General features: G+C 43.0%; 9 protein-coding genes across 13 annotated transcripts; 1 reads left to right on the top strand and 8 right to left on the bottom strand.

Annotated features, from left to right (window-relative positions):
* Nucleotides 1–51,603: 51,603 nt before the first annotated feature.
* Nucleotides 51,604–64,184, bottom strand: kcns3b (potassium voltage-gated channel, delayed-rectifier, subfamily S, member 3b). The gene is made up of 3 exons (XM_079571673.1): nucleotides 64,050–64,184; nucleotides 58,562–58,921; nucleotides 51,604–52,843 (listed from the first exon to the last, which is right to left on the bottom strand). The coding sequence occupies exons 2-3, from the start codon at nucleotides 58,915–58,917 to the stop codon at nucleotides 51,700–51,702; spliced, it is 1,500 nt and encodes a 499-aa protein (XP_079427799.1). The 5' UTR covers nucleotides 58,918–58,921; nucleotides 64,050–64,184; the 3' UTR covers nucleotides 51,604–51,699.
* A 24,665-nt stretch (nucleotides 64,185–88,849) lies between these two features.
* On the bottom strand, nucleotides 88,850–102,813 carry LOC306975059 (uncharacterized protein; the record flags this gene model as incomplete). The annotated part of the gene is made up of 20 exons (XM_079572478.1): nucleotides 102,655–102,813; nucleotides 102,498–102,593; nucleotides 100,700–100,824; nucleotides 100,095–100,238; nucleotides 98,572–98,670; nucleotides 97,619–97,780; nucleotides 97,099–97,195; nucleotides 96,094–96,311; nucleotides 95,471–95,624; nucleotides 94,840–95,048; nucleotides 94,418–94,535; nucleotides 93,328–93,536; nucleotides 92,724–92,838; nucleotides 92,332–92,501; nucleotides 91,371–91,489; nucleotides 91,172–91,299; nucleotides 90,547–90,733; nucleotides 89,915–90,056; nucleotides 89,357–89,480; nucleotides 88,850–88,926 (listed from the first exon to the last, which is right to left on the bottom strand). Exons 1-20 carry the CDS (start codon nucleotides 102,764–102,766, stop codon nucleotides 88,850–88,852), a joined length of 2,805 nt encoding a protein of 934 aa, XP_079428604.1. The 5' UTR covers nucleotides 102,767–102,813.
* Nucleotides 102,814–104,852: 2,039 nt separating this feature from the next.
* ttc32 (tetratricopeptide repeat domain 32) lies at nucleotides 104,853–106,203 on the bottom strand. Its single transcript, XM_079572230.1, has 3 exons — nucleotides 105,994–106,203; nucleotides 105,477–105,640; nucleotides 104,853–105,248 (listed from the first exon to the last, which is right to left on the bottom strand). Exons 1-3 carry the CDS (start codon nucleotides 106,113–106,115, stop codon nucleotides 105,121–105,123), a joined length of 414 nt encoding a protein of 137 aa, XP_079428356.1. The 5' UTR covers nucleotides 106,116–106,203; the 3' UTR covers nucleotides 104,853–105,120.
* Nucleotides 106,204–114,746: 8,543 nt separating this feature from the next.
* LOC306975177 (uncharacterized protein) lies at nucleotides 114,747–126,794 on the bottom strand (the record flags this gene model as incomplete). Its single annotated transcript, XM_079572608.1, has 6 exons — nucleotides 114,747–114,892; nucleotides 117,761–117,886; nucleotides 120,765–121,340; nucleotides 123,559–124,119; nucleotides 126,457–126,712; nucleotides 126,786–126,794. The coding sequence occupies 6 exons, from the start codon at nucleotides 126,792–126,794 to the stop codon at nucleotides 114,747–114,749; spliced, it is 1,674 nt and encodes a 557-aa protein (XP_079428734.1).
* Nucleotides 126,795–127,670: 876 nt separating this feature from the next.
* Nucleotides 127,671–142,935, bottom strand: laptm4a (lysosomal protein transmembrane 4 alpha). The gene is made up of 7 exons (XM_079572050.1): nucleotides 142,702–142,935; nucleotides 135,045–135,165; nucleotides 134,279–134,355; nucleotides 131,340–131,462; nucleotides 131,066–131,161; nucleotides 130,419–130,517; nucleotides 127,671–129,162 (listed from the first exon to the last, which is right to left on the bottom strand). The coding sequence occupies exons 1-7, from the start codon at nucleotides 142,867–142,869 to the stop codon at nucleotides 129,088–129,090; spliced, it is 759 nt and encodes a 252-aa protein (XP_079428176.1). The 5' UTR covers nucleotides 142,870–142,935; the 3' UTR covers nucleotides 127,671–129,087.
* A 1,164-nt stretch (nucleotides 142,936–144,099) lies between these two features.
* Nucleotides 144,100–148,525, bottom strand: LOC306975170 (syndecan-2-B-like; the record flags this gene model as incomplete). Its single annotated transcript, XM_079572589.1, has 5 exons — nucleotides 148,420–148,525; nucleotides 146,983–147,073; nucleotides 146,267–146,355; nucleotides 144,910–144,994; nucleotides 144,100–144,257 (listed from the first exon to the last, which is right to left on the bottom strand). The coding sequence occupies exons 1-5, from the start codon at nucleotides 148,492–148,494 to the stop codon at nucleotides 144,100–144,102; spliced, it is 498 nt and encodes a 165-aa protein (XP_079428715.1). The 5' UTR covers nucleotides 148,495–148,525.
* An 809-nt stretch (nucleotides 148,526–149,334) lies between these two features.
* Nucleotides 149,335–179,038, bottom strand: pum2 (pumilio RNA-binding family member 2). 5 transcript variants are annotated; one of them, XM_079571765.1, is made up of 23 exons: nucleotides 178,892–179,038; nucleotides 175,050–175,404; nucleotides 170,973–171,041; nucleotides 169,784–169,889; nucleotides 168,993–169,180; nucleotides 167,497–167,666; nucleotides 166,479–166,770; nucleotides 166,121–166,208; nucleotides 165,939–166,046; nucleotides 165,687–165,832; nucleotides 164,875–164,995; nucleotides 163,247–163,390; nucleotides 162,578–162,868; nucleotides 160,724–160,951; nucleotides 160,131–160,398; nucleotides 159,816–159,945; nucleotides 158,471–158,605; nucleotides 158,249–158,386; nucleotides 157,564–157,689; nucleotides 156,566–156,637; nucleotides 153,463–153,584; nucleotides 152,418–152,610; nucleotides 149,335–151,247 (listed from the first exon to the last, which is right to left on the bottom strand). In XM_079571765.1, exons 2-23 carry the CDS (start codon nucleotides 175,389–175,391, stop codon nucleotides 151,116–151,118), a joined length of 3,609 nt encoding a protein of 1,202 aa, XP_079427891.1. In that variant the 5' UTR covers nucleotides 175,392–175,404; nucleotides 178,892–179,038; the 3' UTR covers nucleotides 149,335–151,115. The 5 variants fall into 5 exon arrangements, with proteins under 5 accessions (XP_079427891.1, XP_079427887.1, XP_079427890.1 ...); XM_079571761.1 differs by having other exon boundaries at nucleotides 158,477–158,605; nucleotides 178,892–179,013; XM_079571764.1 differs by having other exon boundaries at nucleotides 168,993–169,084; nucleotides 178,892–179,013.
* A 3,901-nt stretch (nucleotides 179,039–182,939) lies between these two features.
* LOC306974866 (rho-related GTP-binding protein RhoB-like) lies at nucleotides 182,940–184,434 on the top strand. Its single transcript, XM_079572257.1, has one exon. It carries the CDS (start codon nucleotides 183,370–183,372, stop codon nucleotides 183,934–183,936), a length of 567 nt encoding a protein of 188 aa, XP_079428383.1. The 5' UTR covers nucleotides 182,940–183,369; the 3' UTR covers nucleotides 183,937–184,434.
* Nucleotides 184,435–189,676: 5,242 nt separating this feature from the next.
* Nucleotides 189,677–213,388, bottom strand: LOC306975169 (apolipoprotein B-100-like; the record flags this gene model as incomplete). The annotated part of the gene is made up of 26 exons (XM_079572588.1): nucleotides 189,677–190,918; nucleotides 191,369–196,038; nucleotides 196,658–197,031; nucleotides 198,480–198,595; nucleotides 198,984–199,159; nucleotides 199,717–199,892; nucleotides 200,440–200,647; nucleotides 201,349–201,482; nucleotides 201,716–201,880; nucleotides 202,059–202,261; nucleotides 202,572–202,736; nucleotides 203,130–203,336; nucleotides 203,431–203,604; nucleotides 204,443–204,635; nucleotides 204,816–205,027; nucleotides 205,202–205,348; nucleotides 205,432–205,546; nucleotides 206,060–206,510; nucleotides 207,932–208,017; nucleotides 209,303–209,427; nucleotides 209,509–209,658; nucleotides 210,821–210,965; nucleotides 211,422–211,567; nucleotides 211,706–211,818; nucleotides 211,916–211,954; nucleotides 213,322–213,388. 26 exons carry the CDS (start codon nucleotides 213,386–213,388, stop codon nucleotides 189,815–189,817), a joined length of 9,861 nt encoding a protein of 3,286 aa, XP_079428714.1. The 3' UTR covers nucleotides 189,677–189,814.
* Between the last annotated feature and the right edge of the window lie 42,036 nt (nucleotides 213,389–255,424).

Below are 255,424 nucleotides of genomic sequence, written 5' to 3'. Positions count from 1 at the left end.
CATGTGACTTTTCTCAAAGCTGACACAGCTCGGCTGAGGTGTTGCGTTCAGTGCATGATACGTGTATCGGTGCCTCGGCCCGTTTAGCCCATCACAAATACACTCCTGTAAAAAGTCTCATGACATGAACTGCTCGTGTCTAAACAGAACCACCTCACAATCAAACCCTCCTCTATGTTTCTGTGGGTCGTGAACATGAGGTCCATCCATCTTAAATACATACACTCCCTTCTCCCCTGCACCTTGAGTCTGTGGCCCTGGGCGTGATTTAAATGTCACAGCACTCCACCAGCACATGAGGAAACCTGTGTAAATGCTTGTGGTTAGACAGCACACAGGATGAGTTAGGACGCACTGTTGCTCCGGCTGACAAGAGGAGTAAAAGGTCTGTATTTACGCACGTGCACACTGAGTATATCTCTCTGAGCTTCATTGTAATGCATTGGCCCAGGCCAGATTTAGATGCAGCGACAGGCGCTTTCTTTGGAGTACCTTGTCTCTTCATGTCGAGACAGAAAAAAGGGATTTAAAGACCAGACCCTGTGCCCACTTTTTCATCTAATGGAATGAAACGTTGTAAAAAAAAGAAAAAAAACCTGTGTGTCAAATTATAAAGCACTTTTATTGATCATGAACAATCGGCGAGTGTTGGCAATACCTTGACAGTAAAGCTGTCGACGTTTTAATTTAAAAAAAACTTTATTCTCTACATTGAGCTGGGATGTAACTTGGGTTGCAAAATTATTTTTTTTCAAATTTTCAATCTGGGACGTAATTAAGGGAATTAACAGGAACACAACTAAAGGCTCCTTCTTTATAGACAGATATAAATTGAAGCATAAACGTTTGATCTGATGGTGATCTGAAATCATCTGTCTGACTCCAGGGTTTGAAGAGGACAGTATTTTGTGGCCGATAGAAGAGCGTTTGGAAACGGAACAGACTCATTCCATGTTTGTGATATTCATCCAGTGTGTGCAGATGTACAATATTATATTGTGTTAAAAATCTATTATCTTTTATCTATTATTTAGATCAGCTCAGTTTAATGCAGCTGTGTCAGACACAGGCCCCGCCCACTCCTCCTTTTGGTCAGAGTCTGTGATGATATGAGTTAAAGAGAGGTTAATTTAACCAATCACAGTGTGATGAAACAAATCATTCTATAAAACTGTTTGTCCTAGCGCTTATTAGAAAGAGGATTAAACCGAAGGTTTAGGAAAGTTGAGTAAAGTTGTGATGATAAAAACATAACATAAAACATAAAACTAATGAGTAGATCATCAACTGGCTAGTACCACCATGGAGTATGGGGGGAATGGCCTAGGATTTGGAGGAGCTTATTTTCATCCGAGTCACTTCACACTTGGCTGCAGCTGAAGGTCCAACAGGGCAACGTCCTCTGTAAACAGCAGAGAGGAGCTGCTGCGGTTCTCAAAGCCGGCCCCAACCAAACTCCTGCTGCCGTCACACGGTGCCCGTCGTTTTGTGAAACACTTACTTATTCCAGTACTTTGACATATGAAAATGTGCTCCTGTATCCATTAAAATATATATTTTTTTTATTGTTCGAAGTAGCCCCTGCCAGATCCACTGCATGACTTTAGTTTCTGATATCTGTCCCTGACAGACGTGTCCACACGTACAGCGGGAACAATGTTTACACTTTATAAAAAGACACTCTCACTGTCTGACATGAAACCAGAACTAACTTTTTTTTTGATAAATATTGCTGATATATTATTGCTAAATGCATTTATTTGCTAAATGCCAGAAGAATGAGAAATTTTACAGAACTTTTTACAAAACCAAAAGTTTACATACGTTTCATTAATATTTGGTAGCATTGCCTTTAAACTGTATAACTCAAGTCAAATATTTTAGATTTCCTTCCACAAGCTTCTTACAATAGTTGGCAGGGGTTTTGGTCCATTCCTCCAAACAGAACTGGTGTAACTGAGACACATTTGTAGATCACCTTGCGTGCCTATGCCTTTTCAGCTTTGCCCATACATTTTCAAATGGATTGAGATCAGGACTTTGTGATGACCACTTCATGACATTGACTTTGTTTTCCTTAAGCCACTTTGTAACCAGTATTGGCCGTTTGCTTTGGGAATTGTTCATTTGGAAGAATCATCTCCGCCCAAGCTTTAGCTTCCTGGCTGAAGTCTTGAGATGTTGCTCCAATATTTCCACATAGAGTTCTTTCTTCATGATGTCGTCTATTTTGTGATGTGCACCAGTCCCTTCCACTGCAAAACAACCCCACAGCATGATGCTGCCACTCCTGTATTTCACAGTTGGGATGGTGTTCTCCTTCAAACGTGATGATGGTCATTATGGCCAAATGTTTTGGATTTTTTTTTCTGTCAGACCCCAGGATATATCTCCAAAAATTAAAGTCTTTATCCTTTTTTACTTGCAAACTCCTAACTGGCTTTTCTGTGTTTCTTTTGGAGTAAGAGCTTCTTCCTGGCAGAGCTCCCTCTCAGCCCATGTTGGTGCAGGACTTGTTTCACTCTGGATAATGACAAACTCTTACCAGTTTCAGCATCTTCACCAGGTTTGCATTTGTTCTTGGGTTGATCTTCACATTTCAGACACAGCACGTTCATCTCTGGGACACAGAAACCGCCTTCTTTCTGATCTGTATGATGACTGGACATTTCCATCATTGTTTTAACCAGTGGAAGTGCCACCTTTCAAAAACACAAATATGTTTCTTTATGAAGTGTAAACATATGGTTCCCACTGTATGTCCGCGCTGAACACTCCGCATTAGTATGCATTGCCTCAGTAACAGTGTGTGGGAGCAGTGCCTTGTTCCTGGAGCGTTGGAACGAATGGTGCGTGCTCACTTCCATTAGACAGGAGGTGCTGACGTGGCACAGTCCTGACGTACGGTCGCAATTTCATTAACGGAGCCAACCTGGAGTCAATGCAAACGGCCAGCTCCGCTCTCTCAGGCCCGGGACGGTGTGGGGCTCTGGGAAACTGTGACAAACGACCCACCGATCAAAAGCAGCATGCTAAAGGGGTCGGAGGTCGCAGGCAGGTGACATCCTTCAAGGCCTGGTCAGCTACAGCGGCTGCAGAAGTGATTTCAATTTGGCGGCAAGGACATCGGCCATGAACAACTCTGCAGTGGCTAACCAGGGGCCCGCGGACCACTGGGGGAGCGCCGGCCCTTACAGTGGGCTTAGAAGGAATATGCTTTCTTGAAGCCTGGGATACACTGCAGGATTTAAAGATCTGTTGTGCTTTTAAAACGGGATAGAAAGTGACAAAATGTCTCCCTCGAATGAAGCCACTGACTAAAGATCAGCACACACTATACGACTTTTAATTCTCAGTCTCGAGTCTTCTTGAGTTGTGTCTAGTCGAAGTCACACAGAGTCGGGTCTCGTAGTGCGGGGGGGTCAAGACTGGACTCACGTTCAAATCGTGTAGTGTAGGGCAGCATAAAGATGCAACTGGCCCGATTTTGGACACACAGGAGAAACGTGGGTGATTTTACTGTCCCAAATGAGGACACACAGAAAGCAGCGGCCAATGACAGAGAGAAATAAAGACAGAAAAACACCGCCGCGCCTCCCTTCTCATTTCTCTGTCAAAACAGCGGCACAAACAACTCGTTTCATGGCCACAGCTCCACACGAAACAGCACAACTTTATATCACCAAAAGTTCACAAGAACCAACTTTTTAAGCTACATTTCAACTGCGAACAGAGTTTAGCGGCACTTACTGAGTTTGGAGACGAACTGCTCAGCTTCACTTCGCCGCTAACGACTAGCCTCTGTCCGCTTTCTCCTCCGTCTCCTCTGTCTCCTCCATCTCGTCTCCTTTTCTTATTAAATCCACTGAAATACATCCCGCTTCTTTGTGTCGCCGACTTTTATCTCCATTTGACAGAACTTTAGCCAAGTTGAAGGCTTCATACCAGTAGCATTGCACTGCCATGTTGTGACACTGTTGACCAATCGGGACACACACGTTTTCCCACGCTCACAAACACAGGCCTATCTTTGCGGATTTGGGGTCAGTTTTTGAAGCCGGAGGACAAATGAAGCGGTAGAGAGGACAGACGCGCTGTGTTATAAAACATTAGCTGTTCAGAATCGTGTGGTGTGTTTGCTCTTACGATTCTCAGTCGTCATGTGTGAACCCCCAGACGTTCTATAATAGCACTGAATCCAGTCGTGTAGTGTGGACCCCCCATTCTATATAAAATCGTTTAAGACTGCAAAAATTGTGTAGTGTGTGCTGACCTTAAACCATTTGGACAACTGCAAGGCATGATGGGAGACAAACACTTTGGTTTTCTGTAAAGATTTATGCCACACGGGAGACTTCCAAAAGAGTTATGTGACGTGAGGTCAGGACCGATAAACATGTCAGATAATGGACGTCAGGGACACCAATAAATGTATGAGGGTGAATTCAAAGGTGCACAAATCCCGACATTTCTGCAACTACATGGATAGTAGACTACGCAGTGATAACAACACAAAGTCTTACCTGTGCTTTTCCTTCTATTGTCAACGTTCACATCACAGGTTGAAACTATAATCTAAAAACGTAAAGAGAAAGCCGGTGTGATGTGACCGATTAATAAAATAGCTCCTAGATGTCTCCTCTCACTTGCTCCTCAGCTTCAACTTTAGTGAGCACCTAAAGAATACGACTTGGCCTCTGTCCAAGTCTCAGTCCTCCACTACCTGCCGATATATGCTTTTATCTGACAGATAAACGCTCTGTGTGGGTTTATCACATCCTTTCCCTCTGTGGCGTTGGGGGCAGAAGCAAAATAAATGAAATAATCGAGTGCCATTTGTTCTTTTCCTCTGAGCCTTGCTTAGTGAGGTGTTTAGTGAGTGGTGTGGATTCAGAGGCCATTTAGCCATGGTCCTTCAGTTTATAGTTGTGTGTAAAGACACTGGAAGGAAGGTTCGCCTCTCAAAATCTGAGCGTATTGTAGACACGATTGATTGAATTTACTGGTTGTGATGTTACTAAAGACCCAGGACCTGTGACCAGAGGATATGAGGAGAGGGCTGACATGACGTAACTAGCACAGGGACATATCCATTATTTACAGTCCTATATCACACTTCTCAGCCTCATGTTTTACATAATTCAGGTTTTCTATAGCAGAGGTCAGGACCCACCATCACGCCAAGAGGATGAGCTGCCGCCCATATTCAAATGGAAGTGCTAATTACACTTTCCACAAATCCATAAAAGGAACAGGCCACCGTTTTTCCATATTGTGATGTGTTCTTACCTGATGTAACCGTGTGGGAGCTATGGGGTGTTGCATTGTGATTTTGAAGTTACTCATTTAGCTTTAGCACATACACCCCACAAGGCTCACAGATCCGTAGACTGAAACAACAGAGACAAATCATATTTCCGTTAATTTATTAATAATAATTTCAAGTTGGTTTTGAGTTAATTTCAGCTTATCCACACCGAATCGCAGATAGCACACAGTTCATCCATTTCCGTTTAGTTTGTCCATGTCCATGCTCCCAGAAGCGGAGCTCCATAGTTTTTACCTTTGAAGCAGAACAGTCTTTTTCTCGGACATTTGCGGTGTAGCTTTACGTCCTGAGCCACACGCCGAAGACACAGGAGAGGAGAGTCACAGCACAGGTACACATGGAGAGTGGAGGTCGAAATAAAAACAAAGAGGAGGCCCACTGCCAGCAGGAGCCAAGGTCATGGCGCGCCCCTTGTGTTCCCCCGCACCAACACAAGCCCTCACGCCGAGCCACCCGGAAGCCGATGCTCGCAACACTATGACATCGCTGAGCTTGACGCTTTTACAAACAGCGACAGTGCGCCTATTCGTAGAGTGGACAGCTGTAGTGCCGCCATGACACCGGCTCCGACAGCGCGGGACGTCAGGGGCCAGAGGTGGGTATTCACACTGTCACACTGAGCTTAGACAAGCGATACGTACCTGTCTGGTCTTTGTGCTCGTGGAAGAGTGTGGTAGCTTGCAACTTCACCCCTGTTTGGAGCTATAGGAATATATTGGGAGAGACCAAATGCTAACAACATCTTTGGTCTTTATGCGTGACCGAGGGCACACAGTTCTTCCATGCTGAGATATGTTCTTACCCGAGCTTAGATGAGTTGATACGTACCTGTCTGGTCTTTGTGCCTGTGAAAGAGCGTGGTAGCTTCCAACTTCACTCCCGTTTTGAGTTATAGGAATACATTAGGAGAGGCCAAATGCTAACAACATCTGTTTGTTTGAGTGGTTCAACTTCGACTTTACTGTGTAGACGTCAAAGTGCTCCAAAGGATTATTGCGCCTTACAATATGGTTCCCCTTTTTATCCGCTTAGAAAATCGACATGTTTAATAATGTGTGTCTATACTTGGATTGTGTAAAAGTTCACGTAACCATATTTAAATAGGGGAAAACAATTCTGCTTAAGCCCAGGGGCTTAGCTTGTGAACTTTTCTTGGCCGCAAATAAGAGTGACTGTTCATGGATTTATAAGTAGTGAAACGACTACAAAAAGTAAACAATGGACATGTGCCGTTTACAAGCATAGTTTACAAGTTAGCTATGCTACCTTTAGGCAAGGCAAGGCAACTTTATTTATACCGCGTGTAGCGGCCGAGGCTTAACTTAAATCAAAAATGTAGCTACTTTAATTACTGTTGAGTTAGAGTTTTTCACTCCTTCTCCTGTGTTGTCCACTTCCTAATTAATTACCCAAACGTCGGACAACACCAAGCGTGTTCAACACTGGAAGAAGAGTTATTGACAAACAACGCTACACTACCAGCTAATAACACATACCAGCACAGATGACCCAGGATTCAGAAGATTAAATCACAAAGGTTTATTTCCCTAACAGGTCATCTAATACAGAGCTCTGCTTCCCTAGTTCCCTAACATCGAGCCTACCAGCTGTCCATTGCATGGGAGAGACTGGATTTTTTACTAGGAAGCAGAGTATTTGTATCACATTAAACATTGGAATATTCATGAGCCTAAAACTAAATCTCATTGGTTCCATTGGCTCCAGTGCTTCTGCTGCATCACATAGCTCCGCCCTGCGACCCCCAATTTTATGTCTTCAATGGAATGTTGCAACTGATAAGATCCTTCTGGAGAAAGGCAGTTGTTTATCTTACTTTTGGGGCACGGGGGTTTTGTGCTCACACACTTTGGTGCTCTGGTACTTTTCCGCTGTAACAGAGAACTGAGAATACTTCGCATACATTTTGTTAAGTCAAGCTAAACAGTATAAAACCTTGTATATATTTTATAATTCTTCATTCCCCCTTCTGATCTCGATAGAGATCAACTAAAACACTAAGTCCCTTAATTAATAAATGTAAAACCTTGATTGAACAGTGATTCACCGTTTCCCTGAGTATAAAAACCACCACCAGGTCTCCATCTTCCTCTGAGCATATTCAATCAGTTCCTGAGGAGCTTCAAAATCATCTTTTTTCTCCCAGACGTAGTCTCCACTCACCAACCTTTCCCAACGAAAGGTCAGCGATGGAGTACCAAGGTCAACAGTACACTTTATTTTTCTGTGCCTCGCGCACCATCACGTATTGCTATAAAAATAAACATTCCTGCAACACAAAGCACAACAAAACAAAACAAAACAAAACAAAACAAAACAAAACAACACTCTTAAATGTTTGGTTAGATAAAATCTCCTCCACTTTGTCCATCATAGCCTTCGTCTGGGTCCAATCGATTTTAAACGCCATTCTGGCTCTTTCAGTATACAGATCTTAGACGCCCCCTTCAGGCGTCTCTGTAAAACCCATCTCCAGATCCTCAGGGCCTCCTGAGAGGGCTAAAGCCCTGGTTATCATGCTGCGAATGAGAGGTACAACACAACAAAACAAAACAAAACATAACAGTAACACAACACCTATTATAATACTCACTTTTTGAAGGATGTGGATCCAGGAACCGGACTCTAGCCAATTCAACCAAGTCCATTGTGGATTTTGGTCCTTGAGTCTACTCACCTTATCTCTAATTGCGGTCCAATTTATTGGATTTACCCAGTTTGAAAGGTTAGCATAGTTAGCATACTCCTTGCAACCTGGATGTGTGTATTTTCCTTTTTTATTCCAAGTTTCAATCGCTTGTTCTGTATAATGGGTAACCCATTATAAGTGTGGCGGTTGGATACTACTCCTCGCCTTTTAACCAGTATCATTCCGATTTGATTACAATAAATGACTACATTTCCACCTTGTTTTTAGCCTACTTTTTTACACATGTTATACAGTGTCTGTTTTAATTCTTTCATTGATTGACCTTCAACCATTTTATCACAATTGTTTTGATCTTCTAATTTTAAAGCCATTAATATTAGTAGTATGCAGAGAGCTAGTATTACACCCCACACCCCGTATGGGCACCTAAGTGGGCCTAGCTTTTGTAGCCATGACTTTAGAGAGGAGCTTTTGTCCTTCTTTATCTCTAGTTCAAGTTTATGGGTTTGTGGGTTTGCTTGCCCACCCCCTTCAGTGGGGCTCCCAGACCCACTTTCACCATCATTAGGCAAAGTGTGGGACCAGTGGTAGCCGGTCTTGTCCGAGCAAGGTTTCAGATGTGTCCAATGAAACCAGCTGTCTTTTCCCTGCACTTTAACTGCTGTAGCAGTCCTCTGAGTCACTTCAAAAGGTCCTAAATAACGGGGAGAGTTCCATAATTCTGTTAAGGCCTGTTCTATGCCCTGTCTCTATTTATCATGGCGAAATGGCCTCTGGGGGACATACACATGTGCACCAGGGAGCACCGTTAGAACCACTGGATCAACTTTATTACAATGTCCGATATCAGCGGGCCCTTCCGCCCACAGCTCTCCTGAGAACCCAGCCAGCATTTGAGCAGCCCCCTCATGATCTGTAAATTCACGGCCGTGTGACCGTGAGACTACAACTGCATCAGTACAAGAACCAATGTCAACTTTGTAAGCTTTGTCAAATGGACTATACATTATGCCAAGAAGTCCGGTCTGTTCCCATTCCAGGGTGTGGTTCAATTTATAAGTCAGAGGCCCTAGTTCGCGCGCTTCATGACCAGAGCCTAAGAATAGAGACATATGTGGGTCAGTAAGCGAGTCTCTTTTATAAAAAGGTTTCACAATTTCAGGCAGGACAACTGGGGCAACAACTCCCGTTTTGTGGACATAGAAATGGGTGGCTGTTATCGTATATGTGTTTCCCTTTAACTCTTGTTCAAAATCTAACTGATATTGAGGGTCTAATGCTCTATCATATAAAAGAGTGCAATGCAGTGGGTCTTTGGGAGGGGCTTACGGGTGCAGCATCGAGAACCATGGTTTCCATTCATCTGTGGGGTATCAGGTTCAAGGAGGAGCCAGTAGATTGAAACACCAGGATATTCAGGGTCCTCTCGAAAAACATAAAGTCCATGAGAGGTTGAAGGTGTGCAAGTGATTTTCTGTCCATTAGACCATGTGGCCTGCATTGCGTCCGGGGAGCATTGGATGGAAGCTCCCGTAGCTTGTAAAATGTCTCTTCAATTTCTTTGTCATCCGTAGAGGGGTCGCTTTTCCTGTGAGCCCTGAAAGGTGGATGTGTTTATCACTTAGCATGTGCGGGGCAGCCTTCCTCATCGTAGAATGCGTAGCACCCGTATCCACGAGCATCATCAACTTTTCCCCACCAACCTCTACAGGAACAAACGGTTCTGGGGTGGGGCCAGGACTCACCGGGCACCCCTAGCAGTGGTCATCCCTGTCGTAGGGAAAACATCCTTGGGTGTCGTACACAGGGTAGTTATTTCCTCCACCCCCATGCCTCCACGGTGCAGGGCCAGGCCCTCCCGCTGGATTTCTCACAATCATGTTTTCTCGACATTTCTCTTACCTTCTAGTCGCTTTTTCTTTTTCTTTTTCTTTTTCTTACCTTTAATTCCTTTTTCTCTCTCCGCGAAAACAACTTCACGTATCTCTTTAATTCACTTCACACATTATTACACTTCTTTTACACTTCTTTAATTAATTCTTTTTTGGGACTTTAACCCACTATTTCAGACGGTCCCCAAATCCGTCAACGACTTATTTCAACGTTTTAATTTTAGTCCACGCGTCCGTGGGCTTGGGAGGTCCTACCTACGCACCTTTCGGCTTTTAAAGGGTAAAACCCAGCGTGCAGTCCTCTACTTCTTCTTCTTCTTCTTCTTCACTATTTCTCACTTCTTTTGTCATTTCACTACTTTTTCTCTACTTTATTCTCAACAGTTTATAATTTTAACGTGTGTCCCTTATTCCTTCCACCATCAATTCACAGATTATACCAGCCAACAGTCGATTTCAGTAAAAATCTTTAAACTAAACTTTGGAAAATAGCCAAATAGACGTACTTTGAGACTCACATTTTAGTAGAAGTCAAAAGTCGTCTTACCTTAATCTAATTGGACGTCCGTGAAATCGCTGATGGCTGGATGTGGAAAAGAATGTCTGGTATGTCTACCGCAAATAGTTTTAAGGAGACCGGACCTCAGCCGCGTCCCGTGTTGTCTGTCTATAACTCCCCCTGCAGCACGTCCGAGGTCACCACATGTTGAGTTAGAGTTTTTCACTCCTTCTCCTGTGTTGTCCACTTCCTAATTAATTACCCAAACGTCGGACAACACCAAGCGTGTTCAACACTGGAAGAAGAGTTATTGACAAACAACGCTACACTACCAGCTAATAACACATACCAGCACAGATGACCCAGGATTCAGAAGATTAAATCACAAAGGTTTATTTCCCTAACAGGTCATCTAATACAGAGCTCTGCTTCCCTAGTTCCCTAACATCGAGCCTACCAGCTGTCCATTGCATGGGAGAGACTGGATTTTTTACTAGGAAGCAGAGTATTTGTATCACATTAAACATTGGAATATTCATGAGCCTAAAACTAAATCTCATTGGTTCCATTGGCTCCAGTGCTTCTGCTGCATCACATAGCTCCGCCCTGCGACCCCCAATTTTATGTCTTCAATGGAATGTTGCAACTGATAAGATCCTTCTGGAGAAAGGCAGTTGTTTATCTTACTTTTGGGGCACGGGGGTTTTGTGCTCACACACTTTGGTGCTCTGGTACTTTTCCGCTGTAACAGAGAACTGAGAATACTTCGCATACATTTTGTTAAGTCAAGCTAAACAGTATAAAACCTTGTATATATTTTATAATTCTTCATTACCAACAACGCCACCTTGGATTCTGGGCCCAAGGAACCACAATTATTCGTTTACAAGGTCACAGGTTCGAGAGGAGCATGAAAATGGACAGACAGCCAAAGTTATTATATAAAATACTTTATTTTAGTTTTATAAGAAAAGCATTGTTTGGTTAAATTTATAAGTCTATTTTAAAAGCATTTAACACACGCAACCGCATTCACACTCATTCGTATCCACATCCACTCAAACAAGGGATAAAATAAAACAAAACCCACTAATCCTATTGCAGTGTGGCGCTCAGGGCCAAGCTCCACAACTTGGAGACCAGGATAGGAACCAAGTCTTACAGCAGCCGTTGCGTATACGGGCCACGCAGATGGCGATAGCCTTGTTACCTTGGCTGTTTCTCAATATGCGTTCTTGTCCGTGCTTGTGTGCTCGTGTACTCGTGAAACGTCATCAGGGTCGGCCCGAGTACTGTTCCAATTCAAAGTTCGCATCAGACCGAGAACGGTCAAATCCCCGGATGTTGTTCTCGCCCCGCCCCCTTTACCGAGTCTGGTTCCGAAACGGGCAGATTGCTAAGAGCTCTTACGCCAAACCGGATGTGCGTCAGCGTCCGCCATGGCAAGTTGCTTCCGAATTGGTAAGTCAGTTAGGAAGTAGTTAGGAAAAGGAGCCTTGATGCTAACTATCATGGCCACTTTAGCATAGGGACCTCTGATGCTAACTAACCAGTGATTAGGAGCTATGTGCCATCCCACAAGCCACTGCGCCGAACCCCCCACCCCCCTCGCCCCCACCCTCGAGTGATTCATGCGCAACCACTGTTGATTGACAGGAGCACATTTAATAATAAAAATAATAATAATTAAAAATTAAGATTCTGCACAAGCCAAACTTTATAAAAGTGATAAATCCATGTTGTCGTCCCCACAGCTCAGTCACATGTCAGTGTTAAAGAGTAAACTCAGGAAACAGATTAAATGCTTTTGTTTTCATTTAGTAGAAACTTAAGCCACATGGATCATTTGCATAATGTAGCTTTATGAAACAGCTGTTGAAATAAAATAAGACTAAAGGGAAATGTTTGGATCATTTGGATTTATTTTTTCCCTTAAAGGGCTACTAACCCCTCCTTCCAGAGCCTCAGTATCAGAGCCTCAGATTTGAAAATCTCAACAGAAAGGGGGCGTTGCCTGGAGGACTAAGGGGCACGCGGGAGGGGTGAGGGGTGGGAGGGGCTTGAGGCTTCTGACTTCGACGCTGCACCTGCAGCGCTCCTCGTAAACAAAGTCCGAGCATGGGAGCATGGAGTTCCAGCGAGCTAACTTATTTAGCAACTTGTTCCACTGGGACAGCTCGACAGCTCTCTCTACACAGGGGGGGCATCGTGGCAGACAGCGGCCTTGTACCTGAGGCGCTGGCTCATTTATTCCTCTGTCATTTACAAAGCTAGCGGCTTAGCATTGAGCTCGATCGACGTTAGCATCGCAGCTAAGGGACGTAACTGTCCTGGCTGCTTCAGAATTTACCGATCTATTTTAGATGTAGACTTTTGCTGTGGTCTACGTTAACATGGGAGATGTATCTCAGTGTCCTCAGCAGAGTGTGTGATATAGAGACGTGGCTATTTGTGTTACAAAGATTTTTATTATTTTTCTTACAGCAAAGTGCACAAAACATATCAAATAAATATATGTAGGCCTGTATTATAGAGCAGGAACACTGTCTTTTTGAAATTGTTTTTGGTTTGCCATTGAAGATGTGAGACAGAATCATTCAGGTTATGTTTCTCTAAAGGCTTGACTGTAACATTGTGAACCCAAAGAGCCAGTTAGCCCTAAGTAAATAGCCTGAAGTAATTTCTATTACTAAATTTAGTGAACTAAAAGGTTTAACCAACGTTAACACATACACTAAACTACCACTGAATGATGACACTGTAGAGTAAAGACTATAATGAAGTATTTATATGTATGCTTTTTTTAGTTGAATATTGAAATATTAATGAAAATTATAGATCTTGTTTTGTACCAGTACTTGATTCTGCACTTCTGGCTCTTACAACAGTGCAATTTCCAAATTATAGCACAATTTCTTTGGTAAAACTTACTACAAACTTACAGCTCACATTTCACTTGAGGTTGAGCTGCATGTGCCACTCACTTGGCCTACATAGATGTGTGCAATAAACAAATTGAACAGACAAAGTTGACTGGTTATGTTATACAATACCAACTGTAATAAATATACATGCAGTAAGTTTTCAGCTTCTAGAAACAGTGGTGCTGCATATACCTTCCTGTGACATATCTGACAGAACATATACAGGCTTCATTTTTTTTTTACTGCCCACAATTAAATCTTGCATGAAACATTGATTTTAATCTATTACGTTGTCCAATGGGCACAGAATGGTTCAGGCACAGGTCCTTTGTGTGCTCCTGATATGGGAGAGGATCCTCGACCACACTTTCAAACAGCAGGGCCATTAGTTGGTCAAAGTAGACTGTAAACAAAGCACAAAACATTTGTCCTTGTAAAAGCATTGGTTGTGTTGTTTTTAATGTGACATACCTGAGGTAGCTCTGGTCTTCATGGCTCTCACTGTGTAGTCTCCACGCTTGAATTTTGGATACACTATGACGATTTGCCTTTTTTAAATCAAAATTCAAGGCACCAACCTGCACCCTAAAATTTCACAAATAAACATTAATATGCAGTATCTATTTTCTAAACATTTCAAAGTGATAAAATAACTAGTGAATATTTGTTGAACCTTTAGGAATCATTACCTGGCCAGCATTCCTTTGAATAAGAGGCCCAGACTATTGTGAGAGAATCAGACTATGGAATGCCTCAATATTTGAAGTGTGGTATTGTGGGCTTATTTTAGCTTAATCTTTCAAAAAACGTGGTGTTAACAAAAGAGTAAGAGTCTCTCGCATGCTGCTGTGCCTACAAAGAATTATAAAGAATTACAAAGAATAATAAATTGATATGTGAAGTGTAAATACATCAATATAAATTAGATATTGGGAGGAGTAGTTGTAATTACACATACTTGATTTTGGCCACACTCTTGCATCATCCCCAACCAAAGGCCTGTGAAGACAGCGAGGGGACAGGGGGTTTTCCGTGGACATTCTGAATGTAGTTGCCCAGATGTCCACTCAGCCACAGCCTTTGATGGTGACCAGTAGAGATGATTCATATAGATGGTTCACAATGCTTTTCTTCCACCTCGTCATTTCCTCCGTTCACCTTTTCTGGCCCAGCGCATCATTTTTTTCCAATCTCTGGGACACAAAACACAAACCCCTCCTTCTCCATGCACACGCTGTTTCCAACCTCATTGCTCTAATAAGACAAAAAAATAAGAATATGAGTTCTATCATAATGCACAGTTATCCAAAGTTACATATTTATGTTTGTATTGTAATGTTTTACCTGGACTAGCTCGATGTCAATGACTTTGTTACTCGTTAGATTCATCATGGTGTAACTGCCATACTTGGCTGAATGTCCTACATGAATGCAAGTTATACATTAGCTGACTTTTAATACTTCAGATAAATGTTTATTAAATGTATTTACCAGGTGAATCTGCCCGCATGTCCCCGCCCAGTGACACAGAGCCGCTTTCAAGAGCCTCCCTGATGAGGTTATCCTGCTCCAGCTTCCACTGCCAGTTGACCGTAGGGATGAGGAGCTTTGCCTGGTGCCTATAGAAGCACTGCTCTGACAGTCCCTGAATATTGAAGGCCCCCAAGAACTATAAAATTAAAACATCTGTTATCATCGGATAATATATGGAAAAACAAAATGTTTTTGTAGTGCCTTTGAAATCTGGCTAAAGGATGAGCCGGTGAACAGCACAGCAGCACAGAGCTGTAGGTTTCCAGCTGGGACGTTGTTCACCATGGGCTGACTGGACCACTGACTGGAGAACTCACAGCGAGGACACTGTTGAGTGACCCAGACAGGACATCGCCTAAACAGCTCCAGCAGTTGGTCCTCAAGAACAATATATTTTTTGTCCTTGTGTGGAGGGACTTCAGTGGGAATGCTATATAAAATAAAGGATATTTCATCCCTCAAAAAACCAGGACGCTGTATATATTTTTTCAATTAAAACTCTAGATTTTCTTTGTACCTTGAACAGTTCACAGTGCTGGCACTGTCATCGATGTGGAAGCTGGGGTCAGACGCTGACACCTCACACCTTCTCCTTTTTAAAGGTGTAGAGGCTGCTCTGGGACTGGGCTTGAGTAGCTGTACAAAACACAAACAAAAAAAACACGTTTAAAATGGCAGTAATTACACAACTTGTGTCTAACTACAGTATATAAAAAAAACAAAAGTGTAGACTGTTTTATACATAAAATGACAGTACTGTATAAAGGATAAATAGATTTCACCTTTGCGTCGCCTGCTCGGCTTCACATTGGCCTGGACACTTGCATGCCTTGTAATGACTGGATCAGTCTGGACATTTCTCTCTGCTCACTTTTGGCTGAAAACATAACAATAAATAATATTTATAAAGTGCACACACAAGTGACATGCAAACACATTGTTTGTATTGATGATTTATAGGAATACAACCTAGGATATACTTCAGAATATGCCACCCTATAGCAGATCAACCAAATATTTGTATCAGGTTAATTCTGGCTACAGTCGGCTACTAAAAACTTCCAAATGGTTTGGCATTTTGAAAAGCTGCGTCCAAATAGGTGTAAACTTTGGTTCAGTTCAGAAAACTTGTCAACATGAACATAATTATCAGAATTGATCCTATTTTGTGAACCTGTTCAACAACAATGGCAATAACAACTATACTGATTCTGAAACCACGTAAGAACAGCTCACATCTGTGAGCGCCCTCTCCTCACTGACCACACGGTCCACCTGGAGTGGTCAGCCCTCTCCTCACTGACCGCAGTCGAGCATCAAACGGGAGCAGAGCGCGCACGGAGCGGGTCAGTTTAGCCTCCGACACACAGTACGTTCTAGCTATACGTTAGCTATACAGGCTAGCTTGTAGCTACTGTCAAAAGCTACAGTCATGTCAAACTTAGATTAGTTTGGTGCTCAGACTCGTGCACATTTGCGCAGTGTTGGCGTAACTTTGCAGACTGATGCATTAGCAGGCTGCCCCGGGCAGCGAGTAGACGCGCTTATAACCGGTGGCTGCTGTTCCTCAGCCACAGTGAGCGAGTGCGGGACACATCGCCTGGAGCTGAGGCTGCAGAGTCTATTTACACGCCATATTTTTTCAACATATCTACACGACTCATGTGATTGGTGTTATCAGAGGCCAAACCGGCGAATTTGTTTGAGACACTACAATAACGATCTATTCTGACGTGCACATAAAAATTCTATATACTGTACATGACTCAATCTGTGAGCAAAGTAGCTACTACTGACAGAAATGACCGGGACAGAGTGAACCAAGTGCCTCTTTTTACAGCAGCTACAATCAATGCAATTACTACCAAACCCAAAATGGGTAAATCATTATTTTTCTCACTCACCTCACATTGTTGGCGGGGCAGGAGTGTCGGTGGGGACGGCCTCGCTCTTCAAACGGAGAAGACTAGCATAGCCCAGTTCAACCTCGGTGAAGTTGGCGAAGGAATCAGCACGTAAAATGGTCTTTGCAAACTCCAGCCCCACTACGCTACACTTCCTCCCCATCCTAACACAGTACAATTAACAACTAACAATTAAATTATACACGATAGACCACTAAAAGCAATACTAACAAACGCCCTAAGCTAAATTGAGCTAACTAATCTAACAATAAAAGCAACTAGTGATTACAACTACAATATTCAACAACTAACACTACTAAAACTATACACTTATTTATAATAAAAAAGCTATCCTAATAAAATCTACCTAAATGCTATGACAACTAATCGCAAACCTGACAATCGATGATAATATTCTCTCGTTATTCCAACTCCAACTCGCTACGGGGGCGTGAGCGAGACTGAGCCTTTTTATACCCCAGAGCGGCAGAGCCCGTGACATCATCTCTCGCCTCCTGACATCATCTCTCTCCCCTCCGCTAATTGGGTGCCGAATTCAAAAAATCAAATGCAGTACCGACAGTTCGCTGCAGATGGCGCCACACAGACGGTTTGGGACACAAAGACAGGATTTCAACAAATTTGCACTAAATTGTTAAAATAGTGACATATACACGTAGACAACACTATAAGATACCCATTTATACAACTTAGCTAGAAAAAAAAGTTGATTTGGGGGTTAGTTGTTCTTTAAATGTCTTTGTTTGGACACTATGTTGTTGTTGGACACTGTACACTAGGGGGCGACATGCACTTTTGTTTGGCCTCACGCCACCAATAACTTTAAAGAAGAAGAAAAACAGCTGTTGATGATGTCACTTCCCCTTCCCCTGTTTAAGGACGGACGGATTGTTCAAATGCTGCTGAAGGTCTAGTTCCCTAACTGCATAGAGGTCTAACAGTCGACCCCATGAAAGGTTAAGGAGTTAGTTGCTAGTGTTAGTGCTTAGAGGCTACAATTTGATGGTTTCGGATTGAGCCTGCATCAGAGCAGACTTGCTGCGTTCTCGGAGACCGGCGTATCCCAGAAGGCTTTGCGGCAGCAGCAGCAGCAGAACAGCAGCGCCGCCATTAAACTCAGCGGCCAAGGTGGATGCGGTAAGTTTAATGTTGCTTTTTTATTGTTGCTCTCGACTAAAATTCACTTTTAAGGCGATTTGAGGCGAGAAATGTCTACTTGTAAAGTAAACCCGCTGGTCAGTTTACCGGTTGAATCCTTGTAAAAATCCGATCTAGCGTCTTTGGGGAATTCAGCGGCCCGCGCTCTGAGCTGTAGCCGGGCGGAGTGAGCTCAAACTCGGCTACAAGTTCCACGAAGCTCCGCTGGTTTTCTCCAGCCTTATTGTAGTTAAACTCGTGAAAACTTGAGACGAAATGTTTGTTTTGTGACTGTTGTTGACTGCGTATTTATGTTAATGGTAATAGTTAAGCTTATATATGAAGTGAATGTACGATCTAGCGTCTTTGGGGAATTCAGCGGCCCGCGCTGTGAGTTATGTCCGAGCGGAGTGAGCTCAAACTCAGCTAAAAGTTCCACAAAGCTCCGCTGGTTTTCTCCGGCCCTATTGTAGTTAAACTCATGAAAACTTGGGACGAATAGTTTGTTTGTGACTGTTGTTGACTACGTATTAATATTGCTGGTAATATGTTGGCTAATATATGAAGTAAGGTACTCAAAATTAGTAAAAACTCGACCAATTTTTTTCATTATATCTTATCTCTCTTCATATGTTTTTGCAAACGTTTAATGAATAGATTATCACTGTAATTAAATAAAAACAAAGAAAAAAATATAAGATAGGTTACTTCAACACCGAAAAGGTAATGTGGTTGTTTTAAATTAATAATTAGATGGGGACAATGCACAGCATCTGCATTGAAACAGAAGTAAACATGTCAGATTATAGCCACAAGGCTGATTTACACTTTTCGTAGGCTTTCAAAACAAAATCTAGCATTTGAGTGTAGATTATTATAATGGTCACGATAAAGATTGTTTTGTTGAAATCAGGGAGAAATGCTACATGCTGATGTACAATAGAAAACTGAAGATGCCTTTTACTAATGACAGCCTGTATTATACTGTTTGCTTATTGTTTCCTTTTCACAGAGCAGTGATGGAGATGTGTTCTAATATAAGGACCATTTTCAAGGAATTAGGACCGGTCTTCAGCTGCAGGACTGTCCTGTCATCTCCTGATTCTGCTGCAGTGCGACTACCGTCCTCTCTCTGTGGTCCTCCATGAATTATAGGAGAGAAAGGTAAGGCCAAAGCCCGAGCACTGTTCACAAATGAGTGTTGCCTTGTGAACTTAAACTGTAGATAAATGTTTTCAGGTTCAAGGAACTTTATATGATCAAAATGTAACGTTAAAACGTTTCTGGGAGGTTCTTATTAACATAACATTAGATGAACATTCTATTAATGTGTTTTTAACCTCTTACCACCTTAACAAGCGCACTTTTTGCAGTTCAGTTTTACCCAAATCTAAAAGCTTCTGGACTTGAGCCCACAGCCAATAGGCCAGAGTAACGCCTCATTGAAACGCTGAGACCTACAAAACTGTGGCTTTTTTTTATTGTGTTTTCGTCCCCTTTTGTGTTGAGGTTTCACCCTTTTTTCCGCGTTGCGTTTTCATGCTTTTTTCAAGAAAGTTTTCGATTTGGGTAAAGCCAAACTGGAGAAAATGTGCTCTGTTCAGGTGTAGGTTAAAAGGTTCTAGTTACCTGAGGCGTCGTGCTGAAAGTACTTGGTTCATTACTACAATGAATGTTTATTCTTTATATATTTAAATAGAAACTGTGCCGTAGGCAGGAAGCTGCTCCATCAACAACGTGCCTCTTGAACTTAGAAGCGTTTATTGGTCTGTGTCACAAAACCCTTTTGGATTTGTGTCTAATGTTAATGTTATTGCAGGGGCCACTTGCTGCTGCCGGGCGGACGGTGTGAGGAAAGTGTCTGGATGGAGAATTGAGGATCTTCTCATTGTGAAGAGTTGGGTGTTCAGCAATGGACAGGTTTGTCATAAACTGATGTGTTTGATGTAGGAAACATAAATGCAGCTCTACATTACACTCTGCTCTTTTACAGGGACATGATATTTGTCGTTTCTCATACTTCTTTTGTTCTCTTCTCTCTGTAGCAGAATGTTGTCTCCTGCTTTGTGGATGCACCAGCAGCGCTCTGACCTGTGGTTGTAACCACCAGATTCCACTGGACGTCTGTCCACTCCACTGCTCCGCACGCTTACGCAGATTACAATCACATTGTAGTGACTGAAAGTAGCATCTCATCATATGATCATCCAGGATTGAAATACACCTGGCACAGGCTGGTTCCTATTTCACATTTCATTTTCATTCACCTCTTTTATAATTGACTATAAAGTGAATTATTACAATTTACTTGAATAAAAAAAGGTGTGAAAGGGATGTGAGCCACAAAGTAATTTGCTTCTTTTATTGTGCCTTGGACCAAGAGTAGTTCATCCTCTCGTGCATGCAGGAGGCTTTTTTTTGTGGCGATGGTCAGCAGTGGTGCACAGGGGTTTGTACAGGCTGCAGTGGAGTCTGGCTCCAGCTCAAGGTGCTCAGCAGGACATGAAGACCAGCTCCTCATACGTATATCTGAGACTTCAGACAGGCCGTCTGAATCTGCAGATGTTTCTGAAGACAAATAAGATGAGGAGAACTGACACATTTACGCCTGTTCCTCTGCAATAACTGTACTATCTTCAATGGATCAATAAAATGTATTTTTGATCAAATGGTGCAGTTTCATTAGACCTTGAAATGTGACTGAGTGTTGTTCAGTTAATTATTTTATGAACAATGTTTGAGTAATATCTTTGTTTACAATCATTACAAAGGGTTTTGTTCCATTAACGTCAGTCAGCCAACGTTTATGCATACAAAGTATACGAGTATACATCATTGTTGTATTATTTGGCTTCTTCACTCGTTTGCGGTTGCAGCCTGCGCGCCTCATGCAGGGACTTACCATTGAGGCAGCAGCGACACGCTTGGCCTGAGGGGGCAATCGTGAGTACAAAATGGACAAACTCCACATAGCCCCTTTAAGTATTTCTGTGAACAAAATAAGGCATCAATCATTTTCTCCATTTTTGATTTGGACTAAAACAGTGAGTAGCCAAAGCCCGCACAGATGATTCAAAAGAGAACTCTTCTCTGTTCATCAGTGTAGCAGTTAAATGGTTTATAGAGACAAAACACTGGACCAAAACCTGCAGTATCTCGCTTTAACCACAATAAAACCACCATAAACAAATCTCCTACAGAGTTGTGCCGGTAACTGCCCTCCTGACATTTGGACCTCCAATTTTCGAACGCCTTGAACGCCTTTAAACTCCAGGCGTTCCTATCCTTGACCTCAGTATTAACCACATTTGGGGGAGGTGTGTGCAGGATGATGGCCGAGCTGTGTTATTTATGAGTGGACGCGGGGTGCAGCCTAGAGGTCAGAGTCACAGATGCGTATAGTTTAAAACAGACCGTTATCCTGCCAATACTCTGAAATGATGTTGTCCTGTAGTGGCTCCATCTAAGGACCTTGCCCCCCTGTACTTTGCCCTCTCCCAGTCCCGTCTCTGAATTCCCTCTCAGGTGATGTAGAGCTGGGGAGGTAGATTTATGTCATCCTGGACGTATTGATTTAACTGCTGTCTTCATATTCTCTGGCAGCCTGTGTGTGCCCTGGCCCTGACACACTGTCATGTATGATGGAGAGCCGAGGAGTGTCTGAAATGTTCATTTGTATACTGATGGAGCCTGACTTACTCCATCTATGACACACATGGAAAGACAGTCTGCGATTGAACTGTTTGGATTGGATTCCTAATTGAGACCAGAGGTGGGACAAGAGTGAACCAATCAAAGATACACGGATTTGACGTGGTCGTTTGTGGGCTGTACTTGTCAGGTAAATCTATCCAATAACGACTGATGTATCAAAATCAGAAAGAATTTTCGCATCGAACTTTTCATTCTTGTGGCAAGGAGATACCATTTGGTATTGAACTAACTCAGAGGGATGTTTAATGGTGTTTAAGTGGAACAATTCTCAGTTTTAGTTGTAGGTAGGTAGGTGGGTAGGTAGAAAAGTTAATCCACTTTGATTCTGGCAAAGGTTCACCAAACATCCATCAGAGACAGCCACAGAAAAACACTATTTTGTCCGATAGTTGCTGAATCCCGGAAAGAAATTCCAACTTCTGGCGAGTGGCCTCTTCTTCAGAAAGGTTGAATAAACTCCCGTCCTCGTAGCCAAACGTGCTTTTCTCTGACATTATCGTTCGGTAAGAAAAAAGAACAGACGTGTCCAGAGTAGGTTAGAAAGAGCTCCTTCTTCACAACTTTCAGTGCAAACATGACATCTGTTCAGACACTCAGGGGCAGCGTTTTCTTTCTTGCAACAGAAATAATAAAAAAGCTGTTTTATAAATTAAATTCAGGCCGTAAGCATAGAATTAAGACATTCAGACAGTCAGTTGTTTTCCAGCAGAGGGTGGAGCAGCTGCTCAGAGAGCAGGATCCAGGAGGATTGCTTAGCACTATGCGAATGAAGCCAAAAAACACTCTGGGGGTGTTTTTGATAGGGAAATAGCATTACAACATGGTTAAAAGCTCCAAAAAGTCGATTTTGCATGATATAGGACCTTTAAAGCGTGGCACATGGTACCACCGCCCTGATGGTAACAGAGTTCAGAACATGGCTGGGGTCTGAGGTGATGTTCTTAGCCACAATGTGCTGTTATGGTGCCTCATACTCTCCATCCAGGGGCTGTCCTACAATCTTTGAGCAGATTTTAATCAAGTGTCAATCCAGATTTGGCAGTGACAGAGAGACAGCTGTACCACACAGAGCTACAGTACTGCAGTACACTCAGGTTCTACAGTACTGCAGGACACTGAGAATCACAGAGGTGAAGAACAGAAGAAGCACCTGACGAGACGCTCCGAAAGACCGCAGGCGATAGAGGAAACATATTCTTTGTTTAGTCTTTTAACAGATGAAGTCAATGTGGTGTTTCCAAGACAGGGAACAGTCTAACACCACACCCAGACTAGAGTGCGGATCGGGCCGTTTTTTTCTGTCCGAGCCCGGCCCTCGTCCGACAGAGCAGTGATCAAATCCGAACCGAGCCCGACAGGCATTAAGATATTTGTGTCCGAGTCCAACCGAGCCCGACACATTTAAAATCACAATATTTCCATAAGCCTAATGACACAGTAGGATAAGATATTGTGTGTGTGGAAAAAGTCAGATTTTATCCATCAAAAGGCATTCGGAACGTCAACACAGATGAGCGGAGCACGCGCGGCCGCACGCACGCACGCGGAACAACAGTTTTACCTGTGCGGTCACTGCACGTGTTTCGTTGTCACAGCAGTTCACAACTTCTTAAAAGCATTACTGCGTGCGCAGTGCATAAGCGTGTTTAAATGCCGCATCTTCTATGTATTTATTTATTTTGTTTTTTGACAAATGAACGCTTGCAATGCATGAAATGAAACAGACCCATTTTATTTTATTTTTTTATTATCGTGCTGATGTGTCCGAGTCCGACCCGCGCCCGAAAATAAGTTATAAATATTTGTCCGAGTCCGACCGAGCCCGTCGGGTTCCGACGGATCCCGTCGGACGTCGGACGGGTTGCAGCACTCTAACCCAGACATCTGAAAGCCTCCACCCGTTTGTTTGATTGGTTCGACTTTGACTTTACTGCGCAGACGTCGAAGTGCTCCACAATATTGCTCACCTTTTTATCCACTTAGAAAATCGACATGTTTAATTTTGTGGGACTATACTTGGATCGTGTAAAAGTTCACGGAACCGTATTTAAATAGGGGAAACGTGGAAGAGCTTGGTCGCTTCTAACTTCACCCCCGTTTGGGTACATAGAGTTAGCATAAATGCTAACAACAACTTTGGTCTTTTTGCGTGACTGAGGGCACACACAAAGACCAGACAGTTACGCATCAACTCGTCTAAGCTCAGGTAAGAACATATCTCAGTATGGAAAAACGGTGGCCTGTTCCTTTAAGGTTTTAACCTTGATGAACTTGGGCATTTTTGAAGCTGTGTTTGAACCAGCGACCTCTTGTGCTTGAGACGAGCGCACTACAACTGAGCAATAACTCCACACAAAAGAGGGCCAGTCTTCGCTAAATTCGCTGGCCAAAACGAGGTCTCAGCATGATCTCGCCTTAAACACGCAAGACAGAGGTCTATTTAAACTGTCCTGTGTGTTCAGCCAGCCTTACATTTAGACTAGAGCGAGCAGAACAACTCAGTGTAGGCGGCAAGTGGACAACCTCCAGAAACCCTTGTTGATCGATCGGGGAATGAAGAGTTAAATACAACAGGGATGGGTTGCTCTCTGCTGGACTGAACTCTCATGACGTAGTTACTGTGGCCTTGTCTATAACATCCATCTAAATCATATGGATTCTCAGATGTCCTCAGTGACAGTGACGAAAGGCCCGCTCCGACTCATATTTCACAGGATGTGGCTCTGGATGTTCCACATGTCACTGTGCAGCTGATGCAGGACTAATCACTGGACATGTCTGCGGCTTTAAATCCTAGAATCAGATTAACTTCAGAGATGTTTCATTTATAAAATTCAAGGAGCAGAGAAATGATGAACGTCATTCAAGAATCAGGAGTCACGATTGACCCTGTCCATTCACTTGTTCTAAAGTGAAAAAGAAACTAGATTAGCTACATTACTACAGTCTAAATAAAGCAGAGTGGTTATTTCATTGCCTGCCTCTGCCATACTATTCCCTGTCAATTCCACGCAGGGAAGTTAGTCTGGTCACGGCGCAATTGGAGCAGTTTGAATGGGCGGGCCAAACGGCACAAATTGTCAGTGAAATAAACCAATCAGCAATTAGCGGACGCGACGACAGCTGTTGTCCAATTCACAAAATATGAATATAAACTGACGAGCGACTCCTTCATCCAGGATTAGTGTCTGCACGTGTCACTGTTGATTGAACTACAACATGGTGCCGTGAGTGACGTAACCTTGTCATTTCTCTGTGGCGGTCGTGATTGGTTCTGTCACTTGTTTACCGTGTATGTCCAGTGTATGTATGTTCTATGACATTTGCTCATCCACATTTTCATTCGATCACATTAGACTGACTCAAAAAAACCTGACTCACTTTGGTGAGTGAATCAAACTCCACTGTATCAAGTTGAGCTGGCTAAGAGGTCCCAAAAACATTTGCACGCACTGTCAATAGAACTCTCTCAAATCACCTCAAGACATTTTACATATTGGTTATTGTGTTTTTAATTTGTTTTATTTGTTTGATCAAATTCTGTCCAAACATGATTTAAACCCTGTGCAAAAGTGAGGACTCCTTTCATTATTTCATTTTTTTTTTCACAATGAAATGCCGGGAATCAATGTCAACATTTGTAGCTCCTTCAGCTCTTTACACAAGCACTTTGTGAGCAGCCCATTCTTTGTCTCCATTACTTCTGCAGACTCAGTCTCTTTCACATGGTGGGACTGCCTGACTGACCTTCTAACACCGCACATTTGTATCCCTGACAGGGATTAATAAGCCCTTACACAGACCAGGAGGCTGATGGGCTTTCAGAGCTATGAGCTACTAGACTGAAATGCTACTGAATGTTATATTATGTGAGACTGATTTTATTTTATTGTAATGTGTCATAATACAGTCCCGATCAAAAGTTTAAGACCAGTCAAAAGATGGCAAAAGTTCACATTTAGCATGATTGGATCTAACAAGGTTCAAGTAGAACTTGAAACTATAAATAGGAGTGAGATAAAACAAAAAAGTAAAGCTTTTATTGAAAACAACAATTAAACCTGAAATAGGCCTTTTGCAGCTAAATAAAAAAACAACAACACCATCTCAAACCCTAACCCTGTGGTGCTTAACACCTGCGTTTCCAGAGGTGGGTGGGGACATTTCTCTAAGTGGTGAAGACGGCCTCACAAAGATAAGATAAGATAAGCCTATTGATCTCACACTCAGGGTGTGCAGGATATACAGGAAATGTTCAGACAATTAAAGAGTAAATAGAGGGACCTTATATAAAATGACTACCAAAAACTTTAAGGGGGTGAAAAGTATAAACAATAAAAATAAACATAAAATAAACAGACTATAATAATAATTTTAAATAAAAAAATCTGTATGTTCCGTACAGGTTTAAAGTCATAGTGCAAGTGTGATAAAGTGACGTAGATACAGAGATTATTGCACATAGTTTTGCAAAGGGGTTATTGCGCATGTTACTTTACAGTCCTGTTGTACAGTCTGACAGCAGTGGGGATGAAGGCCTTGTGGTAGCACGCCTTCTTGCCCTGAGGGTGCCTCTGTCTACCACTGAAAGAGCTGCTCAGCTCCTCTACAGTCCCATGCAGTGGGAAGGAGGTATTGTCCATGATAGAGGTGAGCTTGGCTAACACCCTCCTGTTCCTCACCTCGTCCACAGAGGCCAGAGGTGGCCCTCCTGACCAGCTTGTTCAGTCGGTTCTTGTCCCGCTCTGTGCTGCCCGGAGCCCAGCACACGGCGTGTGGAGAGCAGAGGCTACCACAGAGTCATAAAAAGTCCTGAGCAGAGGCCTGCTCACTCTGAAGGACCTCAGTCTCCTCAGAAGGTGGAGGCAACTTTGGCCCTTCTTGTTGGTATTGTGGGACCAGTCCAGTTTATTGTTGAGGTGAACACCCAGGTACTAGCTGTCCACCTCCTCAATGTCCTCTCCCTGGATGTTCAGCGGTGTGTGCGGTCTTCCTCCTGATGTCGATCACCATCTCCTTCGTCTTTCTGGTGTTCAAGCACAGGTGGTTGCGCTCATACCAGTCCGTGAAAACCGACTGGTACTCCAGGTCGTTCCCCTCAGACACACAGCCGATGGCGGAGTTGTCGGAGAACTTCTGCAGATGACCGCTGTCCGTGTTGTGTGTGAAGTCCAATGTGTAGATGGTGAAGAGAAACGGTGAGAGTACAGAGCCCTGAGGGGGATGCGCAGTCGCACATACTGTGGTCGGTCTGAGAGGTAGTCCATGCAGTGAGATGTTCAGCCACTCCCATGTCCTCCAGCTTCTCCCGCAGCAGCGCCGGTCTGATGATGTTGAAATCACTGGAGAAGTCAAAGAACATGACCCTCACAGTGTTCACAGGGCATCTACTGTTTGGAACTGTGGTCCATTTTGTGTAAACTTCACTTGCTATTCATCCCCAAAGGTTCTCAGTTTGATCAAGATCAGGGGAACACGCAGGATGGTCCAAAAGAGAGATGTTATTATCCTTAACAAGTCCTTTGTCCTGTGGGCATCGTGAGCTGTAGCGTCGTCCTGTTGAAAAACCCAGTGCACAGACAATACAATAAACGGTTAATCATTTCTTCTTGTTGCATATTGAAGTGCTATTTGGAACCTTCAAAAGATCCAACCATACCTTCTGCTGTAAACATGTTAAAAAGTGTTAAAAAGTGTCCATCCCTCCTTTGCTCTGCCTGATCCCGTCAGATCTCGAAGCTAAGCAGGAATGGCCTGGTCTGTACTTGGATGGAACCTGGAGTAAATGTAGTGTGTGAGCGAGTGGTTGGTGGTGGGAGAGGCCGGTGGCACAGACTGGTTGCCTCGCTTCCGTCAGTCTACCCCAGGGCAGCTGTGGCTACAACGGAAGCTTAGCATCACCATGGAGTGAATATAATGACAACAGTGTAGCGCTTTGAGAAACTCGGTAATACAGGCTTGCAAAGAACAATACAAGTGTAAGACATGATTATTAAAAGTGATCAAATGAAGTTATAAAACGTGGAATGGCGGCTCTGACTCTGAATGCCGCATAATGGCTCCAGCTCCAGATACTGGACCAGATTCCAGCTGAATTACCATCACGGGTCAGGGAGCTAATTTCACAGACTGATTGGTGTTTCCATGTAGCTGCACTTCTCGCCACATCTGCACTTCTCGCCACATTCGTCCTGCGTGGGTTAGTGTTGCGTGTAGCTCGCATGTTGTGGACCTCAGCAGCTTATGGGACGGCTAAAGCGCAGGATTGCCATTGATTCTTAATTACTGTCGTTTATTGATGGGTCCGGTGGCTGAGTGGACACTATCACAGAGAACATGCCTCACACGTGGACACTGTGAGGTCCGGGAGCCTTCACTCACCCATGGTTCAATGAAGTCCATAGGTTATTGGTCAAAGTAGTGATCTGTCTGGGCTCATCAGGGCTGGGTTTGCCTAGATTGGCTGAATGTGAAAGCACAAATTAAAGCAAAAACTATAGATTTGCCTGGTTCTCGTGTGGGTAAATATAATTACTGGGCTTGATGGTTTAATGCACGAAAAGAGCAGGGAGAGCAAGGGAATTAGCAAGTAGCTGCCAACAAGAAAGGATCAAATGTGGCTAAACTGGTGACTATTTCAAATCAGAAGCTGTAGCCTCTACTAACAGGCCTAACGTTGGCATATGTGGAATGGGGAGAGGTGGATGTGGCACTTTTGGGATACGCTGGATGCAAATACAATTATAGTATTTCTCCTTTGCTTCGGCATATCTGTCATATCAGAAATGACATTTTCAAAACAAATTTTTCCACGCTCATCATAAGTCATTTTCTTAGGTTCATCACATCAAACGCTTTTGTACAGCTTCATTGTAATGAGACAGCACTTTGGCCAAACCATCCAAGACCAAGACTGGATCGAAACATCCCTCGGGAAGTGGACGTCCTTGGCACGCCAAGGGAGTCAGTGGAGGAAGCTGGTCGACCAACCAAGACTGGTCCCGACACCTGCATTATATTCTATTTAGTATTTGGGCTGCGGAAAGCAGTCTGGACACTGATACTCCTGGAAGTAAACATGACTGTGACAATGACCTAATGGACTAATTTTACTCAAGTAGAAGTAAAAAGTAGAGGCCTAAGGCTACGGTGCTTTATTTGTCATTACACGACAATTGTACTGTAGAAAGACCACAGGGCCACGCCTGGGGACCCATCTCCAGATGCAGAGCCAGGCTGATAGTCAGATGAAGGCGATGAAAACTAAAACTGCCAGTTTGACCTCATGTAAATAGCAGAGCTGGGATGATACACTTTTGTCACGATCTGATACTTGTCGCAAAACAGTAAGTAATTATGACAGGTAATATGTTTACCCTAAAATATGTGTAAAAAGAAAACAGTCATGTGTCCAAAGTTTGTAAACCAAATGCCATTTGACATTTATTGAAGTGTTAATATTGAAAAGTGCATCAACACACAATGTAACATGGTGCTGTGTAACTCTTACTGAGCGCAGGGTGGAAATGCCTCCAAACACAAGTATTGAAAGTTTTGAGTTACTTGATTAAGTATCGATACTTGGTATTGCAGCACAAAGTGTCGCAACCCGATATTTTGTCCCAGCCCTCACAGCTGTTTCTTATTTTTTGTTTTGTGTTGTTTTTTCTTTTATCTTTATTTGTATTATTTCAGTTGTATGTATTTCCTTCGTTCTCTTCTTGTAATATGTACCCCTGGCTGTATGTTGAGTCTTCTTACTATAAAAATAGTTAGAATAGTTAGAATCACCTGCTGGAGGATTCACCTATTGTGCATGTTTTTAGGTGACAAGGAAGCCGGAGGAAACCCATCCAGACACAGGGAGAACATGCAAACTCACAACACACAGAAAGGCCCGAACAGTCGGGAATCGAACCTGGGACTTTCTTGCTGTGAGGCAAGAGTGCTAACCGCAAAAAAAATATTTATACGATTACGCAAGTAAGAGTAAAAAAAGTGCTTGGAGAAAATGTTACTTGAGTAGTGTGAGTAACTGAGTACAAGTCTGATTCATGTTTCAGCCGTGACTCAGTACAATATTTCAAACAGTGATGTGAACAATGGAGTACTACCCAGCTCTGCACATAGGCCTATCTGAAGGGCATGTGTGTGGAGGTCTCGAAGGTGTGGCGTACTTCCAGTCCCAAAGTCTCCATATGTGGTCATGGCCGTACTGTACAGGTTGGCCAGGGCAGTGCCGTCTTGTCTCCTGTGATGACCTCTCGGTTGTTCTGTTGGACTGAGTAATGATAGCCTTTTGTTTAATGGAACCTAAACTACAACTACAAAAACACAGAAAACCTGCATCTGTTTCCTTATGAAGGTTATAAAGAGCACAAATAACCCTCAATTGCACATGTAACACATTGTAACAGACATGTTTAAATCATCTTTCCAAATAACATAAGACAGAAAGAAACGATTATGGCGCTCCACTCAGTGAGTTGAGTGGAGACATTTGAACCTGATTGTCTTAACGTATTGAATGCCTTTCCTCCGGCTCCTCTGAGCCCGTCTGTCCTCTGTCCTGTGGAGGGACAAATGGCTTTGCGTGCTGTGCCTGAGTGATTGTATCAGTGCTGGTATCAGGGCTAAATCCCTCCATCTTTCACCAGCAGCAGGAGCAGGCCAAAGTGTGACCAGAGCAGCTGCATGTAGCACGTACACAGCTAACTTTAGACCCACGACTGTCCGTCCTGCTGTGGCCTTCACAACACAATACACTATAATGTAATCCACTACAACATCATGTGGCTAACCTTAAAGTGGAACCTTTATGAGCCTCATTACTATAATGTTCCCTCATAAAAAACAGAGCTGGAGTTGATATGCACTTATTCAGGTTTGAGTGATCCTGTTTGCTGAGGCCTTTTCTTCTCGGGCAGGAAGTCTAAGTCTGCTGTTTCAAACAGATAGAACCCGAAACCAGGTAAATGACTTAAAGAGCTTTACATTAAAGAACCAGATGCGGCTGCACCCGGCCATGATGACGCAGAAAAGGACCAAACCCAGGATCCACAATGACCGGTGCCTGGTCAGGGGACATGGCAGAACCAGCGTGGCCCACTGGTGTAGCGAGATGCAGCAGCCAGCGAGACCCATCAGTGCAGCGAGATGCAGCAGAGCAAGCAACACCCACCGGTGGAGAGGCACATGGTTGGACCAGCTGAGGCGCACCCCATGAAAGAGCGGAGAATGGTTATGGCCTGGTCCAGGACTTTGATGCAGTTTTAGCCTATTTTAAATGTTAATATATTTGGTTGTAAATATTTTATAAAGTGAGCCCATTTAATACTTTTACTGCTGTTGTTTATTGGTTGCACCATTTTAGCTCTCTCCAGTTTTATTTATCCATAGTTTATTTTCAGTCGGCCAGCCACATACAAAAGACGTACAATATCCCTCTCTCCCTTTGTCTTCTGCCATTTATGTCATGGTTTCCTCTGGCTGAAGGAGTTCTCCCTCCACTCCATCGGTGAACTCCATCAGCACCACTCTCTCCCTCCAGTCCCGGCTTCGCACCTTCACCCAGTGCTCTTCTGGTCCACGTCAGTGGATAAATGATCTGGTCCACCGACGGATCTGCCGCCACACAGGAAGTAGCGGATGAGCAAAACATTTAGCCCATGGGCATTCAAAAGTACAAGTCATAGAACAGAGGTTGCGTATACACCTCGATACGAAAAGACGGGATCCTTTATTTGATCATTATTTGAGTTTCCCCATCTCTCAGTCACTTAGAAACATCATATCCTCAAAACTGCCCTCACCTCAATATAGCCAATAACCGGGATGCTCCAACCGGGATTCTCCTGCATGTAAACACACTCACTCAGACGCCAGTGTCAAACCCTGGATGTAAGGTTATGGTAAATGGTTTCAACTTATATAGCGCTTTTCCACGTGCATCAGACCCTATACAGCAAGGAACAAGTCACCCATTCGCTTCACAGCAGAGTTGTTGGGAGTATTTCATCCGTATAATGTGTGTAATAATATTCTTAGAATCGTTTCAGGGGCCACAGGGTCTGTGCTGGAGGGCTGGATTTTGCTCCAGGGTCCGATGTTGCCCATCACCGCCATAAACCATCACCGCACTCTGAGCCAGACTAAAAAATGATCTAAAAATAGTCTAGCTTAATAAAGGTAGCCCTTCTATCTCATAAATGTAAGAGTCAGAAGATTAAAGATGCATAAGATGAATATATCATTCATTCAAAGCTGCTCTTCCTGAATAAACTGAATCTGTTAGAAATTCAAACCTTCTCTTCAAATCCTCTTTCTTGTGATAACTAATTGAATGAATGATTGGCCCTACAGTACATGGCTGGAGCTCTCACTGGGAAGATTCCACAGCAACATTAAGGATTATCTTAGCTGCCTTTTCCAAGCCCTGGCCCTTATCTGACCATCCAGCGTTCTCCTCCTGCTGAGCCCAAGGGGAGCTGAAGGAGACACATTTTCAACGATCTGGCCATTTTACCACTCTATTGATTTTACCATTTAGCCCGTTAATCTACAGAGAAGGATGATAGCTTATGGTTTCGGCCGCCCACGGAAGACAAACGTGAAAAGATGTCATTTGCAGTAAAAACTCCACATTAACTCCATCCAGTAAAAACTCTATATTAATCACAGGACATCATCTGATCTGTGTTGCATATAATCCTAAAACATGCGCATGCAGCAGCTATTTAACTGAGCGTGGCAAATGGAGGGGGGGAAGCTGGGTGACTGTTGGCCCACCGCTCAATTACTACTTCATATAAAAGTCCTGAGACAACGCCAAACACATTTTGCCCCAAATAAATACAAATAAGTTCACCCACAAGACAAAAGGGAAGTTTAAAGTAACACAGGATTGTGCTCATTAAGTTAAGTTGGATTTAGTGATGACAGGATCTGTCCAATCCACGTACAAGAGTTGTATTGCCTCAGTCTGAGAGAGGCCAGCGAGGTACTGGGTAAATGGTTGCGTTGTGCTCTCCGGACGAGCCATTCTGGAACCCTGAGCATCTGACCCTGCCCAGCTACACAGAGGCTGCCGGACCAGCGCTAGCAAGCTAAAAATAATGACCATCTATTAACGATCAGCCAATCATTTCAGCACAAACACCATCGCACTAGCTCACCAGAGATGCACAATGGAAGTTGACTGGCTTTACGCCTCCAGCCGCCAGCTTGACGTTCCAACACGACTTGAACAACTTGTAAACAACTCGTCCATTGCACGCCTAGCCCGAGTGCTGCATGGCGGATGTGACGTCAGAGAGAGAGGAGAGGTCTGGCACGGCAGAGAGGGATCCATTTAATGCGCATCCTCTGCATCCTGTTGGCTAAATGCAGGATACTAAGTCACTATATAAGCAAATGGAAGAGCCTTGGATGTTTCACTGTCTGTGCAAGAAAGAGCTCAGTGACAACTTGATATGTTGAAGGACCACTCTTTTCCTCAGGATTCATGGAGTTCTATTAGACTAAGGGGGTGGTTTACCAAGCGTTTGCACACATGAAAACACCGTAAAGTGTCCCATCCATCCATCCATCCATCCATCCATCCATCCATCCATCCATCCATCCATCCATCCATCCATTTCTTCCACTTTTCCGTTGCCGGGTCATGGGGGCAACCAGCCCCTTATGGCTCCTCCTGCAAGTGGTGAGGCCACATGGTTCTAACTGGGCCTGTTGGTCTCTCATGAGGGGCTTCTGAACCTCCTGTCACCTAGGACCTGTTTGCCATGGGAGACCCTACCAGCGGCACGAAGCCCCCGACAACAGAGCTCCCAGGATCATTCAGGTGTTCAAGCAAAAGGCAGGTGCATTTGAGGTTTGCGTTTCTATAAAACAGCAAAGGCCACAGCGCAATGTGAGGAGAGGAGCTCGGCAAGGCTGCCCTCTCTCACCTCTCTTGTTCACCATTGCTGTAAAGCTTCAGAGGATAGATTTAGAGGTATCGCAAGGCTGGGTGTAATCCATCTCTTATGCAGATGACTTGCTTTTGTGCATCTCTGATCCTCTTAATTCATTACCGGTGCTTTGTCATATACTGGACCAGTATAGTAGGTCCAGGATCACATGGAGGTGTAAACAAATACCTTTTCCTCTAGAGTTGTGCTTGGCATGGATCTGCCCAACAGCAGCTCCCTCATGGGCAAACAGCAGGGGACACATGATCAGGGCATGAGCCTTTTTATTTCTAATATTCTATAATGTACTCTTTAGAACTTACTTTGCTTTTTAACCAGATGTGGTAGAGTCGCCAAAAAATTCCTCAAGTAAGAGTAACTGAGTGCTGACACTCCATTACATTATAATCAGGTAAAAGTAAAGAGTACTGATTGATATATTAAATACAGATTCTTCAAAAGCTTACTCCAGTACCTGAGTAAATGTTGTTTCCTCTGATCTCTGGCTAAACATTTCTTCAAAGCACCATCGGCCTGCTGCCTTGGGCTTTAGTGGCTCTTGGTTAAACCTACATTTTCTCATGAAGGCTCAAGTGGATTGGAAAACAACAAGCACTTATATCAATACTAATAAACAACATGGCACCACTGGAAACACGGGGCACTGCTATTGACCTGCAAACACCATTAACATGAATTTATTTGGAGTTACTATATAGTTGCTTTAGGGCTTTGTTGTTAAGCTCTGCTGATTGACTTGGCTGTGATTGGCTAAAATGAGATTGATTGGTCCAATCAGCAGCAAACATCCTGCTTCACTTTTCCAGATTGATATTTCTGTTCATGTTAATATCTACATGGCCTTTGCTGGGTTCACGTGTTTGTCACTTTGGAATATTTGTTCTGATTGTATGGTTTACTTTAACCTCTTAACCCTCACTTTACCCAAATCTGAAAGCTTCTGAACTGGAGCTTACAGCCTATAGGCCAGTGTTTGAAAGCTAAGACCAACAAAACTGACAAAACGTTTTACGTTGCGTTGTCGCCGTATTTATGTTACATTTTTGTTGCTCTGTTTTATTTTATTATGGTTGCTTTTCTGGCACGTTTTTGTTACTGTTTGTTGTGTTTTCTTTGCTTTCAGTCAGGGTTTTGTCACTCTTTCCTTGCTTTTTCCTTGCTCTTTTATTGCTTTTTTGTCACATTTCTATTGTGTTTTAGTTCAGAGCCTATAGACCTCATTTGAAAGCCAAGACCTTTGTAGTTTCTGGTAATATGTGTAAGATCTGTGTGAGTAAAACACAGACCAGTCGGCAGTGCTTTAGTACAAATGAATATGGCGTCAGTCTGCTGTGTATCGTTGCCCTGCCCCTAATGGAAACGTGTTATAAAACCTGAAAGCATAACCGCTGACCTTTAACTATAAAGAATGAGTGTAATGAAAGCTCGGCCACAGAATAATACATTACACATCGATTTGCATTTACATACTGGCACAATGAGGCCCACTGCGGCACTGTGAAACTTAGTCACCCCCCCTGTCATTCTGACTGACCCTGCGGTCAGGTTTAAATGACTTTGGACTCTGCGCCAAACTCCACTACGATTCAGGCTGACGAAAAGGGCACAAAGTGACACGCACAAAAAAATGACCCGGAGTTTCAGTGTCGGAGTTGTGAAAAGGCCATGAACGCAGATGCAGGATTGTGGCGTAGTTAGGGAGGGGGCATGTGTGAGTAGTGGTGTGAGGTCACGCCTATAAGAGGACACCGCGTTTTCTATTCCGACCCTCCACCTGAGTTCTCCCACACGTGACGTCTGACGCTGCTGTGCAGGAGCCAGGCTGTCATGGCCCAAGACGCGAGACAATCCATGTTACCTTTAGGCGCACTAGAGCCCCTGTTGTAAAGACGTCAAGCCCAGAGGCTAGCGAGAGTGTGCGGGCATCGTAACGTTGGTGAGTTAGTCTTGTACCGATTACCTGTCTAGTGTCGTGTGTGAATGTGACAGTGTGAATATTGCGTGCGCCCCGCGGACAACAAAAGGGGTTCAGTTTCCTTACTCCGCCCCACCCACCTCTGACCCCTGACGTCACGCGCTGCGAGCCGGTGTGATGGCGGCACAGCTGTCCACTCTACGACTAGGCGCACAGTCGCTGTTTGTAAAAGCGTCAAGCTCAGCGATGTCATAGTGTTGGGAGCATCGGGTGAGTAGGGCTAGTATCCTGTGAACATTCACTGATTTGCGTGTGGCTAATACGGGTTTGTTTATAGCTTCCGGGTGGCTCGGCGTGAGGGCTTGTGTTGGTGCGGGGAACACAAGGGGCGCGCCATGACCTCGGTATGTCGCAAAATCTACCTGGTTACGATTATTATCTTTAAAATGTACAAAATGCAGTTGTTTACAATTAGTCTGTTTATTTAGGCTCCTGCTGGCAGTGGGCCTCCTCTTTGTTTTATGTCGATCTACTGCTCCATGTGTACCTGTGACTCTGCTTCCCTGTGTCTTCGGTGTGTGGCTCAGGACGCAAAGCTACACCGCTCACCTGGCTGGAGTAACCAATGTCCGAGAAAAAGACTGTTCTGCTTTGAAGGTAAAAACTATGGAGCTCTGGGAGCATAGACAAACTAAACGGAAATGGATGAACTGTGTGCGTACACGCGCTCCAATGTGCGCAGCGTTTGTTTCTTTTGTGAAACCTGAAATGAACTCGAAACCAACTTGAACTTATAAATAAATTGACAGTATTATTATTTGTCTCTGTTGTTTCAGTCTGCGTATCTGTGAGCCTTGTGGGGTGTATGTGCTACAGCTAAATCAGAAATTTCAAAATCACGATGCAACACCCCATAGCTCCCACACGGTTACATAAACTCTCGGGGTACTGTTTGTAGCATGCCGGTGGCTCAGCGATGGATCTCTTCCGCATGTTTGGGTGGCTGTCGGAGCTGCGTTTCATCACCCACGCAACTCATGGTATGGTTATCAAAATACTTGTGCTAATTTGTATTTTCTTTGAAAGAGATGTAAAGTAGCCTAAACGTTTATTATTTTCAGACTCTGTCTGCAGCGAGTGTCCCAAGCTTCCCCTTTTTGGACCGGCTTCTGTTCCGTTCAGTTTGGCCTATTCTGAGGTGCAAAGCCTCCAAATGGACTGTATTATCCCTAAACGTTGTATATCTGTGTCCATGAAATTGTGATGTCTGTCATGGAGGTTATCAGAAACAAGATGTATGAAGTTTGAAATGTTATTTATTAATTAAATTATACCGTAAGTAATTCAGCGAACCTGTGCTGCTTAAAACGCATGATATTATGTGTTGCTGGGTAAGACCAGCTGGCGTTGTGGCAATAATCTGATTTAACTGAACTAGCAACTTATAGCCTATGCTAGCACCATTATGTTGCTAACTCAAGTAAAAACAACACGACTGTACACTTTCAGGGCCAGATCTTATGAAAATTGGGGAGGCAGCTCTTTTTACATGGCAGCTGGGCGTTTTGGAGCATGCTGTGTTCGGTTTCCAAACTGTGGTGTCCCATTTGTATAATGCAAGCAGGTTAGCTGGTCAGCCATTTCCATGATATTACCTCAAACATGATTGGATTTATTAATCCACACCGTTGAGTGTGAAAGCTTGGTTTACTTGGCACACTTGGTGGCGCTGCAGGCCTAATAAACAGAAATTAGTTTGCGCAAATTGAAGCCTGTTCGAGGTTTGAGCACAGTTTTTGTGTTACTGCTGGACTATGGAACTTTAGGAATTTATTTGCTTTTCCTTGTGCTTGATATGCACAAAGGCGGTGTAACTAAGAAGATAAGTCTGTGGATTTGTTTGTCATAATAGCTACATTAACTGTACAACAAAATTTGGTCTCTGCATTTAACCCATCCATCCACGCCACTGGACGACCGGTAGGAAGCAGTGGGCAGGGACCCATTTGGATCTTTGGATCAGCTGGGTGCGAATGCCTTTTGTTTCACCTGTGTGGCGCAGCCGCAGGGCCAAACTTTACCAGCAGTGTCAGACTATTATTGGCTTTATAGAATTTTGAAGAGCCAGAAATAGTATTAGCCTACTTTGACCAGTATCAATCACAGCAAAAGCATCAATATTATAGGAAACCCCTTAGTAAATGCCTATAGCGCTATTTATTTGGTCTGTTAGGGCTGATTGTAGCTGCTCATCTGACCACCAATTCATTTTCTCGTAGGAGAGGTGTTGGGCTGAATGTCTCTCATATGCTGCACGTAGCCATAGTCAATCGTATCATCGTATCCAATGATGTATGACGTACCCGCTGTCAACTTTCAAGCTAAACTATTTAGAACACGGCCTAAAGCTTGATCAAAAGATGGCGTCGCGTCTGCTGCTGTCATATTTTTTTTTTCATCTATAAACAAGCAAGTATGTTTAATAGTGCGTCATCGTCTTGCCGTCCGTCCTCGTTCTGTGATTCGTCCCAAATCCATGCAAAGATTCCGGCCATGGTCCCCAGGCTGCTGTGCAGTTCCAAATGATTGGAGCGCACACAGCAGCATGGGTGTTCCCGGGCTAACTGTCAGCAGTTACAGTGCTCAGAAATGACCAATCAGCGTAGACTGCCCCTCCTGAGCCGACTATCGAGCAGAAATCTTTCATTATAATAATAATAATGTAATAATGTAATAATAATCTCTCATTTTGTCCCTCTACATTTAGTTCCCATCCAAACAAACAGAGACAGTGAGGACCAAAGCCGGCCTTTTTGAAAGTGTTGGCATTTGTCATTGGAACACTTTTGGACTGGACCACCATTGCATCATCTTAGATAAGTTGTCCAGGAATTTGTCCATCGTAGAAGTGATGTTCAAATATCGTCAACTGGACTGGGTTGATAGAGGTGAAATGTCCTCAACCCAATCAACCAAGTCCAGTTGATATTTGAAAATCTCTGCTAACATCATCTTAGGTATTTGCCCAGTCTTATTTTGATTGATGGAGGAGCCTTGACCACTATACGATGAAACGCCAATCTCTTCAAAATAACATTTATGAAACATTTATGAAACAAAACTCTGTTTTCTGAAATCATTACTGCTGCCGTCATTTCCCAGCTGTAACTTGTCCATTAGCTGCTCCGGAGACGTCGGGATTGGAGCATTACCAGAGTGACCACAGACTCGTCTCCCGCTCCTGCACTTCCACAGAGCACTCAGTCTCTTGTTAAGAGAAAAATGAAAAGGAAAAAGGGTTGTTGCATTAAAATCAGTATATCAAACATTCATCATGTTTTAGGGGTTTTCGTTTCCTGTGATTCATTCTGATTGTGAATGACCGGCCCATTACTGCTGCTGCACTGGAAGTGGTGCCTCTGGAGAGCAAGCTTTGTCCCACTCAAGGACAAGCAGAGGGAACTCAAAAAAGTGTGTTTCCGACTGGTGTTTCGACTTTGTGAAGACCATAAGAAATAGTAGACCAAGGTCATGAAGAGAGTTATTCAAAATGTCCAATGACTCAATTTGTGATGATTCAGTATGATTTCTGTTCTGCCCATAAGCTCTGGTGGATTAAAGGGAAAGACAAACCTGCTCTTAAAGGCATAGTGCATCCGGAAAGTATTCAATCTACACACATTGGCCCTCATTTATCAAACTTGCGTACGGTGAAATCAGAGCGTATGTGGGGTGTACGAAAAATGTCCGCCTGTTTTGGCATTTATCAATCTGAGCGCACCGTACACTCGGCGTACGGTGCGCTCAAATCCTACACCAAGTCAGGAGGTGGTGTACATGATACACCAGTTTTAACTAAACACTAAACAGCGCTGGGAAACAGTTTTTAGCAGCATGAATTGCATTGCCACACCGCATATAATCCACACTGATGATTTAAACATGAAACAAGGCTACAGCATTAATGTTTATGGGCAGACTTGATTCAGTGTTGCGCTGCATCGACATGCTCCTCCACGCCACGGGACGAGCTCAAAGGCTCAGCCCGGACCAGAGACACTAGAACCTGGACTGCGGGGATATTTTCTTTTTTAACAAAAAAGACCGCTGTGGCTGCGCAATCTTTGTGTGGATGTCTGCCCCGCCTCACATGCCGCTGCCGTCGGGACTAGAGTGCTGCAACCCGTCCGACGTCCGACGGGATCCGTCGGAACCCGACGGGCTCGGTCGGACTCGGACAAATATTTATAACTTATTTTCGGGCGCGGGTCGGACTCGGACACATCAGCACGATAATAAAAAAATAAAATAAAATGGGTCTGTTTCATTTCATGCATTGCAAGCGTTCATTTGTCAAAAAACAAAATAAATAAATACATAGAAGATGCGGCATTTAAACACGCTTATGCACTGCGCACGCAGTAATGCTTTTAAGAAGTTGTGAACTGCTGTGACAACGAAACACGTGCAGTGACCGCACAGGTAAAACTGTTGTTCCGCGTGCGTGCGTGCGGCCGCGCGTGCTCCGCTCATCTGTGTTGACGTTCCGAATGCCTTTTGATGGATAAAATCTGACTTTTTCCACACACACAATATCTTATCCTACTGTGTCATTAGGCTTATGGAAATATTGTGATTTTAAATGTGTCGGGCTCGGTTGGACTCGGACACAAATATCTTAATGCCTGTCGGGCTCGGTTCGGATTTGATCACTGCTCTGTCGGACGAGGGCCGGGCTCGGACAGAAAAAAACGGCCCGATCCGCACTCTAGTCGGGACACTGGGACTCACCTGGGTCTTCGCGAGGCCCTGCTCCGTGTTCTGGCTGGTTTTAGCGTCAAGTCTGTGGACCGTATTCCGTGGCGCGAGCGACCCGGGTGTCAAATTAATCCTTCGACAGCACCACAGCTTTCTTCGGTCCGGACGGGTTCGTAAGGTCCGGGAGCGGCGCGCGCAGGGTCTGCTGACCGCGCGCTCTCCTCAGGGGGAGGATGTTTTCGGTCCGGACGGGTTCGTTAGGTTCCGGTTGGCTGTGAGCTCTCCGCACCTGTTCCCTCCCGGAGAAAAGCTCTGCTCGGCCAAAAGACGCGCAGTTCTGCCCCGGCTCCAGCGCTGAGTCCGCGGAGCTGACAGCTGCTTTTCGCTGGTTCAGATCATGGTCCAGAGTCTGCTCGGACTGCAGCGTTACATCCACGCTTTCTTCTTTTTTAAACACATTATTTTTTGTGGTTTAATTTTATACCTTTTTTATGTTATTTAGGCCTACAGCGTATTTAATAAACGTTTTTTATTATTATTAACCTATTCCTTTTCAGTAAATGTGATCTTGGATTGGCTATAAGGTTATTGTGGGTTTCTAATAGATTCTTTATTTTTCTCATGCGCAAAAATATCATATTTGTTGTGTTAAAAACAATTCTTTATCATTTCCTGGTTGTAGAAATGTTCCTTTTTTGCCGTGTTTCGTGCGTGCGTGCCGTAAAACCCGTGGGTGAGGCCTCCTGATTATGAATATTTTTGGGCGTTTCATTCAAATGACGCTGGGATTTCTCCGTGACATTTACCATCAGATGCTTTTGCGTATGGAGAGATCTGAGCGTAAAGCACGGGTTCATAAATGCCACGCGCACTCTGGCGTATATCGCAAATACACCTACACGTACACCGTTTTTGTACGCAATGTTGATAAATGAGGGCCAATACCACACAATGACAAAGTGAGCAAATGAAAAATAAGTCTCTCATGTGCATAAGTATTCACATGTTTGCTATGACACTCAGACGGAGCTCAGGCGCATCCTGTTTCCACTGATCTTCATTGGAGCAGTGGGCAGGCTAAAAGTGGGACCTGACTGGAGGATTCACCTATTGTACATGTTTTGAGTGCTAGGTAGGCACCGTTTATCACCTGGAAAATGTCATTCCTACAGTGAAGCCCGGTGGTGGCAGCATCATGCTGTGGGGGTGTTTTTCAGCGGCAGGAACTGGGAGACTAGTCAGGATAGAGAGAAAACCTGCTCAGCACAGGACCTCTGACTCGGGACATGGTTCGCCTTCCAACAGGACAACGACCCGAGGCACAGCCAAAATAATGAAAGGGAGGCTTCAGGACAAGTCTGAGAATGTTCCTGAGTGGCCCAGACAAATGTTCACATGAACAGCATTTGTGTCAAAGGAGTCGACTTTTGGAAAGGTCTCAAAGGATTTTAAAAAAGCAGACCTAAACAAATATATGAGTGAAGTTTAAGACAAATTGTTGTTTATAACTGGAAAGAAACATGTGTTGTAATATTGGGAAAAAGCTATTTTTTGTTTCCCTAATTCCCTAATGTTTAAAAAAAATGCATATATTTTGTGAGATCTACTTCTTGTTGTGACGTGCCGAGATCATGGCCATAGGCATAGATTTATGTTTTCCAATGGGTGCCCAGTCAGAAAGAAAAAAAGAAAGACCCCAGACAGTCAATCTCACAAACTCATGTTTACGAGTGGGGTGCTCTCCTTGTAGAGCTAAACAAGCAGAGATGTACAGGTTAAATCTATTGAATCATTTTGTATTTAGGGCAGATTTGCCTGGGTGCCCAAAGATTTGGGTGGGTGCCTGAGCCCCGCAGCACTCGAAGCTTTTGGGTCCGACAGTTTCCTGCTCCAGCACGTCCCCTAGCAGTGGCACCTTCCCCTCAGGCAGAACCACAGCTCTGCTGCATGGGGCTTTCTCATGTTCACCACTTTTCTCAAGACAAGTTTGACCTTCTGCTGGAAATTGGAAATCTTCAACAGACAAATACAGCCACGTGTCGCGCAAAGGTCACGGAATGATTGGAAAATTCTGTTTAAAATAAAACCATGCAGCAGACCTCAACAGTTCTCATGACGCTACAGTTGTTCTGCGAGTCTTTGAAGCTGACTGCATATTGCTGCTGCACGGCACCCACTGCTCCCATGAATCGTATCTTTTATCGCAGCCTTAAAGGATGTGTCAAATGCAGCGCTATATTTGTGATGCGCTGTCCAGGGTTTACATGTACTTCATAAATCCTGTTGAAATCGAAGAGTAAGACAGTGACGAAAACATCTCACTGCCAGAGTTCCACTTTAAATGAAGCTGAGTGAAAAGCCTGTGAAGTCAATAGGAGACAGTGTTTTTGCCCGGAGCGGAGTGATATTGAATTCCACTCTGCGAGAGCCGCCCAGAGCCAGGCAGCTGAGTAATGATGAAGAAAGTTCACATTCACTGAAGATGTGGTGGATGCGGCGGAGTCTGGTACAAGTCACACACAAACACGTCTCTGTGCTGCTATGCTGTGTTAAAAAGAAGCACGTGTGGATCGAAAACAGCGGGATCGCTACAGTGTGGATCAAAGAGAGTCCTCGAGAAGAAAAACAGCCCCCAAACATGTCATCCCACCCCCATGGAGGAATATAGGTCTGAGCTTATCTCTGGGTTTATGTCACACCAACTTTGGGTGTTTGTCCAAATCTTTTGTCTCATCTGACCAGAGCTAAATCTCAAATGAAATGTTTCATTTTTGAGGAAACTCTTAACACTTCTTGTGTTTGGACGAGAACAGGATCTTCCATCGGGACAGAGTCCTTCATTTTGACCGTCATTCACCTCATCAGCATAAGAAACGATGAGACAGTGGTTTAGACCCCATATCACCTGGAAAATCGACAAACTATGGAAGAAAGAATGAACACATGTCGCTGAAGCCCTTCTTTTTCTTGACCTGACTTTTTAGTACGCCCCGAAGGTCAATAAATGGGTATTATACAATATTGGCCGATATTGGCCAATAAAAGGGCAGATTTCTCCAGAAAGTGATGGAGAGTTCTCTTTTGCGCATTGGGAAGAGCTCAGTCAGAGCTTTCAAATAAGCACATCCTCCCTAGGCTTCAGGAAGTGGAAAACATTAGGAAAATCAAGTTTCTACACCTTTGTACTGTTGCTGAGTTTTGTGTATAATTCACTGATTTTTGTCTTTCAAACGAGCTCCCTCTGAAGAACCTACTAAACCTGAATATGCAGCGCCCCCTGCTGTCACAGTTCAACACTGACACGTTTAGAAGCTTCATACACAGGATTATATAGACCAGACATTTTTTTGAATATTGTTTTTTCCGAACGACCTCAGAAAAAATCACATCTGTCGACCTCTATTAGATATATTCCTATAGTTCTATGATTGAAGCCTTTACAATAATACATTTTTAGCTAGAGGCTATTTGAGAGACAAAATCTCAGCCTATATATCGGCTAGCGGCCAGTGCCATCATATCAGTATTGGACCCAAACATCCAGATCAATCGGGTCCTACTTTTTAGCCCCACCTGGACTTTGTCTATCCATTCTTTGTTGTTTTACATGACACTGTGTCTCCCTTTAATTGCAGCACCCAAAATACTGTCTGTGACTGGATCTCAGTCTAAACTCAAATCTATCTTAAAGCTACTATACAGAGTTTAAAAATGTTAAAACTAAGTATGTTCCTTCCCCTACATGTTCCAGCCATGTCCTAATGTGTAGAATGAGCCCAGACCTGTTCACCACAACTGCTTCTAAAATCCTGCACTGTCACTCAAAAAGGTGTTACTTCGGGTCCGAATTGCCGCCATGCGTGAGCTTAATATAGAACAGTTATAAGTATGACCTGGGGTGGCAGTAGTGAGTATAAAAATGACTCACTTGCATCATCTCTCTTTAACGTTAGAACGTTAGAACGTAAGAACGCTGAGTACTGCTTTTGGGTTCAACAGTCTGTTCCGGAAACACTGGCTAAAACTGTCCATTCTGAAATTGCCCAATAGTTGTTTAAAAATATCATGATCTCCACCCTTAAATGAACAGGCCACTGTTTTTCCACACTGTGATATGTTCTTACCTGAGCTTAGATGAGTTTAAACGTACCTGTCTGGTCTTTGTGCCCGTGGAAGAGCGTGGTAGCTTCTAACTTCACCCCCGTTTGGAGCTATAGGAATACATTGGGAGAGGCCAAATGCTAACAACATCTTTGGTCGTTTTACTTGACTGAGGGCACACACAAAGACCAGACAGGTACACTTCAACTCATCTAAGCTCTGGTGAGAACATATCTCAGTATGGAAAATTAGTGGCCTGTTCCTTTAAAGAATAGGAGGAACCAACCAGCAGGTGGTTTGTTGCTAAAGCCAGCAGAAATTTGGAGAAGACATGATTCTAATTTGTCTGGTTCAGGGGACAAAATATGTTGTGATTGCCCCACACTATAACACCAGGCTGTGCAGGTCCGTTGACTGAATGACAGAAAAAAAGGAATATATATTTACACTTAAAGGTGTCTGTATCTGACCTTGTAGTGACCCAGTGGCCGTATGAGTGGTCCCCTTTACTTTCCATCATGGTGGTCTCTACAACGCTCCAGGATCAATTGTTTGGAAGGTTTTCTGGGGAATATTTGAAAACCTTCCAAATTCCAATTGATCCTGGAGTGTCCTAGACATTACTGTCCACTGCATGAATGTCCCAAAATCACTTTTGTATCAGGTTTCTCTGGGATAGGTCTGGATGCAGAGAGGGCGAAAAAACTAAAGTTGGCCGAGGCTTGGATTAGCCGCCCAAACCATGCCAGCAGCTGAGGACAATTGATTACAAGATAAGATACGATAGGACTTTATTGATCTCACAATGGAGAAATTCACTTGTTACTTTACAACAGTCAGGGGGTTGCAATACAAATGGTCATATGGTCACATTTATATAGCACCTTTCTACTGCAGGCACCCCTACCACTAAAAACTACAACTACAACAGGCCAGCACATATGTAGCTTACCAGAGGATGGAGTCAATGTAAAGCTGTCTCATGCAGCGCTTTGTGACCGAGTCTGTGACAGGCGCTATACAAATAAAGTCCTTCATACCTTCTTTTAGAGGATAACATTAAATCACTATTTATCATACTGGGTCAGGCTGTACAGTCGTACTATCTCTGTCATAGCCTTGACTGTGGTGCTCAAACTCTCAGCCACTGAATGTTTTGCTTGTATCAGTATGACGCTCTGAGAGGGTATTTATCCCTTTTCTGTGGAAGCATAGACAGACTTGAATGGTAGGACTAGCGCAATGTCTCGAATTCATGTGTCCGGGTCCCGCACTGATGGTAAATAAACTTCTCCTGTATAAGACATCCAGACTGCTGCCTATTCTTCATCTATCCTCTCGAACACCTACTATCTGCACAACTGTCGCCCCAAAATAGCTGCACACATACAAAAAGGTGAGACCCTCAGCCAGAAAGAGACAGATCACACCAGTATAAATAAAGGACAATGTGCACAGTTTCCTCAAATGACCTCTTCCTGCACAGTAAACCAGACGCTGTACTTCCTGTCGCCGATCGTTTACATTCACCATTAGCAAGACTCACACAAATATAGAAACATCTCAGGACTTGCTAAAGGACAGAGTTACTGATGGACAGTCACTGCAACGTATTACAAACCTCACGTTCGCTGTGAATCCTCCAAAGAGAACGGCAGTGTTCGTCAGATAGGAGCTTTTATCTTGTGAGCTAAAGGCTAGTGTTAAAAAATGATAATATATCATATAAACAACTAAATATAATTTAAACTACTAACAGGATGATTGTTTTTTGCGCAGGCTCGTTCAAAACTTTGCGCTAGTTTTAAGTTAGCCATGTTAGCCTCAAGACAAAAACATCCACCGTTATGAATACGGAGGTTTCCTCCAGTGATGTCGTTACATCTCACGCAATATTTTTTAACCTGCTCCAGCCACATCTGAACTTTCACTTTCACTCTGTCCTTTACCAAATCTTGAGCTATCGCTTCATTTCTGTGGGACCTGAGCACATATTATAAACTAAGGTCCAAATATGCTGACAACATTCAAAGGCATGTGCGTGGTGTGGGTCAGTTTCTGCCAGAGCAATATATGTTTCTTTAGCGATTTCTTTCAAAAACAGTATCTCCTATAGAGCTGTATTGGCAACTGCTCCAACTGAGATGATGACATCATTAAAGGATAGGACATGCCATAGGTTACGTTTACGTTCTAGTCTCAGATGATGTCATGTCATAAAGAAAATTGATAAATGTTAAAATCGATCATTATTTGTTGGTGATTTTGATTCACAAACCTGCTGTATGAACATGCAAATGTTTTTGAATATTGTCACTACTTTTGGATCCCTTCATGAGAAATTAATTGGACCCTTGTTTATACATGCCGCCAGAGGAATCTTTAAACATTGTGACAACTTTTGTTTCATGTGGATTGTCCCAGTGATAACAGAGATATTGGAGATATTTGAAACTCTGAAACGGTGTGACGTCATGTGAACACTGGTAACAGTTCAGCTTTTGAGCAGATTAAAGGAAACACTGACAATAGAATAAATTCCCTCTTAGCGGTAGTATTAGTTGTTGTAGAAGTGCTTTAACTGTTTTGCACTAAAGTTACGCTTCATTCATTCCTAAAGAACATCTGGTTTTCTCCCAGACGCTGGTCTTGCCATGTTCATGGAGCACTGTTCTGACCTCAGTGTTCTGACCTCAGTGTTTGCTGAATGTCTCTTGTGGCTCAGCGGTTAGTGCTCAATCAAAAACATGTACAATAGGTGAATCCTCCTTCCAGGTAAGTAAGTGCTTTATTTGTCATTGTACAAGCGTACAACGAAATTGTGTTCAGGTGTTAGTCCTGAGTCACTGCGACTGAGCCGTGTCGCCACTGTGGACCAACCTTACCTGCATGTTTTTGGAGGTCGGGGACACCATAGCACCCGGAGGAAACCTGGCTGCCTTCAGTCTCCTCTGATCCTCTGAAATGTTGTATCGCCTCCTGGGTTTTTTCCTGTTTCAGAGCGTGGTGTCCTGCACTGGTCTGCTCCTCCACCTCCTCTTCTTCCTGCAGCTCCCTCCACTACACAACAGTCTTTGATCAAATTCTCCTCTTTTGTCCCTTTACCCCCCCTGTAGCTCCTCTTGTGATGCCTCCATTGTGCTGCAGGTGTGGGGGCTCTTGGAGCCCCTTCAGTGTTTCAGAAGAAACTAAAAGGTGACTGACCATGAGCCTGGCTCCACATCAGGAGATGGGTCCCCAGGTGCGGTCCTGCAGTCGCCCTCTGCTTCAGTAATACAGTTCTAGTATAATGAGCACTTTAACCTTAAACAGTCCAATAAAGCCTTTAGGATACAAGAACAGCAGGATGCACTGAAGTACCACCCTCTCGATGATGAAATGATGCCTTGCAGCGCTGGTGCAGAGGCCTGGACTTCACTGAGGCGAGATGATGACTCCAGGCACTTAATCAATACTCAGACCCACCGAGCACTACCAATGTGAGCACAGGACATCTCCCTCTCAGCACATTCTGTCCCTGGAAACGGCACCTATAATGGCCCATATCCCCCTGCAGAGAGCCGGGACCATCATACAGGCTACGAGCGCCTCACACGACAGCGGTTCAAGTAAAGGAAAAGGAAAGACATCTTTTTGACAAATATCTTTTATTTTTTTATGACAAAGGCAAAACATTTCCCGCATGCCATCGCCCCGGGCGCGTTCACGACAAACTGAAATAAATACATCTGTGTTGGAAACCCTCGGGGTCCACTCTGCACACCAAGTGTCAGTGCAGACACAAACATTTAGCAGTCTGAGCCTGTTGTACCACAAACTATTCAAATGTAGTGTTCCCACATTTATAAGCTGTGACCTTTGGCTCAAAATCCACTGAGAGTAAATCCTGCACTTCTGGGCCCCGGTTGTTCCAGCGCCTGTCAGTCACAGACAATGGGCTTTGGCTAAAGGTTTTCTTAAGCACATCGAAATCCAGAGCTGCTTTGATTTATTGCCGTCCGCTGCTGCAAATCGATGGTTGTCATTTAGAAGTGCATAAAGTTGATAATAGTCATGAGCCAAAGTTCACCCATTACAGACCCTTTAAGCACAAATCAATCACCGCTTCACATCAAAGGTTATTGTTGTTCATGCAGAGCGGCTCATCAGTCATAATGGGCCGGGCCCGGACCCATCGCTCACTCACGTCATCACAGACTTTGGCCCACTCTCCACTTCCCCAGCGAACAGTGGGCCGATCGATACGGGACATTTCCCTGACGACATTATGGCTCCTGTGTGTGTGCATCGGGGCAGTGCTCTGAAGCAGAAAATGTCCTTTTACAAATGGAGTAAAGTTCAGAGGAGTATTCCCGCTGGGCTAAGTTTAAGCGCCATCGTATTTTTCAGCGTGCGTGAAGAGAAAAACTGTTCATGACAACAATGGGTCTGTGTGAGCTCAGAGGGAAGACCTCCAGTCCTGGGAAGCACTCACGGTCACAGAGAGGCACGGGTCAGCTAGGGGTAAGATAGGACAATGAAAAGACCTTTCAGCTTTCTGATTGGCTTCAGAACTAAACCAATAATGTACATCTGTGAAATATTTTGTGAGACACCTGAGACTGGATAATGTCCCCAGACTAAGACTGTTGTGAATAAATCATTACAGAGGTTTTGCTTCATGTGGATAGGCCCAATAATTACAGATATTAACCACACACCAAACATCTGCAAATTCAATAGAGTTGAGCTCAATATGAACAGCTTTAAATGTCATGACGTCACATAAACACTTTGTAACCATAAATGAGAGGAAGGCATATTCATTCTGAGAAGCCTTTTGAATAACTCGATGAGGATCCAAATGTGGATTTCTTTGGAGTATGACGATACTTGCTCCTTTATTTCTTTACATGCATTAAAGTATCACATGTGACCTTAAATAGGAACAAACAGAACAAATCGATGCAGTATTTGTAGTTCAAGGAGCTAAACTCATCTCCCATCACTGAAGTCAAAGCCTCCGCTTTTTGGAATCGTGTTTACAGGCTGATAAATAATTCATATGAAATGGACCGTTTGTCACAGTGGAACCAATATCGCAGACGCCCTGGTACACTGGAAATTAATGCCATTGACCCAATCTAGACCCAGACACACTATGTGAATGAGGATGGTGTTTTTGTAGTAACCTATTGATAGGTTTCTTGTGACGTCCAACAGCTCACTAAAGACTTAATCCGCAGGAAGGGACTGCTGTGGAGACTTGATCTGTCACTATAAACTTGGAGCGGGGTTTCGTTCTGTTGGGATTTCTGTTTTGGATTTCTATTTTGGATGACCTTGTCCAATGGTGTTCTACATGACTGGCCTCAGTGGGAGTGGCGGAAGGGGTTGTTTTACTTTGAAAGCCAGGTGAAACAGGCCCAGAAAGGTACGGCATGATCACCTTTACCTCTTTAGTCTGTTCTAAGTCTGTACCTCTCATCGAAGTCAGCTGTCGACTGAAACAACGACACATTTGTATTCTCTCCTGCCGACATGATGTCTGCTTGTCCATTTGTTTTGACTTGGACGGTCACATGGCCTCACAGCGTTGGGAAGTTTCTGTATTTCCTGCTCTCTGGTCCAGTTGCAGGTGCAGTTTTCAGACGGACCAGCTTCTTTGGGCCTGATCAGAACTTGATTTAGCAGTTACAAAAGTGTTGTGGACCACTTGAGAACTTTTGTCTACGCGGGAAACTCCCGTGCGACTGACTCAGTGGCATGTGTTAGTTTTAGCATACACTTCTCAAAGGTTTAGCTCAGTCAGGAAATTGCTGGACTGCCACACACATAACCTGGGCCTGATGCAGCTCCACAGTCAATGGACTTTATCCTAGATTAAGGGGAGACACTGCAGGCAACTATTATAATTGTTTTCATTTTTAACATGTAAGCTTTAAAATGAAAAGAACCCTCGTCTTGACAGTAGCATGTTTTATTATTGATTCAATGTTTCTCCATAGATTTGCTTCGAAATTGTCATTTCTAGGGTCATTTGCTCAGAATGAATTTTTCTCACATGCAGCAATATATGCACATAAGTCCACTCTTGCACTTAATATTCTGAAGGGATTTTTCAGAGATATTTCTTTTCTTTTTGTAATTCCTGATTTACTGAGTTTTGAACTCCAAAAAACAAGACAATATTAGATTGTTTTGCCCCTGATTTTTCCACCAATAAATTCTTTAATGACTTATTCTCAAACTAAATGAGATATCCATAATGCCCTCTGAAAGAATCTTCAATTCAATACTTTATTAGATCTCCAAGGGGCAACCAGCATGTGTGTGTAACTGATATATTAAAAAAAAATTAAAGCCATTAATTTACACCCGGCTTTGGGTATTTTTAGGCATAAAATGAGTTGTTGTTGCAATAAATGTTATCCTCATAATCCACAGCACTATTTCCCAACCCGGGGTACGGGGATCCCTGGAGGTACTTGGAATTATTTCATATTAAAAAAGAAAGTGAAATTGAGTTGAATTTCCAAAGTAATCTTTTTAAATACTGAATAATCTTAGTTTAGTTGGTCACTTTATAATAATATTGGTCGGATCCTGCAGGTGCACTCGGACTGTAAATGAACAACACGAGGGGTACAAGAGACAAAAAAGGTTGGGAACCACTGCTCTAAAGCAAAAGATATGAATTTGAAAATGTATATCTCTGTACATTTAAATAGTGTCTGGATAGACCCAAGTTTTAATGTATTATTTTATTTTGTTTGTACAATGGGGCATTCGGTCAATTGCCCATAGAATTCCTATTGGATTTCGGCCCAATACTTTTTCCTCCACTGTCTATTAGTTACTGAGAGTTGTAACGTGTGTGTGAGAATATTTCTCCGGTCTTTCTAACGGGCGTCTCCTAGAAAGGAAATGACCACATGGATTAAAGTAGCCTTCAGGACACATGAATGTAAAATCTGTCAATATTTGTGACTGAATGCTCGAGACATGAGATGATGTCGGACTTCAGGAAAAAGCGAAACGTCATATAATAAGCATCGTATGGGGTAAGTTTTGGCTTTTTTTTAAACTCAGTTATGGAAACTAAGGATGTCAAGGAAAAAAAAAGGAAAAAATCCACATTGGCCGTCTTAATCGATATTTTTTTTTCTCCCAATGAGTCATCGCACCATTGAATGGCGAGCATACAAAGAGATGTTTTTGCGCTGAATTCGTTTTTGCTATGGCCGCGGTCCTCATGTTGGATCACTTTGGACCCCTGGATACAGAGAGTCACAATGCGTACTTCTATCAACATCCCTGAAAACTATGGACCGACATGTTCAGTCGATGGCTTCATGTTCCTTTGGCCGGCCTCTTCTCACACGCGTCGCTCTCGTACCCCTCCATGTCCTGCAGACTGGACGCATCAGTGTCCTCCCCTCTGCTGCTCACACTGCCCCTATAGGCTATGCCACCCAGGAACGGGTACAAGTTCTCGGTGAAGAGATCCCGGATGTTGTAATACGGGAGTTCTGGGTCCTTTCTCTCCGGCCTCTCGATGCACTGCCCCTCCATGGCTTTGTTCCTCTGATAGTACTTTGAGAACTTGTTGAAGATGATTGTTATCGGTAAGGCCACGACCAGCAGGCCGCAAATGATGCACAAAGTGGCGACTATTTTCCCGGGCAGAGTCACGGGGCAGGTGTCTCCGTATCCTACTGTGGTCATGGTGATGGTCGCCCACCACCAGCCCGACGGGATGGTCCCCAGATCCGTGTCCTGATCGTCTTTCTCCGCAAAGTAAATCATGGCGGAGAAGATGGAGATCCCCACGGAGAGGAAGAGCAGGAGCAAGCCGACCTCGTGGTAGCTGTGGCGCATGGTGGCGCCCAGTGCCCGCAGGCCGATGGAATGCCGCGCCAGCTTGAGGATCCGCAACACGCGCATCAGCCGGAGAACCTGGACCACTTTCCCCACGTTCTGCAGGTCTTCGCTCTCCTCGCCGTCTTGGTCGGCCGTCTCCAGGGCCAACGTGACGTAGAAGGGCAGAATGGAAGCCACGTCGATAATGTTCAGGGGGTGGCTGAGGAATTTACAGCGCGACGGGGCCACGATGAAGCGCACGATGAATTCGGTGGAGAAGCAAATGATGCAGATCACCTCCAGGACGGCCAAGACGGGGTCCTCGATGAGCTTGTCGTTGGCGTCGTGGCGCTGGAATTCGGGCATGCTGTGGACGCACATGGCCACGATGGACGTCAGCACCACGCTCAGGGAGGCCACGGCGATGATTTTGGAGCCGCGGGAGTGGGCGGGGTCTTCCAGCCGGAGCCACACGTAGCTGCGGACCTCGCTGCACCACTTCCCCTTGAACTTGGCCAGGTCCTTGTCCAGCGCCGACAGCTCCTCCATGGACGAGTCGAAGCTGGGCTGGCCCTGGTCATCGCTGCGGACGTCCCAGTCACGGTCCTCGATGTACTCCTTCCTCTCGTGGTACCTGCGCAGAGGACACAAAGTAGTACAAGTGCGACACTCACCAGACACAGTACTTTTCTAACTTCCAAACAGAAAATCTCCCAATGGCAAAGCCCCCAATCCGCCATATGAACTTTTGTCTCAAAGTGCTTTCTACGGACCAACGTTACACCCATGTTTCTGGAAATGACCACCAATGATGAGAAGATAACTGGACCTCAGTTCATGAGCTGAAAGAGAAAGCATTGGACTTTGTGCCAGTGTTAGTTTCATCTGGATAGGCCCAGAAATGACAGAGACATTAGCCATGAACCAAGATGGAAAATCTGCAAACGTTGGGTTACTCTTTCCACTGTGAGTACATTATAGTGCCATTAGAGTGTCAATCGATTCTCACTCATTTGAGATTTGATTTATCACGATTAATTGCAGTTCATTTAAATATTAATCAATAGTTGGCCAGCGGAAATGCTTCTACCCCTGCACCATGTGTGCTCTAGAATTTAGAGAATTCTAGAGCACACAGAATAACTGAGGGCAGCTTTAAAGGAATTGGCCACCGTTTTCCCATACTGAGATATGTTCGTGCCAGAGCTTAGACAAAATGATACGCAACTGTCTGGTCGTTGTGCGTGTGCTCAGTCACGCAAATGTTGTTAGCATATAGCCTCTCCCAGCATAGGTATAGCTCCAAACTCAGGTGAAGTTAGTTGCTACCAAGCTCTTTCCCTATTTATATATGGTTTCTTCTTCATCCATCAGGTCGACTCCAACCCCTGGTGACCAAATCGACTAGGCATCTCCATCTTGTCCTGTCTCTTGCCGTAACAAGACAGTTCTTCAGAGTCATTCCCAGTTTTTCCAGCACATCGTCCAGCCATCTCGTTTTAGGTCTTCCTCTGCCTCTCTTTCCCTCCATGGACCCTTGCATGATGGCTTTCTCCAAACTATCGTCTGCTTTGATCACATGTCTGTTCTTCTGTATCATGTTCATCAGAGATATTTTTACTTGGATTTATTTCAGGACTGTTTGGACTAACCTGACCATGACTGATTTTGAGACATTTTTATCTTAAATATGGTTACATGAGCCTTTACATGATCCAAGTCTAGTTACACAAAATGAAACACAACATTTTCTAAGGGGTACTATATTGTGAGGCGTAATAACACCTGGAGTACTTCGGTGCCGCGCAGTAATATCGTTGAAGTACTCCAGGTGTTATTACGCTTCACAATATAGTGCCCCTTTTTATCCACTTAGAAAATTGACATGTTTAATTTTGTGTAACTAGACTTGGATCATGTAAAAACACACATAACTGTATTTAATGTCACTCCGGTTTGGAACTACACCTATGCTGGGAGAGGCTAAATGCTAACAACATTTGTGTGACTGAGGGTATGCACAAAGACCAGACAGTTACGCATCAACTCGTCTAATCTCAGGTAAGAACATATCTCAGTATTTAAAAACGGTGGCCTGTTCCTTTAAGCATTTGGGCACAATTTATGAACAGACTTTGCTAAAACTGGAATCTCCCACATGCTTCAGGTACATTTACACCCAACAGCACGAGGCCTTCAACTGCTGACTAACTGGTTCTTTTGGTTCGTGAGCCGAAACTGCTGAGAGCGACATACAGCCGAGCGTCTGCTGCTTTATGGAAAGTCGTTTGGTGAAAGGTTTTGCCAAGAGACTCATTCCAGGGCGTACACACGATCATTAGCTAATTAATGTGCCGCCTCACGCCCAGAAACATCATCTGTCCGTCTGCCGCGTCCACCACAGACTGAAGGCTCTCTCAAGTCATGACATCAGCTTCGGCTCCTGGGACCAGCTGAAGGGCCGGTTTCAGGAAGCGGGACATGACACCGGAGCGAGTGACGTCGAAACATCGGGGATTCATTTGAGGCGTGATTCATACGGTAGTGGCTTTGGGTGAATCACATGATCCTGATGATACTACCCTTTTGAACGACACTTCAAGGTGAACGATCTGAACCTGTTTTGCCCAGAGCTCCCCTGAACGAACACAAGAATGAAAGTCAAAGCTAAATGCACTGATAATGATTTGTCAGACAGCTACAGCCTCTTTTTATGAGTGGTGGCACAAGATTTGAGTCAAACATGTTTTTCAAAGCATAAATATCAGTCCCATTGTCATTTTAGATGATTTGAATTAAAAAAAAGTGCCTTTCATCGATCGCGTCTGAGATATTGTGAGTTTTCTGGCAACAGTTACTTTAAAAGAGCAATATTTTGGACAACTCTTTAGAAATGAACGGACTCCAAAGATTCATCTTCCAGGAAAGAGCTGTAAATCCCATCACTAATAAACCTTCACCAAACCAAGAAAAAAGAAAAAAAAAGGACACACACTAATAAACAGCTTATTTTAAACTAAGGCTGTCAATAGATGAATTTTTTTAAATTGTGATTAATCGCACTTGTGAAATGCGATTGATCGCGATTAAACGCAGTATTTTTCTTTCTCATAATTACATTCATTTTTAATACTTGTCCCACATAAAACACTTACATTTAAAGCACGTGATTACTGATTGCACTTTTCATTGACCACATCCACAGTTTCATATTTACGCGAAAAGCCCAACAGCTGATAACCGGGATCTTCAGCCATTTCTGAAGATCCCGGGATTGATAAATCACTTTTTAGAGACATTTTCTTTTGTGCTGAAACTCTTGGACAGAACTTGCAAACTTTTAGGTTAATGAAGTAGAATATAAGGAAGTAGGATAATTAAATTAATTGCGATTAATTTAATTAATTGCGATTAATTTAATCGCGTTTATTTAATTAATCACGATTATTTTTTTTTTGCGATTAATGTTGACAGCCCTATTTTAAAACTAAACAAGATCCAAAATCCCCTTGTAACTTTCCCTCTTTGTAACTAATGTGTAAATAAAACCATACATTTAAACCTGGCTCAATCCATTCAGATTTCGTCACCAAATATTGGGAATTTAGGGCATTTTTAGGCATAAAACACTTGAAATGACAAAAAACTCATTAACTTTTTACAAAAAACATGTGCAACTTAATATGTTTTACACCTTCACACTTTGGTATTTTTGATGAACTTATTCAGTAAAATTTGTCATCATTTTTCAATCACTTTAGGCCTTGATTTTGGCACAATTCATTTCATGACTTGTGAAGCTTTTTAATGCCCCACAGAAAGCCTGACTTGAGTGTTTATTTGGGGAGATGATTCTAAAGTGCTTGGGTAAATATTTAAACTAACTTCTTTCACTGACTAAACAGGGCATGTCAGGTTTATTTCCTTCATCCAGGACCAGCTCGTTGGCCGTGTTCATGACTCGTAGGTTATTTGTGGTAGTTAGTGTTTATACAGTGACTTACTCTGCTGTCGGCCCAGACTCCAGCAGCTCTGGGCTCTGTCCTCGCTCACATTCAACTACTTTCTTTTACTACTGTTGATTCATGGATATTCAGTCGCCGTGAGTATGAACATTGGAGTATGAACCGATAAATGCACATCTCGGGACGCGCGGTGCATTATGGGTATGGCTATTCACAGATAGCAAAAAGCAATGAAGCGAACTGTAATTTGGAAAGTTGATGATTGGTGATTTTTTTCTGCAGTTGCCGTGGATTTCCTGTTACAACCAGGACTGTGTTGTAACAGGAAAAAACATAATAATACAGAACGGTAAAGAAGAAGAAAGAGAGATGCTTCGTTGGGGACAATCACATATTCCTGACCCTTGAAGGCGACTGATGCAAAGATATAATAAAGGCTACAACGAAGTCCAGGGTCTGACACTGTGGCCTCACGTCTCCGACATCGCAGAATTTAAACACTGAAGAGAAATCACTCTCCAGCAGCTTTATAATGAAACATAAATCTAAGGAGTGAGCAAGGAACTATGTATTATTCACTACAAATCATGGCATTTTAATGTGAAAAACAAAGAACTTAAAACTTGTTAAAATAAAAAGTCAATAGGTGGACAGGAAAGAAAATCTTAATTGTGGGTAGACTAAGAGCCTTCTGAAGTAGATCCACCTCGGGCTGATCCCAAGACTTAACCTCTTAACCGAGTGCCTTTTCTCTGGGTTGGCTTTACCCAAATCTAAAAGCTTCTCAACTGGAGCTCACAGCCTGCAGGCCTCGAAAGAAAGCTGTCTGTTACTTTTTTGTTGTCATTTTTTTGTTGATTTTGTTTTTTTTATCACTTTTTTGTTGTGTTATTGTTGCTTTTCTGACACTTTTCTGTTGTTCTTTTGTTGCTGCTTTGTTGTGTTTTTGTCACTCTTTTGTGTTCTTTATTATTATTTTTGTCATGTTTTCGTCACGTTTTTTCGTCACTCTTCTGTTGCACTTTTCTCACTTCCTTGTTTTGTAGCTGTTGCTTTTCCGCCATTTTTTCAATAACTTTTTTTCATCCTCATTTTCATAGTTATCTTTTGGCTTTTTTTAAAGAAACATGTAGATTTGGGTAAAGCCGAACTGTAGAAAATGTCCTTGGTTCAGGTGGAGGTTAAGAGGTTAAAGGGCTTGATCTCGTGTTTCTAAACGCAGACTATGGTGTGACTTTTTGCGTTTAGTAGAAGTGCACTGTGAGATCTTAAAGGAACAGGCCACCGTTTTTACATACTGAGATACCCGTCTAAGCTAAGGTAAGAACATATCTCAGTATTTAAAAACGGTGGCCTGTTCCTTTAAGAGGGGCTGGAAGTGGGCAGGACAGACTCCCATATGGCCAATGGCGATGTTATGTAGAACAAGCTTTTTCCTCCAACCAGACTCTGCGGGGGGGGGGGGTTTGCGAGGGGCGTTGGGGGAGTGGGGATGAACACGTGCGTTTGATGGGTCGCGTTAACGCAATTAGGGCTGAGTGCAGACTGCCACCACAGCGGGACCGGCTCTTTCTCTCAGGACACGGACAGTGTTTAACTCAAGTACTTAGAGTACTTAACTCCAGTTTGACCTGTGAGAGCCCATTATGCTAAAGGAAGAACATGAGGCAGAAAAACGAGGAAAAGAATGTGAGGCTGCCATAGGAGAGCGCTGGGCTGTCCTTGCACCAGTCGCAGATCTGGTCCGAAGTCTTTAAAACAACGCCTGTAAGCCTTATGGCACTAAGAAAACCAGGAGATGAGCACATTTGAGTTTGGTACTGGATAAGTTCAGTCTGAGTTTGGGCGACTCCAATAACCCTGGCTCCCATCGACCGTCATAAGATACTGTCCACACAAACACAAAGTCAATAGTGTTGTACTCACTTCACTACAGCCTCTCCTCTTTGTTTGTGTGCACGGCTAATAACAAAGAATCTGCACTCTGTGACTTACGACTTTAATATGTTGAGTGCGCTGAGATTTGCAGCCCTATGCTGAAATAACGACAGCGTTTTCCTTCCTCGGGGCAGTTCATCGAAATTTAATCAATCTCTGTTTTGGTCGATCTCAGCAATCGTCATGAGTTTATAATTGACAGGTTTACAGAAACAGAACCTACTTCTGGACTTTGGATGAGACGATGGGAGATTTTTTTAGTTATTATCTGAAATCCAGACAAATGAAAGCACACCGCAAGCAGTTTCCTCAGTTAAGAAGGTTCATATAATATGAAGCAAACTGACGATTTGAAAGATTCATCTCATCCTCAGATTACACTCTGCTGTGTGTGCGAGTGGCTCCAGTATGTTTGGGGCTGTAAAGGCTGTAAAAAGATAGAGCAGTACCAGTTGCTGCAGCAGGGGCTGAGGTGCAGCTCGTGGATGCCCCAGTACTCGATCTCTTGGCTGAAGGAGAAGACGCACAGCTCCTCCAGCGTGTGGATCTGGCCTGTGTGGTAGAAGTTGAGCACGGAGAGGAAGACGCGCGGGTTTCGGTCGAAGTAGTACTCCTGCTCCAGCGGGCTGTAGTCATCGCACAGCTCCAGGATGGTGGCCTCGCTCCGGCACAGCAGCAGGCGGCCCAGGCGGGTGTGGGGGAAGCGCAGCAGCGTGTGGGGGTCCACGCAGTGACGCACCCCACCCACGTTCAGACGCACCTGGTCCTTGGCCCCGCGGCGAGGGAGGATCTGCCCATACCCCATGGTCCTGCAGGCGGGGCACAGGGAGGGCTGGGTTTAGTGTCACACACACATGTGATCAACAACAGCACTGAGCGACGCTGCAGGTCAACAAGAAAGTTACTTTAGACACGTCAATGTGAAACTTTCCCTGAGGATCACTGACAGAGCAGTGCAGCCACAGATTACTTGAAAAAGTAATCTAACAGATTTCTGATTACTTCTTTATAACAGTTACTTTACTGATTACTGATCACGTAAGTACGAAAGTAACTAAGTTAGAGTACAAGTTACTTTTGTAGTTACATAAATCAGCTGCTGACATCCCGCCTCACAATACAAATGAACCCTTATTTTCACTCACTTTATTGAAGTGCATTTTAAAGTGATAGTCTGGAAGTCTAAATGTATTACAACTTTTATAAACTGTGCAACATGGACCATCTGGCCTTGCATGTCGATGGAAAGTAGGTATATCCTTCCTGGACCTCAGTCTATCAGTCTTGTATCCTCCCACGTTGACCAATGAGATGAGCTTTTCCTGTGAACCAGCCTGTCAGGACCAATCAGGTGGAAGGGGGAGGAGCTTGATCATTTACTTTTGAAAATTCTGTTCCTCCTCATTTTGCAAAGAAAGGCTTTCTGATTAAAGGGGGAGGAATTTGATTGTTTACGTTTAGATATCACTCTATCTCTCCTCACTTTGCAAACTTACAGACTATCACTTTAACAGCAACTTTAACAAAGCATCACAGTTTCCTCCCCTTCTCTCCTCTGTTGGTGTCTATGTTTATGTGGTGAGGCGTCTGAAAATGTGTCACAGACAAAGAAAAAAGAAGTCTATATTTATTTATTAAAGGAAAATGACAAAATAGCAACTCACTGAAAAGTAACTTTAATCTGATTACTGGTCTGGGAAAAGTAATGTGCTAGATTACTCAGAGTCAGATTAAAGTCAGATTAAAGTCAATGTGCCTTACATATTTATGTCACTGGACATAAGTATGAGATAAAATGTATTGCATGTTTTCCGTCACACAAACTCTGAATAATGGATGGAGCCATATGTAAATGTGCAGGTTTATTTGGTCACATATTGGTTACAAAGGCATTTTCAGAGGGGATTTTGGATCTACCTTTGTTTTAAAATAAGCTGTTTTTAGTGAAATAAGCAGTTAAAAGGAAACTCAATTTGTGGAATTTAAACTCAATAAATCAAGCTAGGAATTAGATATTAAACCTTCAGACTATTGTTCAGTCCAAGACGTCACGTTTGGAGCTGTAGAATCTTCTTATGAGGCGATTCTGTTGAACCAATGTGAGAAAAATGTATTGAGAAAATGGCCTTGACAATGTCCCAAAGGAATCTGTGAGAAACATTGAATCAGTGCAATCAGTAAATGTAATTGCGAAGTCTAGATCTTCTTGTTTCCAGGTGAGAGTTTATCTGTTAAGAGAACAAATTGCCAAGTGTGTCTCCTGTGAAGTCCCTGAGAAAAAAAAGTATTTGGTGGAGTCAGTGCATGGTCAAGAACACACGTGTGATTCATACACTCATTTATCCTGTACATTAATGGTCGGGCTCATTATGACAGAGGAAGCCTGCAGGTGGCGCCACAGATGATGGTTTGAATAGTGACCTCCCGGGCTCAGCACAGTGACATTTGCGCTGACAGAGTGACACATTGTTATGGGGTTTCTGCATAAACTCTAGAACATGACCTTTTGTTGTTTCCTCGGGCGAAATCCACTGGAAACTTGGAAAAGTGAACTCCAAGTGTTCTGCTGTTGGTTTGCAGCAGTGCAAGTGCAATAGTCTCATCATGTTTACAATCTGCTAACCGTAACTTCCTTCATAACAGTCTTTTCTTAAAGGTTAGAGCTGCTGAAGGGGTTTCAAATGTGCACTCACTCTTCACTTTTTCTACCCTTGGAATTAAATGGTTTAATCGGCCTGTGAGCATGGGTGATTTTAGTATTGGGGTAAGTGTAATTATGCATGTACAGTGTAAGACAATAGCTGGCTGTAAATCGAGAGGGAATTTCAGCAAAACAAGAAAGGAGGGGGAGGAGCTTATTTTAATTTGCTCAGAAGACCAGGAAGTGAAACTGCTGGGTATTACTTTCCGTGATAAAGTAGTAGTGATAAAGAGGTGCTGGAGATGATGAATCTGCTCTTTAAATGGTTCAGTAAAAAGGTTGCTGTAATATTGTTATTAAAACATTCAGGACCGTTATCGTACAGACAACACATGAAATCATTGTACAGTGTTGTGAAAAAGTATTTGCCCCCTTCCATATTGCTTACATTTGTTTATATTTACCACACTTCAATGTTTCTGTTCATCACGCCAATTTTTATATCACACATGGACATTATCAGTGAATACAAAATGCAGTTTCCAAATGATTATCACATTTATTAAGGGAAAGAAAAATGTGGTCCTGTGTGAAAAAGCATGTGCCCCCTCTGTGATTAATTATTGATTATCTGTGAATAACCAGATTTTTGGAAAAGCTGAGCTCAGTTTTTTTGGCCACTCCAAAACCTGATTACCTCCAAGTTTGCTGAATCAAGAAAATATCACATTTAGGACGGTCCGACAAAACCAATAACGCCACGAAATGAGTCCAAGAGTGAAACAGCGACTCATCCAGGAGGTCACAAAAGGACCCAGAACATCTGAAGTTTCACTGGGCTCAGTCAAAGTCTATAACTAGAAGAGACACTGAGAAAAACTGGCATCCACGGAGAGTTTCTGAGGTGAAAACCATCCATCCATCCATTTTCTTCCGCTTTATCCGGGGCCGGGTCGCGGGGGCAGCAGTCTCAGCAGAGATGCCCAAACTTCCCGATCCACACACACTTCCTCCAGCTGTTCTGGGGGGACCCCGAGGCCACACCAGGCCAGCTCGGAGACATAGTCCCACCACCGTGTCCTGGGTCTTCCACGAGGCCTTGTCCCACTAGGACATGCCTGGAACACCTCCCGTGGGAGGCGACCAGGAGGCATCCGACGTGGAGGAGCAGCGACTCTACTCCGAGCTCCTCCCGGGTAGCTGAGCTCCTCACCCGATCTCGGAGGGTGCGCCCAGCCACCCTGCGAAGGAAACTCATTTCGGCCGCTTGTATTCGCGATCTTGTCCTTTCGGTCATTACCCAAATCTCATGACCATAGGTGAGGGTGGGAACGTAAATCGATCGGTAAATCGAGAGCTTTGCCCTCCGACTCAGCTCCCTCTTCACCACGACAGACCGATACAGCGACCGCATCACTGCTGACGCCGCACCGATCCGTCTGTCGATCTCACGCTCCATCCGTCCCTCACTCGTGAACAAGACCCCGAGATACTTGAACTCCTCCACTTGAGGTAAGGACTCCCCACCGACCTGGAGAGGGGAAACCACCGCTGACAAATACAAAAGCAGCTCGTCTCATGTGCCAAAAAACATCTGGATGATTCCCAAGACTTGATCTTGAAGAAATGATCTGTGGACTCACAAGACCAAAGACGGACTTCTGTCATGTCTGTGACTCGTTACAAACAACGCAGAGTTTGATCAAAAGAACGCCATGTCAAAAGTCAGACATGTGTCAGTGTCAGTGTGACGGTCTGGGGCTTCCCTGCTTCAGGACCTGGACAACCTGCTGTCATTGATGGAATACAGAATTCTACATGAACTCCTGGAGGACAAACGCTCGGCCATCAGTTCAAGCTCTCAAGTTCAAGCGTTCTTTGGCCATGCAGCAGGACAAGGATCCCAAACACACCAACAAATCCACTTCTGAACGGCAAATTCAAGTTTTGAAGTGGCCAGGTCAAAGTCCAGACTTCAATTCATTTGAGATGCTGCGTTGTGACCTCAAAAGGGCAGTTCATGCACAAAAACCCTCCAATATGACTGAGTTCAACTAATTCTGCAAAGAACCGTGGGCTAAAATCCCTCTTCAGCGATGTGACAAACTCATCACCAGCTATCACAAACACTTTAGTTATTGCTGTAAAGGGCGACACAACCGGTTATTGAGTTCAGGGGGCATTTACTTTCTTCTTACTTCCACCGTTTTTCCACTCTGAGATATGTTCTTACCTGGGCATAGACGAGTTGATGCGTACCTGTCTGGTCTTTGTGCGTGTGCTCAGTCACGCAAAACAACCAAAGATGTCCCAATGTATTCCTATAGCTCCAAACCACGCTCTTCCACAGGCACACACAAAGACCAGACAGGTATGTACCAACTCGTCTACGATCAGGTAAGAATGTTTCTCAGTATGGAACAACTGTGCGCTCTCAGTCACGCAAAAAGACCAAAGATGTTCTTAGCATTTGGCCTCTCCCAATGTATTCCTATAGCTCCAAATGGGGTGAAGTTGGAAGCGACCAAGCTCTTCCACGGGCACGTGCAAAGGCCAGACAGGTACGTATCAACTCGTCTAAGCTCAGGCAAGAACATATCTCAGTATGGAAAAACGGTGGCCTGTTCCTTTAAGTGTGGTAAATTTAAACAAATGTAAGAAATATGGAAGGGGGCAAATACTTTTTCACGGCACTGTACAAATTCGGATTCAGATACATTTTTGGCTACGTCTAAGTGTTTCGAACCAAGTTTACATCCAGTTTAACTGTACTTACTTTTACGGGACAGTTATTTAGTGGGACGGTCCCACAGAAAGCAACAGTGCACTTTCATGTTGGGACATCTGAAAGTGACAAAAGCTTTTCTCCTCATGTCTTATCTTAAGAAATCTGACAGGAATTATTTTTTTATGGCACAATCTGTTTCCACTCCATGATCTGTTTTGTCTCTCCGGTATGAGCCACACCAAAGTTGTGTCTGTGTCCAAGTGTATTAGCCTGACGCTGTTTGCAGAGCGCATTAGCGATCCCTCTGAAGGGAACGGAGAAAATCAATAGGAGTGCTCACAGGAAACGAGGAGACGGAGCCTGAGTGAGTGAGTGAGGAGAGAGAGCAATGTCACTCCAGCACAGCGCCAAACCTGCACTCACATTTCCACAAACACGGCGAGCTGGAACCCAAAACCATCACCAACACGTGCGCGTAAAACTGACACTTAATATCCCACTACTCCACTATCACCCAATTCCGAAGAAGTGAAACCGACGCCAAGTTCGAAGTAAGTTTCAAAAGTACCTGATTTCGTGGTTGTATTTCCATTCAAAATAACTTTAAGGAAGCATGTCCGTGGGGGAGATGGGCGCCGAGTGTCCGCCCAGTCCAGATCTGCGCACTTCCTCACCGGGACGGGACGGAGGAGAGAGTCGGGAGGGGAGCGCGGACTTTGTTCCCTTTTACAGCGAGCACTAGGCGAGAGGGAGGGGCGAGAGGAGGGAGAACGAGAGAGAGAGGGAGGGATGGAGATGGGAGAGAAAGAGAGAGACAGAGAGAGAGAGAAGGAAGGGAGGAAGGAGGGGGAGAGGAGAGAAGAGAGAGAGAGAAAGGGGAAGGGAGGAAGGAGGGGTGAGAGGGAGATGGTATAGAGAGGGAGAAGGAGGGAGGGGCAAAAGGAGACACTGAGAGAGAGACGGAGGGAGGGGGAAGAGGGGCAAGAGGAGAGAGAGAGAGAAAGGGGAAGAGAGGAAGGAAGGAGGGGTGAGAGGAGGGGAAAGAGAGGAAAGAGGGGAAAGAGTGAGGGAGAGTGTGGTAACAAGAGAGGGGGAGACAAGAGTGAGATAGTCCAACTTGGTAAAGGAGAGAGAGAGATGAGGGAGGGTGAGAAGGGAGAGAAAACAGAGAATAATATAGGGGAGAAGAGGGGGTGGGGTTAAGGTAGAAGGAGAGAAGGAGAGGAGAGAAGGAGAGAAGGAGAGAGGGGACAAGGGAGAGAGAGATGAAAAGGAGAGAATGAGGGAAACTGGGGGAGGAAGAGGAGGAGGAGGCGAGGGAGAAAGAGGGGAGGAAAAGGAGTAGGCCATGTAGCAGATGAGATGAAGGATGATAGAATATATCTCAGGCAATAAAAATGTCATTTGTTAATGGCCTCACACAAATATAGATTTTTGCGGTAATAACTACAGTAGGGCCAGAGGTACATTTACTTAAGTACATCTGGGGGTCTGTACTTTACTTCCATAATATTTGTGTTGAGCACTTACTACTTTTACTCCACTGCGTTTGAAAGTTTATAATCTTTTCTACCAATGCTACAAAGTGAAAAGACCACATAGTATTTTGTCCCAGCCTTATAACGCACACCTCTGAACAGTAGGTGGTGCTGTGCAGTTGTACAGCCCATGTCCTCTCAATGTCCACGATCCACTTGGTTACTTCCTTGGGAGCAGCTGAGAGTCCTCGGTTACATCTGAAACCAATTGTGAGAGTGAGCTCTGAGGAAAGCCGGATGTACATCAGCGTCCGCCATGATAAGAAGCCTCCGAATAGAGCTGTCAGTGAGGAAGGAGGTAGAGAAAGGAGCCTGTATGCTAACATACCCCTTTTAGCATAGGGACCTCTGGTGGTTCCTCACCAGTGATTAGGAGCTATGTGCCAATCCCCCACCCTACAGTGCTTCTTCGGGTCTATCCGAAATCCTCAAATACGTAGCTCCGATGTTCTGGTCCTCCTAACCCTTATGACATGATGAGGTCAACTGTTCGATCCCTGTGCACGTAGGAACTAGAGCTTCAGCAGCATTTGCCCAGCTTTAAGTTTAATCTAAATGAAAGTAAGCTTACTGAGGCGGCTCTTGAAAACAGTGACTGTGCTGTGGTGACTCTAACATGTATTTTGTCACTTTTATAAAGTTTGGCTTGTGCAGAATTTTTTGTTTTTTATTATTAATGAAATGTGCGCCGATGGCACATCGCTCCTATCGTTTTTGACATAAGAAGCATACAGGCTCCTTCCCCTAACTCCTCCCTCACTGACAGCCCAATTCGGAGGCTTCTTATCATGGTGGACGCTGATGCACATCCGGTTTGGAGTTAGACCTCTCAACAATTTACTGATTACGGCTCCAGCCTACATGTGCAGCCACTGCTGATTGACAGGCGCACATTTATAAAAAAAAAAAAAAAAAAAAAGATTCTGCGCAAGCTAAACTTCATTAAAGTGACAAAATACAAGTTAGAGTCACCACAGCACAATCAGTGTTTTAAAGAGCCGGGTCAGTAGTGGCCTCAATGAAGGCAGTTTGTACTTTTGCTTCCATTTAGAAGAAACTTAAAGGAACAGGCCACAGGTCTTCCATACTGAGACCCGTTCTTACCTGAGCTTAGACGAGTTGATACATACCTGCCTGGTGTTTGTGCCTGACCGTGGAAGAACTCGTCGCTTCCAACTTCACTTCCATTTGGAGCTATTAGGAATACATTGGGAGAGGCCAAATGCTAACAACGTCTTTGGTCGTTTTGAATGGCTGAGCACAAAGACCAGACAGGGACACATCAACTCATCTAAGCTCTGGCAAGAACATATCTCAGTATGTAAAAACGGTGGCCTGTTCCTTTAAGCCACATGGATCATATGGAGGAGCAGACCTCACTGTGTTAATGCGGCATCTTTCTCTGACCATGAACCAAAGGACAGGATTTGGTGGAATATTTGACCAGAGCATTTTTTATTTCTGTGATGAAGCTGTAGCTGTGGAAGGTAAATCTGATCTGTTTTCTGTGGCTTCATATCGTTATTGTGGTTCATGTTTGAGTCATTAAAGTCAGTGGCTGCAGTAGGAGTGTTTTTTGTTGTCCAATACTATACGGGTGATGTCGCTTTTCATGCAACAGCTAGGAGCTTGGATCAGGACAGAGAAGCCACGTATTTGAGGATTTCGGATGGATCCCTCTTTTCTGAGGCGTTTGGAGCAGACTGTGAGTGAGTGGCAGGTCACAGGATCAAATCATATTCATCTACACCAAAACAACTGAGCCCGACTGCTCTAATATTTTGGTTTAAATAAATAAATGCTAACATGAATGAGTTGCAAGGAATTCAATTTAAATATGAAATGTGTAGCAGGTCCAGTTACTGCTAACACAGACTTACATGAACCATAAATGTGGGACAAAGCAGAAACATTGGTGATAAATAATAATATTAATAACTATAATATAACTATAACTATAAAAATATAATAACTATAACTATATAATAATATAATAACTATAACTATAATAATATAATAACTTTATTTTGACGGGTCAGACAAAGAGCGGTTCAGAAGCCTCTTATGAGAGACCAACAGGCCCGGTGTGAACCATGAGGCCGTCCTTCTATGGACTCACCATAAGGGGCTGGTGCAATGTGATTTGGGCAGCTCCAACGGCTGCCCCCACGACCCGGCAACGGAAAAGTGGAAGAAAATGGATGGATGGATGGATGGATGGATGGATGTTCATTAAGTATTGATAAGGTATTAATAAGAATGAGTAATTAATAGGCCATTAATAATATGCATATTCATGACCTGTACCCTAATCTTAACCTAAGCATTAGCCCTAACCAGATTACTAATGCTTACTAATACCCTTTCAATACTTAATGAGCACCAAATAATATATTATTTTATAGTGTAAGGATAAATATCTAGTTTCAGTGTGATTTTGATGCTAAAATCAAGCTTGTGTTTGTGTGTGCTTTCCAAGGGAGCATCTTGGGAGTTTGCATGTTCTCACCGTGTCTGCATTGGTTTCCCCTACCACTAAAAACATGTGCAATAGGCATGGATGAGCGAGAGTGTGTTTGAGAGAGCTAGTGTGGAGTCCCATGTGTGTTCATGAACATGCACTGTCCCGACCAAACAAACAAACAAACAAACAAATGAAGCAGAGGATGATGAAAAGCTGTTTCAAACTCACCCTCCGCAGCTACAGCCTCAGTCACAGGAATATAATCAATAATATCCTTTGGTTCATCCTCAGTGAGAGACGCACAGCTAAGTGTGTCCCCTCTGCAGAATGCCTCAGAGGGAACAGCGCGGTGGCTTATGGGATGGCACTTAGCTCCTAATCACTGGTGAGGAGCCTCAGAGGTCCCTAAGCTATGGAGGTACTCACAGGCTCCTTCCTCACTTCCACTGACGGGGCAGATGTGGATCAGACTTTCTTTTTGTCACAGACCTAAAAACTGGGCACGTAAAATAATCAAAGTAACTTATGGAAGAAAGTGAAAATAAAATAAAAATATTAGATTAGAAACTAAAGTGACACAAGCAGTTATTTTCCATACACTTCGAAACAAAAGTTCATTCACCTGCTTTAGTGTTCAGAAGAGTTTACTCTGCTTCTTTTATGCGACTTTGTTGATTTTGTGAAGGATTGTTTTGGGCTGAGCTCAGGGGGGAAGGAGGAGAAGAGCAAGGAGAGGTTCGATGTGTAAAGTTTAAACCGGTTTGAGTCGGAGGACCCCATGGGGACCCAAGGTCCGGGGCTCACTCTGGCCTCAAGAACCAAAGTGAAGACACTTTGGAATCATGTCAAATGTTTTTGTTATTGTGAAAAGAACATTACACGAGACATTAAGCATTAAAAGAACTGTGCTAAAATTAAGGCCTTAAATGTGATTAAAGTAGATTCCATCAAGCATTATTTGGACATTGTTGGACTTTTCTGCACCAGAATTGATCAGATATACAAAATATCTATAACTTATTCAAAAACCCAATAAAAAAGAGTTCTTCACTCTATTACTACTATCCTTGGGCACACGGTACCTTAAACTGCCCATGCAGGGAGTGTGAGGGGTCAGCAAGGACTGTCTTTGCTCCAGTACAATACACAAAAACAATGATCTGTCATTTTAGAAAACAGCGTTAGATTCACCAAAACATCTGTACTCAGTTTTCCGTGCTGTGACCTGTACTAATCCCCATCAGTGAAATAAATGTCCACCTTTAGGCTCATGTTGTTTGTTCTGCCTGTGACCCGTCCTCCATCGCCTCTTTAGGCTCAAACAGGCTTCTCCTACCATCCCAAGATGGCGTCCTCTTCTGCCGCAGCTGTGAGTGTTGTGCCCGCTCTACAGTGGTGCAGCCTCGCTGTGCTCAGGCCCATCAGCCTGTGATTGGAGTCACCTGTGTCAGGCTGCAGCAGGATCTGAGTCCACTCCTTATCCGAACATGATCAGGAAACACCACAGCACGTCTGCGATGGGACTCCTACTCCAACTCTGGTCAGTATCACGGTCACTGGTGTAGATGCATATGTGCATTATTGTGTTTATCATGAGATTTCTGAAGCCACTCCCTTAGAAACTGCACTCAAAGGGTTAAACAGCACAGTCAGTGACGGGACGGGCAGGAAGCCTCATGGACCAAAGAGGCTTTTCATGCTCCTGTGTTTGTAATAGTCTGAAGCCGTCTGCTGATCATTTGAATTTATTGCAATCAATAAAAAAAGTTTATTTTCCTTTTTTCTGATGCCTAAGTTGAAATATAATATGTGCACGCATTTGGAGGTTCTAAGAACATCCTTTTAAAGCTCGCATAAACCCATGAATTCATAATTTCCATAAACCATGTCATCAGTCACATGATCTACTGAGGCCTACACTACGAAGCTCTTTGAACTTTCCTCTGAGGAACGGGTCGACAAACCCAGACATGGAGCCTCTGGATCAGTGGGTTTAGTGAACCCTGGGTTTGTCTGAGGATCTGTGAGGCATTCAGGTGAAACAGGAGGAGTCAGAGCCAAGCGGCCAATCACAGCAGAGACACAGACACCGTTCATCTGAATATCAAATTCTATCATTAAACTCATGACCAACATGTTCTACAGCGCCATGAACCGAGCGGCTCATCAGGAGAACGCTCACTTTAACAATCTTTATCACAAAATGAAACACTCGTATTGTGATGTGGACAAGAAATAAGACTTTTTCATGTTGTCATTTGAAATCTGCGTCAGCCTCGCTGCTCGAGGAGCTTCCTCTTCTTCCCCCTCTGCTCCTCGCTCCCTCTGTACACCGCGGAGTTGGTTGCTTGTTGCTGATGGGCGTGCATGTCCGATCGTAATGGTATATAGGGCTGTTAAGTGTGACATCACACAAGCACAACTATATCTGACTCTCCTGCTGAAATAACAGCAGATTACAACAACTGCTGTACTCTTATTTAGAGTAATATAGCTCACCATTTCTCCAGGTTATTTTCATATTTAAAATAAGCCTTCATTGTGTATGAACATTTTTTGGGGGAATTATTTATGTCAGAAAAGTCTTATTAAAGAAACTCCAGAGTAAAAGTGATATTTCTCTGATCAGATGTTTAGGAAGAGCCTGTATCGGCTCTACAGCAGGTTACAATCAGATCCATCCCATTACAGAGAACACGACTAAAGTTCAGTTGGACCCGGAAGTGGAGCAATGACATCATCATTAACTAACCCATGGAGCTCAGGATGGAATGTAATAAATTCACTGTTGTTGGAAATCTGCCGTGTTTGTGGGTGCTAGCAAACATTGTCCATAGACCAACATTAGCTCAGACCAGTTTATAAAGAGGAGATAAAAACAGCTCCGTTAGCGGCTGAGTCCAAATGTTTTAATGTGGACAATAACTACAGGATTGTACCAAACTCCCGTTGATCCAGTGTGGCGTGGTTGTTCCAGCATGGCGTCTCCAGTCCCTGATTGTTTTGCCCCTCTCTTTCAGCTGGCTGCTCTTCCTGGCTACAGTCGGAGCACAGAAGAAGCCATCCATAAGTACGTTCATGTTTCATATTTGTTTAACTTTTCCAGTTGTAGTATTTTAGTGTGACTGTGAATGCGCGTGCCTGTCCACAGATATCCGCACAGAATGCCTGGGACACTCGTTTGGGATTGACGTGGGCCCAGTAACCGGGAGGAGGCTGGAAGTGGCAGCCGTTCAGAGTGAGTATGACACAGCTCTGAAGCATTATTTATTTATTTGATCGGGACTAATGAACTATCCTGCAAATTGTAAACATGATGTAAATGTCCCAGAACACTCATGTGTTTCCTGAGGCGGTGGGAAACATAATGGAACACTGATACAAATAAGACTAATGAAAACAGGACTGATTTACTTTAAGTAAATGTTTTTTGAAACTCTCCTCTGATGGACAGTCTAGTTTGTCCATTAGAGGAGAACGGTTGTTTGGGATCTCCACAGCTCCTCCAGGGGGCGCTCTGGTGCATGTGTAGTGACCGATTAGTTTATTGTGTCTGCAGTAGGGCCGGGGACCGTTTGTTTTTTCTTGATGCCACTAGTTTGACGATACCGGTGCCTTAACAGTACTTTTATGTACCTATGTTTTTTTAATTGAACTAAAATAACATGGGTAGAAAGTATTGGATGTCATAAAACAGCACAGAAAGAACACAGGTCACAGCAGCGTCACCTGGAACTTCATGTTTTAAGCAGAATTTCCACTAAAGCAGCGATAAAAAGAGACAGGATGTTATTACCTCCAGAGCTGCCGGGACAGATCCACATCAGGACACGGCTAAACTTTTGTAAATATGCTGTGAAAGTACGACACATGTCAAAACTCTTTACCCAGTGAGAGCGCTCACTCTGTCACTAATCATTCACCAAAACTGTACCAAAAATGTCTAATGCAGAAGGAGTGCTCACTTTCCCCACACGCTGCAGAGTCGACAAGTCTCCGGGAATCTGTCGTTAAAGCTAAAGATGTCTTCATTGTTGTCACTGCTCTGTTCTGCTTTTCAGTTTGTCTAAGAACTGAGTTTCTTATTCGGTCCTGATTTCTAACCGGTTTTGTCCTGGCTCAGACCTGGCTCAGACCTGGCTCAGACCTGGCTCAGACCGCGCTCAGACCGCGCTCAGACCGCGCTCAGACCGCGCTCAGACCGCGCTCAGACCGCGCTCAGACCGCGGCTCTGCCATCTCTAATAATTACAAAGTTTTAGTTACAGCTTTGCTTCGCTTTAAAGAAAACATCCTCCATTTGCGCTGAAGTGGCAAATTATCTGCTCAGCTCATGTTGCCTTTTTTTGACGTCATATATTGACGTCTAGAGAGAAAAAGTACCGAAACTTGACACTGAAAGAATAGTAGTTTTTGATACTGCCCCCTACAGGAGCTTTTCAGTCGGTACCAAGTAGGCACCGTTTAACTGGACGCAGCCCTGGTCAGCAGTGAGAGAGTGTTGGAGGAAAAGGAAAATGGTTAAACACAAAGCTAAATCATATACTGTATATGCAACAGGGAGCAGAGGGAGGGAAGGGGAGAGTTCAGCTTCCTGCCAGGTGGATGAAGCTCTCCTTCAGGCAGTTGGCTCATGAAGAGCTGCAGTAGTAGTTGAGGCTAAAAGACTTTGGAACGATTTCTCTGTGTGACATTTCTGACAAGTTTTGCACTTGTGATCTATGTTTTTTAAAAGTATTTACTGCACTTTTCAAGCATGTTAAATAAAAACAGAAAAAAAAAACCCAGAAGAACCTGTTAAGCGTGTGTGCAGATGTTTTTCTTATCTGAGATGTTCCGCTCTCCTGCAGATGACTCTCTGGTGGTGCTGACGCGGAGCCTGGCCTCACAGTGTGGATTCAGCTCTAGCATGGACGCCTCAGGAACACTGCGGATCTACGCCTCACTGCTCAACTGCTTCTCCAAGAACCAGGTCCGAGACTGTTCTGCTAAATGTGAGGAGCTATGGCAGGACGGGCAGGACCCGGATGGAACAAGAACTACAAGTGATCGCTGTGGTCTTAATTCTCAGATTTTTGCTGGATGTTTTGAATGTTCGGCCACAGCTGAATCGTCCAGGCCTCTAACGTTTTTTTTATAATATTACTGATCTGTTACAGCGCAAGGGAAGCAATGCCCCGTTTGTGAACATCTATCCTCTATTTAAAACATGAATCGATCGTTTTGTATGGCCCAATATCACAACAGGACTTTGCAATCGCTCGTGTAGTAAAAGTAAACGCACCGCATTTGATGCAATCGAATTAGCCTATTGTTCATGTTTTAGGGTCTTCCGATGACTTTGCTCATCTACATTTTGATTTGACTGCGACAGTCCTCACACTGATGTTTTGCAGGCGGACCAGAGGTTCAGCCTGGAGCTGGTGCTGAAGATATCTCCAGATGAAGTCTACACAGTGACGGAGACCTGTGAGTACGAAGACTGGGCCCCCAGAGAGGTGCTCTGCCAGAGGGACTACATGGAGGTGAGACCTTGGATGGGCCTGAGGCGTAGCATCAGGGTCAACTCATCTGTTGAAGGAATTTGAATGAATGCAGAAGTGTAATGGTTCTCCTTATCTACAATGAAAGTATAGGCTTAGAGGCATTTTTAGGCTTTGACAGGGCAGCACTGGGTGAAAGCGGGTGAAGAGCGGGGAGAGATTCTAAGCAGATAGTCGGAGCCGGGACGGGAACCCGCGATGGACCGAGCAGTGCAGCAGCCTTAACTCCTTGACTATCGGCTGCATGAGATTATTTCTTTGTCCAATCTAATCTGATATGTATTTTGCTGATAATCTGGAGCTGAGTCTGGTTTCCCTTGTCCATTGTATTTACTTTTGTTAGGCTTATATTAATCAACACCAACATATGGGAATGTTTTTATTCTTTATGTATTTGTGTTGCAATATAAATGTGTGCCCGCCCTGGTGTCCTACAGGTGTCTGTGCAGAGGGTTCTCCCAGACGACCAACTCCTGCCCAAGTCCTCTTTCTATGGAGCCAAGTCTGCAGACCCCCGCCGGGCCACTCAGGTTAGCAGGCTGTGTCCAAGGCACAGCCAAGTTTTTTTTAGGGTACAAAGTCATGGGGAAAGTACAGTAAATTCTAACATTACGCATTGCACGCAACACTAACACGTGACATTAGCAGCAGGAGACCACGCCCTGAGGTTCTCGGAGCTGAGATATTGGTGCCACATGAACCATTTCAGATGTGCACTTAGATCTCGTCGTGAGGCTTAAATCATCGACTGGACTGGGTTTGTTTGATTTGAGGACGTTTTGCTTCTATTCACAGAAGCTTCTTTTTAACTCTTTTGGTCAGCATGTGACAAGCCAAAGATATGACTCAGGCCCCTCCCAGGAGGAGGAGTCAGGACTGACCACACCCACCCATTCATGTTTGCAGTTGTTTGCAAAATGTGGTCAGTGGCTTTCAGATGATGCACTGCTGTTTACCCTCCGATGCTGGTTCTTTCTTTAGAAGAGTGGCTGTTTGGTTACCCTCATGCACTGCTCACTGTAATCTTCCTGACACTAGAGTGCACTACATTACTCTGTAGCTGGGTTTATCCTTAGGATGGACTAACTTCTGTCTCCAAGTGTTGACTGGTTTGAAATACACTGGGATGTTGTTACAGTTTCTCTCGTACTCCTGCTACATAAGGGATAACCACTCTTTTTTTTTTTTTCTTTAGTCTGTTTCCTGTCTGTCTCTTCTCTTGGTTCTCTGGACCATCTCATATATCCAGACTGTCGAGACTTCCTCCATTAGTATTAGTTATAGCCTTTCCCTTTGCAGGTGTCGGCACTTGCTGATTTCTCTTATTGTAGTTTCCCAGCATCACCTGTGTGTCTGTCGGATCAAACAGGAAGAGCTGTCGTTCCCGTCCACCACAGTGCGGTTCCTCTCACAGTCAGACGAGCCTCGGGCCATGGACGTGTCCACAGCCCTGAGCAGAGGGTACAGCCTCATCCTCACCCACAGCAGGCTGGTCCTCAGGAGTCCAGTGTCCACTGCAGAGACCTATTCCATACAGGTGAGGACTGATCTACTTTATGATTAAGAGTAAAGCAATTAAAGCTTTTACAAATAAAAGGCTCTCGTACAGTTATTATTAAATCAGCAGGATTTAAAGTGTAATGTTGTTTGATTTGATTGACTTCACAAGGGCCCGATTCAATTCACAATTCAATGTGACTGATTTTTGATTGAGTTAAGGATATCACGCAGTACTAGCTTGACTTTGATATGGATGCCATTCTCAGAAGAACTAATGCTGCAGATGGTAGAAACTAACTTTAACTTGGTGCATTAGTAAAAATATGAATATTTACATTAAAAACTGAACCCAATGCAGTTACATTAATCATGTACTTTTTAATCTGTATTTTCTGCCCTGCTGTCCATTTGGGCACGAGCTGAAACGTGAGAGCATCTGGGCATTGTTTTGATATAACCAAACATTTTTGAGAAGCCATCTCAGGATTCCTATTTTAATTTCCATTTTTTATTGTGAATTTGTTATGTCCTTCTGGGGTTTTGTATTTTTGCATATTGCTCTTTAACAGCCTTTCATTTCCTCCCAAATGTTCACACATTTGTTTCTTGTTTCCCGGCGCAGGTGGACGAGGTGCCCATGACCGTGCTGAGGACTTCCATTCTGTTTGGGAGGAAGTGGCTGTCCTCCCAGATCCACGCTGCAGCCGTCTGCCCCCTACTGGCAGGTCAGTTCATGGACACGCCATATACTGCTGACGTCTGTTCTGTCAGTGTTAAATCATCTTCAGTTACTAAAAGGCCCTGGCCCTGATGTTTCTCTTTACAAATGGTGCTGTTGGCAGCACTCTTTGTTTGAGTCTTTGTCTTTTGGAAGAAAATGTTTTTGTTGTTGTTTAGTCTTTAAGTCGATGAAAATTCAAAAGGTTTCAGAATTGTTGTAAACAGTGGCGTCTGCACATTTGTTAATCAACATGCTCAAGGTTCAAGGTTCAACTTTATTACTGTCCCGAAGGAAATTATTATGCAGCAGGTGTCCACACATAATAAAGTAAAGCAAAAACAAACAAAAAACACAGTGAGACAACAATTGTTTGATCTTTGTCCCAAACACAATTGTTGTCTCACTGTGTTTTTTTTGCTTTACTTTATTATGTGTGGACACCTGCTGCATAATAATTTCCTTTCTGAGTTTATACGCTATGGTATTTTAGTTTATACGCTACAGTTTATACGCTATGGTATTTCATTCACAGATAAAACTGCCCTGACAAATATAAATATAGATATAAAGTCAACGTCTCGTCAACGTAAACTCATAAACGTCTCGTCATGCCCGGCCCCAACAGTTTGCACTTTCCACTCTTTCACCATTCGTCCTGTGCTGTCCTGTTTAATGAGGACTATGGGATAAGACTTAAAAAATGATGGGATAAAACCTATGGGGTAGAAAAAATGGAATATGGGATAATACCTAAAAAAGAGATGCCTTTAAGCCTCTGTGCGTAAATGGATGTCCTGCCATGTCCCTGTGGCATTCCCACATTAGACATTACTATGGGATGCACATTCTGCTAAATTGTAGTTCATCGATTAATTGGCTACTACTAATCATGAAACATTGTTTAAGAGTTGAATTGGTAACCAAAACACAAGTAATAGGATTGTAAGTTTCAACAGATGCGACATTTGCATATTTATTTGCACTTCGAATATACTGTATCCCTGAACAAATATTAATTGTTAACATACTTTTTAATTGATTAAGCCCATTAATTGATTAATCATAAACCACCCTAGACATTACCCATTCATCTCTGCACGTGCCACCTCCAAAACGGTTTTGTCCCGAAAAAGACCGCTCCTCTCTTTAACACTGCTATGAGGCCTTCAGGGACTGTGGGACGTTAACTGTGCACTTTTTTTTTTACATTTTCTCCCTACAGTTTCATGTGAAGCTTTTGTCTCCCTTTGTGGCAGCGAGCATCTCCTTCACTGACACCTCGATCCGCTGGTTCCTGCCCAAACGCATCACCCCCCTGCTCTCCTCGGGGCAGCTCACCCTGCTGGACGTGGGGCTGGGCGTGGACGGGCGGAGACTGGAGGCTGCAGAGCTGGAGGCCCGCAGGTACTCCCTGACTGTGGACGACACCTACATCGTGGTGGTGATCCCCATCGGAGCCAAGGGAGGATTCTACAAGGTGAGGGAGGGACTTAAACAAAAAAATACAATTTGACATTATTCATGATACGCAGGCCCAGGTAGTCAATTATACACAATCTTTTTGAGGAAACATTTCAACGAGACAGCTTTAAGGCAGTGCTAAGTAACTCATGCCCCTAGAGGCCATAAGCGCCACTGCAGGTGTCCTAGCATGTTAGTTTTTTTACTCATTAATTGTCCATGAGAGTAAATTCTACACTGACAGAAAGGACAAAGGGACAGAGGGATATTGTACATCCAATTACACAATGGAGATATTTGTTTTCACTCAAACTTGGCTGTCGTGTTTAAGTGGCGCTAGCCCGCAGTTAGCTTTGCAGTAGCCTTCTTTTTCATCTCATTCCAATTTCCAACAGAGTTAAGCTCTTAGCCACGCCCCGCAAATTCTCATTGGATGTCATTCAAATGCAGCTTTTTCAGCTGGCTTTATTAAGTTGATATTGTCGTTTTACAAATGTTTAAGGTTAGGGTTGGGGTTAGGAAAAGGATTTGGTTAGAGGGATTTATTATGGTAAACAAGGTACTTAGTACTGCTTTAAAATGTTTGAATTTCAGTATTTCAGCTTTGTTTTGAACACAGCACACTACTATATACAGAATTCTGTATACTATATACAGAATACAAAATCTGAATTCAGTCAGTTGCTTTCTAAATAATCAGCTTGTGCCCTTGTGGTAGGCTCAAAGGTCAAACGTTTTAGAACAGTCCTCAACCTTTTTTACCTGGCAAGCTACTTTTATGCAACAAAGAAAATCACATTAGCATCGTACTTGTACTTTACAATTTTGACCCAAATGTTTGCAGATTGTGTTGAGCATGTTCAAAACAAAATCGAAAATGCATCTAAAATGTGAATCATAAAGCGTATGTGGAAATATAGAAAGCTGCCTAGGTGCCTACATAGAGCTACTGGTTGGAGATCCTTGTTTTTTAACATCTCACTGTTTCCCATTTTCTGACTGAGAACTGGACAGAAGAGTGAAAAGCCACACATTTATGAAACTTATACGAGATACAAACTTTCTGAAGAATATCTGAATTCCTTTGCAGGGTGTTCAGCTGATACATCTGCCTAAGGTCATTGCTTTGAGATGAAGAATACTTTTTGTGTATAAATTAAATATTTTTCTAATATTTTTCAATATCCTTGTTATTGTAAAAAGTACTTACACTTAAAGCCAGCAGAAGGCGCACTTTGCGATTAGCATTAGCCTCACCGGCCAATCACAAGATGGCTGCCACAATAGCATCATGTCCCATCATGACCCACATTGTGTTCCTACCAACACTGTAGAAACTCCAAGCCCTATTGCAGCTTGAGAGGGTGAGTTTGGGTTCTGTCTAGTTGTCTGACGTGCTGCTTGGCTAACACAATATTAAAATAATGGCAGATTGAAAACGTGTACACTTTTGCATAATGTTACCCACGGATCAGTGATGTAAATAAAACAATGGGTCAACAAAGAATACGACAACCCCAGCCTCCCCCTCTCTACTACTCCATTCATGAAAAGGTGAGTGTCTTTAAAAACTCCGCCTGTGTTCACGTTACCCGAACCCCGCACGTCACCATCTGTGGGTTTCAGAGCTGTTGGAGGACATGACTCGGGAACCTCCAGGGACAGAATGGAGATTTTAGTTGTAAAGAACAGTGCTTGTGGTTCTGGAATATGCTCTTGTTTTCCAGAGTGTGGTCCAAGATGGCCGCTACATGACCACTTACAGAGTGGAGCCATTTCTGGAGATGCTGTGGACCGAAGACACGTCCAACGAAGACACTCGCTACAGGGTCCTGTTCCCCATCAGCACCCCTCACATCTACCGCCCCCCAAAGGTCACCCAGAGTAAGACCTCTTTCCTACCGCCCCCTACAGGTCACCCAGAGTAAGACCTTGGTTTCTTCAATAGTCCAAAGCATTATCAGTTTAGTTCAAACTAATACTGTCCCAGAGGAAAAATCAGGTCCAGGCACTCATCATTTGCAAAAAGTAGAAAGGCTTTATTTTTGGGCCAGAAACATTAAAAAGCACACCAATCGGCTTGTGCCTTCGACATGTGTCCCAGTTTGAACAACAGAAACGGCTCTGGGACCTTCACTTAAGGGGCCACTGACGCTCTGGACGGTCACATTTATACAGCGTTTTCCACCTACACTAGGCTCAAAGTGCTTTACATCGTGGAACTCTAGACACCAGAGTCAGACACTGGAGGCAGGGTTAGTGAAGTGTGTTGCCTAAGGACATGCAATAATTATAACAAATATACTGTATATAAATGTATATGTACATGTATTGGTATATAGTATTGATGACCTGATCATTCAGAATATTCAGGTATTTCGCTGCTCCCTCTGTCCCTCAGACGCAGACCCTACAGAGGACGTGTTTAAGGTGAAGATTGGTCCATTCGCTGCAGACGTGGTGCTTGTCAACATCTCCTGCCCCTCTGAGACCCTCACCATGCGGAAGGCCCTCTCCAGAGGGTTCAGGGTCCGAGAGCGGTTGGAAGCAGACCGCAAGCTGAAGAGCTTCACAGTCTTTGTCCCCCAAACTGACCCGACTGTGCAGCAGACGGTACGCCCCGGTCCTGGACTCCTCTCACTGATGTACTTTAACTAAGGTTGCTGTAGAAATAGACTGTCAAGAGCTTGAACGCAGTTTTTCAGACATGATTGGAAATACTGACATTAGTTTTCATACAGATAGTGGCCTTAGACGGATCACAGAGCAGGAAGACCTCCGCTTATTTTTAGTGATTTATGGCCTGCTTGCTGCGGTGATGACGTAAGAAATGTCACATCAATAACATAAATGAAAGCCTGGGTCTGATCATGAACACAATGCGCCGTCACCGCAACTTCCTGAATAAATTCAAATACTACAGAATACTCTGTGTGAATGTGAACTGGAGCGGTTTAAAGTTCTGTTTATAATGTTCGGTGCCTGCAGAACGACCAAGGCCACGCGGTGTTCTCCGCTCAGCTGACCTTTGGCTTCCTGGTGTTACCGGAGCTCCAGCCTTTCTCCATCTCTGCTGTGCTGGAGACTCGACTTCCACACACAGGTTTGGACTACGTTACGTGTGTGTCCTGTGTGTGTCCCGTGTGTGTCCCGCGTCTGTCCCTTGATCGTCCCATGTGTGTGTCGCAGAGACCCCCTCAGTGACCGGAGAGTGTGACGGTCAGGACTTCCACGTGTTGGTTCGCTCTGGCACTCAGCCCTTCCAGACGCTGGTGGGCAGGAGCCCGATGACTCCCTCTCTGGCACAACAGTACGGCTTTGTGGATAATGGCACTCACTTCACCTTCACTGTGCCCATCCTGGCGCCAGACGTCATCTACGAGGTACAGACATGCTACAGAATAATGATTGTCACAAGAATACCTTAACTGTTTGTTGTTTGCATGTGGCCAGACCATCGAGCCGTCATTTGTCAGGGCCCGGCTGGAGGTGATATTGATCTCTCCTGAGACCAACAAACGCATCACAGACTTCTCTCTGAGCTGCAGCTTCTTCTCCACGCTCACCGGTGGGACTCACTGTATTCTCTCAAAATCCTCGTCCACACACTTTCATGGATTCATTCTCAGTTTCGGTGCATTGAACTGTTGGCATCACTGACAATAAACGATCTAGTAGAAAAAAGACAGGAGACTTCGCGCAACAATTTGGAATGGGTGCGACACGTAGGATAGAGGCTAAAGCTTTCGACCCAACAGACTCTTCCTCGTCCTTCTTTGTCTCCTTTGAATATGAACAAATCCCACTGATGGTCATTCTCTACTTTATCCTTCAATGCAGATAGATTTCAGTTGGTGTTGTGGCTTTTTTTTTTGTACCTCCCTGTCTTTTTGTGTCCAATATTATGTCCCCAAGTCATTCCACATGATCACATATAAACTTCTGGACATGCATGGTTTGGTTTGTGTCCAGAGTGTTTCCCGAACGGCACCATCACAGTCCTGGCTCTGAAGCTGGAGGCGGTCCCTGGCCTGGACCCGAGTCAGCTAACCCTGGCGGACTCTAGCTGTGGTCCTGTGTCAAGCACTGAGCGATACGCCTTCTTCAGCTTCATCGCGAGCTCCTGTGGCACCAGCAGGAAGGTACCCATCACATAGAGATTACCCAGAATATACAGAGGGCCTCGCAGGATATGGTCCTGTTGGCAGTAGTTACCATTGGCCCAAGGAGGGGACCAGACTTGCAGGTGGAAAAAGTAAATAAAATAGTAGTTGCCATTATAATGAGGAAAGGAAAGCATTCTCCTGTGTTCTGGTGCATTATAGATGGGTGGCCAGCAAGTATTTTTTCAAGGTTCATTTTACCAACCATCTTAACTGGCCATCTTAGACAGCAACGCGTAATAGAAGAGGCGTGGCCCAAGCCAAAGTGGAAGAAAACCTCATGGGAATCACAATTGTTACTCTTGAACTGATTTCTGGCGGACTATAAATACATTTCACACAATAATAAAGTCAAGTAAAAATCGGGTCAATATGGATGTTTTTTCAGATTGTTTGAAAAACAGCACTCATTGCTAACATTAGCATATGTAGCATGAAGCTAACGTTAGATTCTTGGTTAGCATTGTCGTTTTTTAATGTATTCATGGCTTGTTGCTCCTCTCCATGCCTCTAATTTAGTATTTACTAGTAAAATATATTAATAATTCAGCATTTGCTGCTGTGCCATCTGACATTTTTCGGCTATTTTACCGTCTGATGTGTTTGATATGGACGACGTCTATCTGTATAAGGTTAGGGCTACACATTGGAAAATGTTCTAAACACATTTAGAAATAGGGAAACAATTCAGGATAGGGTTAAGAAAATGGGTTCGGTTTATTTCGCTATAATAAGCGAAATACAGACTGTTCTATAGATCCTGCCTTTGTTTAAGTAATGGTGGAGAAATGGGTCAAATGAATGCTGATAAGATAAATCTAGATAATTGATAATTGAGATAATTGTTGCTCTTGGCTAATTTTTCATCTCCAAAAAGAATCATTATCCATTTGCCTCATAAATGTTTTCAAATCACAAAAACCTTGGTCAAATTAGCCTTTGCTGTCTGTGGTCAGTCTGTCACACGTGGTCTTTTTCAGTTTGTGGGCAACACGATGGTCTATGAAAACGACGTGGCTCTGCCTGACGAGCAGCTGGCCCAGAGGTTGGCGGAGAACAAGGATCCCGAATACCAGTGAGTGTTCATGGAGCTTTTCCATGACTCGTTTGGTCATAACAGCTGGTATTGTTGATTTCAGCCTGAAGGTGAAGTGTTTGTATGACACCAACACGACACACGGGTTCTCTTACCACCTCCGGCCCAGCCAGAGCCAGCCGGCGGCCGGAGTGTCCACCGGGAAGTTGCACATGCAGTTGAGGATGGCTCGTGGTGAGACACAGTCTGATGGTCCAAGGGCTGCATACAAGTCCAATGAAATCACAAATCAACTCCAGTGACTGTTTGAAATGGTGACCTGATCATTTGCTGTTGTAGATGGTTTGTTTGGAGCATACTACACAGACGAAGACTTCCCGCTCACCGTGTCCCAGCAGGAGGCGCTGTGGTTTGAGGTGGAGCTGAAGCCTGCGCTGGGGGGGAAGGTTTCCATAGAGCTGGAGAAATGCTGGGCCACAGAAGACCAGGAGAAGACCTCCACACCACGATGGAGCTTCATCAACAACGGGTAACAGAGGGTTGTCCATTGGGGGTTAAAGGTTACCAAGTCCCCAAGATCCAGAACAAGATGGGGTTCCTCAAAAGTCTTGCTATTACAAGCGTTATATTAATTATGAAGATGCAATATATAACAATTGAAAATAACCAGGGTAAAAGACAATGGTTGCTAGGCATACTTTAACAATAGTAGCCTTGACACCCCTTTTAAAAATGTTTCAAATGGTCCAGCCCACTGCTTGTTTTTGAAGGGGAACAAGCAGTGGGCTGGGGGTCACAGCTCCCATGTTGAAGACCACTGGTGTGGTGGTCAGAATGACACAGGTCATTTGACCTGTTGACATTAGTTATGATTACAATAAGAGACGGTTCAGATGACTGCTGAAGAACTTAAGTCTGCTCATACAAACGTATTAGTCTTGATTGCACTCAAATGCAATGATATTTATTTCTTTAAAATAAATAAATAAAGCTCATTAAAGAATGGAATGATTTTTACCACATCCTCGGACTGAACGCCAAGCTGAAACTGCAGGCCGGCAGTTTTGCCAAGTAACCTTAGGATAGCCACACCTTGCCATCCTGTCATGGTGTCCCCTCTGTCCCTCAGCTGCGTGGTCCAGGACGGTCCTCTCCAGGTCCACATGCTCCCAGTGAGACAGGACATCAGAGTGCTCTACCCCTCGCAGCTCAAGAGGTTCACACTGCACCTGGGAAGCTTCATCCAGCAGCAGGGCAGTCCCCAGGTGAGACATGTCCCACAAGAGACGCATGTCCTTAAGGATTTAGGTTAGGAATGTGAGTGTTCGTGGCTAGAACCTTTCATACTTTTCCTTTCCAATTTCCCCCTCTGTTTCAGGTCTTTCCCCCTCTTCCCCAGGTCTTTCCCCCTTTTCCCCAGGTCTTTCCCCCTCTGCTCCAGGTCTTTCCCCCTCTGCTCCAGGTCTTTCACCCTCTTCCCCAGGTCTTTCACCCTCTTCCCCAGGTCTTTCCCCCTCTTCCCCAGGTCTTTCCCCCTCTTCCCCAGGTCTTTCCCCCTCTTCCCCAGGTCTTTCCCCCTCTTCCCCAGGTCTTTCCCCCTCTTCCCCAGGTCTTTCCCCCTCTTCCCCAGGTCTTTCCCCCTCTTCCCCAGGTCTTTCCCCCTCTTCCCCAGGTCTTTCCCCCTCTTCCCCAGGTCTTTCCCCCTCTGCTCCAGGTCTTTCCCCCTCTGCTCCAGGTCTTTCCCCCTCTGCTCCAGGTCTTTCCCCCTCTGCTCCAGGTCTTTCCCCCTCTGCTCCAGGTCTTTCCCCCTCTGCTCCAGGTCTTTCCCCCTCTGCTCCAGGTCTTTCACCCTCTTCCACAGGTCTTTTCCCTCTGCTCCAGGTCTTTTCCCCCTCTGCTTCAGGTCTTTTTCCCCGTTTCATCCCCACACACAGCACCAGCTTTACCAACTACTTCCAAAGGTTGTAAAAGCCTCAACTGGTTCTAGGTTTGAATTGGCTTCAGGTCAGTGGGTAATGTATGCATTATTTTCATGTTGAAACGTCCAGTCTGGCCCAGAATAACTTTGACTTTCAGCTGGTCTGTGGTTTCTTTCTGTAAGAGCACATCACATTTAACTCAGACCCTGCACATGATACTGCTCTCATGGGCGGTCTCGGTTCCATAACCCCCTGGGCTCATACAACACCAGCTTAGATTTATCTTCATATCGGTCCATAGCTACCACATAAATGTCCACAGAGCGATGAGGAATGAGGACGGACTGACAGAACAATCAATGTGAACAATCAAAGTGTGGTCAGAGGTCGCCAGGCTCCCCCAAGGCTAAGTGGAGGACAAGGCAGTTGAGTCTGGTGCCATTGGCCTGCAGCCATGATGCTCAGAACACGCTCAGACATTTTTAGACAGTTTAATAACTAGACACGGAGGAGCACAGCTCTGAAACACTGTTTTTGACAAGACTCGATTGATCAGACTCGATTGATCAGACTTTGTGGTAAGATTAGAGCCACGTCTTTGTCACACTAAGTAATATTCATTCCCAGTATTGGTGCCTTTAATAAATAAAATGCCAGCATTTCTTCACAAGTGTCTGTTGATTTATGCTTTGATCATGTTGATATCTATCAAAACAATACATTTTGGCAAAGGCGCGTGATACTGTCTTGCCAATAACAGCTTTGTTTTTAAACTGTGGCGGTCTTGTGTTGCAGTTGTTCATCCACTGTGACGTGATCGTCTGTGACCCCAGGAACCCCATGGGGGGAGTGTGTGCCGGACACTGCTCAGACCAGCCCCGAGGTGAGGCACCACTCACCGTTATGACCAGGGTGCAAGTAAACCACAACAACAATGTGTGAAGAGCTGACTATGCTCTTGAGTTTGTATGCCAAAATAGCATGGTGTGTGTATATGTAATAACGCAATCTTCAGGACAAAATACTTGGAGCTGCTGTGAAATGGGCTAAAGATATTCTGAATAGCACGTTCTTTAGCCTGTGGGGAAAGTATTATTGATGTTTTGCAATCCTGGTGTGAATGTGAATGTCTCTGCAATAGTTCACTCTATACAGGTGTGACCAGTACTGACCTTGTGCTCCTCCTCAGGTCCCAGACTGACTCCAGAGGAACACGTCTCCACAGGCCCCATCTTCTTCACCTGAGCCGCTCTTTTACAATAAACTTTTAATATAAACACTGTGTCTGTGTATTGTGTAAAGATATACTTTTATTCCCGGAATGTTCCCTTGGAGTTGTTCTTTGTCCGTACATGGGTAGATGATGCGTATAACTGTGTCAAACACTTTCACAATTGGGTTACTCTGTATCGGTGTTGGTAGGCTTTATTGTATAGGCGCCATCTGGTGGTACGCTATGGTTTTATTTGGACGGGGACAGTGCACAATTTAACATTGACCAAAAGGAAACATGCATTGTACCAGGTTATAGCAAAAAATGCTTTCATCCTGGGGCCGGTTTGATTTTAAATGTAGAGTGTGTGACCATGGGTTTATACATTTTAACATCTAATTTAAACAAGTTTGAAACAAATTCTTCTAACGGCCGTTGCTGATCATGAATGCGCAAGTTTGATTCTTTTTTAGAAGCCATTTTTCGGTTAAATGTAAAATAATTTTTTTAAATGTAAACGCAGATTTAGCGATGCTGCAGTATCAGTACATAAAGTTATGAATGAGGTGCAGTGACACCATGAATAATTTTTTAAACTTAAAAGAATGTATATTAAATTTGTAAAATTCAGAATTCCGTACTTTGTATTTGCTGATGGTAGCGACTGGATTTCTTATGGATCTTGGGCGCATATTTATATAATGATTCTAGGTTCAGGTATAAATGGGGACTCTGGTAAGAGACAAAATGGTGTTACTTATTCTCACACACTGTTTTCTGCCACTGAGGTACGAGCTGATCCAGTTTGTCTGATTAGAAGATGATCTTTATTTATATAGCGCCTTTCACAGACATATAGTCACAAAGCGATTATACATAATCATGTAGATGATAGTTTCTCATTTTGTTGAGATCATGTCAAAAGCCTTGTGAAGGTCAGGGACACTGCCCCACCACGCCTCAAGGCTGGATTTAATTTCCTCAATAAAAAAAGTGGTGAAAAAGCATTGCCGCAGTGAGCCTGAAAAAAGCCAACTCAACAGTGACTGAGATTATTATCGTTCAGAAATATGAGCCAAGGTCACCTGTGTTGTCCTGCGGTCATTTATGACCCAGACACTACTCTGTTCCTGCCTGTCTGTCATACTTTTATCAAATGGCCTGAATTTTCTGATATGCGCTAACACATCCATGACTTTTATCAATATACATATTTTTTGAATAAGTGATTACAATGTTATGAGAAAGTTCCACTCATGGTCCTTGATCCCATTCATTTCAACAGACATGAGCTGATCCTGCATGTTCTTCTGTCTTTGACTTTTCGTACCGACTTCATTTGTGCTTCAGACATGAAACCATTATGTCTCCATCCCAGAGGACCTCCTTGACATGCACATTCATCAGATTTTGAACTGACATTTTTTGTACTATCGTTACAGGGACTAAAACCTAAAAACAGCAGCAGTGTCCTCCCTGTCTGTGAATGAATTGTGTCTTCAGCCTTTCAACTTCATTGAAACTCCTAATCCATAACTTTAGATATACACTCCACAGGGCCTCCTCTACATGAACATTTACCAGATTTTGAATTCACTCATTTTTTCATAGCTTTATGACCCCAAAACCAGTGCCATAACCCAGTTTTCAAATATAGGCAAACTGTGATTCTCGTTCACCAAATCCAGAGTTTACGTCTGCACTGAAAATGTAATAATTTGATAAAAGTTCATGAATTCAGTTTGACAATGAAAGTACAGTAGAGCAGAACATGTTTGGAAAAAGTTACACAAACTGACATTCTATAAACACCAGACAGACATAATCATTATAATCTCTTCAAAAACCTCTCAAAGCTCTGATATGCAGATTTTGTGATGAACTGAGTGTTCAGCCTTTTGTCTCTTAAATTAGCTTTTCAATATTTTATGGCTGTTTGTGCAAAAAAATATATATACAAATCCTGAACAAACAAGACCTACAAACTGAAAAAAAAAGTTACACTAAAGACAGAACCCAAATTCATTAAATATATATTTTTATGACTGAAATAGAGAAACAAATTGGGGTCATAAATGTGGTGGCGGAGCGGGTCATCTCATGATCGGTAGGTCAGGAGTTCAAATCCCAGCTCCTGAAGATGCACACTGTTGTGTCCTTGGGCAAGACACTTCACCCACCTTGCCTCTCCAGTGTAAGAAAGAGTGTGAATGGTGAGTATCTCCTGGCTGTAAAGCACTTTGGGTCTTAAGGTGAGACCATTTTACAGTGCGTGCATAACTACACAAGTGTTTTTGACCAGTTCTTTTTTTAACATTTCCTAACTCAAACGGCTGTTGGGCTACAGCAGGGGTGTCAAACACACAGTGGGCCAAAATGTAAAACTTGAACAGTCGCGGGCCACCATTGAACAAATGAACCTTTTAATATGGACCCAAACAAGATTTGCTTTAACATTGAATACGGAACAAGCAACACTTATTACTATACAATATATAACTTAATAGTCCAGATATGCAAAATCTGAAAAAAAAAGTGTATAATACCGGTGGGCCAACTCGAGTCCTCGCGGACCAAATATAATTACATTGCAGGCCAACTTTGGCCCGCGGGCCAGAGTTTGACACCTATGGACTACAGCGTCCCGGTGCTATCTAATGAGGGGGCGCGGCCAAAGCAGGACCACAGAGTCAAGTTTCTCACAAAAATGGTAAAGACACTGAAAAGTCAAACGCTGGTTTAAGGTTGTAATAGGGATGCAGCCCTCTTAAAATGTTGGGTCTTCCAAAATAATGTCAGCAATAGCCAAAAAAAAAAAATCACAAGCAGCAAATTTTAAAAAAAACACCTCAGCCCTGTATAGTTCCATTTATAAAAGTGGAACAGGACGACTATGACCAAAAATCTTCTGGGGCTGCTGCAGTCCAGGTTGTCAGTGTTACTGAACCTAGAAGTAACCAGGTTATTCCAGTGGATTTATTCTTCCCTGGCGACAGGCATATTCCAAGATGACAATGCCAGGAATCATGGAGCTCTTGGCAGTTTCTCAGTTGCCGGGATCCTCTGCGTCTCAACCACTTTGGATGGAATCCATGTCACACGGTGCCAAGTGACCTCAATTTTATTCAGTCCAAAATGTTCAGTGAGACATCCAACCAAAACCAGTTTATAAACGGCTTTGACCCTTTATCTGTATTTAAACAGATATTCTGTCATGATTTGACCCGACGCAGCCACTCGCTCTAATTGAGCTGTAATGCAGCGGCAAGACTCTACGTCCTCAGAGGTGCTCCTCAAACAGCCAAGTGGGGAAGGATCCTGGCCATTGAGAAACAGCCATTGAAAGTGTGCAGCTGATAATACATGCTCTGAACCAGAGTCCAGATCTTAACCCCATTGACAAACTTTGCGATTTATTGATGTGCTGGAGAAGGCTGTCACATTCACTCAAGATATTTTTTTTACTCTTGTAAGTTGTGTATTTTGAGCTGTGTTTACATTTTTTGCTGTTTCATGGATTTGGTGATACAATTATGAAATAAATGCAAGGAAATAGTCTGTTGCATTACATTAGTCTGTTAAAATAATCAAAATATTAATACGAGATCTTCGTTTTGCATTAATTCTTTGTCACAACCTTTTGAAGAACCCATGCCACATCAAATGTGCTGGAAATATTACAGTGGGGACCCTTTGGTCAGTCATACACGACATCCACATCTGTCCAGGTTCCACATGTAGAGTCTGTATACCACAAAGGTTAATGCACTGAAATGACACCGCACAGCCAGTTAAAATGCAGGAACATTTATTAAGAATTGGCTTTGTTCTGCGTCAGTAGGAGGGGTCCAGATGAGGTCTGAGCCGGCTGACCTTGGCTTCTCTGTTCTGAAAACACAAGCACAGTCACTAAATGTACTTTGAACATGGCCATCTGTGTTCAGCAACAGTGGGTTATAGCCCTCATCTCCCGGCTCCCACTGCAGACACTTGTCCAACTTACAGGCAGGGGACATTTCACGAAGTCTATGCCGGATATTCCCCTCATGGAAGCCAACAGTCCGGCCCACCACAGGGTTCATTTGTGCCAATTGAATTTGGAGAAACTTTGACATAAACCCTGGTGAAGGTTGTGTATCCATAACCTTGTAAACCAAAAAGTTGTCGAACCCTGAAAAGGGTGGGACCGTTTCAGCAGGTTTGGCCTTTGGGCCCAGTTTGTCTATCGCTGAAGGCTCCACAAAGACATAGTGCTACAGGTAGATCGGTGAGGTAATGGTCAGGTAATGGTCAGTTTCCAGGTCACGTTTGAACTCACTCCTCTCTTGTCCTCGGCTCCAGTCGGCTCCAGGATTTCTGGGCGTTTCAACACACTGCCCCTTGCAGGCGCTGTCCGTGCCGTCATTGGAGTCACAGATCACTGTGTCACAGTGAATGTAGATCTGCCAAAACACAGCGGGACAAGATCACCCAAATGAACCAAATTACCCAATATTTACATATTTTATAAAGCACATACAATGCAGTCACAGGTGTGAGAAAACAAATACAAGTCTGATGAAACCAATTATGCATTAAATAAATCTTGAAAATAATGAATTTCTAATGATTTAAGGACTGACTTGAACTCATTGAGACAGAAGGGACATCATTCCTCTGCAAATGGTTTTTAGCCTTGAAAAGACCAACTGTTCCTTTGACCACAAGGTTCGTAGATTTATAAGTGCAACATTTGACAAGTACATGGGAGCCAAGCCAACTATGTTCAAAGGACACATAGAGCCAATGAGACAGCAGCACAAGTGATTTTTCAGTTTCAGGTGAACTCCCATTTGTCGCTTACAACTGGTAAAGACCAGTAATCGGTCATCAATACCTGGTCTGAGAGAACGTTCTCCTCTTGTATGAAGGTGAACATCATTATGGCAAAGCGTTTGACGTGAGCGGGGAGCCTCCCTCGGACATCACTCGATACGGGGAGTAGCTCTGTCAGGTACCGGTCCTCTGGGTTTGCACAGCTACAAAACAAAGTGACTACAGTGAAAAATGTGAAATATCAATGCTGAGGTGCCTGAAATGTTTACTTAAAATATGTTGCAGAGTAAAACTAGCCATTCTGCCAAGACTCTTTGAATAAAGACTGTTACTCAGCATGTCATTTGGTCTCAAAGTAATCTAAGGCACGTTCATAAATTGGCTGTCTTTGTGACGAGTCTGAGTGCAGGAGCATTTCTATCCAAAACACGCTTTTGAAAACTTCTCAGCCTCGATCATTTGTATATTCAAATATTGTCACTAGAAAACGCCACTACACCTTCTGATTTGCGTAGTTCTACAAAAGACAAGCTGAGGCTGTAGTTTAGAAGGTAATCCAAGAGTTTGACCACAGACTGAGCCGAATAGCTTCGGGGAGGAGTCTGTACAATAAAACTAGCTTCTTCCTCCCTATGCAGTTTGTTGGGGTGTGGCTTGGCGTCTCATAACTCTGAGGGAACATTGGAGCCTCACGTGTCCACGATGAGGTCCCAGCGCGGCGCAGAGCTGCGGTCTGGACTGTTCGTGGCCCAGCAGTTCTGCAGGAGCAGCTCCAGTCTGGGGTCTGAGGACGACAGGCTGACCTCCACAAACACCGGCTCCTGGAGGAACTTGGACACTGGGAAGTCCTCGGGGCCATAGGACAAACCATAGGACGAGTCTGTCAGGGAAAACACACACCTGCAGTTGGAAACTACTTTTAAAACAGCACAAACTAATGCATTCACGTTTCTCAGAATCTTCCAGAACTGAAATACTAATTTGTGCCGTATCCCTGGGTTAATTATAGTCATGGACAAAGTGTTGGCACCCCGGAAACTGCATCACATTGAAGATTTCCATAGACACGGGAGAACATGCAAACTCCACAGAAAGGCCCTGTCCAGGTGGGAATCAAACCCGGGATCTTCTAGCCATGACGCACGAGTGTTAATCACTGTACCGCCCCTACAGTCAGAAGAGACAGCATTGCTCTGCTCTAAGACCGGTATCGCTGTATAAGGATCTTTCCCTCTGTCCTTAAGAGTACTTTGTTGCAGCTAAGATCCAAAATCACTGCCATTGACGGCTCTGTCGTCATGTGACTAAGTTTATTCACCTGTAGCGATGGTCATGTGGACGTCCAGCTGCCCGTTCCCCACCTCAGCTGCTGGAGCGCTGCTCAGGCCGGGTCCAAACCCCACCACCACACTGCGGTCCACTTTGTAGTAGCAGGACACGCGCTGCCTGGGAGAGTAGGGAGGAGAGGATGTGTGTCACGGGGTGATCTGAAAGCCCGTCATCTGTCAGTAGATTACCTGTACTCAGGGTCTATGGGGGTGGCGCGGGGACCCCGGTTACTCCATCCTCTGTAGGTCACCCCGGCGCTGTGGTCCAGGCTGATCTCGTTCTCATACACCATGACGTTGTCCATAAACTGAACACAGTGATATTTACATTATCGTAACGTATTCACTACAGTAGCCGCAGCTGCCCTGGGGCCTTCTGCCCCTCCCACACTACATCCACAGGCGGTGGGTAAAGACGGTCTGCATCCGGGATTTGAACTGCCAACCTCTATTGGACGACCTGCATCACCGTCACCCCTGAATGAGAAGCTTTCACAGGATTTGGTTCATCTCAAATCTGACACAGGATTTGGTTCATCTCAAATCTGACACAGGATTTGATTACCATTTTCTAATGTAATCACAGCCACAGTTCAGCCTCGAAAACCTGCTGTTGTGTTGAAAAGCCCGCGGGAGGGCATCTGAGACAAGACAGGAGGTCCAAGGCCTGCGGAACCAACCATCTACTAGGACTTTCCTGGTTAAATAAAGTCCCGCCCCTAATATCTGAGATAAGACTCTAGGCCTGGCCCCAGAGGGGAACCTATAGTGCATGTTTTGTGATTAATCTTGAAAGGTTTAGTGTGAATAAAAATGAAATTTTCCTTTAGTGGCACAGACACGTTCTCAGTGTCCCTTTTCCTGCAGACAAACAAATTCACACATTTAAGCCTAAACAGATGGAATGAATTTTTAAATAAAACTGAGTCTGTTTGATTTTGGGGCAGTTGTGAGGCCTGTGTGATCACTTCAGTTAAAATGGAGGAAAATTCAACGAAATATACAGTGGGGAAAAAAGTATTTGGTCAGTTTCACAGATATTCTATTGGATTTTGGCCAAATACTTTTTTTTCCCCACAGTACCTCTAAAAATAAAGATACAACCTCGAACTGAATGAGGCTTAGGCACATGAAAGGTGGCCACACTGACCTTCCTGCTGGTGCCGCAGGAGTCCACCGTGAAGGAGAAGAGGACCGAGCGCTCAGAGGTGAGGAGGGGTTTGCAGTTTCTGTCCCTCAGCCTCAATCGGTCCAGCTGCAGCTTCGGAACAGACTCTACCTTCATCGCCACCGCAGACACTGAGCCGTTAGGGAAGCACTCTGCAACAGTCAGGAATTAACACTCTTGAGGATCATGTAGAACACCTTCCCTTTCGTACTTTAGAGCTCTAACATGTCTTGTAATAGTTTCAGTTTTGTTCTGCTCCCAAAGGAATTGAGAGCAGTGAGAAAACCAAACATTTGAAATTAGTGTCATGTTTCAACACCAAGTTATGTCAAAACAAGACTTGAAATAAAGGGCAAAATCAGGACTAATCTTACGTATAGTGATGAGGGGGAAGTGGCAGATCAGGGACAGGTCTCCCACGGGCCACTTGTTTGTGGGGTCCCACAGGAGGACGTCCAGTCGAGCGCGGACCGAGTCAGACGTGAGCACCTGCCCAGAAACAAAGATGTCCCATTCAGAACATTTACTACAGTTGACTGATATGGAAACAAATGTCTAATGATGCATTTGAAAGTATGAGCTGGGCTTCAAAAGTTTAACAGGCTTGGTAATTAAATGCAAACCGTATGTAGCACTGGGAGCTCATCTGCAATTTTACACTTTCTTGATCATTTCATTTAATGCATCCAAGTTCTACATTTGTGGTTTAGAAGCATTTAGTTCACTGTATATTGTAAATATAAAGGCATTTTTGTTACCATTTACCAAAATGTTTCTCTGCCACTAGAAAATCATTGACTACCACAGCTTTAAGCATATTTCAAAATAGGTAAAATTCCACAGTGAACTTAATATTTTTATAAAAGCTGATATCAAAAACCTTTTACAGTAAGGGTCCTGAATTTCTTGCATTGTGATTTCAAGGCTGATTAAAATCGAGGCTATACTGAGCTAATGATCAGCTCCAACACCAGTTACCTCAAAGGCGGTGCTTCGGGCGGCGTACGGCACTGAAAAAGCGAAGTGTGTGGCGTTCTCCCTGAAGTCGTACTCGCCGGCGTTCTCCGCTGTGAGGGCGCGGCTTCCCACCAGAGTCTCAAAGGTCTCAAAATTGGAGCCCTGGTTCCCGTAGCTCACAGTGATGTGGAACTTCTCCTGGTCACAGCCGCCCGACACACTGGGCAGCACTGGACACAGTGGGGTTAGAGTGGGCACTGAGCAGAGCTCTCATTTGGGTAGACGTCAAACCGGGCTCGTCTCCAGTGACTCAAGCAGAAAGATTCAATACATTTCATTTTAAAACAAGATGGCAACAGTTTTTCCATGGGCCTTTCACCCCCGAAGCACGAGAATTGCAACTTTTTGACCGTTGTGGAGCCTTCTAAAGTCAGTACCCTTCTAAAGTCAGTACCCCGCTATATCGTTTGGAATCTATAGGGGACCCTCACCTGCCAAAAGCCTGGCCGCAAACAGCATTTTTGCTAAAACAAAAAGTGCTGCCTCCATCACAAGTGAGGGACGCATCAGATGTTTAAACCATGCTAGTTCTTGCTCTGTAGATTTTTAAAGTCTTGGCATAGGACTTTGACAACTCAGAGGCAACAAGTTCCCCTAGACTTAACAGCGGATACACCTTCCCTTTGCCCTTTTTAGTAACCTCTGCAGAAGCCTGACCTGAATAAGCTGGATTACTGCATCCAAATTTTTTTTACCTCAGAGGGTCTAAAAAGCTTGAAATTATGGCAAGTTAAGTTTCTCAGAAATGGCCCATTTAGACTTCCTTGGTCCCTCCACTCAAATCTTTACACATCCTTCAGACAGTGCTTAATTTGATTGCGTTCTCCCAAATTTTCAGTTTCAGGGTAAAGGATCCGGGAAATATTTAGGATGGCAAATATTTGATCTGATAATGGTGTTTAATGAGTGTTGTGGCAAATGTTCCCCGAAGCCATCACATCAGACCAAAAGTGTTCCTGAAACGACCAATTTACAATTTAAGCCCTGCCTTCAGACCAATCAAACCCAAAGAACCCAGTGAGGCCCATGAGCAAGAGGCAGAAAGACTCACCGACATCGCGTAAAGATGCCACCAGCTCCACCGAGAGGGAGAACGGGGACAGCTCCGGCAGGATCATGAAGCCCAGTGTGAGGGGCAGAGAGTACAACGTCATCAACGGCTCCGGGTTCTACCAAAAAAAACGAGAACTTCAAAACTGATTTCGCCACATGTACTCGCTCATATTTCAGGACGCGAGTTGGGGCCTTAAAATCTGAAACTCTGGCAGAGATCACACAAGGGTGCACGTATCCTGCATTTCCATTTCATTTGTAGACAAACCTCATCTCCTCAGTGTAATTTAGAAGTAAAATACTCTGCTGCGTCTACAGATTTACACATTCATAAACAGTGATACTGTATTTGAAGTGTCGTCACATGCGTGTTCAGATACCAGTGTGAACATTTGTGAAGTAGCCCGTTGTGTGACTCACGCGTCTCCTGACCACGTCCTCGTCGAAGCCCAGCTGCACAGAGAAGCTGCGCGTGCCGTTGGGATGGTCCTGATGGAGCACCTTGAAGCCCCTCGCCACACACTCCTTCACAGAGAAGGTCCCGGAGAGGAAAGTGATGTTCCTCAACTCCACGTCCTGAAGAAATGTCCCTGCGAGCAGTGAGAAGACCCGCGACTCGGCCACCGTCTCTGAGGAGGAAATGCGGACACTGGGGAACAGAACTATCTTAATGAGAAAAAAAGTCTAAAAATAAAAGATTTCTTGATTTTCTGTTCTGATTTTACCCACATCAGTCCAATCACGCACCGAGGCGCGAGAGTTCATTGCATCAAGACTCGGTTGGGTCATAAGAGAAGGCTATTTCAGAGCTGGGTCAATCAGAACAAATCCAGTTTATTCATAAACTGATGTCATAAGGTGATGATCCATAGCACGAATGATCAGCTTCATTTAACTGGTTCGTCTTTGGCAGAGGTTTTAAGTGTGCAGTCGTTTCAATTGCCTTTTCTGAGCTTACATGGAGGATGTGTTTAAAAGGGGATCAGGGCTAAGTGACTTCAATTAGGCAAGCTGGCGGCCGTAGGCGTGGCAGGCCCGGGGAGGTACTCACGGTCATAGGCCTGAGGAGGTCTGGCCATCAGAGGGGTGGTGATGGGGAACAGCACTTTGTAGCGGGTCTCCTGTCCATTGCTGGCCTTCCACAGCACCTCCAGCATGGGCTCCACACTGAAGGTCACATGGTACTGATGCTCCGGGGCATGGCTCTGCAATCACACAGAGCAGTCACCAGGGGGCGCTCTGGATGCCTGTAGTCAGATCAATCTTTGAATATGAGCGATCGCTGTTATTGTTTAATTCCGCAATTTGCCAGATGCTGATACATCCAGGATACAACTCTGTTTTATAAAATGATCGATCTGTTACAGCGCAAAAAGACACAATGCCCTGTTTGTGAACATTGTTTTTGCTGATCATAGGATTTTAATAACATTTTTATCAAATATGAAGACGCAAAATTCCTACCACGGCCAACGGATGTGACATCGAGATCGCTCGTATGGAACTGCCATCCTGACCAGTCCTTTGGACATGGCTTCAGTCCCGAGTCATTTCTAGCTTAGATTTAGTCCACTAAACATGACATCTTTGTCTAAAATTAAGTCAACTTTACACTTCCATGATTTTATTTTGATATTTAATCATACAGTTAAGAACTTCCTTTTATGTAAATACCTTGTAGTAGCCATCGGGAGCGCCCACAGGGATGTCCACCACGATGTGAAAGTCTCTGGTATTCAGGGAGTACCCACTTGCTGACAGCTGGCTCTGGTCCAGCCTCTGCCCATTCATGCCCAGGTACAGCTCAGTGATCCTGGCACTGCTGTCCACCAGCGGTGTTAGCGAGCGGGGCACGTGCCACGAGATGGACTCAGTGGAGAACAAGATGCCGCCTGGAGAGGACAAACCCACCACACAAATAAAATCAAGCCAAACTCCGGTTTATATGGATATTTTGCAACAAACTGTTCAGTAGAAGGTAAAAACCGGCACTTAAACTAGCATTGGCATATGGAGCATAAAGCTAAAGTTAGAATTATGGTCAGCATTCCAGTCATGCATTTATGGGCTGCTGAACCACTTTACTCTGCATTTATTTGGTAGAATCTAATTCAGCATTGGTTAATAGTGAATAAATGGTGTATCAATCATTTATTGTATAAAATTGAGGTGGTGGGTGTTCTATGGTGGAAACTATGGTTACTGACAAAACACGGTCAGATTTTGTTTCCTGTGGACAGGCCCAGTGATCACCTAGCCATAAACTATCTTCAGTCAAGTAAACTAAAGTGGTGACAATATTCAATCTGTGTGATGTTGGCCAGTTGAAAAGAATACAGTTTGGACGTTATTCCTCTCAAATAATAGTCAGGGAAAACGTGTCTTCCAAAAACCGCTTCTCTCCTTCAGTTGTATTGTGCCCTCCAGCTGAGACAGGGATCAAATTTTAAAAACACAACCCATTTACCAGATGTTGTACATTTCAAACTGGGTACCATTTAGTGACCACGTAACAAAGCATATACATACATCAGCATCAGCCTACAATCTAACACACAGTAGATATGTTAGGGAAGTGCCTGATCCATGCATGTCTTTGTGAATGGGAGGGCAAATGTAGCTCTTCATTCACACAAATACCCCACAAATGAAGAGGCTAAGTGTACTGCAGGGTCTCACCGATGGGACAGGCTGCAGACAGGTCCATAACACTGAGGCCTGCGGGGGCGCTGTAGTACACACTGGCACGGAGCACCTCCATGGGGATCCCCGCCACCTGGGCACCACAGTCACATGATCAGACCATAGACAGGTTGCAATCAGATTCCATTATTTGCGGTCACGTGTTGTCCGCGACTCGCTGACGTCTCAGACTGGAAAAAGCTCTCCCGTGCGCCATCAATCAATGACAAAAAAACACATCGACTGGAGAGTTTAGATTCATAAGCATTTGAACCGCTAACATGCAGCAAAACACCGTTCCCCAATTGGTTTACTCCACTTCCTGTTCACACAGATGTACCGCTATAGAAATTTAGCTGATGCCTTTTCTGACCAGCGGGAAGTCAGGATTTTTCCATAGAAATCAGGTTCAAACTGGTTTGGAATGAGTGGCCAATTTGCTTTTGAATATTTGCATGTCCTGAGTTGACTAAGATCAAGAAGGTGACAGTGACAATTTGACTAGTGAAGTCCTGACCTCCTCTGAGTAAGTCTCTGGGCGGTGGTAGGGGCTCCGAATGACCAGGCGCTGGGCGGTGGTCTGGGCTCCGTACCCGGCCTGCTCAGCCTCTCTCTGCACCATGGTGATGGGCTCGGGGGTGTAGAAGGTCAGCTTCCAGATGCCGCCCTTCACCGAGCTCTGCAGAGAAACACATTTCAGAAGTGGGACATGGCATTTTACAAAGTCAACCATCTTGAATTTTGGAGGGCCATTTTTGAAATTAACATTTCAACACAGTACATTGGGATTAAAGCATAGCAATTGTTCTTGTCAAATCATGTCAAAACCTAAAGAGCTGTGGGAACATACTTTGGTTAGTATGAGCTGAGGCACAAGGTTGGCCCAAAAATGGCTTCTCATTTCCCATCAATATTGCATACAATGTGCAAACCATACACCAGGGGGTGCTGCAGCCCCCTCAGCACCCTGGGTTCTCACAACTTTGCTAAAAATATACCAAGTCATGGCACAATCAATGACACAATTAGAAACACCTGACTAAAAGTTGGAGGTTTCCCTGGTCCAAGAGTCTGGACTTTTACAGTGTTTGTTACTTTGTGATACTTCAGCGGAGTTTACGGCCAACACGAAAATTATACTTTTGTGGAAGAGTGTTTTAAGCACCGGAGCAATGGTTTATTATTTGAGGTGGCACTGGTCAGGGCAACTCTTCATACAGAGATCAAATCAGACCAGAATTAAAGAGATGTAAATTGCAAATGACCTCAAGTACCACCAAGTGGGTCCTATACCGCTCTTGAGAACCCCCTGTCCCACGTACCCCTTAAGTCATTCATCTATACTCTGAGTAAAAGACTGACTGAATATAGAAGAGTCACATCAGGGGTAGGAGCGGCTTAGGGTCATGTCTCCCATATTAAACAGCAAATAGCAATATATGGTCCAGGACAAGGCAAACAGTAACTTACCCCAGGGAGGGCATTCATCCGCTGGTCGTCTTTAACACTGGAGCCTTTAGAAGCCTTGGGATCATTTGGAGAGTCGGGTTCAGGTAACAGTTGAGACACCTAAGGATGAAGTTCAAGGGTTAAGTGATGAGGCAGATCTGATCAGAGACTGATTAGAAACTAACATGCCTTTGTCACATTACCAAGCATCAATTCTTCCAAAGCATTGACAGTATCGACCAATTACTTTCAAAATGTTTAATTGCAATATGCATCGTATGGCCCAAGTGTTGAGAGGTGCACTATTGAACACCAAGCAAAAAAGAAAAAATACAATAGTGCAATATTGCAAAGTTCCATAATGCACCTTTAAGATTGAACTACATTTATTGCACTCAAATTCTAGTTATACTTTGTGACTGAGTGCCCTGTATTTGGAGAATGTCATTGATGCATATTAGCTGAAGACGAGAATGAGACGAGAGAGAAACGTGAACGGAGAAACGAAAACAGAAAAACGTGGAGAAACGAGAAACGAGGACGAGGGAGGAGAAACAGAGGGAAGAGAAACGGAGAAACTGAGTAGAAAAAACAGAAACGACAAAGGAAAACGGAGAAACGAGCACGAGGGAGGAGCAACGGAGGAGGGAGGAGAAACGGAGGAGGAAGAGGGAGGAACAATGGAGGAGAAACGGAGGAGAAATGACGGAGGAGAAACGAGGAAGGAAAAACGAAGAAACGAAACTGGGGAGGGAAGAAACCAAACAGGGAGGGGAAAAACGGAGGGAAACAAAACGGGGTGGGAGAAAGGAGAAGAGAACAAAAGCAGCAGGAGGAGAGAGAACAAAAGCAGCAGGAGGAGAAAGAACGAAAGCAGCAGGAGGAGAAAGAACGAAAGCAGCAGGAGGAGAAAGAACGAAAGCAGCAGGAGGAGAAAGAACGAAAGCAGCAGGAGGAGAAAGAACGAAAGCAGCAGGAGGAGCAGAACGAAAGCAGCAGGAGGAGCAGAACAAAAGCAGCAGGAGGAGAAAGAACGAAAGCAGCAGGAGGAGAAAGAACGAAAGCAGCAGGAGAAGCAAGAACGAAAGCAGCAGGAGAAGCAAGAAAAGCAGCAGGAGGAGCAAGAACGAAAGCAGCAGGAGGAGCAAGAACGAAAGCAGCAGGAGGAGCAAGAACGAAAGCAGCAGGAGGAGCAAGAACAAAAGCAGCAGGAGGAGCAAGAACAAAAGCAGCAGGAGGAGCAAGAACGAAAGCAGCAGGAGGAGCAGAACAAAAGCAGCAGGAGGAGGAGAAAGAAAAGCAGCAGGAGGAGAAAGAAAAACAGCAGGAGGAGCAGAACAAAAGCAGCAGGAGGAGCAAGAACGAAAGCAGCAGGAGGAGCAAGAACGAAAGCAGCAGGAGGAGCAGAACAAAAGCAGCAGGAGGAGCAGAACAAAAGCAGCAGGAGGAGAAAGAACGAAAGCAGCAGGAGGAGAAAGAACGAAAGCAGCAGGAGGAGCAGAACGAAAGCAGCAGGAGGAGCAGAACGAAAGCAGTAGGAGTACCTCCATGTAGTTGCGGTCACACAGCACCTCCCTCTGCGCCCAGCGGGAGTAGCGGCACGTCTGCTGCACCTTGTGGGAGATGATCTCAGGAGACGTTGGATTAAACATGTCCAGTTTCAAACCCACTTGGAAAGTAGTGTCGTCCTGTGACAAAGGCCAAAACCAGCGGAAATGTCAACAAATCCATTCAGTCGCTTGAGTAACATAATATGCACTACAAACAAATCAAATAAAGGGCAAAAACTATTAGCTTTCTGAATGTTAATACCCCTCCTGGAACCGCCACCTTAACATGGAGGGGTTTGAGCGCCCTAATGATCCTGGAGCTCTGTTGACAGGGCTCCGTGCCCCGGTGTGTCCCCACATTTTCCAAACATGGATATGGTCTTTTAGATGATATATTGCCCTACCCTACTTGCGGTGTCACTTTTTAGGGTATTTTTCACAGAAATGCTTTAAAATGGATACAAATGATTTATAATTAGACATTTGTAGGGGAAAAACAGTTTACAATTGACTAAACAAGAACAAAACTAATCAGGTATAGGGCCTTCAAGTAAAACCCCAGAGACGTCCCAGTGAGCGGTCAGCCCAGAGCAACTCACCAGGTTGTGGACGTAGCAGCCCAGCAGGGAGGTGTAGATGCGGGTGTTTCCCCAGGGGTCAGACTCCATACTGTAGCCGCACTGAGCAGCCAGCGCCGGGGTCAGCAGCACGCGCCGACTGCCATCTGAGGACATATTCACACTTAAGCTTTGGAGACTACGCGGCCTGTGAGTGGATCCATAGGAAACATCTAAGCGGCTGTTAGCAAAGTTTCAGACGGTCCTGCTTTTGAAAGAACAGCAGGAGTGGAGAACAGAACAGTCTACTTTTTAAAAGACCAAAACTGACAAAAAAAAAATCACACATACATCATTGAAAAGTAGTAAAATAATGACCCATGTAATAGTGTGTTGGGAGGTACAGAAGATAAGACGTGAAGCTAAAATGCTTTGTATGTGTCCAGTAGCGTGGTCAAATTACATTCCATTTTAAATCACTGTTATCTTGACTATGCAGAGAACTTTCAAAATGTGTGCCAATGTTTAGAACAGTCATCCAACATCTCATTAAAGCCATACTGTGTAATAGCTTTACAGTTAATCTAGGGCAGTAAAATTAAAGCTTTACATTCCTATTAAATCAAAAAGTAATCAATCATGATTAATCACATCTATACACACACACTTCTGTATCTGACATGTCCTGAAAGACAAAGCACTTGTATTAACTCCATATTGTAAACCAGGGGTCCCCAAGCTTTAACATGGAGGGACTTTTATGTAACTTAAGCGACAGCGCTACAAATTATGCCACTTCAACAAAAATTACTAAGTCGTCCTTATACTCTATTCCTAAAAGCTTGCAGATTCTGCTATTGGGCTTTTCCCCATTAGGTTAATGAAATGAGAGTAAATGCTTTAAATGAGTGTTTTATGTCAGCCAAGTATTACTAACGAGTATAATTATAGAAGAATGAGCAGTGATTAAAAAGGGAAGGGGAATTATCAGGCGGCTGCCCATGGTCAAAGCACAGGCAGCACAAAAGGCTAAAACACTATTTATGGAGGGTCAGCAAACTACAGAGTGATGGGAGGGTGAAGTAAAGACACGGCAACAACAGATTGGTCAGAATCGCCTGCAGAGACAGGGAAACAAAACAAAAAACACACTGCTCATAGAACTTTAGCAGATCTGTAGTTTTAAACAGTAATGACACCTTTAGAAAACTACAAATGCGGCAGCCATCTTGTGGTTGTCCGGTGAGACAGATTCTGATTGAAAGTACATTTCCAAGAAGAAAAGTCAGATGCTGAGTCTATATAAATTCACTGATATGAACGTGAACCACAAAAATACTGCGCTGAGACTTTTTTTTTTTTTTTTTACAGATCTTTGTGTCAACATACTGCACTGGTTTATCCGTTAAAGAGACTGGAAGCAAGTTGGTCATTTTATGCTCACTACTGCCACCTCAAGTCTTGGGTGCAACTGCATGCTCTATATTAAGCTCGTGCACGGCGGCAAATAAATACACATATTACATCTCTGTGGTCATTTCTTACATTTGCACCAAAAACTAAGACAACTTTTAAAGTGTACAAAAGGCCCAACCATGGACTGGAGTTCAACATTGGCACTAGAAACTTATTTTGAACTAAGCTGTATTGCAACGTCCTTGTCCAATAAATAAATAAATAGCATGTTGGTTAAAAGTTGTAGGTTTTACAGCACATTAGCTGCTCATAATGCAGCCGTATTAAACCTGGAATGTTCCGCACTGTGGCTTTAATTTGAACGGAGAATAGGTGCAGGATAGTGAAGGATAGTGAAGGATCGTCATTGCATTGAGTTACTCACTGATTGCCTCCACCTCCAGCTGGTTGCCCACTGCTAAAGCTTTATCCAAGGACAGGCGCATCAAGTTCCCCATACACTCAGACCTCAGACCAGCGCCTGGAACACAAATTAATATCACAGATACATCTACAAAGATACAAATATAACGCCCTCGTACCTGTCTTGGTGTCGAGCTGTGAGTTTGGCCGAGCCTGACATACAAGAATCACTGCAGCCAGCAACGTCCACATCAAACTAGGACAAAAAGGCATGTTGTCAGGGCCCTGCATGTTGGGAGTGAAGACGGAATGAAACCGGAGCAGCACAAAGGCCCAGACAAACCCCTGGAGTGAAGGACAGGGTCAGTGCCGGGCACACGGCTGTTATCAATGAGCCATCAGTCACACAGGTGCGGCTCATCACCTGGGCCACGCCCCCTCACAGGGCCACACCCCCTCACAGGACCACTCCCCCCCACAGGTCTCCTCCCCCTCACAGGACCACACGCCCTCACAGGATCACACGCCCTCACAGGTCTCCTCCCCCTCACAGGGCCACACCCCCTCACAGGACCACACCCCCTCACAGGTCTCCTCCCCCTCACAGGACCACTCCCCCCCACAGGTCTCCTCCCCCTCACAGGACCACACGCCCTCACAGGGCCACACCCTCTCACCGGGCAAGCCAGGTGTAGTGCTTTTTAAGGTGCAATATTTCTAATCAATTCCATTAGACTAAGGGGTGATGGAGTTCTATTTATGCTCACTCTATGGCAGAGTAAAGATGGAGGAGCTGGGATTCAAACCTCTGACCTTCAGATGACCCACTACACCATCTGCCCCTGTCACCCCAGTGCACTTTAGAGAAGTGTGTAATGTTTGTATGTTTAGGACTATCCCTGCCCCTGTACGTACTGCATGTATGAGGCCATTTGTGGATGATGTTGTGAATGAACTGAGGGGGCGTGGCTTCCTCCAAAGCTCAGTGCGGGTTTGCTGAAGCAGAATTTTGTTCATGTTAGCAATTTGGCTGGATTTTTGGAGCCAGCTCCATTGTTTAGAAAAGAGCAACATAAGGAAAGGAAAAGGTAAACTTTAGGATGATGTTGTGCATGTTCAGACAAACACGTGGAGGTCAATACTGACTTAAAGAGGCAAAACGTTTTCAATGGACAGCAAATCGGAGCCAGAAACTCCTGGAGCCAGCCGCCATTACCTCACGGTTTCAGAAAGAAGGAGCCACAACATGTGCATGGTTCTGTGTGATATAATCAGCTGCTCTGTTCATTCATGGAGGATGACAATGAGTGATATTTCTCCTGTTGGGACAAAGGCAGATTTGACATGTTTTATATATGTATAAACCGTCTACTGTCCACATAACCACACTCAGTGAGCATTCATCTCCTGTGGTTTGATTCTGTGTGGAGCTTCTGCTCTCTGTGTCTGTGAAAGTGAGCAGTGGTCAGAGGGAGTGATGCCGCACATTGGCAGCCTCACAGTTCTGTTAGTTTACCCCAGGGCAGCTGTGGCTACTACGGCAGTTTTCCACCACTGAGCATGGAGTGACTGTGAAATGATCTCATGTAAAGTGCTTTGTGATCAGATCTGTGAAAGGCACTATACAAATAAAGTCCTTTCCTAGATGGGTCACATACACACATGCAACTGTCTGTTTGTTGGGTCTGGGACAGTCAGAGCTCTGCACCATTACCAATGTGCAGCCTGTGGAATCTTTAGTCCCACCTTTATAGTTATCCCTGAGGGTAACTACGAAGCTGGATTAGAGGGTTCGCGGTACGTTTGGTACCACAAAGCTGGGTACGTTTCTATCAGGGTAGATCTCCATGGAAACATGCCCTTAGCCAAAACCTGCTTCACCTAAACATCTCACAAATCCTCTGACAAACACGGGTTAACAGAACCCACTGATAACTTGCTTTGTAGAACCACTGATCCAGAAGCTCCACCAGCTTCGCAGTATAGCCCTCTCACCTCAGCTCCTTTAGCTTTATTTAGGGAGCTATGACTGTTTTAAAAACTGGAACATTAAGAAAGAGAACAGAAGGATTTTATTACAGATATAATTTTGTAATCCAAAAGTGGCTACGACACTGTTGTCATTCACCTATTGGAAAATCAAATATTCCTAATATGGAAGTATTGTATCAATCCATGACATAGAAGTTTCTGTAAAGTAGAGATGTGCATATAATCAAACCAGTGACATAAATATGTTTCCAAAAATGAATACAAGTTATAATGCTATGTGTCTAAAACAACACATGGTTCATTCTGTCAAAGTCCAGTTTCACATGAAGAAGAACCCACACATCACTAGCTCCTGATAGGAAGCACACAGAGGTTCAGAGGTTCTGATCACAGTGAACGGTGACATACATCCTGTTTTGGCTTGAGGAGCTGTGAAGATCCTTCTCATTTGATGTATTTGGAAATAGCCTGACCCTGTAGGATGCTTCCACGATCCCTTACAGAGCAAACGAGGACGCCACTTCCTGTCGTGCACGAACGACCCAACCCCGCTCAAAGACGGCATCCTTTTCACTCTTTCCCTAAAGAGTGCTTCCACTAGAGGGCCCCCTTCCCCTGATAATCTAAAGCATTTCTTCATTCACATGTGGCGGTCAGTATCCCCGCTCCCTCCGCTGCTGCTGATCCTTCACAGTCTGATGAAGACTCACTTTGGCCTCTTCAAATTCCGGGTTCAGCTTCAGCGTCTGCTCAAAGTCCTTCTTGGCCTCTTCATAAAACCCTGAAACATCACATACAACTGTTAGCATGACATTAAGGGATCTCTTTAATGTCTGGTCTGGTCAGGAAACACTACAGGGTTTTGTTTTACACTTGAATCAAAACATTGCAATTAAAAATGTTTGTTCCTTTACAAAACGTATGCTTAAAGTCAGGTCTGTAAGTTTAAAAAAAGAAAAATATGAACATGTCCTGTTTCTGTGGGCCAAACGTGAGCGCGAGTCCTCACCCAGCCGGTAGTGGATGAGGCCTCTGTTGTAGTACGGCACGGGGAAGTGGGCCTGGGCTCCGATGGCGCAGGTGTAGTCCTCTACGGCCTCAGTGAAGTCCACGCGCAGGTACCGGATCTGCCCGCGGTTATTGAAGGCCGTGGCCAAGTCAGCGGCGTCACAACTGAGAAAAACACAGGTCATTATTTAGGGGAGAGCGGGGAGGGTTGGGTCACAGAAGACATTTCTTATCTTTAATGCCAAGGCTTTCAACTTTTGGCCAATATAATGAGTAGACACCTCTGAATCACGGGGCTTTAATATTAAATAGAAATAGAATTATACCAATTTTAGTTAAAGCAGTAATGACTTGACCCAACCCTCCCTGTGACCAAACTAAGGTGACCCACTTTTGGTTGCTTGGGGGTCTGGATCCGGCCCACGAGCCTCACTTTGCCCACCCCGCTCTCCCCTACATGTGTCACACTCACACACAGGATCTTGACCCTTTAGCTGTTATCGCTGTGGGCAAAGTACCTGCTCCGTGAACAGAGGCAGATGAAGCGGGAGTACAGCTGCTCGGCCATAGGGAAGTTCCTCTGCTTAAACTCTGTGTGCGCGCGCTGCAAAGTCTGGCTGACGTCATCCCCGCCCTCCATCAGTTTACCTTTGTTTACGCTACTTTGTTTAGTTTGTTAGCTGTTAGCTGTTTGTGGGTGTATGAGGAGTCCACTGTCAACAGTCTACTGTAAACACGGAAGTGAAGCTGCGTCACGAGGAGCGCGCTGGCCAATCGGGGCTCCGTGCGTCTAATGGGCGTGGTTTACTGCCTGTTGTCGATACGTCGTTCGTTGATCCATTTATTTATTTATTTTATGATTTTTTTTTAAATTTCATTGTATTGCATTTATTTTCCAAGGCAAGACAACTTTTTTAAAAATTATTATTATTGTAAGTTATAAAACAGTTACAAAAAGAGACAAGAATGACAGAGAAAACACAGCACAAAGAAAAGAGTAAAAGCTGGCTACATTTTTATTACACGTACATCGACATCAGAAATAGTATTTATGTTATTTATTAATGTCCTTTAGTGAACAATAAAATAAACTGTTCTGTAGTTCTGACCATACACACTTTCTACCAGTAGGTGGCAGCAGAATGCAGCCAAAAAACTGGACTGTAGTGAGTTCAATTATAGAACAAACTCCAACAGGATTTCTGAATTTTCGAGCTAAAAACAGATGAGTCCATGAGGGAAACACATCCTCCGCCTCCAGGTCAGGTCCTCGGGCTCAGAGTTTGTGATTGGCTGAAGACACAGTGCTGGGAGGCGGATTTTTGTGCCTTATGGACAGGGTGAACGGTGGGACATTCTGGGTGAGTGCAGGTGAAAAATGACCCCTGTAGAGGTCAGAGGTCAGTGGTGTTTACAGCCGCTGACCCCGGAGATGTGGATCACCGGGCTGCGCATAGAAAACGGCAAAAACACCCAGGCTCTAACTGCAAAAGTGGGTCACACAAATAGGTTTACTATGACTGTTTCAATGAGGTCATGATTCACTGACTATACAACATTTGGAAAGCACTGGGGAACACATTCATAAAGCATTCCTCGTCATTTGTATCTCATGAAAAAGACAGTGACCCTGAATATGTTTAGGACATCCAGCCCAGACTGTAGCCATAACAGCAAATCCAATCCTGTGTCTGTTTGGGGTTCAATGATCAGCGAGCTTTGAACTACACAGTTCTGAAAACAAATGAATGCAAAACAACAATTATATATATATATATATCTTTTTATTAGTGAGTTAGCTATTCATATTTATAAGTCTGTATATTTTACATTACATAATTTATTAAAAGATAAGATAAGATAAGCCTTTTTTAATCTCATAAATTCAGCTCTCAGAAACCCTTAGGGTGTGCGTGTTAGGAAATGTGCAAACAATTCAATAGTAAATAGAGGGATCTTGTATACATGTCATATACTAAGAGTGACAAAAAGCACTGTAAAAAACTCTTAAAAACAAAATTAGAACAGACTGTAAATGTAGAATAAATGTAGAATATCAAAATGTCAGCAACAAATAGAATACAATTGAGTTAAAAAATGTGTTGAAAAGTGTTTTAATTGTCTCATGTTTTTTCTAAACAAACAAGTTTAAACTAAAAGGCTCAGTGTCGCTTTAGATTAAGATGTTCTCATTAAGTATTAATAAGCATTAGTAATCATTTTAGGGTTAGGGTAAGGGTTAAGGTCAGGGCTAGGTTTAGGGTTGGATATGAATATGTGTATTATTAAAGGTCCTATATCATGCAAAATCGACTTTTTGGAGCTTTTAACCATGTTGTTGTGCTATTTCCTTATCAAAAACACCCCCAGAGTGGTTTGTAGCTTCATTCACGCAGTTCTCTGTAATCCTCCTGAATCCTGCTCTCTGAGCAGCTGCTCCGCCCTCTGCTGACGTTTTTTACGTCATAGTGTCAAACAGGAAGAGCACAACTTCTGTAATGTAATCTGTATATATTTCTATGAATGTAATGCCTTACAGCCTGATTTTAATTTATAAACAGCTTTAAAAAAACAAATCCAAAAATAAATATATATATACTGTATATTAAAAAAAAGGAAGCGCTTCCAGGTCAGGTCTGAAAACAAACGCAAAACAAACGCACCCCTGAGCGTCTGAACAGATGTCATGTTTGCACTGAAGGATGTGAAGATGGAGCTCTTTCTAAACTATTCTGGACACACCTGTTCTTTATTCTTACCTAACGATCATGTCTCGGAGAAAAAGAAGCGCGTTTGGCTACGAGAGGTGCAGGACTTTTTTCAACCTTCCTAAAGAAAAGTCCATTCACCATAATTTGGAATTTCTTTGCAGGATTCAGCGACTATCAGCCAAAATAGTGCTTTTCTGTGACCGTCTCTGATGGATGTTCGGTGAATCTTCTCAAAGTGGATTAATTTTTATAACCAACGCGAGTCCCCAATGTGATGGAGAGGCCAGGACAGAGCGGTGGTGAGTCAAAACGTGTTTGCTTGTGTGTTAGCTTGTGTGTTAGCGTGTGTGTTCGCTTGTGTGTAAGTTTGTGTGTTAGCTTGTGTGTTGGCGTGTGTGTTAGCGTGTGTGTTGGCTTGTGTGTTTGCTTGTGTGTTAGCTTGTGTGTTAGCGTGTGTGTTAGCTTGTGTGTTAGCTTGTGTGTTAGCTTGTGTGTTAGCCATTATGAAGCTGTGTTGCAAATGTCAACTCCTTATAACTGTATTGTGAAGTAACTTCACTTATTGCTGTGATATTTATATTTATTTTACTGCTAATAATGCATGGGCAGATCAGCTCGGAGAGAGGGGGCGGAGTTAACTGAATCGAAGCGTCTTGTCTTCGTTTGGATAATAACCCCAGAATATACTTATATTTCTCAGTGCCCCATAGCGGAAGAGGTACAACATATCATATAAATGCCTATACTTTACTTTGGGATGGCTAAAATAGCATGATACAGATCCTTTAATGGCCCATTAGTATGTTAACACATAAAAGTATAATAAGCAGAACATCAGATCATTCCATCAGATTACTATTTCAAAAAACATGTTTATATAAAGAGCATTGATCATTTTGTTTATTAAAGAGAACAAAAGGTTGTGTATTCTGCTGAAACTTCATTATCAAAAGTACTGTATGATAAAACGACTCTAAGAAGTACAATTTCTTCAAAAAGTTACTCAAGTACATGTACTAGAGTATCTGTAACTGAGTACTACCCACCTATGTTCATTAATAACCATTTATCAACTATCTTTATGGAATTTGGAATCGGACGTCGAGGAGACAACGACAGCCCTCAGGTTCAGCGCTGGGTCTGGCCCACGTCTGGCCCACGTCTGGTCCACGTCTGACTGGCTCCACTGTGTTGACTCTGACTGTGGGTAATGTATGGAGCGGAAAGTGTCTGTGTGCTGACAGACCTCACACCTCAGCTCCACTTTACCCAGGTCTACAGAGCCCCAAACAGAGCCGAGCAGGGACACGTTCAAAAACAAGTCCGGCGGGCCAGGGTCAAGTGTGCTGCTCAGAGGCACAACCACAGAGCCTTTGATTTACAGACCAAGTCCAAGTCTTTAAAACCAAGTCACAAGTCCAGCCCATTTAAGAGAAGTGTTTGTATTATTTTCACTCTGAGCATGACCTGTAACTGTAAAAGTCTGATGGTCATAGAGCTTATAGCAGAAGCTCATTTGAAGCACTTGTCCTGAGAAGTTTTAATAAAAGTACAAAACATGTAAAAAAAAAAAATGTATGAGAACACTATGACCTTTACAGACACTGAACTGTATACAAAAGAAGACAGAAACAAGGTGCTACAACTCACTGTGGAGTCTCAAATCTGTCCCTGCTCCATGAAATGTGTGATCATTTCAGATGGGACGTTCCGGAAACCTCCATCCTGGCCCTCAGCCCGGGACCCAGGGGTCAGGGGTCAGGGAGCAGGGGGCCACTTCGGTCTGCAGTGTCAGTGTGAGGAGAGGGTCAATATTAGCCTCTGTCTGAGCAGACCAGCTCTAGCTATCTACTGTATCTATCAGTGTGTTTTCCCACTCTGTCTTCTCTATCCACACCCCCTCACTCCTCCCCTCTCCATTTGACCCCCACCCCTCTCTCTTTTTTTCTCTTCATCTCCTCTCTCATCCTCTCTCCTCCTCCCTCCCTCTCGCCTGCTATCTCTCCCTCCTCTCGCCTTCTCCCTCCCTCCCTCTCCTTCTCTTTCTCTCTCTCTCTCCCACCCTTCCTCCCTCTCTCCTCTCTCCCCCTTCTCTCTCTCTCTCTCTCTCTCCCTCCTCTCTTTCTCTCTCTCTCTCCTTCTCTCACCCACCCTGCCTCCCCCTCTCCCTACCCCCCTCTCCTCTCTCTCTTTCCCTCCCCTCCTCTCTCCTTCTCCCTCCCTCCTCTCTCCTTCTCTCTCTCTTTCTCCCTCCCTCCCTCCCTCTCTCTCCCTCCCTCTCCCCCTCCTCTCCTCTCTCTCCCTTCCTCTCTCCTTCTCCCTCCCTCCCTCCCTCCCTCCCTCCCTCCCTCCCTCCCTCCCTCCCTCCCTCCTCTCCTTCTCTCTCTCCTTCTCTCACCCACCCTGCCTCCCTCTCTCCTCTCTCCCCCTTCTCTCTCTCTCTCTCTCCCTCCTTTCCTTCTCTCTCTCTCTCCTTCTCTCACCCACCCTGCCTTCCTCTCTCCCTACCCCCCTCTCCTCTCTCTCTCTCTCTCCCCTCCTCTCTCCTCCTCCCTCCCTCCTCTCTCCTTCTCTCTCTCTTTCTCCCTCCCTCCCTCTCTCTCCCACCCTCTCCCCCCCTCCTCTCCTCTCTCTCCCTTCCTCTCTCCTTCTCCCTCCCTCCTCTCTCCTTCTCTCTCTCTAACCCTTTTTCTCTTTCTCCCTCCCTCCCTCCCTCTCCCTGTGATGTGATGGTCAGGGGTGGTCAGTGTTTGTTTGGCCCGTCACTGTGTTGTCCAGGTAACCACACACACACAGACAGCTGTCAGCAGATGACTGAGGGCGAGTGGACTATGAGGAGAAAGAGTTCTGTTTTATTGGACTGAACAAACATCATGAACACAAGTGAGCTTAACCTTCACATTAAAGTCCCCAAGGTTGCAGTGTCCTCTGTATTTGACCCATTCACGTCGTTGATATCTGCCCATTTGTTAACCTCCCAATCACTTCACATCAGTCTGTTACTTTGTCTTTTTTTGGTAATATTCACAATAACCATCAAATAAGTTCCCGATATAATTTTGTGCATTTTGCAATGGGAGAAAGTTGAGCAGAATTAAGTTCAAATTATCACATATAGTCCTATAAGTGCTCGGAAAAATGCACTTTTTATGTTGTCTATTAAAGGCCTTTAGACCTGCTTTGCTTTGTCCCGGGTCAGTACTCAGTTACACCTGATTTCGCGTCTTTGGATCCAAAAGACCCTGGTCTAGGGAGTAAACTTTACTATTATCACCCCCTTACATATTCAAACACATGGACATAATGCTGAGATGAACCATGTGTTAGAGGAGCTGTCTGCACCAGGAGCAGCCTCTACTACAGCCTCCAGGCTCTGATGATCTTTGTTTGAGACCGCTGATGTGATGGGACGGTTCTCAGAGCTGTACCTGGGCTGGTAATGACAGCAGGGAGGCATTCTTAAACATAGAGGAGGCCATGAGGACCACCACGGGGACTGAACCTTTCTGAAACTGTGGGAAAAGTCAATACTAACTGAGCAAGAAAACACACACAGGCATTTTACAACATGTTTATTCTCCAAAACACTGCCTTGGTTAAGGGTAAACTGCTCTTACAGAATTGCAAACTGAACCATAGTCTTTAAAGGAGGGTCAGGACAAAGGAATGCACAGAAAATGGCAATTCTCCATCAGTAGAGCTTCAGAATCAGAATCGTTTTATTGGCCATTGTTCAGGTTCACTACTATGAATTTTGTTTCGGTTCAGTCATGCAACATGAAACATAAAACATATAACACATAACTTGGATCGTCCCATCAAACCCGCTAAATATTCTGGGGAAAAGGGTACATACCATAATAATAATAAGCAAATAAAATATAAAAGCATTTGGACACTACAGTGTGTCAGATGTATTTACTCTAAAGCTTTTTTTTTTTAGCTCATAACAGTAGTTCCTTCTCTAATGAATTCATGAAATAAAGAAACAAAAGTGGAAATATCCTCATACATTTATTCTGTTATTGCTATAGTTTAAACTTTTACCACATTTTCTATCTGAGAGTTCTTAAGAGCTGCTGTAACAGGTGAGATCAATAAAGTTGTATCATATCATATAAAAGAGTGAGAAAAGGGGCTGGGCAGGATTTAGATTGTACCTGGAGCGCCCTCAGCAGGCAGTAGTGGGAACGACACATTACAAAATAGGAAAAACAAGCTTTCATATTCAGCTAAAACGACATGCTAACAAATAACTTTCAGCGCAGAATGAATCAGGGGACAATTCCTCCCTTCCGGAAAACGGGCTTGGTCCATGTTGAGTGGAGTTAGAGACAGAGCTACTTGGAACATAAACCTGAAGTATTAACACCAGCATCTTTAACACCACTGCAGCAGAAGCAGAATCATAACCCTCACAGTGACAGACACACGCTGCTTCAGAATTACTGGCGTATTAAGGCACTCCCAGTTTGATTGTATTAATTTGAAAGGCCTAGACGCACCCGGAGCACATGGCTACTTTTTTTGGAGCTTTTAGCCATGCTGTAATGCTATTTCCTTATAAAAACTGTGTTTTTTTTACTTTATTCACGCAGTTCTCTGCAATCCTCCTGAATCCTGCTCTCTGAGCAAACACTCCGCCCTCTCCTGGAAAACCACTGAGTTGTGACATGACACTCTGATGTTTTTTATGTCATAGTGTCAAACAGGAAGAGCCCGACGTCTGTAATGTGATGCCTTACAGGCTGATTTTAATTTTCCTCCAGGTCAGCGCTGCCCCTGCGGCCAAAACAAACACACCCCCTGAGCATCTGAACAGATGTCATGCTTGCACTGAAAGTTGTGAAGAAGGAACTCTTTCTAACCTACTCTGGACACGCCTGTTCTTTTTCCTTAGCTAACGATAATGTCACGGAGGCTACGTTTGGCTATGAGAGGACAGACTTGATTCAACCTTCCAAAGAAGAGGCCACTCGTCAGAAGTTGTTTTTCTCTCCGGGATTCAGCGACTATCAGCGAAAATAGTGTTTTTCTGTGACCGTCTCTTAATGGATGTTTGGTGAATCTTCGCCAGAATCAAAGTGGATTAACTTTTATAACCAACGCAAGTCCCATAATGTAAACACCCGATGGACCAGAGCGGTGAGTCAAACACAACGTGTGTTAGCTTGTGTGCTAGCCATTTATGAAGCTGTGTTGCAGATGTTAACTCCCTATAACTCCATTGTGAAGTAACTTATTGCTGTGATATTTATATTTCTTACTGCTAATAATACATGGGCAGATCTGCTCAGAGAGAGGGGGCGGAGTTAAGCGAATCGAAGCGTCGTGTCTTCCGGGTTTGCAAAATACCCCAAGAAAATACTTATATTTCTCACAAAAATGAGTACAGTACTCCATAGTGGTAGAGGTAAAATATATCATATAAATGCCTGCAGTTTACTTTGGGATGGCTAAAATAGCATGATACAGATCCTTTAATATGTGAGTCTGACTGCTCTGAAGGCGAGATGAAGCAGTGCAGAGGTCAGGCTTTTCTCACAATAATGATGTTTCAGCAGGAGTCTCTTCAGTAGGCGTTATATAAGCTGCTGTGGACATTAGCACTAGCCGCGTTAGCATTAGCGAATGTGTTGCCATTAGCCTATTTATTTATTATTGAATCATGACTGTTCTACAGAGATGATATGGCGTTAAAGCATGGCCCAATATGATGAATTAAGATGCTTTTAGACGCAAATTCTTTCTACAGTTCTGGCTGATTTACACCGGCCGTTGTCACTTGTTTGAGGCTCGTGACTGAACACGTATTTGAGAAATAAGGAATTGCGGGGACTGTTTCGTCAATGAAACAATAAAATGCAAGAAATACAGACGTAAAGCTGTAGAAAAAGAAACAACCACAGTGAGCAGGGTTACTCAAAAACAAAGTATATGTACTTTCACTGAACTTCAGAGTTATTGGATGTAACTGGATATGCACATTCTAAAGCTATAGAAAATAGTCAAAGAAATTGATACAAATTCTTATATACAGCCACTTTGTACATACTGTATGTCAAATATAACATGCCACAGCATCAGAAAAAGGAGTTTTCTACAGCTGTTGACGGCAGAGGTCCGTGGAGAGGCGGGGCGCGGCAGAGGAAGCCCGGTCCGGTGCTTCGTTCCTGGGTAAACAAACGGAGGGGTCAGCGGGTCAGCCAGAGGAGGCCCGTTGTCCCAGGGGTGAGATGGGTCACACTTACCCCGGCGATGGAGCGTCTCTAGCCCCGTCCTGCCAGGCTCTCCAGGGACTCTATCCTCCGCGACACATCGGCGAGTGGCACAGAGGTTAAGGGTCAAAACATGCTAATATGAAGGCAGTAGCATGACCTTTTCAACCTAGCATCTGGTTCAGGAACAGATTGACATGGCACACTAGACATTAGCGCATCGAAACTATGGGAGCCTTGTTGGGACATGTCTGTGAGCACGTCCATAAGCAGAGCACATACACTCCTAGGTTCTGCAATCGAGGCATGATGCAGGTTGACAGGTCCTAAACTCCCCCAAACTCAGATAAGCCATGCAAAGCGGACAGACGTATTTAGTGAGTGGATATTCTTGGTGGTGAGCTGCTGCAGAGCTGCCTGCGTCTGCTTCTGGAAGGCCAGACGAGCCTCACACTTACAGGGGTCCTCGATCACCTGCACCTTCACCTCTGTGGACAAAAAACACACACTTCAGACACATTCTTGACACCCCTCTGAAGAACATACACTTCAACATGTTTTACACCTTTCTTTCAGTCAGGCAGAAGGTCTGTGTAACTGCTGAATCGTTTCTTTAAAGGTGCATCATGTCACTTTTCTGATATCAGTGCGTATTTGACCCGTTGGCAGTACAAATGGTTAGCTTAGTGCCTTTGCTTTCCAGCATGGTGGCTTTTATGACGCTCCAGGATCAGTTGTTTTTAGGGTTTCTGGTAGGTTTTCATCCCAACAACCTCCCTCTCTCTTGTTTGCCTTTTTCTGCTGCACTTGTAGTTTCTGTTCCACATTGTTTTACTGGATGCTTTTGTACATCTGTGCAGTGTTTTTGTGGATTTTTTTTTTACTGCAGAGAGTCCGTGCTAGCCATGAAGGAAACCACATTTACAGAGACAACTGTACAATGACGAATAAATATATTGATGGAACTCATACAGTCCTTCCAGAAAACCTATCTGAAACCCTAAAAGGAGTGTTGTAGAGATGGAAGGCAAAGGCTGGCCAAAAAAACACGTACATCCTAATCATCAGCTTCCTGGGTCAAAAATCTGTCATGTCATGTGATCATTAGTGGTTACATGACATCATCATCAAGTCATGTATGTCTGTCAGAGCCTCTGTCAGAGTCTGATGAAGGGCTAACCCTGAAATGTCACTGCGGATCTGTTATGTTTTTACTGCGTAACGTAAAGGCGCCATGCTAATCACCTGTACAGACGCAGGGTCACGAACAGGTCAAATATACACTGATATCAACCTTTTTCCCCCGAAAAAAGGTTACATGCACCATTAAACTGTAGAAGTTGTATGGTAAAAGGTCACATAGAGAGGTCTTCCACCTATATTAGTCTCAAAGCGCTTCACTGTACATCAAGGAACAACTCACTCTCTCATCCATTCACAAACGGACGCCAACATTAGAGGCAAGATGGACCAAGTGTGACCAAGGACACAACAAGTGTGACCAAGGACACTGCAGGAGTTGGGATTCCAACCGCCAGCCTTCTGTAAACCGCTCGACCACAGATGCAACAATCATGTCATTGTATCGAGACGAGATGCTAGTGCGCTCCTGTTCAGGGCATGTGGACTGTATGCTGCCTTCTTGTGCTCCCATAATTATGGGAAATACCACTTGTCGAGTAGACAATTGCACATGAACATCTCATATTTTCCTCTGGGAAATAAATGTAATGCCCGAGATGAGATAACCTTTGACCCTTTAACACGACAGAGCAGATTTTTCATGTCTTTTAGTTGATTAGAACAATACATTTTAATGTCATCTCTTTTTCCACTTAGAGTCATGTAAAAAATGCGAGATGCAGTAAACGACTTTCTCCACTTTTTAGCTAATGTTAGTCTATGGGAAACGCTTGCTAGTACCCATAAACATGGCAGATCACCATGGTAACAGTGAATTTATAAGTGCTTCACAAATCTTTCTGTGAAGCACTTTGGTCCTCCTGGTGTTGCTGTAAAGTGCTATATAAATAAACTTTGATTGATTGATTCCAAGTGGCACAGGCGGAAAAAGGTGAATACTCTTGTTATCCTCCAGGTCAGCCTGGTTCCACATCTGGATGAGCCCCAGCAGCATCGAAGGGTGGGTCAAACGTAATGAACAAATGTGCCTATGTCACTCCACTTCAGGGTCCAATGGAACTTATTTCCCATTCACTATAATGGGATTTTCCTGATTTTAACCTGCCCCCGTTTTGAACAATGCTATTTTCAAACATCTGATCACACAGAAATATCACATTATTTTTTCATCAGTAAGGCTTTTCTTATATTAATTGTCAAATTATTTTGTTTATACACAATGAAGGCTTATTCTGAATATATAAATATATTTCCTGGAGAAATGGTGACATTGTCTTGTCTAATTGATTTGTCTAATTTGGAGTAAAACAGTTGTTGGTCTTTTATTTCAGCAGGAGATTAAGTTCCTGCGTTTGCTGTTTGTCTATGGAACTCTCACCAGTTTGGACCCAGAAGTAGCTCGATTATCATGTGTGATGTCACACTTCACGTTTCCCATTGCTACAAGCACTAAAGCGCATGAACACAACACACTTGTCATTTACACTTCACAACTGGATAAGCTCATCTTTCCCAGAGCGCATGAAGGCAGCAAAAGACCATGAACCAGGACAAAGGGGCCTACACCTTACTGCAGACCTGGGACTGTCAAGGAGGCTTTCTGTCTGACGAAAGAAAGGAGCTGACACCACTGAAGCCGGTAAACAAGCCTACCTGAGTGAAATTAAAATGCTAAAGCTAAGAGCCACGACCCCTCCTGGAACCGCCACCTTAACGTGGTGGAGGGGTTTGAGCGCCTGAATGATCCTGGGAGCTCTGTTGTCAGGGTCTGCCATGGCAAACAGGTCTTAGGTGACGGGTCAGACAAAGAGCGGTTCAGAAGCCCCTCATGAGAGACCAACAGGCCCGGTTAGAACCATGAGGCCGTCCTTCCGTGGACCCACCACCTGCAGGAGGAGCCATAAGGGGCTGGTGCAATGTGATTTGGGCAGCTCCAACAGCTGCCCCCACGACCCGACAACGGACAAGTAGAAGAAAATGGATGGATGGATGGATGGAGGGAGGGAGGGATGGATAGATAAAGAGCCACGAAAAGCAAGACATCCACATCTGTATTATTGCACTATAGTTGTCCAACAAGTTCTTCTCTTCGAAGTAACAAAGAGCACGTTGGTTGTGAGGCAGTGAATCAGAGCCAAGTGAAGCTAAGCGCTAACTGCAGCCTTCTGAAGCGTTAGCATTAGCTTAGCAGGTGGTTGGCGACCGGTCCTTACGTTTGAGCAAGCACGTTTTCTTGTCTGCGTTGAGGATATAGCCCGCGCGGCACTTGCAGTAATACGAGGCGTTGCTGTTGACGCAAATGTGCTGGCAGTCGTGTCCCATGGCGCAGGGGTCCACACCTGCAATACAGCGGACACAGCAGCAGCTAGCACACCCACGCTGGCTAACCCAGAGCCAGGCTGGCTACAAGCTACAGGAAGCGTGCACAGGTGGTCAAAGAAAGAGAACTTGTCACATGAAATGGGAGAGTTTGGGGATTCTTCCCTTTGTGATGTAATACATTGTATTTATTCGGGCTCGTGGCTAGTTAAACTGCAGATTGTCAAATGGTCCCTGAGCTAATGCTGTGATCCAGTTTTCCTCAAAGGTCTTAATCGTTTTGGATTTTTGAGTAGTATTATCAAATCATAAGTGTGTTCCATTTGAAATGTACCAGTGTAAAAAAATATAAGTGGATAAGTGGATTGCAGCATAAATTCAATACGTTTGTTAAGAGTGACGTCACACCATAGATATAATATAATAAAGATGAGTGGGTCCCATTCAGCCTCATTCATTGTAAAGGTTCCAGAGTCGTGTGTGAAACTTAATGGCCGCTCTATCTCCTCCTGCGAAGCCTGTTCCTTAAAAGGGCAAAAGGCGGGAAGCCCTCACGGGGTGGGCGGAGCCTCCACAGAGCTCCAGAACTTGATTGACAGGCTAGTCAATGCACTGAAAATGCTTCCAATTTTCGGACTTTTAAACAAAAAACAGCACAGTTAAAAACATTTTAAAAACATAGCTATTTTTAGAAAAACTGGAGCCAGGCTTTTAAGCCCTTCTTGGGACGTTTTAAGTCCTATTAGAATCAATGCTCCCAAGTGTCTGTTGGAGTCGCTCCTGGTGGGGGCGGGTGGTATTACAGCAACGTCAGCTCCCCTCCATTAGGACCATAGAGAAGCATACTCCTCGCCCCTTGCGTCACACTCAATAATAAGCTACTTCAGGGTCCAAACTTTTGAGAGTTCCATAGACATACAGCAGAAAACACAACTTTATCTGAATCTCCTGCTAACAGCAGATAAAAGGCAAAATTATATTCTTATACTCAAAATAATTTTTATATGGAAAAATAATTTGATAATTAATGTTAGTGAAGACATACAAAAGAAACTCCAGAGTAAGTGTGATATTTGTGTGATCAGATGTTTAGAAAGAGCCTGTAGTCGGCTCTACAGCAGGTTACAATCAGATCAATCCCATTATAGTGAATAGGACTAAAGTTGGACCCGGAAGTAGAGTGATGACATCATCACTCAACAAACGTATAGAATTCTAGATTGAATGTCATCATTTGAACATTACATGTTTGTTGCAAAGTTTAGAGGTTTACCAAATTATTCTAAAGAAGTAATATGAGCCACGGAACCTGTGTTAATTTTTAGGTTTTATGTGAACCATGTGCCACAAATCAGCAGTTTTGACAACACAATACCGAGCTCTACAATCACTTTTTGTCATTTTCAATATGGTCTTCACCACATCTCAGCCAAGGTGCCCTGCATGTTGGACAACACAGGCCTATACAGGTGAAACAATTTCTCACGTCACACAACAAGGAGAATGAATGGAAATTAGTAGGCTTTAAGGATATGCAAAACATTATTCACTCTGATTAATTATTCATCATTCATCATATAATAATATGATAATGAGAAAAGAAAGCATTGGAACATAAAATAAATACAAAAATGCAATGCAAGACACACATAGCCCTGTAGTCATACAGACGTCAGTATATACGAATAAATAATTAATAATAAAGGAGTAAATATAGGAGAGAAGTAAATGTTTTTTAAAAATATAAACGCAACACTTTTCTTTTTGCCCTCATTGAATACAAAGATAAAAAGAGTATCTATAAACAGACTGTCTAAATCTTGGTTAGTGAGCACTTCTCTATCCCCTCACAGCCATGGCATAACAAGATGCTGATTAGACCTCATAAGTACCTTGTCTACAATAAAAGGATACTCTGAAATTTTGCACACAGCACAGTGCCACAGTGGCACAGGTTTGGAGGGATGGCTGTGGGTTGTGTCCGTGCATCACATGTGAGCGGGATGAGTCTCAGACAAAGACAAAGAGAAATGGGTCTACTGTGTGTAAAGAAAATGTTATATCTATGTTATATATCTTTGAGTTCAGCTTATGAAAAATGGGAGAAAAGTGTTGCATTTATATTTTTATTCAGAGTATCATCAGCCTGAGGGCTAGATACAAACGACGGGTGATTTCTGATTGGACTTTCCATTTAACTTTAATTTTTGTTCGCCATTTAGCTTGAAGTCAAAAACAGTGTTATAAAAACTGAGCTGAATTTTCTTCTTTTTTTTTTTTTTTACACATTTCCAGTGACTGTCCATCAGTAACTATCCACAAAGAAATGTTCAAATATTTATTTGTGTGAGACACTGTCAATCCCTCATAGGAATAAACAGATGTGGTTCCTGTGCATACAGCCCATATTACAGGAGGGCACTGTACAATGTTACAAAGTCTCCACAGTGATTGTAAGTACATTTCCTGGTGGATTCTGACAAAGTTTAGGGTCAGGAAACCTCCAAACTTCACAGTGTTTTTTCAGGGAGGCGGAAGCCGTATTCACACATCTGCAGTCCATGTGCCAGTCCCACTGAGTACAATGGACACAGTGATGAGGCGAGTGCAGGCAGCAGGTTTACATGAAGAACTCACAACTAGAATGTCTGACTAGATTTTTGTTGTTGTGCAAAAATCCCAAACAAGGTAAATATGTTTGGTCTCTTGTGTTTTGCACTGAATGTAACAGTGGGCGATGGCACATAAATTCATCGCCAATCCAGCCCTGAAGAAGCCCTGAATCAAGTAAATTCACAATTTCTGATTATTTTCTCTTACAATACAACCCTGATTGATATTTCTTCCACGTAAACCCGCTGCTTGTTAGTGAAGCTGCTCTTGAGCACTTTTTCCTACCACACAGCGTCTCTCTGAACTTGGAGGTGACCTTCTCGATGACTCCGTACGTCTCCACATAGAAGACGTGCTCCTCCAGCGGGATACTGGCCATCTGCTTGAGGGAGTTCATGTCTGCACGGTCCACCCCCACGGCGTAGATCTCTATCCCGGAGCCTCGTGCCGCCGCCGACACCTCCTCCACGTTATCCTGGGGCCGTCCGTCCGTCACAATTATGGCCACCTTGGAGATCTTCCCGGCTTTGGGTCTGGCTCCCGACTCTTCTGTGAAGGCTTCGGTCATAGCGGACTTGATGGCCAGTCCCGTCATGGTGCCGGCGGCCAGCGGGTCGATGCGGGAGATGGCTTTCTTCAGGTCGAGCTTGTTGAAGTGGTCTTTGAGCAGGAACTCGATCTTGACCGTGCTGGCGTAGTTGACCACAGCGACGCGTGTGCCCTCCGCACCCACGTCCAGGGTGTCCACCATGTCGGCCAAGAAGATCTTCACCTTCTCGAACTCGCCGGGCCGAACGCTGCGGGAGCTGTCGATGATGAAGACCAGGTCCAGAGGGCGGCTCCGGCACTCGGAGTCTGTCTCTGTGAGGGTCAGGCCAGAGACTAGTTCAGACTGGTTGAAATTTGGTTCAGACTAGTTCAGACTACTTGAATTTGGTCCAGACTGGTTGAAATTTGGTTCAGACTGATTGAAATTTGGTTCAGACTGATTATAATTTGGTTCAGACTAGTTCAGACTTGTTGAAATTTGGTTTAGACCAGTTCTCACTGGCTGAATTTTGGTTCACACTAGTTCAAACAGGTTGAAAGTCGGTTCAAACTAGTTCAGACTGGTTCAAACTAGTTCAGACTAGCTCAGCCTGCTTCAAACTAGTTCAGACTGGTTCAAACTAGTTCAGACTAGCTCAGCCTGCTTCAAACTAGTTCAGACTGGTTCAAACTAGTTCAGCCTGGTTCAAACTAGTTCATACTAGATCAGCCTGGTTCAAACTAGTTCAAACTAGTTCTGCCTGGTTCAAACTAGTTAATACTAGATCAGACTGGTTCAAATGTGGTTCAGACCTGTTAAGACTGGTTCAAACTGGTTCAGCCTGGTTCAAACTGGTTCATACTAGATCGCACTGGTTCAAAGTTGGTTCAGACTTGTTCAGGCTGTTTCAAACTAGTTCAGACTAGTTCAGACGGGTTGAAAGTTGGTTCAGACTAGTTTAGACTAGTTCAAACTAGTTCATACTAGATCAGACTGATTGAAAGTTGGTTCAGACTTGTTTAAACTAGTTCAGACTCAGTCAGACAAGTTGACTGGTTAAAAGTTGGTTCGGACTGGTTCATAAACAGTCAAGAGTGATTCTGAATGTATACAATGTAATAATGTTTAAAAGTACATTACAATGTACTGTACTTTAGCTCGGTCTGAGTCAAAATACTTTTGAAGTACTTAGACCTCAGTTCTGCTTTAACATTTTACAGCTCAATTGCACTGATAACATACGTATAGTCTGAGGGTCAGTTTCAGATGCACAGGCCCAGTCTTGACCAACATGGTCGCTGGGTTAGAACCTCTCAGTGGACAGCACCGCAGAGCCATGTTGGACACTCATTTTTCTTCTCAAATGAAAGGGTAAACACAAACAGGACACAGAGACAAAGACAGTGGACAAATGACAATCCAAATATCTTCACAAGCTCAAATCATTTGCATTCAGAATACTCATCTTGATTTAAAGCAGTTTTATCAAACCAAGTAATCAAACCGATATCCAAGTACATTCATTGTTATTGAAATTCCTACAAGATTTCAAAGTGGGCGGTTATCATTCACATACATACACATATCATTCATATCATTAATATTGAAATGATCGCAGTTTTGAAAATGGAAATAATGATGCACTAAATGTGTTCAAGCCACACCGTAGCAGTCAAAGAAACGTAAAGAAACCTATCTCCATGGAGACAGGAGGAGAAGCGAGGGTTAGGCCATTTTCACCAAAAAAAAAAGATCATATTTCAGTGTATTTATTGAGTGAAAGGTTACGTAGTGTGGCTTTAACAAATCAAATGATACGAAACAAATAAGTAAATATATTCTGGATGCAATAATTTAACTAATGAAGATATTGAAGATAGGTTTTAGAGGCTCGAGAGCAGGGGTGTCGAACTCATTTTGGGTGGTGGGTCGAAATGCAGATACCACGGCAGGTCGTGAGCCTCGCATAATGGTAACAGGTAAATACTTTTTTTTCCCTTTACAAGCCTGTTTCACAGGTTTCTGCTACATTGTAGTCATTATTCATTCACTCCACACTTGGTGGTAAGCACCAACTGTAGCCACAGCCACCCTGGGGCAGACTGACCATTTACCACTTGGCTATAATGTGTTGTTTATTTCTTATTATGTCAGTGCCCTCTGCTAGACACAAGTGGAATTCTTTCCTTTTTTTATTTAAGCTGCCCCTAGTGGCTGGAGTGAGCACTCTGGGCATGCATAACATACTTTTTTTTTTACATACTGAGGAATGTGTGCTCTATATGTCACATGACGGATTGAAACATCTCACGGGCCGCATCTGGTCCGTGGGCCTTGTGTTAAACACATGGGCCCTAGAGCTAAAAAATAATAATAATATAACACAATAATGTGGATTACATATATTACATTCGCAGATATGCCTTCTTTAACCTGCACCATCTCAGGTGAACATTACAGGAGGATGGGAGGGCATCTGGCACACAGGGGTATCAGCTAATGTAAACGTATGTAGCACTGGGACAAACCTGACTGTAATGCATGTTCTACCTGTCTCCACTGGACTGATGGTGGTGTTGAGCCCGCTTTGGGTACTGACCGGTAGAGTCACCGCCGCAGTGGTCAGCGGGAGCGTGGTGCTGGGCGGCGCCGGCGTGGTGGTGGGGGCCGCAGTGGTTGTTGTCGCGGGGGTTGTGGTTGTAGGGGCTGGTGTGGTAGTCGTAGTGGTTGGTGGAGTCGTGGTTGTAGCCAATGGGGTGGTCGGGGGCGGGGTGGGCGGGGCAGTAGGAGGAGGTCTGACCACAGGTGGGGGCGGGGCAGTGGGGGCTGCTTTAGTCGGACAGGGGCCTTTGGTCTTGGGATAGACGGGGCCTTTGAACACATGTGGGTGGGGCGGGGCATGGTGGTGATGATGGTGGGAGACAGGAGGGCCTTTGAACAGGGGATAGGAGTGATGCCCCTGCTGGTTGAAGGGGGGCACTGCGGCGATGATGGGAGGCCTGTGGTACGGGGCGGGTGGGTACAGGTACACAGGCGCAGGTATCCCCGGAGGAGGAGGAGGCTGGTAGTGGTACGCATACCCCCCTCTATACGTGAAATCACTCCTGGGCACTAGAGGGCACCAGAGAGGAGAGCGGTAGAACAACATTAGTGGGTTAAACAGGACAGCTACAGAAGAAGACACTCACGTACATTAAAGCAACATGATCTCCCTAAGCATCCGATCTTTGTGTGCGGGCGACGGCAGCAGCAAGGGCTCATGTTCCACAATCTGATAAGGCCATAACCTCTCTGAATAATAATCAATGGACATTACTCAAAGCTGCCTTACAGTTTACTGGTGGTCAGCGATACATGTCGGCCCAGGCGGACTCCCACTGAGTCACAAGAAAGAAAACTCACAAATGTTGCATCTCAATATAGTTTATCAGTGATTGCTCCAATATTCTACATATATTGCCCCCTCACTGCTTGTTTTCACTCTGACCAGGCACGGTTCTCCCTGTTCCAAAGCTCTTAAACAGAACTACAACAAGTTCCTACGGTGCAAAAACACCGTCTCCACCTGAGAAAGGCTTTATCGAATTGTAGAACATGAATATTTGCCCACTGAGACACGGATCGTAATGCTTTTTCAGAGGAACTGAGTCGGAGTCAAGCAGCTGAGAATACATTAAACTTTCTAACGCTCATCCTGACTCTATGTCGCCTGTAGCCGAGCTGTTCGTCAGCCTGAGCCTCTGGATGGTGCCGGGCGGACATAAACGGTGTCCTGGACTGTCTCTGTCCTGAGTTCAGATACCACTGAGTTCATACTCAGTAACGGACACTGCATTCTGTCTCTTCTGTGTGTAATAAACAGGCTGCACACACTGAGACAGCGATTAGTAAAAGCCGTGTTTGAGCCGAGCTCAGGTCAAACAGCCGGTCGTCCATGCAGGCGTTTTCAGAAAGAGCATTGATGCTGGATCCAACATCAAAACAACAGGAAATAAGATAAACTGTCGGCCATTACTGAATGACTTCTTACTTTGATTACGATTTCACCTCTGACCTGTGGCCTGGAAACCAGTGATCACCAAACATTAAACCTCCATCTAACCCTTAACACGTCCATCTTTACTTTAAACCAGTTTGTTTCCACCTTTGGTTATAAACAAACAAGCTCCAGTTACTTAGATATTACACATATATAAATAATAATAAGGCAGAAAATAAATTGAAATGAATGTTCCATTGTAATAATATTACATATTAAGTTATTGCAGCTTTGGGCCGTCGACAGGAGGTAGATCTCTCTTTTCTCCCACTGGGCTTTTGAGTTTATCGGACAACTATCCTGACTGCTCATCTGGACCTTACATTTGACTGTCCTGACTGGTTTCCAGACTGTTGGTAAGTCAGTAATATGTGTGCGGCTGTGAGGCCACTGTTGCTGGATACAAAAACAAATCCGATATGGTTGAACCAACCAACATAAGTGTAAACTTGGCTTCCCGATGAACGGTAGTGAGGTTTAGAATTTTTCAGTTTTCATATGGATCAATTCCCATTTTATTTTCACAAGATAAATATTTAAAAAATGATAGATACAAAGCCCCTAAAGTTCCTTGACAGGAGAGAAAGAGGGAACAAAACACTGTAAATCCTGTGCGTACAAGATAATTCAGATTTTTTTTTTTTAAAGTAGGTTTTTAGAGATTTTTTTAAAGAATGTATTGTACATAGCCTACTACAAACGTTATTTGTGTAGAAAGGCATGGCACACCTGGATGTTTATGAATGTAGGGAAAGTGGCTTTAGAGCAAAAAAGGAAGATGTCGGAATGATATTGAATTGGATCAAGTGCGTTGGTTTGCTGCACCAACTCCAGCGTAAGTATCAACAACTCTTGGGTCACTGCTAGTTTTGTAATGCACACTCCAAGGTTTTAGGTTTTGGAATTGATGTGCCAGATGTGGTGAGGTCCCTTACTGTCTCCTACAAAGCCAATATTACATGATATCTTCCTTCTTTGCTTTAAGGCCACTTTCCCAACATTTAGTAAACACCCACCTGTAGTGTGTTGTCCTTCAAAATGTTTAGAAAACGTTTCCTGCTGATCAGAATGCCACATCAGAACATCAGTGTAGGACATTAGTTCCAATGCACTAGGTTCAGCCATGGAATGCTCGTGTTCTGACGGGATGTTGTGTTGTTCACCAAAAGAGAAATTAAAAAAACAAATTGTCCACACCCACTGACGCTCTTGAAAAAGTACACACACGATACATGTATTTCTCTCCTCAGGGAACTTTAGGGGCTCCGTAAAAAACGGCCTGTTTGAGGGGTTGTTTGTTGTTAAAAACCTGTTCACTCAACAAGCTCTAAAACTACTCATCTGTAAATATCCCACTCATGAGTTCAGATCCTAAACGGCGCAGACTGACCCTGCGGGGTGATACTCACTGGCCAGGTTGAGGGTCCGCAGCGGGGGCTTTCCGTTGTGGCGGCTCTGTGCGTAGGTCTGCGCGGCGATGGCGTGCGCGTCCAGTGCGCCCATGTGTGTGTGCGTGTACGTAGCCAGGACGTCCCAGAGCAGCAGGCACGCGCTGTACACGAGGCTGACGAGTACACGCTTCATGGTCAGGCTTTGGCTTGAGGAGCTGCTGTAGTCCCGGATGGTCCTGGTCTCAGTCTGGTCTGAGCCTGTGTCCTGCACCACCTAAGAGGCGCGCGGAGTGCGCACGTCAGAGGTGGGACTTGGAGAGTCCAATGGTTGGCCTATTGCACTTCACCCTGACCATGGTCTACAACAGACTCACTGTCAGTCAGTCTGTCTTCATTATCATCACTCACGCTGCACGAAAGCAGAAAGCAATCTACATTTCAAAGGGCCCTGCACGTTGATTTCCTTTGCTCCTCTCTCTTTTGTGCGGAGCCCCTTAAGTTTATTTATTTTTCCAACAACACACAACTGGTGAGAACACGAGCACCAGCATTGCATGGCAGGACATAGCACAATGGAGTCAGAACTTATTATGTTATACTGTCATCTTGGAATAGGCTACTTACAGCACCTTTGCCTTCATATCTACTGCAGCAGAAACAATGTTACAGACAACTCTCATTCAGAGTATCAGATGTAGCATTAACTACACAGATACAAGAACAACTGAAAATGAAACTAATATATGATATAGACTCATTACAAAGTGACATATGTCAAGCCTTTGTTGTAATTTGACAACAAAGGCATTTACATGTTTAAAATGGACTATAAGCCATATGCAGACATATGTAGCTTTGATAACAAATAAAGGCTCCTTATGTCACTTTGCATGTAATGAGTCTATATCATATATTAGTTGCACAGTTTAAGTTGAATAACAGAAGTAAATGCACTTTTTCATGATATTCTAATTATATGACAAACAATATCATCTGGACATATATGTATATAATTTAAATAGATAATTCAGATTTTGATCAGACCAAGTTTAAAAATATGTTGTTATTCATACATCTACATAGTCACTGTGAGTAATATATATATATAGGGCGAGACACAATAACTTGGACTCAAGTACTGAAGTACTTTGACTTGGTTGCTGCTTTGTATCACCCATAGAAGTACCACGGCAGCCCCCCCACGAGAACAATGATGACGACAGTGACAACAGTGATGGTTCAGAACGTTTTACTCAAGTCAAAGGTTATCCCACAAACAGAAATCTTACAGGTCAAAGCAATGGGAGCATGCAGCGTCTGGTGTCACACAACAGCAGGGCGGGACGGGAGCGCAGAAGCCTAGCCCTCCCTGCCCAAGCGGGACAGGAGCGTCCTCCCGACCCAAGCAGGACGGGAGCGCAGACGCCTAGCCCTCCCCACCCAAGCGGGACAGGAGCGCAGACCCTAGTCCTCCCGACCCAAGGAGGACGGGAGCACAGACGCCTAGCTCTCTCCCCCCTGAATGGGACGGGAGCGCAGACGCCCAGTCCTCTCCACCCGAGCGGGACGGGAGTTCAGACGCCCAAGCCCTCTCCACCCATCCTTGTGAATGGGACATTTCGCAGACGCAGCCTTTTTAGCAGCAGATGTGGGCCAAAGTATGAGAGCAGTCAACTAAACTACAACAAAGCTAAATAAATAAGCGCTCAACACCCAGACGGAAAAGGCAAACAAGGCAACACAAGGTTTCAAACAGGAAGTGGATTGTCAAATTTTTACTTCACATTTCACACTGGAGATGGTGCTGGATGGTAGGGTGACATACGGCATGTTCAGAATACACAAAGAGAGGCTACACTTTCCTGTCCTTCTGTAGAGTTTAGGCAGCCTTTACTTGTCCTCCGGATCAATCCAGGAGCAGCACGCGCCTCCACATCGTGAGCCAAGGGCGTGGCCAGGTGCCCCTACTGGGAGGGTTTAGCCGATTGTTTACGTTGATTTGATATCAGTTACAAAGAGTGGATCTAGTGCAAATTCACACCCTTAATCCAAACTAGAGCTGCAAAATAGATCAGCAAATTATAATTATCGCAGTATTGGAGTCGAAAAGCAAAACACATGAGAACTTAAAAATGTGGCAAAAGTTCAGTTTTCGTCATAATTTTCCCAATTTAGCTCCGATATCGGACCTAGATTTGGTCTGAAGTGTTGTCTTATAGGTACGGAGTAAGGATGGGTACTGTTTTAGATATTTTTTATCATTATCAGCAGTATCCAACACAAGACCGGAGAAGCGGATAGTGGTTAGGGGTTTTATCTACATTTGATGGAACAAACTGTGTGGAATTGATGTGGGAAAATATCAAGACGGTCCTGAATCATTGCTACTTCTTCCTCATGTGGTGCAGCCCTAGTCCAGAGGGATTAAATATCAGCTCATTGCAGATGTCGCCCCCCCTTGTGTCGTCTGAACATGGCCGACAGCCCCCCTTGTGTCGTCTGAACATGGCCAACAGCTCCTGCGGTTCCCTCCTCTCTCAAATGGAGTATTTACACTCTGGTTCCGTGATGTGGCGGCTCAGAAAGGCGTGCGGTGGTAAGGAATGGCGATCAGTGATGGGAAGGGTGTGCGTCGGGAGCGGGGCTGCACTAAGCGGGCATGTACGGAGGGGGGGGGTCCTTCTCGGGCATCTTCACCGCCATCTCGTAAGTGGGCAGGATGTACTGGGGAGAGAAAGGCTCAAAGTTAGGTTGGAGTCCACAAAAGTTCAGATGAGCTCTATTCAACCACATCCACGGTTCAATTTTATGCAAATCCCATCATGCAATAATGTAGGCTCACATGTATGCAAGTAATAAAGCTTCGTTTCTGAGATAAAAATACAATATAGAAGCTTATTTCCATTTCCCAGGTTTTAACTTAACCTTAAGAGACATTTAGTCAAAATCAGGTCTCATTTGCTCTATTTAAGTGTGTTTTATACAGAGGTGGGGAGAGTAGCCAAAATATTTACTCAAGTAAGAGTAAAAAAGTACTTAGAGAAAATGTTTCTTGAGTACTGTGAGTAACTGTTTGAAAGAAAAAGTGATTTATTTTGAATGACGCCATAAATATTAAAACCTGTGGAAATCGTGATATTTATGAAGAAAATTCCAAGTGAGTACAATCTGCATCTGGTTTTATATGAGGTTCTAAACACATTCTATTTGAATATTACTGATAAATGTAAATGGACAGTAATTGCATCAGTAAATCTTAATTTTTTTATTTGTATTTTTTAAATAATGCAAATCTAACCAAATGGAAACTGATGCAATAAGAATGTTCCATCCAAAACTAAGAAAACCACTCCACCTGCTGCTGGTTTACAGTATTGCAGTACCCTCAGTACAGAGAGCATTACAGCACTGGTACTCTGACTGATATTGGGTATTGGCTACAAATATCCGATACTGAACCGATACCGGTTTTGACTCTCACCGCTTTAAAAACTTTCAGCGACTAAATCTAAGTGAATATGGGCATGCTGTACCTTATGTACAGGGACCTGAATCTGAAGAATTCAACCGCTGAGTTAGTTTTAACCTCCTGCACATGTGTTTTTAATGACACGGCTAGCAACAGCATGCTAATGCTAGCAGCAACTAATCAAAGCTGGGACAATAACTATGACTGGATCACCTAAAGTAGCCTAGCAAAATAAAATCGGGCTCTGTTGGAATGGTCAAGTATTTGTATTTTAGTTGTATTGTATTTTAGTTAAGATTGAGAATAACTGATCTGACAAATTAGTTATTCACAAGTCGTAATGATCTGATCATTACAAGGATATTTAGTGTAGAAAAAGTCCAGTAATTTTTTTGTTTTTTTGTAATTCTTTTAAATTCTTAGTCTCTTGGTATCGGTTGATGTCGGATATCAGCAAATACTCAAACCCCCAGTATCGGTATCAAAAAAGCTGGACTGTGATACTTCATACCTGGGGAGGGGTTTCGAAGGCGGGGTACACGGCGATCTCCGGCATGTTCCTGTTGTTGATGTACTTGTAGCAGTTCCACACACAGTTGATCAGATAAGCCTGGGCAAAGAGAGGACATGAGCACTTTTAAGCCACACTGCGGAGCATTCCAGGATTCCTATGTTATATTTATAATGCCATTTTAAGGGCCAAACCACAAACTAATCTGTGCAGCTCACCTTTAAGATTTTAACATTCCATCAAACAGAGGCAATTTTGGCTAATTCGGGTACATTTACATCGTCCTAATGTTCATTAATGTACATTGTCCCACTTAAAACTAAATAAATCAATAAAAAAAATCTCCATGTTCCAAAGCCAAATAAACACAACGGGAAATGCGGATATGCACAAAACAATGAACAATTTCAGCCAAATCTGCAGCTGAATGAGTTGGGACTGAAACCTTCTGTGAACTTGTGCAGTAAAAATGGTTGGGCAATGCTGTTATTATAGAAATGTAGATTTAATGCTATTTTTTAATTAATTGAATGATTTTCATAATTGCGTCTGGACCCTAAAATCAAGATTGCATAATAAGTAAGAGTTAACCGGTCAACTAAATTTATGAACGTCCCTAGAGTGGACCTCAGTCCATAATCCAGTACCTTGAGGAGAATGAGGAAGGCGAAGAACACCAGGACGAACATGAGCAGGCAGCTGGAGTCCATGGACATCAGGTTGTCCTTGTAGGGGAAATCGGGCTGCAAGCACATTCACACTTTAAAATAGAAGGAAAAAGAAAGGAGCCTGGGGCAGTACAGTATGAAGCTCCCCGTCAAAGGTTATTTGTCCGTGTATGGATCAACCATTGGTTATTCTGTTATCAGTCTGAATAAATAAAGTGTTTATTTTTTGTAGTAGTAGTAGTAGTAGTAGTACCAGCTGGTCCAGGTAGTCCTTGATGCGGGGCAGGTAGGTGAGGGAGCTGATAGCCACCAGGCAGCTGAGAGCGAAGTCAAAGAGCTGGTAGCAGAAGAAGGGGATGAGCCAGCCGGCGCGGTGCTGAGACAAACACAGTCAGAACAAGACAAGAGTTACAGGACTATCACAACAACTACTGTAGAGACACTTGGCACAATTACTGCAGTAACACTATAACTACTGCAGTAACACTAAAATGGCCGCAGTAACACTATAACGAGCGCAATAACACTATAACTACTACAGTAACACTATAACAACTACAGTAACACTATAACGATCGCAGTAACACTACAACGATCGCAGTAACACTACAACGATCGCAGTAACACTATAACAACTGCAGTAACACTACAACGACCGCAGTAACACTGTAACGACTGCAGTAACACTATAACTACTGCAGTAACACTACGACTACAGTAACACTATAACGACCGCAGTAACACTATAACGACCGCAGTAACACTAACGACCGCAGTAACACTATAACGACCGCAGTAACACTATAACGACCGCAGTAACACTATAACTACTGCAGTAACACTACGACTACAGTAACACTATAACGACCGCAGTAACACTATAACGACCGCAGTAACACTATAACGACCGCAGTAACACGAACGACCGCAGTAACACTAACGACCGCAGTAACACTAACGACCGCAGTAACACTATAACAACTGCAGTAACACTACAACGACTGCAGTAACACTGTAACGACTGCAATAACACTATAACGACCGCAGTAACACTAACGACCGCAGCAACACTAACGACCGCAGTAACACTAACGACCGCAGTAACACTAACGACCGCAGTAACACTATAACAACTGCAGTAACACTATAACTACTGCAGTAACACTACAACGACTACAGTAACACTATAACTACTACAGTAACACTATAATGACTGCAGTAACACTATAACGACTGCAGTAACACTATAACGACCGCAGTAACACTATAACTACTACAGTAAGACTATAACAACTGCAGTAACACTATAACTACTGCAGTAACACTACAACAACTACAGTAACACTATAACTACTACAGTAACACTATAATGACCGCAGTAACACTATAACTACTACAGTAACACTATAACAACTGCAGTAACACTATAACGACCGCAGTAACACCATAACTACCATAGTAGAACTACTACAGTAACGCTAGAACTACTACAGTAACGCTAACTACTGCAGTAACACCATAACTACCACAGTAAAACTTGACATAACTTATTATTCCTACGGAAGTGTGAAGTTCACAAGCTTTGGGAAATATCTCAATTTAACAATTGCAAAATACTCCTCCTAATTTGTTAGCAGTGTTTATTTTGTCATAGCTTTAGTCAATGTAATAATTTGCTGACTAAAAGTATATTAAAGGTTGTTTAAAAGACAAACTATTACTAAAATGTCCAGATATTTTTATTCAATTATAAAATCTGACAAAATAAAAATTAAACTAAGAGAACTTGCAAGTGAAGTGCACTACCACAGGAACAGGCCTGTGCTTTGTTCATGTGGAGAACAAACATGAAGCAGAGGAGCTTGATTATAATGTATTATAATAAATATTATAAATATAAATTGATCTTTTATTTTGTTGACTAAATTTACATGCAATTTTCGACGACTAAGACTAGGCTAAAGCTGAAGAGAATTATTTGACTAAAACACATATTTTAATTTAGTTTTAAATGAAAATGTAATTAAATTTTAGTCATTTATAAGCACAATTATTATCCTTAATGCCCAGATTATGAATTCGTTTACACCAGACAACACAACGAGCCCAAACCCTTGACCTTATATGAACCAGACTCGTGTTACTACGGCAACACATTCAGCATCTATTTACATCTATTTATGCACTCATACAGGGGCATTTCCTGGGATTGACTATCTATTGCTTAGCTGCTAAGGCAAACACGAGCGCTGAAACAGGAAATTGCACAGCTGAAGTTCAACGGCATCAAAAAGGCTGCATGTCCTAAAGCCCACATGGATCATTCATAACAAATGTGACTTGTATGTGTGTACAGTCTCAAAGGACACGTCTTGAATGTGTCTTGGTGGCAGACTGAAGTTGCACTGTAAAAAATCAGATATGTATTGGATTTGAGAGCGCAGTTGGTTTTGGGAAAAATACAATGTTGTTCAGTCGTTGAAAAAAGAGGTGACTTCAACCTGCTGTCAGAACGTACAAACCGACATAAACCACATTTTAATGTGTCTCATCCTGAAACATTTTGGCTTTTAAACCTTTTTAATTTTAGATAAAGTAATATTTTTGCAGAGTAAGCTAGATGAAGAGAGCTTACTTGACTGAAACTATGACTGAAGTAAAATCAGGAACTAAAACATGTGAACTCCAGTGACGCTGAAAGAGCCACGTATCATTTAAATTCTGCGCTTTGTCCATGTGGAGAACAAACATGAAGCACAAAACATCATTAAAATTATTTGAAAAATATACTGTAAATGCAAATGATGAATTTTAGAAATAGGTGACATTTCATAATTTCGCAACTACATTGCATTTTTGTCAAAAGTCAACTGAACACTGCTCAATAGACATTTTTCATGCTAGAAATTAATTATGCTTACAGCGCCCTGACAAATTGAGGGTGGTTTTGGGATATTTTCAGTGGGATTTCATTTTGTTAAGTCACTTTCTCTGGAGCAGGGCTATAGTCATGATGATTCAGAACCACGAGCTTCAACTGTGCAACTCCCTGAGTCTACAACCACCTACACTGAAACCTGTGGGTGCTCCCTCTAGTGGTCAGTCCTGTGAGGTAAGACAGACCACATGATGATGAATGCACATAGTTAGACCGGTGGCTCGATTGGATGACCACAGCTCGGTCTGGCTTACCGTGATGGCCCCGTACACCAGCATGGCACTGATGGTGAGCATCAGCAGGGAGATGGCAAAGCCCACACAGGCGTTCTCTGAGGAAACACAGGGAGTCATGAGAAGACTACAGTGTTTGACAGGAAAGGCCTTAAAAAAGGAGGATATCTGAACCTCCCCGGTGCTATTTTTGACCTTGTTGCAGTCACGATTAGTCCAAACATGATTCAGCCAGCCTCTTAACACGTGCAGTAGAGTTGGGAAATCCAGCCCGGCTATTTGAGAGTGTTTTTGCATTTTGTGTAATGTTTGAATCTTCAGCAGTAACTATTCATAGTGATCCATGTCTGGAACCTGTTTCGGCTTATGACAATTCATATGGTTGTGTAACTGAAGCAGAAGAAAAAAAATAATCAGGCTTTGGGATGTAACCAAAAAATAAGAGGTACATTAGTTTGGACAATAAAAGTGTGTTAAAAGATTGAATCAGACTGGAAGCTTAGGCCAATCGTTTTAGAATCTACTGATTTTTGTCTTTCAAACAAGAGTCCTCTGACACATTTTACAGTTTAGAAGCTTCACTCACAGGATTATAGACCAGACATCTTAAAACATGGGCCAAAAATATCAGCCAATCAAAATCCCCCAAAATTAGCATCGGCCTGAGAAAACCCCACATGAGTCGACCTCTGGACTGCAGTAACAGTTTGAACTTCTCCAGCTCGCTCTGTCCCAGAGTGAAACCTGAATCCGTCAGAGGAGCTGAAGAGGAAGAAGAGGTGCTCACCGGGCATGCGGTCGGAGGCGAAGTAGTGGTCAATGACCTCGTACGGCAGGTCGATGGTGGCCACGTTTCCAGGGTGGCTCACTGCTACAGTCAGCAGGATATCCATCAACAGGTTCACCACCTGAAACAGCAGCCACAGTCTGAGAGCAGCGTTTCAAATGAGCAAATATGGTGGATAATAATATCATTATAACTATGTCGCAGAAGAGGCCTTCAATGACAGAGATTTACACATTTGTCTTCTTTACAGAGTCTCAAAAAAACATGCAGAGCAACTTTATCAGACTTGAAAGTCGATTATGGACGCATTCATTAAAGAACAACTAACCCCCAAATCAACTTTTTTTTCTAGCTAAGTTGTATAAATGGGTATCTTATAGTGTTGTCTACGTGTATATGTCACTATTTTAACAATTTAGTGCAAATTTGTTGAAATCCTGTCTTTGTGTCCCAAACCGTCTGTGTGGCGCCATCTGCAGCGAACTGTCGGTACTGCATTTGATTTTTTGAATTCGGCACCCAATTAGCGGAGGGGAGAGAGATGATGTCAGGAGGCGAGAGATGATGTCACGGGCTCTGCCGCTCTGGGGTATAAAAAGGCTCAGTCTCGCTCACGCCCCCGTAGCGAGTTGGTGTTGGAATAACGAGAGAATATTTTCATCGATTGTCAGGTTTGCGATTAGTTGTCATAGCATTTAGGTAGATTTTATTAGGATAGCTTTTTTATTATAAATAAGTGTATAGTTTTAGTAGTGTTAGTTGTTGAATATTGTAGTTGTAATCACTAGTTGCTTTTATTGTTAGATTAGTTAGCTCAATTTAGCTTAGGGCGTTTGTTAGTATTGCTTTTAGTGGTCTATCGTGTATAATTTAATTGTTAGTTGTTAATTGTACTGTGTTAGGATGGGGAGGAAGTGTAGCGTAGTGGGGCTGGAGTTTGCAAAGACCATTTTACGTGCTGATTCCTTCGCCAACTTCACCGAGGTTGAACTGGGCTATGCTAGTCTTCTGCGTTTGAAGAGCGAGGCCGTCCCCACCGACACTCCTGCCCCGCCAACAATGTGAGGTGAGTGAGAAAAATAATGATTTACCCATTTTGGGTTTGGTAGTAATTGCATTGATTGTAGCTGCTGTAAAAAGAGGCACTTGGTTCACTCTGTCCCGGTCATTTCTGTCAGTAGTAGCTACTTTGCTCACAGATTGAGTCATGTACAGTATATAGAATTTTTATGTGCACGTCAGAATAGATCGTTATTGTAGTATCTCAAACAAATTCGCCGGTTTGGCCTCTGATAACACCAATCACATGAGTCGTGTAGATCTGTTGAAAAAATATGGCGTGTAAATAGACTCTGCAGCCTCAGCTCCAGGCGACGTGTCCCGCACTCGCTCACTGTGGCTGAGGAACAGCAGCCACCGGTTATAAGCGCGTCTACTCGCTGCCCGGGGCAGCCTGCTAATGCATCAGTCTGCAAAGTTACGCCAACACTGCGCAAATGTGCACGAGTCTGAGCACCAAACTAATCTAAGTTTGACATGACTGTAGCTTTTGACAGTAGCTACAAGCTAGCCTGTATAGCTAACGTATAGCTAGAACGTACTGTGTGTCGGAGGCTAAACTGACCCGCTCCGTGCGCGCTCTGCTCCCGTTTGATGCTCGACTGCGGTCAGTGAGGAGAGGGCTGACCACTCCAGGTGGACCGTGTGGTCAGTGAGGAGAGGGCTGACCACTCCAGGTGGACCGTGTGGTCAGTGAGGAGAGGGCTGACCACTCCAGGTGGACCGTGTGGTCAGTGAGGAGAGGGCTGACCACTCCAGGTGGACCGTGCGGTCAGTGAGGAGAGGGCTGACCACTCCAGGTGGACCGTGTGGTCAGTGAGGAGAGGGCGCTCACAGATGTGAGCTGTTCTTACGTGGTTTCAGAATCAGTATAGTTGTTATTGCCATTGTTGTTGAACAGGTTCACAAAATAGGATCAATTCTGATAATTATGTTCATGTTGACAAGTTTTCTGAACTGAACCAAAGTTTACACCTATTTGGACGCAGCTATTCAAAATGCCAAACCATTTGGAAGTTTTTAGTAGCCGACTGTAGCCAGAATTAACCTGATACAAATATTTGGTTGATCTGCTATAGGGTGGCATATTCTGAAGTATATCCTAGGTTGTATTCCTATAAATCATCAATACAAACAATGTGTTTGCATGTCACTTGTGTGTGCACTTTATAAATATTATTTATTGTTATGTTTTCAGCCAAAAGTGAGCAGAGAGAAATGTCCAGACTGATCCAGTCATTACAAGGCATGCAAGTGTCCAGGCCAATGTGAAGCCGAGCAGGCGACGCAAAGGTGAAATCTATTTATCCTTTATACAGTACTGTCATTTTATGTATAAAACAGTCTACACTTTTGTTTTTTTTATATACTGTAGTTAGACACAAGTTGTGTAATTACTGCCATTTTAAACGTGTTTTTTTTGTTTGTGTTTTGTACAGCTACTCAAGCCCGGACCGCTTACACAAGCGTCGGTTGTGGGACAGGGGACCTGATGGAAATCCCTCTTCCTGACAGTCCCAGAGCAGCCTCTACACCTTTAAAAAGGAGAAGGTGTGAGGTGTCAGCGTCTGACCCCAGCTTCCACATCGATGACAGTGCCAGCACTGTGAACTGTTCAAGGTACAAAGAAAATCTAGAGTTTTAATTGAAAAAATATATACAGCGTCCTGGTTTTTTGAGGGATGAAATATCCTTTATTTTATATAGCATTCCCACTGAAGTCCCTCCACACAAGGACAAAAAATATATTGTTCTTGAGGACCAACTGCTGGAGCTGTTTAGGCGATGTCCTGTCTGGGTCACTCAACAGTGTCCTCGCTGTGAGTTCTCCAGTCAGTGGTCCAGTCAGCCCATGGTGAACAACATCCCAGCTGGAAACCTACAGCTCTGTGCTGTTCACCAGCTCATCCTTTAGCCAGATTTCAAAGGCACTACAAAAACATTTTGTTTTTCCATATATTATCCGATGATAACAGATGTTTTAATTTTATAGTTCTTGGGGGCCTTCAATATTCAGGGACTGTCAGAGCAGTGCTTCTACAGGCATCAGGCAAAGCTCCTCATCCCTACAGTCAACTGGCAGTGGAAGCTGGAGCAGGATGACCTCATCAGGGAGGCTCTTGAAAGCGGCTCTGTGTCACTGGGCGGGGACATGCGGGCAGATTCACCTGGTAAATACATTTAATAAACATTTATCTGAAGTATTAAAAGTCAGCTAATGTATAACTTGCATTCATGTAGGACATTCAGCCAAGTATGGCAGTTACACCATGATGAATCTAACGAGTAACAAAGTCATTGACATCGAGCTAGTCAAGGTAAAACATTACAATACAAACATAAATATGTAACTTTGGATAACTGTGCATTATGATAGAACTCATATTCTTATTTTTTTGTCTTATTAGAGCAATGAGGTTGGAAACAGCGTGTGCATGGAGAAGGAGGGGTTTGTGTTTTGTGTCCCAGAGATTGGAAAAAAATGATGCGCTGGGCCAGAAAAGGTGAACGGAGGAAATGACGAGGTGGAAGAAAAGCATTGTGAACCATCTATATGAATCATCTCTACTGGTCACCATCAAAGGCTGTGGCTGAGTGGACATCTGGGCAACTACATTCAGAATGTCCACGGAAAACCCCCTGTCCCCTCGCTGTCTTCACAGGCCTTTGGTTGGGGATGATGCAAGAGTGTGGCCAAAATCAAGTATGTGTAATTACAACTACTCCTCCCAATATCTAATTTATATTGATGTATTTACACTTCACATATCAATTTATTATTCTTTGTAATTCTTTATAATTCTTTGTAGGCACAGCAGCATGCGAGAGACTCTTACTCTTTTGTTAACACCACGTTTTTTGAAAGATTAAGCTAAAATAAGCCCACAATACCACACTTCAAATATTGAGGCATTCCATAGTCTGATTCTCTCACAATAGTCTGGGCCTCTTATTCAAAGGAATGCTGGCCAGGTAATGATTCCTAAAGGTTCAACAAATATTCACTAGTTATTTTATCACTTTGAAATGTTTAGAAAATAGATACTGCATATTAATGTTTATTTGTGAAATTTTAGGGTGCAGGTTGGTGCCTTGAATTTTGATTTAAAAAAGGCAAATCGTCATAGTGTATCCAAAATTCAAGCGTGGAGACTACACAGTGAGAGCCATGAAGACCAGAGCTACCTCAGGTATGTCACATTAAAAACAACACAACCAATGCTTTTACAAGGACAAATGTTTTGTGCTTTGTTTACAGTCTACTTTGACCAACTAATGGCCCTGCTGTTTGAAAGTGTGGTCGAGGATCCTCTCCCATATCAGGAGCACACAGACAAAGGACCTGTGCCTGAACCATTCTGTGCCCATTGGACAACGTAATAGATTAAAATCAATGTTTCATGCAAGATTTAATTGTGGGCAGTAAAAAAAAAATGAAGCCTGTATATGTTCTGTCAGATATGTCACAGGAAGGTATATGCAGCACCACTGTTTCTAGAAGCTGAAAACTTACTGCATGTATATTTATTACAGTTGGTATTGTATAACATAACCAGTCAACTTTGTCTGTTCAATTTGTTTATTGCACACATCTATGTAGGCCAAGTGAGTGGCACATGCAGCTCAACCTCAAGTGAAATGTGAGCTGTAAGTTTGTAGTAAGTTTTACCAAAGAAATTGTGCTATAATTTGGAAATTGCACTGTTGTAAGAGCCAGAAGTGCAGAATCAAGTACTGGTACAAAACAAGATCTATAATTTTCATTAATATTTCAATATTCAACTAAAAAAAGCATACATATAAATACTTCATTATAGTCTTTACTCTACAGTGTCATCATTCAGTGGTAGTTTAGTGTATGTGTTAACGTTGGTTAAACCTTTTAGTTCACTAAATTTAGTAATAGAAATTACTTCAGGCTATTTACTTAGGGCTAACTGGCTCTTTGGGTTCACAATGTTACAGTCAAGCCTTTAGAGAAACATGACCTGAATGATTCTGTCTCACATCTTCAATGGCAAACCAAAAACAATTTCAAAAAGACAGTGTTCCTGCTCAATAATACAGGCCTACATTTATTTATTTGATATGTTTTGTGCACTTTGCTGTAAGAAAAATAATAAAAATCTTTGTAACACAAATAGCCACGTCTCTATATCACACACTCTGCTGAGGACACTGAGATACATCTCCCATGTTAACGTAGACCACAGCAAAAGTCTACATCTAAAATAGATCGGTAAATTCTGAAGCAGCCAGGACAGTTACGTCCCTTAGCTGCGATGCTAACGTCGATCGAGCTCAATGCTAAGCCGCTAGCTTTGTAAATGACAGAGGAATAAATGAGCCAGCGCCTCAGGTACAAGGCCGCTGTCTGCCACGATGCCCCCCCTGTGTAGAGAGAGCTGTCGAGCTGTCCCAGTGGAACAAGTTGCTAAATAAGTTAGCTCGCTGGAACTCCATGCTCCCATGCTCGGACTTTGTTTACGAGGAGCGCTGCAGGTGCAGCGTCGAAGTCAGAAGCCTCAAGCCCCTCCCACCCCTCACCCCTCCCGCGTGCCCCTTAGTCCTCCAGGCAACGCCCCCTTTCTGTTGAGATTTTCAAATCTGAGGCTCTGATACTGAGGCTCTGGAAGGAGGGGTTAGTAGCCCTTTAAAATGTCTGTTTTTAAATTGATTGATTTCACTTGTTTTTATTCATTATCTATCCCACAGTCTCACACTGCATTGGTGTGTAATAATACGGCAATAAAATCAATTATCCAGATAAATCAGATCAAAACCAAGTTATTCAAACCAATGCTTATAGTTTGCATTAAGGTCCCACTTAAGTTTTAAAGGGGGGGTATTATGCAAAATTGACTTTTTCATGCTTTTCATCATGTTATTCTGTCATTCCCTCATTAAAAACATGCCTGAAGTGTTGCCTTGGCACATTCACGTATTTTTGAGTAATCTGTAAAAACTCTGATGGCGGCCATTTTAGGGATAGGTTTGCCTGAGTCCTCCTAGGAACGCCTCCACCTCCTGGAGACGCCTCCGAGCTTTCATCACCAGCCGAGTTACCAACCACTGCTCCTCAGCAGAACCCCCTCCCCACTGATGCCACAGACAGCGTGTGGAGGGGGCGTGTCGGAAAGGGTCAGAGGTTCTTAAAGAGACAGAGGCCTATTTCAAGACATTTGCAACAGCCATTTTGAGAGAGACATTTTATACAAGGCAGTTATTCTAATTTACAGCATTTACAAACCAACAGAAGGTTTCGTCATCATTGTAGTGTGCTATAGACTGGTGCTATGTGATTGAAAGAAGCATAATACCCCCTCTTTAATAAATAATTATATTATTTCTATTCATTGTCATTTAAATGAAATTGCGAAAAGGAAAGTGTTTTTTATGTCTCACTGCAGGACATTTTGGTATAAAATTGCATTTTATAATAATGTAAAAAAAAAAAAGGCAATGGTCCAACGGCTACAAACACCCTTGTGCTGTATACTTATGATAATGCGTAAAACAAGTTTCTTTGGTTACAGGAAAGAACTACACGAAGCGCTCAGGAAGTCAATGACAAAATTAGTTCATGGGGGGATGGTGCTCTTAGGGGTTTGGGGAACTAAGACTCAAAAGGAAGACAAAAAACAAAGGCACTCCTGCCACATCCTAATCCTTACATTTAAAAAAGCCTTTATTTTGCTTGGCTAATCAATCTTAAAATCTTTTAAAACAAAATGCTGGTTTCTTCTAAGAAACCAGCATTTGGTTTTCCCCTATGTTTCTTCGCTTGTTCATTTTATTCTCTTGGTATTGGTGCACAATACAATGATGAGTTAAAAGACAAACTTGATTTTAAACTGTCATGTCACATATATCCTAACCCTGACCTCAATTCTTCTCCTGTTTCTAACCCTAGGCTTAATCCAGCTCAGATATTGTCCACATCGAACACATGTGACGGTAAAACAGCATCATAAATAATAGAAAAGCTTGAACCCAAGAAACTATTGAAAAACTGTACACCTTGATGACAATAAAACTACATGCACTGTAAAATAATGACTTTGTAAAGGTTTGTCAAGTGCTCAAATAAAGTTGTACGAAGGAAAGTTTGTGAAAGGATGTGCGCCATGTTAACGCTCAGCTCTACGTGGGCCGTGTCAGCTGAAATATCCAATAGTTATGTATGCCCAGTTAATGTTTGACACGTCTGTTTTATCTGCTTCTGTCAAAGCAGCTCAGCCGATATAGTTTACAAGCGACATACACATTTTCTATTCAAGTGAGAGGCAATGGTTTCAATAAAAACACAAGCCCTGAGACTAGAAGTAACCAGTAACATCCGTAACGTGACATTAAAGTGCGTTAGTTAACTCAGCTAAAGCTACACTAGCGCGCACAAGATGACGTATCGCTGCTATTTTAAGACAAATACCGCCATATAACACAAAGTGACAGGACTGCAGGCATCGCCATGGCTAACATAAGACACCTACAGAGACATACGACATGTGACCTGTCACCTACGGAGTGAAAACATCAAGTGTCCCTCAGTGTTTTTAGCCGCATTAGCCATTAGCCGTAGCATCCATGTTCTTACCATGTACCATGTCCCCAGGATAATCGTGCCCGTGCGGACATGGCAGCAGCCGCAGCAGCGGGTGGTGTACAGTCGGTCTCGGAAGGGTTTGATGTGATGCATGTCCTCTACTGAAGAAGGGAGAAACATCGCGAGCTGAGGCCCAGGAGGAAGCGAACCTCTGAGCATCTACCAGCGGAGAGCGACTACAGGAGCCAAACACAACACACAGCTATGTTCCAGCGACGGCCGTCTTCTTCTACGGCAGGGGTCAAAGCGCACTACCGCCCCCCTCAGGATGCACCACGAACCATGCGACTTCAGGAAAGGAAAAGATACACAAACAAAACAACAACCAATTTTCTTTCACGAAACTGTGTGATATTTTGCATCCATCAATCAATCCATCCATCCATCCATCATTTGGGTGCTCAAACCCCTCCACCACGTTAAGGTGGCGGTTCCAGGAGGGGTGTGATATTTTATCAACTCAAAATAAAAAAGGCATGGCATTATATGTTCAGAATGCTGAAGGAAGTGAAACACTGACTCTGGACTTGATAAAGCAGAGTGGACCAACACCTGCAGAAGACATGGCTCCTCAAATCAGCACAGACTGTGGAAACTTCACACTGGACTTTAGGCATCTTGGTGTGCTTCTATGTAATGAGTCTATATCATATATTTGTTTCATATTTTAAGTTGTATTACAGAAATAAATTAACTTTACGATATTCTAATTTTTCGAGTTCCAACTGTATGTTTTCACCCTGTCTCCAATAAAAGCCTATGAGCCAAAAGTCATAAAAATGAATCCACATTTTTTATTAGTGTTTTTCACTCAGGCTTAATATTTGGCGGAAAGTAAATCAATGTGACATAAAAAGCGGAAACAGTCCTTATACAAGTGTTGACCACATTCTGTTTCTATAACTCTGCCATGTTTCAGATCTTAAACACATTTCACCTGCATCACTTTATTTTTATGCAATAAAGCACTGTACAATCAAACTAAAAAAGCCAAATAAAACACTGCCATTATTCCATATGGTACATGAGACACAAATCATACTACTTTCAGATACTTTGAGCACAGTCATTCATTAGAATGCATGTCCCATATTATTATGGCCACCTATTTCTACAAAAATAAAGTCTGTACACATGATACAAGGATAAAACATAATGCATTTCAATCAAAAGACACATTTCTTTACAAAGGATACATCATTCTCTCATCATTAGTGTTGGGGTATGGGGACACCTGGTGGTACATGAGCGTTTTGCAGCTAAGACAGTTTCTATTGGTTTATAAGAGTTCTTGAGCAGAGCGGAGAATTCAAAGCCGGCCGCCAGAGCAGGACATTACCACCGATGGATTATCTGTGATTATGATGAGCGTGTGTGTGTGATCCTGGGTCATACGAGCACCACGTCCCGCCCCTGCCCTGTGTAGCACTGGTCCTGTCTGTGGCCCTGTGTGTATCCAGCTGTGTCCTTCTTCTGCCATCTGTAGATGAGGAGTCCACCCAGCAGCACGGCTAACACCAATCCACCCACTCCTCCAGCGATCACTCCTGAACACACACACCAGCCCACATTCAGGAGATTAGAATATGGAAATCATATCTGTGGCGTTTACAACACATCACACTGAGGGAACTGTGGGACAGGTGAACTAAGTCCAAAGGCTGAATGCTCAGGGCCCAGTGTTTCAAACAGAAGCCCTCAGGATTAGAGCTGGGGACCGTTAAACGATACCACTCTGGTATCAAAAAAAAGTTTGGGTACTACTGGTATCGAATATATATGTATCAAAAACAGGAACCGAAGAACAATATATAGATCCAACTTTTGATGCTGCTGGTCCAGGGAAAGCATTAAATGAAGTCATTGGTTGTTTCAGCTCAAATAGATAAATAAATAATACATAATTATCTTCCCCAAATTATTCCCAATTTTCTCCACTTTTCTTCACATTGGAGATGAACCCAATATTGTAAATGTGCAGATCTTCCAAACTTTATTGTTCTGTTTTCTGGTTCTAGACAACAACCAGTCTGCAAACACAACAGAGTCCAAATGGTGATAAAAGCTCCTCCTGACTAATCTTTGTAATCTCTCTCTCTCTCTCTTCATTTTGATTTGACACTCATTAAAGCTCCAGTGTCCCTCAGTGTGGCATCTGCTCTTATCGTCAGTGAGAACATGAATAAAGATAGCACGGACCTGCCAGGACTTCTTTGCTCTCTATGAAGCTCCTGGATTCCTGTACGATGGCGGGTTCTCGGTCCCATGGGTCGACCTCACGCTCCTGTGAACACAAAGCAGAAAGACCTCCTTCAAAAACCAGTGTCTGATCAGGGTCGCACCAAAAATCACCAAATGATCGTGGATGCAATGTCCAAACACACTCCTCGACCGTCTTCCAGGTTTGTGCTCCGATAGTCAGGCCAAAGTACGGTCATTTCCTTTTTCTCATGGAATTTGGGCCAAACTCGCGTCCTGTCAAGAATTGGACGAATGTGGTAAAGTAAAGAGGTGGTTCCCAACCTTTTTTGTGCCTCGTGCCCCGTGAGGCAGTAAAGTGAGCAAATACACATAGATTATTCAGCATTTAGTAGTGTTATGTTCAAACTGTAGATAAAACAATCTCAAAGTCAAACCTTTTACTGAAAAACATACTTTTCTTTGAAAGTGATATTGAAATTCTACTCAGTTTCACCTTCTTTTATTAATCAGAGGTCATTCCAAGTGCCCCCTGCCAAATGTTCAAGCACCTCCTGGGGTCTCTGTACCAGTGTTGGGAAACACTGAAGTGTAGCCTAGATAAATATAAATAAAATCGCTTCCATTCTCGTTTGCAGTGGGTTATATATTATAAATTGAGTCCATGCAAAATAGCCATGTGGATTGCAGTTTTGTTTATAAGGGAAAACAAAATTCAAATTGTGTTTGTATAGTGCCTTACAACAGCCAGAAGGTGCCCAGGGTGCTTTCCAGTATCAGAACAAGAATCACAAATCACTGTATCGAAAGCTTGTCTGAATAGATGTGTCTTCAACTGTGATTGAAAAACACTGAACTCAGTGAAGCTTCGAAGGCGTACCGGAGGTGTGTTCACAACTAAAGCAAAGCTGCTTTCATTGAGGCCATACATATAGTTTGTTTTCCTGTTTAACCTGCGCCTCTACACGTCGTGCTGTGCTCCCTCCAGCCTGTCACTGCCCTCTCCATCGGTGCAGGGTTTCTATCCATTTTGAGCGCGAGCGTGAGAGAAAACTGTGTAAACTGTGCTGTAATGCTCTCACCCTGAAATACAACTCACCACTATTCATCACCAAAGAACACGCTCTGGTGCGACCTCCACGAACTGAGGGGGAGTCGTGACATTCAGAACTAAAACATCCTCCTCACGAATGTCACAAACCAAAATAATTAGGACGCATTAAGTCGTATTACGAATGTCACGAATGACAGGAAAATGCCATTGCTAACGCAGCGAGCCTCTGTGTAAACCCCGCATTAGAGTCCATGCCTCACAGCCGTATAGTGCCACAGGCCACACCAGTGTCCAGTTACTCACCTTAAAGACATTTGTTGATTTGCAGTCATTAGTTAAAACGGTGCCGTCTTTACTGCTGCCCAAACGAGTCGACTTCTCATCCAATATCACTGCAACGGAAAAGAAGATTAGAATTCCAGAGAGAGGCCGGACTCGGACATGATCATTGCATGGCGGTTCAGGGGTAAACGCTCTGGGGTAAAGACCAATGCAATCTAGCAATGAAGAAGAGTCCCAAGAGTATTGGGGGGCGCTACAGGACAACTAAAATCCAACCATCAACTGCTGCTACCAACTAACATCAGGCCTGTGCAATCAAATGTGCAACTAAAGTCAAAGTCTGCAATTGTTTATGCCATTTATGTCCTCTGCAAAGAATAAAAAGTCTGTCGGAAAATGACCACTGGTAATTAATGAAGGGCCCAGACCTTGTGCAGAGACTCTGGGGCCCGGGACCCCACTTTGGGAACCACAGACTACAACCTGTTCTGATCTCGGTTTGTCCTCCATGAGCAGTTATTGTAAAAACACTGTGCATCTAATAATAAAGCATTTGTGTTCATTTCCTGAACTCACAGGTTAGTTTTGAAGCATTTCTGTGACGGTGACCTTGACCACTAACAATTTCCTTTAGTGGCTTCCTCTTTCATGGTTTGTAGTAAAATATCAGGTATAAAATACTATACACTATACTATACTTATAAAGATGTGTTTTCAGCAGGTGGTGACTGTCCTACCTTCAGGTGGCCCTCCTCCGGACCCCGAGCTTTCCATGTCCAGGTCCACGTCATCTCCAGACGCTTCCAGATCTTCAGGAGGCAAAGATCGCTGGCCAGAAATGAAAAAAACAAACACTGTCATTTCAGAAATATTCAGGCACTATTCACTCAATCTCTCATACTCAACTCTATTTAAAAGCTTTTTTTTCCCAGCAGGAAAATATGTACAAGGCTTTTACTCCAAAAAGCAAAATCATAAATCACCAAGGTCTTCAGATGATTTACTTCAGCCCTAACCCATGAAAGAAAGTGGAAACCACCACAGCAGCAGGACACGCTCAAATCCTGACAGTCAGCTGAGCACAACATTTGCCAAAAGATTCCTAAAATATGTTCATTTTATTTCCTCCAGGCAGATCTGAGTGAAACCAAACAATGATCCGGTAAACCCCAGCAGAGGAAGTGAGAAGTCCGGTCCACAGCAGCACAAATATCATCAACATGTACAATCAGAGCCAACTGTACTGAGCTGTTGCGGTAATAACACTGTAATAAACGTGAGAGCAGCGGGGTGGTCTCAAATCAGAGACATTTAGCTAAGATAGTACTTTAAAGAGTCGTCTGACGTCTGAATTTCATTATTCTATAGTCACAGGGTTACGTCATTATAATGCCCAAATACAACATATCTATGTATTTACTGCTTGAAAAAGATTTGCAAATCTTACATTACGAAACAGGAAAGAAGGAAAATAAACAAAAAACTGCAATCCAATCTGACAGAAAGCAAAAACATGTGGTGCACGAGCAATGTCATTATTTTCGGAATAAAAATAAATAAAGTATGTCACCTTATTGTATAGGCTACAAATGATCTTATAAGAACTTGTTTTTATAATTCCAATTATGACGTAATAAAAAGAAACGTGCTGTTTGGGGTTTTCCCTGTTGGATTAACACTTACTCACACCTATTTCAATGACGAGCTACTTGTTTTTCCTGCTTGTGTAAAATGATTTGATGATGATGACATATCTCGGACTTGAGCGAATATTGTGGCTATTCTAATTTTATAGTATATGTATATTCAAGCCTATTCGATACAAAATAATATTAAGATAGTAAAATTTTGATAAGGAAACGATTAGCCCAGTGCCCGTTTCTCAAACAAATAAAAATGATAATGTTTTTATTTTATTTTATTTTATTGATCATTTTTGGCCACTTACTACCAATCAATTAATCAATATCAAAATATTGTTGCTTTGACCAAACAGAACAGTTCGTGTCTCATTTCAATCAGAGATTCTCAAGTAGGTTACCTGCGCCAAGGCGGAAGTAACGTACGTAGAAAGACGCAACTTTAAATCGACAATAACACGGTTTTTTCCGTTCGAAAAGATGAATATGACGCTGAAGGCCTTACCCATGGTTCTGTAATGATAACGGACTTACCGCGCCTGAAGCTGGACATAAAATGAAGGGAATAAGGAGTAAAAGTGTCTTTGGAAGAGTCCTCACAGTCCTCATCGTGGCGGACTTTGGCTCGCGCTGTTGTTGTCCTCGTGCGCAGGTGTGCTGGTCCCCGCGCGCAGGTGTCTCAGACCCCGCCCCTCAGAGGGGAGGTGTCTCAGAGAAAAACGAAAAAAGGGTAGCACTCATTTTTAGATGGAAAATTAGCCATTTCCATTTTGTGCGTTCTTTTTAAAAATTGGCTATAAAATGGTTATATCATACTTAAAGGAACAGGCCACCGTTTTTACACACTGAAATATGTTTTTACCTGAGCTTTGACAAGTTGATACGTACCTGTCTGGTCTTTTTGCGTGCCGTCAGTCACGCAAAAAGACCAAAGATGTTGTTAGCATTTGGCCTCTCCCAAAAGTAGTTTGTCTCATGCCCCTTATTCTTAAGAATTTAGTTTTTGTGTATTTTCTGACGTTTTCTGTGAATTTTCATTGTAAATATCAGGATTTCCTCAGGACTTTAAGTTTTGCTTAACGCATTTTATGGCGTCATTGAAAATAACCTTTTTTCTCACAATACTCATTAACTTTACTTTTACTTGAGTTGGGAGCACTACCTTTTACTTGTACCTGAATAAAATGATTTCAAAGTAACGTTGCTCTTGATTAAATATTGAGAGAATGATCGCCCAGCGTCGGGTTCACATTTTTCATGCTCACTGCTGTAATTTCTTTTTTCACCACTAGATGTCGCTGTATCACGAACACTGATACACTTCTTTTACTGTGTCACACTCAAGACACACCTAGAGGAATCATCTGCCCGTCACGATAACCCTGTAAAAACACACTTCTATTCCCAAGTGGATTAAATATTGCACCTCATAATAAGGAGGAGTCATGCTCAAATGTTAGAGAACAGTTTAATTGTACATAGTCACAATTCTGTTTGGAAAAAAATGATCTGTTTCTTCATCTAACATCTGTAAAATGTACATAAGGCCACCTGAAAATGTACACGACTGACGGTGTGACAAACTCATATCTTCATATTTATAAATGCACAATATTTTACAATGCTTTTGCTTTTACAAGGTTTCGGCGACTGCTTTCAAAAAGAACAGCGCGTGAATTTATCTGTACAAAAATATTATATCATCATCGTTTCTTATGAAGAGCAGAGCATCAAATTCAAAGAGAAAAAAATTTACCGTCACACTTGGGAAAAGACTATCAACAGGAGATGGTACAAAGAGAGGCCGGCCTTTCAAAAAAAAAAATCATAAAAAAAAAAAAAAATCCATGCCAAATCCATAAATTCTTTTGAAATAAAAACTGTTTACATTATATTCAAAGCAAGGGCGGGGGGTCAAAGGAGTGGTGAATATACACACATCGAAATGCACAAATTTAGCCATTTTCTCCCCCCCCACCCAAAAAGTGTAATAAAAGACCATTTACAGCAACATCGTTTACAAATGTACAACTGTACAAAAAAAACAGAGTCAAAGCGTCACTACAAAGTCTCATATATAAGCAAGGCCTGTCAAAACACCACGACTAGAGTTCAACTATTATAATTACACTTAATACCTGCACATATACTACATGTATTCTACACTTATTTAGAAGGAAGAAAAAAAACAAAAACAAAGCCATTGATTTTCAAAAAAAGAGCGAGCGTGCAATGGTCCCCACCTGCCTCCACCTCAGCACTTCCTCACACCATTTTGACAAAGTTAAAAATGCGCTTAACTTCCCGTTTCCGTAAAATTTTTTAAAAAAAGTCTCCCAGTCCAGGCGGTGGGGTGGTCCATCTTCGTCCCCCCCCCTCCCCAAAAAGTGACAATTACTGGTTACATAAAGAAGCTATACAACACTAAAGCTACAACACATCAGTATCATCTTAGTAAACTTGTTTTGTTTTTTTTGTTTTTTTTGCTAAAAGGGGCCAGTGCATCCCGTGCCCAGAAAACTACAAGATTGGACAAAACATGATAAAAACGAAGGAACTCGGAATCATTCCTACAAGTTATTATTGTTATTTTTTTTTAAAACCCTTGTCACAGCATGCACGTAAACTTGCATAATCTCCCCTCCCCCCAAAAATGGTCGTTTCCCCCACAAACTGTACAACAAACCTTTCGCAGCGCTGATGCTAGCTTCACCGGCAAGTTTTCAGAATTTTTTTTTTTTTAGTAGCAAATGTAGTTCAAATAAAAGCTAGCTGCTCCGAAAGGGTAAAGATAGGTAATGCGAGACACGGCTAGGCGTTAGCGCTCGTGTTAATTAAAGCACCATTGTTAAAAGTCCAGCTATTAAAATGTTTTGTTTGTTTCTTTTTATACATAGTGCTAATTGTTCAGCTGCTTTGGCATGGCCTTGCTTTCATCATGCACAAATTCACATATAAATATAGCGATTTTGAACACCCGCTTCGATAGAAAACATGGAATTGTTCAAAGTCACTTGCTGGTGTGTTAAAATGTAAAGAATTTCACCAGATATTTTACCAACTTTCTACAGAGAATTTACATTTCGGTCATAAAAAAAAAGAAAAAAAGAAAAGAAAAACACAAATGTACAATAATATTATGCAAAACCAGTCAGTTTGATGAGTTACAGTGTGCTTTAGCCAGAGCGGAGGGAGGGCAGGTCACAGCGTGGAGAGGCCAGAAGGTGGTTTCACATCAGGCCGTTAGCGGGGCCCCCGATGGGCCCCAGCTCAGAGCCACTCTTCATGTAGTACTTCTCCAGCTTGGCCAGGATGTGCTTCCCGTACGTGTACTTGCGCAGAGTGGCGATGTGGGGTCGGATCTAAGGGCGAAGGACAGAGAGCGGGGGGTTAGCAGCGGGAAACTCTCATCATGTGGCTCCCAAATGGCTCTTGAGTTCTTTTTACAATACAGTTTAAATTTCAGACAGATATTACTTCATGGCTTTGTTAATTGAGCCTTTTGACGGCTCCCTGCTCAAAACAATAACTATCATCAAGAAAGAAACGAAAAAGAACAATTGGATATATTTCTATAACAATAAATGTTTAACTAGAGGCTATTTGAGAAAAAAAAGGACATCAAATTAAAAGGCACACTGCGCATCATTTTGCATTCTACGGTTGCCAACACAAAACAACCTGCAATTGTGTTGTGCGCTTGTACAATGACAAATAAAGCACTTACTTTTAAAACTTAAAAAGATTAGATATATTGGCTGCCAGACAATTTCTGAACAATCCACCCCTTGCTGCCAGGCGTTTTAGATGATTTTCAAGACCCACAGAATATTGTGTACTATGACTATGAAAGATTAGACAGTCTACTTTCATCATAAGTTTGTTTCTTGCTTGTTTCTATCTTCCGTAATCACCAGTTGAATGCACGTGAGCGCCAGTTTCTGACCAAAAAGCTGATAAAGCGAGCTTTTTGTAAAAAGTAACGCGTCAAGCAGAACAGTAAGTTTGAAGCTAATATTTTTTGCTTTAGTGACACCTTTTTCGTGTGTGCTGTGATGAAAGATGCCACGAGCCGCCTAGAGGTGCTCCTAGCCCTGACCTTTTTTTAGGTTGAACACCTGTCTGCTTCCTTGATCCTCCTCGTCCATCATGATCACCATCATCTCCTCCAACACTCTAACTTTGACAACCAGCGCTAACCAAAACCTGTTCAAGTGTAAGTTGCCTGTATTTTTCTTAATCGTACTCAGTAGCCAAGGTTGCTACTTTTTTTATCTCAGAAGAAGGAAGCAGAAGTAGCCACAGATTCTAATTCTGACCAGTGATTGGCATCCAAAGAGCACTGTTGCCACCTGTTGACTGAATAAAATAATGTCTACAACTAAGAACTTTACGTAGAAGGTGCATTAGGCTTTACTGCACCCGTTCCCACAGAAAAACATAATTGACGTATTTGGCAGTCAGTGTTACTAAACAAAAAGACATCTATAGACGTCAATGGCAGTCAATGAGTTAAATTAAGTCAGTTTTACCTTGTGCATGATGATTTTGCGCTGCGCCGGCTCAGCCATGTCGATCATCCTTTGTACCACGTAGTTGGCGTACTGGTCCTTCATCATGCTGTAGAGGGCGCTGTGGGGTCCGTCCTTCTGACAGCACACCTCATCAATGAGCAGAGCCCTCTCGGCCCGCGACGAGTGGATCACACACTTCTCCACCACATTACTGAGGCAGAGAGGCAGAGAACGGTCAGTTCACGGAGTGACCCATTACTAAATCAGGTTTTTAGCATTTCCCTCTCCAGCCAAAACCCTGGAGGACCAGAGAGGCGCTCAGGTGTGTGGCTCCTGAGAGCTGCAGGACAGCTCTTAATGGTCTTAGTCCCATTTATTTATCGGATTTGCTTTTAACCTCTTACTTTGCCTAAACTGAGCACATTTTCTCCACTTGGGTTTTACCAGCGTAACATCTCATTTGAAAGCTAAGACCATCAAAACTGATCCTAACTTTTTTGTAGCGTTGTCGCCGCATTTTTGTCACATTTTTAAGCGCTATTGTGGTGTTTTCGTTGCTATTTTTTTTTTTTTTTCATGAAGCTTTTGGATTTGGGTAAAGCCAAAATGGATAAAATGCTCAGTTCAGGTGGGGGGTTAAGAGGGTAACTTATGAGCCTCTGGGACCCTCAGGTCCTCGGGTAAGAGTCTTTTCACTGGCCCTCGAGTTGAAACTAAGGCTGCATCTGAAAAGCGGCGGGATAGCTCCCTTCTCCTCAACCTTTGAGTGTCAAGGAGAAAGGGTCATTCAGCCCATTCATATTCACTGGAACAGTCTGAGGGTCTAGAAACAAACCTAAAAAACTTATCTGGAGGACAGTGGGAGGTTGCTGAATTGTTAACGTTTTTTTGTGTGAAAAGTGCTATATAAAGTTGTAATTGATTGATTGATTGAACCTTACAACATTTTCACAACATTTAATAAATGCATTGGCTTCAAAAGGGAACAGCTCCAGTGTTAGATCTGAGGGATGTATGAGAATGGTCCGTAGTGTAAATAGCGTACACAGGCATCATTACTGACCTTGCGAATTTGTGCTGGCTCAGCAGCAGCACCTTCCCTCGGACCTCGGCCACGATCTTGCTCTTGTCCTCGGGCCGGCCGTGCTCCAACACGTGCTGGATCACGTAGTTCCCGTACTGGTCCTGCAGGGGGCAGCGTGGGACAGGTTCAATCACAGCTACACACTGAGGGCAGAGGTCATGCACTAGGCGTGAGCAGGCAGAGCATGCACGTACAGGAGGGAGGGAGGGGAGGTCTTTAACAAAACTCTAGAGAGGACATCGCCATAGCAACACACTGGAACCAACACCAAGCTCTGGCGGCCACATTGTGATTGTCCTTTTAAACCTAGTGCGACGTTAACCAATAGGAAACACCACTCCTTGCATAATTTCTGATTATGTCGATTTTAGGTTTTTTTTTATCAAACATTAACCAACTAATTTTCGATGATATTTTGCTACATTTAGCATAGAGTATTATTATTTTTATATTATATTATAGGACTGTATGTGGACATCATATATATGCATTTGAGAACATAACATTAAAGTGATGGTCTATAAGCTTGCAAAATGAGGAGAGCTGGAACAAGCTCCTCCCCCTTCTCCTGATTGGACCTGACAGGCTAGTTCACAGGAAAAGCTCGTCTCATTGGTCGACGCGGGAGGATACTAGACTAGTTGAGATCCGGGAAAATAACATATGTATTATTACTTAGTTTACATCAAAGATTTTACATTTTGTAAAATTTGTAAAACAATTAGACTTCCAGACACTTTAAGCAAAGTGTATCTATTCTTAAGTCACAGAAGGAAAGAAAATGGTAGACTGACAACGTTTAGTTTGTCTGACACCAGTGAGAAAATAGAGAGAATTTGACAAATATTTAGCTCGTAAACTTCACTAACTGGAGAATGAATGGTGCTGAGACGAAACAACAGTCCTTTAAAGATAATACGAAAGAGTAAATACGATACCTAGACTTACCAGTAATACAACATTTCATCAACGAAAACCCTGTTCCCATTTTCATATGACTCACTATGATTAGCCTCAGGGGCCAATCACGGTGGCTGCCACGTTTGCCACGTCCGACCTAGAGCTTTATCAAAGATCTTTGGTGTGGGCCGTACAGAGGTGTGGACAGAGGTGTGGACAGAGGTGTGGACAGAGGTGTGGACAGAGGTGTGCAGGGAGTGACACCCCGTTTGGATGGTTCCAGTGGCTTGAGCTCATCACTGCAGAAGGTCAGACAACAGTGAAGCTGCTGGTTTCACCACAATGACTGTACAAACCAGCAGCGCCTTTGCCCCTTCAACACCAGCTGACAGGAAACACACAGAGATGGACACACAATAACAGGACAATGTAGCCAGGATCGAGGTGATTGAGGGCCATTTGTCGGTCCACAGTTAGTCCAATCATTGAGGAATATCGAACTCCTCAGAGGAGCTTCAGGTCTGCATTGTCCGTTTTTTTGTGTCCATCTTAGAAGTAAAGTTATTGCTTCCAAAAACATCTCCATTCGATCCGTTGTACATCTTAATGAAGACGTCTTTGTTTGTGAGCAATAAAACAAAGTGACGGCAGACAGAGGAGGAGATGCCTTGTGGAAAGCTTCAAACGAATGTGAAAAATTGTAAAGTAAAGCAGCAGTGGAGTGAATCTGGAGAGCAAGCAGACAGGGAAAGAGGGTTTCTCGTCCAAAAGGGGGAGGGATGCTCGGCCTGTCACAGAGCCACATTTTCCATAGCGATAATCCTAATATCATAGAATATATTTGCTTTTTGGAAATAAACTTTACCGCTTAGATCAAAGCAGAGGTTTTACCGCTAGGGCTGGGGCACCGTTAAACGACACCAGTCTGGAAAAAAAGTTTGGGTTCTATGGGTATCAAAACAATTAAAGCAGTACTAAGTAACTATTCCCCCTAGAGGCCATGAGCGCAACTGCAGGTGTAGTAGCAAGTTACGATCTTTTAACTTATTAATTGTCTTGGAGAGTAAATACGAGGCTGACAGGAAAGGCTAAGGGAGAGAGGGTTACTGTGCATCCAATTATACAATGAAAATATTTTTTTTCACTCAAACTTGGCTGTAAATACTGTTTAAAGTGACGTTAGCCCGCAGTTAGCTTTGCCTGTTAGCATGTTAGCTTCTTCTTCGTGATTTCATTAGTGTGTATTGCTTTCTCCGCACCGGGGGCAGTCAAGTTGCAAACATGGTTTTCTGGCCAGAGACACCAGGGGGAGATGAAAGACCCTCCAATCATCCCATAAACACTTGTATTACCCCCACAGGGACTACGGAAAGGATTTATTATGGTAAACAAGTTACTTAGTACTGCTTTAAAGGATCGATACGGTTGGTCGAGGGACAGCATTAAAGAAATTCAAAAAAAAATAAAAAATAAAATTGCAGAACGTTTTTTTTCCCTATCTTTTGCCCCAATTTTTGCTCATTTGTTTCTTTAGTAATATTTCCCCCCATTTCCCCCCCAAAAGTTTTACACAATTTCTCCCATTTCCCCCCAAATTACTCTCCTTTTTTCACACATTTCTTGGAGAGGATTCTGATATTGTAAATGTGCAGATCTTCCAAAATATATTGTTCTGTTTTCTGGTTCTAGAAAACAGATATTTTAGTATAGGTATTGGGAAAATGTATCGTTCAGGTATCGGAAACCGAGTATGGTTAAAGTACTGGTATCAGAAAGAATGTACCGGTGCCCAGCCCTCTAATTGTAATCAAGTGTCTTCTATTTCCATCTTTAGCTTTTATATCGTTTTCATTTGCAGAAACTGTAGGTTGAGGTCAAGGCAAAGCTGTAAAACATATGCCCATATTGAACAGAGAGTAGGCAACGTCAGGCTTGGGGGCCAAAACCGGCCCTTCAATATAAAACCTCTGGTCCTCAAGATGATTTTGAGGAATATGCACAAATCAGAGATGAAATGCCTGTTAAAGTAATTCCTTTAAAGCGACCGTGCCTACCCCCCTGCCCTACAGCGTCAGTGTGACAGGCCGAGCAGCTGTGAGTAAATGAAACACTAGAGAAGAGCAGAGCAGTGCAGAGGGGAGAGGTCCGGCCGCCCGCCCCGCCACAGAGCACATGTGCTGACCTTGAACAGTGCGTCACGGGACACTGAATAATATGATTTGGGGGTCATCTCCAATGAAACGCCTTGATATTTCTGATGGGATAAGTGAAGGGGAGTGTGATGACAGCTACACAGCACATTTACAACAAACAATGGGTCTATGTACACAGGAGTAATGCTGTACAGTGGAGGACATGCAAATACAGGCAAACGGAAAGGACAAACATCTTTCTTGTGCCGGGTCATGTCATAGCAGGACCCGCTGTTTTTCAACTCCATACCAACACTCTGGGGCATTTTCTACAGATCAGGATTTCTATTGTTTGCTCAAATGGCGCTCACGAAGTCCTTTAATTGGAACATTTATTTCAAGATATAAAGATAGGAAATGACACTACAGATTTTATGTTTTTTAATGCCATTTTTAATGCCCAAATACTATGTTTTAATGTGTGGAGGATGGAGGTAGACCCACAGATTTAGGCGAATTTAGATGGAGAAGGTGGTTGTGATTCTTAAGTATTGTGTCTGGTGTCAATTATATCGCCAAACATATCGTTATCGTAATATTTCTTTTTCACCCTGCCCTACCCACATTTCATCAAACAGAAGAGAATTGGACTAAGGGGCAACTTTTGAGCAACTAATGTGGTCAATTTCACAATCATTTTGGTATTTTCAAAAAACTCAATTATGACATTGAGCAATGTCATAATTTGACAATAAATGTAGTTTTAATGCCAGCTTGAATTCAATGTAATGCTTTTTAATGCCACGGTGCCGGTATTTGCCAAGTCCTGGTCTAAACTTTTTAAAGTGATTAAAACAATCTGCAAACAAATATCCTCATTCTTACGTAAAGCTGGAGGATAAACAGAGGTTTTTTTAATGTTACTCTTTTCCACTATTTTGGTAAATACTAAAACCAAGTGGCAGCTTTAATACCACAGGCTGTTGGAAGTACATCTACAGTGAGCCCTGAGGGTGTTCCCTGCTCACACGGCCGGTGTGTGTCTGACCTGTCCCAGCTGCTCAGAGTGCTGGTGCAGCTCCTCCAGGATGGGCAGGGTCTGCTCCTGTGTGCAGTGCTCCAGGATCCGCTGGATCACTCTGCAGCCGTACGGGTGAGTGGACAGCACAAACACCTGTGACACAGGAGGGGCAACGCGTCAACTACCAAACAAGTTTAAACATTTAAGGAAAATCTCAGAGGTCTGGATGGAAACGCTGGGATAAACAGGCCCATACACAAGGCAACTCAATGTGCCTAAATGTGCTAAACCTCATTCTGAAAAATATCAGGTCCAAATGTTGATGTTTAAAAGTATCGATAAGAGACCATTAAAGTACTGGATCCATAAGGAGTATTGATAAATCCTTAACGATGCCCATCTCTACTGATGTACGTGTACGTACGTGTGTGTGTTGACTCAATAACCAGACTTAGTTTGGTATAACTTGGTTTACTGCCATCGATTACACACACAGGCGAATACCACTGCAGTACCACATTTGAACCGCTCAAACCCGAGTAATAACGCGGTACTTAGCAAACCTCGCGCACATGCGCTGTAGGAGAAACACAACTTAACAGTGTGTACGTGTGTGTGTGTGCGTGCGCGTGTGTGTATATGTACAGTATGTGTGTATGTAGTGTATGTACTGTATGTATGTATGTGTGTTTGTGTGAAGTCCCAAACCTACCTGTCCCTGGAAGGCATCGATGATGAACTGCAGAGCCTGAGGCTGCACACACTCGATGCACTTCTGCACCACATGGTTCCCGTTCTGGTCCTTCACACACTTGAGCACGTGTCCGTCTAACTCCCGCACGATGTCGCTCTGCAGGAGAAAGCCCAGGGTCAGCCACACCGTCTGCTCCTCCACTGGTCCTACAGTACATGAGGAGAAAAGAGCGCCACTTACAATTACCTGCTGCTCGGAGGAGATGGACTCCAGCGCCTTCTGGATGACTCTGCAGCCGTACATCTGCAGGGCCAGCGGCAGCACGTGGCCGCGGATACGAGTGGCCAGGGCGTGCTTCTGCTCCGAGCTGCCGAACTGAGGGACAGAGCGAGAGGTCAGTCAGAGAATGGACTTTAAAGACACATGGATGAGTCAGTGACCGTGTTCCGTATCACTGAGGCTTAGCTTTTAACTAGACGGAGTTCAGAACCTCCTGAACTGAGGGACATCGTAGACTGGTCATGTTTGTGGACATTAAGCATTTTGAGAGATTGTACTTACCCACCGGGAAAGTGGACGGTACTTTTTACAAGTCCAAAAATAAAAAAAAGTGGATCTTAATGGAACAGGCCACCATTTTTCAATACTGAGATATGTTCTTTCCTGAGCTTAGACGAGTTGACATGTACCTGTCTGGTCTTTGTGCGTGCCCTCAGTCACGCAAAATGACCAAAGATGTTGTTAGCATTTGGCCACTCCCAATGTATTCCTATAGCTCCAAACGGGGGTGAAGTTAGAAGTGACCAAGCTCTACCACGGGTACACACAAAGACCAGACAGGTACATATCAACTAGTCCTAGCTCAGGCAAGAACATATCTCAGTATGTAAAAATGGTGGCCTGTTCCTTTAAATTAAGCTGAATTAGGACGAAATATTTAAAATGTACTTTTTCATATGGGCATCAATGAACTCACATCAGGATGTTTTAGATATATTTCCCTCTCATTTTGTTTGTTGGAAGTAATTGATATCATTTTAATGAAGAAAAAATGGGCAGAAAATATATTTTATTTTAATGTTTAAGCTACTGACAGGAAGTGACATAGATGGAGGTAAATAGCAGTTTGACTATAATGGGATGTATCTGATTATAACCTGCTGAAGAGCCGACTACAGGCTCTTCTTAAACATCTGATCACAGAAATATCACATTTACTCTGGAGCTTCAGGTCTTTTCTGGCATTAATTATCAAATATTTTTTTTCTATACACAAGGAAGGCTTATTTTAAAAGATAAATAAGTCTTTTTCCCGGAGAAATTGAGATATATATTATTCTAATTAGGAGTATAACAGTTTTTGGCCTTTTATCTGTTTTTATTTCAGCAGGAGATTCAGATAAAGTTTTTTGACATGTGTATCTGGAACTCTTAACAGTTTGGACCCGGAGTAGCTTATTATTGTGTGTGATGTCACACTTAAGGCTCATTCATACTCCATTAAGCCGGGTGTACACACTGTGATTCTGGCCGTCTGAGACCATGTGACCAGTTCAATAAGTCCAGGGCTGAAAAGAAGCCGTACCTCAAAGAACTTCTGAATGACGTAGTTTCCAAAGACGTCGGTCATGAGCTGATAGGCCGCCTGCAGGATCTCCCCAAACACCATCTGTCTCTCCGCAGGAGTGGCTCGCTCCAGCTTCTGTTGGATAAACCTACACAGGAAAAAGCACACGACTGTTAGTGTCAGACCCAGGCAGAACACTTGGACCACCCAGGGCCCGGGGAACTCTCCGGAACTCGTGGGTTTCTGAGGCAGAGACTTGTGACGCTCGGCTAAAAACAGGATATGACGTCGGATCACTCTGATACGAAGCCTGTCCGGCAGAGGCGGACTAACCTGGAGCCGTGCTGGTCCTGGGAGAACTCCACCATGTGTCCGGGCAGGTCTCGGAGCTGCAGGTTGGGGAAGCGGTTGTTCCTGAAGTCCTCCAGCAGACGGCTGCGTCCGGACGGCATGACGTCTGAGCGGCTGTAGCGCGGTCTGGACGGGGGGAAGAGCTGGCTGCTGGAGCTGAACAGGCTGGACGTGGCTCCGGCGCTGCGGTACTTGGCCTCAGCTCCGGGGGCCGCAGAGATGTAGCGCCCACTGCCGTTCGTTAGACCGCCTGGCGGGGAGCGAGGGGGGAAAATGTGGAGGTCAAAAGTCACTAAATGCACAATGACCCTGAGTGCACGTATGACACTCGAACACCAACGAGGCATACAGGAGTACATCGCTTTACAAATTATTATTCTAAAAGCATATTTGGACAAAAAATATAATGCGACCAATTTTAATACAAGTATGAAAGAAAATTCAAGACCCATGCACTGAAAATGTAATGCTTTTAAGGCCTGATCAAAGGTAAAACTCTACTGATGTAAGACCCCTCCTATTTCTGTGCGATTGCATGTTCTACGTGTGGATGTACCTAAAGTCATGTGACTCACCGAGGTGAAGACTGGAGGACGAGCCGTGTGAGGAGGGCAGTGAGGGCGGAGGGGTGAGCGGGGAGTGTCCCGGGGTCAGGCCGATGGGGCTGGGGGAGGAGGAGTAGCCCAGGCTGTTGTAGAAGGGCTGTCCGATGGGCGTCAGGCTGCTGCCCCCGCGCTTGTACAGGTCTGAGGTGGCCAGCAGAGAGTCTCGCCTGGACACGCTGCTGCTGCTCGAGCTGGACACTGCAGAGGGAGTTACGACAGTGGGGTAAATAAAAGCATTACAACAGGTGTGAAAACCCCTCTGGACACAGGGCCTGGTGCCAAGAGGTCAACTCGGTCAGAAGTGTCGCCCGGGTATTTTTCAATATCGGCTAATATACTGCTGAAACAATATCTCCGTTAGGGCCCGACCAATCTGGATGTTTGGGTCCGATACCAATATGAAGGGGTTTAGCCGATAGCCGATATATAGATCGATGTTTAATTATTTTAGGCCGATAATTCTATTTGATGTAATGTTTTTTTTTATCTACTAATAGCCTATAGTTAAACATTTATTATTAAAGTAAAGGTTTCAGTCATAGAAATATATCTAAGAGGTCGACCGATGTGGGTTTTTCTGAGGCCGAGGTCAATCTGCTCCATATTTTTGACGTGTCAGTGTTTAACTGTGACAGCAGGGGGCCAAAACAAACAACGGTACGTCAACATAAAGTGCAACATAAAACATATAAAATAGGTGAACAAACATGTGATCGATTTTCAGATGTTTGAGAAGATGTTTCTCCGCCCCCTGAGGCCGAGGGAGGTTGTAGGAGGATCATTTTAAAGCTCGGACTCCGGAGATAACGGCCTTATATCAGCCCTCTGTTGGGCCCTATTCTCTTTAACTGAAAGTCAGAGCGATTTCCCATTTTTAGCATTGGAACGAGCTCAGTCAGAGCTTTAAAATGAGCCTCAGGGAGCAAAGAAACATCTGTCTCAAGTTTGTTAAACACAAGTTTCACTACACCTCAGTCAATATGGACATGCTGCACAGAACCAGGAGAATTCAAGTTAACAACCATAATTATATTTTTAATCGACTAGCAACAACTAATCAACTAATAGTAAAATAAAATGGTGTTTGTGTTTTAGTTTATGAAATAACTGAACATATTTGTAATGATCACATTACCTTATGTGAGTTGTTGCCTGTCATGTACTGAAGAATATTTAGTACAAAAGCTTAATGTTTTTTTATGTTAGTTTATTAATCATTTTATAAAAGATATAAATAATATATAATATATTATAACTGATGATCTGTAACGTCTCGTTTGCAAGAAAAATTAAGACTATCGATCTGACACTGGAGAAAAGAGGATCATTCACTTTCAATCAGAGAAAGACACTTTAAAGTCTCTTATCGGTTAATATCGGCCGATACTCAAACTCCCAGTATCGGTATCGGAAGCAAAAAACCTGGATCAGCACATCGTGCCGACTGAACATAAATGTCCTGAATAAAATCAGCCTCTATTAAAGCGCCCCCTGCTGTCACAGTTTAAAACCGACACATTTAACAATTTAGAAGCTTCATACACAGGACTGAGGAAAAATCAGTCAGATATATCGGCTGTGCATATCAGCATTGGCCAATCAAAATCCCCAAAACTCGGCATCAGGATCGGCTGAAAACCCATATGCTTGCCCTTTTGACCTGAGAGTTATCAGTTACTGTAGATAGTGGAGCGTCATTACAATACAAAGAGTCATTAAATCTACAGGTCACGGGGAAAGGTCTGAGAAGCTTTTGTTCCTTTCACACTGCTCTATTTGGTCAATAAACACATGTACGACGTAAATGTAATAAAGAGCACTGACCAGAGGAGCCGAAGCCCCCGAGCGCAGACCCCAGCCCCACGCCCAGGGAGCCGCCGGTGCTGCTGAAGCCTAGGGAGGAGCTATGAGGCGGGGCAGAGTTGTGGGAGAACAGGGAGCTGCTTTGGGAGGTGTTGGGCACCGAGCCGGAGCCGTAGAAGGACGAGGACAGGCCGCTGCTGGGAGGAGGGGGCTGCTGAGGGGGCTGTGGCTGGGGCTGAGGCAGAGAGCGGTACATGCCGTTGGCTGGAGGTCCCGACATGTTGTTCCCCGAGCCCGACGCAGACACTGCAGCTGGGGACGAAATGGCAGAGTGAAGATTATTTGGGGTTACACTCCCTCTGTGTTTGTTCAGGCTTATATACATATACAAAATAACTTACTGTATGACCAAAGCCTACCATAATAAACTATTGTGTTGAGGTCAAGCTCTAACCAGGGTGTTCGATGGTTAAGCGCAAAGATGTAACTTTGGCCCTTTCTGAAACCCTATGCACCGACACGTGAAAAGCTCTGTCTGGTATAGAGTACAGTACAGTAGTAACTGCAGAAAGGACAAGTCAACTCATTAAAGCAACAGTTTCCCAAAACACCGTCCTGATTCAAAGTTTATAATAAGTGAAGTCAGGTCCTGTGAGCTGCTTAAGCCCGAGGTCCTGGAGTGACACTCACCGGCCTGTGCTGCAGCCGCGGGGTTAATGAGCAGGGGCGTCTGCACCAATCGGACCGGACCTCCCAGACCGCCCCGGGCCCCAGGCCCCATCACCAGCGCCCCCGTCTGGTCATAGTACGCCGCAGGAGCCAGGACCTGGTAACCTGGAGGAGAAGAGGACGGAATTACTCAGAGGACCGATATTCAAAGACGATCCAGCTCTTGAAATATTTTTAAACTATTCTGGTGCCATGGGAACCACAAAGCCCTCATGACGAGAGGTTTACTGACTTTTAGAATCCAGAGCAGTCGCGAGCCGATTCGTTGGTTGATATTTTAAATATATACAGTAATTAAATGAATCACTTTTATTATAATCAGGGTTTACGTTTTGGTCGTTTGTGGCCACTTTGAAATGCTAATGATGATGATAATTCAAGAGCAAATAAAAATTAGATAGGCTACATAAAATACTGAACCATGAACAGTGTGACGCCTGCAGGGGCGTAGCACCAAATTCTGGGCCCTGGGTACAAACTATCTTGGTGGATGCGTGTCTCCAAATGAGCGCGGATAATAAGCATACTTCATTCGGCGAAAACGGCGTGCGCGACCTGTGGCTTTTGTCACTGTATTGGCCTGATGGCTCAATTATAATAAATATGAGGAAAGAGAAACTTTAGAGGTTAAAACGAGGCGAGAAGGAGCTCTGTCTCTGACTCTGCACCATCCTCTTCTCAGCGCAGGCAGAGGCAGGACTCACTTCATGTTTAACTGTCATTTATGAGTATAGGCTAGTGTTAAATAAAAGCACATAAGAGCGAGGCCAGACTAATATCTCTATTTCCCAGCTCTGTGTCATTACATTACAGAGTCCACCTCATCAAAGTCACTGCAGAGCTGCAGCGCACGGTGCTGAACACCGGTGTGTGGGCTGAACCATTTGGCACATTTTTAAAGGGGTGTCAGGGATATTATCCATCATTATTGTTTGTTCAAAATTCTGTGTAGCAACCGTTGTATTTCAGCCCGGTTGTTCAGTTCTTATAGTATCAATTATGAGGAAACTTAGAAAGTACAATACAGAACGCTTTCTGCAGCATTTTTGAGGGCCTCCACCCTACTCTGGGCCCTGGGTACTCAGTACCCTTTACCCCCCCAGTCCGACGCCCCTGGACGCCTGTGTCAGAGTTTGGAGCTTGGCTATATTGCGTCATGTGCAAGACCTATCATTTGTGGTAGATCAGCATGTCTGTTTTTTTTTTCCTCACACACTCGCTTTGACACGAGTGTGTGAGTAAAGTGTAGTGTGCCATAAATGTAAACTCTTTGTTACTGAAACTCTGAAACAATCATTAATGGCCGAAATTTTGCGACCCAGCCGACCAAAGAACCTGTAAATGAGATTAGATCATGATGAACTTGAATAATGTCACTCCAGGGCACGGCTGCACATTAGCGTGGCATAATAAAGGAAAGTAGTATCAAAATATATATTCATGACAGTTGATTTTCAATATCTGAAGCTTGCTCAGTACATTTCTACATACATGTCTCGAGCCCAGACCCTGCAGGTGGATCAGGGACTGTAGTTCCTGACACAGTGGACTGTGACTAAATTAAGTAGAATAGTGTTAGTAGCACTGACCAGACATGCCTGCGTAGGCCAGGGCCGGGTTGGCAGCAGCTGCAGCCGCTAAAGACTCCTGCTGGCTCTGCTGGCCCTGCCCCGGGGTGAGGGGGCGCTGGTTCCCTCCACTGCGCATCACCTGGAACACAAGGACGAGCCGGGAGAGTGAGCTTCAACTCATCACTAAAGTCTGGTCTTATCTTGCAAACGAGATGCTACGGATCAATCATTTTGTGAATGCTATACTGTGTGTAAATATTTGTATTTGTATATTTCTGTGTTGCTGCCTTTTGGCCCAGGACGCGCTTGCAAAAGAGATTTTCCTGGTTAAATAAAGGTTTGAATGAAAAATAAAAACAAATAAAAGTAATAAAATTTTTAAAAAAAGGATCACTGGACTTTTCCTAACTAGATATCCTCAGCTACACAACTCGTTTAGGTTACATTAAAATAAACAATAAAGTGATCTGATCATACATATCATTACCATGTCAGCTCAGTTATTCTTTAACAGCATTTTATTAAACTAATTTATACAAACACTTGGCCAATATTATTCTATTACATTAAATGACCCAATCATAGCTTCTGCCCCTGCCTTCATTAGTTGCAGCTCGCATTAGCATGCTGCCACTAGCTGCACTTGTTTGCGTGGCGATACAAACACATAAGCTTGTCACTGAGATTTAGCTGGTTTTGTTTTTTAAAACAACGAGAGCCGACAATACTGTATTATTATTATTATATGTATGTTATTCCAGTATGGGCTCCGATAACTGACACCAGTATGGGATGGGAACATTCTTGGAATAACATGAGCTCCTTGTTACCTGTGGCTGCCCTTGGCCTGGCCCCTGATTGGACGCCTGCTGGTTGGCTGAGTGATTGGCATTGGAGGCGGCCTGCTGCTGAAAGAGGTTTGCTGGATACACTCCCCAGGGGACTCCATAGTACTGAGGTGGGACCACTGTGGGGCCTGACACAAACAAGTCAACCATCAAACATCTTAGAATGACACACGGGCTCCATTTAGAGGAAGTCAGCGTCACCAAGGTACAGTAGGAAACATCATTGAATCTGACCTGCGAGTGTCGCTGCTGCAGCCAGTCCAGCTGCAGTGTAGGGGTCAGCTCCAGGGGGCCCCGTGTTGATGATGTACGGGTTTGGCACAAAGGCAGGAGCGAGGCCGGCTGAAATAGAAGCAGTGCGGGTTATTTCACTTCCATGTTTGTGGTTTAATCTGAGGAGCACAGAGGACACTGACCCAGGTGCTGCTGCTGAGCGGCCGCCAGGGCGTACTGCTGCTGCTGCGTCAGCTGCTGCACGGTGAGCTGGCTGGGCCTCTGGAACAACTGAAACGCAAGCACGAGAAGAAACACACATATACATCAAGAGGGTCATTTATTTAACTCCAAAAGAAGGAAAAGGGGTTCAACAGGTTAAATGGGTAGCTTATTTGGGAGATAAAAAAAATAAAATAACCCTAACTGGTATTTACATTAAATTATGGTCACTATATTATTGTCTATGGGCCTGTCAGTAGCGGTAACGACTATCGGAAGGTTTAGTAAAAAGTTAGGGAGGAAAACATGAGAGCTCTACATATGAACCCGCCCCTTCACCTGTTGCTGGGAGTTGTAGTCGAACAGTCCCACTGGTGTCCCTGAGGAGTCCACTTGGATGTGGTTCCCGGCGTAGTCGAACTGCAGGGACTCCACCCCCTGCTGCTGCTCCAGACCCATGCTCTGGGCCTCCTGGCTCTGGAAGTCCTCCGTGGGGGGCTTGTTCTGAACCGGGTTGGGCTGCTGCAGGGCGTGAGGGTGTGGCTGACCCATCATCTCCAGACCAGGCTGAGGAGGTCCCATCCTCTCCACGGCTTCAGTGGGAGAGGCCTGACGACTGCCCGGAGTGGGACTGCATCACAGAACACATTCACAACATCACATGTGACCACACCGGACTGATGTACAATAGGTCATTCTGAAACTGGTGAAATCTACATCCAATCACAGACGTAAATCTGTGGCGGGTCGCTCAATGTGGAGACGAAACTTTAGCATTTCTCTCATTATTTAAGGCGAGACACTGCAGGTGAGAAGGAAAAAAAATACATTTAGAGATATCAATTTGAAACTTCAGCTGAGCCTTAAAGAGTTTAGTAGTTTTCCTTTGGCAAGAGAATGCACCGTTTCGCCGTCTTCTCTGAGTTTGACTAGTTCTTTTTCATGTTGGACAGACTGCATTTCTCTGACTGGATAATCTGCCCGTGAGAAAGCACCGGCACAGATCAAGTCAAATTACCGCTGGTGTCCAAAAGTACAAAAACCGGGCCTTCATGAACAGAAATCAATCTGCTTTCTTGTTCTAGCGATGATGAATAATGTGACATACAAACTTTTCACCAGTTGGCACGGGCAGCTGTGGCTACAGAAATGGCTTAGCACCAGCGGGGCTTTGGAAACTAAAACTGAACCAAATTAAAGGGTGATTCATGTGAGCAACTGTCCAATACTCACAGGGAAAGCCAAAGTATAAAAAGTGCTTGTTTGCACTGATAAGAATAGCACAGTGGGTAAATGGGATGCAGATGGTTCATGTTTACTGCATCCCTCAGAACAACAGTGACTGACGCAGCCTCACTTGAAGTCTTTGCAGTCCCGGTCCATGCCGTTGAGCAGGCCTCTCCCGTTGGCCTTCGGGTCCATGTCCTCTCCGGGCTTTAGCTCTGGACTTTTGTCCTCTTCAAACGGAGACACTTTCTCTGGAGCGTCACTCTTCTCTCTGCCGTCCGGGTCTGCATCCCCACCGCCCTGAAACATGCCAGAACACTGGAACACTACTCTCTCATTCATTTGAAATACTGCGGCATTCAGGCGTAAGAACTCCTAATGTGGTCAATTTCCAAAAGGAAACAAATGCTGTGATGTCCTTTTGCCCATGTAGCATGCGATAATGATCTACAATAATACTGGAATAATTATAATTGGAATAATAATTAACCTTTTGATGGAGTTTATGCAATTATTCACAGCAGTCAAAACTAGAACAAAGCAGCAGCTAAAAGACGAACTCTTAAGGTCAGCTCCAGCTGAATAAAATTGTCCCCTTTTACAAGCGTGGTATGATGTTATCAAATATATTTTCCCCAATTAAATACAGTGGTGATATGAACGCAGAAATCATCAAGACTATCACAAGGCTCTGCACTTAAGATTAGCACAAATACAAATAAATTATGCAAAGGTACTATAGCCTACACTTAAAACATCTGGCTTGTCAATATCATTGCTATGTCCGTGTCAAAAATATCTTAAATAACAATAATCTTGGGCTGTTCATGTTCCTGTGCTCCTCCCACAGATGCAGTGTCCAGAACCCAGGCAACGCTCAGCCCTGACTTAGTCTGAATAATACAGCTCATTTTCAGAACATTTTATAGCGCGACAAAACAGAGCCGCTAAAGTGACAGACTTCTTACTGCTGACTTTGTCCGGACGGTCTCAACACACACGGCACGGTCACTGATCTCGCCCCGACGGCCCTCTCGTTTCCTTTCCCCTTAATAATCCCGTCATGTCCCGCTGGCTCGTTCATAAAGTTCTTGAAGTTACTCAGTTTACTTTACTCCCGCGTCTTACAGAGATGGGCTGTACCATCTTCTCAAACGGGGGAAACACAGGGACAGCACAGCTGCCCTTTATTGATCAGGAGCGTCAGCGCTGCCGCGACTCGAGAGGCAAAGGAGGAATGAAGCGCGATTTGAAGTTTAAAACTGTATTTGAACATTAAAACTGTATTTTCAGCACATGTTGGCTTAGTAGGGCAAATATCTAAGAATAATAAAAGAAATAATACTTAATATTGGGGAGGAAAAAAAACTGGTCTTGAGAAGGGCACTTAAAGGGCACAAGGCAGGTGCTTGAGCACCACCTGGGCTCTATCTGTGCACATGCCTGCCACAGGATACCTAGCTCAGGCGTGTTAGAAAAGTAGATCGCGAGCTCCTGATTTTACCAATTTGAGAGTGTATGTTTCTATACATACCTTTAAGTCAATGATAAAACACATACTGACCTAGACTGAAAAAAGTCCTATATACATGCAGGTCATTTGAGAAAGAAGAAACAACCACTTACGTATCCCCCGTTCCTGTAGCGGCTGTCGATCTTGTCGCCGGGAGACGAGCTCAGGACGTACTCCACCATGCTGACCCCCAGGCCTCCACCTTCTGAGCGAGGCGAGAGCACAGAATTGGCATCACCGTTGCCATGGAAACTCGGGCCTGGCCGCCGCTGGACCATGATTGGCTGAGACACTGAATGATCTGAACGAAAAGGCCAGGGTTTCAAATCTCTTGTGACGAGTCTTCGTCCGGCCAATCCAACTAAAGCCGCTGAATTTATACGGCCAATCTGAGCAAGACGGGGCTGGAGGATTCAACCGAGGCTCATCGCCAAGGGGTGACATTATGCAGAAGGTATATGTTCTCTCTAAATGAGCAGGGTTTCTACAGGTTTCTTCAGTTTGGCTTGGTTAAGGTGGGGGGTCAGAGGTTAGTGCTTTTTAATGCAATTTTAATGCCGTAATACTAGATTTGGAATGCCACAAATGCAAAAAAATAAATAACCTTGGCATATTTCATTTGGTAAGCTTTGTAAACATTCAATCAAACAGGGGAATGAGGGGAAATGTTGATATTCAAAACCAAACTGGAAACAACGGGAAACTTGAGGAAAAATTTCAGTCAAAACTGCAGCTAAATTAGTTTAAGACCATCGTTTTTTTTGTGTTTTGACCCATACAAACATGTTCTGAAATGCTCCTTAAACCATCTCAGAATTGGTCTGAATAATTGTGAATACATGTTTTCTTCAAGGGTTCAGCCCTAACATGAACATACACACACACACATAAAAATAGATCTTACGGGATGAGCCCCATGCGTTGTCTCTCCACTCCTCTCCCAGCAGCATCCCCTTCCTCCCGTCTTTGGCCAGTTCATCTGAGTCCCAAAGCTTCTTCGCTGGTAAAAGCTTTGCAAAAAGGAAAGATGGTGTTTTTGACAATCGCTCAAAACCAATGAATCATAGTTTATCAGGAGAGTAGGGCTGCACGGTTTTCACAAAAAACCTAATACTGCGATTTGAATAATATGTAGCCTATTTATGTTTCATTTGCCAGGCAACTGAGCTGCAGATAATATAAAATGTATCATATTTCAGCGTCATGTAACAACAAGAGTCAAAGGGTCAGAAAAACATCCTTAGTTTTTATCATTCCGGCGTCTCGTCCTCAAGCTCCCTCTGCTTTGTTTATGGAGCAGACGTCAGGTAATCAATTAATCTACAGATTATTTTTTCGATTAATCGCTTGGCTTTGAATGGTGTATGAAAATTCTTTAACTTTTTTTATGTTTATTTATCATATAAAGCTAAAGCGGCGCCGCTTGAGGGCATGATGGAGTTAACTTAGTGTTTTTGGAGGCTGCTAATGACAATTCTGATTTATGATTGGATGAGACACAGACAGATAGGTTTCCATCAAAAATAAATATGTTCATGTCATTTTTGCTCTATTTAAGTCTGTGTTTACTAGAAAACGATTAATTGATTACTAAAATAGTTGACAACTAATTCAAAAATCGATTAGTTGTCGATTAATGGATTAGTTGTTTCAGCCCTAGTCAGGTAAAACCCACTCATGCACAGAGAAACCGACTGTTGACACATAAAAGCGTTCTCTTAATTTTATGAAGAGGCTAGCTAGATTCAGCTTAATCCAATGATACATGTATGTACGGCGATGAGCGGAGGCACCGCCCACAACCCGCTCCGCCAAATGTAATGACAATTCCGTGGCTCTAACTAACCCGCAGTTCGGTTTGTTTCGTTTTAATGTTTGCACAGACACACATGGAGTTTGTTTATTGCGACTGCAGAGCAGACAAACATGGTTCTCCAGTAGACAAAGGGAGTGAGGCTGGATAATTGTGATCTGCAGATACAGTATGTCTATCACTCAAATGGCGGTGGAGAAAAACCCTCAGACCTCAATGTGATTCAGGTTAACCATGCAGCCATAATCAGAAGAGCCATCCAGATCAATGAAATACTCACTTCTCCTATTCCCCGTGACTCCAACGCAAGAGCTTGGAAGTCATAGTTCATTTCATCAATGGCACGGACCTGGAAGAAAAAAATATAAAGAATATATGACTGTCATTTTTCACCCAGAGGAAACATGCAAACGGGTGAGAACGCAGTGTCACAGACGGGGAACCTGCCCTCCACAGGCCGAGACTAGCCTGCTGAATATTGTCCCATCACTTATGGGACCCGTATCTCCAGAGGGACAATACGCCGGATCAAGAACGAGGACAATTACTGGGAATTTGCCAGAAAGTGTGACAGAATGCCAGAAACCTGCCAGGACTGGCACTGCGATGTCATTCCATGTTCTAATGGTGCAGCAGGAGCTGTTGACCTGCCATGATGTGCCTACTGCATGAGCCATAAAAGAACTAGCAGATGGGCCTGAAGTGTACACGAAGTGAAGAGGAGCAGCATGTGGTCACTGGACCTGAAGCAGAGACAATACAATCAAACCATTCAAGTACCAAAACAACACGGTGAGTGGAACTAGAGGTTGATCACCGATCACGGTCTGATCCATGTGATCAGGAAAAAATATGCCGATCAGACGGACCCATCAAACATGGAATTTCACATACTGAAAGAAAGTAGAAAACTCCGTCACCCTAAACCGTGTATCAAATGGAATTGGTGGCTACACAACAGATGTCGATGTACTGCTCTAAGTCCCGACTATATCCCTCCGTCTACTTGCTTCCAGACCGCCGTTTAACTAAATATAACAGCCATGGAGCTACAGCTAATCCGCTACGCTTCAAGACAAAAGAATAATGAAGGTTCATGACCATAAAGTAATGCTCTTGGGGGCTGAAAAATCACTAAATCGCTGCTCATCAAAAGAGAAAGGAAAAAGTGTCTGTGTTTGGCACCTCATGTCACTTGTGCAAGTTTTCTTCTTTTTCTTCAAATGTTTGCGTTACAGCCCAAAACAAAGGTTGCTAATTCCACTGTGTTTGTGTGCTCCACCTGGTCACTCCATTTATGTATTTGGTAGGGACAGTGCATGTTAATGAACAAGCCACACCAGACAGTAGCCTTGGGCTAATTCCCACCCGTCATCCCCCATGTGCACTCTCATTCATCCTGGCCTATTGTACATGTTTGTAGTGGTAGAGGAAACTGGAGTACCCGGAGGAAACCTACACAGACACGGGGAGAACATGCAAACTCCACACAGAAAGGCCCCGTCCCTGCTGGGAATCAAACCCGGACCTTCTAGTTGTGAAGCACGAGTGCTAACCGCTGCACTACCGTGTCGCCCGGCCACAGTAATGCAGACTGCAGACATCCAGAACGCGCATCTGAAGCACCTACGAGTCGCAAACTTCGGCCAGGCAGGGCCTTTTTATGTGGACTTGCACGCTTTCCCTGATAACAGATCTAAGTGTAGTTGTTACAATATTCTTGTTGTGTTGATGGGAGAGTCTATAATGATGCTGTCTATATCCTTATTTTAAACTTATTGGTAAATTATTACTTGTGTAAAAAGTATGGTTCCAAAAGATGAATGGGAAGCATTCCTCATTTACGTAGTGCACGCAAAAAGTGCAGGAGCCATAATATTCACCTCATTCCAGAAGTTTGCGTGGGCGCTGCCAATCATTGTGCCCGCCCCTTCACTCCTATTAGTTTACATAGGACTGCAGACGTCAAGAGAAAATCAGTTTCCACACGGACACAAAGCCGCCCACAGAAACTGTGCTGTGTTGATTTGTTGGTGCAAATGAACATTGGACTTTTCACACAAAACAATCTACTGTGCATCAGATTTCAGGGGCAAACATTTGACTTTCTTCGCCACTTGGTGAACACTCCACCAGAAGAGCCAAGACAAAGGAAGAGCCGAAAAATAAAAAGAGGCAAAAGTGGGCGGGGCAGCAGAAGGTGAATGGCTACATTGTTAAGTGCACACACAATCCTGTTAATGAACAGACAGATGTGCTAGCATGACACAGCAGTTCTGTGATAAAGACATACTGTAGACCAGTCACTGAAGCTTCTATGCTGGTACAGGAATTATTACCATTTTAAAGACCATCGTTATGCCCAAGGAAACCTTCCATTCATCAGCCATGACATGGACATATGTACAATTGCGGCTTTTGGACACTTCAGCGCTAATCGTTCATGTTCTAGAATTGAAATGAATGCGTGTTTGGGAAATACACAGTACATGATGTGCCAGGGCAGCTCGTCTAAGCAATAAGCATGTTAGGTGTTGCTCGGAGCACCCTCCGCTTGGCAGCAGGGGAAATTAACTTCAATAATACAAACCTCCATTACTCAAGCCCCGAGCCGACACGTGTGGTGCCGTGGTTAGAAAGAGTCCCATGTTTTAAATAATAAACAAGGTAAATAAAAGGAAGACCCACAATACAGGTTATACAAAACCTAAGGGCAAGCTAACCAGAACTTAAAAACAAAATGTGGTCCACAGCACATAAATGACTCACTGTTAAAACAAATGCAGCGGGAAAGGTGATAACAGAAGCGGCCGCATGCAAAACTCAGCAAACAACTGTGTCATTAACGACGCAGCTATCTCTCCGTGTCAATATTCCCCAAAAGGTGACTGAACAGAAAAGAATTTGGTTTTGTTCCTCACGAAAAATCATCAGCTAACATAAAGAACTAATGTTTCTGGCTTCATTTTAATGCAGTATAAGTCAGGACAGTGCATGTTCAAGCTCACTCTCATTCATTCTGGCCTATTGTGCATGTTTTTAGTGGTAGGGGAAACCGGAGTACCCGGAGGAAACCTATGCAGACACAGGGAGAACATGCAAACTCCACACAGAAAGGCCCCGTCCAGGTGGGAATCGAACCCGGACCTTCTAGTTGTGAACGTACGTATTGTACTTAAAAAACATCAACCCAATCAACCAACCAACATGTAACTGAACATATGGTTGTTCCAGGTTAACTACGACTAGAAGAGGAGGACTCTGGTTGGTCGGACTCACCTGGCTGAGGATGAACCTATTTGTTTTGGAATGAAAGGGGGAAACTCATCAAGACACCACAAGGAGAAGTCTACACAGAACCAAACCTCCAGCATATGGCCCATTCCATCATAAACTGTACTACTGTAATATGTAGAAGTAGAATAATTAACTTTTTTTCCTATTAAATCCAATCAGTTAATTGGAGAAGGTTTAGTGCGCTTAAAGTGATAGTCCGTAAGTTTGCAAAATGAGGTAGAGTCAAATTCCTCTCCTCTTTAACCAGAAAGCACTTCTTAGTTTGCAAAAATGAGGAGAGCAGGAACAGAATTTACAGAAGTAAATGATCAAGCTCCTCCCCCTTCTTTCCAGATTGGACCAGACACAGAAAAGCTTGTCTCATTGGTCAAAGTGGCATCCCGTTTATTCTGATTAGAGTCGGAAATCAGCGAAGGGAGAGACTTTTGAAAAAATACTATTATCTAATAATACTTATGTTACCTTACATTTCAGAGCCAGACGGTCAATTATACACAATCGATTAAATTTGTAAAACATTGAAATTTACAGACTATCACTTTAAACATATGAACCGAAAATCAATCACAGAAACTTTTTCAGTTTCCCTTTTCCTGCTGACGTTGCTTATGGACGAATATGGCGTAAAACCAAAGACCATTTTACTGTCAAACGTTTATTCACACAGGTAACTTCAGATCATTCTCCAAAAGAAATCAAAAACAAGCCTCGCATCGCCACCAAAATCAGTTCAAATGGAGCAAAATACAAAAGAAATATACATTTACAATTAAACACAACCCCGAAATAAATGAGACTTGATTAATTGCGGTTAATTCATTACAAAGGTCATAATTAACTCGAGTCCCACCACTTACAATAAAGTATAATAATAGCATTCTTCTTCTTTCCTTCCTATAATGACTTTATTGTGGCAGCGCGTGTGCCCATTGTGAGCCGCTAAAACCTGGGTAAACACTGGGGAGGAACTGTCATCGTATCATTCAAACTCTGAAGTTGAAGTCAAATGAAAACTGTCCCACATTCCCGCCTAACATTAGTAGAATAGAACGGGTCGTACCTGGTCCACATGATTGGCGTCCCCAGTGGGCCAGCGGTGCTTGTTGGGGGCACACCCTCCGAGCTGCTCCCCCGCCTGCCTCTGAAAGAAGTATCCCACCGTGGCATCATCCTGTGAGCGCCCACTGAGTGGGGGCTGTGGGGTCCCCGGGGCCACGGCGCTCTGCCCCCTGTCCAGGCCCTGCAGGTGTGGCACTCCAGGGGCCTGCGCCGGGCTCGGCACTGTGGCTCCGTGAACTCTCACCCCTCCAGTGTCAGGAGCACCGTTGGCATGCAGCATCCCACCTCGCGTCTCCTGCCAGCCCACGTCATTCATACCTCGGATGCTGCATGGAATGCTCATCCCACGGGAAAACCTGGGCACAAAGAGGAAGAGCGGATAAGAAATGCTGGGCACAATGCTGGGTCAAAATATAAAGGATGAACCCATACAGACGCTGCCATCAGAACACTGTCCTGATCGGGTCCAACTAAACCCCTTTCAAAAACACAGCACAACATACTGCCGTTAGCACAGGCATTGCTAATGCTAACGGCTCCTAATGTAATCGGATCTCCATTTGGTAAGATGGATTCATTGATTGAAAATGTATTATTAAATTGTATTTTATAGGGGGCTCACAACTGCCACCTCAGGTCATACGTGTAACTGCACCTTCTATATTAAGCTCATGCATGATGACAATTCAGACCCGAAGTAAAAACTTTTTGAGTGACTTTGCAGGATTTTAGAGGCAGTTGTGGTGAACAGGTCTGGGCTCATTCTACACATCTACACATTATTAGGACATTGCTTGAACATGTAGGGGGGGAAATACATCATTTTAACATTTTTAAACACCGTATAGTCCCTTTAATGTGAAAAAAGTTCATTTAAGATCTACAAAGATTGTGATTTTATTTATTAGTCCCATAGACCCGCACATATAAAGTTTAATTATTGAAAATAAGAATCACGATTATTTTAGTCACTAGTAACTGAAGTAAAGCAAAAATGTAACACATCTGAGACACTCAATTCCACAGGTTATTCTCTCAAAACAAAGGCATCCATAAGGGAAATGTAGTGTACACAATAGGTTGACCAATACGGGCTTTTCTAAAGTCAATGCCGATATGCACGGCCGAAATATTTTCAGCCGATTTTTCCAAATGTCTGGTCTATAATCCTGTAAAATGTGTCAGTGTGGAGCCGTGAGACCAGGGGGGTGATTTATGCGGGACGTGGGCTGATTTGTTTATGTTTAGTAATAGGTTCTTCAGAGTGAATTTGTGTGAAAGAAAAAAAATCTGCATTTTCGGAAAAACAGTAAGTCTTTATCTCTTATAGTTCCGCTGACAGTAGCAGCATTGAGCACAGGTTGGAGACTGCATTGCTTTATTTTATGTTCATGATTAACATAAAATAAAGCCTTTTCTATTCTGTGACTAGCCTAAAAAGTCAATAGAAGGTAAAAATGGAATAAATGGGAATAGAATGATATTCATTGTAAAGTACGAGTTGTTATGCTCCTGAAAATTGTCTAAATAAATTGTCTAAATAAATGATCCTCTTTGGACTCCAATACAAAAACACAATTTAATTTAATCCCATCTTGAATGTTGAAACTAAAATTTGCAAACCAAAGTCCCACATGCTGCTGTCTGGAGTCACACTGGGGTTTGTTTCATCCATCAGATAGTTCATAAAGGTTCGGTATGGAGACTGTCCCTCAACCTCGAGCTCTTATGTTCCTGGATGTAAATTGGGTTGAGAGATAATAGACATGTCTACTTAACCCTCATATTCATAACACCATCACTAATACACCTGATAAAAAGTACTTGTCATCAAAACATGACAATACGCGACACATTTGAGCCGTGTTCTTTTATATTAAACTGTGTCATGTCTAATAAAATGAAAGAAAATCATCATGAGAGGACCATACTGGAAAATTTGGAATTTGGGAACAAAACATTCTTAAAAAAAATAATAATGAAGATGTAAACTTGGTTTTTGGTCCACCCATTCCTGGGATATGTGAGACTTCTCTGGTGAAGCTCAGTGTCCTTGGCACAAACAGCCGCAGGAGAGAGAAACAAAATATACCATCTTTTGAATGGGTATAAATTAGGGCTGGGCAATATATCGATATATTTTTTAATTAGTTATGGAATTAGACCATATCGTGAATATCGGAATATTTCAAATTCAGATGAGCTCTTAAGTTACCAAAAAGAAACAGGCCAAGTCAAGCAGATTTTTAAAAAGTTTATCTTAGATCTTCTATTTGTTATCTCTTTATATATAAATGCTGCCCTCAGAAAAAGATTGCCCTATTTTATTTTCTAGGCTATTTTTAGTAAAGATATTTTTTTATTTACATGTGCACCATACGGAGCTTTGTTACACAGTGTTTGCTTGTGAGTCTTCAATAAAACTACTCGTATTTGGCTTTGACTTAACATTTCATTTCATAGTTCTCACTTTGCGGAAAAAATATCGGGAGATATATCGTGTATCGATATTCAGCCAAAATATATCGGGATATGACTTTTAGTCCATATCGCCCAGCCCTAGAATAAATGACCAGCTGACGAAAATAACTGTGTTCCTCACTTGCTGGGAGGCCAGAGACACCGAAGTCTGCGACAGGAGCAAAGCTGTAGTTGAAGTAGGCAAAGTAAGTGTGGCAGCCCTGAATGTCAACCTTGATAGGGGCAAGATTGCCTAATTAAATACACTAACCCTACCCTACCTTCTATCACTATTGCTGGGTGAAAATCACCCAAACATGCGCCTGTAGGAAAAATTGTGTTTTGGATTAAGTTAAACACCCAGGCCATTAACGATGTTAAAGACAATGCTGAAGCCCAGAGACCCAGGACACTCACATAAACGCAGCATAATGAAAATCATATAAATGTATTTGCTCGGGTTAACATTCCAGGGAGTCCATATGATACAAAAAAAAACACGTTTACTCAACATCCCGCTCGGTTTTGGATATAAACGCGACAGCGGCCAAAACAAAGCCAAAATGAGCCCAGTGACTCCAGGATGCTAGTCATCAACAAAGCTGTTGTTAGCTGGACTCTTGTCAAAGCTAATTCATTACAAGTCTCACTCTGCCGCCCCCCAGAGATGATAACGGGGATACAATGTTTATGTAAAAAGGATTTACGACAACATCTCCATGTTGCTTAATCTTTTGGTTTTATTAGCAAATGTTTACAGGTGACATAGCGCTAACGAAATGATGCGGCCCCAGCGAGTGAGCATTGTAGCAGGCTAACAAAGCTACAGCTCATGTCAGCGGCTCTGGGTTAGCTTTGCCAGCAGATACCCGTGCATTTACAAGCTCTGGAGGGCTAACATGACTATTACCCAACACAGCTAGCTATGCTGTGCGGAATATGCCCGGCCCGTTCTTGAAATAAATCAAACAATCAATGTAAGCTAACAATGCTAATGTCATGTCTGCTGTAATTGATACTAGCATCGGGGCTAATAGCTGCGGGCCGATGTGTTTATCATCAGCAGGCAGGCGGTGCTACACTTCAAAGATAGATAGTGTCCTCTTGTATTTTTGTTTTTTTGCCTCCAGTGTGTCCCCCCCTCCGTGATCACACAGAAACGAGCAGACCTCGTCCTAAAACAACACCCGACGCTGACGCAATTGTTCGCTAGCCACGGTTGCCAAGTTGTGGAGCTAAAACATCATCCAAACTAAACAACATGGCCCCCCTTCAAGTTGCAAACAGAGGGCCCTCAGCGGCGCTAAACAAAAGGGAAACACTCAACGCCGCGGCTGCACGGCTCCACGGCGGATCTGCCGCGCGCAGGGACCGGGTACTTACGCGCTGTGGGTCGAGGAGGCTCTATTCTCTCCGTACGGTGCCGTTTCAGTGCCAGTGGTGAATTGTTTTGTTTCCCCCGTGGACAGTGGAGTACGGTGGGGCTCGGGCTCAGGCTGCTGCTGCTGCTGCTCGGTGCTGGGGGTAGGATCAGGGCTCAAAAAGAGTCGCTCCGTGCGCTACTGCCCCCTCCCGGGAAGTGAGGCGTACAAATGGCAAGGAAAATAAAAATGAATAAAACCAATTAGAAAGCATTTTCACTCACACTGTGCTCATTTATACGTGTATCCACTTATCACAGCCGTTTAAATTGTAATGCGGTCGACGATGGGTTATTTTATTTTTTCCTCACAACTTAGGCAAGGCAAGTTTATTTATACCACACATTTCATGTCAGAGACAACTCAATGTGCCTCACATTTAACACAAAAATACAATAAAAACAAATCACAATTCATTGTAGCCTATACAAAAATACAAACAAATCACACCATTATTAAAATAGCCAGTAAATAGGCAGCTTTTCAGCCTGGACTTAAGATAGTCAGAGGCCTGTTTCATGTTGTCACAGCGGCTGTCCCAGACCTTTGCTATGTGAAACTCAAACTCAACTTGTATGTTGCTGTAGTATGTGATTTTTTAAATTCCTTTTATAGGTTGCCTTATCTGGCAGGGGGACCCGGTGAAAACTAGCCTTTTGGCTAATTTACATTGTCCTAATCTTTATTACTGTACATTGTCCCATTTAAAACTAAATAAATAAGGCACGAGGTGGTTCATACGGCTATAACATGTGCCCGACCATGAAGAGACTTGTTCACAAGGAGAGCTGTTTTAAAGTCTATCCTCTGAGCAACAGGAAGCCAGTGCAGAGACCGGAGCACTGGACTAATATGGTCGTATTTCGTGGTTCTGGTCAGGACTCGAGCAGCAGCATTGTGGATGTACTACAGTTGTCTGACAGCTCGTTTAGAGAGGCCAGTGAGCAAAGCCGGTTTAACAGTCCAGGTCTGGTTTTGACACTATGGTTTTTGTTTTAGCAATGTTTTTCAGATGGTAACAGGCCGCTGATGTAATTGACTTAATATGACTGTTGAAATTCAGGTCTGAGTCCATGATGCAGACAAGTAAACAGGTGTGTAGGAACCAATAGCGTAGCAACAGCCTGACGTGGGAGAGTCGCCAAAATATTTACTCAAGGAAGAGTAATGTTACAGTAAAGAGTGAATAACTGAGTAAAAGTCTGATTCATGTTTCAGTAGTGACAAAAATGATGAGAAACAAAACATGAAATCAAATCAACAAAAAAGTAATATTTTCAAAGACAATCCAATGAAAACATAAAGAAGAATCATTATGCAAAAGCTACTAAATAAAACACAAAATACATTGATTTTAGGCGTCAAAATGAAGAGAGACACGAGTTACTATTCAAGTAAGATACAGATACTTTATTTAAAGAGGAGGTATTATGCATTTTTTTAATCACACAGCACCAGTCTATAGCACACTACAATGATGACGAAACCTTCTGTTGGTCTGTAAATGCAGTAAATTAGAATAACTGCCTTGTATAAAATTGCTCTCTCAAAATGGCTGTAGCTAATGTCTTGAAATAGGCCTCTGTCTCTTTAAGAACCTCTGACCCTTTCCGACACGCCCCCTCCACACGCTGTCTGTGGCATCAGTGGGGAGGGGGTTCTGCTGAGGAGCAGTGGTTGGTTACTCGGCTGGTGACGAAAGCTCGGAGGTGTCTCCAGGAGGTGGGGGGTTCCTAGGAGGACTCAGGCAAACCTATCCCTAAAATGGCCGCCATCAGAGTTTTTACAGATTACTCAAAAATGCGTGAATGTGCCAAGGCAACACTTCAGGCATGTTTTTAATGAGGGAATGACATAATAACATGATGTAAAGCTTGAAAAAGTCAATTTTGCATAATACCCCCCCTTTAAATATGAGTCATGCAGAAGTAAAAAGTACTGTACTTGATAAAGTTACTTCAGTACATGTACTTGAGTAAATGTGCTACTGAGTACTACTCACCTCTGATACCGCTCGATAATGTAATAATACAAGATGAAAATTCTCCCACCTGCCTAATGTGGTGCATGTGTGAGTGAGTGGCCTGTGGCACAGTTTGTCAGCCCCGCCTCTGTGAGTCTGCCCCAGGGCAGCTGTGGCCACAATAGTATTTCATATATCATTATAATCACTGTATCAAAGCTTCAGACACTGGTGGAAGAAGTACTTAGATACAGCAGTGAGGAATTTACTCTTAGTCCCATCGGCTGCACGGACTATCACACAGGCGAGGTGGGGAAGTCACGCACCTGTGGGAGCAGGGATTCAGAAGACGACCCGCTTTACCATCTGTATATGAGCTGTGAGACTAAAATCACAGGTCATCAAACCTTTTATAGAAACATGCACCAAAACAATGTTTGATCTGTTTTTGAAAATAAAGCCAGACTGGTGTTTTATCACATTATTGGCTGAGTTTATTTCCTTTGTGAACAATATCAGTTGGTAAATTGTTAATCATTAATTAATGAATACATTAAGGACTGAGGACTGGGCTTCATCACCCTCTGCTTGCTTTTGAGGAGCTCGGGTTGAACTTGTTCCTCTGGTTTATAATGACTCACCCTCAGGTGTAACATACAGTAAATGCCCCGCCTGAAACATGTGACGCTGGAGTTTCAGGAGAGTGCGCGTCATAAGTCACCTGCAGTATTTATACACCTGTGGTTCCCAAACTTTTTATCTGTCAGACCCTGTGCCGCCCGCCTTAAGGGAGCTGCTGTTTGTTTAGAAAGCATTCACTTTAGAGGCACTATTTGTATGTTACAAGACAATGTTATGTTGAGAATAAGCCTTAAATTCTTCCAAAACGATACATTTCTACTGCAGCATACAGCTCTTCACATCTGGAGTTGTTCCAAGTACCCCCCCACTGAGTCCTCGGGTACTTAGTAGGAACCAGCGCGTCTTGAATGGTCCCCGTACTCCTGGAAACACTGGGATACACAGAGGAGAGTGAGAGTGACCAGGCAGAGGAGGTGGAGGTAGTCTGAGTAACTGAGTAAGAGTTTAAGGGCATCTGTTTCGGATGCCTCCTGGTCGCCTCCCGCGGGAGGTGTTCCAGGCATGTCCCAGTGGGACAAGGCCTCGTGGGAGGCCCAGGACACGCTGGTGGGACTATGTCTCCGAGCTGGCCTGGTGTCACCTCGGAGTCCCCCCAGAACAGCTGGAGGAGGTGTGCGTGGGTCAGGAAGTCTGGAAAAAATGGATGGATGGATGGATGGATGGATGGATGGATAAAAGGGAAGTGGGCGGGACATGAGGGGAAAAAACACATAGATGATGTTGTTTGTTGGCAACTTATGTGAAATAAAAAGATAATAAAAAAAAATATATATATATAATTTCAATGAAAAACACTACACATAAAAATCTTTAAGAAGTCTTTAAGATTTAAGTAACAAAACACAAAAAGGCTTACATCTGTTTTAAGCGTCAAAATGAAGATTTGTCTCAACCTCTTAACCCCTGCCTTAACCAAGCGCATTTTCTCCAATTCAGCTTTACGCAAATCTACACGCATATTGTAACTCCTCATTTGAAAGTCCTACAAAACTCATCCAAACAAATCTTTTTCCTCGCATTGTTGCTGTCGTCCTCACTTTTTTTTTCTCCAGAGTTTTTTTGGCCACTTTTTTGTCACGTCTTTGTTGCTCTTGAGTTGCGCTCTCATCCTCGTTTTTGTCGCTGTTTTGACACTGTTTTCAAAAAAAGCTTTTAGATTTGGATAAAGCCAAGCTGCAGAAAAAATGTGCTCAGTTCAGGTGGGGGATAAGAGGTTAAAGATTTACTCACAGAGGCATGAGTTACTATTTAATACGACTCAAGTAGAAGTGGTACAGTTACTTCAAAAAGTGACGTGAGTAAATGTACTTGAGTAAATGTAACTAAGTACCACCTGCCTCTGCACATGTCAGCATTAGACTCAGTGTTTTGTATGTCTTTGCTATATTGCCACAGCCCGTATGCAGCTTGTCATTTATGGCTATTGATTTATATATAACCTACTGTTAAATGCAAAGGGACTAATGCAACCTCATCCACTCCAGTGCCTGTCTCTGTCTAACGTTTCCCAGGACAGTTGTGTGGCCCCTGCTCGCTCTTTGTCCCGGACCCTCCTCTGCTTTGGGAAAATCCCGCTCGGCTCCAATCAGCGCCGGGCCTGCTCCGCTGTGCGCTCACCTCCCTGTCTCCGATTGGGCCGCTATATTTAGGAAAGTCTGTGCGCTTTATAAAGAGTCCTCCGCGGTGCCTGGAAAGGGCTTGCCTTGGGAGACGCGCTCCGTGTTCGGTACATAAAGTCCTGCGCTCGGCCCTCTGCCCTCCGAACTGTGTGCTTTCGCGTTTCTCGTCTTGCATGGTCCGCGCGTGGGACAGGACAGCCCGAGGAGGACGCACGCATGGCAGACATACGGAAGAAGCTGGTGGTGGTGGGAGACGGCGTGTGCGGGAAGACGTGTCTGCTCATTGTGTTCAGCAAAGACGAGTTCCCGGAGGTGTACGTGCCCACGGTGTTCGAGACGTACGTGGCGGACATCGAGGTGGACAACAAGCAAGTGCAGCTGGCCCTGTGGGACACGGCGGGGCAGGAGGACTACGACCGGCTGCGGCCATTGTCCTACCCCGACACCGATGTCATCCTCATGTGCTTCTCCGTGGACAGCCCCGACTCGCTGGAGAACATCCCGGAGAAATGGGTGCCTGAGGTGAAGCACTTCTGCCCCAACGTGCCCATCATCCTGGTGGCCAACAAGAAGGACCTGCGCCACGACGAGGACGTGAAGAGGCCGGTGAAGCTCGAGGACGGCCGGGCCATGGCGACGCGCATCGGGGCGTACGACTATTTGGAGTGTTCGGCCAAAACTAAGGAGGGGATCTGGGAAGTTTTCGAGGCAGCGACGCGGGCGGCGCTTCAGAAACGCACCACGCCGCAGGGGGACTGCGCGAACTGCTGCGTTTTAATGTGAGGGAACAACGGGGACAAAGTCTGCGGCACAGGCGCGGAGGTTTACTCAGTAACTCGGACCTGGCTGTGTTTTTTCCCCCGACACGACAGGCCTTATGGAACTGGCTACGAACGCGTAAAAGTCTGCCTGAATGCCAACCTTTTTTTTTTTTCCTCCGCTGCTGGGCACCCCCGAGCCTTTCTGCCGTGGTCGGGGACGAATTAGATCACCATGGATACGCACAGGCCTGGGATAACTTTTCTTTCTTAACTAGGACAAAAAAAAAAAGGCCTTCTAACCATTGACCTGAAAGTGGACTTTTTTTTTTTTAAATTTCCCAGTGTTCCTGAACTGGACATATGTGACACTGACTAACCTGACTTTCTCAGGCTTAGCAGGAGTTCCATTATTTTGAGTTTGAACTTATTTATGCATCAGAATAATGTTGTATTTATGTCGTAATCGGTTGTGTTCACGTTCTAAAATGCACTGCTGGGGAGTAACTAAAACACGTATTCAGAATACTAAGTATCTAAGTATCTGTATTCAGGTACAGTTCAGTTACTTTCCTTAAATCGAAGGAATACATCACTACATACAGTATGGCACATCATTATTAAGAAAGAACTTTTAGTGAGATTTAAAACGCCTTATGCCACAGCTGTGCATTTGCCAAGAGCCTTTTTTCAATCCCTGTAGCCTGCAGTTTTGTAATCACACGCAGTATTCATGCTTAAATATCATGCAAATCAATGTGAAAGTATCAGAATGCAGTACTCTGACCAGACAAAGAAATGGACTATGCTACAAGTACATTTTAAGGCGAGTATTCTGTCACTAAATACAATCCCAACGCTGCTAGAATGTGATGGTGTCAGGTGGACTCTGTGGTTGTGAAAGAAACCTCCAAACTAAATCACTGGGTTGTTGTACCTGAGGGGTTAGGTCCAGTCCTGCCACGTTCATCCATGTTTTGATTCCACTTTTGGACAAACGTAGGAGGACGTAGCTTTAAAGGAACAGGCCACGTTTTTTTCCATACTGAGATATGTTCTTACCTGAGCTTAGACGAGTTGATGTGTACCTGTCTGGTCTTTGTGTGTGCCCGTGGAAGAGCGTGGAAGCTTCCAACATCACCCCCCCCTGTTTGGAGCTATAGCAATACATTGGGCGCTAAATGCAAACCACATCTTTGGTTGTTTTGTGTGACTGAGCGCACGCACAAAGACCAGATAGGTGCGCATCAACTCGTCTAAGCTCAGGTAAGAACATATCTCAGTATGGGAAAAACCGTGCCCTGTTCCTTTAACTTGAGTCATTCAGCTCTTTGAGAATGTTGCAATGTCACGTGAACGCAACCCATTGCCAAGGTATGACACGCGTTAAAGGCCTCGTACCCGTTAGTTATGGTCCAAACTCACTTCCAACTGGCATTTGTGTCATCCCAGTTCTTCACAGGGATGAGTGGAGATGACGACACTATACGAAGTACAGCAACACAAACGTCTGCTTCAAAACTCATGTTATTTCACTATTGGGGAAGAACATCAGTACTCGGCCTTTGGGATTGCCGTCATACCAAATGACTGACACAGATATAGATTCATCGCGGGACAGAACTTTGTGCCAAAGTCAAAAAAGGCCTCAGCTGGGGTCAGGGAGAGCTGCGACATTTCTCACAAATATCAAATTTTTTTCTTCACAGTTTTAGGAGTTTGTGCCATGTTCATGTGTAGGGCTGGGTACCGTTAAACAATACCAGTCTGGTATTATCGTAAAAAGAATGGAAGTATCGAATACAGGAACTGAAGAAAAAAAAATATCGTTCTTTGATGCGGTTGGTCCAGGGACAGGATTAAAGGAAGTCTCGTGGTTCTTTCAGCTCAAATATTCCCAATTTCTTTCTACATTTTTTTCTTGTTTTTGCCCCATTTTTCCTCCTCGTTTTCCAATGTTTCCCTCATTCCCTAATATTTTCCCTATTTCCCTAATTTTTCCCCCATTTTTTTATGCAATCTTTCCCTCTTTTCTCCCAATCCCCCCCCCCCCAAAAAAAAAAAACAATTGTCCACCATTTTCCCCACATTTCTTGACATTGGAGATGAACCCAATATTGTAAATGTGCAGATCTTCCACACATTATTGTCCGGTTTTCTGGATGACAAATAGTATCGTTCTGGTATCAGTATCGAAAACCCAGCCCTACGTATGAGTCATTGCAAGCACACATGGAGTATTAAGCTTTGAGAGAGAACACTTCATTCATAGAGCAATAGTTTTGCTCGAACAGCCATTTTTTGATTGGATCACCTGCGCGATCATGAGACGAGGCTAGTGAGACGAAAGTGTCCAGAGATTTTCATCAACTAAAATATGACTAAATAAAAATGAAGAGACTAAAACTTAAGGTGACAACCAGCCCCGGTCCGCCCTACGAGACTGCTCATGGTGCAGCTTCCAAAGTCGCCTTTTTGCAGACTAAAACTAAATGGAAAGTAGTTAATAAGACTAAAGCTGTGACTCCTATCCTTCCAGTCCACTGTCTATGAAGCAATGTTTAAATTAGTTAATTAATACGTTTGAATTCAAAATGATTGTATTTCCTCTGATTGGTCCGATGTAACGCCTGTGTGGTCTCTTTAACGGAGTTTTGTTGAACATTACTGTTTCTTTTCTTGTTGAAATGGAGTTTTGTTCACACATCAGTGTTGCAGATATGATCAAAGTCCTGGTAATGAACAAAAACCCGGCGCCTGTGTGTCCCTGACCCTTCCCCATCCTCCGCTGTATTCAAAGGACCAAGTGCTGGACGTTGGGAGCTGGCTCTGACTAACTACACGACTTTGTTCATTTTGTACGAGACAGACAAATTGCACTTGTTATTTAAATGTGGAATAGTATGTTTTTGGGAAGTTGACTTGCCACTACAGTGTGAATCTTTATAATCACACTGTGATTTATAAAAAGATTTGATTGGAAATGCCCTGGTGTTGCGTGTCTCTTATTCAGGAACGTCAGAGTTGGCTCGACTTATTTTTGCAGTGCTTATTTTGCTAAAAAAGCTGGATTGCAACTGAAAACATTAGACTGTTCCACTTTGATTCAGAACCTTGTGTTAAACGAAATATCAATCAGAGACAGGGAATTCTGGGAGATAATGAACTTGATTTACCATCCCAAAATCCTACACTATTGCTGTTAGTCTATGACAGGGTTTAATGCTTTTGAAATGATGATCTAGTTAGATGGATAACATCTGTAAGTCAAAATTATAGTATTTTTTATTTATTTATTGATTTTTAGCTAATGTCTGAATGTCCACCCAAGTTCCTAACCCCCACAGTCACTATATAGACCTGCACTGTAGGTTATAAAGTCAGTTTGTGGCAAAGAGATGGAGGGACAATTTTCTTCATCATCAAAAGACCAAGGGTCGGACCCTCCAATTGTTGAAGAAAAGCATCTCTTTCTACAAATACCAGTGTTGTCCATCATGTATGAACTAAGTGGGTAAGTATACTATGTATATGGATATGTACTGTATACGGTACACTAAGACCAGCTAATATCACTTTCCCTCTTTACTGATCATTAAGGAGTGTGTGGAATATCCTTCACTAACAAACCAAAACATATACAGGACTGTGCCTTGGATTTTGATATTGCAAAGTGCACAGTTAGGGAGTACTGCATCGTCAATAAAACGGGAGGAGTGAAATGTGTTTAAAAGATAAAATGAGACCGATGAATGGGGTTTCTTGCAGACATACAGTGTTCTGTCAAATAAAGGTCCAATTTATTTGTGGAGGAATCAGGAAGATTTTCTTCCCACACTTGGACAGCACACACAGGCTCATCATGAGCTACAGGCTGCATTCACATGACATCACAACATTCTAAAGAATTTATAGTTTAAAGGCGTTGAGGAGGTAAGACTTCCATCATGGTGACTATGGGGACTGCAGATTCTGTTTCTTGTTTTTTGGATAATATGTGTGTGTATGTATATGTATGTACTGAGACAATTCACAGACAATTCATTCAAAAGAAAAACTGTCTCAAAGTTCAGTTTTCTCCATCAGCACGTATAAACTCTGGTCCAATGATGTTCTCATAAAGGAGTCCAAAAAGGTATAACTTTTATGCAGGGCAGAATGATACCGTTTGCACCAATAGGGCTTTAAAATGTTTGCATTTGGCTCTTTTTTAAAGATAATAAAAATATAGTTTTGTGTTGTTTTGGGTGTAGTTATTAAGAAAGTACGACACTTCTGTCCGTCTCCCTTTGAACTGGAGCGGTTCACAGCAGTTGTCCAGGATCAGAGCAGACCTGGACAATGTGCAATCTCCGCATCAAAGATATTTAATTACACAATAGGACAGGGCCATAGTAAAACAAATGGCACTTCTGGAGGCCATCTTGTGACTGGCCCTTCTAACCCAGTGCAATCTAATCTAATGAAAACACCACTTATTTCCTTGGTACTGACATATAGATACTGCTATCTTTTCCATTTCGTGAATATCCAGGGTGATTGGGTTATTGTTAGCATAAATTCTTGTCCCTGGTGAAGTGCATGCGGCTGCCCGGTGTTCTAAGAGCAGGCCTGTTTCCCCTGGAGTTCCCCTGCTCTGTCGGCTCAGTTTACAGCGCACAGGCCGTGTGTTGCTGAGCTGTGCTGACGCTCCACACTGGAATGCATTGTGCCGTGTGGGGCTGTCCGTCCCTCTCACTGGGCCTGAGAGAGTCACACATCCAGGTTTGGAAATCTTTGGAAGCCACATGATGAAAACAGGTTCATTCTGTTGAGTTTAAAAACAACTTTCTTATTTGGAATCAGCTATGGCAGCCTCAGAGAGATTAATGGTTGTTTAAGCTTTCACATTTTTCTAAAATGATGGAATCAAACCTAAGGGAAGTTTATTCATAAGCAAAGGCCGTCAGTACTCAGTTACATTTACAAATTCTTGAGTAACTTTTTGAATAAACTGTACTTATTAGAGTAGTTGTATCACTAGGTAGTTTTTACTTCTACTTGAGTAGAAGTAGTATCTAAAGAAGAAGCTTAAGTCTTACTTGAGTTTTTAAAAAAGTTACTTGTGCCTCTGTGAGTAAATTTAAAACTTACAAAAATTTATGTTGCTCTTCAAAAATAAATCTTTATGGTATTTTCTGTAGAAGTACTAGGATTTCCACATTACAAGTTTTGAGGTTTACTTTTACTTGAGTATATATTTGGGTCTTTACTTTTTACTTGTACTTGAGTAAAATAATTTCAAAGTAACATTACTCTTACTGGAGTAAATATTTTGCAGATTCTACCCAACTCTGTTTATAATTTGAGAATATAATGCAATATTTGAGTTGAATATTGCATTTAATGATATTTTACAAAACCATTTCCAGTATTCATTTTACTCCTATTACTATTACTAAAAATATTATAATCAAGTAAATGCTGCACTTCTCTGAGAGCAATTCTGAGAGTGTTTAAAATTTACCAAGCAAGGACCTTATTTTCCAAACTTCTTTCTTGGTTTCGTATTTAAATGAGAGGGACCTAAACCGAGCCTAATTAAAGGTCTGATCTTGGACTAAACCAAATCTAAAAAATAAGAGCTGAAAAAATCTCCCAATTGGAGCCTACCACCAAAAGAAGTTAGCATGTTTGAGAACCACTAGTCTGAATAATAAGAACACAGAAATAGACAAAGATCATTGCAGTACAAACTCTCTTTATTGATCTGACACATTGTTTTTAAATAATACAATATAGAAATACAACTGCTACAATTGCAGATGGGGGAAGAGAATAATTAAACTTTTAAAAAAGGAGTTAGCTTCATGTCATTGTGGAGCAGCCATGTTGGAGTTTAAAAGTTGCTGCCGGGAGGTCCCTTAGTTCACAAATGGGAGCGGTATATCGATTTCCATATTTCTGTCGCCCATTTTGACATATGTTTTAATGGATTTGGTCTCTTCCTTCAGAGTTTCAATGACATTATTTTGGAAAGCATTCATGTTTTTGATCATTCTGTCCATCCAGGCTGACATGTCGTCTTTAAACTGCTCGGAGGAGAAGCCATCGAGCACAGTCTGGACTCTCTTGTCAAGCGTTCTATAATATTCCCACAGAATCTTGTAGATTTTCTCCCACTGCTTTACAATATTTTTCAGCGCCTCAGATTTCTTCGCGTCTCTGTAAACGTTGCTGCAAAAGTCGGTAATTCCGTCCACGTCCACGTAGCGGATGGCTTCCAGAAGCCTCTCGCCTTGTGCCATAATAAACTGCACCAGGTTTTTAAAGTGGTTCATTATTTCTTCAGGAGGATAAGATCTAATTTTATCAACTATGATTTTAATTTGATTTTGGAGTCTGTCAAAGGCTACGGAAAAGTCCTCAATAATTTCGCTCCCCCTCATGACATGGTTTGAAAACTGAAATTCAAGTGAATTAAAATGCTCAGCTACTGAAGTGAACAACGGAGAGAAGTATATTTGAATTCTCTCAATGATTTCCCCTGAGAGATCGGCGACAAAGCGGATGCTAACTTCGTACATCTGAAACACGGTCATCTTCGCCTCGTCGCCGGGGATTTGGAATTTTGTTTCTCTAAGGAATTTGAAAACAGCGTCAAAAATCGCATCTACCCTGCTGCGGCAATTCCTAAGCGTCAAAATAGCGTCGTCGGCCAAAGTGGTCAAGAACTCATTGGGTTCCACTGAGGCGATAGTTTCAACAGCCTGTCTGAACATGGCCTTTCCGTTTTTTACAGCTGCATCAATGGTAGAAATCACACCGAGGCCCATATAGGCAGTACTATACTGCACGTCATCGAAAATAATACCAGCTCTCTCGACAAAAGGGGCTACAGCGCTTGGAATTCGCTCTTTAACGGTAAGCATTGTGTTGTAAGGCATCTCCATGTTCCAGTTGGTCTGCATGTTCAGGCTTTTCCCCATAGACACCTGCAGGGCTACGATGTCCATTTCCTCTTCAGACTGGAAAAAAGGATACAAATAAGCAAGATGTTAATTCACTTGTACAACCAAGCACTTATTAAGCAGGATAAGACCAACGGAGAGCACTTAGCGACAATGCTATTACTATAACTACAACTGCACCTTCTCTGTCAATTAAAACAAACTTGGTGCTTGATCATAGAGGTCTAATTGTGTGTATTTTTTAGTAATATTCCAACCACTCAGCCTTGCCCAACTTTGTGTAGGGGGATTTGTCTTCATTCACTTCACACACAACCAATGAATGTTGCACGCATTGGAGACATGGTGGCAGGAGCCATACGCATGACTAACCCCTCTAAAAGAGATTCAAGTTTATAGAAATGATCAACTTTACTCTTGACAGTTACTAACGTACAATTCTGTTGCATTGAAAATCTAAGTCATTCTGATGAACTTATAGATAGTTAGTGAAGGAATGCTTCTTACCGGGTATTGTCCGTAGACTCTTGCCTTCATGTTGGTCATAGACTTGGGGACGACCTGAGCACCGATGAGTCCAGATGGAACGGACAGAGACACCAGCATTCCTGTGTTTCTGTTCACTCTCTGCGCCATTTCATAGATGTCAGACTCAAACTTCACTGAGTTGGTCATGTCCATGTCCACGTCCATAATGGGCAACAGAATCATGGCGTTGTTGTGTTTCAACTGTCCCATGCCATGAGTCATCACCAAGTTGGAATCCACTCTCAGCCCATCATTTGTCTTGATGGCAGCACTGCCTTCAACATTCCCAGAGAGGTACTCAAATTCAGAGGTGGAGGAGGCATCAAGTTTCATGCTGATCGCGTCTTCGTTGTTGACAATGCCTGCGTTGCTTTTAAGAGTGAGCATTGCGGTCTTCATGGAAAACTCATAAGTCATCTCTCCCAAACGTGGGATCTTGATGCTATTGATTCTGGGCAGAGTGACTGTGGGGATGGTCAGTTTGGTCAGAGCTGATGGAACTTGGAAAGAGGGCATTTTGACCAGAGTGGCATCAGGCAGGGGGATGGTGTAGGTGGACATTTGGACATCCATCACTGGGATTCTGTAGGCTGGGATTGTAATAGCTTTGGGCAGCTCCACACTGTATTTCTCATACCCTTCCTTTGCTTTACCATAAGTTTGAGAGAGAAGGGCAGTAGCTTTGTCCTTCCCGATTAGCATACGCTTGTGGATAGCCTTGCCGTTTGTGTTGATGGCACTGATGACTGGATCCAGGTTGATGTTGATGACAATCATGTCTGGGTTTTTGATGTATTTCAAGTTGGAGTTAACATCCAGAGTTTGCTGAGTGGTGATGAAGAAATCGCCAAGACCTGCATCTTCCCACAGTGAAACGTCCTCCATCCTTGGGATTCGCATATTGACGTAAGGCAGATCAATTCTGGGGATGGTGACTTTTTCCATCAGCATATCGAGATTGGCCTCTCCGTTGATTTGGTACATAATGTTCATCTCTCTCTCTCCATTGTCCATGCTAAACAAGTGGGAGTATCTGTACTGATTAAATCTTGCTAGGCTTGTCCAGCTAGCCCTCTGCTCGGTGGGATTCAAGCTAAAAGAAAAGTCACTCTGGAGGTCTGTTTTGCCCGATAGCTGGAATGGAAGGGCAACCTTTGCATTGGCCTTGTTTTTAGCTTCAAATGTGACATCATCTGGGGTGACAGAAGCTACAACAGAGTTAGCAACAGTTCCTTCGACCTTGCCAACCAGCTCTGCATTGTGGGATGCAGAAAAGTCAATTATCAAGTCCTCTAGCTTGGCCTGAAATTTAGCCTCTGCGATGCTGTTTTTAAGGAAGGGAGCTTCAGTTTCCATCTTGACAGCCGCAATAAAGTGTTGGAAGATGCAAATATCTGCATCAAACGTCTGGGAAACTTTGATGTTGTTGCCTCCGGTTGCTCCAGTAAATGCAATCTTAGCCGTGTGGAGATCAAATACAGCTTCCATGTCACTTTTGTGGCTAGCTTCATGACTGTTCAGTTTACCATCAACAGCATTTTCCAATTTCAAAGTTGCGCTGCCATCTTGAAGCTCCAAAGTTGTAATTTGGTTAAGGGCCATGTTACTTTCAAAATTCAGCGGTCTGAATTGGAGGTCATGCTTGTAGTTTGTCTCAACTTTGGAAGATATGCCATTCTCCATAGTGAGGGATGCCTTATTGATGAACTCGCCCTTGAACAGCTCAGTGTCTGCCTTTGCAGTTGTTTCGGCAGATGCCAAAGCAGAGTGTCTGTAGATGTTCATGGATTCCTGGTGGTCCAATTGGAATGTGTAATGGTCGAACTTAATGCTTTCAGTAAAGGCTAAGTGGCTCATTCTTGGCAGGGCGACATTAGCAGAAGCCTCTAGGGTATATTCTAGTGGTTTCAAAAGGGAGTCCGCGTTTGATTTGAAACTGAAGAGGAAGTCTGGTGTGTCAGAGCTAACAGTGTTGTTCTCAAAGTTGACAGTGGTCTTCATCTTGTAATCTGGGGACCTGACATTGACCTCACCAGTCAGCTTTCCCAGACATGGAATGGCACTCATCTCCTTCAGTGTCTCGGTCAGCTCACTTGAGAACGTCTCGTAATCAAAAGAGCGGACTTTCTGTAGCATTCTGAGGACAAAGTCATTGAAATCCTCCATAAACTGCTTGAAGTCAACAGCATATAGTTCATTGACGAGACCTTGGATTGGCAGAATCGCTTTCTTGACAATCGGCTTGATGTTGATTGACCTTATGGCAGTGAACACGGCTTGTACCTTCTCCCTCACCTGGTACTGCTTCATGATCTTAACAACTTCATCCATGAAGGCACCGATCATTTTCTCCACCTCATAATTGGACAGAATCTCCTCCATTTTGCCATAGACAATGTTAACCCTTTCAATGATGTTGTACTTCTTGATCCAAGTCATGATCATCTCCCTGACAGACTTCAGCATAGCCACAACTTTGTCCGTAGGGAACTTTCTGGTCAGATTGGTGATGCTGCTTTCAATGGAGCTGAGGAACTTTTTGACATCTTGGATGAAAAGGTTGGCGTCAAAGTTGTCAATGACCTCTTTCAGCTCTGCAATTTTGTTGGTTAGCCTTGCACTAATCCTGTACTTGTTGTTCATGTCTGTAACGGTGTTGATGCCTTGGTCGAAAATGCGCAACATGATGTTTCTGATGTTTTCAACCACAGCTGGCAAATGCTCCACAAATGGAATCATAACATGGCTTTCTCCGTTCTTTTCGTAGATCACAAAGCCAGATAGGCTGTAGTCTTCGCTTCTCTTTGCAAACAAAGGACTTGATGCAGCCGTTGACATCTTAATACCAACTTTTTCTTTATTGTTGAAAGCGTTCAGCTCATGATTGAAAGTATGCTCATTCACATTGGATGTCACTTTGAGGTTCAGGCTTTGCTCTTTCAGAGTAAGCAAGCTGTCACATTTATTGTCCATGCTGCTCTGGAAGGTGTCACCTCTATTGTTTTTCATACTGGCAGAAGCTCTCTGTTCAAATGAGTGGGTGAACATCAACGGCTCAGCTTTCATCAAGAATTTGCTGTACATTTGGCCACTTTTCTCCCCAAAGAGGTTAAAATCGGCATTGGAGTTGCAGATGGCATCCACGTTCAGAGAGAAGGGTTCTGCATTAGCTTTGATAGTGCTATCCATCCGGAAGATCGGGGAGTTCAGGTTAGCCACGTCATTGAACTTCATCGTCAGACCGGACAGCTCCATGTCGGCAGCATGTGTGATATGGTAGTTAAACAGCTTTCCATTGGTGTTGCATTTGGCAGAGAGAATCATGTCCACAAACTTGAGTTCATACGTGTGACGCACCTCCTCATCAATGTATTTGCCCATGGTGGTACCCACCAGCTCCATTGTGTAGGGCAGCGCTTTGAACTGGGCATCATTGTTGAAGTCAACATTCATGACCTTCATCTCATTCTTCATAATCATGTTGGTGGCAAAGCGTTCAACATTGACTGTGACGTCGTGCATGTAGGTGTTTTGGCTGTTCAAGAAGTTGTCCGTCTTGGATTGCAAAGTGAAAGATCTCATGGTCAGAGAAAGAGTATGGGAGTTCTTGGTGCTAATCTCGTTGTACGAAGCCACCATGTTGTTTGAGGCGATCAGCCCATCATCATTCAACCTCAAGTTAACCCTGTTCCTTCCGTTCAAATCAAAGATATTGCCTTTCATAATGCTGTTGAGGTAGACTTCGGAGCTTGCGATCTTGCCTTCGACAGTCAGCTCAGCTTTGTTTTCTTTGATGCCTCCCTTTGTGGTCAGAGACATGGTTGCCCCGGTGGTATCTGCTCCAGCGTGGAAGACATTTTCAAAGGTGAATGGGCTAAGCTGGGCAGTTGTGGTGCAGCTAGTCGTCAGGCCATTGCTATCAAAAGTCAGGGTTGCTTTGTGAGACGCGAGGCTTGCGAAGATGTTGACCGAAGCATCTGAGTTGACCTCCAAACCAGATGGATTCAGGGAACCAGTGAGCAGGGAGTAGGCACGGTTTGAGGAATCGTCTGCTTGGTTTTCAATTCTCAGAGTGACCTGCTCTCCGGATGCAAGCAGCTCCAGCTGGCTACGCAGCATTTTCTCCTCGCTGGCCTTGGTCACAGAGTCGGACTGGACGCTGAGCTTGACATCTTTATAGACGATGTTGATTTTGGTGGTGTGTTTAAGTGGCTCGCTGTTCATGTTGGTGTTGGAGTCGATGACCAGCTCACTGTTGGCATAGGACATCTTGATCTTGTTGGCAAGCTTCACAATGTCGGAGTTGAACCTCACGGTACTTTCGGCCTTGGCTTCTCTCTTAGCCGGCTCAAAGGAGAAGGTGTTCTGGGATGTGCAAGTGGTCTCGATTTGTCCAATGGTCATGCTGGCATCAGAATTCACATCTCCGGAGAGCATGGCTGGTGCCAGGGTGAACTGCGCGGAGGTGCTTAGGGAAGTGTCCAGTCCCGGGCCTTTGCCGGTCATGACGATCCTGCCTCCAGACCAGATGTTCTCAGCAATGCCAAAGTTGTTGCGGACTTTGACCTCAGAGCGGAAAAGCTCGTGCCTCAAGCCGAAGAAGAGGGATGTGGTAACACCGTTGAATTCTTCGAAGAGCTCAGCAGTTCCTGTTTAAGACAGACAACAAGGAAACTCTTAATAAAGTGTTAAATAGTGAGCAGTGCTGTCAAGCTTCTGCGAAACAAGTGATGCTTCTGTTAATGAAACCAGATGGAACCTTTTATGTTGGAAAAAAAAAGCCTCTATGATGCTCCAGGATACATTTTATTTAAAGTTTTTTAGGGTTTCTGGTAGGTTTTAACCTACCCTGAGGTTTCATCAGCAGTGAAAACCTACCAGAAACCCTAAAAGCAATTGGTCCTGGAACGTCCTAGAGGCCACTGTGAAAGAAAGTAAAGGCGCCATTTGACCCACCCATACAGCCGCTAGGTAACTGAGAGGTCAAATAAACACTAATATCAACTCTTTTTTCATGTTAAAAAGTTCCACAATGCACCTTTAATGTGAGATGTTTAAGTTATGTTATTCTTGAAAAGTGTGTGGAATCCATTCCAGCCTTATAATAATATTGCACTGGTGTGTTAACGCCACATTATAGATAAGTCACAATTCAATGAAAAATCCCAAAGGCTGTCATTATTTTGATCAAACAACATAATCTGAGAAAAAAACAAACAAAACATTTATCATGATTTACTACTAAAAACGAAAGCGTGTGTGGTTTACCTGTCTGAGTGAAGGACAGCGGCCTGATGGGACTCTCTCCCTTGAAGCTGTATTCGGCCTTGTACTTTGGTGAGTCCACGGTGTGGTTGCCCACAGACACCACAACCTCCCAATCGTACAGGTTGCTCTCAAATTTGGTGTTCATCTCCATTGACCCCAAGAGCGGAACAAGGATCTCGTACTCCTCTGGGACAGTGAATGCCGGGACCTGGATGGTCTTGGGGTTGACGTACACGTCGATTTGTGGAACGTTGATGAGAGGGGTGGTGACTTCTGTTGGGATCCGCAGCTCCTCTGAGGACATGCCGCCATAGGGGACGGGGAGGTAAATGATCATGGTGTCTTTGTTGAAGTTGTATTTCAATGAAGTTTCACTGGAGAAAAAAAAACAAATAAAGCAAATTAAAGTCTTCTTAATCACCATTGTAGCAAGGGGATAGAAGTGCTGGAAGAAATAATTGTTGTGGTATAGTAAGTGCTTTTAATGGAAGATTATTATTGTGTGTTCAGAATGTGAATTTTCGGATTTGGACTTTTTAAACACTAAAATAACATCTTTGAATATATTTAAAATATTCACTGTATTGTTTTTCAATATTTCAACTTCAACAGTCTAAATTCCATGTAAAATTCGCAGTATAAAACACAATTCAAAACTCTTTGATTTTACTTGTCGACTCCTGTTGCCTGTAAGTCCTGTCCACAAAATGGATGGAAATTAGCTTGAGCTATAATCCTGCATTTTAAGTATACTGTACTTTGTGTAAATGCATTGTCCCTTTTAAATAAATAAATACAAATACAAATACAAAAGACAACAAATCAAAAGCTAACACTCTGCGTCTCGGCTCTCAGTCATCCAGGATCAACTGATCCAGGACATTCTGGACGTTCTGTGTGTTTTTTTTCACTGTGAATTTCCCTTTTATTTTATTTATTTTCTATTTTTTACATAGAATATTTTAAGGGTGAATTCATGTATTTATTTTATTTATTGGCTTATTTGAATTATTTATTGCAAATTTGACACTCTGAATATGGACTGTTGAATTAGATATGTTGAAAAACAATACAGTGAATATTATATTTTGAATTTAAAACTACTTGAAAAATGTGTAATGAAAATTCAACAAAATCGGGGACCAAACATTTTGTTTCAATGACAAAAAGATTCAAAGAATAAAATTCACAGAAAGTAAAAATTCACATGTTGATGACACAAAAAAAAAAATTCATAGCCTTTTACTTAAAGCCACACTGTGGAACACATGGAAAGAGCAATTACACACTGTAAAACTGTAAAACTTGGTGGTGGGTACTTTTGCAGTGCAGAATGCTGACCTAATGTATTTAGACCTAAAGGTTTTGGGATTTCATGGAGACAAGCCAGTGATGTCTCCTGCTCCCAAAAGAAAAACAGGGGCGTGGGAACGTCCCTTTTTGAAAATCAGTGTATTGACAAAGGAGGCCGACATTAAAAAAGATATTATTTTCACAACTGTGGAAAATTAAATCTCCAATAATAACAAATAACAAAATAAGAATGAAGAGTTTTGAAACGTTTACTGTTTATAAATTTCATTTTCATAAAAGTTCCTGTGCTGTACTAGCCAGGTGTGATGAGAGGTACTTTTGAAAAACACTGGTAACACAGTGAATGTTCAAATTGTTCCACAGTAAGGTTTTAATACAATAGTAATACCAGAGGCAAAGTGGGTAATAATAAAAGCTGTAGATAATAACAGTAGTTAGTAGTAGTCTGAGTTCAAGCAGAGGGGTGAGTTGTAGTAATCGTAGTATGAGCGATAGGAGTAATACTTACAAGCTCATGAACAGGTTCTCAACCAGAGCTGGCATCTCCATGTTTGCGATGCGATCCCTCAGAGTCTCAACGTACGGGAAATCCCCCTTGAACTTGTCCATCCAGATGGTACCGGCCTGAAACAATATGGCAACACAGCATTTACTTCAAGGCGAATCCGTCCGTGGATTTCCTGGTTTTCCTTTTTTTTTTTTTATTATGCCTTGGGATGACAGGATGGTGCCTGTGGTTCATTATTAATCCCAGACTTTAAATGATGATTCATCAATAGTAATCATTTCAAAGAGCCATTCAAAAAACTGGCCCTTATTAATAAACATTTTAAATAACGCTGGTCAGATGACTCACAATATCTAAGATGCCATTGATAAAAGGCACTTTTATTATTTAAATCATCTACAAGTGCAAAGGGACTGATATCATTTATATGTAAGAAATGTCATCTGTTGCAAGTGCAAGACGCTGCTCTACACTCAGGCCCGTGTGACAGTGATGCGTTTGTACCTCCAGCCCCTTGTTGATGATGTGGCGCACTTTCATGTCGGTGTTGACCACTCTCTGGTCCATCACGTCGCTTGCAAACAGTCTGAGCCAGTCCTGGGCAGCATCACCGTACACCACCAGCATTTTAGTCTCCGCATTGACATTGGAAATCAGCTTCACCTCGACCTGCTCCTCAACTGAAACACACGCCACACAGACATTTCTATTTGGGGCAACATTTTCTTTTAGAGAACCTGCATTTGACTTAGATTGATTGAAGTAAGTGCCTGTTATAGACTTGTGTTTAACTGCTATTACCAACATTGACAGTTTCGAGATGACTGAAATGTGAAATGCTAAATTTGAAACTAATGCAACAATTATGCTTTTCAGATTCTTTACAGAAGTCGGAACAACAACAACATAGTAAAACCCCATTGTCACAGAAGATGGTCTTTGTTTGCAAAGGGCCTAATATGTTGTTTTTTATTGTTGTTTTATTGGATTCTCCAGGTCCAGAGCTTCACAATGAGGCACAATGTGGCCATATTGACTGAGGTTTTGTCGGTGACAGTTGTGCTTTAAAGCTTTCAGAGCCAGGTATCGGTTCAGCACCGGACAATTTGTCTATGATGGGAAACTACTTTGAAGCCAAATGTCCTGTCATTGTTCATGCCCTCTTCTCAATTGTCCATGACAGGCACCTACGATGGGCTGAAGCACCGCCTGACCAAAGCGCTGAAGCCGGACGTACCCAGTTTGAAGGTGATTCTCTCGAAGGCCGTAATCACGGGCAGTTTGATGTCACTCTGCAGGTCCAGCATCAGCCCGTCCACTCTATTGATGAAAAGGGTGAGGGCGACATCGGTCTGGACAGAGGGCACCAGCAGCTGCAGCTGCACCATCTCGTCTGAGAGGCCCTCCAGCAACCTGCGGGTGCAAGGACAGGTCCACGTCAGACACAAACAGAACAAGTCTGTGACCAAGGATGCCACAGTTCACAAATAACAGGATAATCATAAGGATTCTGGAATCAACAGTGCATGGTTCAAAGACTATATATTAAGATTATACAGTAGCCTCATGATCTTTTAACCCTTGTAATCTTGTAAGACTGTGTGGGCTTTCTGACTGGACAACTGGCAGTGGATGGGCTTTCAGGGAGACACTACATGCAAAACTCAAAACCTTTGCAATTTCTCCACTTCGCTTCTACATACTCCAAACTTTCCAGTCTTGGACTCAACAAGAGGAACTGAGTGCACAAAGACCAGACAGGTGCGCATCAATGCGTCTAAGCTCAGGTAAGAACAAATCTCAGTATGGAAAAATGGTGTTCCTTTAAAGGCACGACGGAGGCTGAATATGTGCTACTGACTGTATATTATAAATGAAAGAAAACATCAAGTCCTGGACAGTTATTCGAAATGCCTTTATAGCTTTCAGAAGGTTTAGATTAATCATGTGTAGGACTCACTTGGCGCGTCCGATCAGAGAGAGCTGGGGCACGTTCTTGTTGGAGATCTCCAGCGTTAGGGCCTTTCCTTTGGAGCTGCTGTCGCTCATCCCGATCTTCACTCCAGCCTCCACGTCCATGTCCGGGACCTGCAGCTGCGAGGTCAGCACATTCCTGTTGCGGTTGTACTTGAGCAGCAGACTGGCCTCCGTGGGCTCACCGTTGGTATCTACATGGATAGACACCAAAGTCACCAATTACATTCTTTGACTTAAACAAGATCGACCTAAAGCAAAACATACCAGAGGTTTGGATCATTTACCCCATAACTAACTATTTCTACAGTAGTAGAGTAAAATATATTGTATGACCAAAAAAACAGGATTTTCTGACTGTCACGATCTGTCTGCTTTGTGAACCATTTTGAGTGATGACAAAGGAGCCCATGTGCTGGACACTTGTGAATGAGAAGAATCAGAGTGTGGAAATGTTTGTGAGAGCCAGACATGAGACATGAGCCGAGCTAACGATTTAAATCCCTCTTCCTCCCCCCATTTGAAAATGGAAGCTATTTAAGTTTAAGGTGTACTTGAAGGTCTCTGTATTTGGTCCATCCCTCACTTTTCTGCCTGTTCGGAGCACTCTATGTACAAGCGAACTTCCTCAAGTAACAACCATAGAAATCACAGAAATGCATTCAGCTCTGAGCCTGTTTCACACACGGTCTAAGACACTGTGTGAACTCAAAATGCTTTCAGCTTTCTCCACCTACTTCAACGCTTTGCACTTTGTCATTTTCGAAGTATAGTTTTGTGTGCGATTAATCTTGAAGTCTTCTACCAGCCGCATATACAAGTACTCATGATTAGTACCAGCTACTGTTGCTGTTACTGTCACTATCATCACGCCAAGGTAAGATGTCAGACTTACCACCCTCTGCTCTCAGCGCCACTTTGACGGAGTCCACTTTCTGTCGGCCATCTTGGCCCTCGCTGAGGAGGTTGTAGCTGATAGTCGCGGAGTACTCAGTGGCTTCGTCTCCTGGCCTGACCTCCACGAGGTACCTAAGGTCACATCAGCTACGATCAGCATACAGCTGTTGCCATTAACGATATCGGAGTAAAAAATAATGGTATCGTATCATGCAGCAAAATATTAATATATCACAAAATCAATGCACTGTGACACCCGTAGCAACAACAGGTCGTAAATGAAATACCGAGTGTACAAAGAAGTATCTCTAAAGGTCGGACAATACTCAATCGAGGACATTCAAAGTAACAAGTTTTGTGCTCACTGCGAGGTTCCGCTGAGGGGGAAGTACGGCTGGTTGGGGCGGCTCTCCACTCCGGACACAGTGAAGCACAGTTTCATGCCAGGCATGCGGTGTGGGCAGCTCACTTCTGTTTGCGTGGGCTGAATGAGCTGGGCGCTATTGAGGCCAATGATCCTCACCTCGTTCCTACAACAGAGCGCACATTTGTTGAAAGGGATAAAAACGGTAGGTAATGATAACAAAGGATATTTATATACAAAACTCCAAAACTTCACTACAAGTCAAATAATTTTTGTGTGGTGGGCAATTAATTCTTTTTGTACTCATTGTTAGACAGGTCAAAATTGTGTCTGTGGCTGCATACCTGATGTTGAGGAGCTTGACGTTGTCAGTGGGAGAGGACATGGACACTTTGATCTGTTTATCCATGGAGAGCCGGGCGTTGAAGGAGCTTTCGTGGGAGACGGTGGTGCTCATCTCAACGGAAGATTCCACCAGTTCTGGAACATGGACGCCAATCTTGGTCATGAATTCAACTCCGGCGGATGGCCTGAAGAGCAGCTCCTTCTGCGAGGACACGGAAACAACAGGGATGAGAAGAAGAAACTGCAGGTCTGCTCAGATTCACTTTAATCTTGGTTTGGTCGTGGTTTACACCTAGTTTAGTTATGGTTTAGTCCAAGTTTAGCCCTTTGTTACACCTCTTCAAGTTCCACAGTGGTCAGTATTTGTCAAAAGCAGTCTAAAGAAAGAACAGTGGCGTAAAGGCGATTGAGTGTTCTGTCAGTGCTAGTTCTGATACAAATACGAATCAGCCTAATAGACAGATGGCCCCTTATTGAGATCCATAATCAAATGGTAAAATGGTCTTATTTACCATCTTGGGGTTGAAGGTGACTTTGCCCTTGAGTCCGGGAGTGAAAGTGCCGGTCATGTGGAACCTCAGAGGCAGACCAGAGGCGGTTGGAAGAGAGAACTTGTTATCCATGAACATGTAGTGGGCAAACAGGTCGTCGTCTCCGTTCATGAAGCTCTTGAAGATCTGCGGAGAGAAACGCATCGTTAAACTGACGCCTTCGACTATTAAAGTGGACATTTCATTCTTTTCAGAACCACAGCATTAAAAGTTAAAATTTTTAACATTTTAGATGAAGTCGATGTCAAGAAAAGACGATGAGAAGTGAAAGACTAAGCTGGTCAGGAGCACCATTTTCTGAGTCAATAATATTATGTCCCTGGATTACAAACTAATGTCAGTTTTGCGTCTGAGATCTATTCTGAGATTTCAGACATTCCCAGGCATGAGGACTGAAGCAAAACCTAACCCTAACTCCTAACCCAAACCCTCTGACACCAGTGGTACAGATAAAAAAATCGCCAAACAGCGCTCAACAGATATTTGTGCGGAGTAGCTGCAGACAGTGTGTTTACGCACCATGTCGCGTGGCATGAGGTACATGAGGATCTCTGCGTACATCGCTGCGTTCCTCGCGACGGACTCCAGCTCGTTGGTTTTGATGTAACCCAGCTCGGTGCCCATGAGGCGCAGGTAGGCCATGGCGTCGGGAGCATCAGTGTTCTGCAGGTCATTCATCAGCTTGTTGAAGTTACGGACGATTTCTCGAATAAGATCGTCAGACACCTGTGCAGACAAGAATTGGGTTGGATTGAGTTACGATCGACTCGACTTTGCTCTCCTCTACTGACACAATCAAGGCCTTTTAGAGCCCACTCACCGTCTGTCCCTGGATTTTGAGGGGAGCGGCCCACTTGTTGAGGAACTCTCTGATCGAAGGGTTGACCTTGTCCTCAGCCCAGTACAGAGCTTTGGAGATGGTGTCGGGGAAGAAGCCGTTCTGTCCAAACAGGGCCTCCACTGTCGGCTCAAAGCCCTTGCCTTCCATGCCCATCTGCAGTTACAACAATGGATGTTATCGTTAGCTTCTTGTGTAGATGTTGACAAGTACAATGTTGCCAATTTAAACGTTGCACGACGTTCATCATGCCCAAAGTTTAAAGGTCCTGAGTCTTTTTCTAGCAATGATTCAAATTTCTCCTTCTGACTCTGGTCAAATCAAACCTTTATGCGCTGTGCATCTTTTTCTAAAGTTTTTTTAACCAGAGGCAAGACAGCAGGTAGTTGTTGTTTACATTACTATGACAGCATTGCAACGTTGAAGGTGTGAAACGTAGAATGAAGGTGTGAAACGAAGAATTAACTGTAAGTCTGTGGGTGTGGATGAAAATATGGTAAAAAGACTAACAATGTCTTTATTCTAAACCAGACTCCCAGGATTTCGCAGGCAAATTTTGCAATTGTTGTGGGCTAAAATGCCTGATTTCGTGGGCCATTTTTCCAATGGTTGCAATTTAAAGTTGAATGGATTGAACAGCTGGAGGAGGTGTGTGTGGATCGGGAAGTTTGGGCATCTCTGCTGAGACTGCTGCCCCCGCGACCCGGCCCCGGATAAAGCGGAAGAAAATGGATGGATGGATGGATGGATGGATGGATTGAACAGGTCAGAAACGGTCTGAGTTAAGGAATAGTTGCGAAGGAAATTGTGGGGATTTGAAAACGTTGCAATGTCGCACTAATTTTTCTTGATCGTGCGTTAATCGTGGGGGAGTCCAACTGGCTTAAAACTAGCAGCTGGATTGTGCTGGAGGGACTGTCTAACTAATATTAGTGTGAGGTTTTCTTTTGCCATGAACCACTAAATGAAAGTCCCATTTGGCGCATCTGTTTACCTCAAGCATATCCATCTTGTACCCAAAGGCCTCCAGGGTGGTCTCCAGCAGCACCTCTCGGGGCAGCTGGCTACTCGGGTCAAAGATGATGTTTCCCTGGACTCCGGGCAGTCTGACGTTACGAGAGTCCATCCTGTACTCCACACCGGGCAAGTCTGTGTCCCGCAGAGCCTCCTCCAGCTTAGAGCGCAACCTGAGGGTTTACAGCACACCGGTCAACACAATTCACTGCACTTTCCCCAAAACAAGCAGTCACGTTTTCTCTGGAACAAAGAGAGCTAGACTACGGAATCTTTTGGTCAAGTTCTCTCCAGTAGTTTTATCCACAACCAAGAAACCCTTGACTTGTAGTTGAAATGCAGGGTGTCCTTACTCTTGCATGCTGGCGTCCGTGGAGATGAGGATGTTGTAGACGTGGGAGACGATGAAGGATTTGACCTGGGCGTTCTGTTCCTTCTCTATCAGTTTCTTGACGATCTCGATGTCACTGTCCTGGTAACTCCTCATGAGCATCAGGTAGGCTGCCAGACGCTTCTGCACTGCGCCTTTGGGATACTGGCTCACCCTCTGCAGGTTGGAGCGCACCTGCGGGACAAAACAAAACTTGTGGCATCGTGGAGGCAATATACAAGCTCACTGGCAAGCCAAGAACATATGTCAGTCATATGTCATATGTCAGAACCCTACACAAACACTGGGGGAAAGACCCCATCCAGCCCAGGAATTAAACCTGTGAGCCAAACAGTTTTGAAGAAGTACCTCATCAGAGAGTTCCATGCGTCTGAAGGCCTGGATGGCGGCCAGCTGCACGGACAGAGTGGTGGCTGGTTGTCTCATGCACTTGAGCAGAGTGCCTTTGATGGCTGGGTCCACAGCTTCCATAACATCCCCGAGGTTTCCGACCACCTGAATGACGACATGAGGAGAAACGTGGCCGCGTTAGCGCGCTGCGGAAAAGAAGGTGGACTGTGTAACTCCGTGTTTCGTACCCTGAGAGTGAGGAAGGTGAGATCCTTGTCTCCTGAGCAGTCGGCTCCCAGGAGAGACATGAAGAAGTCGTACACAGCCCGGACCTCAGGAACAAGGCCTTCTGCACTGGCCAGTCTGGGAAGAGCAACAGGATCCACGGTTAGATCAAGCACCAGAGACGAAGGGTAAACTTGGACCTCTCTTTTTTTTTTTTTTGCTTTGTTATTACATACGGAAAGTAACTACTGGAAAATGAGTAATGGAAGGAATGGATTATTCTGATTGCCCTAAAAATGTTGTGGCCTTTAATAAAAGCCTTATGCAAAGCGTAAATTACAGGCCATATGGGACGGGCACTTTGGAACTACATAAGTCTATAAATTGTTAAAGGGTTTTTAGGCCCACATTGCAAAACATTCCAGGTGATATGTTGCTCTGTCACAATAGCATATACATGTTGTACAACAATGAACAGCTTTTTGTGGTAAATCATCAGTTTTAAGCATTTTGAACAGCACGTCATGTATAAACCTCATGTAACTCTGTCTCGCCATGAACTCCGGCTGAGACGAGCTTCTAATGAACCCAAGTGAACTGTCGAAATGTGGAGGAGGGTCTGTGAGTTTGATCCAGAAGAGCGTGACTCACTTCTTGGCGGCGTTCCCCAGGGCATACATGGTGGCTTTGCTCTGCTTGTACTTGGCCATCTCCAGCAGGTCGCTGAGCAGGGCCGGCGAGGGGTTGGGCAGCATCCCGAGTCCGTACACCAGTGCGTCCACTTCCAGGGCCTCGTGAGGGAAGGTCCTCAGCACCTTCAGGAGGGCGCTCAGGCAATCCGGGCTGCCGCACTGCACCAGGGCCTGGAGGCTCAACCGCTGGGAGAGCTGGAACATGTCCAGGGCGGCGGCGGAGGCGGCCTCGGTCTTCAGCCCACGCAGCTCCAGCACCAGGCGGCGAAACAGCACCGGACGCTTGTCTTCTTGGGCAGAGGTTCTGAGGGACAGCAGCTCCTGGAAGGTGGTCATAGCGGCGTCCTTGGTCTGAACGGGCGACTTGTCCTCCACCGCCTCCATGTGCAAAGACTCCATGTTGTCGGCGTCTGTGGAAAACATAAGATTAGGACTATTTAAAGGCGCGTTCTGACCATTTTTGATAGTCAGCCTTGTGATCAATGTTGGATGGATTTTAACAGTAAAGTGTGTTTTAGACTTGAGGGGTAACTACAAAGCTGGATTAGAGGGTAAGGGGGGAGTTTGGGTCTACAAAGCTGGACAACTTTGTATCAGGGCAGATCTCCATGGAAACATGCCCTTAGCCATAACCTGCCCTGGACCAGGTTTAGTTCCTCTTTGGATCAGAAGACAGCTGACCAATCAGAGGAGAGAATCCTCTGTGGTCACGGAAGGAGTGAGGAGCAGAGATGGCAGAGGGGGAAGCTTCTTGAGCAGCAGAGAGAGAAGTCCTTTATTTGAGCGCACAGAATTTAGTAATAAGTAGTAGTAAGTAGTGACATTGTGATGTAACTTTTCCTACACATGTGGCTGACGCAGATTTTAAAGGAGGACATGAAAAAGGCTTAATAATAATAATAATAATAATAATAATAATAATAATAATGTTTCATTTCAGTTGTAATAAAGACTGTTAATGTGAACGTTCTCCTGATGAGCCGCTCAGTTCATGGCGCTGAAAAACATATTGGTCATGAGTTTAATGATAGAGTTTGATATTCAGATGAACTGTGTCTGTGTCTCTGCTGTGATTGGCCACTTGGCTCTGACTCCTCCTGTTTTACCTGAATGCCTCACAGATCCTCAGACAAACCCAGGGTTAACTAAAACTAAACCCACTGATCCAGAGGCTCCATGTCTGGGTTTGTCGACCTGTTCCTCCGGGTCCGAGGAACTAATCCAGGACAAGTTGAACCAGCTTCGTAGTACTGTATAGGCCTCAGGTGTCTACTTTGGTACGGACAATACATATATGAAGAAAACTATAAATTCTTGTCAGTGACTATAACAAACAATGACAGAGGAAACCTTTCAGAAAAGCTTTCTAATTGTTTGTGGCCAATATTTGTAATATCTGTCTCGATGAATGAATAATCTTTACATGAGGTATGGGGACAATGTTTAGTATCTATATACATTATATTTAGAGAAACGTGTCTCTGTGAACCCATGTTATGGTTTTAAAGTGGGTCCTGTTTAGAAACATGGCGCCCTCTGGTGGTGGCTACGCAAAATGCAATTTCACAAGTAACAGACAGACAGATTAAAAAAAAAAGGCACAATTATGCCCATTACATTACACGTGTGTATTTCTATCTTAAGTATTGTTCACACAGTGCACATTTTAAGCAAATCTAGGAGCATTGTTTATGAGAGAAGAAGCTAAACAAAAGAATGACCTCTCAGAACAGCTAAGGTTTGTAAATAATTGCAAACCTTCATCATTCACATAGCATAAATCAAAAACTGTCAATGCAAAAACAAAGACACTCCTGTGAAAAGTACGTACTGTATTCAAACACTCTGTCGTTGATCTTGGCCACTTCCCTCAGGCTCATGGAGGTTTGCACCTGAGTCGAGATTCCATATTTGTTGCTGTTAAAAGACAGAAATACATGATCACATACACTTTATCCCAAATGTTTCCGAGTTTGTCAGGATCTAACACACACTGGGCCCTCTGCGTGATGTTACTCACACCACAGCGGCACCAATGCTTTATAGCCATTTGTCTGGGAAGAGTTTCATTTGAGATTAGATTAGAGTTTCAGGGTTCGGATTATGACTCTCATTTCATCATGTCCAAGAGCAGGAACACTTGGGAGTGAATAGAGATTGCAGTGTGTTACATTTAATGCTTTTTAATGACATTTTATGCCCAAACTCAACAAATGTTTGAAGTCATCAGGGAGGAGTTGTATCTATTCCAGTCCACAGTACAATTTAGATACGTTACAGCAAATGGGACACAACAAAACATGCTTAAAACTGTTTTTGTGTTTTGGAACATTTTTTTATTTTTTTTGTTTTGATAAATAGTTTGTTAGATTAGACAATATATGAAATAAATAAATGCACTTGTGCTTGGTTTGCTCCTTCAACTAGTGATTTGTATTGTAGTTATTGTAGTTATTGTAGTGATTGTAGTTATTGTAGTGATTGTAGTTATTGTAGTGATTGGAGTTATTGTAGTTATTGGAGTAATTGTAGTTATTGGAGTAATTGTAGTTATTGTAGTTATTGTAGTTATTGTAGTTATTGGAGTAATTGGAGTAATTGTAGTTATTGTAGTAATTGTGGTTATCGTAGTTATTGTAGTTATTGTAGTTATTGTAGTTAGTGTAGTTATTGGGGTAATTGTAGTTATTGTAGTTATTTTAGTTGTTGTAGTGATTGTAGTTAGTGTAGTTATTGGGGTAATTGTAGTTATTGTAGTTATTGTAGTTATTGGAGTAATTGTAGTTATTGTAGTTATTGGAGTAATTGTAGTGATTGTAGTTATTGTAGTTATTGGAGTTATTGGAGTAATTGGAGTAATTGTAGTTATTGTGGTTATCGTAGTTATTGTAGTTATTGTAGTGATTGTAGTTAGTGCAGTTATTGGGGTAATTGTAGTGATTGTAGTTATTGTAGTTATTGTAGTTATTGTAGTGATTGTAGTTAGTGTAGTTATTGGGGTAATTGTAGTTATTGTAGTTATTGTAGTTATTGTAGTTATTGTAGTGATTGTAGTTAGTGTAGTTATTGGGGTAATTGAAGTTATTGGAGTTATTGGAGTTATTGGAGTAATTGGAGTAATTGTAGTTATTGTGGTTATTGTAGTTATTGTAGTTATTGTAGTTATTGTAGTTATTGTAGTTATTGTAGTGATTGTGCTTACTCGTGGGAGAAGGGCAGGAACAGATGCGTCTCGGTGCAGCTGATGCTGCTCATGTGCCTCTTCTGGTTGTCAAACCTGTAGTCGCAGATCTGCTCGCTGCTCATCAGCTTGGACAGAGGGTAGTTCTGAACAAAATAGAGACAGAACAGGAGTTACTGTACACTGATGTGACTGAGGCCGCACAGTAGGAGGTAGAACAGGACTACCATGCCGGAGATCAGGGCCAGGGGGCTGGTGTGCTGCTTCAGGACGAGTCCCTCACACTGGCTCAGGTCTCTGCGGACGGTGAACTCTGAGGAGCTCTCGTCTCGGTTCTTCTCTGTCACCTCAGACATACATACACCGTGGGCTGTGGGCTGGACAAGATCACAACATTTAACATCATCACCTCAGGACATTTTACTGATAGGTTTCATTAAATAAGACACTGCAGGGGAATAAGGGGAAACATCTGGATCATTGATATAAAAACATTGTGGGCAGTGTAATTTATCGACAATGTGTTTACAAAGAATTGCTCAGAGGATCTACTTAGGCTTTTGAATAAATCAGCTGTTAGTGAACATTATGTATGTTGGTTTTGGAGGTTTAAAGCTTAATAAGACTGTAAAGGGTGGAGTTTGTAGGAGCTACTGAAGTGGAATGTGTTTAAATCTCTGTGGACTGTGGCGGCTGGCATCTTCCACAAAGCCAGTGATCATATTTGGAGTGTTGTTGGGGGGATTCAGTGAACCACATGACTCAACACTATCAACAAACAGGACTAAACCGAGTCTTAAAGTAGTAAGTAGTAGACTAAACTAAAGCAGCTGAAGTATTTGTCGCTGCTGAGTCGTCCGGACACCAGCTGATGTCTGATAAAGTTATCTGGGACTTTGGCCTGCCACGTTGGAGTGTTTGTCAGTACAGAGGGTGAACCGTTACACCGAGTGGCTTATCGAGGAACATTGCTCAACATCGGCCCTTATCAGTGCCTGATGCTTCACCAAAACACCACCGTCTATGTGACCTGAATCCACCGCCCGTGTTTGCAGGAACATGCGCTAATATCTGCTCTACTAAAAGAATAAAGATAATGTTTACTGTCTAGTGGAGGAGCTGTTGTGCAGTTCTGTCGGGTCAAGGTGAAATAAGGACATGCTACAAAACAGTGTTCATTTTGACCATGTATTTCAATTCAGTTTATGTCTGACAAAAGTGTAGTTTTAGTTAAGATTTAGTCAAATACAAAACAGGTCTAAACATTTGGAAACATTTTCATCGAGTGATTCTCATTGAAGAAACTATGAATGAACTCATTGGATTCTGACAATGACTAAACTGGTCCAGACAAGGTGAACTAACTCCCATCTGAATCAGGCCTAAGCAAGTTTAGTAGGGCTAAACCTTTTTACCAAGACGAAACTGAACTAAAGGAGAACAAAACAGGTCTAAACTTAGTCTAACGTAGGGCTAAAGTTGGCCAGTAGTGGGACTTAAGTTGACCCTAAAGCAGGAGTGTTTGCCGTGTGCCCTCACCATCTCCACGACGGGCAGGTCCTCTCTGGGGGGCACCAACAGGGCGGAGATCATGCCTCTCTTGATGTTCAGGATGTTCTTGGATTCGTCCTTCACGGGGTACAGGTACGGACCCTTTTCGTGCACTTGGAACTTCAAAAGGTTCCTGGTTGAGACACACAGGGAGTGGGATGTTCATCACGTTGTTGATGTGGTATTTTGAGGATCTGTACCTCACTTTAATATCATAATAATAATGCCTTCCACTTGTTTTGCGCTTGACAAGCCTGTCTTACCAAGTTTCACTACACTGTGGTCATTATTCATTCACTCCATACTCTGTGGTGGTAAGCCTTCCACCACCAAACACTCACTCACACACTACATTCACCCCAGGCTGATGTTCCCAAATGATCTCCCATCCCAGTATCAGCCATGCCCCTCCTGCATTAGCTTCGAGATCTACATATATCATCCCCATGACTGACCAGTTCATCTCTACATGTTGGAAGTTAATGTCATGGTCACATCCTGGTTTTGTACTGTATAATGACACCATGACATTTACCACCAGTCTGGGACATTACTTCCATGACTTGAACTAGACCTTTGTTTCTCTTACTTGGCCATTTCGTCCCTGAAGACTTCGGCTCCTGGCGCTGGGACGTAGATGGTGTTTCCACTGGAGTCCAGTCCAGAGATCTCCATCAGGGAGCATTCTGTGGTCTTCATGATGAAACTGCAGGCTTGAGGAACGTCGAGCTCCACCTGGAATACAGCCCGGGTCTGGTCAGTGCTCGGTCGAAATATCTCACCGATTATTATTATTATTGCTCACTCAAATGTGATGAGATGTCATTTTTCCCAGTGTATAAGTGTTAAAGGCATTCACAAAACAGGCCGTACTTTGCAGGTGATCTTGGGTCCACTCTTCTGGTCACTGGCTCCGTTCACCATGTTCACTGATGTTGCTTCGTAGTCGTACACATAGCGGCGGAAGTTCTTGTATCGCCTGGCCACTAAAGTTTGGTGAAAAAGAGAACACATTTAAATTGTTGCTTTTCTCCCCAATACAAATGATAAAACGGTGGACAATATAAAGTCGCGGGCACTTACGGCGACAAGAGTATTCATCGGGACTTCCTGCATCTTGTTCTGCACAAAACACACACACCCATGAATGCATTTGGACTGAAACTGGAATTTACTGTTGTTGCTGCTCAAAGGTGCATTATGGAACTGTCTATGGGGAAAATAAACTGGATATTACTTGGCGTTTTAGTGACTGAGTGGCTTATGGGTGGAAGGTTTTTTTTAGGGTTTCTGGTTTTCTCTGTGGATGGAACCATCCCCATGGTTAGCAGAGAAGACCGACCAGAAACCCTAAGAAAAACAAAACAATTGACCTCAAAACGGTCACTATCCAATCAGACGTAGCAAAACAGGAGCGATGCCCGCTAGCTTTTTTTTTTTAACTTATTCCGCCCAAACACCCATGAAAGGCTGACCCTCTGAAACTGCTGCTGAGAATCACTGCTGCATTTGTTTTTCACCCTTATGTGCAGATCTCGAGTCGTATTTTTAATCGGATGGCCTGCATTTTCAGATACGCAGATACTGTATGTCTATGATTTTTATCAAATGACAAAAATGTTATGAGATGGAGTTACATTTTTATTTCTCTAATATTTCACTCAAAATATTCAATTCCAAATAAATGTGGGTTGTATATTTAGTCTGACTTCATCAAAAAGCACTAAATTGTATTCTTTATTCTTTCTTGGAAAGTGAAGCATCTCATTTTCAAGGTGGGTCCACTTGACCAGATTTTATTTTTTGGGGGGGGGGTCAGATTGTGTAAAAAGAAAAATACACTTTGGCCCTATAATAACTGGGTATTAATTGGAGTATTTGGTGACTGGTAGAGGTCAAAAGTTAGTGTGGGTGATGTTTTTTGAGCAATGATATTTCGCATATGTTGGTAAATGTGAATCCTGCAGGTTCTTCTGTGTTTGATCTTTTGTCCAGACTCAGTTTTTGCTTCAGATATGAAACCATTATCATGTCTCCATCCCAGAGGACTTCCTTAACATGAACTGTTGTTTGAGTTTGATTCACATATTACTCCCAATAGTTATAGGGATCAAAGACTGATGACAGCAGCAGCTCTCCATTCATTTCAATGGCAGTCAGTGAATCTAGTTATATTTTGTCTTTAGCCTTTTATACCAACTTCAATTAAACTTCAAATCCATAACTTTTATAAAACATTCACTCTACAGGACCTCATTTATATGCACATTTACCACATTCATTTAGATTTTGAAATCACACAATTTTTTCATAGTTAGACCGGGATTAAAATCAAGGAATATTGTTTGTTATTTATGTGCTTGCTTCAGGATCTCATTAACAAAACATATTTTAGCCAACTGCAGAAAGTGAATAAATTTCTCCCACACACGTCTATAGTTTTAGTAATAATAATCATAATAGTAATTGTGATAAGTGCGAATACTCACGGGCCAGAGTGTAGGAGCCCAGCAGCAGCAGCAGGCAGAGCTTGGTTCCTCCGGTCACAGACGTCATGTTGACGGCCGTCGGCTCCGTGGGCTCTGGGCGGTGCGAGTCCTTTTCCCTCCAGGGGCCTAAGACTGGTTCTGGGCCTCAGCTGTGGTTCTTTTATAGCGCGGGGTGTGGGCTCGCTCCTCGGAGGTGACTTAAGATTAGAGCAGCTCCGGTACACTGAGGGACCTGTGAGTGTCGTTTTGATTCCAAAGTCTGCGCAGGCTTTGTGGAGGGCCAAAGGTCCGTGTTTCACAAAGTGAGGACAGCCCTCATGACGTTATGGCAACGGTCATACCTTCTACACGGGTAAAAACACTATCATTCAGCAGAGGCAAGTCACATTAGTTAGTAAATGTACTTTTGCAATACACTACTTTTTACTTCTACAGTGCGTGCAGAATTATTAGGCACCCCCATGTTTTTGCGTTTTACATGGTCGTGATCACACATTTAAACCTGTTGGGTAGTCTAAATCATTCACAGGTGTAACTTCTACTACTACTACTACTAGCAGGTGAGATAAATACAAGTTGCCGACATTTACCTGTGCAGAATTATTGGGTACCGAAGACAGAACACTAAAGATGGGTCAGAAAAAAGACTTAACTCCTGCTGAAAATGATATAATAGTGAAACTGCTGGCTGAAGGACTGAGTATAAGACAAATTGCTAAAGATTGGAACAGAAACTGGGGGACTGTACAACGTTTTGTTAACAGTTCACGAGAGGGGCGGAAGAAAAGAGTTGAGAAGAAAAGACGAAAGCTGAGTGAGAAGATCTACGCAGAATAAAGAGAGAAGTCAAGAGAAAGCCTCTACAAACCAGTTCCGGCATTTTCACCAATTGTGGCTTGCCAGGTGTACCTCGTAGTACCAGGTACAGTGTACTTCGCGAGGTTTCTAAAGTGAAAAAAGCACAAACCCGACACCCTCTAAGAAAGGAACATGAAGACAAACATCTGCAATGGGCACACAAGTACATGAAGACGGATTTTAGCAGAGTATTGTGGACGGGCAAGATGAGGGTGACCACAATGGTCCAGACGGAGGGGCTCGAGTTTGGATAGCTCATGGACATGATGCCCCAGCCAGGTTCAGAAGGCAGCAAGGTGGTAGAGGAATCGTGGTATGGGCAGGAATCATCAACTGTGAGGTTGTTGGCCCCTTCAGAGTAGAACAGGGTGTGAAAATCTACTCCGAGACTTACTGCAAGTTCCTTGAGGGCACCCTGTTCAAACAGTGGTACAAGAAGAAACCTGCAGCTTTCAAGAAAAAGATGATTTTCATGCATCACAATGCTCCTTCATATGCCTCTCACTACACAACTGCATGGCTAGCACAAAAAGGTATTAAAGATGACCACCTAATGTGTTGGCCACCAAACTCTCCAGATTTGAACCCATCCATCCATCCATCCATCCATCCATCCATCCATCCATCCATCCATCCATCCATCCATTTTCTTCCGCTTTATCCGCGGCCGGGTTGCGGGGGCAGCAGTCTCAGCAGAGATGGCCAGACTTCCCGATCCACGCACACCTCCTCCAGCTGTTCTGGGGGGACCCGAGGCGGCACCAGGCCAGCTCGGAGACATAGTCCCACCAGCGTGTCCTGGGCCTTCCACGAGGCCATGTCCCACTAGGACATGCCTGGAACGCCGCGGGAGGCGACCAGGAGGCATCCGGAACAGATGCCCTAGCTCCTTTGACGCGAAGGAGCAGCGACTCTACTCCGAGCTCCTCCCGGGTATCAGAGCTCCTCACCCGATCTCGAAGGGTTGGGTAAGGTTGGATGCAGTCTTATCTGCAGCAAAGTCTGTTGATCCTCAGCAGGTGAAAAGATTGATGATGGTGGTTGAAAAGAAGGAAGGATATTCATGTTTTGATTTGGTTTTGAATACAATTTTGTCAAAACAGTTGTGTTACAAGCTTGGTGCCTAATAATCCTGCACAGACAATGGTGACAACTTGTAGTTATTACATCTGCTGGTTGACCATCAATGAGGCCTCACAGCCAAAAGTGTTCAATCATATCCACAATCATCCTAGACTACCCAACAGGTTTAAACAACTGATCAAAACCTTGTAAAACACAAAAACATGGGGGTACCTAATAATTGTACACGCACTGTACTTGAGGAATATTAAAATGAAGCATCTGTTTCTTCCTTAAGTAACTCGCGACACTGTGACTAAATCTTTAAGTGCAATATCTTCATTTCTCTGTTTTGTTACTTCATTCTTCTTGTTCTTCTTTATCTCCAGGTACTTTTTTAATCTTACTGAAATATTTGAGCCACTACTTATCACTTGTGCTGGAATAAAATGATTTGAATGTAGCGTTGCTCTTACTACTCTTACTTACTCCTCTGAATGGCCTACACTTGCATTGCGCTTCACAAGCTTGACAAGCCTTTCAAAGTACTGCCCTGTTCTGGATTCACTCCATACTCCAGGGGCCACATGAGAAACCAGGGGCCACAGCAATGATAACTTGGGCTGGATTCTCTTGACTCTTGTGCACCGTCGGGGCATTTCACTTTGAATTTGCCCAGAGCATGTTGTGATTTTTGGTGAAAAACCTTGATTTGATTTGATACGTCCTATTTGCAGCTTTATATTCTGTTGTCACGGCTGATGGATATGTTTTTCAAACTTTTTCAAATGAATGTCTTATTCCACTTAATTTCTGCACAAAACTACTAATTAAAATCCTTATTTATAGGTGCACTATGCAACGTTTTACGCAAAAAAAACAGACATTAGTGTGCACGCGACCCCTCAGTGACCCCTCAGTGACCCTTTTTATGTCTTGGCTTTTCTTTATTTTCAACATTATTAACACACTACGATTCTCATTGAAGGCCTTAAACTATTAATGAACGCATGGGATTATGAAAGAAACCAAAACAGGTGAAATAACTCCAAATATGTTTTATATTCTAAATTCTTCAAAATTGCCACCCTTAATTCTTGCCATTTTCTCCATGAGCTTCATGAGGTTGTCTTCTGAGATAGTTTTAAACATGTTTGAGAAGTCCAAACCATTTCTGTGACGACATTGTGAAGCTACATGAGCAAATGTAAAAGTGTAAAAAATTAAAGCGACAGGCGGCGATTTGGAAGAATTTATGTCAGCATTTTTTTTGTTTAAAACACAATTCTGTATGAACGGCTTCGTTGAGAATCTACCATAGGAACAGTTTTGAAATTAAAGTGTTTGGCCTATACTGGATGTGTTGATTCTATTACTAATCAAGCTCAAAGAGAAATGCTGTCAGTGAACAGTCCAAACAAAGACTGAATGGAGGCTAACTCTGCTGTTTGTCTGTGGCCTGTGGTGAAGCAGCGGAGGATGGTGCTGCAAAAGTCTATATGACATCAGTAGATTATGGATCACATACACAACTTTGGTGCTGTGTGGGAAAGTTGTGGAGACGCCACAACGACTGCACCCCAGGGCGCTGTTTTCAGATATTTCCACTTTGGGACATCTAGCTAGCAAGAAAACGACCGTTTACAGACCCCAAAACACCGTTTTTTTATTGGTGATACTTGGGAATGATACAAATGTTTTGAATAAAATGTGGCCATGTTCCTTTTTAATGGTGTCAGTGAATCTCCAGGCACTATGAGCATGTCCTATGGTTTCTGTTTTCTCCAAGCATAGGCTCGGCTCACCTGGAGTGAGTTGAGCTATTTTTGGATGTAGCATCATGACTTCAGCCACTGGAGATGGCAATACTTGATCCACAGGGTCCACAGAAGGACGGCCTCATGGTTCTAGCCGGGCCTGTTGGTCTCTCCCCCCCGACAACAGAGCCCCAGGATTACTCGGGTGCTCAAACCCCTCCACCACGTTAAGGTGGCAGTTCCAGGAGGGGTATTATACGACTAATTATACGAGAAAAAAAAAATCAAATGTTGGCACTAAGTCACATTTAGGAAATAAAGATTGCCTGTGATTTGGTTAGTCCTGCCACCTCTACTCAAGTTACCTTTCACATGGACCTCAATGAATGAAAAGCAACAGTTCAGGTAAATGTTTATTGTTCTTTCAAGTTTTTGACACTGGTTTTGTTCATCACGTTTATACAATTCCCGTTAGGAGCTGAATCGTGTTTGGATGGAGAGATGGACAGTCTTACAGAGAGTGATCAATGTCAAGAGGCTTGAGGCATGAACAAAGAAAAGATAAGATAAGATAAGATGATACTTTATTGATCTCACAGATGGAGAAATTGCATTCGATGAGAGAGCATCCGGCAGCAAAAGAAAGGAAAAGCGGTCCTCCAATTCTTCCTTATTACATGTTATTCCATCAGTAAAAGCCACAAACATGAGTCAGTGCGACCTTTCAAGCGCATGAACGATGAGTCACACTGGATTCGAATCAGAAGTATCACCTGGTTAGTTTCTCCCAGGAGCAGCGTGACATTGGTTTTCTGCTGTCACTTCTCTTAACATCTTCCCTAACCGAGCGCATTTTCTCCAGTTCAGCTTTACCCAAATCTGAAAGCTCCTCGACTGGAGTTCACATCCTATTGGCCTATACACCTCATTTGAAAGCTAGGACTGCGCTGTCACCATGGTTTGGGCATGTTTTTGTTTCATTTATGTCACTTTTATGTCATTCCCTCATTAAAAACACGCCTGAAGTGTTGAAAAAAGCATAATACCCCCTCTTTAACTTCAAATATCATTTCTGAACATAAACTTGGGCTAATTGTCTTGTGGTACAGACCAATGGGAAATGACCGTATACTACCTCTCTATCCCGCTGTCCTCCCACATCAGTATTATCCCATAAATCTCCCGTATTATAACAAAATAATCATGATAAAAGATCCCTCTGCCTCTCCAAAACTGAACTCTGCCACTGGACCCATGAGAAATGCCGCCTACAGTGGCCTGGGTGTCAGGACACTGCTGACTGGGACATAAAGAGGACTGTGCAGTGATTGTTTTAACCTTTCCCCTGGTTTGCGGCCGAGGAAGACTGATAAGAGACTTACCTCGAAGACGCTTCTGTTACGTAAGTGTCCAGAGAAATGTGAATGTGCAGTCATAGAGCAAAAGGGACCAAAGGGCCTATTTCCAGGGCTCATTCTGTATTAAATGGCCTAATCTGTCTCCAAAACAGGGCTAAACATTAACACTAACAAGCCAAACAGTAACTCTTTAAAGTGATAATCTGTGAGTTTAAATGTTTTAGAAATGTAATAGATTGTGCGTAATTGAACGCCTGGGTTTTCAATTTGACGTAACTTAAGTAAAATGCCATCATATTTTTGTTTCCTAAGTCCCTCCCTTTACTGATATCAGTAACTAATCCGAGTCTACAGGCCGTCACGTTGACCAATGACACGAGCTTTCCTGTGAAGTGGCCAGTCAGAACCAATCAGAAGGAGGGAGCGTGATAGTGTACTTCTGAAAGTTTGTTCTTGCTCTCCTCATTTTGCAAACTAGGAGTGGTTTTCAGGTCCTTGATTCTAATTTTTTGGAAAGGATCTGTATGACTCTGCGGGGGTAAAAAAGGAAACTGTTGACAGTTTTCTTAACTATGGACTGTCTTCGGCCCAAATGTGTCATTTGAGGTGAAAAGTTGGAGAATTTAATGACAGCATGAGGCCCAATAAATTGAAACGACATCGGGAGAATAGACACCGCAGAACTATTGGACAAAGAAACGGCACAGTGCTAACTGTGTCTGTTTAATAAATAGAAAATGACGACTTGAAGCAAAGCAATCTTATGTCTACAAATCTACCAACTACTCAATCAATCAATCAATCAATCAATCAATCAATCAATCAATCAATCAATCAATCAATCAATCAATCAATCAATCAATCAATCAATCAATCAATAAATCAATTAATCAATCAATCAATCAATCAATCAATCAATCAATCAATTAATCAATCAATCAATCAATCAATTAATCAATCAATCAATCAATCAATATTCATAAAGCGCTTTTCATACCGAAATCTGAAAGCAGGACATTACAGTAGTCGATACGACTACTGTAATTAGCGTCTCTGTGTTGGCCCTAGAGAGAATGGGACGGACTCTGGCTATGTTCTTTAGATGGTAAAAACCTGTCTCTACTACAACAGGCACAGACATATTTAAGGCCGTGGATTCCTATTTCCCAAAGGGGAAAAATAAAGGCTTTAACACTGAAGGAAAAAGCTCCAGAATGCATGTCCCAGACCTGAGCAATACCCTGTCAACTGTTGTTAGACTCGTAAAGCGTGTCCTTCAAAGAGACTTTTTTCCCAGCTGTGCAAAGATGAAGCACATCAAACATTGCTGCTTCACACTGAAGCCCGATGGTTGGCGAGGAGACAAGCGCGCTTCACTGAACTACGAGAAAAAGTGAAGGAATTCCTTCAAGACCACAGACGCCTGCTCTTTGGGCAGCTGACTGAAGAGTTTTGGATCCACACAGCGTACAAGCGGACCCACTGGCTCATTGTCATGGGAATAAGTTCAATAACAGCTGGTTGTTCTTTGAAGTAAACACATTTGGAACTGGCGCAATCTTGGGTCGATCCGTAAGGCGCTCTAACATGTGTGAAAACGCATCACTATTCAATCACAAAGAAGAACAATTATTCAGGCAGTATATTTGCATATCTGTGTTCAAAAAGAGCATCATTTTGAAAGTTGTTTGCACTACTATGACAGGCTTTATGTCAGAGCCTCAGAAGCTCAGAACATTTGACTTAGAATGGACACACGTGTCCTCCATGGAGATGTTGCAGCTGTGCTTTGAACAGTAACAGTCGAGTAACAGACAGCAGGTCCTCTCTTACAAATATTTGTTTTTGATAACCCGTATTTGACTTTTGAGGTGTCTTGGAGATCGGCTATATTATCTATGAATCTAAGGCAACATACACACTTTTACAAACTTAAACCTCATAGATCATTTGCATAAGATCCGCTGTAAAAGAACAGGTGAGCAGGATTTGGTTAATACCAGTGTTAATTGAGTGATGTTCATAAAGAGTTGTTTATTTAACACATCATTCTGACATGTGTGTCGTTGCTCGGATCATATTTGTACTGTTGGTGCTAACATTCAATTAGATGCAGGGGGATATGTAGCGTACATTGCTTAAATAAAACAAAAATAAAGTTGACATTGACATTGACATTGTACAACGTAACTTCTTGGTTGTTTCTCCGCTGGGTTAGAAAGGTTCAGATCGTCCTGATGCAGGAGGAGCAGCTGAAGCTCCTGAAACTCCTTTCCTAGCTGCAAAAGTTTCCTCAAGGTCGACCTCATGATGTCGCCTCAGAGGCTAAGGAAAAGGAGAAAAGAGCTTTCTTGGCAATTTTTAGATGCAGCCTTGCATTTATTTTAAATAAATGTCTAAACTGGCCTGCATCAAAGTACTCAGCTTGAGAAACACATAAATGAGCAATTGGTTAAGGTAAATACTTGCTTTAAACGCAACAAATTATTGCTAAATATATAAATAAACATTACTTACTTACTTACTTACTAAATATTAGTAAAACTGTTTATATTTTTTTTACAGTGATCAGGTCATAAATATCTCAACAGACGGCAAAGATATTAAAAAAGTTGATTCTATAAAATTCTTGGGAATCCACATTGATCAGTTCCTACATTTCAAAAAAACATATTGATGAGTTAGTTAAAAAATGTGTCAAAAATTGTAGGTCTATTTTTCAAGTTGAGCCGATCACTCCCATTTGAAGTGCTCTTGTCCCTGTATACATCTCTGTTTGAGCCTCACGTGAACTATTGTAACTTTATCTGGAATAATACTTACTCTACCTACACTACTAACCTTCTGGTATTACAAAAGTTCTTTTAATGGTTTTTAAATGTCTTAATGGTCTTTGTCCTTCTTATCTTTCAGAACTGCTTTTACCTTATGAACCTTCACGGCCCCTTCGCTCCTCCGGCAGGGGTCTCCTAGTTATTCCTAAAGTCAACAAAAAGACTCATGGTGAGGCGTCTTTCCAATATTACGGCCCTCGCCTCTGGAACGACCTGAGGAGGAGCTCAGGGCTGCAGAGAACGTTCATGTTTTTAAGAGCAGGCTCAAGACCCACCTTTTTAGCTTTGCTTTTAGCTGATATTTTTTATTTTTATTTTAGTCGCATTTATTTATTTATCTATTTATTAATTTTGATAACTTGATATTTATTGATATATCGATAATTATATTTTTAGAATCTCCAGTGTTTCCTCTGAAGGAGCCCTCTTCCACGGGAGCGGTGACTGGCTGTGGCTGTGTGGGTGCTGTCCTGTGGGTGCCCAGGTGGAGGTCTGGTGTCTCTGCCGTGCCTCCTATGGGGGCCCTTGCGTCGGCGCCCGGGCGGCCGCAGCTTGTCTGCTGCTCCCGGGGAGGACGGCTCCTCTGATGGTGTTTCCTCACCTTGGTCATCTGTACCCAGCCTTATGTACTTGATTTTGATTGAGTGTGTGAATGTAGAGTAAAAGGTAGGGGTGTAGGGGTGTGTATTTGTATTGTGATAACTGTATATATTGGGAGGGTTTGACGGGCGATAATGTTTTTATTGTCTTTTTTAAATGTCAAAGCACTTTGCGATGCACCTGTGTATGAAAAGCGCTATAAATAAAGATTGATTGATTGATTGATTGATTGATTGATTGATTGATTGATTGATTGATTGATTGATTGAAAAGAAAGCTATAAGAGCCATTTTGAAGGTCCATGAGAAATTCTCCCACAAATGCTCTCTTCCACAGATGTGGCTTCTTACCATAATGCACATACTATGTATAATGTCGTAAACAGGTTAAATCCTAGATTGTGCGATCTCATTCCGCTATACTCACCCGTTCACCAACATGATACTAGGAAAAAGTTGCTGTTAACAGGGAAATATAGGACATTCAAATGTACTAGTTTCAGCATATGCCACAGTGGTCCCAACCTATGGAATGAGTTGGAGGACAACTTAAAACAATCTCCTACTTTAACTGTATTTAAAAGGAGACTAAAGAGTCTACTTCTGGAGAGCTATGGTTCTGGTCTGCTTGCGGCCGAGGATTCCCAGGGTTTGACTGGTTCCTCTCTGTGCATGGAAACATTTTTGAGGCACGAGGTATTACATTGATACAAATAGCGCAATTGTTTGATTGTTTGGATGGTAACTAGGACCAGACTAGTTTACAAATGCAATGTATTCTAATAATAATTTCTTTTTCAGTAATGATTTAAAAAATATTAAGTTGGACTGTCAAAAAGCCCACACGGTACAGCCCCGCTGTTATTTCGGCAGGATGACACATTCCTTCATGTGAAGGCCAAAAAAAAAAAGTGTGTATACATATATATATGTAAACATATGTATAAATGAACATTTTTGTGGTGATATTGTCCGCCTTCATCTTTTGGAAGATGTCAGCGGGTATTAGTTTTATTTGAGCCATTCTTGTTTGTCTTTATGCTAAGTATCTTTGCCCAGGGTGTAGGATTATGGACCCCTGTTGATAAGCTTGTAGCTTTTTGGATGTCCATTTTCACAATGTAGCATTGCCTGATGGGTTATCAGTTGAATTTCCTGATTGTCTGTGCGAAATTGTGAAATAAACTAAACTAAACTAAACTAAAACTAAACTCGTCACCAGAGCTCTGAGTCTGTGGACCGAGCCTATTCATTAGAGGAGCAACCTTTTTGCAAAATAACTTTTTTATTGTCCAAACATGACTGTACCTTTACAGCACTTAGATTGCTGTTTAATGACCTTTACAGATAATATTCATATTGACATGTTCTGGAATGTTCCTCAGTGTGCCTTGAACTTAACACAGTATACTTGGGTTTCTGTGGGATTCCATCAGCACCAAAACATCACTCACATGTTCTTTAAACACTTCCCAGAGGAACACGCACAAGGAAGGATCTGTGTGAGTACAATTCACTGGAATAGCTGGAAGTACCAGTTCTGACCAGTACTAGAGTAATTGCTGACACACTCTACTCACCCACTTTTGTCTGGAACTAATACGTGCTTTTGATTGAGGCATAACTGCATTACATAAAGGCTTTATGGTCCTGCGCTGGGATAAACACGGAGCTGATAGGGCAGTATCTCAGAGAAGCATTGATAAAGTGTCCCAATACTTCTTCCTCATCAGCCACAGGTCAAAGAGCACCGCTGCTGCCCTTCCACTGTGTGACCGCTGCCAGGGTTACTGTGAGACATCCGCTGGACACTGTTATGATGAAGGGAGTGAGGCCCGGTGATATTTATCTATTTATGGGCATGTTTTCATTGGAAGATCAAGACGCATCACCTCGTTTTCAAGGGTGTCCTCTTGATCACGTCCAACACAAAGAAAACAAAATAGCAGAGACTCACCAGCTCCCAATATTCACCACCCCACCCATCACACCCAGAGTACAACACAAAATACAGTGGGTCCCAAACTGTGGTACGGGGTCCACTGGTGGTATTTGAACCGATGCTGCTCTGAGCTGCCTGCAATTTTAGACTTCATAGAAGTAATGCAGATTCCATTTCTATCCAAATGAAAATAGAAATGGAACCTCAAAACAATGGACAAATCAAAGAATGTGTTATGACATCACACACATAAGCTCTATTCAGACTACATTCTACGAATCAATAAGGAAATAGGAAGATATGCATTTCAACATGTAATGTATCATTTCGATCTTTGATCTCCTTTCCAATATTTAAAAATGCCCTCGCTCAACATGAATAAACTGTTTTTATTTTATTATTATTTTATTTTGTATTTTATTAATATTATTATCAGAGTGTTGGATTTGGGGTGGAACCCTCCGTGCATGGTTAGGAGCTTTCGCGTCTTAACATCTGTTGTCTGTATCTCATCCTTTGGCCAGCTTATTATTCCTGCAGGGTATCTGATTACTGGCAGGGCGTAGCTGTTTATTGCCCGGGACTTGTTTTTGCCATTGAGCTGCTTCTTAGGACCTGCCTTACTCGTTGGAGGTATTTGGCCGTAGCCGCTTTCCTTGTCACCTCTTCGAGGTTGCTATTTGCTTGTGGGATTCCGAGGTACTTGTAACTGTCCTTAATGTCTGCTATTGTTCCTTCTGGGAGTGAGACCCCTTCTGTGTGGACTATACCTTCCCTCTCTTAGTCACCATCCGACCACACTTCTCTAGTCCGAATGACACCCCCATGTCTCCACTGTAGATACATTTTTCATTATTATGAATTTGTATTTATTATTTATTTTATTCATTTAAAAACAAATGCAACAACAGCATTTAACATGAATGAAAAGGAGCAGAAAGAAGTAAAAACTTATAATGTCTTAAAAAATCATTTACAGTTCCAGTTCATTACAGTTTTAAGCTGCAGCCGTCTTTTAATAAAAAAAAAACCCCAAAAAACATATATTATAAAAAAAAGACATAAAACCAGAATTAGCCTTTAAAAACATATTTCTATTTGTCAAATTCCAGAAGAATGACGTAGAATTTTCTATTCAAATTTTGTATTACTTTTTACAATGTCAGAAGTTTACGTTAAAAAAAAAGTTCATTATGGTTTCAATGTCACATAGGGTTCCCGCTGAACACTGGAAACATATATAACATACATAACATATATATATATATATATATATATATATATATATATATATATAAAGTAATCATTAAAATGCAGCAGTATTGAGATTAGATAAGAAGGACATGCAAGACGACTCAAGGAAGTGGCGGCGGACGTTCAGTGCTGGCATGTTTGTTTGCTAAGGAGCCAACGTTTTAATAATGAACGGAACATGTTGTAACTATTGATTTCTCTGATTGTTGTTGGGATGTTGTTCCAATCTTTTGAAGCTTTAAAAGAGAAGGCTGACTGACTAAACACAGTTTTTCTGAGTCTCCTCTGGATGTTCCTCTAGTGAGGTGACTGGTGTCGGACCTTACACTCAGAAATTCACTAAGAGGTGGAGGAGCATAGCCATGAAGGATTTTATATGTTAAACACATATTTGTGAACTTGATAAGATTTTCCCAAGTTAATAAATTGTATTTTAACAGAATATTGCAGTGATGAAAATGACGTGGTTTCTTATCCAGAACTTTAAGTGTTTGTTTGTATTGGGACTGTATTGGTTTCATAGTAGTGTGGTTGGCCTGGGACCAGCTGGTGAGGCAGTAAGTCATATGCGAGAAGATCATTGAATGCATAAACATTTTGGATGCTCGGGTGGACATTGAGTTTCTGATAAATTGAAAATTGGCTAAATTAAATTTTACTTTCTTGACAGTTTTGAGTTTGGAGTCGATGAGAACACCGAGATACTTAAATTCTGTAACTATTTGAAGTTTTTCACCGGATATTACAATGTCCGGATTTGCAGTGGAGTTGGTCGTTTTGGTAAAAAACATACCGACTGTCATGGACACATTTAACTGAAGGCTACTCTGATTTAGCCATTCACTGACCTTGACCATAGCGTTTGTGAGTTTAGTTGCCACTGCTGTTTTTGAAGGCCCATGTATGTATAGAACTGTATCGTCTGCATACATTTGAATATTTACTTCTGGGCACACAAGTGGTAGGTCATTAATATACATGCAAAACAGAAGAGGGCCCAGGATTGACCCTTGGGGCACTCCAGTGGACAAATGAAGGGGTTCAGACTGATATCTGCCATTACGGACAGTTTGTGATCGGTGGTAAGATGCTACCCACTTTATCGCATTATCTGAAAAGTTGAAATTAGAAAGCTTGGAGAGTAAGATTTTATGATTAACAGTGTCAAAAGCTTTCCTGAGATCTAAAAAGAATTGTAGTGGATGGAGGGAAAAGACAGTGTTGTTGAGGTGATCTCTGATCTGTTGGGATACCCACTTTTCCAGAACCTTTGACATTACTGGCAAGATACTAATAGCCATGTGGTAAATGGACAGTCTGCCCCAGGGCGGCTGTGGCTTCAATAAAAGTTTACCACCACCAAGTGATGCTGTTGTCATTGATGAAGCTGCAGTCAAGTTGGGGCTTTGATCAAATCACAGCTTATTATTATTCATTTATTGGAAACATTTTCTCTATTATATGTGGCCTGCGACCCGCCATGGGAGCTGAATTTCGGCCTGCGACCCAAAATGAGTTTGACACCCCTGATGTAGAGTGTCATAAGTGAAGCCTTATGACACACCAGCACTCTTTTTAAATCAGTCTCATAAAAGATTGGGAACAGTCTCATAAAAGATTGGGACCTTCAAATCTCTAACAAATTACAACACTGACATCTTGTGGTCACACTTTATAATTGTGCCTTATCTCATAAACATGACTGAAACAAAAACACCAGTCAAGCAATGGCTGCGTTTGAACAGGTGAGTGGGGGTTTTATTTAAAAACATTTCCACAAGCACCTGATACTGATGTTTGAATGATCCCACCTCATAGGAAAGTGTTTTATTGATGTGAATGTGCTTTGCGTTCAGTGGGAGGGGTCAGTCACCTCTTGTATTATTTGCCCATCACTAAAAGAAACCTTTGGCAACTGTTATCTGACCTTTATTTAACCAGAAAAGTCCATCTGAGATTAAGAATCTCTTTTTCAGGGGAGTCCTGGCACAGAGGGGAAACTATTGTACATGTTTTTAGTGGTAGGGGTTCTGGAGTACCTGGAGGAAACCAAAGCAGACACAGAGAGAACATGCAAACTCCGCACAGAAAGGCCTTGGCCAGGTGTGAATCAAACCCGGGACCTTCTTGCTGTGAAGCATGAGCACTAACCACCCCGCTATGACACAAACGAATCAAAACATATTTGTGAAGGATACAGGACAGAAGACAAAGGCGTTATCAAAAAGATTTTATTTTACATTGATTTCAGAAGACTTTACTTCTTTGTTGCCACTTCTGTTACAGAGTGAGGAGAGAAAAAGGACAAACTGCAAACAAAAACCCATAGAATAAAAGGAGAAGCACAAGTGTCTCCATTTGAGGTGATCTTGGAACAATTCTCATCATATCTTACAGTACCAATTGCTGCTTTGTCAAACACAACTACCCCAACAGGAAGCACTTACTGAATTATAACAACAAGTTAGTGCTCAGGTTAGGGAAATAGCAATGACTTTCTGAAGCTGGTGGCAGAACAAACTTATCCAAAAGACCATAATACATGTGAGTGTAGACATCGGCATTACCCCATGAAATGTCATGTTAGTGCTTTTTCCGGGGTATCGCGGATGACCAATGTACAGGGAAAACCACATTTTAACTTGTTGGATAAAATCATTCTGAATGTTGACCAAGTCACAACCAAGAGAACCCCAAAAAGTAGCACTTATGAATGAAGACGCCATGAGTGATACTATTTGAGGTCATCTTAATGTGTTTTATCACAAAGAGGTCTTCACTGTGATGCACAAATCCCACAACAAATAAAACTTACTGCAATGGAACCAAAAGCACCAGTTGTGTCAGAGAATCAGGCAGTCACTGAATCTTCTGTGGAAGTGTCTGCTGTCTCCAAGCTTCTCCAGATGTGTTCATGGCATCCTCTGCTGAGTTGTACTGGCTCTGGTGAGTGAGAGAACACTTTAAGTACGGCAAAGTCCTCAGAGCGACACCTTCTATTCAGGTATCAACGACTGTGATAGAGGCCAGTCTGGCAGTGGTCTATTTACATATTACATATTACACATTCATAGGCGACTTGGTTCCACCCATGATTGAATGTAACATTCTAAAAGGACTATATCAACACACTTTTTTTTGCTAATCTCTACCACACACACCATACATTTTAAATATACGATAAGGCCATGGGTGAAGTGATGAAACAAATCTGAACACAAGTCATGCTTTTTGATACAGTCTGAAACATTACCCCAACAAAAAGCACTTACTGCATTTTAATGTAAAGCAAGTGCCTTTCATTAGGGTGATGTTACCGACAAACACACATGATGTATTCAGTTGTAAATGGGTGTAGCCAGAAAAAAAACAACTACTATGGAGATCTGTAGACATTTGTATAAGGCACAGAATTGGAGATTTCTGCTGTACAGTTCCTATTTGCGCACAACTTGCTGACAAGAGAACCCCAAAAGGGAGCACTTATGAGCATAAAGAAGCACAAGTGTCTCCATTTGAGGTGATCTTGGAACAATTCTCATCATATCTTACAGTACCAATTGCTGCTTTGTCAAACACAACTACCCCAACAGGAAGCACTTACTGAATTATAACAACAAGTTAGTGCTCAGGTTAGGGAAATAGCAATGACTTTCTGAAGCTGGTGGCAGAACAAACTTGTCCAAAAGACCAAATTGAGGAAATACATGTGAATGTAGACATCGGCATTAGCCCAACAAAAAGCACTTACACCATGAAATGTCATGTTAGTGCTTTTTCCGCGGTATCGCGGATGACCAATGTACAGGGGAAACTACATTTTATTGTTGGATAAAATCTTTCTGAATGTTGACCAAGTCACAACCAAGACAACCCCAAAGAGTAGCACTTATGAATGAAGACACCATGAGTGATACTATTTGAGGTCATCTTAATGTGTTTTATCACTAAGAAGTCTTCATTGTGATGCACAAAACCTGCAGAGTCACCACAACAAATAAAACTTACTGCAATGGAACCAAAAGCACCAGTTGTGTCAGAGAATCAGGCAGTGACTGAATCTTCTGTGGAAGCGTCTGCTGTCTCCAAGCTTCTCCAGATGTCTTCATGGCTGCCTCTGATGAGTTGTACTGGCTCTGGTGAGTGAAAGAACACTTTAAGTACGGCAAAGTCTTCAGAGCGACACCTTCTATTCAGGTATCAACGACTGTGATAGAGGCCACACACACTCTACCACACACACCATACATTTTAAATATACGATAAGGCCATGGATGAAGTGATGAAACAAATCTGAACACAATTCATGCTTTTTGATACAGTCAAAAACATTACCCCAACAAAAAGCACTTACTGCATTTTAAGGTAAAGCAAGTGCCTTTCATTAGGGTGATGTTGCTGACAAACACACATGATGTATTCAGTTGTAAATGAGTGTAGCCAGAAACAAAAAACAACTATGGAGATCTGTAGACAATTGTATAAGGCACAGAATTGGAGATATCTGCAGTACAGTTCCTATTTGTGTACAACTTGCTGACAAGAGAACCCCAAAAGGGAGCACTTATGAGCATAAAGAAGCACAAGTGTCTCCATTTGAGGTGATCTTGGAACAATTCTCATCATATCTTACAGTACCAATTGCTGCTTTGTCAAACACAACTACCCCAACAGGAAGCACTTACTGAATTATAACAACAAGTTAGTGCTCAGGTTAGGGAAATAGCAATGACTTTCTGAAGCTGGTGGCAGAACAAACTTATCCAAAAGACCATATTCAGGAAATACATGTGAGTGTGGACATCGGCATTACCCCAACAAAAAGCACTTGCAGCATGAAATGTCATGTTAGTGCTTTTTCAGGGGTATCGCGGATGACCATTGTACAGGGAAAACTACATTTTAACTTGTTGGATAAAATCTTTCTGAATGTTGAGCAAGTCACAAACAAGAGAACCCCAAAGAGTAGCACTTATGAATGAAGACGCCATGAGTGATACTATTTGAGGTCATCTTAATGTGTTTTATCACTAAGAGGCCTTCACTGTGATGCACAAATCCTGCAGAGCCACCACAACAAATAAAACTTACTGCAATGGAACCAAAAGCACCAGTTGTATCAGAGAATCAGGCAGTCACTGAATCTTTTGTGGAAGTGTCTGCTGTCTCCAAGCTTCCTCAGATGTCTTCATGGCTTCCTTTGCTGTGTTGTACTGGCTCTGGTGAGTGAAAGAACATTTTAAATACTGCATGGCATTAAGTCTTCACAGCGGGAACTTCTTTTCAGGTGTGAACGACTGTGGCAGAGACCAATTTACATACGGGCCATCAACACACTTTTTTATGCAGGTATCTACCACACAATAAGACCAAGGAATAAGTGATGAAACAAACCTGAACACAATTCATGTTTTTTGATCGAGAGTCAGAAACATTACCCCAATAAAAAGCACTTACTGCATTTTAAGGTAAAGCAAGTGCCTTTCATTAGGGTGATGATACTGACAAACACACATGATGTATTCAGTTGGAAATGAGTGCAGCCAGAAACAAAGACCAAATATGGAGATCTGTAGACATTTGTATAAGGCACAGAATTGGAGATTTCTGCAGAACAGTTCCTATTTGTGTACAACTTGCTGACAAGAAAACCCCAAAAGGGAGCACTTATGAGCATAACGAAGCACAAGTGTCTCCATTTGAGGTGATCTTGGAACAATTCTCATGATATCTTACAGTACCAATTGCTGCTTTGTCAAACACAACTACCCCAACAGGAAGCACTTACTGAATTATAACAACAAGTTAGTGCTCAGGTTAGGGAAATAGCAATGACTTTCTGAAGCTGGTGGCAGAACAAACTTGTCCAAAAGACCAAATTGAGGAAATACATGTGAATGTAGACATCGGCATTAGCCCAACAAAAAGCACTTACACCATGAAATGTCATGTTAGTGCTTTTTCCGCGGTATCGCGGATGACCAATGTACAGGGAAAACTACATTTTAACTTGTTGGATAAAATCTTACTGAATGTTGACCAAGTCACAACCAAGAGAACCCCAAAAAGTAGCACTTATGAATGAAGACGCCATGAGTGATACTATTTGAGGTCATCTTAATGTGTTTTATCACAAAGAGGTCTTCACTGTGATGCACAAATCCCACAACAAATATAACTTACTGCAATGGAACCAAAAGCACCAGTTGTGTCAGAGAATCAGGCAGTCACTGAATCTTCTGTGGAAGTGTCTGCTGTCTCCAAGCTTCTCCAGATGTCTCCAGATGACTTCTCTGCTGAGTTGTACTGGCTCTGGTGAGTGAAAGAACACTTTAAGTACGGCAAAGTCCTCAGAGCGACACCTTCTATTCAGGTATCAACGACTGTGATAGAGGCCAGTCTGGAAGTTTCTCCTAATTAAATGGTCTATTTACATACAGGGCATCAACACACTTTTTTTGCTAATCTCTACCACACACACCATACATTTTAAATATACGATAAGGCCATGGGTGAAGTGATGAAACAAATCTGAACACAAGTCATGCTTTTTGATACAGTCAAAAACATTACCCCAACAAAAAGCACTTACTGCATGTTACGGTAAAGCAAGTGCCTTTCATTAGGGTGATGTTACCGACAAACACACATGATGTATTCAGTTGTAAATGGGTGTAGCCAGAAAAAACAACAACTATGGAGATCTGTAGACAATTGTATAAGGCACAGAATTGGAGATTTCTGCTGTACAGTTCCTATTTGTGCACAACTTGCTGACAAGAGAACCCCAAAAGGGAGCACTTATGAGCATAAAGAAGCACAAGTGTCTCCATTTGAGGTGATCTTGGAACAATTCTCATCATATCTTACAGTACCAATTGCTGCTTTGTCAAACACAACTACCCCAACAAAAAGCACTTGCAGCATGAAGTGTCATGTTAGTGCTTTTTCAGGGATATTGCGGATGACCATTGTACAGGGAAAACTCCCTTTTTATCTTGTTGGATAAAATCTTTCTGAATGTTGAGCAAGTCACAACCAAGAGAACCCCAAAGAGTAGCACTTATGAATGAAGACGCCATGAGTGATACTGTTTGAGGTCATCTTAATGTGTTTTATCACTAAGAGGTCTTCACTGTGATGCACAAATCCTGCAGAGCCACCACAACAAATAAAACTTACTGCAATGGAACCAAAAGCACCAGTTGTATCAGAGAATCAGGCAGTCACTGAATCTTCTGTGGAAGTGTCTGCTGTCTCCAAGCTTCCTCAGATGTCTTCATGGCTTCCTTTGCTGTGTTGTACTGGCTCTGGTGAGTGAAAGAACATTTTAAATACTGCATGGCATTAAGTCTTCACAGCGGGAACTTCTTTTCAGGTGTGAACGACTGTGGCAGAGACCAATTTACATACGGGCCATCAACACAATTGTTTTGCAGATATCAACCACACATTCCATACATACAAGTTAAATGCACATTAAAGACCAGGATGAAGTGATGAAACAAATCTGAACACAATTCATGCTTTTTGATACAGTCAGAAACATTACCCCAACAAAAAGCACTGATAAATTCAGTTGGAATTGAGTTTAGCCAGAAACAAAGACCAAATATGGAGAACTGTTTCAATTACAGACAATTATATTTGGCACAGAATAGTTCCTATTTGTGTACAACTTGCTGACAAGAGAACCCCAAAAGGGAGCACTTATGAGCATAAAGAAGCACAAGTGTCTCCATTTGAGGTGATCTTGGAACAATTCTCATCATATCTTACAGTACCAATTGCTGCTTTGTCAAACACAACTACCCCAACAGGAAGCACTTACTGAATTATAACAACAAGTTAGTGCTCAGGTTAGGGAAATAGCAATGACTTTCTGAAGCTGGTGGCAGAACAAACTTATCCAAAAGACCAAATTGAGGAAATACATGTGAGTGCGGACATCGGCATTACCCCAACAAAGAGCACTTACAGAATGAAATGTCATGTTGGTGCTTTTTCCGGGGTATCGCGGATGACCAATGTACAGGGAAAACAACATTTTAACTTGTTGGATAAAATCTTACTGAATGTTGACCAAGTCACAACCAAGAGAACCCCAAAAAGTAGCACTTATGAATGAACACACCATGAGTGATACTATTTGAGGTCATCTTAATGTGTTTTATCACTAAGAAGTCTTCATTGTGATGCACAAATCCTGCAGAGTCACCACAACAATTAAAACTTACTGCAATGGAACCAAAAGCACCAGTTGTGTCAGAGTCACTTCTGTGGAAGTGTCTGCTGTCTCCAAGCTTCTCCAGATGTCTTCATGGCATCCTCTGCTGAGTTGTACTGGCTCTGGTGAGTGAAAGAACACTTTAAGTACGGCAAAGTCTTCAGAGCGACACCTTCTATTCAGGTATCAACGACTGTGATAGAGGCCACACACACTCTACCACACACACCATACATATTAAATATACGACAAGGCCATGGATGAAGTGATGAAACAAATCTGAACACAATTCATCCTTTTGATAACAGTCAGAAACATTACCCCAACAAAAAGCACTTACTGCATTTTAAGGTAAAGCAAGTGCCTTTCATTAGGGTGATGTTACAGACAAACACACATGATGTATTCAGTTGTAAATGAGTGTAGCCAGAAACAAAAAAACAACTATGGAGATCTGTAGACAATTGTATAAGGCACAAAATTGGACATTTCTGCAGTACAGTTCCTATTTGTGTACAACTTGCTGACAAGAGAACCCCAAAAGGGAGCACTTATGAGCATAACGAAGCACAAGTGTCTCCATTTGAGGTTATCTTGGAACAATTCTCATCATATCTTCCAGTACCAATTGCTGCTTTGTCAAACACAACTACCCCAACAGGAAGCACTTACTGAATTATAACAACAAGTTAGTGCTCAGGTTAGGGAAATAGCAATGACTTTCTGAAGCTGGTGGCAGAACAAACTTGTCCAAAAGACCATATTCAGGAAATACATGTGAGTGTGGACATCGGCATTACCCCAACAAAAAGCACTTGCAGCATGAAATGTCATGTTAGTGCTTTTTCCGGGGTATCGCGGATGACCAATGTACAGGGGAAACTACATTTTATTGTTGGATAAAATCTTTCTGAATGTTGACCAAGTCACAACCAAGACAACCCCAAAGAGTAGCACTTATGAATGAAGACACCATGAGTGATACTATTTGAGGTCATCTTAATGTGTTTTATCACTAAGAAGTCTTCATTGTGATGCACAAAACCTGCAGAGTCACCACAACAAATAAAACTTACTGCAATGGAACCAAAAGCACCAGTTGTGTCAGAGAATCAGGCAGTGACTGAATCTTCTGTGGAAGCGTCTGCTGTCTCCAAGCTTCTCCAGATGTCTTCATGGCTGCCTCTGATGAGTTGTACTGGCTCTGGTGAGTGAAAGAACACTTTAAGTACGGCAAAGTCTTCAGAGCGACACCTTCTATTCAGGTATCAACGACTGTGATAGAGGCCACACACACTCTACCACACACACCATACATTTTAAATATACGATAAGGCCATGGATGAAGTGATGAAACAAATCTGAACACAATTCATGCTTTTTGATACAGTCAAAAACATTACCCCAACAAAAAGCACTTACTGCATTTTAAGGTAAAGCAAGTGCCTTTCATTAGGGTGATGTTGCTGACAAACACACATGATGTATTCAGTTGTAAATGAGTGTAGCCAGAAACAAAAAACAACTATGGAGATCTGTAGACAATTGTATAAGGCACAGAATTGGAGATATCTGCAGTACAGTTCCTATTTGTGTACAACTTGCTGACAAGAGAACCCCAAAAGGGAGCACTTATGAGCATAAAGAAGCACAAGTGTCTCCATTTGAGGTGATCTTGGAACAATTCTCATCATATCTTACAGTACCAATTGCTGCTTTGTCAAACACAACTACCCCAACAGGAAGCACTTACTGAATTATAACAACAAGTTAGTGCTCAGGTTAGGGAAATAGCAATGACTTTCTGAAGCTGGTGGCAGAACAAACTTATCCAAAAGACCATATTCAGGAAATACATGTGAGTGTGGACATCGGCATTACCCCAACAAAAAGCACTTGCAGCATGAAATGTCATGTTAGTGCTTTTTCAGGGGTATCGCGGATGACCATTGTACAGGGAAAACTACATTTTAACTTGTTGGATAAAATCTTTCTGAATGTTGAGCAAGTCACAAACAAGAGAACCCCAAAGAGTAGCACTTATGAATGAAGACGCCATGAGTGATACTATTTGAGGTCATCTTAATGTGTTTTATCACTAAGAGGCCTTCACTGTGATGCACAAATCCTGCAGAGCCACCACAACAAATAAAACTTACTGCAATGGAACCAAAAGCACCAGTTGTATCAGAGAATCAGGCAGTCACTGAATCTTTTGTGGAAGTGTCTGCTGTCTCCAAGCTTCCTCAGATGTCTTCATGGCTTCCTTTGCTGTGTTGTACTGGCTCTGGTGAGTGAAAGAACATTTTAAATACTGCATGGCATTAAGTCTTCACAGCGGGAACTTCTTTTCAGGTGTGAACGACTGTGGCAGAGACCAATTTACATACGGGCCATCAACACACTTTTTTATGCAGGTATCTACCACACAATAAGACCAAGGAATAAGTGATGAAACAAACCTGAACACAATTCATGTTTTTTGATCGAGAGTCAGAAACATTACCCCAATAAAAAGCACTTACTGCATTTTAAGGTAAAGCAAGTGCCTTTCATTAGGGTGATGATACTGACAAACACACATGATGTATTCAGTTGGAAATGAGTGCAGCCAGAAACAAAGACCAAATATGGAGATCTGTAGACATTTGTATAAGGCACAGAATTGGAGATTTCTGCAGAACAGTTCCTATTTGTGTACAACTTGCTGACAAGAAAACCCCAAAAGGGAGCACTTATGAGCATAACGAAGCACAAGTGTCTCCATTTGAGGTGATCTTGGAACAATTCTCATGATATCTTACAGTACCAATTGCTGCTTTGTCAAACACAACTACCCCAACAGGAAGCACTTACTGAATTATAACAACAAGTTAGTGCTCAGGTTAGGGAAATAGCAATGACTTTCTGAAGCTGGTGGCAGAACAAACTTGTCCAAAAGACCAAATTGAGGAAATACATGTGAATGTAGACATCGGCATTAGCCCAACAAAAAGCACTTACACCATGAAATGTCATGTTAGTGCTTTTTCCGCGGTATCGCGGATGACCAATGTACAGGGAAAACTACATTTTAACTTGTTGGATAAAATCTTACTGAATGTTGACCAAGTCACAACCAAGAGAACCCCAAAAAGTAGCACTTATGAATGAAGACGCCATGAGTGATACTATTTGAGGTCATCTTAATGTGTTTTATCACAAAGAGGTCTTCACTGTGATGCACAAATCCCACAACAAATATAACTTACTGCAATGGAACCAAAAGCACCAGTTGTGTCAGAGAATCAGGCAGTCACTGAATCTTCTGTGGAAGTGTCTGCTGTCTCCAAGCTTCTCCAGATGTCTCCAGATGACTTCTCTGCTGAGTTGTACTGGCTCTGGTGAGTGAAAGAACACTTTAAGTACGGCAAAGTCCTCAGAGCGACACCTTCTATTCAGGTATCAACGACTGTGATAGAGGCCAGTCTGGAAGTTTCTCCTAATTAAATGGTCTATTTACATACAGGGCATCAACACACTTTTTTTGCTAATCTCTACCACACACACCATACATTTTAAATATACGATAAGGCCATGGGTGAAGTGATGAAACAAATCTGAACACAAGTCATGCTTTTTGATACAGTCAAAAACATTACCCCAACAAAAAGCACTTACTGCATGTTACGGTAAAGCAAGTGCCTTTCATTAGGGTGATGTTACCGACAAACACACATGATGTATTCAGTTGTAAATGGGTGTAGCCAGAAAAAACAACAACTATGGAGATCTGTAGACAATTGTATAAGGCACAGAATTGGAGATTTCTGCTGTACAGTTCCTATTTGTGCACAACTTGCTGACAAGAGAACCCCAAAAGGGAGCACTTATGAGCATAAAGAAGCACAAGTGTCTCCATTTGAGGTGATCTTGGAACAATTCTCATCATATCTTACAGTACCAATTGCTGCTTTGTCAAACACAACTACCCCAACAAAAAGCACTTGCAGCATGAAGTGTCATGTTAGTGCTTTTTCAGGGATATTGCGGATGACCATTGTACAGGGAAAACTCCCTTTTTATCTTGTTGGATAAAATCTTTCTGAATGTTGAGCAAGTCACAACCAAGAGAACCCCAAAGAGTAGCACTTATGAATGAAGACGCCATGAGTGATACTGTTTGAGGTCATCTTAATGTGTTTTATCACTAAGAGGTCTTCACTGTGATGCACAAATCCTGCAGAGCCACCACAACAAATAAAACTTACTGCAATGGAACCAAAAGCACCAGTTGTATCAGAGAATCAGGCAGTCACTGAATCTTCTGTGGAAGTGTCTGCTGTCTCCAAGCTTCCTCAGATGTCTTCATGGCTTCCTTTGCTGTGTTGTACTGGCTCTGGTGAGTGAAAGAACATTTTAAATACTGCATGGCATTAAGTCTTCACAGCGGGAACTTCTTTTCAGGTGTGAACGACTGTGGCAGAGACCAATTTACATACGGGCCATCAACACAATTGTTTTGCAGATATCAACCACACATTCCATACATACAAGTTAAATGCACATTAAAGACCAGGATGAAGTGATGAAACAAATCTGAACACAATTCATGCTTTTTGATACAGTCAGAAACATTACCCCAACAAAAAGCACTGATAAATTCAGTTGGAATTGAGTTTAGCCAGAAACAAAGACCAAATATGGAGAACTGTTTCAATTACAGACAATTATATTTGGCACAGAATAGTTCCTATTTGTGTACAACTTGCTGACAAGAGAACCCCAAAAGGGAGCACTTATGAGCATAAAGAAGCACAAGTGTCTCCATTTGAGGTGATCTTGGAACAATTCTCATCATATCTTACAGTACCAATTGCTGCTTTGTCAAACACAACTACCCCAACAGGAAGCACTTACTGAATTATAACAACAAGTTAGTGCTCAGGTTAGGGAAATAGCAATGACTTTCTGAAGCTGGTGGCAGAACAAACTTATCCAAAAGACCAAATTGAGGAAATACATGTGAGTGCGGACATCGGCATTACCCCAACAAAGAGCACTTACAGAATGAAATGTCATGTTGGTGCTTTTTCCGGGGTATCGCGGATGACCAATGTACAGGGAAAACAACATTTTAACTTGTTGGATAAAATCTTACTGAATGTTGACCAAGTCACAACCAAGAGAACCCCAAAAAGTAGCACTTATGAATGAACACACCATGAGTGATACTATTTGAGGTCATCTTAATGTGTTTTATCACTAAGAAGTCTTCATTGTGATGCACAAATCCTGCAGAGTCACCACAACAATTAAAACTTACTGCAATGGAACCAAAAGCACCAGTTGTGTCAGAGTCACTTCTGTGGAAGTGTCTGCTGTCTCCAAGCTTCTCCAGATGTCTTCATGGCATCCTCTGCTGAGTTGTACTGGCTCTGGTGAGTGAAAGAACACTTTAAGTACGGCAAAGTCTTCAGAGCGACACCTTCTATTCAGGTATCAACGACTGTGATAGAGGCCACACACACTCTACCACACACACCATACATATTAAATATACGACAAGGCCATGGATGAAGTGATGAAACAAATCTGAACACAATTCATCCTTTTGATAACAGTCAGAAACATTACCCCAACAAAAAGCACTTACTGCATTTTAAGGTAAAGCAAGTGCCTTTCATTAGGGTGATGTTACAGACAAACACACATGATGTATTCAGTTGTAAATGAGTGTAGCCAGAAACAAAAAAACAACTATGGAGATCTGTAGACAATTGTATAAGGCACAAAATTGGACATTTCTGCAGTACAGTTCCTATTTGTGTACAACTTGCTGACAAGAGAACCCCAAAAGGGAGCACTTATGAGCATAACGAAGCACAAGTGTCTCCATTTGAGGTGATCTTGGAACAATTCTCATCATATCTTCCAGTACCAATTGCTGCTTTGTCAAACACAACTACCCCAACAGGAAGCACTTACTGAATTATAACAACAAGTTAGTGCTCAGGTTAGGGAAATAGCAATGACTTTCTGAAGCTGGTGGCAGAACAAACTTGTCCAAAAGACCATATTGAGGAAATACATGTGAATGTAGACATCGGCTTTACCCCAACAAAAAGCACTTGCAGCATGAAATGTCATGTTAGTGCTTTTTCCGGGGTATCGCGGATGACCAATGTACAGGGGAAACTACATTTTATTGTTGGATAAAATCTTTCTGAATGTTGACCAAGTCACAACCAAGACAACCCCAAAGAGTAGCACTTATGAATGAAGACACCATGAGTGATACTATTTGAGGTCATCTTAATGTGTTTTATCACGAAGAAGTCTTCATTGTGATGCACAAAACCTGCAGAGTCACCACAACAAATAAAACTTACTGCAATGGAACCAAAAGCACCAGTTGTGTCAGAGAATCAGGCAGTGACTGAATCTTCTGTGGAAGCGTCTGCTGTCTCCAAGCTTCTCCAGATGTCTTCATGGCTGCCTCTGATGAGTTGTACTGGCTCTGGTGAGTGAAAGAACACTTTAAGTACGGCAAAGTCTTCAGAGCGACACCTTCTATTCAGGTATCAACGACTGTGATAGAGGCCACACACACTCTACCACACACACCATACATTTTAAATATACGATAAGGCCATGGATGAAGTGATGAAACAAATCTGAACACAATTCATGCTTTTTGATACAGTCAAAAACATTACCCCAACAAAAAGCACTTACTGCATTTTAAGGTAAAGCAAGTGCCTTTCATTAGGGTGATGTTGCTGACAAACACACATGATGTATTCAGTTGTAAATGAGTGTAGCCAGAAACAAAAAACAACTATGGAGATCTGTAGACAATTGTATAAGGCACAGAATTGGAGATATCTGCAGTACAGTTCCTATTTGTGTACAACTTGCTGACAAGAGAACCCCAAAAGGGAGCACTTATGAGCATAAAGAAGCACAAGTGTCTCCATTTGAGGTGATCTTGGAACAATTCTCATCATATCTTACAGTACCAATTGCTGCTTTGTCAAACACAACTACCCCAACAGGAAGCACTTACTGAATTATAACAACAAGTTAGTGCTCAGGTTAGGGAAATAGCAATGACTTTCTGAAGCTGGTGGCAGAACAAACTTGTCCAAAAGACCATATTGAGGAAATACATGTGAATGTAGACATCGGCTTTACCCCAACAAAAAGCACTTGCAGCATGAAATGTCATGTTAGTGCTTTTTCCGGGGTATCGCGGATGACCAATGTACAGGGGAAACTACATTTTATTGTTGGATAAAATCTTTCTGAATGTTGACCAAGTCACAACCAAGACAACCCCAAAGAGTAGCACTTATGAATGAAGACACCATGAGTGATACTATTTGAGGTCATCTTAATGTGTTTTATCACTAAGAAGTCTTCATTGTGATGCACAAAACCTGCAGAGTCACCACAACAAATAAAACTTACTGCAATGGAACCAAAAGCACCAGTTGTGTCAGAGAATCAGGCAGTGACTGAATCTTCTGTGGAAGCGTCTGCTGTCTCCAAGCTTCTCCAGATGTCTTCATGGCTGCCTCTGATGAGTTGTACTGGCTCTGGTGAGTGAAAGAACACTTTAAGTACGGCAAAGTCTTCAGAGCGACACCTTCTATTCAGGTATCAACGACTGTGATAGAGGCCACACACACTCTACCACACACACCATACATTTTAAATATACGATAAGGCCATGGATGAAGTGATGAAACAAATCTGAACACAATTCATGCTTTTTGATACAGTCAAAAACATTACCCCAACAAAAAGCACTTACTGCATTTTAAGGTAAAGCAAGTGCCTTTCATTAGGGTGATGTTGCTGACAAACACACATGATGTATTCAGTTGTAAATGAGTGTAGCCAGAAACAAAAAACAACTATGGAGATCTGTAGACAATTGTATAAGGCACAGAATTGGAGATATCTGCAGTACAGTTCCTATTTGTGTACAACTTGCTGACAAGAGAACCCCAAAAGGGAGCACTTATGAGCATAAAGAAGCACAAGTGTCTCCATTTGAGGTGATCTTGGAACAATTCTCATCATATCTTACAGTACCAATTGCTGCTTTGTCAAACACAACTACCCCAACAGGAAGCACTTACTGAATTATAACAACAAGTTAGTGCTCAGGTTAGGGAAATAGCAATGACTTTCTGAAGCTGGTGGCAGAACAAACTTATCCAAAAGACCATATTCAGGAAATACATGTGAGTGTGGACATCGGCATTACCCCAACAAAAAGCACTTACAGCATGAAATGTCATGTTAGTGCTTTTTCAGGGGTATCGCGGATGACCATTGTACAGGGAAAACTACATTTTAACTTGTTGGATAAAATCTTTCTGAATGTTGAGCAAGTCACAAACAAGAGAACCCCAAAGAGTAGCACTTATGAATGAAGACGCCATGAGTGATACTATTTGAGGTCATCTTAATGTGTTTTATCACTAAGAGGCCTTCACTGTGATGCACAAATCCTGCAGAGCCACCACAACAAATAAAACTTACTGCAATGGAACCAAAAGCACCAGTTGTATCAGAGAATCAGGCAGTCACTGAATCTTTTGTGGAAGTGTCTGCTGTCTCCAAGCTTCCTCAGATGTCTTCATGGCTTCCTTTGCTGTGTTGTACTGGCTCTGGTGAGTGAAAGAACATTTTAAATACTGCATGGCATTAAGTCTTCACAGCGGGAACTTCTTTTCAGGTGTGAACGACTGTGGCAGAGACCAATTTACATACGGGCCATCAACACACTTTTTTATGCAGGTATCTACCACACAATAAGACCAAGGAATAAGTGATGAAACAAACCTGAACACAATTCATGTTTTTTGATCGAGAGTCAGAAACATTACCCCAATAAAAAGCACTTACTGCATTTTAAGGTAAAGCAAGTGCCTTTCATTAGGGTGATGATACTGACAAACACACATGATGTATTCAGTTGGAAATGAGTGCAGCCAGAAACAAAGACCAAATATGGAGATCTGTAGACATTTGTATAAGGCACAGAATTGGAGATTTCTGCAGAACAGTTCCTATTTGTGTACAACTTGCTGACAAGAAAACCCCAAAAGGGAGCACTTATGAGCATAACGAAGCACAAGTGTCTCCATTTGAGGTGATCTTGGAACAATTCTCATGATATCTTACAGTACCAATTGCTGCTTTGTCAAACACAACTACCCCAACAGGAAGCACTTACTGAATTATAACAACAAGTTAGTGCTCAGGTTAGGGAAATAGCAATGACTTTCTGAAGCTGGTGGCAGAACAAACTTGTCCAAAAGACCAAATTGAGGAAATACATGTGAATGTAGACATCGGCATTAGCCCAACAAAAAGCACTTACACCATGAAATGTCATGTTAGTGCTTTTTCCGCGGTATCGCGGATGACCAATGTACAGGGAAAACTACATTTTAACTTGTTGGATAAAATCTTACTGAATGTTGACCAAGTCACAACCAAGAGAACCCCAAAAAGTAGCACTTATGAATGAAGACGCCATGAGTGATACTATTTGAGGTCATCTTAATGTGTTTTATCACAAAGAGGTCTTCACTGTGATGCACAAATCCCACAACAAATATAACTTACTGCAATGGAACCAAAAGCACCAGTTGTGTCAGAGAATCAGGCAGTCACTGAATCTTCTGTGGAAGTGTCTGCTGTCTCCAAGCTTCTCCAGATGTCTCCAGATGACTTCTCTGCTGAGTTGTACTGGCTCTGGTGAGTGAAAGAACACTTTAAGTACGGCAAAGTCCTCAGAGCGACACCTTCTATTCAGGTATCAACGACTGTGATAGAGGCCAGTCTGGAAGTTTCTCCTAATTAAATGGTCTATTTACATACAGGGCATCAACACACTTTTTTTGCTAATCTCTACCACACACACCATACATTTTAAATATACGATAAGGCCATGGGTGAAGTGATGAAACAAATCTGAACACAAGTCATGCTTTTTGATACAGTCAAAAACATTACCCCAACAAAAAGCACTTACTGCATGTTACGGTAAAGCAAGTGCCTTTCATTAGGGTGATGTTACCGACAAACACACATGATGTATTCAGTTGTAAATGGGTGTAGCCAGAAAAAACAACAACTATGGAGATCTGTAGACAATTGTATAAGGCACAGAATTGGAGATTTCTGCTGTACAGTTCCTATTTGTGCACAACTTGCTGACAAGAGAACCCCAAAAGGGAGCACTTATGAGCATAAAGAAGCACAAGTGTCTCCATTTGAGGTGATCTTGGAACAATTCTCATCATATCTTACAGTACCAATTGCTGCTTTGTCAAACACAACTACCCCAACAAAAAGCACTTGCAGCATGAAGTGTCATGTTAGTGCTTTTTCAGGGATATTGCGGATGACCATTGTACAGGGAAAACTCCCTTTTTATCTTGTTGGATAAAATCTTTCTGAATGTTGAGCAAGTCACAACCAAGAGAACCCCAAAGAGTAGCACTTATGAATGAAGACGCCATGAGTGATACTGTTTGAGGTCATCTTAATGTGTTTTATCACTAAGAGGTCTTCACTGTGATGCACAAATCCTGCAGAGCCACCACAACAAATAAAACTTACTGCAATGGAACCAAAAGCACCAGTTGTATCAGAGAATCAGGCAGTCACTGAATCTTCTGTGGAAGTGTCTGCTGTCTCCAAGCTTCCTCAGATGTCTTCATGGCTTCCTTTGCTGTGTTGTACTGGCTCTGGTGAGTGAAAGAACATTTTAAATACTGCATGGCATTAAGTCTTCACAGCGGGAACTTCTTTTCAGGTGTGAACGACTGTGGCAGAGACCAATTTACATACGGGCCATCAACACAATTGTTTTGCAGATATCAACCACACATTCCATACATACAAGTTAAATGCACATTAAAGACCAGGATGAAGTGATGAAACAAATCTGAACACAATTCATGCTTTTTGATACAGTCAGAAACATTACCCCAACAAAAAGCACTGATAAATTCAGTTGGAATTGAGTTTAGCCAGAAACAAAGACCAAATATGGAGAACTGTTTCAATTACAGACAATTATATTTGGCACAGAATAGTTCCTATTTGTGTACAACTTGCTGACAAGAGAACCCCAAAAGGGAGCACTTATGAGCATAACGAAGCACAAGTGTCTCCATTTGAGGTGATCTTGGAACAATTCTCATCATATCTTCCAGTACCAATTGCTGCTTTGTCAAACACAACTACCCCAACAGGAAGCACTTACTGAATTATAACAACAAGTTAGTGCTCAGGTTAGGGAAATAGCAATGACTTTCTGAAGCTGGTGGCAGAACAAACTTGTCCAAAAGACCATATTGAGGAAATACATGTGAATGTAGACATCGGCTTTACCCCAACAAAAAGCACTTGCAGCATGAAATGTCATGTTAGTGCTTTTTCCGGGGTATCGCGGATGACCAATGTACAGGGGAAACTACATTTTATTGTTGGATAAAATCTTTCTGAATGTTGACCAAGTCACAACCAAGACAACCCCAAAGAGTAGCACTTATGAATGAAGACACCATGAGTGATACTATTTGAGGTCATCTTAATGTGTTTTATCACTAAGAAGTCTTCATTGTGATGCACAAAACCTGCAGAGTCACCACAACAAATAAAACTTACTGCAATGGAACCAAAAGCACCAGTTGTGTCAGAGAATCAGGCAGTGACTGAATCTTCTGTGGAAGCGTCTGCTGTCTCCAAGCTTCTCCAGATGTCTTCATGGCTGCCTCTGATGAGTTGTACTGGCTCTGGTGAGTGAAAGAACACTTTAAGTACGGCAAAGTCTTCAGAGCGACACCTTCTATTCAGGTATCAACGACTGTGATAGAGGCCACACACACTCTACCACACACACCATACATTTTAAATATACGATAAGGCCATGGATGAAGTGATGAAACAAATCTGAACACAATTCATGCTTTTTGATACAGTCAAAAACATTACCCCAACAAAAAGCACTTACTGCATTTTAAGGTAAAGCAAGTGCCTTTCATTAGGGTGATGTTGCTGACAAACACACATGATGTATTCAGTTGTAAATGAGTGTAGCCAGAAACAAAAAACAACTATGGAGATCTGTAGACAATTGTATAAGGCACAGAATTGGAGATATCTGCAGTACAGTTCCTATTTGTGTACAACTTGCTGACAAGAGAACCCCAAAAGGGAGCACTTATGAGCATAAAGAAGCACAAGTGTCTCCATTTGAGGTGATCTTGGAACAATTCTCATCATATCTTACAGTACCAATTGCTGCTTTGTCAAACACAACTACCCCAACAGGAAGCACTTACTGAATTATAACAACAAGTTAGTGCTCAGGTTAGGGAAATAGCAATGACTTTCTGAAGCTGGTGGCAGAACAAACTTATCCAAAAGACCATATTCAGGAAATACATGTGAGTGTGGACATCGGCATTACCCCAACAAAAAGCACTTACAGCATGAAATGTCATGTTAGTGCTTTTTCAGGGGTATCGCGGATGACCATTGTACAGGGAAAACTACATTTTAACTTGTTGGATAAAATCTTTCTGAATGTTGAGCAAGTCACAAACAAGAGAACCCCAAAGAGTAGCACTTATGAATGAAGACGCCATGAGTGATACTATTTGAGGTCATCTTAATGTGTTTTATCACTAAGAGGCCTTCACTGTGATGCACAAATCCTGCAGAGCCACCACAACAAATAAAACTTACTGCAATGGAACCAAAAGCACCAGTTGTATCAGAGAATCAGGCAGTCACTGAATCTTTTGTGGAAGTGTCTGCTGTCTCCAAGCTTCCTCAGATGTCTTCATGGCTTCCTTTGCTGTGTTGTACTGGCTCTGGTGAGTGAAAGAACATTTTAAATACTGCATGGCATTAAGTCTTCACAGCGGGAACTTCTTTTCAGGTGTGAACGACTGTGGCAGAGACCAATTTACATACGGGCCATCAACACACTTTTTTATGCAGGTATCTACCACACAATAAGACCAAGGAATAAGTGATGAAACAAACCTGAACACAATTCATGTTTTTTGATCGAGAGTCAGAAACATTACCCCAATAAAAAGCACTTACTGCATTTTAAGGTAAAGCAAGTGCCTTTCATTAGGGTGATGATACTGACAAACACACATGATGTATTCAGTTGGAAATGAGTGCAGCCAGAAACAAAGACCAAATATGGAGATCTGTAGACATTTGTATAAGGCACAGAATTGGAGATTTCTGCAGAACAGTTCCTATTTGTGTACAACTTGCTGACAAGAAAACCCCAAAAGGGAGCACTTATGAGCATAACGAAGCACAAGTGTCTCCATTTGAGGTGATCTTGGAACAATTCTCATGATATCTTACAGTACCAATTGCTGCTTTGTCAAACACAACTACCCCAACAGGAAGCACTTACTGAATTATAACAACAAGTTAGTGCTCAGGTTAGGGAAATAGCAATGACTTTCTGAAGCTGGTGGCAGAACAAACTTGTCCAAAAGACCAAATTGAGGAAATACATGTGAATGTAGACATCGGCATTAGCCCAACAAAAAGCACTTACACCATGAAATGTCATGTTAGTGCTTTTTCCGCGGTATCGCGGATGACCAATGTACAGGGAAAACTACATTTTAACTTGTTGGATAAAATCTTACTGAATGTTGACCAAGTCACAACCAAGAGAACCCCAAAAAGTAGCACTTATGAATGAAGACGCCATGAGTGATACTATTTGAGGTCATCTTAATGTGTTTTATCACAAAGAGGTCTTCACTGTGATGCACAAATCCCACAACAAATATAACTTACTGCAATGGAACCAAAAGCACCAGTTGTGTCAGAGAATCAGGCAGTCACTGAATCTTCTGTGGAAGTGTCTGCTGTCTCCAAGCTTCTCCAGATGTCTCCAGATGACTTCTCTGCTGAGTTGTACTGGCTCTGGTGAGTGAAAGAACACTTTAAGTACGGCAAAGTCCTCAGAGCGACACCTTCTATTCAGGTATCAACGACTGTGATAGAGGCCAGTCTGGAAGTTTCTCCTAATTAAATGGTCTATTTACATACAGGGCATCAACACACTTTTTTTGCTAATCTCTACCACACACACCATACATTTTAAATATACGATAAGGCCATGGGTGAAGTGATGAAACAAATCTGAACACAAGTCATGCTTTTTGATACAGTCAAAAACATTACCCCAACAAAAAGCACTTACTGCATGTTACGGTAAAGCAAGTGCCTTTCATTAGGGTGATGTTACCGACAAACACACATGATGTATTCAGTTGTAAATGGGTGTAGCCAGAAAAAACAACAACTATGGAGATCTGTAGACAATTGTATAAGGCACAGAATTGGAGATTTCTGCTGTACAGTTCCTATTTGTGCACAACTTGCTGACAAGAGAACCCCAAAAGGGAGCACTTATGAGCATAAAGAAGCACAAGTGTCTCCATTTGAGGTGATCTTGGAACAATTCTCATCATATCTTACAGTACCAATTGCTGCTTTGTCAAACACAACTACCCCAACAAAAAGCACTTGCAGCATGAAGTGTCATGTTAGTGCTTTTTCAGGGATATTGCGGATGACCATTGTACAGGGAAAACTCCCTTTTTATCTTGTTGGATAAAATCTTTCTGAATGTTGAGCAAGTCACAACCAAGAGAACCCCAAAGAGTAGCACTTATGAATGAAGACGCCATGAGTGATACTGTTTGAGGTCATCTTAATGTGTTTTATCACTAAGAGGTCTTCACTGTGATGCACAAATCCTGCAGAGCCACCACAACAAATAAAACTTACTGCAATGGAACCAAAAGCACCAGTTGTATCAGAGAATCAGGCAGTCACTGAATCTTCTGTGGAAGTGTCTGCTGTCTCCAAGCTTCCTCAGATGTCTTCATGGCTTCCTTTGCTGTGTTGTACTGGCTCTGGTGAGTGAAAGAACATTTTAAATACTGCATGGCATTAAGTCTTCACAGCGGGAACTTCTTTTCAGGTGTGAACGACTGTGGCAGAGACCAATTTACATACGGGCCATCAACACAATTGTTTTGCAGATATCAACCACACATTCCATACATACAAGTTAAATGCACATTAAAGACCAGGATGAAGTGATGAAACAAATCTGAACACAATTCATGCTTTTTGATACAGTCAGAAACATTACCCCAACAAAAAGCACTGATAAATTCAGTTGGAATTGAGTTTAGCCAGAAACAAAGACCAAATATGGAGAACTGTTTCAATTACAGACAATTATATTTGGCACAGAATAGTTCCTATTTGTGTACAACTTGCTGACAAGAGAACCCCAAAAGGGAGCACTTATGAGCATAACGAAGCACAAGTGTCTCCATTTGAGGTGATCTTGGAACAATTCTCATCATATCTTCCAGTACCAATTGCTGCTTTGTCAAACACAACTACCCCAACAGGAAGCACTTACTGAATTATAACAACAAGTTAGTGCTCAGGTTAGGGAAATAGCAATGACTTTCTGAAGCTGGTGGCAGAACAAACTTGTCCAAAAGACCATATTGAGGAAATACATGTGAATGTAGACATCGGCTTTACCCCAACAAAAAGCACTTGCAGCATGAAATGTCATGTTAGTGCTTTTTCCGGGGTATCGCGGATGACCAATGTACAGGGGAAACTACATTTTATTGTTGGATAAAATCTTTCTGAATGTTGACCAAGTCACAACCAAGACAACCCCAAAGAGTAGCACTTATGAATGAAGACACCATGAGTGATACTATTTGAGGTCATCTTAATGTGTTTTATCACTAAGAAGTCTTCATTGTGATGCACAAAACCTGCAGAGTCACCACAACAAATAAAACTTACTGCAATGGAACCAAAAGCACCAGTTGTGTCAGAGAATCAGGCAGTGACTGAATCTTCTGTGGAAGCGTCTGCTGTCTCCAAGCTTCTCCAGATGTCTTCATGGCTGCCTCTGATGAGTTGTACTGGCTCTGGTGAGTGAAAGAACACTTTAAGTACGGCAAAGTCTTCAGAGCGACACCTTCTATTCAGGTATCAACGACTGTGATAGAGGCCACACACACTCTACCACACACACCATACATTTTAAATATACGATAAGGCCATGGATGAAGTGATGAAACAAATCTGAACACAATTCATGCTTTTTGATACAGTCAAAAACATTACCCCAACAAAAAGCACTTACTGCATTTTAAGGTAAAGCAAGTGCCTTTCATTAGGGTGATGTTGCTGACAAACACACATGATGTATTCAGTTGTAAATGAGTGTAGCCAGAAACAAAAAACAACTATGGAGATCTGTAGACAATTGTATAAGGCACAGAATTGGAGATATCTGCAGTACAGTTCCTATTTGTGTACAACTTGCTGACAAGAGAACCCCAAAAGGGAGCACTTATGAGCATAAAGAAGCACAAGTGTCTCCATTTGAGGTGATCTTGGAACAATTCTCATCATATCTTACAGTACCAATTGCTGCTTTGTCAAACACAACTACCCCAACAGGAAGCACTTACTGAATTATAACAACAAGTTAGTGCTCAGGTTAGGGAAATAGCAATGACTTTCTGAAGCTGGTGGCAGAACAAACTTATCCAAAAGACCATATTCAGGAAATACATGTGAGTGTGGACATCGGCATTACCCCAACAAAAAGCACTTACAGCATGAAATGTCATGTTAGTGCTTTTTCAGGGGTATCGCGGATGACCATTGTACAGGGAAAACTACATTTTAACTTGTTGGATAAAATCTTTCTGAATGTTGAGCAAGTCACAAACAAGAGAACCCCAAAGAGTAGCACTTATGAATGAAGACGCCATGAGTGATACTATTTGAGGTCATCTTAATGTGTTTTATCACTAAGAGGCCTTCACTGTGATGCACAAATCCTGCAGAGCCACCACAACAAATAAAACTTACTGCAATGGAACCAAAAGCACCAGTTGTATCAGAGAATCAGGCAGTCACTGAATCTTTTGTGGAAGTGTCTGCTGTCTCCAAGCTTCCTCAGATGTCTTCATGGCTTCCTTTGCTGTGTTGTACTGGCTCTGGTGAGTGAAAGAACATTTTAAATACTGCATGGCATTAAGTCTTCACAGCGGGAACTTCTTTTCAGGTGTGAACGACTGTGGCAGAGACCAATTTACATACGGGCCATCAACACACTTTTTTATGCAGGTATCTACCACACAATAAGACCAAGGAATAAGTGATGAAACAAACCTGAACACAATTCATGTTTTTTGATCGAGAGTCAGAAACATTACCCCAATAAAAAGCACTTACTGCATTTTAAGGTAAAGCAAGTGCCTTTCATTAGGGTGATGATACTGACAAACACACATGATGTATTCAGTTGGAAATGAGTGCAGCCAGAAACAAAGACCAAATATGGAGATCTGTAGACATTTGTATAAGGCACAGAATTGGAGATTTCTGCAGAACAGTTCCTATTTGTGTACAACTTGCTGACAAGAAAACCCCAAAAGGGAGCACTTATGAGCATAACGAAGCACAAGTGTCTCCATTTGAGGTGATCTTGGAACAATTCTCATGATATCTTACAGTACCAATTGCTGCTTTGTCAAACACAACTACCCCAACAGGAAGCACTTACTGAATTATAACAACAAGTTAGTGCTCAGGTTAGGGAAATAGCAATGACTTTCTGAAGCTGGTGGCAGAACAAACTTGTCCAAAAGACCAAATTGAGGAAATACATGTGAATGTAGACATCGGCATTAGCCCAACAAAAAGCACTTACACCATGAAATGTCATGTTAGTGCTTTTTCCGCGGTATCGCGGATGACCAATGTACAGGGAAAACTACATTTTAACTTGTTGGATAAAATCTTACTGAATGTTGACCAAGTCACAACCAAGAGAACCCCAAAAAGTAGCACTTATGAATGAAGACGCCATGAGTGATACTATTTGAGGTCATCTTAATGTGTTTTATCACAAAGAGGTCTTCACTGTGATGCACAAATCCCACAACAAATATAACTTACTGCAATGGAACCAAAAGCACCAGTTGTGTCAGAGAATCAGGCAGTCACTGAATCTTCTGTGGAAGTGTCTGCTGTCTCCAAGCTTCTCCAGATGTCTCCAGATGACTTCTCTGCTGAGTTGTACTGGCTCTGGTGAGTGAAAGAACACTTTAAGTACGGCAAAGTCCTCAGAGCGACACCTTCTATTCAGGTATCAACGACTGTGATAGAGGCCAGTCTGGAAGTTTCTCCTAATTAAATGGTCTATTTACATACAGGGCATCAACACACTTTTTTTGCTAATCTCTACCACACACACCATACATTTTAAATATACGATAAGGCCATGGGTGAAGTGATGAAACAAATCTGAACACAAGTCATGCTTTTTGATACAGTCAAAAACATTACCCCAACAAAAAGCACTTACTGCATGTTACGGTAAAGCAAGTGCCTTTCATTAGGGTGATGTTACCGACAAACACACATGATGTATTCAGTTGTAAATGGGTGTAGCCAGAAAAAACAACAACTATGGAGATCTGTAGACAATTGTATAAGGCACAGAATTGGAGATTTCTGCTGTACAGTTCCTATTTGTGCACAACTTGCTGACAAGAGAACCCCAAAAGGGAGCACTTATGAGCATAAAGAAGCACAAGTGTCTCCATTTGAGGTGATCTTGGAACAATTCTCATCATATCTTACAGTACCAATTGCTGCTTTGTCAAACACAACTACCCCAACAAAAAGCACTTGCAGCATGAAGTGTCATGTTAGTGCTTTTTCAGGGATATTGCGGATGACCATTGTACAGGGAAAACTCCCTTTTTATCTTGTTGGATAAAATCTTTCTGAATGTTGAGCAAGTCACAACCAAGAGAACCCCAAAGAGTAGCACTTATGAATGAAGACGCCATGAGTGATACTGTTTGAGGTCATCTTAATGTGTTTTATCACTAAGAGGTCTTCACTGTGATGCACAAATCCTGCAGAGCCACCACAACAAATAAAACTTACTGCAATGGAACCAAAAGCACCAGTTGTATCAGAGAATCAGGCAGTCACTGAATCTTCTGTGGAAGTGTCTGCTGTCTCCAAGCTTCCTCAGATGTCTTCATGGCTTCCTTTGCTGTGTTGTACTGGCTCTGGTGAGTGAAAGAACATTTTAAATACTGCATGGCATTAAGTCTTCACAGCGGGAACTTCTTTTCAGGTGTGAACGACTGTGGCAGAGACCAATTTACATACGGGCCATCAACACAATTGTTTTGCAGATATCAACCACACATTCCATACATACAAGTTAAATGCACATTAAAGACCAGGATGAAGTGATGAAACAAATCTGAACACAATTCATGCTTTTTGATACAGTCAGAAACATTACCCCAACAAAAAGCACTGATAAATTCAGTTGGAATTGAGTTTAGCCAGAAACAAAGACCAAATATGGAGAACTGTTTCAATTACAGACAATTATATTTGGCACAGAATAGTTCCTATTTGTGTACAACTTGCTGACAAGAGAACCCCAAAAGGGAGCACTTATGAGCATAACGAAGCACAAGTGTCTCCATTTGAGGTGATCTTGGAACAATTCTCATCATATCTTCCAGTACCAATTGCTGCTTTGTCAAACACAACTACCCCAACAGGAAGCACTTACTGAATTATAACAACAAGTTAGTGCTCAGGTTAGGGAAATAGCAATGACTTTCTGAAGCTGGTGGCAGAACAAACTTGTCCAAAAGACCATATTGAGGAAATACATGTGAATGTAGACATCGGCTTTACCCCAACAAAAAGCACTTGCAGCATGAAATGTCATGTTAGTGCTTTTTCCGGGGTATCGCGGATGACCAATGTACAGGGGAAACTACATTTTATTGTTGGATAAAATCTTTCTGAATGTTGACCAAGTCACAACCAAGACAACCCCAAAGAGTAGCACTTATGAATGAAGACACCATGAGTGATACTATTTGAGGTCATCTTAATGTGTTTTATCACTAAGAAGTCTTCATTGTGATGCACAAAACCTGCAGAGTCACCACAACAAATAAAACTTACTGCAATGGAACCAAAAGCACCAGTTGTGTCAGAGAATCAGGCAGTGACTGAATCTTCTGTGGAAGCGTCTGCTGTCTCCAAGCTTCTCCAGATGTCTTCATGGCTGCCTCTGATGAGTTGTACTGGCTCTGGTGAGTGAAAGAACACTTTAAGTACGGCAAAGTCTTCAGAGCGACACCTTCTATTCAGGTATCAACGACTGTGATAGAGGCCACACACACTCTACCACACACACCATACATTTTAAATATACGATAAGGCCATGGATGAAGTGATGAAACAAATCTGAACACAATTCATGCTTTTTGATACAGTCAAAAACATTACCCCAACAAAAAGCACTTACTGCATTTTAAGGTAAAGCAAGTGCCTTTCATTAGGGTGATGTTGCTGACAAACACACATGATGTATTCAGTTGTAAATGAGTGTAGCCAGAAACAAAAAACAACTATGGAGATCTGTAGACAATTGTATAAGGCACAGAATTGGAGATATCTGCAGTACAGTTCCTATTTGTGTACAACTTGCTGACAAGAGAACCCCAAAAGGGAGCACTTATGAGCATAAAGAAGCACAAGTGTCTCCATTTGAGGTGATCTTGGAACAATTCTCATCATATCTTACAGTACCAATTGCTGCTTTGTCAAACACAACTACCCCAACAGGAAGCACTTACTGAATTATAACAACAAGTTAGTGCTCAGGTTAGGGAAATAGCAATGACTTTCTGAAGCTGGTGGCAGAACAAACTTATCCAAAAGACCATATTCAGGAAATACATGTGAGTGTGGACATCGGCATTACCCCAACAAAAAGCACTTACAGCATGAAATGTCATGTTAGTGCTTTTTCAGGGGTATCGCGGATGACCATTGTACAGGGAAAACTACATTTTAACTTGTTGGATAAAATCTTTCTGAATGTTGAGCAAGTCACAAACAAGAGAACCCCAAAGAGTAGCACTTATGAATGAAGACGCCATGAGTGATACTATTTGAGGTCATCTTAATGTGTTTTATCACTAAGAGGCCTTCACTGTGATGCACAAATCCTGCAGAGCCACCACAACAAATAAAACTTACTGCAATGGAACCAAAAGCACCAGTTGTATCAGAGAATCAGGCAGTCACTGAATCTTTTGTGGAAGTGTCTGCTGTCTCCAAGCTTCCTCAGATGTCTTCATGGCTTCCTTTGCTGTGTTGTACTGGCTCTGGTGAGTGAAAGAACATTTTAAATACTGCATGGCATTAAGTCTTCACAGCGGGAACTTCTTTTCAGGTGTGAACGACTGTGGCAGAGACCAATTTACATACGGGCCATCAACACACTTTTTTATGCAGGTATCTACCACACAATAAGACCAAGGAATAAGTGATGAAACAAACCTGAACACAATTCATGTTTTTTGATCGAGAGTCAGAAACATTACCCCAATAAAAAGCACTTACTGCATTTTAAGGTAAAGCAAGTGCCTTTCATTAGGGTGATGATACTGACAAACACACATGATGTATTCAGTTGGAAATGAGTGCAGCCAGAAACAAAGACCAAATATGGAGATCTGTAGACATTTGTATAAGGCACAGAATTGGAGATTTCTGCAGAACAGTTCCTATTTGTGTACAACTTGCTGACAAGAAAACCCCAAAAGGGAGCACTTATGAGCATAACGAAGCACAAGTGTCTCCATTTGAGGTGATCTTGGAACAATTCTCATGATATCTTACAGTACCAATTGCTGCTTTGTCAAACACAACTACCCCAACAGGAAGCACTTACTGAATTATAACAACAAGTTAGTGCTCAGGTTAGGGAAATAGCAATGACTTTCTGAAGCTGGTGGCAGAACAAACTTGTCCAAAAGACCAAATTGAGGAAATACATGTGAATGTAGACATCGGCATTAGCCCAACAAAAAGCACTTACACCATGAAATGTCATGTTAGTGCTTTTTCCGCGGTATCGCGGATGACCAATGTACAGGGAAAACTACATTTTAACTTGTTGGATAAAATCTTACTGAATGTTGACCAAGTCACAACCAAGAGAACCCCAAAAAGTAGCACTTATGAATGAAG

This window comes from Gobius niger, assembly GCF_951799975.1.
Source record: "Gobius niger genome assembly, chromosome: 15".
Classification (NCBI taxonomy): domain Eukaryota; kingdom Metazoa; phylum Chordata; class Actinopteri; order Gobiiformes; family Gobiidae; genus Gobius; species Gobius niger.
Note: the sequence above shows the minus strand (reverse complement) of the source record. Positions and strands in the feature narration are given on the sequence as shown.

Excerpts from the sequence above, each read along its gene's own strand:
- kcns3b (XM_079571673.1), bottom strand. The coding sequence starts at position 58,917 with ATGGGGTATGGGCAGATCCTCCCTCGCCGCGGGGCCAAGGACCAGGTG. Across the intron at positions 52,844-58,561 it reads AGCCCCTGCTGCAGCAACTG|GTACCACGAGAGGAAGGAGT; the intron begins GTACTGCTCTAT and ends TCCTCTGCGCAG.
- ttc32 (XM_079572230.1), bottom strand. The coding sequence starts at position 106,115 with ATGGAGGGCGGGGATGACGTCAGCCAGACTTTGCAGCGCGCGCACACA. Across the intron at positions 105,641-105,993 it reads TGCCTCTGTTCACGGAGCAG|TTGTGACGCCGCTGACTTGG; the intron begins GTACTTTGCCCA and ends TGTTTTTCTCAG. Across the intron at positions 105,249-105,476 it reads CCTCATCCACTACCGGCTGG|GGTTTTATGAAGAGGCCAAG; the intron begins GTGAGGACTCGC and ends GTGATGTTTCAG.
- laptm4a (XM_079572050.1), bottom strand. The coding sequence starts at position 142,869 with ATGCTCAGAGGTTCGCTTCCTCCTGGGCCTCAGCTCGCGATGTTTCTC. Across the intron at positions 135,166-142,701 it reads TCCTGGGGACATGGTACATG|GTGGTGAACCTGTTGATGGA; the intron begins GTAAGAACATGG and ends CTGCTGTTTCAG. Across the intron at positions 131,162-131,339 it reads AGGACTACCTGGACCAGCTG|CCCGATTTCCCCTACAAGGA; the intron begins GTACTACTACTA and ends ATGTGCTTGCAG.
- pum2 (XM_079571765.1), bottom strand. The coding sequence starts at position 175,391 with ATGAGCATTCCATGCAGCATCCGAGGTATGAATGACGTGGGCTGGCAG. Across the intron at positions 152,611-153,462 it reads AGCCAGCACAAATTCGCAAG|TAATGTGGTGGAGAAGTGTG; the intron begins GTCAGTAATGAT and ends TCTCTGCCTCAG. Across the intron at positions 151,248-152,417 it reads GCAAAATCATCATGCACAAG|ATCCGACCCCACATCGCCAC; the intron begins GTAAAACTGACT and ends CTTCGCCCTTAG.
- LOC306974866 (XM_079572257.1), top strand. The coding sequence starts at position 183,370 with ATGGCAGACATACGGAAGAAGCTGGTGGTGGTGGGAGACGGCGTGTGC.